At 41.7% G+C, this 288358-nt stretch overlaps 3 protein-coding genes and 1 pseudogene across 3 annotated transcripts; 2 read left to right on the top strand and 2 right to left on the bottom strand.

The window, feature by feature from the left end:
* Nucleotides 1-125: 125 nt before the first annotated feature.
* On the bottom strand, nucleotides 126-1202 carry LOC127198868 (ubiquitin-conjugating enzyme E2 variant 1-like; annotated as a pseudogene).
* A 36797-nt stretch (nucleotides 1203-37999) lies between these two features.
* On the top strand, nucleotides 38000-69269 carry Mysm1 (Myb like, SWIRM and MPN domains 1; the record flags this gene model as incomplete). The annotated part of the gene is made up of 19 exons (XM_051156811.1): nucleotides 38000-38116; nucleotides 39633-39703; nucleotides 41871-41948; nucleotides 42037-42060; nucleotides 43527-43605; nucleotides 46679-46777; nucleotides 49130-49881; nucleotides 53271-53401; nucleotides 54767-54870; nucleotides 56156-56233; nucleotides 57867-57955; nucleotides 61250-61304; nucleotides 61617-61667; nucleotides 62931-63005; nucleotides 63482-63670; nucleotides 64776-64908; nucleotides 67807-67912; nucleotides 68082-68139; nucleotides 69087-69269. Coding segments are annotated over 19 exons (2448 nt in total), but the record flags the coding sequence as incomplete, so codon positions are not given.
* Nucleotides 69270-99768: 30499 nt separating this feature from the next.
* Nucleotides 99769-110478, top strand: Eqtn (equatorin). The gene is made up of 7 exons (XM_051156810.1): nucleotides 99769-99844; nucleotides 100060-100251; nucleotides 101267-101353; nucleotides 103439-103483; nucleotides 104612-104671; nucleotides 108957-109110; nucleotides 110034-110478. The coding sequence occupies exons 1-7, from the start codon at nucleotides 99769-99771 to the stop codon at nucleotides 110476-110478; spliced, it is 1059 nt and encodes a 352-aa protein (XP_051012767.1).
* Nucleotides 110479-158956: 48478 nt separating this feature from the next.
* Tek (TEK receptor tyrosine kinase) lies at nucleotides 158957-283370 on the bottom strand. The gene is made up of 23 exons (XM_051164319.1): nucleotides 282843-283370; nucleotides 235260-235571; nucleotides 224555-224665; nucleotides 224010-224162; nucleotides 211096-211227; nucleotides 210533-210673; nucleotides 205218-205346; nucleotides 202501-202652; nucleotides 191906-192050; nucleotides 191308-191469; nucleotides 189338-189472; nucleotides 184391-184678; nucleotides 179876-180175; nucleotides 177984-178135; nucleotides 176406-176616; nucleotides 174099-174209; nucleotides 170117-170307; nucleotides 169507-169620; nucleotides 166680-166750; nucleotides 165782-165822; nucleotides 164805-164901; nucleotides 159973-160072; nucleotides 158957-159199 (listed from the first exon to the last, which is right to left on the bottom strand). Exons 1-23 carry the CDS (start codon nucleotides 282892-282894, stop codon nucleotides 159125-159127), a joined length of 3375 nt encoding a protein of 1124 aa, XP_051020276.1. The 5' UTR covers nucleotides 282895-283370; the 3' UTR covers nucleotides 158957-159124.
* Between the last annotated feature and the right edge of the window lie 4988 nt (nucleotides 283371-288358).

Here is a 288358-nt window from a genome sequence, read left to right as displayed (position 1 = left end):
CTCAGGGTGAGGTCTGAGCAGAGCTTCCTCTCTAGACCTTTGAGGTCTACAGCTGTATCTAGAACATTCACTACTGTGGAAGATGAAGACTTTGGTGGATGGGGAGGGAGCCAGGACCATGGTGACTAGTCGCTGTAGCACTGTGCTCCTGGTAGCTGTGGCAGCTTCGTGTTCACTTTTGACATTCCTGCAGGATGACTTGGACGCTGCTGTGGGAATTCTGCTGCTTTGCCAGCACTGCCGCGGCTCGTGGCTCCACCATTCCACTTGAACTACTCAGGTTGCTCGTACTGACTTTTGTAACAAATCCTACAGATGGGGGTACTTCTGGGTATTCTGATTTAAGGCTGTATATTTGGTTTTCATAAATGGTTCTTGGGAGGCCCAAATATCATCCCTGTCTATCTTGTAAGTGTTGTGTCTTCCCCGGATTCCTGAGTGTGCAGATGAGAGGGTCTCTGTTTCCTGTGTCTTCTCTTGGGCTCTTTTCTTTCCATTTGTTTATTTTGTCCAACTCCAGTGTTTTAGTTTTTATTATATATCATCTCAAATCGTTATTCCTCTTTGTTTTCTAGTGAGAGGCAGAAGAGGGGGATGGATCTGGGTGAGAGGGGAGGTGGAGAGAAACTGGGAGGAGTGGAGGGAGGAAAAATTGTAATCAGGATATATTATGTGATTAAGAAAATCTATTTTTCAAATAAAGGAAAAAATTACAAAGACAACAATAAAATGTGTAAACAGGCATTTCACGGCTTCTCACATAAAGAAATAACAAATGCTTAAGATGATGGAAATGCTAGTGACCTTGGCTTGATGATTGTGCAATGAACATACGTATTTGAAATATCGCATTGCACCCCATAAATAGGTATGATTATTTACCAGTTAAAAATAAAGCCAAGGTCTCCAGGCATGCAGCTGTGTGCCTGTGGTCCCGGGCACTCAAGAGCCAAGGTCGGAGTACTCCCTGAGCCCAGGCATTTGTAGTCAACCAGCGAAACTTTGTGAAACCTCTCTGAAAGTCAACCACGCAATCAATAAGCAACAATCAAAAGTTCAGAAGAGCTAAGGTACCCCATCCATAGCAATTAGAAACAGAGTGAGAATTTGAACCCAAGTTGGCCTGATGCCAGCACCCATAGTCTTCACTGTACCATAATGATCGCTTCTTTAGTATTGCTTCTAAAACTATCAGGCCCCATTATGCAGCAAGAAGAAAGCATCCTCCCCTACGGTGACAAGGGGAATGCCACTTCAGAAACTTTGTTCCTTTCATGAATGAGGTTTGGATGCACTTCCCCCCTGCTCATTATAAAGATTCACTTGCTACCTAAATAAATAACGAGGTTGTAGCTGTCTGCATTCAGCCATAGGTAGACGCATAATTGTATTTCTTCCATGATGGAAGAACCAGCTGTGACACTAATAAAAATGACTGCTTTTCAATTATTTCAACGAAGTAAATAAACTTCCCTTGTGGTTAACAGAAAATTGGTTTCCTACCGAGTTGACAGATCTGAGGGACCACAGAAGGAGGCTGGAGACACAGGGGAGTGAGAGCCGGGCTGTTCTTTCTCCTCTGTCAATGCTCCCCCCTCTGAGGATGTGGTCTGAAGGTGCTTTGGATATGAAAGATATTTTCAATTCTTTTCAGGAAATTACCAGGTCTGCATCAGCTTTTCTCTGCTCCAGTATTCACCCTTTTGGTGACAATAAAGGAGATTTCATTGTTATCTACAGCAGTCTTTAAGACCACCAGAACTTTTGTGCTGCTTTCCCATTCATTTATTTATTTATCTCACAAATACTTTTAAAGACTTAGTAGTGGTTTTCCTCCCACAAACTAAATACTTACTGTGTGCCAACTGCACTCTAGATTCAAGGCTGGGCTTTGGGAGATAAACTGTTAAAGCATCAGTTCTTGCTTCAAGGTGTGAATAGTTTAATGGGATATAGACACATATATCACACTTTATGGGTCTTTCTATGAGACCCAAGTACTGGTGGGAAAAGTAGTGAGTAGAGTTTTTCAAAATCTTGGTAAATAGGGTAAAACACCTTTTGCCTCCAGCTTTTAGCTAGAGTTATAATCCAAGGCCAGCAAAAGATCATGCAGAACTGAAAGTGATGGCAGCTTTCTAGCACGAACAATGAGAAATGTGATTCTACTCATAGAATCTTAGTGGACATGGGCCCTAATAGGAAGCAGATGATGCGCCTAAGTTGAATAATTCAAAGACTGTTTCTTTACAGAAGTGTGTGTGGTGGGAGGACCACAAGGATGTTGGCGGAAGGGACTCAGCAGGAACCCAGGGATGACAGCATCCAGCCACCTCTAGGTTCAAAAGAATAAGGGTGTGGCTTGGATAAGAGAGCCGCAGTCGGGGAGGAGGCAGCTGTGTGACAGAAGGTTACCCTGGGAGGAGCAGTGACAGGCCACAGCCTGACCAGGGTGATGATACAAGGAACGTGCAAAGGAAGCAATTTGTCTTAGTCAATGTTCCATTGCCGTGAAGAGACACCATGACCACTGCAGCTCCTATAAAAGGAAGCATTTAACTGGGGCTGGCTTACAGTTCAGAGGTTTAGTCCATTGTCATCATGGCGGGAAGCATGGCGGCGTGCAGGCAGACGTGGTGCTGGAGAAGGAGCTGAGAGCTCTACATCCGGATCTGCAGGCAGCAGGCAGAGAGAGAGAGAGAGAGAGAGAGAGAGAGAGAGAGAGAGAGAGAGAGAGAGAGAGAGAGAGAGAGAGAGAGAAGAGAGAGGGGGGCAGGCTTGAATATTTGAAACCTCAAAGTCCACCCCCAGTGACACACTTCCTCCAACAAGGCCACACCTCCTAATCCCAATCAAGTAGCACCACTCCCTAAAGTCCAAGTGTTCAAACCCATGAGCCTTTGGGGACATTCTTATTCCAACTAGCACACAACCACCTTCTCTCGCTTGTCCACAAACATTTTTCTTCCCTTTACTTAGAAGGTGACTTCTGCCCTAAACACAATGGTGAATAGGAGTCTGTTAAGAGATTAAGAGAATAAAAAAACTTCAAGAAGAAAATTAGAGAGAACAAACAAGAGGTGGAGTAAAAACATATCCTAGAAAATTTATAAGCCATGAATAAAGGTTTGAGTATTGTAACCAAGCCCTTGGAGAGGCACCAAATGATTATTTAATGTGTGTGTGTGTGTGCGTGTGTGTGTAGGTATATACATTCATATATATGGGTTCACTCCAGTACATATGTGTGCAGGTCCATGTATATATGTATGTGTAGGCCAAAGGTTGATGCTAGGTGTCTTCCTCTATAGCTCACTGCCTTATTCTTTTATTTAAAAATCACACGTACTTATTTATTTATTTATTTATTTATTTATTTATTTATTCAGTCAGTCAGTCCGTCAGTCAGTCAGTCATGAATACCTTTCCAGAACTGGGATTACAGGTACCCAGTTTGGGGATCTTTTAAATTTAATTTAATTTAATTACTTGTATGGGCATTTTACCTGCATGGATATCTGTTGTACCACATGTGTGTTTGGTGCCTCAGACCAGACCATAAGAAAGCATTCCGTTCCTTGGACCTGGAGTTAGAGATGATTTGAGCCACCACATAGGTGCTGGGAATCAAACCCTGGTCCTCTGGAAGAGCAGCTAGTACTCTTAACTGCTGAACTATCCCTGGTGTCCAGTTTTTAATATGGGGGCTAGGGATTCTAACTCAGGGCTCCCTCATCCCCCAGTGAATGGTTTTCAATCAAGTAAATATATAATTATGTTAATAGAGGATCCTTTTGTCATAAACGATGGACTGCAGGCCAATGAATGTAGAAGAGAAAGACTAAAGCAATAAACAGTGGATAAAAGTGGGAACACGGACCCAGACTACGGTTATGGAGGTGAGTAGAACGAATGGTGTAGGACTGATTGCTCATCAGACGGAAGAGATCTGAGGAAGGGGCAGGGTTCAGGGTGGCCCTTGGGGTTATGATGGGGATAACAGCGCATAGCCCCACTTGCCAGAACTATGACAGAAAAAAATCAGAATCAGGTCAGGGGAGGAGACAAGACAGACAGGGTAGCCTAAGGCACACTTAGCCTAAGCCTTAGGCTCTTTGCTGGAAAAAAAAACCAAATAGAGTCATTTTGATTTGAATCTCAAGTCCAGGAATGGAAGACAGACCTGGGATAAGGTATAGTCATAAGACATAGGAGGACAGTGGTGACATGGCCAGGGTGATTCACTAGAGGAAAAGGGAGGGGTGTGGGGAGGTAAGAGGGAGGGCTTATGCTAGGTGTGACCCTCACGCCTTCTCCCATGAGACAAGAGTTCTTCCTCCATGAGAAATGTGTCAAAGTGCTTTGTAAATAGCAGATACCAACAGATGTTTTCAGATATAGAGAAAAGGTACAAGTGCTAAGAAAGTGGATTCTCTACTAGGCTCAGAATGAACAGCAGCTGCTTCGGGAAGAGTGAACACTACAATGCACTTTCTTACAGATCTGTCTCCTCTGCAGCTACAGACAGGCAGGGGAGAGGAGCAGATCCCACAGCAGAGCATAGCTTACACTCTCCCCAGTTCTCAGCATGGAACAGATATCCACTAAATGTAATAGTGCGGCTCCCCGAGGGGCTTCAAACTCGATATGCAGCCTAGTGCTTCTCTGTAGCTGACGGACACTCTGTGTCCTGTCCGTTGTCACAGGAGAAAGGTGACTAATGTCCTCTCCCCAGTGGAGTAGTGGCTCAAGGGCTGGCGAAGTCCAATCCCTTGGAGACAGTTGAGTAAAAACTGGGCTGCATTGTTGCTCTGTTTTAATTAATTTGAAAACCATCAATACTGTTCAGATGGCAACTGACTCATCAAAAGTGGATGTTTAGAAGTGATAAATGGAAAGTCAGAGGATTTTCTCATTAATTAATTTGGTTATGAAAATAAGCACTGGCCCACATTCCCAGTGAAATAAAAGCAGACCAATAAGTAGCCAAAAGGTTGGGCCTGAGGTGGAATTGCTTAAATTCTACCCTGGACATAGAATCTCACTTTTAGCAGCCATGCAACAATCGACTTTTCCCTAAGACTTCTATGAGTTCATGCACTTTCTTATAAAAAGTTAATGTTAAAAACATTGAGCACATGTATCATATAAAATAAATATGTCATTATAATTATTATTATAATAGATATTAAAGTAGATTTTATGGTTTTCACTATCTATTTTGAGACTATTTTATTAATATTTCATAATGTTGTTTATTCCTTTATTTTTACACCTAATAAATCAGGAATCTTTAGCTGCAAGCAACAGAAATTACAACTGGCTAGAATAGAACAGAATTTTCTGAGGAAACATGGGGAGTTCACAAATTTCAAAGAAAAACAGAAACAAGGCTTAACAAAATGAGAAGCATCGGGCAGGGACTAGAGCGATGGCTCAGTGGTTAACAGTGCTGGCTTCTCTTGCAGAGGACCTGGGTTCTGTCCCTCCCAGCACCCACATGGGACTCACAGTCACTTGTAATTCTAGGTCTAAGCATTCCAATGCTTACAATCAGGCATCAGGCACATACATGGTTCACACACAGATATGCAAGCAAATACTCATACACATAAAATAAAATTATATTAATGGATCTTAAAAAATAAGCACCCTGTGATGCCATGGAACTGTGAGTATACTTCTTCAGGCATCCAGTGGGCAATTATAATTCCTCAGAAGGCACATGACCTTCACAGAAAGATCTGGCCAGTCCAGCACAGAAAGGTCAAGTTTCTGAGCAGGGCACCTTGCCGACTGTCTGTCCAGGATATATTTAAAGGATCTTAGTCATCCACCGAAGCAGATGCTAACCTTAGTCCCAAAAGAAATGTAACGGATGCTAAGCATCATGGACAACAGTTGGCACTATACCAGCACATCTTATTTTTTATAGTGCTGTGACAAAACACTATGACCAAGGAAACTTATAGAAGAAGTATTTAATTGGGTTTATGGTTTAGAGGTTTAGAGTCCATAATGGCAGAATAAAGACATGGCAGCAGGAAAAGCTGAACGCTCACATCGTGATTCCCAAGTAGGAGAGAGGGAGGGAGGGATGGAGTGTGTGTGTGTGTGGGAGAGAGAGAGAGAGAGAGAGAAAGGGAGAGAGAGAGAGAGAGAGAGAGAGAGAAAGGGAGAGAGAGAGAGAAGCTGGGAATGGCATTAATTTATTTAACCCACAAAGCCTGGCCCCAGAAACATGACTCTTTCAACAATCCATGCCTTCTAATCCTTCCCAAACCGTTCCACCAAACATGTAAGCCTATGGAACCATTCTCATTCAAAGAGCCACATTCTACTCCCTATTCCCTATTGGCTCATGTCTACAACATAATGAAGAATGTATTTCGTCCAACTTTGAAAGTCCCCCTAGTCTTTTATGGTCTCAACTCCATTTTCAAGTCCAAAGTCAAAGTCTCTTCTAAGACTCAAGGCAATGTCTTCACTGTGGCCCTCTGAGGAATTATAAAGGAAGTTATGTATTCCCAGCATACATTGATACAGAATGTGTATTGCCACTGTAAAGGGGAGCATGGGGCCATAGTGAGGACCAGAGCTAAATCAAGTCCCCCCAGGGCCAAATTTAAATCCTCTAGCTTCATGTCTGATGGCAGAGGCTCTGCCATTCCAGTTTTGCTGACTGAAACACACTTCTCTTTATTGGGCTGGTACCACTCCCTGTGGGATGCTCCCCTTGGCAAATGGCTCTGGCATGCTCGACATCTTAGGGTCTCCAACACAACCGCGCTTCACTCTCACAGGTTTAGAAGATGGCCTCTCAGGGACTCCACTCAGAGACTTCCCTGCCACATGCCTGATCTCAGGAGCTCTCCTTAATTGTGGAGGGAGGTTCCACAACCTTCTCATCATGTGAACTGTTGTGATTCTGAAGCTGCCACCACATACATCACCTGATGGGGTGAACCCTGGCACTCTAGCATTGTATCTACAGTGGCCCTGAGTTCTACTGGGTTTGTAGAAGCAGAAAATTCCTTAGGTTTTTTCCTTTCCCAAGTTGGACACTTTAATTGGGTCGGATCTTGCCTTAAAGGCACCCCTCTATGTATTCTTTTTTAGATATGGCATTCCTTAATCTTCCTTCTTTGTTTCTTTCTTTGTTTCTTTGTTTCTTTCTTTTTTGTACAAGCCCTGTCTCCAGAATTAAGTTTCCTGGTGCTTTTCTTGGCTTTAAACTTTTCATTTTGAATTTCCTTCCGTCCCACTTGCTCCTTGTCTCTGTGGACCCACATAAGAGAAATTGCAAATGACTACACATCAGAACCAATATTAAGATGCCTCCAAATATCCAACAAAGAACTTTTCAATTTAGCCTGAGGCAAATTCTTAAGGACAGAAAGCAACCACATTCTTTGCCAAAATGCCACAGGAATGGTCTCTATCTCAGTTGTTAATATTGTTTCCCTCAGTAACCTCCACAATCCATGTAGCTCTCAGTATTACTATCTTCCAAGCTCCCAGATGGATGGTCCATTAAGTTCTACTTACAGCAGTCAGATACTTTCCTAGCTCAAAGTTCCAGTCTTGCAAATTCCTCCAAAGAACTACATGGTCAGGCCTGTCTCAGCAATAGGCCACTCCCTGGTACAACTTCTGTCTTCTGTAGACTTTTCTATTGTTATAAGACACCATGACCAAAGTAATTGGGCTTACGGTTTCAGAGAGCCAGAGTCCATGATGGCAGAGCAAAAGCATGGCAACTGGAAGAGCTGAGAGCACACACATCGATTCATAAGGAAGAAGCAGTGATACACCTCTTAACGATCTATACTTCCTAATCATTCCCCAGCAGTTCCACCAACTAGGGACCATGTACTCAAATGTAAGAGCCCGGGAAACCATTCTCATTCAAACCCCACAGGGAGAACAATTTTTATTTACAATTTTCAAAGTATAATTTAGATACAATATCAAGAAATATGTTAAATTAGCCTCTAGTTTTATAGCTGATCTTCTCTGAATAGTGAATGCATGTATTTGGGGAGTCAGGATCATGGTATGACTGGAAACCAGATTTGCTGGAAAACTGAGGTGAGGATGGCTTGGAGGTTAGAAGACTTGGTGAGCTGACTTCCATGGCTGTGTATCCAAAGGGCTTCTGTCCATGCTCAGAAGAAAAGATGTGCTTTATCTCTGGTAATTGTGGTTAAGACCAGTAAGTAGAGGTTCAAGGGAAGCAGATGTCATTTCCAAACAGAGTTTTCTAGAAGTCAGAATTCCTCTACTCTGGAAAGATGCAGAATGCAAGGGAGTGCGGGCCTAGGATGCTATGATGGTGTGAGTGAGAACGGCCCCTGTGGCGTTTGCTGAAAGACTGAATCTAAGGTTAAAATGAAAACAGTCTACGCCCACAGGATGACTGCTTCATAATGCCAGAGCAGCTTCTACTTACATAGCCTAACACACACTCTACTGGGCTTAAGATAAGGACTGGTACATGACAGGGACTCAGTAGATCCTAGTTTCTACCCATCAGCCATGTGACTTTAACCTAAACACACCAGTGAGCCAATGCTCACCTTTTAGTGTTGGCCTCTGTGACACTCTTATTCACAAATGGTTACAGTGGGGTCACAACTATTCTCAGGATCAAATCAAGTTCTCAGGGGTTGTTAGGAACAAAGCATTTTCCTCACAGCCTCTTCTCGCATCTGATTTATCACGTCTTATTTAACAGAGCTGGGCCACAGTCTCATTCCCAATCAATGAGAGAGGAGCAAGCAACGGAATAAAAGAAGGAGAAGAGAGATAACCAATGTTGCACAGGTCAACAGCTGTGTCCCCGAGATCCATATTCTCCTGATAAACCAACCAAGGCTTAGAAGAATGTAATTAATATTCCACAGTCCAAGGGTTGGAGTATTGACATCGTAGGAAAAGTCACTCACCGGTCAGGGAGAGTCAGGGGCCAGCTTAGAGCAGGGAAAGGGCCGAGAACAGTGGCTCTCACCTGGATGGCATCTGAAGTCAGTTGAACAGGGCTGACTGTTCCAACTTCCTAAGGTTCTAGTTTACAAGGACTGGGAAACCCTGAACATCAAGATTTTTAAAAAGTTCTCCAGGATGTTTTAATGCGCCACCAAGATCAGAATCACTGGGTTAGGAAGACAACCGTTGACTCGTGGAGAGTTGATGGTGAAAGCACAGCACTGGCAGGGGAATGGGGAGGAGGGGCCCCACCTCTTCTGTTTCCTCCCAATTAATTGCTACCTTTATTGAGGATGGCCATGTTCCAGTCATGCGACCCAGCACTTGACATCTGGTCAGACTGTTAATGAAGAAATGAATCCCAGATGATGTACTCACAGAACATTATTTTATGTATGCCACCTCTACAAAGTAATCATGCTCCCATTCTATAGATGAGCAAATAAAGACCTTGACGCCGTAATCTTCATGACCTATAGGGCAAAGAAATTAGGAGGCTGAGAAGTCAAACTAGAATTTAGAGAACAGTAGCAATCAAGAATAGGGTCCTGTGGCAGCTTGCTTCTCCCCCTTTTCTCCATCCCCCCCCCTTCCAGGATCCCCAGAGAAACATCACCTTTTCAAAAAAAAAACAAAACAAAACAAAAAAACAAAAAAACCTCATGACCCATGACCACTTTATGGAGAAACAGTGCCCTCTGCTGGAAGAGTGCCACAGAGCAATGCCAAGGTGCTGACATAATTCAACGCTTAGGAAAGGTGACTGTTTTCACTTGAAATAGATTTAATGAAGAATAATAAATAAAACCCAGATGCATATGTACAGATGGTTTGGTGTGTGTTAGAAAAAAAATTAGTCTTTCATGTATCCATTTGGGAGTAATTACTCTTAATCTATAAAAAGAAGTCGAGGATTAGCAAAAGGACAAAAACATTTGTTAGATTGACAGCAATCTGGAATGGGCAGGCATGGAGAGAAAGCTGGGTCTCCCAGCGGTCAGTATTTTAAACAGCAGAGACTTAAGTAACTTCCTTGCTGGTTGTTTCCATTGCATTATTTTGGTAAATCCCCCAAGTAATTCTACAAGGTAAAGACTATTAATTATCTCCATTTGACAAATAAGGAAAGTGAAGCCCAGAGACCCTGAGTGACAAACAGCATCTTTGGCTGTTAAAAACATTTCTGGCTCAGAGTACTGTGTCTTTTTCATAGTGTTGTGTAAGGTCTTCAGTGGCTTGCTCCCATGCACTCCAAGCCCTGGCATTACAGTTCATATGCTTTTTGAACACTAGTGACTTTGACAATGACTATTAAAACATTGAGTTACATCACATCATACATTCTTTTTACTTTTGAGGTCATAAGATAGTTGCAAAAGTTCTCTCTTCCGTCTCCTTCCTTCCTTCCTTCCTTTAAACCCTCCTGTGTACTCCTCTCTACTCTCCTTCAAATTCATGGCCTTTTCTCACTAATTATTATTGCATACACACACACACACACACACACACACACACACACACACGCATATTCATAAACATAACCTGTGCAGTCCATATAATGCTACTTATATGTCTGTTTTCAGGGCTGGTAGTCTGATACAGGAAAGCCAATTGATGGGCTGTTCCCTGAGGAAGACCATCTCTCTCTCTGAAATGGGTAATTTTAAGGGAGATGTGGCTCCCATGAACTGGGTGAGGACCATTGTGTAGATCCCTGAGCTCAGTGTTTGTTTATTTGTTTTGTTGTTTTTTTTCTCAAGACATGATTCCTCTGTGTAGCTTTGGCTATCCTAGACTTGCTTTGTAGACCAGACTGGCATTGAACTCACAGCCATCTACCTGCCTCTGCCTTCTGAGTGCCAGGATTAAAGGTGTGTGCCACCACGCCCGGCAAGCTCAGTGTTTTGGTATGAGCTGTAGGGTAATCAGTGAAAGTTCAGAAACCACATTAGGAAAGAATTATTACTTCAGACCTGGGACTCATGACCAGGAGGGAGAAAACTCAAGAAACATGCGTTCATTCAGTCCTCCCCTCATCTGTTCGTTTTATGTTTACAGTTGTTTACTTGTGTGTGTCCCTGTGTCGTGTGCGGAGGAGACAGTGAAGCAGATATTACATGTGGCCTCATTAAACCCAATGGAGAGGAGGTCAGAGGATAGCAGAAGTGCCTCACAGAGAGGTCACCTTGTTCTGAGAGACTTGTGCAGCAGGACAGAGCTCAGATTGGCTAGAAGGGGTTGGCTGACACGCATGTGGCACTTACTGCTAGGACTATCCACTTTGAGACTGAAAGGGACTGGGAAGTTCTCACGGAGACTGAGGGTGGTGCTGGGTTGTGGTGGGATCTGACCTTCTTTCCACCCTTTGGGCCTGGACAGTGGATGGATCAGCTTGCCCAGAGCTCACTAAGAAGGCCAACAATTAATGCCACCTGTCGTTCTGAAGCGAGGAAGAACAAATTACAGGTGTAGGTCTCTGCTTTCCTGTCTTGGTCCTTTCTTTGTGTCTCAGTGTTACCGTGGTCTTTTCTCTTCTGGTCACACAACAGTCCTATAAACGCTGGTCTCTAACCATAGATTGTAAAGGATTGACATAAAAAGTCTTTGGGACAGGACATGGACTTTTTTTTTTTCTTATCATCTGTGGTGCTAGGGATTGAACCAGGGGCCTCATACATGGTGGGCAAGTGTTATTCCACTGAAATGCATCCCCCTACCCACAGTATTTTTTTGGTCTTTACTTTTAAAATGTTTTGAGATCAAGCCATGTTGTTCAGACTTAATTAAACTCTGTCTGCAAAGCAGACACCTTGAACACACATGAAGCCCCAATAGGCCCTGACCCGCCTGACTCAGATAGTTCAGTTCCACCTGGAACTACAGTTCTGCACTACAAGGCCTTCCTGGGCTTTTCAAAAGTCCAGTCTGAAAGTCTTTCATCTTCGTTGTGGATAACCAACAAGCACAAAATGAGCAACGACACTGAAGGAGGACACCATCCAAAGATTGCTAACACTTTTTCCTACTATTTGGTTCCTCTAATTTAGAGGGTTATTTCTTGCTTAAATACATATGATAATACCAAACAATGCTATTTTGTTTATGTTTATTCAAAAGAAATAGCTAAGTTATAGCAAGATCTTTATTACAGCCATATTGAATCATATGCTCATTATTTTATCACATAATATCATACCGAGTAAATCCGTCATACTTTATCTGTTCTCATATCTTGACCATTTCCAATTTTTTGGTATTATAAACAATGCTCAAATCTAAAATATTCTATGAATATTTCCCGTGTAAACAATTGTTGAGCATAAAAATGTTGGTTGTGGCTTCTAATTCTCTATTTAACCCCTATCCCCAGCACTCACAACATGCCCACTTGATGTTTACTGCAGTTCCAAATGTATCAAATGTATCAAATACCCATCATAAGGTGGTGGAAGATGAAGGACTGGGGCATGGTGATGTCCCACCCTTTGCATCACATTCTGTACACTTGTCATAGAACTGGGGCAAGTGCATATGTTCAGTTAACGGGCAAGAATTCTCTCAGGGAAGAATGAGGCAGCTACCTGACATCAAGTGTTCATTGAGTTTCCGTGCCTGAAGGCACATATTTGGGAGCAAGTTCCTGCTTACTGCCCCCCCCCCCCGCCAGATTTTTGACAGATTCTTAAGCAGGCTGCACCTAAATTAAATCAGTTATGCAGTAGAAATCAGGACAGTGTATCTCTTACAGCAGTTACCTTTACTCAAGAATCTAATTTTATTTGGTGGCATTAGACCATAGTTCAAAAATATTTAGTCTACAAATAAAAGTCTACCAATTCATGAGTTTTAAGAATATTTATAGTATTCTTATAGTTGTTCTATTTTCTTAGTGGAATTGCTAGTATTTCTCTGTGCCTAGTTTACAGGGTCTGCAGGGGAACATATGTGTAGGAAGAAACAGAGCATGCGCAGGGTTCAGCACTGCCTATAGCAAAGGGCATCTAGGAGGGCTCTGGGCACACGTATCATGCTTGTTTTGAAAAGAGATAAAAGAGCATGTGTGGGCTATTTTGTATCTAATAAGTGAGTAAATGATGCCACTGCTGAGTCCAGTCCCTGGACACCAACCCAGGAAGCTGCCCCTCCAGCAGATTCAGATCTGAGCTTCGAATTCCCTATAACCCAGAATCAGTTGCTGGTGAGCAGCGAGGCTCTCTTCCTGCTTTAACAGCCTCATAGGTGATGAAGAGATGATCATTTCCTTTCAGGGTTGTTTTGTTCTCTTTCCAAGACTTCAGAGCAACTGCTGGCTCAATAGGAAGCTCTCTGACGCTGAGTCAATCTTCACTCATCCTGGGAGGTGACTCACACGTTGCTGTGTGGTCCACAAATGGTATGGGGGTGGTACCTCTCCAGAGAGTGCTGATGGCCCCCGAGTGAGTTGTTTGTGATCACAAACTCCTCAGCAGCAGGCAGGAGAACAGATGCTCTAATTAAGTTCTGATATCAGCGTGTCCCATCGGCACTCCTACAGAAGTAGGGGGGCATCTGCAGTCTTTTTGGAAAGATGAACTTGGGTGAGGGAGGGGCGTCACTTCACCAGTTCCTGGACCTTCTTTTACAGTCTGATTAAGAGTAGGAATGAGATGTGAAAGACTTGAAAACTTGTGCTAATCATGTGGTGGTAAAGAGACCAGATGACGGGACATTTTGGAAGCTGTGGGCAGTTTTCAGTGAGGTGATCTCATATGTCCTCAAGTTTTTTTACCTTAATGATATTTTCTGAACCTATTCTTTTTCTGTTGCTTCCAATGCATTGAATACTTAATGAGTATTAATCCTCACCACTTTTACCAGGTTTGACCTGTGAAGATGGACACAGGCCCTGTGATAAAATACCTGCATCTGAATCCAAGCCTTGCTTTTCTCTCAGGAAGCCACAGGCATGCTCTAACACTGAATAATTCAATGGTGCTACTCAAATCGGGGTCTGAAGCCAGAGCTGATCTGTACTTGTCAACACCCCTTTAAGAATTACCTGCAAAAAGAGATGGTGACCTTTTGGGAACTTTCATAACAGCTGCTCTTTGCCAGAACAATTTTATGGTATCTTAGGAAAATATTTTCTTTTAAATACCTTCATCTAGTTTCTGTTTTATGATCATATTTCAGCCTCATTGTGTCACATGATCTTCATTTCACAGTTCTTAAAGGAGGCATAAAATGTTTTATTATTTTTAGAAAGTGGATTATATAGAGTTGAGACACACAAATATACAGTGTTTTGTTCATTTACATCTTTTATTTGTTACTTATTTTTCAGTTCTGAGGACAGGACCGCCGAGCCTTGTGCGGGATCCTAGGCAAGCAAAACTCTACAAAAGACTGAATTCGGCTCTAGGGTTTAGTGGGCGTTCCTCAAGTTCCAGTGAGAACACAGTAGCACAGCTCCTGTGAAATCCCACCCTCCAGCTATGTGGCAGGTGCCTGGTTCTGCTCTGTTCTGCAATGGTGAAAGCTCCTTTGATGAGCTTTTAGCTGAAAGCAGCTTCTCCCATCTAGTGGGTGGCTGTGGGTTGAATGTGAAGCGCCCCCCAGAGTCCTGAGCTGGTAGCACTGTTGGGAAGGATGGTAGGACCTTTGAGAAGTAAAGGTTCTCTGGGGGAAAGGCAGTCACTGTGGACAGCCCTTGAGGGTTTAATAGCATAGCTCTGCTCTCTGTTCACTCTGCATCCTGAGTGTGTATGCAATGTGATCACCAGCCTCTCATTCCTGACATCATGTTTTTCTTGCTTTCGGCTGTGTCCTCTCCACCATCACAGACTGTATCCATGTGGAACTGGAAGCCAAAGTAAGCCCCTTTTCTGTTACGTTGCTTTAGTTCGGGCATGTCATCAAATCAATAAGGACATAGAACATTCCAGGCAACTTGCTAAATACTGGCTCAGAACATGTGTTGGATCATTAAAGCTGTTGAAAAAAATATATTTTCAAAGTTTACTAGTTTATAGGCATTTAAAGATCCTAATTTTATAATAGGGATTAGATGTGTGGTTCACAGAAATTACAGAAGACTTTAGAATCATAAATAAATAGTGTGATTTTTATTGGCTAGCATTTGTCAAGAATTTGGGTGCTCAAGTTCTTTTTTTAAATTTTATTTTATTAATTTATTCATATTACATCTCAATGGTTATCCCCTCCCTTGTATCCTCCCATTCCTCCCTCCCTCCCCTTTTCCCCTTACTCCCCTCCCCTATGACTGTGACTGAGGGGGACTTCCTCCCCCTGTATATGCTCATAGGGTATCAAGTTCTTTACCTAAGATAGGAATACTTCTTCTGAGTCCTTGTGAGAACCATATAATATTAAAAATGTGTGCATAACATCATACTTCAAAAGACTATTAGTTTCTTTTTTCTGATTTTTATATTTCCCTGATGAAACTTCTATAAAGGAAATTTAAAATGTTACTTTTATTTTCCCATCCTCTCATGGAGAGATGGTCGGTTCTCCTCCTTAATTCTAAACTAGATATTTACACCTAGGAAATGCCAATTTTGCCTCTGGTCAAGGGTACAGTCTCAATTCAGATCTGATATTTTCATCTTCTTCTCTTTGGTTCAGTTGTTTCATAGCAAGCCAACTGTTGAGCGCATGGGGTCCCCTAAAACTCTCACATACAGCCGCAGAGTCAGTTATAGGCTCCAACTTTCCTTATGTTCTTGCTTATATGCAGTGCTTGCCTATATTGAAAATATCATGTTTAATTTCCCCAAACAAACACACAAGTCATTCATCTGGTAAGTCTTTATTGGGAGCCCTTTGATAAGCCATGGCTTGTGATAGGTTCCTGACCTATAGCTTATAAATAAAATACGTTTGAGCCTTTCTGCCTTAAGAACCAGAGCAGACAGTGAACAGGCAATTTCCAGAACATTGATGGTTTAATAAATCACTGTGCCGGGATCCAGGAGTTCAGTTGTCCTCACAGTGGTCCTGTGAAAGCAACGATGAAATCCTGTGTTTTGCACTTGGGAAAACTGAGACTTGAGGAGCCCGGTGATTTGTTAATGATCACGCAACTGGAACAAGGCAGAGACAACACAGAAACTTTACCAGTCTGGCTCTCCAACACACTGTCTTTAAGAGCCCAAAGTAATAACTTCTATATGTCTTTTGTCTCTCCCTAAACTTACACCCTCAAAATAGCGTGCCATTACATAACCTTAGCCTCTATTTGGGTATTCATGTTTTGATATTAGTAGGGGAGATAATAAGCTCATTGGGGTGACTCCAAAGTCTAGACTGAGCTGGGAAAGGGAATTCTCATGTTAAAAATATGAATGAATTTGTCGCAGAGGTCAGAACTTATTTCATTCAAGGACCCCCTTCCATCTGTTCCAGTTTCTGCACTCTTTCCATAGCACCTTCCTACTGGCTGAACTGTTAATCACAGAAATCGGAGCTTGCAAGGACTGCAAAGGCTATGGAGTCCCTACTGGCTGACTTCGTGTCAGCTTGACACAAACCAGGGTCATTTGGGAAGAGTGAATTTCAACTGAGAAAATGCCATCATCAGTTTGGCCTGTAGGCAAGCCTGTGGGGACATTTTCTCGGTTCGCTGCAGATGGTGCCACCTCTGGAAACACATTCCCAGGTGGTATGAGGAAGCCAACTCCACAAGCCAGGGAGCAGTGTCCCTGTGAGGCCCCTGCTTCAGTCCCTACCCCCAGGTTCCTGCCTTGAAATCTTGTCTTGGCTTCCCTGAATGGACCAGGACCTTGAATATGTAAATGTTTTCCTCCCTAAGTTGCTTTCGATCATATTCTTTATTACAGCAGTGAAAACAAAGCTAAGATGTAGCCCAAGTCTTCCTGCGATTGTACCTCCCGGAAGCACTCCACAAGCCGAGTTCGTGAATTCTCTTTTAGGGTTGAGCATGCTTGATACACCATGATGCCAGTAAGGCCCAGCTTGGAGCTGGACTGAGAATTACAACGAAATCGTCTGCAGAGAAAAAAATAGAGTGAACCAAATAATGCTGTCTTTTACTATTCCGTCGTGGAAAAAGGATTTTAATGCGCTGCAACAAACTGCCTTCTGACAGAGGCTAGGTGTTTGGCTGTGGTGGGGGAAACGTCTTCAGTGCTCAGCCAGAATCATGTTGCTCCACGCCAGGCTGCTCTAACCATGGGCTTCTTCGTCTGCTCCTGCTCCACGCTTCCAAATCTTGGCAAACACCACCTGCATCCCTCATGGTATTTGAGCCTAAATCTAGGATTTATTCTGTTGTCGCCCTCTTCCCCACCCCCACAGAGCGCCTGCGCGTGCACGCACACACACACACACACATACACACACACCACCACCACCACCACCACCAAACACACAGACACCCTGCACACCGCAAACACTCCACTCCACTAACTGTACAGTATCCACAGATCTTCCAGAAACGCCTTTCCCACTGCTGTCAGGATCCCACTAGAGATTGTAGCTGCTGCTGTACCTGGGCCTTAGCCCACCTCTTGGCTTCCAATCACACCCATCTTCCTTTTCAGCCTTAGTGGCCACCTTTCAATTCCTGCCTGACCTAGAGCTCCCAGCTTTCATCCTGGAGTGATCTCTGTCCTGCCTCACTCCACCACTGAGTTGCACCTGCACTGTCTCTCCCCACCATGTACATTTGTCCAACTGCAAATCTATCTGGAAGGGTCAGCGTTAGCATCTCTTGCCTGGGAGGTGCTTGGTGTCATCCCTATAAATACCAGTTCCCCATGGAAGCTAGGGCTCCTTTGTTCTAGGCAGTAGAAACTCATGGAACTTGACCTTGTAAAATGAATCTTGCCACAAACACAATGGCACCCACACTGCGATAGATCAGAGACAGGTTTGGCCTCATCTCTTCATTTAGTTTTATGTTATTTTGTTGAGTTTGTTTGCTTGTTTTAGTGTTGTTGATGCTGTTTTCTGAGACTGAATTTTACTATGTAGATGAGGCTGACCTTGAGCTTTCAATGTTACTGACTCTGCCTCCCAAGTGATGGAATTAGAAGCCTGTGAAACCACATCTATCTCAATGTTGTGTAGTCAACAAATACTTGGTATCCACTATGAAGCAAACACTATCCTAGCTGCTGGGCAATGTATCAGCGAAGGAAAAGATGAATGTCTTTCTTTCAGGAACTGTCATTCTACCAAGAGGAAACATATGCACGCACAGAATAACAAATACAGGAAACACTTCTACTCTCCATACCTGTGGGCTCTACAGCCAAAAGCCAATCAGCCACAAGTTAATTTTTAAAGAAAAAGGTTGTACGTACACTGAGTAAGTACAGAAGTTTTTTTCCTGAACCCTGTTCCCTAAATAATTCTATATAACAATTATTTATATAGTATGTATACTAAGCATGTGAGTAATTTAGTTATGATTTACTGTGCACAGGAAGGGTGTATGTAGGATCTATGTAAACACTGTATAGTTTGGTGAGGCATTTTAGTAGCCATAGATTTTGGTATCTGAGTGGGGCCCTGGAACCAGTCTCCCCTTGGAAATTAAGGGGTAGATATCTTATAAAATGCATCTGATAGGAATGAGAAATAGAGAAAGAAGAGGCAGACTGAGAATGGGAGGTTGCAGTTTTAAGTAAGGTGGTCACTGAAGACATCCGAGAGAAGGTAACACTTGACTTTAGCTTTGATGAAGGATGTAGCCCAGTAACTGCGTGAGACAGAATCTTTGTGCACAATAATGACCAGAAGAAGGCTCACACGTGAGTGTCTGGCACCCTGAGCAGGGGAGAAGGAAGGTGGGGATCATGGGCAGCACAAAGCCCTTTGGAAAGTTTGAGCAGAGGTGTTAAAACCTCTTATAGTCGTGTAACTTATAGTCTCAGAGAGATTATAATATTTTAAATAGTCATTAATATAAAATAATTAAATATAAAAATAATAAATATAAAGACGTGTTATTAACAAACATTCAAGTAATTAATATTTAAATACAATTTTTATGGTATATTCTATGCATTTGTGTGATATTTAGCACACTAGTTAACATGAACATACACATGAAACTGGCTCTGTAGGGAAACAAAAGGGAGGGAAGAAAAGGGATTACTGGGTACGGAGGAGAAATGTGTTCAAAATACAATCTACATTTGCACAAAAACTCCTAAAAATATGTTTTTTAAAAGCTGTCTTAACTTCTAAGAGTTGCTGTGCATGCTATATTCAGCAAGATATTTCAGAGAGGGTGGGCAGGAATAAAAGGAGGGATCTGGCAAAACTGCTGCACCAGCAACTGTGGTGCACTAACATACATGCATGCAAACCACTCACACGTATAACATACAATAAATATTTAGAAAGGCCAAAGACAGACAACCAACTCCTGAAAAATTGTCTCTGATTTCCAAATGTGCTCGCTCTTTCTTCTCGTGTGTACACATATGGGTCTCACACACAATTACTTAACAATTCAAACATTTTTAAAGTTTCAAAAGAGTGACTTGATCCAGGCCACACACAGTCAAGAAGCCAGGACTTCAGGGTTGACACTTTCCTTGGGATATTACCAAGAGGGAGGAAAGGGTTCAGAAAGACGGAGGAAAGAGTTCTAAAGGGAAGAGAGAGAGAAGAAAAAACAATAGTAACCTGTGGTCCTGCCATTCTTCTAAGATTTTTTTTGTCTTTCCCTCCTTTCTGGGTAAAGAAACATGAGCATACAGATGAGGCATAGAAAATGTAGTGTGGGTCTCAGAGGCTTGAGAGGCCAGAGGGCACCAGGACAGGACTTTGAACTGCTGGCCACTCGATCCCCAGAGTTGATGCAAGTGCCCATCTTACTGGCAGGCTCCTGGCATGAGTACTTCTCTGTCTGGTACTTGCCTGCGTGTACAGATCGTTTAAGAGAAGCAGATCAGCAAAGTATTGCCTGTGTTTGTTGGGAGCAGAAAGGAGTGTGTGCAGTTCTCTCAAATAGTTGTGATTCGGTTTTAAAACTTCCTGCTTGCGTACCTTAAAGAGCGTTACAAAACCCAGTTTGGGGTTTGTGTTTTTTGTTTATTCTCCAGCTTTAGAGACTTTCTTTCCAACTCACTTTGCAGGGAGGATGTGGGCAAAGCCGGGTGAGCTCGGCTATAAAGGGGCCTGCCATGCTCCGAGTCACGGGCGAGCTCTTGGCCTTCAAACCCCTTCATTCTGTCCCATAGCACTTCATCCTCCCAAAAGCCGCCTGACATCCTGGGTGATGCAACTGAGGCCCAGGAAGGACAGAAACACTAGTCCCCTTTGTTTGTGGTTTCAGTTGCCAGCAGTCAACTGAATCTCTGATATACAAAACTCAAAACTAGACAGCCCATAAGTTTTAAGGTGCGTGTGGCTGAGTATGACAGAACCCTCTACCATCTTGTTGCATTCTGCCCCAAATGTGAGTCACCCTGTCATCTAGCAATTCCAGGCTATGTAACTACGTGCCCCTGGACCACTCAGCAACCCAGCATTTCTAGATTGCATATATATATGCTACCTGCCAGGGGTCATCACACATCGACTGGGGTGGTAATCCCAAAGTGCATGCAAATAGAGCAGTCAGGCAGTTCAGATATGTCAGAGAGAAGCCATAAAGAGAAGCTTGCTTGGAAGGAAAAGTGAAACTTTATTTTACACACACACACACACACACACACACACACACACACACACACACTGTAATATTCCATGGTTTTAGAGATCTACTGGGGGGACTTGGAATGTACCCACCTCTACAAAAGGAACCCTATTACACTTCCCAAGACACCCTAACAGTAAATTCAAACGCAGAAACCCACATACTCACTCCCACTCTGCCGCCATTCACGCCAGCAAATAGCACTTTTCCCATACTGAGGATCTGAACGCTAAGGTTTGATCAAGCCAGGAACAGAAAAATCAGGAGAGAAAGTGAAGCTGGATTGGTCGAGTGCTTTATAATCCCTGCTGGCAGGAAACTGAGACAGGGGATTGTGAGTTCAAAGTCTACCCTAGCAACAAAGAAAGACCGCTCTCTGCTCCAGGAAGAAAAAAAATTAAATTCCTGCCGCGGCGAAGTAAGGGTGGGAGCTGTCTATAGCATTCCCTAGGAGGCATTTTGGATGGCTTGGGCCCACCTTCCCAGGGTCCTGGCAGCCTTGGCCCCAGGCCAGTGGGAAGATGAAGAGGCCCAAGGGAGGAGGGAGAACAGGGCGTCTGTTCTGGGCTAATAAGATATAAATACTACACCCCAGGCATCAGAGCCTTCCAAGTCTCTGGCGTCTTTTATGCTGGGTCCAGACTGAGGCTGAAAATTGCAGTGGTCGTAGTATGTTTTCCGGGGCTTAGTGGGATCAGTAAGAAGAATGCTGTGGAAATCTTCCTAATGCAGCTTCTGAGCCGTGGAGCTTAGAAGCCAAAAATCTTATCAAATGTCATCTGGTCTACTTAACAAAGGAAAATCACAAGCTCAAGGTGTCAGTAACCGAGATGGAAACGGGCTTCAATGAGCATGAAATCAAACCAAACAAAGGCGCGGCAAAACGTTTTAAAAGTGCTTTCCCATACAAAAACGGAAACCACGGAGATCTGTGTGAAAGCTTCTTTGAGGCCTAACATTTTCCCCCCCCTTTCAAACCCTTCCAAAGAGCTGGGAAAGTCAGGGGCAGCTAACTTTTTTAAACACAGACTCACAAATAATTAACACAGTACTGTGATTTTAGAAATATTTCTTCCCATTACACTTACCGGAACTGTGGCTTACAGAGAGATCTCTTGTGGTGACTTCTTATAAATGTAATAGAAAACAAGCTCTGACCTGGAGACAAATGCATGAATATACTGCAGAAGACCTTCTGCACGCTAGACTTTCTAGGTGGCCATGATGTGAGGGTTCTGTTGATGCTAAATATTACTGGTGCGTTTCATTACTCTATGAGGGATCCTAGGCTAAACAATGGAGTTTTTCATCCTGTAAAATGTCTTGTGTCTCAGACAGGATAAGGAGCAATGTTAAAACGTATCAGATAAGTGGAGAGTTGTTCAATTCGATTGAACAAATGCTGGAATACCTCTGTCTTAGCTATATTCTATTGCTGTGAAGAGACACCTCACCCAAGGCAACATATGTAGGAAGGCATTTAATTATGGGCTGGCTTGCAGTTTCAGAGGGCTAGTCTATTAGCATCATGGCAGGGAGCATGGTACCACACTGGCAGGCAGGATGCTGGAGAAGTAGCTGAGAACCATACATCCTGATCCTCGAGGGCAGCAGACAGAAAAAGACATGCTGGGCCTCGCATAGGCTTTTGAAACCTCACCCCCACACACATGTTTTCTCCAACGAGGCCACGCCTCCTAATCCTTCTCAAATAGTCCAACAGCTGAGGACTAAGCATCCAAATATAAGAGGCTAAGGGGACTAGTCTCATTCTAGCCACAGCAACATATGACCTGTTTGTGTGCTAAGAAAAATGTACGAAGTGTTAGAAAGAGTCACCGATGCATGAAGTAGATGCCTACCCTCAATAGTCTAAGCAGGTGAGAGAATGAAATTAAAGGCATCAACTTAAGCTATCTTACTTCTCAGATCTCTGAAGTCCCACCCATCTTAGAATTAATAGCGCCAAAATATAGTGGCAGAGCCTATTTTTTTCAGTTTTAGTGGCACATACAATAAGAGTAACTTACTATTGCAACAATTTTATATCTATCTGATGACATACAGTAGTTGAAAATAAGCTGTAACCATGCTAAAACAAATAGGCTTGAAATAGCCCTTTAAACCCAAAAGTACTGCCCAGCCTTCCTTGAATAGTACTTTTGAATTTAAGTCTTAATTGGTAAATAAGATAGTAAGGTAAGGAATGGTTAATAAGGAATTCACATACTTTTTTCTGCTACTTTATGTTTTATTTTAAATAATAGATGCTACTTGCCTCATTTTCTTTACTTTCTTGAGAAATGTTGGGCACAGTGGAGTCAGCGCAAGTTCATTTTACTCGCACAAGGAACGCACATGACGAACAATTGCATTTTCCAAAGTTTTTTTTTTTCTGCCTAAATACTCAATTTTGACCTGCCTACACAACTGAAGTTTCTTGTACTATTCTTGGGCCAACAGATCCTAAAGATGAAAAAGAAACACACAACAAACAAAATCTTAGGTAGTCATCTTCCAATATTCTCAACTCAGTTTACCTGCCAGGTGGTTCTCAATCCAGAAACCCTCTGACAAGCTCTCAGTTTCTCCCACAGGCTCTCGCTGATTCCTGCCAAGCCCTAAACACGTCTTGTACTCCTCACACCTCATTATTGCTCACACTTTGCCCTTTGTCTGGAATGCCCTGTCACTGTCTCCCTCTTAGAAATTCCACGTGCACCATCCAAACCCCAGGTCTAACCATGGTGGTAGCTTGGGCTTCTCCAGCAAAGTAAAGCCAAACAGCACCTGACTGACAGCCATGTATTTAAAAAAAGATCTCAAACACTAGGACGGCAAGCTGAGGAGAACAAAATAGTGGGGAAAGTCAATATTAGTGCAAGTTATTGTATCATTTCCTTCTGGGGGCGCCTGGGGCTTTATCCCCCTGACACCATTTGAGCTTCAGAATGTTTTCATCTTTCTGCCTCTGTCTCCTCACTGGTCGGTGTTAATGTCCTTTCTCTTTCTGACTGCGTATACATTAGAGAAAACCTGATGAAGAAAGTGAGAGATGCTCAGAGTTGTCAGGTTGTACTGGGAGAAAGCTGGTTGCCATGGCAACAGAGTAAAAGGTGGATATGCGATTGAAGGGGAAGAGACAAGAGATTTCCTAAGATGCCCATAGCTAACTTGCCTCAGCGGCCTTTCAGTGGACCATGTACGAGTTTCTGCTTCAGAGCTCCAGTCCTGTTGCCTTGTAATCAGTTGTTTATTGAATATGGACTTAGCAGTGGCGACCAATTCTTACTCATTTTGATGGGTACTGAGCCCAGGACACTCACTGTCGCCAGCATGTAGTCTTAGGCTTGCTCAATGGAGTTAAAATGCACATTTTAAATTACTGGGTCACGCCGCGGAAGGCACTCTATCTTTAGCAGTTGACTGTTCAAAGAGGGTGTCTGATGAAAAGTAAAGCAGGGCGAAGGCCGGGGGTGGAGGGCCAAAACAAAGCTGATGTAGACAAAGATCCACAGGAAAAGGAATTATTTTTAACAATACTGTTGGCTACATATGGTAGGATTCTTTTCCCAAATAAATTTGATAAAAAGAAATATTATGGCAGGCACTCTATCTTAAGAAGTTGATTGACTGTTCAAGGAAGCTTTTTGATAGAAAACAGACAAAAAATAGGGACTGTTGATGTAGACAAAACTGCAATTATAAGGAAAGGGAATTATTTTAACAATACTATCCAGTACATATTGTTGGTTTGATTTTTTTTTTCAAAGAAACTTGACAAAGAAGACATATACATGTAATATTACAGACTTCTCAGTATAAAATCCTCAATAATCAAGAGTGAGTTCATGTAGCTAAAGTCTCCCCATCTCATTAGATCCCCACCATAAACTGATTTATTCAAAATAAAAGCTAGTGTCTGGACACTTGTATCAAGCTCTATGAGCCATGACCTCACTCCCTACCCAGCTTCCCCTCCTGCTGCCATCCCTTCCCTCCTTCCCCCCTATATCCCCCTCAACCCGTGCTCACTTCCACCAGGCCCCCCACCCCTGCTCACTTCCCCCAGCTCTTCCCACCCTTGCTCACTTCCCCCAGCTCCTTCCACCCCTGCTCACATCCCCCAGGCCCTCCCCACCCCCACCCCTGCTCACTTCCCCAAGGCCCTCCCCACCCCCACCCCTGCTCACTTCCCCCAGGCACCTACCAGCTGGAAGCTTTTGCCCTGGCTATCTAGCTACTCCTTCCACCTGGAAGTCAGTGTTCGGCCAGTTAGGACTCTCTAGGACTCTTACTTAGACTCTGTAGTTCTTCATCCCTCTAATCTCCTGAGCTCCTTTTCTTATACCATGTCCTCCCCATAAACGCATGATTAACTTAGTATGGCTATTGTTTATTTCTAGGAAACGAGTTCTACCCACTAGTAGGTGTTGCCTTTCTTAATGACATATCCCGATCACTCTGGATTATGTTTGCTACATATTGGCTGATCAATAATATAGATACAGAACTTAATTGATTATCTGAAGGACTGATATTAATAATGCACTTCATCCTATAGAGAAGGTGGTATGCATCAGTTGCTCAGATCCTGATGGTCACTTACTGATGGCCAGGGACGGAGAATCTAAATATCACATTTATTCTAAAAGAGTTCTCAGGTTTATGGGCACAGATGATCACAAGGTTCAGTGGAAACACTCTGACACAGGCATGCAGTGTACAGGGTTATAAGGCAGGGAGGAAGGGGAGCAACCAAAGGGGTTTTTCATGTAGAAAGGGGGCTTCTCAGACAAAAAGGGGAAGAACACTACGCTAGGATTGGAGCGTATGTAGTCTATCAAATGTGCAAAATAGAAACAGGAGCCAGCACAAGCTCACACTGAGACTAGGAGAGTCCTTAACACAATACAGAATAAGTTCCTTACCTAAACATAGTTGTCTTGATTTTTGTCTCCCTTTATTTTTTATTTTTGTCTTTTATTGAAAATAGATTTGTTTCCTCCTGTGATAAATCCTGATTATGGTTTTCCCTCCCTGTACGCCCCAGCTTCTCCTTGCACACCCCAGCTTCTCCCTGTATGCCCCAGCTTCTCCCTGCCTCCCTTTACATCCGCATCCACCTCCTTTCTGTCTCTCATCAGAAAATAAACAGGCTTCTAATGAATAATAATATGATATGATATAACAAAAATTAACACACTGGAATTGGACAAAACAAAGAGAAGGAAGAGTTCATGAAAAGTAACAAGAAACATAGACCCACTTTTCCACACACTCAGGAATGCCAAAAAAAAAAACCCAAAAAAAAACAAAACAACAACAAAAAAACCCACTGAACTGGAAGCCATAATATATATGCAAAGGACCAGTAAGGTAAAGCAAGAGAAGGATAGACAGATAGATGGATGATAGACAGATAGAAGGATAGATAGATAGATAGATAGATAGATAGATAGATAGATAAAAATGTTTAAAAATAGTAATATAAAATTTTGTTTTCTAAACATGGGAGAGCTATAACATGGCATTATGAGACAAGGAACATCCAAGGATGCTGTGTGGTCTGTTTTCTGTTGTCCATCTACTTCTCGGCATGAGCCTAACCTTAATCAGTTTCCCCAGTGAGATTTCTTGGAGGAAACTGAATTTTCATTTGCAAATGGTTATCAAATGAAAATAGCTCCTAGTTTAAGATATGTGCACTTCTCTTTTCAGCTCTGGAATGCTGTTTTTATTTCCACTGTTTAAAATTCTGACATAATATAAATAATAAAGTCTGTTGTCTGAAGCTGTTGTAAGCACATGCTGGGCGTGCTTGGGGCGCTCCTGGCGTGCAGCCATCACAGTCATCCATTTACAGACTTGATTTTATTTTACAAAACTGAAGGTTTGTATCTACAAAACACCAGAGCCACATTTCTCTTGCCCCCAACCTCTCAAAACTCACAGTCCTACTTTCTTTCTCTAGGAATTTGAGAGCACTAGAAACCCACACAGGTATCACAGTATTGTTCTTTAACTGGCTTATCTCACTTTACGTAATGAACTTATCCCACTTAACATAATGAGATAAGCCAGCTACAAAGTGACAGCCTTGTGAGATTCTTTCCCTTTAACACTGAGCAAAATTCTATTGTATCTGTAGTCTATGTTTTTTTTCTATTTACTTATTTATAGACATTTGGGTTGCTTCTATCTTTTGAATTTTATGAATAATACTGCTATGAAAATTGGTATAAAATACCTGAAATTTCTGCCTTCAAGTTTTTGAATTATATACACTCAGAAATGAAACTGGTGAATATATAGTAATTTTATTTCTAATCTTGGAGGTCAATCATACTGTTTTCCATAATGGTGCCACCATTTCATAGTCACAGCAGCAATGCACAAGTGTTCCAATATCTCCGTGTCCTGTCTAACATCTGTTATTGTCTAATTCTAGTGATCATCCAAATTGATACTCTTCAGTGTCAATTCCCCAGTTTATGTTGTTTATAAATACTTTTTTTGTAGGGGCTGGTGAGATGCCTTAAGTGCGTAAGGATCACTTCCCATCCTGGTAATCCATTGGACTCACATGGTGAAAAGAAAGAACTGACTTTCCCAAGTTGTCCTCTGATGACCACACACAAACAATGCATGTCACACACACACACACACACACACACACACACACACACACACACACACACACACAAATAAATGAAGAAAACCTAATACACTTTTAGATTTAATGTTTAAAAATCCTGGTCTCATTCTTCCCTATTTATTAAGTCAGCAACACTTACTAGCTGCCCACTATATACCAAAAAATGTGCTATATGATGTGGATTCCAAGAAGACAAGATTGCCTCCCAACTTGATGATGCTGAAAATAGTGGGACAGACAGACATGCCAGCCAACCAAACAATGACATCTTACACATAGCATAAGAAAAGATGGGGACTAACAGCTAGTGTGTACAGAAGTGCTTATTCGGCTCAATCGTTTGTAAAATTTTGAACAGGTTTTTACGAATTAATGTTGATCTCTGGTTTCCTTTTAAAGGAAAAATTGAAAACCTAGTAGCAACTCTGAGCCCGAATTTTAGAGTGGCTGCAGCAGTTCAGAGCTGACTCCTAGCTTGCAGCCATTTTAAAGGCAGGCAGGAAGCCCAAACCCCAGAGCCTATGCACAGGCTGGGAATGTGAGATCGGGCATAGAGTCCAGGCAGAAGAACATTCTGGTTGTGCTCCATACATACCTCATTTACAGTTACACACGAGCCTACAGGAATCCCGACACCCCTTGCTGTTTCACTGACAACAATGTTCAGTAAGTGTCTAGGACATGAATGAATTATCAAATACTGTTACCTCTGGGAGGCACTGTCTTTTTTCTTTTTTTAAACATTTAATCATTTTCATTTTAGAAATGAAAAACAGAAGTGTATAAAGGTTGAGTGGCTTTCATAACGTAACACAAACACGAGTCTTTAGTGTTGACAGTGGACCAGAGGAGAGTTAGAGTGCAGAACAGCACAGGGGGCATTTGCTGTTTTGCCTGCCCGCCATCTTTACCCTCTTCTCTAAAACTATAGTGTCATTTTGGCTTGAGAGTCACCATTTCCCTTTATTGCATGAGATCCTAATGGAACTGAATCCTCTTGGTTTCAAGATTGGCATGTGACTCAAGCCTATCTATTCACTTGGAGCTCTTTCTGCCACTGGAGGTTGCTGGGAAGAAAATGCTTAGGTCAGAATGATGGTATTGGTACTCCAGACTCCATGATGCAATAAAAAGATAATTAGCTGCCTTTCTTTGAATAAGTGGCTCGACTGTTGTGAGCCTCAGTTACCACATCTGCAAAGAGAAACAATTCCTACCTCAGAGAACTGTTGTCTGGTTATAAAGAAAAAAAAATGTCCATAAAATGCCTGGCACACAGTAGCCGCTCATTAATGCTGGCTCCCTTTATTCTCTTCCAACTAATGTCAGTGGGTGTATCACTGCTATAATTAAAATGCAAGGACATTGACAAACATTCCTCACAACACATTCTAAACAGCATTTTCAGTAGCTACCTTATGTGATTTCAGGGAACTGGAGAGGGAAAACGCAGCTTCATTTCCTGGCAAACCTCAAGCCATGTCTAGTCCTTGCCAAGTGTAGTCCATAAGTCTGTGTTTGCATTCATCCATCTTGTCACCTCTATATAGATAAATTGAGCTTCCTCTCTGCTCATTAGCTATTGTGTTTTTAAGGTGGGAATTCTTTTAAATCCCTGGCAATCATTTCTACTCATGAGGAACTAATAATATTAGAGCAGTTGTATGGCACTGTCTGCTTTTAAAGCACTTTAGAATCCAAACTAATTAACACAAACATTAACATGTCAGAATTTATAGATTAAAAGTGCAATTATACATTGTTTTTCAAAACAAACATAGTTATTTTTTTTTCATTCCCTACAAGTAGAGAAACAACACATGAATACACTGTCAAGTGGGGTCAAAAGTACTGAAGGTGAAAAATGAGATGGGAACTTTATTGACTAGACACTCCTCTAGCCACATGCAGGAAGGTTTATACGTTGATGTCTCCTCATACTGTTGTTTTCAAGTCAAGAAAGAAAACAGGGCATTGGCGCTTACATTAGAAGATGTGCAAACTCACAACAAGATTCCATTCCTCAAAATATACTCTTGATTCGTTTCTAGATTAAAATACATCAAGCTAGAAAAACAATCCATGTGTTATTTAATTTTAGACCAAATGGTAAAATACCAAATTACATAAACATTGCAAAATAATCTCCTCTTTCCTCTGTAATATGAACATACAACACAGCAAGCAGACTCAGGAAGGCTTGGGCTGGAGTGTCCACTCTAAAACTTGTTAACTATGGAACAATAATTTCCAGGGTCATTGTTTCCTCATCCCAAAATGGAGGCAGGGTAGTAGCCAGGGTTCTCTAGATGAATAGTATTAGTAGCATGAGAGAGACAGAGAGAGAGAGAGAGAGAGAGAGAGAGAGAGAGAGAGAGAGAGAGAGAGACAGAGACAGAGAGAGACAGAGAGAGAGAGACAGAGAGGGAGGTGAGGAGGGAGACCTTCAGTCTGTGGTCTGGTTACCAAGCACGGCTGTCTCCTGATGGAAAGGCCCCACATCTGGCAGTTGCTCAGTGCATTAGACTAGATATCTAAGCAGTCCCAATCTGAGGCTAGAGTCACAGAGGATTCCTAGCGAGCTGGTGATCCTCAGTCTATGCTAGAATCCTGAAGAACTCGTTCTAATACTAGTGAAAGAATGCCTGAGCATCAGGATAGATGAACTTGCCAGTGAGAGCGAGGACAAAAAGCAAAAGCTTTCTTCTTCCATGTCCGTTCATGTAGGCTGTGACCAGAAGGTGAGGCCCAGATTTAGGAGAGACCTTCCTACTTCAGATAATCCAATCAAGAAAATCCCTTGCAGGCATGGCCAACTGCTTAGGTTTTAGTTGACTCCAGATATGGTCAAGCTAATAACTTTCTTTGTAGACTTTATACATTGATATCATATATTTTATGAATCTTCATTAGTTGTCATCATCATTACCATCACCACCATAACAACCACCACCACAACCACCATGACCACCACCACAACAACCATCACCACCACCACCACAACCACCACCACATCACCACCACAACTACCATAACCACCAAAACCACCATCACCACAACCACCATCACCACCCTCGTCACTACTCTATTATTAGCTCAAGGTGGACTTGATACTCTGTGGGAAGCTGAAGCTCCTGGCAACCTGCCAGGCAGGATGACTTGCAATTCTGCTCCTGGCTGGTAAACAAGTCCTTATTTGGGTTGTGGGCCATGCTTTGCTCTAATGTATGCACCCCGCCTTGTCGGGAACCAAGTGGAGCTACTGATTGGGTGAGGCAGAGGATATTAAAGGGGGCGCTGGAGTGTTGGGGATGAAGAAGGAAAAGAAGAAGCTTGCTGAAAAGGTTCCTGAATAAACTGCCTGGAGAAGAACGTTCGGGTCGGGTCCTTATTTTCCGCTGGTCGGAAGGGTCGCGACAATACTCCTGCCTCCGTCTCAGAACACTGATTTGACAGGCATGTACCACACCTTGCCTGACTTAATATTTTAGAGCCAATAATTTTAGATTTAAATACAAAGGAAACATTTTGCATATGGGGATAGAGGGATGACACAGACAGTAAAGTGCCTGATACTCAGTATAAGAACCTGAGTTCAGATCCCCAGCACCCAGGTAAACCATGGAGTTTGGTGGAATGTGCCGAGATAGGAGCATGCTGGCCAGCTAGTACTCCTGAATTGGTGAGCCCCAGGTGCAGTGAGAGACTGATAGAGGAAGACATACAACATTCACTTCCGGCCACCAAAAAGCACACATACATATGCTCACACACACACACACACACACACACACACACACACACACACACATGAGTCTTATAGATGGATCCTATATTCCTCATTGCTTGATATAGTACCTGCTTCATTTTATATAAAGTCCTTCTTGAAGGATGTTGTTTAATGTTTTAAGATCTTTTACAATTTGTATATCTTCCAAAACTTTTTGTTGGGAACAGTGATACCTGCCTGATCCCAGAATTCTGGTGATGGAAGCAAGACAATTGTGAGTCCATGGCAAGCTCTCCCTGTCTCAAAACAAAACAACCTCTTTGGGCTCTTTGTGAAGGAATGCCCTGAGTGGATGCAACAACTGTCAATAAAGCGCTGTTTAGCCAATCAGCTGGGCAGAAGGTCAGGAAGTGGAAGGCGGGGCTTCCTAGAGAGGGGGTGGAGCCAAGAATTGACAGTTGAGAGGGAGGAAAAAAAAGATGGTTGGGCGTTGAGGGGGTAGGGGAAGGAGGAGATGGTGGACAGTTAAGGAGAAAGGAGGAGAGAAGCAGCCCGAGGATCAGTTTGGCAAGTGCTTGGGATATATGTATGTTATGAGGTTTAGAGTAGTTTATGTTAATTTACTAGTAGATTAGAATCAGTTTAGATTGTGCCTACCTGTAGTGCTTGCAGCTTTAAAGTACGTTTCAGTCTCTCTGTGTCACTTGTCAGCTTCCTAGGTTGAATACAATTTAATGTAACAGTTCTTCTTATTTTTGGAAGGATTGTTTACTAGAAATAGGTCTTTGTGTTGACTATTTGTGTTCCTCCTGTACTTTACCCACACTGCTTTACAACCTTCTTGATTCTGTTTTTCTCAACAAGAAATTTGACTGCCAAAGGGAAGCATTTGTCTACTGGCTCTTGAGTTACCCTATTATAGCTGACCTTAGTGCAGTTTCATTTGTTTGCCTGTGGGCTTCCTTGACGCCACTAATTAATAATAATTTCCCTCAAAATAGGATATGCCTTCAGTCATTATTTTCTTAACTGTTTTCCTGACCTGCTTTCCAGAGATTCTAATTACATAAATAGTGGGGTGTTTGAAGTTGTTCATGGAACAGCTCAGTGATTATTGCCCATTATTGTCTATTTATACCACTCTGTGTATTTCATTTTGAATGATTTATTTTGCTATATGATCAGGTTCACTGATTCTTTCTTCAGGAATATCTACTCTTTCACTAGTCTCATCAACTGTGCTCTGCATCTCTGGAAGTGTACTTTACATTTCTAAATGATCAGTGTCATTCTTTTTCTACTTTCCATGTTTCTATTTAACTTCCATGTCTGTACATAGAGTACAATTAGAATGACTGTTTCAATGTTCTGGCATAGGGACTCTCCCACGTCAGTACCAGATGGATAATGTCCTAAGCACAGTCACTCTAACCCTGTGTCAGAACCAGATGGACTTCAGTGGGTCATTATTCCCTTTCTATGGCTCATAGCCTCTTACTTCTCTGACTGTCTAACTATTGGACGGCAGACATTGTAAGTTTACCTTGCTGTAGGCTGAATATCTTCTATCCCTTTATTTCTGCATACTACTTGAAGGTGATAATACAGTTAAGTTACCCGGAAACAGTTCAGTCCTTCTAGGTTTTGTGATTAAGTTTGCTTAATCACAAAGGTGGGCAGTGCCGACCCACCAGCCTATCTACCCACAGCTATTCCCTAGGCTGTATCCTTTATGTTGTCTGCCCAATGAGTGATGAGGAGTTTTAGTCTGTGCTGCTGTCCTGCATGGGTTTGGCATATACACAGAAAAGCTGGGCTGAGCGGGCTGAGCAACCACACTGAGTGCTGGCAGTTTAAGTACTACCAGACAAGCTTTGTCTTTAAGGAAGCCACAGTCCAATAGGGGAGAAGACAGTGTGGCAAGGACTCTAACTACAAGAGAGACAGACTCTAAGGCAGAAATGCATGGAGGCTGTATTTAATTTCTTGGGAAACCATTACGTTCTTTGATCCACAGATTCCCAGCAATGATTTGTATATGGGCAGAGTTTAAAAGGCTTGTCTTCCTAGCTCTAAGCTTGGACAATCACGTCAACATTCTGAGCCTATTTCCTTTTCCGTGACATAAAATTCATGAAACCTGCACTTAGTCTGGGAATTCACTGTGGGGGACGGGTGGGGTTGGGTAGGTGCACGCGAGTGAAACAGAACCATAGTCAATGGCTGCCACATGCACAGTTCACAAAGCAGGGTCTCAAGCCCGAAAGGAGAGATACTCGCTGTGAGTAATCTCACAGGGAGAAGTGAGATTATTACCCATTCTGTCGTATGGACAGAAGCTTTCACAGTAAACTCCCGGAACTCGCAAGCTCGGACCTTTCCCCGGAAGCCCCGCCTTCCAGGCAGCGCGTCACACTACAGGCCCCGCCCCCTGCCCATCTCGCGGGATCTCGCGAGTACGGCCGGGTCAGGTGCAGTCATGGAGGCGGAGGAGGCGGATGTGGATGTGGAAGGAGATGTGGCGGCGGCTGCACAGCCCGGGTGAGGCGCGGAGCGGGGTCCTGCGGGCCGGGCGGTGCTAGGCGAGGGCCTGAGGGTGCAGTCGGCCGAGGGTCCGCGTGGACGGTGTCGGGACCGCAGCGGCTGCTGACCGGAAGTCGGCCGGGTCCGGGGTCCCCGGCTTGGACCGAGTGCCCGGGTTGGGCTGTTTGTCTCCGCTTTCTGGGACACAGCGGACCTGTTCCAATTCGGATTCCTTCCTGCATTCGCTTTATCTCAGGCTCCTCACAGCAACGGGAGCACTGGCGTCTAGTCCACAGGACTTGACTTCATAGACATTGGTCCTAAGCCTGCAACGACCTTGGTCAATTGTTTGATTACTCCATCTCAGGGCAAGTTGTGAAAATGCGCGCGCGAGAAGGCAGCTTAACTTAAGGGGTCCAGATTTTAGAGTTGGACAGTTCAGGTTTTTCCTTCTGTGTCTTCTCTTCCTGTTTACTGTCAGTATGACCGTGGTCAGGGCTTGTGTCGATCTTACTGTTGTGAGCATCGAATGAAATAATCATAAAAGATGGCTTTGGCATATGTAAAGTGCTCAGCAGGTGTTTTTTTGTTTTGTTTTTTACTGTCTTGGGTATAACATAGTGAAGACCCAGTGAGGGGTATGGTTAAATGCCAGTGCCTGCAGGACGGGCAGTGTGGTTTTAAACTGAACCTGCTTTGACACCTTGTCTTAGGAGCAAGAAATATCCCTCTTTTTAAGTAATGGAGCTCGGATTCAGACCTCAGGTAAAAGCCAGAAGACCTGAGTTGTAAATGCAGCCAATTACATTACTTGTAAAATGTCAGCAACTTCGTTAAAACTCGGTTGAACTCTGCAGTTTCTAATACTGGTCCATTTGGGGCCTATATAGTGCAGTCTTATGTAACTCATTTGACAGGAGGACTGCTCGGTTATAGAGTACCAGTCTTCAATGAGGCACCAACATAAGGAGCATTTTAAAAAGTCCAGTGAACTCTTAAGTGTGTTATAAATGTGAAGGGTGGTTAAGTTCATATAATTATTTTCTCTAAAGTTCGTAGGCAGAGAACTTCGAAGGTATGCAGATAGCTTGATATAACCATAACTCTTTACATTTGGGTAATTTTTCAGTCTTGAACAAGGGCTTGTGAGTTTGATTTAGCTTTTGCAAGTCTGCAAGCTAAGTGGATAGGGCAATTTGGAGTTTGTTCGTTTTTTGGTTTTTTTCGAGGCAGGGTTTCTCTGTGTAGCCTTGGCTGTCATAGACTCGCTTTGTAGACCGGGCTGGCCTTGAACTCACAGCAGTCCTGCCTGCCTCTGCCTCCTGAGAGCTGGGATTAGAGGCTGGGATTAAAGGCGTGTGCCACCACGCCCAGCCACAATTCACCTTGAGTTCAGTCAGCATTGCCAGAGGGCATTGGCTATGTGCCTCTTTCATAGGTTTATCTTAACTTTTCTGCTTGTGTTTGGCTTTTATGCTGTACCATTTTCTTGTCATTTGGGTCTACTGGTGACATTTGTAATGTTAACCTCATGCATTAGGCTAACTAAGGTGCCATTAATCAAAGCGGATGCCAGGTTCTCACAGCAGCTTTCAGTTTCTACTTGGTACAGGGTATGGCTGGCATACCTGCCTCCTGCCTGGAGCTTCTCCAGCCAGGTGCCAAAATGAAACACTGCATTTTGGGTTTCCTCCAACTATTTCTTCACATCTTCCTTTTCTGGATACTTTAAACCCCTTTTAATGTTGATGAAGGGTGTTTTGCCATAAGACTTGTGTTCACTGGACAGACTTAGTGATAACTCTAAGCCTGGCATCTCTGGTGACTTAAGTTCTGTTAGGTGGATGCTTTGCTACCCTGCCATACTGATGTATAAAGATACAGTTCCTCAAGTTCAGCCTAAGACTTGTTTTTATTTCCCTAATCTTTGACTGGCCTGGGTCCTATCAGGACTCTAACTGGAATCCACCAGCACGTGTGTGTCTCGCTAGTGCGTCAGCATCACAGTATCAGCTTCTCCTTTAAGACCTGTCTCAGCTGTCCCTAGTTCAGTACAGGACGGCAGCGCCCATCCCGCCTCAAGGCACAGACCTCAACTCTCCCTTTTCCTTCTGCCATCTTTCTCCTCCTCCATCTGATCAGTTAATAATAAGTATTGATAATAAGTATCTCCTCAAACAACACTCTTCTTGCTATACAAGTTCCTGCTATGTTTTGATAGTATTTTTCATAGTTATTACCTTTACTTTGCAATTGATTTTGAGGTAAAATGCTTCTTTTATTAATATTTAATTTTTGGTTGTTTGGTTTGGTTTTTCAAGACAGAGTTTCTCTGTGTAACAAGAGTCCTGCCTGTCCTTGAACTCACCTGTCTTTGTCTTCCAAGTCCTGGGATTAAAGGTGTGGATTACCACACCCGGCTCTATTTTGTTTTGTTTTGAGACAGGGTCTCATATAGAGCTTAGGCTGGCCTGGAAGTTGTTGTGATTGCACTCCTGATCCTCCTGCCTCTACCTCCTAAATTGTGGGATTACAATTAAGTACCACCATACCTGGGTAGTTTTGGGATAAAGTCTTCATTCCTTAACTACTCCAGACCTCTGATCCATTACCCACCTGCCTTGTTTACTCATTCACTCAGCTGTTGGTTACGCTCTGTATGTCATCCCCTGGGTGTACATAGCACTGTGAAAACAAAGTCCCTGCTGCCATAAAACTATTAGTTCTTGTTGGGTGGAGCAGACAGTAAACCTTATGTGTGTCTTTGATAGAGGTAAATAGACAAGGGTAAAGATGATGCCAGCTTTTTCCCCTGCACTGACCCTGCAAAGCTCTGAAGGTGTGAAACTGGGGCAAACTCAGATTTGTGGCTTGGATTACTAGAGAGACTAAGGTTACAGGGGCTAAGAGAGGAAACAGTTGAAGCCTGGCAGGTTTGAGGGGAAAGGTTATTTTAAGTTTAGCCACGTAACTTGTACTTAAGGAAATTCAGGTAGGTGTGAATGTTGCTAATTCTAACTATGGTATACTGCATGAAAATATGTCTGCAGTGAACTGAAAAGGTACGCTCTTGGCAGACCTAGCTGTTTTGTACAAAGGTTCCCTTGTGCTGACACAAGCCTTAGAAGCCTTTATTTAGGCTTTTGAGAATCACAGTCGACAGTGGTTTAAGGCTGATTGGTATCAACAACTGAAGAAATGGCTTTCATTTCATAGAGAGTAAGTTTATCACTAGGTTAGGTCAGGAAAAAGTCAGTAATTTCACTAGGAAACATTATAACTTCAAACATACAAAAGATAAAAATTAAATCTGGTTGGTGTCATAGCTTGAGAGCTCCCAAAAGTCTGACTGTTCAGTCTTCTTGCAAGTGAGACATAGATTGCACTTATTATTTCAATGAAATGACAGAATTAATAGACTTTGATCTCTCATGGACACAGAAGTTCTTGAAATCAAATTACTTTAAAGTTAAACTGTTGCTGAATTCCTTCAGTACTTTTTATTTTAGTTCTTACATCTGGTTCTACTGTTTTCCTCATGTTGAAGGTGGTGGGTTTTTTGGCTTTGAAATTTCTAAAAGATTTAACTGTAGTGTTTGAGTGTGCATGCATGTACTCATTAGCTTTATGTGTACATGCATGTACTCATTAGCTTTATGTGTGCATGCATGTACTCATTAGCTTTATGTGTACATGCATGTACTCATTAGCTTTATGTGTGCATGCATGTACTCATTAGCTTTATGTGCATTCATGTACTCATTAGCTTTATGTGCATGCATGTACTCATTAGCTTTATGTGTATGTATGTTCTCATTAGCTTTATGTGTACATGCATGTACTCATTAGCTTTATGTGTGCATGCATGTACTCATTAGCTTTATGTGCATTCATGTACTCATTAGCTTTATGTGCATGCATGTACTCATTAGCTTTATGTGTATGTATGTTCTCATTAGCTTTATGTGTGCATGCATGTACTCATTAGCTTTATGTGTGCATGCATGTACTCATTAGCTTTATGTGTACATGCATGTACTCATTAGCTTTATGTGTGCATGCATGTACTCATTAGCTTTATGTGTATGTATGTTCTCATTAGCTTTATGTGTGCATGTATGTACTCATTAGCTTTATGTGTGCATGCATGTACTCATTAGCTTTATGTGTACATGCATGTTCTCATTAGCTTTATGTGTGCATGCATGTACTCATTACCTTTATATGTGCATGCATGTGCTCATTAGCAAAACTCAAGTGGTCACTCTTGGTCTCCTCATGCTGTGGCTGTTGTGTTGCATTACAGTTTTCCCCTCACAGACTAGCACAGTGGAGCAGGTGCTGTTGCAGTGTTGGGTTGTTAAGGAGAGGAGGTGCTTAGCACCAGCAGCTGGCCAGCCGTTCCTATCAAATTACAGCCTAAAATGTATGTAATAGCACTTCTATTAATTTTTGTATTTATTACAGAAATGGTGAAAATACATCAGCTTTTCAAGATCACTATCTTGATTCAACGTGGAGAAGAGAGAATGGCTGTCTTGTAAGTATGCTAAGTCACTGACTTTACACTGCTGGTAGTTGCCCACCCAGAGTGCCTCTTTTCCTTTTTTTTTTTTAATTTAAACTGAGGCTTAATTCTCTAAAACCACAGAGGTAGTACATGGAAACACTTCTTTTAAAAATAGAGGACCTTACTTTTTCAACTATGAAAAAAAAAGACCACTTGAGAAATAAATTTAAATTCAGCTTGATTTAGGTACAGGTCTTTAGCACTTCTCACCGTTGTCTGTGAAAGATGGTTTAACCAGAGTTCGCGCCTTCATTCAGCAGTGACTGCATGCTACCCATGCCAGACAGTAGGACAGGTCAAAACGCTGCAAGTGTCATCAAGACAGATGCGTGACTTTGCTCTCATGGATTATAGACAAAAAAGGAGTCAGGTAATAAGTAGGCAGACAAATCATTTGTAAATTGCAAAAGAAATAAGCAACGTTGACTGAGGTTACTATGTTGGTATGCTTGAGGAAAAGTCGATAAATGACACTGAGGAGGTGACACAAATGAGTCACAGAGCTACCAAGCTAGGCAGAAGGGGTAGTGAGCGTGGAAGCATTGGCTTACACTGACAGTTTAATGTTGCAAGTGAACCAAGGCGTCACTGAAAGAGTTCTGTAGCTTTCAGACTAGCAGATTCTATCGTGCAGACTAGTAGGCTCATTTTTGTCAGCTATGCTTTGGGTGCTGTGGTAAAGAAAGGACTGGAGGGAAGCAAGAGTAGAAACAGAGGGACTAGTTAAGAACGGTTTGCAATAATCCAAGCAAGGTTTTTGGTAGTGGCTTGGTCCTTTATGTTCCAGAAGGGCGACTAATTTGAATGGTATTTTGAAGGTAGAGCTGTTAGTGGATTGCATATGGGGATGGACGAGAAAGGAAAGACTCTACGACGATTCCTGGCTGTTTATATGGTAGCTGGTGATTGGCAGTTCTCTTTGCAAAGTTGGAAAGGCAGGTGGGGCCAGGTGATACGGAATTCTGTTTTTCATGTTTTGTTTGAGAAGCCAATTAGATATTCAGAGGGAGAGGTTGTGTGGACAGTGACTGTCATAGAATGGCACTTGAAGAAGAGAGTGGGAAATGTTGTCACTTTGAGAATGGAAATAAATATGATTATTCCATTTGGCTGAAGAAAAACAGAAATGAGTTTTGGAAACAGGTTAATCATTCAGCAAAATGCCTGAAGCCTAGAGTTCTTTTGTGCACCGTGGCCATTGTTACTGCTTACAGGTAAGGGGCATGAGCCTTGGGATCCAACAGACTGTAGTGTGAGGTTTCTTCTCTTCCACTTGGAATGCCACCAGTGCTGCATATGCCGCTGTGAACTATTCATGCCTATCTCTGGGTGGTTGTGAAAATTAAAATGTAGCTCTGTGCTCATCTAGTGAGTTGTAGCTGTCAGTGTTTGTATCATGCATTTCACTCAACAAATCAGGTAGCTTTTAAAGTAATGAAATATAGAGAGAGTTATACATTCTATTCTTTTTGTTTTATTTTTAAAGCCTTGGACTCTGGATAGCACCATCAGTGATGAGAACAGAGCCGTCATTGAGAAAATGCTGTTGGAAGAAGAGTATCCTTCATCAACTATGAGAGGAGTAAAAATTTCAGGGTTAAATGGATCAATGTAGGCATTACAGAAGAGGCCACTGGAATTATTAGATAGTGTTGTTTGGCCATAGATTTTGATTGTATAATTTCATGTTGTGTCTATACAAAAATAGCATGTTTTACTGCAGAGCCTGAGACTGACGCAGTGTATTTTAGTTTTTATTGTCAGCCACGTCAGCATGCAGAGTGTGCATGTTGCATAGAAATGGTAGAATATTTAAGTCAGAACCTTAATTCTAAGCTTCCGTTTTTCAAAACAATGTCAGCTAAAACTCAGAGATATTTATCTGTACAAGGCTCAAGAACATGTGGAAAGTTTCACATGATAGTGTGCAGGCAGACATTGCATGAGGAGTTTTAAATGACAGAACAGACTCATCTCCTCCAGAGGCCGCAGCTCTTTATCTGTGCCTCGGCAATTGACTGTTTATCCTGATTTGTGTCAGTTTTAACTTCTCTGAGACTTGGCCTTTTGTGTCAAACTAGAGGATTAAACAATAATTTCTGATTTTTTTTGGCCTTTAAAGACAACTAATGAATAGTGGCTGGTTTTAACTTTTTCATGTGCATTTTATGAATTTCTGCCATTATTATTGCTGTTATTATTATTAATATGCATAGTTTTGTTTGCATGTATGTCTGAACCTTTTGTGTTCTTGGTGGCTGTGGAGACCATAAAATGTTGTCAGATCTCAGTCAAGAGCTGCCCTGTGGTTTCTGGGATTGAACTCAGGCCTTGTAGAGTAAATGTTAGTGCTCTTAACCACTGAACCGTCTCTCCAGCCCTCTCTTTACTATTTAATCCAACTGCTTCTGTTAATTTGAAAGTGTTTTCTGTGTCTTCAGTTGCCATTCGTTATCTCCTAACTATGGAACTCTCCTCCCATAGGGCAGGTAGCGCTTAGGTTATTCTTTTCAATGAGAGGCACATACAATCTCCAATCTCCTAGTGCCCTCGTTTAAAATAAAATAAGTGAATTTTTATCTTATACTTTTTAACAGTATATCTTATTTTAAATATTAGTTTATATGAAAACATTGTTTCTGTGTGTGTGTGTGTGTGTGTGTGTGTGTACATGTTTGTGCGTGTGTGTGCAGACCCCAGAGGTTGACAAGGTGTGTTTTTATTCATTCTCCACATTACATTTTGAGGTGAGGATTCTTATGAGCATGAAGCTCACTGATCTGGCTCAGCTCGCCAGCTGGCCTAAAGCTGTGAGAACCAGCTGAGTCTGGCCAGTGCTGGGATTGGATGTGCACAGACATCTGCACCTCAATTTTGACACGGATCCTTCGGGTCCAGATGCAGGTTCCCATCACTGAATAGCAAGCACCTCTTGAGCCATCGTCCAGCCCCAAGGGAAAACAGCGTGAGTGTCACTAAGTCTGTAGAGTCCACAGCACATTCCATCTTATTTTAGCACCACATCTCAGTTAATCTAGCTGTGCTCCACACGCTTGACTGTGACTGTGGCCACCAGGTCAAACAGCACAGTTCCAGGTTAGTGATCACAAGTACTCCCTCGTTCCCTTGCCGTGTCAGGTCCTGTCATTAGAGTTGCACATACACATGGAGAGAACAGAGAGGACCGGTTACATGTTCTTCGTCTCTAGAACACCACCTACTGTTTGACATGTAGTTGGTAATTGTTAAATGAAGTATTGCTCAGACTTAGGGAACACTTTTGTAGCAGGCTAATTCCAGCAACCCTGAGGGGAAGTTTCTTGGCAAATTTGATGTTATTTGTATTAGTGTGTAGAAAAATCCTGAATTCTTTTCTGTGACCTTCAAAAATACAGAAACATACTTCCCAAATTACCCTACACAACAAATCCATCTATTTTATTATTCATAAATTATGAAAGAAAAAGATTGAGGCTACTCTTTCTTAGCCACTGTGGCAGGAAAGAGAGGGGAAACCAGCATTGCTGTGGTGCGTACTCTGCAGGCATTTTGTGTGTTGTGGTCATCCCTACAGGCACCATCTAAAGCCTGAGCTCACGGCCCCAGGCAAGCTGTGAGGGGAACGGGTTTTGATTACATTTGAATGTCTTTGACCAGTCTCCTTACTTGATGTCATATAAGAGTCATATGACTTTAGTAGTTTGTTTCCTTAATAATTACACAGGTATTATTTGTCTAATAAATCACTTCCAGGAAAATTCTGGGTTAATCAAAAGGAAGATGATAAAAAATACACAAAAAGGTAAAAATCAATTCATAGTACTATTAAAACTTTTAAATTGCAATTTTAGAAACTTCTTTAAAAGCTTTCTTTTTCCCCTCATATGCAGCCTTCAGAAAACAGCAAAAATCATGTATGTACCTATTTTATATTTTTAAACCTTTTTAATAAGATAAAAATTATCTTTTATCTTACCTGTATGTGTTTAAACTATGTGTGGTCTCTGTCTGTATATGTGCGTGTGAGTGCAAGTGCCCATGGAGAGCAGAGGTGTCAGGCCCATTGGAGCTGGAGTTAGTTACAGGCAGTGGTTGGAGTCTGCTGTGAGTGCTGGCACTAAGTACTGCAACCACAGAGTCCTCTCTCCAGCGCCTTTAAAACTTTTAGATAAATTTAAAATTATAAGAAACTTCTTAAAAATTAGGTATGGTTAGTGGAAACATCTCTTGATTCAGTAGACAGGATACTTGTAAAAGATGGTTTTGGCACAGAAGTTAGAATACATAATATAATGCTACCATTTATTTGCCAGAGTTTCTTAAAATGTCTTTTCTGTTGTCAATTCATCACATCTTAAATAAAGCTGGCATCGTAAAGACTTACGGGGAAATCTTTAGAAGCTGCTGTGTAATGTATAATGAATTGACTTGATTTTTGTTCTGTCTGATAACTTTGTACACTTTTGTTTAGATCTATGGATTTCTAAATATTACCTAGGAAAATGGGGCTGGGTATGCCTCTGATCCCAGTAGTCCAGAAGGCAGATTCAAGATTTTCACAAGTTCAAGGCTACTTGCTCTACATAGTGAATTCCAGGCTAACTTGGGCAACTGTCTTTAAAAAATTCTAGAAAAAATAAAGGCTTTATAAATACCCTTTCTTTGTAATTGGGAAAAATGGCCATTCAGCATTTATAAATACACGCTTGAGCACTGAGCATTCTATGGCTTTTATGCTTTGCTATATAAACAACAGCGTGAAGTTACTGAGAAGATGGTGTGGTGTGGCCTCATGAAATTGGAGAGCTTCCTTAGCATGCTTCTTGTGAGACAGAATCTAAAAGCAGTACATGCGTTGTCATAGTTTTGTGATTAAACTTTTAGGTTTTGAGAGTTTGTTATATCTGTTGTTTGTTTTCAGTTTGTTATCAGACGGATTTCCTTTGATGTCTTTTAGTGTTGTGTTCACTCAGACGCCAGGGTTATATTGTTTGGGCTCTTCTCACACTGGTAGAGATAAGGAACTGGGTGAGCCTTACTGCTGAGGCACCAGCTGCAGCAGCTGCCTCCTTCCTCTCCTCCTCTGTAATCGTCTAGCTTCGGCTGTAGCTCATGACTGGCTGTAACAGCGGTTCTCAACCCCTTTGTAGAGGCAGACAATTGTAAGGCCAGGGTCGCCTAAGACCATCGGGAAAACACAGTATTTACATTATGGCTCATCGCAGTAGTAAAATTAGAGTGTGATGTAGCAATAAAATAATTTTGTGGTTGAGGGTCGCAACATTAGGAAGGTTGAAAACCACTAGTATATAACCTTAAGCTGCATAAATATAGAATGTTCCATTTCATATTTTCTTTTTCAATTTCTCTTTTCCTTCAGGCTACATTCTCCTACAAAACCAGCCAGTTATTCAGTAAAGTGGACGATAAAAGAGAAAGAACTATTTGAACAAGGACTGGTAAATAGAGAAATTTTAAACTTTTGGTAAAATTATTCTAGAAGCAAACAAGAGAAACTTTGTATATTTGCAATAGGAGATCAACTGAATTCATTTTCATTCAACTATTTGGCATTGTACATAGTCCACAATTTTTAGCACATCTTGGAAGACCAGAAACATTTTTTTGCATGACTGTTTACTGAAATCTCTTTAAACATATAGAAGCTATGAAGTATAAAAAGTATATGTGTGGTTCAAATTCTGAAAATACCTCATACATGAAGAAATGTTTAGTAAATTAAATCATTACCCTTTAAACTACCAAAAGTAGATCCTATATTTTGTTTCAGGGTCCATGTAACTCAGTTATACTAAATTGATTTTAAGATTGTATATACATTTTACAGGTAGTTTATAATTTTATGTAAGTTTTTTTTAGAAATAAAATTTATTTATTTTCCTGTGACAGGGTTTCGTAGATCAGACTGGCCTCGGACTCATAGAGATCCGCCTGCCTCTGCCTCCCGAGTGCCAGGATTACAGGTGTGTGTGGCTACACCTGACTAAAATTGAGTTATTAACATAAATACATATAGCGGAATGTTAATTCAGAACATAGCTGTTCTTGCAAGAGATCACATGACCTTTTAGGTCCATGTGATCTGGCTGGCAAGGGATCACACCTGAAGATCTTCTAGGTCTGTGTGGTCCATCTGGAGTACAAACACACCTTTAATCCAGGAGACAGAGACAAACAGATCTCAGTTTGAGGCCAGCTGGTATAGCAAGTGTCCGGTACAGAAAAGCTTAGGTCCAGGTGTGGTGGTACATGCCTTTAATCCCAAATGAAGGTAGAGTTAGTTTGTAGAAGGACACACCCATGTTTGAAAGTGATGTCTGAGTGACAGAAAAGGTGACAAATCAGAGATTTGACAGAATAGGCTATGCCCAACTCTCAAGAGGAGAGGAAAGAGAAGTACTTAAGAGGCAGTTTTACCAAGACAGTAATAGACAGATGGGTTACAGAGAGAAAACTCAGGTGAAGATGGAACAAACCAGAAAATGCGAAGAAGCCAGAGGATTAAAGCAGAGTGCTGAGTTAGATTGAGGCCAGGCAGAGCAATTCCAGGCTGAGATAGAAGCCAGATTAAGTAAGTCAGCTGGGAGAAGAGTTTGAGCCAGAACAGCTGAGTTGAACCAGCCCAGAGCTCAGAAAGAACAAGTAAGGGTGAGCTCATTAAGTAGTACATCTCAGGCTGAACACAGTGTGGGCCTAGGTTAGTTTGTATGGAGGCTAGAAGCTTCCAGGGCCAGGCCTAGGTTAGCAGGAGAAGGTAGTGAGCCTCCCAGACAGCAACTGAGCAAGGAGAATAAAAGTTACTTTTACATATACAAATTATGAGAAGTAAAATGTTTGTATTGTTTTAGTCAGTAGCATGACAGCTATGTATTATGGTGTTTTAATACAAATACATTATCAGGAGGTTTTTACAAAACTTCTGAGATTTTTTTTTTCTATGCTGATGATAGTTAGGTTGGCTTTTCATTGTGCTGTATGACAATATAATTAACAGAATTTATTTAGAATGGATAGCCTTGAGGTTTGCCCCTTCTCAAAGACTAAATATGCATATTTCATGTTTTCAAGTCGTTTGTGAACTTAAGATTTTTTTTTTTTTTTTTTTTTAATTGTTGCCATTTGTGATGGTTTTAGGGACCGTATGTTTAGAACTCACATTTACCTGAAGCTACTGGGGTAATAAGTCTCTCATTTCTGAGGTAATCAGTTATCTCTTCTTTGTATATCCTTCTAGGGATCTTTTGTCCATTTATAAGCACATGAGAATTTATTTATATAGATAAATAAAATTTGTGTGCACTAAGATATTTTAAACAGTATTTTCTTACACAGGAAAGCCCTTTGATTTACCGGGCGATTTATTTGTTGGCTTGCCCACTTTCGCCCATTGATACAGCTTCTTCCCGACAGATGGGATTCTCTCTGGCGTGGCAGGAGCTCACCAGGCAGTGCTGACAGGGAAGGAAGATTTCTTTTCTTCTGTTCCTTTTAGCAGGAGGCTGCATCTTTACTGCAGTCTGAAACTGCTGGATATTTTCTGTGTTTCCCTTGTTAGTGTCAATTTTAATTTTATGTTCAAGCCCCTATTAACTGAAAGGATCTCACTTCATCCAGGTCCCTCCTGTCTCTAAATGTGTTTCATGATAACCAAGGCATTGGCCTTCACTCCAAAGTACAAGAAACCGATTCTCCAGTCAGTTAGTACTAGCTAAGTGTTACTTTTAAATAATTTACAATAATTTTTTCAGAAGTAATTTTGAGTTTTAACAAAGCACTCATCTGAATAACAAATACAGAAATAAGTGCCATTTGGGTCAGATCTTTTAAGATATTTCACTACCACAAGGCATGGCTGCTTGGTCTGTAGATCTGAGTGTAGGGAAATGTTTTCTTTGTTGTATTTAGTTGTTTTGTTTTCTTGATTGTAAGAGTTCTAAAATGGGGAGGTTGTTGCTGTCCACTGTGGGAAATATCTTGTGTTAGTGAAGATTTATATACTCAACAAGGTTTAGAGTTGGTGCCTAAATGTTCATTGTATATCTAAGAGTTGTTTATTTTCGTTTTTGTACTTGAAATCTCCATGGGATCACCCAGGGTGTGTTATAGCCTTTGGTCCCAGAAAAGAGTCATTGGTTGTAAGTCTACTTTATCTGTGGTTGAATTTAAAAACCATTGTACTGTATACCCATTGTAGAGTGCTTGCCATAGGACAGCAATAGTTACTATGGAATATAAACTATGAATTTAAAAGTTACAGTTAGTGCCGAATGTATCCAGTTGATTCTGTAAGAAAAAGTAGACAATGTAACCTAGCCTCCTTTGGTGCTATTGTAAGTCATTCTTAGGTGAAAGAAATGTGTGCTTTGAATTTTAAGAACATAGTTTAGTAGATCAGATTTCATTTTGCGCTTTGGAAAGTAAAGATACATTTTAGTTTTTTTAATGTGACAGCTGCTTGAACTATTACTAAGTAAAGTATGCAAAACAAATTTGTTTCTATTTTGATGACAGGCTAAATTTGGCCGAAGGTGGACCAAAATTGCAACACTAGTTGAAAGTCGCACAGTTTTACAAGTGAAGAGTTATGCCAGACAGTACTTTAAAAATAAGGTAAGCAGAGCACAAATATCCTAAATAATAATAATAATAAAGTTCACGATAAAGTCAGTAAGCACAAATACTCAATGCAGAATAAGTACAGTTTGGATTGTTGTATTTTCTCTGTTGTTGTTGCTGCTGTTGTTGTTGCTGTTGTTGTTGTTATGAAACGGGCTTACTATACAGCCCTGTCTTCCCTGGTGCAACACGACAGTCCTCCTGAGTGCAGAGATGATAGGTATGCACCATCAGCACCAGCTAAGTAGTCTTATACCCATAACATGTAAGTGTTTTGAATCCTTAAAAAATTAATTATGTTTATTTTATGTGTGTATGTGACCATGCATGTGTGCTGTGGCCGGAGTGTAGAGGTCAGACAACAACTGTGGGAGCAGGCTCTCTTCTTCCACTGTGTGGGTGCCAGAGCCCGACCTCCTCGTCAGGCTTGCATTGCCCGCCAAGCCCTCTCTGTCTGGCCCATGGCTTTTGTTTTGTTTTTTAATTTTTAAAAACACTTGGAGCATTCATGCCCAGTCTGCAACCCATAGGTGGCTAAGAATAAAGCTTAGCACACTTGTAGCTGATGGTGCGTGTTGCAGTGCTCTGCCCCCTCTTCATTAGTTGTTCTGAGTGTTGCTGTTAAGTAGATGGAGAGCTTGAATAGGATAATGGTTGTTCATTACAGTCTGTAAAGCACACAGTATTCCTGAGAGGGCATGTTACACAGCTTTAATGTTCCTCTGGAAAATACCTATTCTTTTGCACTATAGAAACTTGTGGAAATTTTAGAGTTTAGGGGATATAAATGCTAACAAACATGGTTATGAAATCTGTTTAAGAACAAAGCATTTTTATTATAAAGAACTGTCTGAAAATTTTAATAACCTTGTTTAGAAAGATCTAGTTATAATCCAGTCAGTTCTTTATCTTTTCAAATATTTTGTTCTGTATTAGCTATGCACTTTTTAGAATTAGGATATTTATTTTTATTTTATGTGTGTGGGTGTTTTGCCTATGTGTCTACCCCAGTGTATGCAGTGCCCCCCAGAGGCCAGAAGAGGGAGGGCATTGGATCCTCTTAATTGGAGTTACAGGTGTCTGTGATTCTCCTTATGGGTTCTGGAAACTGATTCTGTGTCCTCTGGAAAATCAGCCAGTGCTCTTTAATTGCTGAGCCAGCCCTCCAGACCCAGGTGTGTGGTTTTGACCCCTAGAATTTGTAACTGTTCAGGTAAGCTCTAGAAGCATAATTATATGGAAGTGTCTTACGTGAGAGCTTTTTTTCTAATGTAAATGCTATGCTCTACTTGTGCTTTATTCAATATAGCAAAAAAAATTGGGATCAGTGTAGTTGTCTATCACCAGGTGTCTGGATAATGAGGCCTTGGGGAGCCGTGTGTGCGTGTGTGTCTGTGTCTGTATGTGTCTGTGTTTGTAATACAATTCAAACATTTAAAGAAAAATGAAATTACAAAATTCATAAGAAAGTGGTGCCTCATATTTGACCACGACCCCTGGATGAGGAGACCTGGTGGCACTCAGAGGAAGGACAGCAGGCTACTAAGAAGAGACTTGATACCCTATGAGCATATACAGGGGGAGGAAGTCCCCCTCAGGAACAGTCATAGGGGAGGGGAGTAAGGGGAAAATGGGAGGGAGGGAGGAATGGGAGGATACAAGGGAGGGGATAACCATTGAGATGTAATATGATTAAATTAATAAAAAATTTTAAAAAAGAAAGTGGATAGAATATATATATAAATAAAATATTAAGCAAGACCACATTATCTCAGAAAGACAGAAACTGGGTGTTCTCACTCTTATGTGGGATCTAGTCAGTCATGTATATATGTAAACAGATGTATGTATGGGTACAGGGTAACATGAGAAAAGAGCACAAGACAGGCAAAATATTAGGACATGAAGACAAATGATGGATATGGTTGATACATTCAGCATTCCTCCACAAGTATGGAAGAGAATACAAAGCTAATTGCTTTCCTAGTCAAGCAAAATTAAAACACCAAAACTCCGTGAAGGAGTTTTCATTTTGATGTGCATAAAAACACATTCAGTAGTGAAAGTATGAGCTCCAGTGTGAAGCTCCACAGCTTCAGAACGGCTGCTCTAACTGTAGAGATCACTAAGATGTGTACTCTTTAGGTCCGGTTAATTTTGGTGTGTGCTGTTTATTTTACTTGCAAGGTTTTTAAAATCACTTTATAAAATTTTTAAAAAGTAAGTGAAGGTATGATGGCTGTTAACATGTGCTTAGTTTAGAAAAAAATTTGTCTATTTTTTTGTGTAAGGTCATTAAACTTCAAGTCTTAATATTAAGTATATGCTATTTTGATTCTTAATAAGGTAAAGTGGGGTGTGGAGAAAGAAATACCATCACAGAAGAGCAGCAGTGGTCTTCAGGTTAACAAAGGTGAAAGGACGAAGGAGTGGGCAGCATCATGCTTAAGGGGTCGTGCTGATCCTAACTTGAATGCTGTAAAAATTGAAAAATTATCTGATGATGAAGACGTAGACATCACAGACGAACTAGATGAGTTGACTTCTCAAACAGCGCAAAGGACTTGTGGCAGCCTTCTCACTTCAGATGCTCCTAGTAGTAAACTGTGTAGAACCAGCCAAGGAGAGCTCATGTGCCCCGAGGGTTCCGTAGCTAGCCCTGCAGGGGCGTGTCTGCAGGGTGTGAAGCAGACGGAAGCAGAAGCATGTTCAAGCTCAGCAGTTACATCATGGGCTGGAAATCAGAATAATAATGGCAAAAATTCCATCAAATTAACTGAGAAATGCAGTAAACTGGGGGAAGAGTCTGATATGCAAGGAGGAAAAGGAGGACCAGATGAGGCCACGCGCTCACCTTCCCCAGAGTCCTGTGAGAGCCGGAAGGGTGCATGTGGAAATGAAGTGCTGCTGCCTCCTTGCCAGATGGTGGAGGAAAACCACGAGGGAGAAGAGCTTAGGCCACCAGAGCAAGAAGTGGAAATAGATAGAAATGTAATTCAAGAAGAAGAAAAGCAAGCAATTCCTGAGTTTTTTGAGGGGCGTCAAACAAAAACACCAGAACGTTATTTGAAAATTAGAAACTACATTTTGGATCAGTGGTAAGAATCACATTGCACATGTTCTGAAAACTTGATCCTCTGAAGTATATTGATTAGGCTCATGCAGAACTGAGGACTTGCTGGAGGTCCAGAGAGCTTTCACATGAACTCCTTCAGTAGTCAGGGCTTAAGGTTTCTCATAGTGAACCTCTTACAAACTTCGGTAAGCAAGGCCATCCATTGCTATCCTAACATCTGTCTCTGTAGTGTGTGAGCCTGGAAAGAAGGGAGTGACCATTTTGGGGGTGGGGAGCAGTTTCTTGGCGCAATATCGGGAAGCTATAACTATAGAACACTATTGGTTTGGGAAAGAAGAAAATTTCCAGTTTTCACATGTATTTAAGTGTAAATAAGGACAAACTTAGAGACAGGAGTATCATTAAACATGGCTATAATCTTGAAACTGTTCTCTGACATAGCTTTCCAGTGCTTGCAACTCTGAATGTGGAGCGAGCACATTTACTTAAGCCAAAAGACTATTTTATTAGCCTAAAGACACTGAAAGTAACTAGACTTGCTCATGGTAGCTTACTAAGCATCCATAGTTGCTATTAATGTCTTAGAGTTCTTTGGTGGGCATTCTGTCTTGTCTTTTGTTTTCTCTTCTGTCAGCAGTTTGCCTGTCATGTTTCAATGCCTTTCAGCTAGAACCTGGAAATGCTTCTGACGATTAGCGTGTACCTTGTTAAATAACTCTCATTTCACGCAGATAGCATTGACTTATTCCAGGAAAAGAGTGCTTGCTTTTGTTTTGCCTCTTGGTACTCTTTGACTGACTAAAGTGCTAAAGAACCATCTTCTGACTAAGGATATCAGTAGAGTAAGGGATCCCTCAGAGAAACAGCTGACATTACGTAGTGCTTTGTGGCTTGCAGAAAGCTACTTGTATCAGCTCCTTTTAGTCTGCCCAACAGTCCTGTGAAGTGGCAAAGGGGATCTTTGCTGTTTGAAACAGACTAGCACAGTTCTCAGAGGTTAGGGCCACTGACCCATGAAAGGTATTGGCCCAACTCACTCGTTCTGGTACTCCACATTACCTCGTTGACAGTTTTTAAGTGCTAACTAAATTAGATCTCTGTTCATACCTGGGTTTGGTTTTGGAAAAAAAAGGCTGGATAACCAAAATTTAAAGCCTTCAAACAATTTCTACCTCAGAAATGTAACAACTTGTGCATACTTAATGCTATTTTAAACAAATTTTTATTTGTTATGTTGAAATTTGGATTTTAAAATAGAATAAATTATATAGACAGCAAAAATTATATGACAGTAGTTTCTTGAGTCCTTTACTTCAGTACATAAAGCTTATTTGATATTCTGTTTGAATATGAAGATTTAATACAAAAGTGTGAAAGCAAAAGACTTGTTCTTAAAGAGAAAAGTATAAAGTACAGAAGGACACAAGTGACACTTTAAAAAAGGGAAGGCAGTGTTTTAAAAATAAAGTGACTTATCAGAAGAAAGCTTTTCCATGGAGCAGGTACAATTGGTTTTATTTAGAGGTGTGTTTTTATTAAAGTGTTAACCGACTATTATTACCATGTCCTACCACATGCCATGCATTATTTTTAAACTGTCTCCAATTCTCTTGACAGTCTTGACAAATGAAAAATGAGGCTCACAGAGAATGAGGGCCTGGCTACAGGTCGCAGTAGGTGTGGAGGCGCTAGAGTTCTGTGTTGATTCAGTGTTTAAACCGTTGCAACTCCAGCCTTTCCTTCTTTTCCTTCAGAGTGTATGGTGCTGGCTCTTTAACTGCTTAGGTCTGCGCAGGCAGGAAAGGTGAGGTTTGTGGCCGTGCTCCTCCCTGTTCTGGCATCCTGTATTTATTTTTGTCATACAGCTTACTGCCACTGAAAATGCTACAATGTTGTGAATTGTCTACCGTAGTCCCTTAAGAAAGGAGATAACATAAGACAGTTCTGTTTTGTTTATCAAGTGCCAACTGCTTAAAACTGCTTAAAAGGCAGACGGCATTTAAGTTGTTGGAGGAAGAAGATTTGAGTGTCTTTGGAGAACAGAAATGCTTACTACTCCATGAGCAAGACTGTTGAGTTTCTTGCAGAGCCTGTTGATTGGAGAAGACAGGTGCAGACTAAGCCAGTGTTCAGGCTCCTGCCATTTTTTAGTGGCTGTGCTCTTTCCTACGTTCTTGTCGTGTTTGTACAGTTTGCTTTTCTTTGATGAAACACAGAAATCTCAGCTTTTCTGCAGAAGTGACAATAATCTCCTCTATAACAATTATTTTCACCTTCTGTGGACTTCATAGAATTATGGATTTAAGTTTTGTTTTGGGCTGCCTTCCCTAAGCACTCCATCTAAACTGGTCTGTGCCTGTTTGCTGCACTGTGTCCACTTAGGCTTCTTGTTCTTCCTGGAGCTGTCATTGTTAATGTAATATATATTATTCCTTTATGTATTGATCATCTCCGTTCCAATTGAAGGTCTTTGAAAGTACAAGGTTTGCATTGTTCACCTCTCAGACCCTTGTGCCTAGACCAGTGTCTGGGATGCAAATACTCTAGAGTAAAGTGGGAGGGAGTGGCCTCTGGGCTGCCCCTCAGCGCCTGGGCCATGTGTGTGTCTTTAGCTTATCACTCTGAGGAGGTGCTGCCTTCCCAGGTGGGACTGCTCAAACCTTTCTCCTAGATTAGGAAGGCAGATTGTGTGTACCTCACAGTGCAGCATGTGGCAGAATCAGTAACTGGTTTCTCCTTTTGTTCTCTGTTCTGTTAAGTTTTCTATTGGCCTTCTAACATAGTACATTAAAGAAATGTGATTATTGTATGAATCTTTACTTTTGTCGGGAGTTTCTTGATTCCTTTGGAATCCTCTAGAATTCTTGTATCAGTTTTCCTTTGTGAGTAAGTGCTTACAGTTAAAAATGAATATGCAGTATTCCAGTATTTTTTGAGTGAGCTCATAAAGCCTTGGGGCTGAGAGTATAACTCAGGGTTAGAATAGCTGCTGCCTGGCAGCATGAGGACAGTAGGGTGAAAAAAAGGGAAAGTAGGAGAAATGTCTCATTACTTGGTCTTCTGAATCCCCTAAGTGCTCTTTTTATTCACAAACGAAGATGCGAATTTGGTTTTGTACAAAATAGGTGCTAATTTCAAAGTTTGGGGATACCTGAGATCTGTGGGGTTTAGTATTGGGGAAAGAATACTTGTAACACAATCACACTTACAGATACTTGTAAGTCGTTGCATCCTTTAAAGATATTTTACTTGTGAAAAAAAAGGACACTTGGGTATTTGTTCGTTACACGATTAGCCATTATGTGAGGGTAAAAATTTAAGATATTTTATATATTAAAAAGTTTTCCCCAGAAATCCTTTTTAAAATGTCTCTATTCATCCAAAATAATTGTACTTCCGTCTCTTAATTAGGGAAATATGCAAACCGAAATACTTAAATAAGACCTCAGTGCGTCCTGGCTTGAAGAACTGTGGGGATGTTAACTGTATTGGACGGATTCATACCTACCTCGAGCTGATAGGAGCAATCAATTTTGGATGTGGTAAAAATAAAAACCCAACAACATCTTTTACTTGGCATTTTTTAATCTTTATAATACCCATTAATTTTTATGATGGTTCAAATTCAAGTGGATTGATTTAAGTTTATGGAATTAAAAGAGAAAGTGTAACATTTTAAAATAAGTGTATCATTAAGATTTTGATGTTAAACAGTTTTCTGCTAATTAAACTGTCTCCCTTTGAAGACATAATTTTAAAGGAAAGTATTTTATTTATATAATAGAAATAATTTAACAAAATAATTTTTTGTCAAGTAAAAGTAAATAATTTTGTGAGAAATCTAAGACTAACCTATTTACAAATATGTATTGAGACCAGCATGGCTGTTAAAAAAAGTTTAGATGTCGGGAGCTTTTTGGCGGGGGGAGGCAGCACATATTCCAAGACTCAACAAAATCTGAACTTTGAAGTATATCTGTTTTCACACATTTTGAATAAGGGTTGCCTACCCTTTGTTATTATTCCTCCTGGAGATGCTTTCTAGCGATGACTAAATAAAAGAAACAACTTATGAGCCTGTATATGTAGTTATAATAAAAGCACAAAAATATTTCAGTGAGGCTGGTGAGATGACTCAGTGTCATTTGCCCCTAAGCCTGAGGCTTGAGTCTGATAACCGGGATGTACTTGGTAGGAGAGTACCAACTCCCAAAAGTTGTCCTATGACTTTGACATGCACACATCTGCACATGTGTGTGTACACACACACAGACACACACACACAATTTTTTAATTAGTGAAAGTCTTTCACTCTTAATTTTCTTATTCAGAGTTGATGAGTGCATATGTCAGAGTGAGCTGTACCCTGTCATTGGATTCACATCCCAAAGCTCTGAAGCAAGCGGATAGTGATGGGTGCAGGTAGTATTAAGCAACCAGAACCTCACCACCCCTGGTTTTGGAGGTGAGCTAGACAGCTGACCAGAAAGTCTCTGACAAATTATTTCATTTTTGTGTATTGAGAATGTACAGTCTACTCTTCTGTGTAGGTGGCTTTTGTGCCCCAACCTCTGTAGAGACTAGAATTTTAAGAAACTAAGTTATTTTAGCTGCTGCCACAAAGAGATGACATACCGTTTTTTGTATTAAATTACTAAAGTTAGCAAAATGGGCTGAGCCCTCATTTAATCAGAAGTTACACACATTATTTATTTCTTAGATAACTGCTTTTATTGAGCTTCCATTTTAATAACAGCACTATTTATTTGAGACTAAGAGGCATATCAAATGTATGGTGATTGTGAGACAATGATGGGAGATCAGCTGTAGACAGTACGTATAGTATGTCTTCCTTATTAACAGGTCATAGGATAATGGACTATTTTATCTTTCCTGAACTCCAACAGAGCAGGCAGTATATAACAGGCCACAAGCAGCTGATAAAGTACGAGTGAGTGACAGAAAAGACGCAGAAGCGGTGTACCAGCTTGCCCGGCGCCTTCAGTCTGTGGTAAGCAGCTGTTCTGCTGATAAATTGTCGTTGAGTGGAAGAGCATGTTTTCTACCTTAGCCATTCAATTGCATATGAGGCACAAAAACCAAACAACTAGAAAACCCTTCAAGTTCCCAGGCACATCATATAGAAACCTGTTGTACTGAAGTGGTCTTGTACTACTTGGTTTTGATTGATAAAACTAACATGTGGAGCGTTAGAGAGACGACACAGCAGGTAAGAGTACTTGTTGGTCTTGCAGAGGATCCAGGTTCTGTTCTCAGCAACCATATCATGCGGACTACAGACATTTGTAACTCTAGTTCCAGAGAATCTGACACCCTTTTCTGGCTTCCTTGGCATGAGGCATGCATGTAGTGCACAGACGTACATGCAGGCAAAACACCCATAAATGTTAAGAAAACATAAACACAGCAACACACACACCAGCTGGTGGCACGTGCATTTAACTTCAGCATTCAGAAAGTAGAGGCAGGTAGGTTTCTGTGAGTTCAAGGCTAGCCTGGTTTCCACAGCGAGACCCTATCTCAAAAACAAAATAACAGCTATCCAGCAAGTTTCCTATAAGCCAAAGTCACAATAAGATCTGATTAGTTTCATATTAAATTGGTGACAAGTAAAATAAATCTCAGACTATTTTGGCCGTGAACTATTTCTACCGAATATGCTGTCTTAAGAAAGGCTGTGGAAATTGTACAAGTCAGTTACAAGCCTCTCTTTGGCAGCTGGTCCATTTGAAACACCTCAGACACAGTGTTTGCAAAACTACATGAGTACTGGAGTCCACGTACTTTGCGGTTTGTCACTGCTTGATTAACTTGCCACTGGCCTTTCTAAAGCTGGGATAATCCTTTTGTTTCTATTTTCACTATACATTTTGCTATGTGTTCATTTCTACAACAGGTGATTGGAAGCAAATCCATTTTCTTTGTGGTCTTAACAGTACTTTATCCTCGCATGTTAACTACTAATGGCAATGGAAAGTAAAATAAAGAAATCAGGTAAAATGCAGGAAGTCATCAGTGCTGTGTTTTCTAAAGTGGTACATTGATGCCACCACCTGGTCCTACCTTGCCAGTGTCTGCGAGTACCCACGAAAAGTCGATTGAGTGTCTCTAAGCAGGAGACTGACTGTTGTGCATGATCAGTAGGATGCAGTTTATTTAGTGGATGACCAGACACTAAGATGCTTAAGTAGTAGAGTTTTAGATGGTTACTATTTATTTTCGTGTTTTCATGTGTTAATTTTGTTACCTTTTCCTTTATTATTTTCTCAATGTAGCGTACAAGGAGACGTAGGGTCCGAGACCCATGGGGAAACTGGTGTGATGCCAAAGACTTAGAAGGGCAGACATTTGAGGTAATTCTTACCATATTTGTGGCTTATCCATGAAGCCTGGTTTCATTATTTCATTCCTGTATATTACACTGATTTCATTGTTAATGCATGTGTGCACAGTCCCATGTTTACTTCATTTAGTGAAAGGTTATTTACCATTAACCAAACCAGAGGTGTCCGTGGTACAGATAACTAGAAGTCTGACTTGTGCTCAGACTGTTGAGTCTCTATCTCTATCTCTTTGTCTCTAAATCGAGAACAAGTATCAGACTGAGCAGTTGGTATGCTCTATTTATGTCATTAAATGATGTTCTTTTGAATGATGTTTGATAAACCAATTAAAATACTATTATAAACATTAGGCATATTGAATTATAAATACTGAAGTGTTATTTCTACTAATAGAAATTGGGACCCTGAAGAAACATAGGCAACAAATACTGGATGTATATACACACATGCACACATGTGTTCACATACAGAATTTGTTGTAGATAGTGTAGCAGAGTGGAAATACGGTATAAATGTGCATTTATTGGCTTTGGTATCTCAATTAGCTACCTAACTGTACTAAATCTCACATTTTAATTCATGAAGTATGAATGACACCTCTCTGAAAGGATCTCAGAAGAACTGAGGTGAAGTATATTAAGGTCCTAGTATCGGTCATTCAGTAAGCTTCCCTGGGCAAGGCGCTCAGTAAATGCTACCGTCCTCGTGCTCTGCTTCCTGTCCCTAACCTTACACTTCGGACTCTTGTTGACATATTAAGAAGTAATACATGGTTCCTTCTCATAAGGTTGGTCTAAGGATATGAGGTACTCCCAAAAGTGTGATGAGGAAAGAGTTGACAAAAGATGAGATGTTTGAACCAAAGGATCAGGAGAAGAATCCTCTCAGAATGTAGATGGAAGCATTCTAGGCTGAGGGAGTTGCGCAAGCAAAGGTACAGATACAGGAAAATACTAATATTCTGGGAAAGGTGCACAGTGTGTTAACTCGAGTGTAGGGGGTAATAGAAACAACTAGGGTGTATGTATCAATGTGGTGAACTGCACGGGTCACCATGACACTGTTATCTTATTGTTTTATAAAGATGTGGAAACTGAAGAGTGAAAGCTTCAGGTCTTAGTGATGGCCTTTCAGCTGATGATGGAGTAGAGCCGTGCATTTCTACTCCAGAATTTTATGATGTTGAGGACCCCTACTGTCATGGTGCCAGAAGCAAAACCAGGGCCTTATGCATGCTAGGCAAAGCACTACTTTACCACTGAACTGCCCCTCAGCCCTGAGAATCTGCATTCTTAATTATCACACTGTGACATCTGACTTTTGAAAGAAAATTCAGCCACCAGAGCCTGGGAAACTAGAAATAAGAAATGAAAGACTTAGAAGGTTTTTTGTTGTTGTTGTTTGTTTTTTTAAACTCGGTCACTGCTTCATTGATTGGAATGGGCAGTCAGAAGCAACAATTTTTCATTTTCATGGGGCTATACAATTTGACAATTTTAGATGCTACTGCTCAATATTTACTAGTAGCAAGGAAACAATGTACACCAATTTGTCCGGTCCTGTCCTCACGTGTCCTTAAGCTGCATTAGATATTTACTCTGTGGGCAGCTGAGGAACCTTCTGATGGGCTGTATTGTTTTAGCATCTGTCTGGGGAGGAGCTGACAAAAAGAGAAGAGGAGGAAAAGTGCAAACCTACTAAATCTTCAAAACCTTCAAAACTACCAAAAAGGTATGGTGTTATGGTATATAATGTATTTCTTAACTTATCACACATGGTTAGAACGAACATGAAAAAATACCCAGTAGCTGCATTCATTAGGTACTTCATAGAAGATACATCAGGCAAAATAGTTTTTCTTTTTCCCTTGTGTGCACATGACTATGTGTGTCCATGTTCCCATGTGTATATGTGAGCTTGAGGTTCATGTCAAGAACATTCTCTGTCTTTCCCACACCTTATGAGGCATGGTTTCATCAATGCCAGAGCTGCTGATGTGCTTAGTCTTGCTAGTCAGCCTGCTCTGGAGACTGGAGTGACAGCTGAGCTGCCACTAGCACCCAGCATTTCCAAACTCAGGCTCTCGTGCTCACAAGACAAGCACTTAACCACTGAGCCATCTCCTTAGCTCTTTCAACTTTTCAATTGAAAAATTAGTGATTACATTTTGGAATTTTAAAAAAAAAAATATATATATAATTTTTATTTCACTGCTTATCAGTTTGGGAAACTCTGAGCCAGAGTTTCAAAGTTCTGGCTCATTGAGTGTTGGGTATTGCCCTGGAGACCTGTGTATAACAGTGGTCAGTCAGCGCTAGACATAATCAGACAACCTCTTTTTCTGGCTGAATTTTCACAAGTTGTTTTGGAGTTTGTTGCTTTTAATATAATACAATAAATTGAAAATTTTAATTTGTAAAATTGCCTGAGTAAGTTGAATTCCTTGATATTTTCTAGTTGTCTTACTTCCTGCAGATGCCCCATTAAGTGGACTTTGGTTTAGGCCTTTTGCTTTTCAAAGCTAGATAATTGAGAAATGCGGCTGCAGTTTTATTTCCTTGGCAGGGCTTGGGTCTTACAAATTAATTACAGCAACTAACATTGTTTGTTGTGTTTAGCGTACTTTATTTATGTGAACACACGTAACCCTTTGACGGCCTTTGCGTCATGCCCGTTTTACCTGTAAGAAAAAGGAGTGGCAAAGACACATGTAGTGTGTGGTCAAGCCCCTGAGTGTGGGAACCGTGGTTTAACCCAGGCAGAAAGGCCTAGGACCCTTAGGCCTGCTCCTGTAGCTCAGCATGTTCTCTGCTACCTCTCCAATGTGGAAACTTGATCTTACCCTCACCCTGTGGGGGAAATGTGCTAGGTATTAAAAAAGTTACTGGGCCCAGACTCCTTTCAGTATCCAGATATTTAATTTTTTGAATCTGTATGTGAGACTTAGGCTTATTGTGATTTTTAAGTTGTTCTGTCTTGCCAGGAGCCTTTTAAATCCACATATAACTTTTCTTATCTTTGTGCTTTTAGCATTGATTGATTGATTTAACATTTTAGCATTTCAATAAAGTTACTTTTTCTACTATTGATCACTAAATAAAAATGTCTACTGGAGTAAGCCTCAGAAATCATCGTTCAGTCATCTCTTACACTTCAACACAGTTAGCCCATATCCTGTGTCTTATTCACACACAGATCATAGGTATCTTGCTTTAAAACTCAGATTTAAAAATTGCAACAGATTTCCCACCAAAATTGCCTATACACTTTACTTAAGTGGGACACTTATTTTCCACAAACCTGTTAATATTAATCACTTCTTTGTTTTTCTAGAGTTTCACCAGTATTCAATATCTAATAATGCCTCTGTTTCCAAAATCTAGATTTTGTATTTGTTCATTAAGTGTTTCTGTAGCTCTCTGGTCTCCCATCTTCAGCAGCCCTTCAAGAAACATGAGCCTGCTCCTGTCTGTGCAGGTTAAATTCAGAGACATTGTTGACTCTGCTCTCAATTCAGTATTTCCAGTCGGCCTCCTTCTGCATCATTGTTTTTGTTTTTGTCTTATGTGTGTGGCTACTTTACTTCTATGTATGCGCATGCCTGATAGCTTTGGAGGCTAAAAGAGTGTGTCGGATCCCCTGGGACTGGAGTTGCAGATGGTAGTGAGCCACCATTTTGGCACTGGGAATCAAACCTTGCCAGTGTTCTTAACCTTCAAGCCATTTCTCTACCCCCTAAACCTTTAGAGTTGTTTTTCTTTTGAGGAGGGAGTCATTTTGTTTTCCTTGTTTTGATACAGGATTTGAAATGTCCAAAAGTGGCTCCAAATTTGATATGTAGCTGAGGTTGACGTTAAACCACTGATCCTCCTGCTTCTACCCAAGCATGTCCCATCTCACCCTCTTTCCTTTTTATTAAATTAGTTTAAAAATCTTCCTTATTTGGTTTTTAAAATTCCTACATGTTTTGGGCCCTAGGGCTCAAGCCTAATAAAACAAAGTCCCCTCACAGACTCTTTGTCAGATGGAAATTCAACATGCTACTCTTTCCAGGTTGTCATACTAGAAATATTTCTGATTAATTTCTTTCTATTAATGTTGTTCCAGTACCTGAAGGTAGAGCTCAGTGGTTAGGAGCACTTACTGCTCTTGCAAAGGACCTAGGTTAAGCTCCTAGCACCCACATGGAGGCTCACAGCCATCCATAACTCCAGCTACAGGGGAGCTGCCCTCCTCTTTGGACTGTCATGGGCAGCAGGCATAGGCATGGTATGCAGATCTACATTCAGGCAAAACACTAATACAAAAGTAAAATTTTATTTTAAAAAATTAAGAATTGTTGTGTTTTCTCTCTTCAAGCTCGATTTTTAGTGGTCAAGTCGTTCTTAGTTTTCCTTTCTGGTTTGCACAGGCTTTTATATCTCATCTTGCTTAAATTCCCCTCTCCATCTTTTTGCATTTTGAAATAGTATCATAGGGCTTTCTGTTTGCATTACTTTATTTAATAGACTTGCTAAGTAATTCCTTAATAAAAGTGTTTATTGACCTCCTACTGTAATGGGTCTATTAAGATACTGACAAGTGTTGGTGTGCATGTGTATGGATGTGTTGCCTTTCAGACAGAGACTCAGTATGTATCCTTGCTTAGCCTAGAGCTCACTATGATTAAAGGCATACGTCACAACGCACAACCTGACAAGCTTTTATGAGAAATGCCTTACTTGAACTTTCTGTCAGGTCTCATGTTGGGGAAATAGTGGTTTCACTGAACTTTTAGTCTTTCAGCTAAAGAGCTTTGTCTGATCATCCTCCTCCTTCAGTTGCTAAAAGAAAAAATAGCATAGCTATTTTGTCCCATAGTTCCTGCTTTCTGTCAGATCTAAAAGATTCTCTTGGTACAATATTTTTTTATATAGGAAAAAGTTTGGGTTTATATATTGTTGCTAATTTTTCAAATTAGTGGTTAATACTTTTCCCAGGCTCCTTGAGGCTATATAATTAACTTTTTTTTTTTTTCTTTTTCAGCTCACTTGATCCATTCCAGCTGATCCCTTGTAATTTTTTCAGTGAAGAAAAGCAGGTACTTGTAGTCATTGAGCAAGCATAAATAATGCCCTCATCAGACAGGAAGTACTTAGTCTTCATCTGTGCATGTGAGGCCTGTGTGTAAATGACTGGACATGCAGGGCACAGCGAGGATGAGGTGAATGAGTCTGGCAGGAAATGAGAAAAGAGAGAGTAGTTGCTTCCTGTGGGGTTTTGAAGCTAAGTCTGGTCTGCACTGACCTTTGATGAATGTGAGAACTTGGTGGGGTGGGTAAGGACAAAGGATGGATATTCTATGGGGAGAGCAAAAACCTCTCTTTTTAATGCTTCTCACTTTATATTTCAGGAGCCATTTCAGGTGAAGGTAGCGTCAGAAGTACTTTTAATAATGGATTTGGTAAGGATAACCTAATATGCTTGGTTATGATTTCTGTTCTTGGGTTCTAGTTATTCTCTCTCCTTTTTTTTTTTGTTGGTGTGTGTGTGTGTGTGTGTGTGTGTGTGTGTGTGTGTGTAAGCCTAGGAGAAAGTGGAAGATACATATTTCAGTTTTAACTATTCTCTTTACAGGGAATCTCTTTTCTTTTGAGGAAAAGCCAGACAATGGCATGTTTCCATATTTTAGAAAGAAATAAATTTATGTGAATTTTGTAGGTTGTCTACCATCATTAACCTTTTACCAGTTTTCATGTCTGCTGCCTGGTAGATAGATGACTGACACTCCAGTACATCTGAACTGCAGAGGCTCCTTGTTTGTACTTACTACCTACGACACCTAACAGTTGTGTATGTGCCTGCTGGTTTTCTACAGAAGATTCTGGAGTGACTTACTTTGTGTCCCTAGAATGCAACTGGTATCTTCCTTTTTAACAAGCTCCGTCTTCTAGTGTGTGCTTCAAGCTTCCTAGGCAGCAGGAGGGGGACTGAGCCCCGCAGACAGCTGTCCCCGTGCCTATCTATTGAGAGCAGTGCCATTGCTGCAGACAGCTGTCCCCGTGCCTGTCTATTGACAGCAGTGCCATTGCTGCAGACAGCTGTCCCCATGCCTGTCTGTCTATTGACAGCAGTGCCATTGCTGCAGACAGCTGTCCCCATGCCTGTCTGTCTATTGAGAGCAGTGCCATTGCTGCAGACAGCTGTCCCCGAGCCTGTCTATTGAGAGCAGTGCCATTGCTGCAGACAGCTGTCCCCGTGCCTGTCTGTCTATTGAGAGCAGTGCCATTGCTGCAGACAGCTGTCCCCGTGCCTGTCTATTGAGAGCAGTGCCATTGCTGCAGATAGCTGTCCCCATGCCTGTCTATTGACAGCAGTGCCACTGCTGCAGACAGCTGTCCCTGTGCCTGTCTGTCTATTGAGAGCAGTGCCATTGCTGCAGACAGCTGTCCCCGTGCCTGTCTATTGAGAGCAGTGCCATTGCTGCAGACAGCTGTCCCCATGCCTGTCTATTGACAGCAGTGCCATTGCTGCAGACAGCTGTCCCTGTGCCTGTCTGTCTATTGAGAGCAGTGCCATTGCTGCAGACAGCTGTCCCCATGCCTGTCTATTGACAGCAGTGCCATTGCTGCAGACAGCTCTGTTCTGTGCTCACGACGTGAATTGGGACTTTTGGTTGTCAGTGCTTGTGGATTTGGTCTTGAGTCTGTCCTCATGTTTCCTATAGCATGCGCACGTGTCAGTGGCAGAGGTGATTGGGCTGTTAGGAGGAAGATACGCAGAGGCTGATAAGATCCTCGAAGTAAGTGTTTCTAAAACATCTCAGTTACCAAGTCTTGCTACTATAGCAAATATTTGATAGAATTTAGAAAATATAATTACAACCCTGATGTGTGTCTCTGTGTGTGAGAAGGCATCCCACATCCCAAGCGTCAGTTTCCTATCAAGAGGGAGAACATTGTGCTTGCCTTGGCTAGACACTACACTCACCAGGGAGAAGCCGTAACTAAGGAAGGAAATGTACTGTAGTGCTTGTGGCTAAAAAATGCTATACATCGTTCTGCTGAAATTATTTTCATATGTAATAGGAATTGTTGAAAATGCTGTTGAGTAGGCATTGTGGTGCAACCCAGAAAACTAACCATTAGCCTGCCTTTTAGATTAGAAAGGTGCTTGCTAGCTAAGGCCCTAGCCTGTAGTCACACTTTTGGAGTTTAGTGTATCTGGCAAGTAATAGAATTGCTTTCACTGTGATCATGTAAGAACAATCCTTTACAGGTCTATGCAGCAGAACCATGTAACAGTCTCAGTACAGGACTGCAGTGCGAGATGGATCCTGTGTCACAAACACAGGCCTCAGAAACCTTGGCTCTTAGAGGCTACAGTGTTATTGGGTGGTACCATTCTCATCCTGCGTTTGATCCTAACCCATCTTTACGAGATATTGACACGCAAGCCAAATACCAGGTGTGTTTGTAGCATTACATACCTACATTTTGTAAATTATTACACATTTGTAGGAAATAAAAATGTATTATTTTTAGCTTTATGTTTCTAACATTCTTTACATCTGCAGTTTTGAAATAACTTGTTTTTTAATATTAATTTGTTAATTTTTTATTATAATTTATTTATATTACATTTCAATTGTAATCCCCCTGCTCTTATATAACTTGCTTTTTTTACTGATTATATAGTAAGCATTTCGAAGGCCAGTAGTTGAGTATAGATAGGTTTTGTTTTGTTTTGTTTGCTTGTTTATTTTTAGTATAGCCAAGCTTTTAGAGCATTTTACAAACTGACAGGAAGAGGTAGGACAGGACTTGCTACACCTGTAGTAGTTGGAGGCATTGATACATCTCTTAGGAAAGTTTTGTCTTTATTCAATTTTATGTTTAATCTTGTTTTCTACATAAGTAGCTATTTGTAAGTTATTGCCATGTTAATAAGAATTATAGTCATAATTTGGCATTATATTATATAAACACACTTATTCCATTTGTTTGATGAAGACTATCACTCTGTGTGCCCAGGCTGGCCTGGAACTTGTGGTAGTTTTCTGTTCCCTGTCTCAGCCTCTTGAGTACTAAGGCAGACATGTACCAGCACACCGAACTAATACCTATGGGACTTTCTGCTGTGTTTTTGTTTGTATAATCCCGTGTGCTTGCACACGAGCCAGAGAAGAACATTCAGTGTCCTGTCACTTTGTTTTATTCCCTTGAGATGAGCTTTTCACAGAACCTGTAGCTAGGCTGGTACCCAGCAGTGCTTGTCTCCCTAGCACTAAGGCCACACATTACAGATGTATATAGCTGTTTACCCCAGGCTTATTATGTGGTCCTCCTGCTTGCAAAGCAGCTACTGTCACCTACTGAGCCATCCACGAGCCATGCTGCATCTATTTTTAAGGATCATTTCTGGGGAAAAAGTGAACAGTTTGGGCCTGAAATGAATACTTAAGGCATTTCATTCAGTTGCTGCTGTTTGGATAGGCCCATTTTTGTTTTCTCCAATTAGCTATGAACACCATTTATAGTTGAAATTAATTACACTTTTCTTATCATTGCAGAGTTACTTCTCCAGAGGAGGAGCAAAGTTCATTGGAATGATTGTTAGTCCATATAATCGAAGGAATCTTTCACCGTATTCCCAGATAACCTGCTTGGTTATAAGTGAAGAAGTTAGCCCTGATGGTAGCTACCGTACGTTGTCAGCGATAATAAGTTCTTACTATCCCTATGCTCAAATCAAAGAAGGATTTGATGAGAAAGTTTGTGTATCAACCAAGGACTTGATGGATGCCACCTTGTTAAACCAACCTCTTTCCTTTCATTTTAGAGTTACTATGGCCTTATTTAAAAGGATGAGAATGTTAGAGCAGGCACTGGAGACTCTGGGGTGCACAGGCTGCACACGCTAGGCACTAGACATTGACTGCGTGGGCACTGGAGACATTGCAAACACAGTTCGCAGGAAAATATTTTCATAAATACAATCTTGTTTTCTCTGTTGTGGCATGCAAACAAAGAAAAAAACAAAACAAAACCATAACCCCAGCTTTTCATTGCCTCCCTAGGTTAGACTTCCCAGAGGCTGACTGGCTGCGGGTCTCCCGAGTCCCTTGTGTCTCGAGAAAGAGCGAGTTTGACATAGTTGCCCAAGTTGGTTTTCCTGGGATGTGTGTCTCTTGCAGTGGTTCCAGTCAGCTCTGTCTGCATGGGAATTAATACAGCAGAATGAGAAAGGCAGGCAGGGAACTTGGATGGAAAGGAAGTGGGGAAGTGGTTGGAGACTCAGATTTTTCTCTGGGTGTAGTTCTGTCTGAAATGCACTTGTAGGGTTTCCTCCCGTGGAAAGATGACGTCTCTGCCCCTACATACTGTAATGCACTCATTTTTCTGTGCAGCTTCTAGCATGGAGCCTGGCATAAAGTGGATTCTAAACAAATGTTTGCTTAATAATTACTTTTTATTCTTAAACTCCTTTGGTGCTCTGTACTTCATAAAATCTTTTTAGCACTGTTGACCGTTAATGTATCTTTTATATATCTGCAATACTTTTCTGACTTAATGGTCACTTTGTCTCTTAGTGCAGTTTGTTTATTGTTTTTTATTCCTAATGCCGACTAACCAGCACTGAGCTTTTATTGAATGAATATTATCAGTAGTAGTCGAGAATGCCTTACTGAGTGTAGCACACAACACACAAAATTCTTCAAATTGACTATGATGCATAAACGTTAGGAAAGAAAGTGTCCCAATAAACTTACCTTTTCTAAGTCACATCTCAGTCTTCTGGGTTTTGGTCATGAGCTTCTATTCCAATCATTTCCAGTGTAGTAATTGATACTGGGTACGTGTGACTTCACATTTAAATTCATTATTTAAATTTAATAATTTATAATTTATGTAATTCTGGTTCTGGTCAAAATGAATAAGGACTTTTTTTTGAAGCAGCCAAAATAGTAGGCAGACTAAACAAGACAGTAGTATTTTATTTAGGATGTAACTCAGGCTGTGAGGGAAGATAGGTGCTAAATATGGGAAATGAATCACTTAAGCCCAAATTGCCTTACCTTAGTGACCAGGATGAGAGACGGTGATGGAGATGAGGCAGCTATTCCCAGAGAACAGTCTGCTGCATTATTTCACAGTGAATTCCAGAGTCCAGAGAGTTGTAGATGGTACCCCTCATATAGTCAGCGAAGTACAGACAGCTTGTGTTTGTGAAGAAAGCAGCAGAGGCAGGGCACAGCCACTCGCAGCAAAAAGCTCCGGTTAGACAGCGTACAGGGAGTCTCCTGACCCTGCGGATCTGTCGGACAGAGTTGCCTTGGGAATGGCTTGGCTGTTAGTATTAGAACGTGGCCATGTGCTCTGCGAGTCGCTTGCCTTGCAGTTTTTGGAAAGCATCTGGCACAGGGCTGAGGTTTTCTAGAAGCTTTGAGATGACTGTACTTGTCTACTTCTCACCCCAGCTGTCTTTAGAACGATCAGTTAGAAAATAGACTTAGTGATTAGTTGTCTTTTAATATCCTAGTGGATAAGAATATTCTGAATGTAAGGCAATTTTTACTTAGGTGCATTTTTAAAATAGAATATTTAGGTGTCTTTTTTTTTAAATAGAATTTTTCTTAATCATACCAAGTAATTATGTATAGTTTATGCACACATATGTATAGATAGTGTTCTATCAGCTCTATATAAACCTATAGTATTTACTTTATTCCCACTTTTAACTTTAATTAAGAATAGAAATTACTCAACTGTTTTTAGATCCTGGCTCTGACATTCACTGTATATTTTTCCTGGGGCTTACACTCTGACTTGCCTCTGCGGCTTCTGTTATCTTGTTTCCAGAGGTAAGGATTGTCAGCATGCACTGGGCTGTCAGTAGATAGTTACTGTGGCGGGCAGCTGTGCTTGCCAGGTATTGTCTTCATCAACAGACACTTGCTCAGTGGCCCCTGTGGGATGTGTCATTGTCCTTAAGTTGCCAAAGCAGAGAACTAAAAGGTGGGGAGGAGAAGTGAGAAATGAAAGGAGCTCTAGCCATTGTCAGGCTTGGTCCTCTTTCCACCTCAAAGAAAGAAGTGAAACAAGCAGATAAAACCTGCCTCTTTTTAGCAAACTGACGTTAGGGTGACTTCTGTCTCATTGTAAAAGTGCTATTGCCCTAGTCTCATGGCCCGGTAGTTTTCTCAGCTTGAAAATAGGAATGCTGCCCGATGACACAGCATTGTCATAGGCCTGGTGACATGTTCTAAGAAGGTGCTAAGCCTTGGTTGCCAAGAATAGTGCCAGATTGTTACTAACAGTGCAAAGCTCTCTGGGCTTGCATGATAAGTGAGAAGATTACAAGTGTGTGCCTTTCACACAACTTCAGAAAAGGGACACTTTTTACTTTTCTTCATTTTTAGTAACAGCTTAGCATTAACATGCTTGAAGGGGCAAATACAGTGAGACAGTGAGTATTTGATGAGTGCCCAGTGCTTAAAGAGCTGTTCAGTTGGTCTGTCAAGCTGTGGTCAAAAAACTAAAGAGAATTTTAACTGGTTGGAGAAGTAGTTGGTGAAGGTGCGCGTCTCTGTACCTCTGCAGGGTTACCTTACAAGTTTGAAGTGCAACAGATGTCAGAAGAACCTCAGTGGGAGTTAGTGTTTGAAAAGACAAGATGGATCATCGAAAAATACAGGCTTTCTCATAGGTACGTGCTGCGGTTTGTGATATCCCCACATTTGTAGTTTCATTAAATCGAGTCAGAGAAATTAAATCCTAAATTAAATATAGACTCCTGATGCCTGGCGTCAGTGACAGTTCAGTACACAACTGATTCTATATTTGTCCCATCAGTTTCTTTTCCTCTCTTCCTACAGCAGCGTCCCCATGGACAGAATCTTTCGTCGGGATTCTGACCTCACTTGTTTGCAAAAAGTAAGCTGTCTTCGTTTTTAACTGTTTCATTATTCAGATTTCAAAGCTGGTAATCTTGGTGTGTTTTCCATTATTTTTGTGGATACATTTCAATATGTCCTTTCTTGGTTTACTTTGTAAAATTAGTGTGTTTTATTGGATAAGCATGTACATAGAAATAATACTTTTAGAATACATTTGTCAGTGTTGGCATATTTCTTACCAGTTTATTATTGTGTAAATGAAGAACCTTTTATCTTTATTTAAAATTCATAAGTACCATGTTTCTCTTTTAACTGTAGTGGTTGGCCATTTTTTAAGAAATATAATATAAATCTAATTTAAGTTTAAATGGTTATTTTGCTCAAACTTTGTATTTGTAAAAAAGAAGTTTAGATGTTTTATTCCCCACTTCTGGTTAAGATGAATAAACTGTCAACATTTTTGCATTGCTTTAGTCATTTGGGAATATTCCTAAAAGTAAGCATACTACGTTCTTCCTGCTACATTTCCTGTATACTATTGAAAGACCCATGTGTTCACTTCCAGAGCACTGGCCAAGAACTGTGTACTCAGTTCCCTTCTCGTCCCCCTCACAGTCTCTCCTTCTGTTTGTTTGGTTTTGGTGCTGGGGCTCAAATGTGGGATTACATGTGCTCAGCCCGGGCTGTGCTTCATCCCTAGACCCACAATTCTGTGCTCTTGCTTGTTAGCTGTGGACATGGTGTGGCTCTGTGAATGTGGAGGGCCTAACGGGGAAAATCACAGATGTGTCCAAAGTGGAGCCGTCCCATGCGCGCATCCCTGTGTGGTTGTAGGAGCTCATTTACCTCCAGCAGTGACTCACGCTCCAGGCAGAGACTAGGCAGGACAGCGTTCCTCACTCCGGTGTGGAAAAAACCTGAGTAACAGTTACATAAGCCCTCTTAATACTTAAGTCTTTAAATATAAAACTTTTCTTTTACCAGCTTTTGGAGTGTCTAAGGAAAACATTAAGCAAAGTAGCCAATTGCTTCATCGCTGAGGAATTCTTGACTCAAATAGAAAATTTATTCCTTTCCAATTACAAAAGCAAGGAAGAAAATGGCCTGGCTGAAGAGAACAGCACAAAGGACTTGTTCATGTAATTATTTAAAGTACGACATTGTAACCTTGACTACTGTAAACAATAGAGATTTTATAGCAGTGTAACCTAAGTGTGTTTTCCTTTCATCTGTAAGAGTCTAAACTTCTCCCACATAGATAATGTGAAAAGGAAGAGAGTTAGGCTTGTTCTCATAGTGACAATCAAGAGTGCTGAGTCCTGTCTGCTCAGCAGTGCAGTGTCTGCCTTGGTGTGTGCAGCTCGCTGAGTAGAGTAGGTCTAAGCTGTACTTCTCAAGTTGTCTTTAGTTCTCACTTTGGCGTCTTATCTCATTAGACTGACTGACTTTCTTTCTTTCTTCCCCATAGGTTCTAGTGGGGAGGGAGGTGGGGAGGGTGTGATTTGGATGCCACAACCTTGGTGTGGAACGAGCTAATGCGATGGAGAACTTCTGATAATAACTTTAACAACATGCTGTAGAGTGCTGACACAGGCAGAAAGAGAGAGTCCGCTCAGGCAGAACACCAAGAGAAGAGTTGCACTGTGTACCACTGCACTATGTGATTGTCAGACTTCTCACCAATGTAAACATTTTAGATGAATTTCACGAGGGAAATAATTAGCTCCAACTCTGTCTAGTTGCAGTTGTGTGATAAAATGTCACTTAGCAGCATTGGTGATGTAACCCTCTACCTAGCTTTTTCCACTACTGTCAGGAGAAAGAGACAAATGACAATCAAGCTTAAATCAGATGCTCCAAGAAGGGTGAGGGGCCTGAAGCTTATTTGGGCTTTGTGATTGGAAGAAAGAATTTGCTTTCTCTGCCTCATTTGCTTTATGCCCACAGGGTCCCGCTAGCTCTGATTCCTCTGTTGATTTCTTAGGCTGCACCTTTGAACTTCATTTTAAGACTATGCACTTCCCAAATTAATGTGTAGTTGTTAAGGAAAACTAGCAGTTTTTCATTTCCCTGTGTGCATTCCTATGAAGGATGAGGTATGCTTTGTAAAATCCCCTTCAACTCTGGAAGTAGAAGAACTCCAGAGCAAAAAACCAGGGGCCCTGAGCTGTGCCAGCTGTGGTACACGCCCTCGATACAGCCACATTTCTCTGCTCTGCAAGTTCCTGGATTGCAATTCGGAAAGCTACATCGTATCACTTGGAGTCTTTCCAAGCACAGAAGGCTAGGAAAGTCACTAGCAGTTCGTTTCTTTGTGATGTCCTTCCTCCTCACCTGTCTCTTCCTAGGCTGTGGGAACAGACCTAGAAGTGGATGGTGATTAGCTTTCTTGCTGTTTCCCTAGAAGGTAATTTTTCTTATGAAATACTTTTTAAATACAGAGAGTATATACAAAGTACAGATATCTCAAACCTACTATTCAGAAACTATTTCATACAGGAATTAAATTCTTAGCTAGTTTTTAAAAGCATACATTGAGAACATTGAGATTTATCATTTGTCTCCTTTTCTTTCCTATTTGTTCTCCGTGCTGCCCTCTTTTCTCTTGTCCTAGTGTCTGCTTGCTTTGGCAGCTACAGATGGCCTCTCTGCTGGCTTTGCCAACCCTGTCCTCTTGAGAATAGTTAGAACCAAGGCCTTAAAGAAGCACAGATGAGTCTGAAACCGAGGGGCCATGTAACACCGAAGTTCATGAAAGACCTAAAGAAAAGCCCATCCCAACAATGTTTGCAGAAGTGGAGGACTCTGGAGACACCCAAGTCTCTTCTTCCAAAGTTCTGTTTTTATTGGTGCACACAACTGTAAACTAATGAGCTTAAATGTGTTCTTGTTTAATTTTGCTAAGGAAAGTGATAGTACATTTCCTATATTAGACTTAGTGTTCTTTAGAAATAATAGTCAAGAAACAAAATCAGTCAACTAAGACCGTGGCCATCACTTAACTGTGAGCCATTCTTCTCCAGTCCTTTTAAGTGGCCTGGAGCTCCCATTCCTAGAGTTGGTTTGACCAGGCGCTCAAAGCACATGAGGTTTTTAAGCCCTAAGCACTTTTGCCCTCTTAGACTCCTTCCATACAGATTCAAATATACATCTTAACAATATGCACATTTTGGATTAAAATATCCCTTTAATCTAAAATTTCAATAGTTTTTTCTAATAATATTAAACAAAACATTTGTTACATGCCCTTTGAAGTACTGAGAGCCTGAGGCACTGCCTGATGGGTGGTTTGCCTGCCTGTGTTCTGAGAGTGTTGTTGGAAAACTGCAGTCAGTAACTCTCCGTCCCCTTACCACTGCTAAGTTCCTCACTGCCACTCCACCCAGTAGCACTGGCTTTCCCGCTGTCAGCAGGCCTGCACTTCTGGTGTTCTTCCCGGTCCTAACCGGAACTCTGTACTGCTGAGCACCATCCTTCCAAGGACAATGGCTGTGGAGATAGAGGTCAATAGACAGGCATTTTTACTCTGCTTCCTACTTTCACAGCTTGTGCCATAATGCCTCTCATGGTGAGGTGCCTTTCTTCCCCTTTCTCTCAAATCCTTTTACTTGTCTATCCTCACAACTCGTAGGTATAAGATCTTTATATTATTTACTGAGAGTGATTAAACAGACCCGTTCAGATTTCCCTGCATGAAGGAAAGCACCTTCACAGAAGCACAAACAAGAGCACACACATTTTGATGATCATGTCAATATTAACAAATTTAGCAAGGAAATTTGATCTGCATCTTCAGTTTCCATTTGCTAAGAGAGCTCTTACAACATTATATTTCGTAATATACCGAGAAGAACCAGTTAGGAGTGTAGTGTTAATATGCTTAGGTTATTGTTTCCTGACCTTTTCTGACAAGGTTTTATGTGTGCCTCTGTTCCCGGTACTGTTGCTTTCTGATGTCTCTTCTACCCTATTCCTTTATCACCCCCACTAAATCCAGAGAAAATAAATATAGCCAAGAGGAACATACAAGGCTCTAAACGAAACTAAACTTTAGTGCTGAAATCAGTTCTCAGCACCTAGGTGTCTCTGTCACTTACTCGTGTGTATTTCAGGGGAAATGCTTGTTTACTGTCTCTGAGTTTTCCTAGGAGCTTTTCAACAATTTGTTAAATATGTTCTCACAGTTCGTATTCCTGATTCATATCATAAATGATATCGAGACCTGTATGGCAGTCCCAGAACTCAGAAGCAAAGGCAGATGGGTCTCTAGAGTTCAAGGCCAGCCTGATCTACGTAATGAGTTCTAGGAACAGGACTACATAGTAAGACCCTATCTTTAAAATAAAACAAAACAAATTATCTGCTTTAGCATATGAGTTCTAAAATTGTAATTAGACTTTAGCATGATCTGTGTGATGAGTCATTTACATTGCCTTTAAATGTATAGATTGGAATTGTACAGTTATGTTATATATAAGATATGGCATGACAGTTTATGAACTTGCTGCTGTTTTCTTACTGTATTGGTAGTTTTTGTAAAATTTTTTTTACTACTTTGCATTTTGAAGTGTTCTATAACAACATAATGATTTAAAACTATTTTGTACATGTAAATGTTATGCTATGTTTGTTTGTATCTACATTAAAGAATGTTATAAATATCAATATATATCATTGTATCTAATATTTAACTATAAAAGCCTTTCCCCAAAATAAAAATTCATCTTTCCATACTTGTGACATATTAAAAATACCCAATTTTAAGCTTTGTCAGTATCTTACAATGAAAGCTAAGGAGAAACATGCTAAGTTTATGTGAGCAAAAATTTGAAAATAAAACAGGCTTTCTACTTACATTTTCTGCGACTTAAAATCTAGTGGGATGGTTGTATGTTGCTCTCATAAAATTTCTTCAAAATACTAAAAAATTTAAAAGGGATAAACTTGTTACTTAGCAAGCACTAGAAACCTCTTCTGCAAGTACTGATAGGTTAAAAAACACAACAAAACCAACCAACCAACAAAACCCACCTGTAGTGGAAACAGGATAGTCTGATTCTCCACGGTACACTACCAGTCATTGGGACAGACTCGAGCATGGAATGCCATGCTGGTTTTTGATATCTTTAAATTATTAGCAATATAAGTATTGAATTACAAAAAGAGGGCATAGAACACCATGACCAAGGCACATTACAAAAAAGAGCATTTAATCTGGTCTTCACACTTGGGTGTAGAGGGTCCTTGACCCTCAGGTTAGGGACCTGGCCGCTGGCAGTTAGCCATGGCAGTGGAGCAGTGCCTGAGAGCTTGTGGACTTTATCCCCAAGTAGAAGGTGGAGAAGGAGCTAACTGGGAATGGTATGTATGGGCTTTGGAAACTCACAGCTCAGCGCCACCTCTGACAAGGTCATACCCTCTGCTCATTCCCAGGGAGCTCCACCAACGGAGACTGGGTATCCAACTATACCAATGCTTGTGGGGCCACATGAATCTAGCCAGGGTTTGGTGTGCATCTCTTACTGCTCACGGCCAGGGACACAAAGACCAGTAAGTCTTACCTTATTTCTACAAGAACCTGATTAGTGGGAAAAAACAAAACAAGCTGCAGTTGGTTATAAAATGCCTATAGAAAGGTGGCAGGTAGTCAGTGGTGTTGAATTCTCTGGACCTAGAGCTGTGAGATCAGTGCTTTTAGAAGAAATAATCTGATAGGATTTGATTGTGTGGTGTTTAGGGGAAGATGTTGGCAGTGTCAGCGTAACTGGAGGAACAAAGTATTTTGATCAGGGAGTAGGGTCTATGAAGATAGTAATTATGAGAGCAACATACAGCCATCCCACTAAATTTAAGTCGCAGAAAATATAAGTAGAAAAAACAATCTCACCTTAAAAATCAGTGTAAATATCGATTTAACTGATTATGAACTTGCCACTTTTATTCCTAGCATGTAAGAAATTACACATTTTATAGAAAGCAAGATACCTTTAATAATATATCCTCATTAAAAGCATCTGCTTAGGAATGTGGCTCAGTGTAAGCTTGCCAGGTATGTGAGATCTTGTAAGATCTGTCTGTCTTCATGTGTGTGCACAACATTCCATGCTGGAGTCTGTCCTAATGGATTTAGTAGTGTACTGTGGAGAATCCAACTGATCCTGTTTCCACTACAGGTGGGTTTTGTTGGTTGGTTGGTTTTGTTGTTTTTTTTTTAACCTATCAGTACTTGCAGAAGAGGTTTCTAGTGCTTGCTAAGTAACAAGTTTATCCCTTTTAAATTTTTTAGTATCTTGAAGAAATTTTTATTTTTCATAGTAATCTAAATTCAAACACCCAAGTAAAAATAATGATTTATTTACAAGATACAATGAAATCGTGAGAGATTTAATTCTACAAAGCATTTATCTCACTGGAGGCTCATTTCTCCATACAGTTGTTGGAGATTCTTACTAATTAAGCATTTGCTTTAACTTTCTCATTGCAGCCATGGCAATAGAATTGTCTGCCAGTCCTCTTTTGTGCTTGAATGGTTGTCTGCATCACTGAACCTCGTTTCTCGTCTGACAGAATGCTAGTTTAAACACACGCTTACACCGCACACATACACATTCGTTCAGAATCTTGCATTTTCAGGAAGATGTACTAAAATATAGATGCTTGTTTTTGTCTTCCATATTTTTCCTATTATCCTACTAGGCATACTAGGGCATGAAGGATTTAGTGAGTGTGGGGGTAGGGGGTATAGCGAGGGCAGTGCGGCTGGTGGGTTAACCAAAGTTAGGATGTATATTAAAGCCTTGTGGAAACTCACCTGTGAGTAAGCTAATTTCAAAAAAAACACTATTTAAAAAAGGAAGTTCAACAGGATTACCCTGCATGATGACAGTGCCACTCTGAGAAGACATGGGTTATTAAACTAAAGTTGTAGACAAGGCTTGGGATAGCTGCCTATGAGGTAACTGATCAGGGAAGCCCCAGAAGTCTCCAGCACAGGCCATGGCTGCCATGTCTACATGGTAAGACCCTGTTGTTAAATACACGCTTTGCATAGGACTTAGAGAAGCCAGTTAAAATGAGTGGAAAACTTTAACCCTGCTGACTAGATTTCATGGTGCTGGAAGATGCACTGTAGTCCAGTTATTCTCATGCAGAGCTGGACCCTGCATGAATCGGTATTGACTTGTCAGTTGTGTGGTTTGAATGAGAATGGTCCCCATAGGTTTATATATTTGAATACTTGGTCCCAAGTGGGAGCAACTGTAGGAAGTTTGTCCTTGCCTTAGAGGAAGTGTGTCAAAGGTAGATAGGCAGGGAGGTGCTTTAAAGTTTGAAAAGCCTGTGCCATTCCCAGTGAGTTAGCTCTCCCTGTCTCCTGCTTGGGGATCAGAATATAAGCTCTCTGCTACTGCCCCAATGCCGTGCCTACCATCCTGCTGCCATGCTCCCAACTATGATGGTCATGGACTCACCCTCTGAAACGCTAAGCCTCAATAAACTCTTCTTCTGTAAGTTGCCTTGGTGTCTCTTCAAAACAATAGAAGAGTAACTAAGATGCCAGGCAAGATCTGCTCACTTGTGCAGTAGTGGCATGACTTCCGGGGGTAACTAACTGCTTACCAATTGGATATGAGGCCTGCTCCACAGGAAGGAATCTTACGCCTGGTACTATAATCCTGGTACTACAATAGCCCATAGTTGGGAAGGTCGTGGGCCCCAGGGCTAGAACCTGCGCGTGTTATTCCAGAAGTAAAATTTTATAAGGCTCCACTCCTAGGGAAAAAGATTCATGTTCAGATGGTGACCACAGGACACCCGGGGAATATTGACTTTCAGAGTGACCAAATACATAAGCAGTTCCTCTAGGGTGCCCGACATGGAAAGCTGGGGCCACTTGTTACTAGCTCTTCTTCCTATGCTTTTCTAATTCTCAGTTCAGTAGAGAAAGACTGAGACGTGGGACATCTTGAGCTCTGAATGGGTTTAGCATTAGCCAAGCCACAGGTTCCTCTTGAGGATTAATGACCTATAAGCTTCAGGTGGCCTGAGAAACCCAGGCAGGACAGTTGACTCCTAATACCTGTGGCCTGGCAGGATCTGGGAAGCTTCTGACAGGATCACTGTACCAACCTCCACTGGTAGTTAAAACTTTGAGACTACAGGGGACTGACCTGCGGATAGAAACTTCCATCTCCAAAGTGCTCCTTCCCCATGAGACCCCCAAGTCCCCTGCACCACACTTCCCAGTCTCTACTGCCACAAGAAACTGGTGCCCTTTACTCTGATTAAAAGAACTGTCCTACTTCTGGAGAAGCCAATCTTCTCTTATTTGCACATTGCCCCTATCAGTACCAATCTACATCTTCCCCAGTCTCCAACCCCACAGGTGCCTACTTAAACACCCCGTAAAGTATACCTGATGATCTCTGCTCCTGGACCTTCACCAGGGGAGGAAATCCAAGTGACAGCCCAGAACTTTGCTATTGCCGCTTCAAACCTCTCGGATAATATTCATCAGGTGTTTCCACACTGGCCAACCCAGAGCTAGAGTCCTCCTTCAGCCAGGCACACTTACGGTCAACAGGAGGTTACAGAAGCCAAGTTGTCCTTGTCTGAAAATGGGATGATTCACGACTGAGAGAAGGAACACGTTCTACCTGGGACCATTGCTTCAGACCTCTCTGAGCTGCTCAGATTTTGCCTTTCTGGGAGTTTCTTGGAATACTTAAAAGCCAAATGGTAATTTCTTAATGTCATAGACAAATTTCTCCACTGTCCAATTTAAGTGTATTTAGGAAAGACAGTATGTACAGTTAGCTGTCACAGCGTTGTCTGGTGCTTTGTGTTTAATTGTTAGCTGTGGCTCCATGAGGTCTGCTTGCTTTCTTTTGATGTACCCTAAGTATTGTTACGTAGCCTTGCCTTCCTGACTGAGTGAATAAAAGGCCTATACCTGGGCAGGGCAGAAGGAAGGGGCGGAGTGAAAGTTCCAGAGCTTCCGAGACAGGATCCTGGCAAGGACAGGTATCAGAGGAGGAAGGAAGAAGAGCCATCTACACGGGTCAGCATAGACGGAGGAAAGCGACCAAGAATAAGCAAGTATGTGGGATTACGCATGGGAGGTAGCCTTTATAGAAATGATTAAAGCAGATGGCATGGGATAGAGGCTGGGAGACAATGGAAGGTAGCCTAGGAGGTAAAATCTGCCATGTCCTAGGTGAAATCTGTCAGTTGTCTATGTCTTTATTGATTGTGAAAGCAGGTTAGATAATGCCGCCGTAATTATAAGCCTAATAATAAACATTATTTAGGCCATACTTTTAAAATAACAGCCACAATTAGCTGAACCAGCATTGCAGTACAGGTCCCAAGATGACACAGGATGAGTTAGTGATGGACCATAATAGTTTTCTACAAGTAGCTAAAGTATTTTATAATGTTGGAGAGCAAGAGGGCAGGCCTGGCTCTGGTGGGAAAATCAGGAAAGGCCTCCTGACTGAAAGCAATTAACACCCTGCCTAGAATGGAGCAGGCACTCGGGAAGTGTTGCTGAACGTATTATCACTATTCATTATCTTTATTAGTGAGACTGTTAGTATTTCATTCAAGTGTATCAGTAAAGTTTCAGTGTGGTAAGCAAACGCCTGTAGATATTTCATGTAAGAGGTTACATGTCAGATAATTCTTTCTAAGCTTAACTGGCAAAATTAGAACCCTAAAGTCAGGGCCTGCTGGAATTAAAGCTTTACCACTTCTGCAGTGGTCATAGCTCCTGCTGCCTCTGACACCAGGAAGCTGTTGCTGTGACCATTCTCAAGCCAGACAAATGGCTTCCTCGCCTGCAGGCGAATGGACTTGTGAACATGCCAAAGCACAGCATCCTAAGGGAAGCAGGAGGTTGCAGCTCTGCCGTGCAGGTATCCTACAGCAGTGGTTCACACCCTTTGCTTGCAACTGCATTGTGGGGCAAATGGCCTTTTACAGGGGTTGCTGCCTAAGACTATTTGGAGACACAGATATATACAATATGATTCATAACAGTAGCCAATTTAAAGTTAGGAAGCAGCAATGAAATAATTTTATGGTTGGGGTCAACACAACATGAGGAATTGTGTAAAGTGTATTAGCATTAGGAGGCTGAGAACCACTGTCCTAAGAACACAAAGGAGAGTGGAACCTCGTGAGCATGCAGAACTGCTAGTGTGTCTTGCTTAGGGTTTTATTGCTGTGAAGAAACACCATGGACACAGCTTTGTAAAGGAAAGCATTTAATTGGAGGTGGCTTACACTTGAGAGCTTTACTCCGTTATCATGGTGGGAAGCATGGCAGCGTGCAGGCAGACAGGGTGCTGGAGAGGGAGCTGAGAGGTCTATGTCTGCATCTGCAGGCAGCAGCCCCCACCAGGGAGGTTTATCTGCTTCTGGAGGGACCAGAGGATGTCTGCGATGGAGGCCATGGCCTGGTCAAGCCTGTCCTCCAACATTCATTCCAGGGGTCTGGGATATGTACCTCGGGGAGTTTGATTGTTGTTTCATGTATATCAGATCCTGCCATTTTTATTCTGCAATTCCAGTAGCAGCAGCCTCATAGGTGTCAAGGCCCTGGAGACAGGATCTGTTCCTGCTGATGTGGGAATCAGGTGAAGGGGCGATCAACACCAAAAGAGTCTGGATATATTGGGGTTCTCAAGGCTCCTGGCACCCTTATTAATGACAATCCCCTGTTCCTGTAACTTGGTTGTGTCTATAATAGGTTTATGTATCAGAAAAAGTCTCCAGTGGTGGGTATTGGGAGGGTGTGGGAGAGGCTGGGTCGTAACAGAGTTAAAACGGAGACTTATGATGACAGCCATAGAATGGAGGAGAGAGGCCTGTCGGGGTCACGTGGCTTTGGCAGCAGCCACCAGATCACTGAGGTCCTTCCAGGAGATTTTGTTATCCTACTGTGGGTGGCATCTCCTTTGCCTCCTCAGTCCTTGACCCATCAGTGAGAGACAGGCCATCTTGATTGGGGTGGGGTGGGGTGTGATACTGAACATTTCTGGCTGGGACCCAAATAGGCCTTTGTGGGGCTCATGGGCAGTGCCTCCACGAGGCACTGTGCCTCCACTGGATGGAAACAGCACGTTCAAACCCCAGAAATCTCAAATTGGAGATTTAAAATCTGTTCCTGAGAATGTAAGCATCGGATGGATGAGAAAAGGAAATAAAGCTCCCCTTGTTTCTGTACCTGCCTCAGGAGCATGTAGCACAACTTCAAGACTTCAGGTAAGCAAGTAACCTGTCACCTGTTACCTTTCCCCGTATCCGAGCCCCAGCTAATTAAACACGTTCCTCCTCAAAGCCCCTCCCCACTGCTTAAGGGTTATAAGTTCCCTTTCCCATCATCTACTTAGAATGGCTGTTTATTGTGAGCTGGGGGACGAGGGCTTCCTTCTTCCCTAAGAACACATCACTGGGCCCCTGGACTGGAAGGCCAGCCTGGCAGTTTCCGCAGAACCTGCATAAGCAATTCCTAAGGCAACTGTGTCTGTCTGAGGCAGCACACCTGAGCCCCAGGTGCACCCTGCAGACAGAAGCTTCCCAGAATGTCAGGAAGTGACAACCACCACAGCCTGCACTTTTCCCAAGCACTGCTGCCATTCCTGGAAAAACTTCTTAAAGATTTGGGTTTGTGAAGGGTAAAGCTTCCCAGGTGGTCAGGGTTAAGGACAGTGCTAGATAGAAGCTGAGAAGCCTCAAGTGACTGAACAGGTAAAGTATTGAGTTTGAAAAACAATAAAAGAGACAGGAAGCTAGGAATAAAAAAATATTTGGTTTGAAAAAAGGAAATCCTTAGGGAGAGAGTTGGAGATTAAAAAAGAAAAATATTTTATATGTTAAAAATAGTGCGTCTGGATTCTGTATAACTTTGTTTGGCATGTCAGCATGCAATAGTCATTTTTTTTTTCAGTAACAATTATAGTTTTCTATATCCTCTAAGAGAGGTCAGAATAAGGCAAACGTAGAGAAAGAAAAAAACTGAAAAATTAGATGCTTGGTTAGGGGTCAAAGAGCAGAGGTTCAGAGACTCTTTAAATCAAAATAGGGAACTTTCCTAAGGAATCCAATCTGTAGCTTCCTATAACAAAAAACAAACAAACAAACAAACAAAAAGGTGTTTCCAGATGAGAAAAATCCACAAGGGCTTGAGAACTTGGAATGGCAGCCCATAAAGATGCAATATATTAAATTAAGAATCCAGCTTGTAATTCCTGATGTACTGTCATACAACGTACAATAAGCCATGTGTATCATTTTTTAGAGTTTGGAAAATTAAGGTGTGCACACAAGTTGGTGCATCATGCTATTGATGCATGTTCAGAATTCCAGTGGGCTTCTGCCTTAAGTCCTGAAAAGGATGATCCTAAAATTATGCATTTATTGGAGATGGTGAATGTCTTGGGGGTGCTTCAGAATGTAACAGTTTTTTGGACATTATAGCATAAAAATGTTATGATATAATTTACAATCTTACAGGTCAAGTAATTATAGATAAATCTAACAAAAATTTAAAGGAAGTGCTTAAAACAGAAGGAGGATATAACCTCTTCTAAAAATAGATTAAATGGTTTATTGACTTTAATTTTCTTTTAATAAGACAAGTAGCATAGCTACTAAAATACACTGGAATTTAGAAAGGACTGATGAATTAGATCAACATATATATGTGATAAACTCAAAATGGAAAAAAAGAAATATGTTGCACTGGGAAGGAGATTTGGCATTTCTTTCCAAAGGAGAAGAAAAGCTGAATATTCCATCCAAACTGCTGGAAATCAGATTTGACCAAGGGAGACCTCTGAAGGTCTTGGCTACAAGCAACAGAACAAGACAGGTAAAACTTGTATTTGCTGATCCTGCTACATGGGAACAGCTCTGAGACTGGCTGAGACATGAACGTCTTTGCATAGCCAAGAAATCATGCCATGCTATCATGTGGCATAAATAAAAATTGTTAGCACAGTCTGATATACTACCCAGATTTGCATATAAAGGCAGGCAGATGTCTTTCACCTGCTCAAAGAGCAAAGAACCATCTTTAAACAAAGACCTGTGTGCATTGCATGCTCCATACATAAGCAATTACAGAACTGTATATTACTTGTGAGAGTTCATATGTTTACAGAACAAAAGGACCAGAAACCAGTGAAATTGGAGCAGGCATGACAAGATTCGTCCTGGAGGATGCCTCGAGGCTGACATGTTTGTTTCAGCATCCTACTTGATCCAATCACAGACTGCCTCAGTAGCAGTCTTTTCAAAAATCTACACCCAGAACAACCTAAAATGGCTAGCAAAATCATCTAGCATTACAGACTGTGCCTGCCTGGGCTTGGAGACTGGACAACAAATGTTACAGCTAGCCTCTTAAGACTGGACGTTATCCCAGTCTTTCTTGGGCCCCAAAAAGATGCCTTTCCCCACAAAACAACAACAACAACAACAACAAACCAAACAAACAAAACAGTGTCCCATTCTCTAAAGGCAGGATGGGTAAGTTTTTGGTTGTTTGGTGGGTTATGGATATTTGTTGTCATTTAAGGAGGCTGATAACAAATTATTAGCCTGGTCAAAGAGGAAACAAGGTACAGAAGATTAGACTCAAGGATCTCACTTTCCTTACTTTTCTATGTCCTTTCTTGTGTGGTGGAGAGGGGTTGAAAAAAGAGGGGATGAGATAGAGGAATGATATAGAAATAGTAAAGACAAGAAGATGGGTTATTTAATTTACTCTTATACTAGAGAACATTATATAAGCCCAAAATTTGTTTGTTTGTTTTGTTTTTTATTAATTCATTCATATTATATCTCAATAGTTATCCCATCCCTTGTATCCTCCCATTCCTCCCTCCCTCCCAATTTCCTCCACTCCCCTCCCCTATCACTGTGACTGAGGGGGACCTCCTCCCCCTGTATATGCTCATAGGGTATCAAGTCTCTTCTTGGTAACCTGCTATCCTTCCCCTGAGTGCCACCAGGTCTCCCCATCCAGGGGACGTGGTCAAATATGGGGCACCAGAGTTCATGTGAAAGTCAGACCCCACTCTCCACTCAACTGTGGATAATGTCCTGTCCATTGGCTAGATCTGGGTTGCGGTTTGATGTTTACTGCACATATTGTCCTTGGCTGGTGCCATAGTTTGAGCAGGACCCCTGGGCCCAGATCTGCCCTCATAATGTTCTTCTTGTAGGTTTCTAGGACCCTCTGGATCCCTCTATTTCCCCATTCTCCCATGCTTCTCTTGCCTAAAGTCCCTATAGGATGTCCTCCCCTCTGTCCCACTTTCCTGATAAGTGAAAACTTTCGTGGGACATGCCCCTTCGGCTAGTGTCCAGATATCAGTGAGTATATACCATTTGACTCTTTCTGCTTCTGGGTTAACTCACTCATTATGATCATTTATAGTTCAATCTATTTGTCCACAAATTTTGGAAATTCCTTGTTTTTATTAGCTGAGTAGTATCCCATAGTGTATATGTACCACAGTTTCTTTATCCATTCTTCTACTGAGGGACACTTAGGCTGTTTCCATGTTCTGGCTATTATGAATAAGGCTGCTATGAACATGGTTGAGCATATGTCCCTGTTGTGTGGTAGAGCTTCTTCTGGGTATATTCCAAGGAGTAGAATAGCTGGGTCTTGAGGAAGCCCTATTCCCAGTTTTCTGAGATAGTGCCAGATAGATTTCCAAAGTGGTTGTACTAGTTTGCATTCCCACCAACAATGAAGGAGTGTTCCTCTTTCTCCATATCCTCGCTAGCATGTGAAGAATTGAATTTTTTATCTTAGCCATTCTAATGGGTGTAAGATGGAATCTCAGAGTCATTTTGATTTGCATTTTTCTGATGACTAAAGACGTTGAGCATTTCTTTAAGTGTTTCTCAGCCATTCGATATTCCTCGAGAATTCTCTGTTTAGTTCTGAGCTCCATTTCTCAATTGGGTTATTAGGTTTGGTGGTGTTTAATTTCTTGAGTTATTTATATAGTGTGGATATTAGACCTTTGTCAGATGTAGGGTTGGTGAAGATCTTTTCCCAGTCTGTAGGCTGTCACTTTGTTCTGTTGACAGTGTCTCCTGCCTTACAGAAGCTTCACCAACAAGAGTGCTTTACACTAGTGCATCACATACAGAAGGACTATTAGAGAAAAGCACACAAATGGAAGGATACAGCAGAAACTCATGGATGTAGTACATCAAGGCTCATGGGCACACTAGACAGGAGTACACAAGGATATCTTAGTACATCCTTGTACATGACTGTCCTAGTTGAGCACCATACATGGGTCTATGACAAAGGCACGACAGGATGACATCGCTGCAGAATTTCTACGTACACTTACTACTGCAGCATAAAGTGATGTGAACTAACAACAAAGTAATGGATGAACTTGTACAGGGCTGAACATTCATGTGATGCTACAGCAGGGCTCTTACTCCTCTACTTGGGACCCAGATCCTGTGCGCCTACATCCTCTTCTTCACCATCCTCTCAGGATTTTATGTCCTCTCTTCCTTTCTCTCTCATTTGTCTCTATCTCTCTGGTGTCTCTCTCGATTTTCTCCCCTCTCTGCTTCATCTCCCTCCCTATGGTCCCTCATCGCTCATTAGTCTCTCTCTCTCTCTCTCTCTCTCTCTCTCTCTCTCTCTCTCTCTCTCTCTCTCTCTCTCTCTCTCTCTCCCCTTGCTCTCCTGCCTTACACCTTTCTTTCCTCTCCTTACTCATTCTCTTGACTCTTTCTCTTTTTCAGTCCTCTCCTACTCTCTCATCGCTCTTTTGTCTTTTCTTTCCTCTTTCTCTATTCTTCTCTTTTTCTATCTCTTCTTTATAATATTTCTCTTCTCTCCACTTCTTTTTCAGTCCTGTCCCCCATCCTCTCTGGGTCTCTCTGTACTCTCCTTTACCCTCTCCATCCTCTCCTCTTTCTTTTCTCTCTCACTCTCTCTCTCCTCTCTAATTTCTCTCTATTTCCTTCTGTCTTCCCCTCTCCTCCATCTCATCTCTCTCACTCCTCTCTCTCCCCTTCTCATGTCTGTTCCTCACTTCCATCACACCCTCTCCTCTCTGTGTTCTCTCTCTCTCTCTCTCTCTCTCTCTCTCTCTCTCTCCTCTCTCCCCCCTCTCTCATTTTCCTCTCTCTTCTGTGAGCTTCACTTTCATGTCTCTTCATCCTCTCTCTTTATCAGTATTGCTACTGTACCATAACTTCCATTTGCAATATGTACATGTAATATACAATTCCAGTGAACTGCACTATTCCTAAAAAAAAGAAAAAAGAAAAGAAAAAAATGTGACTTGCTGTTCTACTTCAGGTGTGTGCATATCTGTACAAGTACAACTTTCTGCTATGTTGTTGATTCACATTAGAGATGGGGATGAAGATGAAGGAGAGAGAAACAAGAGGGAAGAGACAGTGGTAAGAGGGAGAGATGTAGTGGAGAAAGAGGAATATAGAGAGGAGACAGGAGAGACAGAAGAGAGAAGGGGTAGAAACACTGGTTAGCATTTGAAATGAAAGCCCTGGTTTTAGTGTTATTATATCAGGCAGGGGCTGAGTAGATGGCAGTCCTTTGTTCATCCTTGCTTGATGCTTGGCTTGATGACCAAAGATGTTTTATGCCTAGGACACATAAAAACCAAACCAAATCAAACCAAATCAAATCCAGGCAGCGCATTTCAGTAGGAGGAAGACAGACAAAGACCCATGTTCCACCATGCCACACACTGCAAGTAGGAAATGATGCTTATTAACCTGCCCTCCAACCCACAGTGCTGCAGGCCATAGACACATAGAACCCTGCCCACCACCATGCCACACAGCATAAGAGGAAGACAGACACTGCCTGTAAGTCACCATGCCACCGACAGACCTGCCCTCTGGCTGAGCATGGCCCAGGAAGGCTGTAGACACCTGCTTGTTGCCATGCTGTGAAACGCAGGAGGAGGATGTTACTCAGAGCCCCAACAGCCACATGGCCAGCCTATAGCTGAAGCCACAATAATGTGCTAGTATTTGATGGTCAGGTGGGAGAGAAAGAAGTTGAGCAGCTTGAGCATTATGAAGAGAGATGGGACTGGACACTCAAGGGTGGAGAGGAGTAGCCTGTTGTGAGGACCAGCCCTGCCACCTGGGACCATGATGAATTCCCAGCCTGAACTGCCACGGAGGGTCTGTGGCTACATAGCTGCAGAAGGGGTCAGTAAAACTGTACAGACTTGGTATGCTCTCCCCATCTCTGACATGGAGACTTACATTTATAATAGCTTTAGACTTTATCTTACTGTAGTTCCCAACTAGCTCTTATAACCTATGTTAACCCACTTATATCAATCTATATTTTGCCACATGGTTCTTTACCTCTCCTCAGTTTTGTATGCCCAGCTTCCTCCATGTCTCATAAATGAATCTTTTCACACTCCTTCTTTCTCGGAGTTCTCCTGCTCTTGCTATAGGCCATTCCGCTCTTTATTCAAGCAATCAGAAGGTGATGGAGAACGACAAGTGATGCTTAACAATACCAAAATCCAGTCAGTGCTCTGCTGGTACAGAAATCAGCATTGGAATATAAGAAGACAACCTTTACACAGTGCACAAAGCATCACTCCCAACATCTTCCCATTTTAGTCCAATTAAAGGCTCTTCTTGTCATTATGTAATAACAATTATGAAAACTATCAAGTAAGGATTATAGTCACAATGTCCAGTCCATTTGTATTTGACAACCTTGGAGAAAGTATCCCATTCTTTATCCTATCTTGGTGAGTTTAAAGTTCTGCACCTAAATACTTTTTGCTTGTAACTTGTTTTTATCAAGTTAAGAACATCCTTTTAGACCTTAAAACATCTTAAATTCTAAACAACTTAAGCTTAATTGTGAGACTATACCTCTCTAATCTGCAACCCCATTAGAGACCTGAGTATGAGACATATTGCCTGAGTAAACAGGAAGTGCAGAGCAAGCAGCTTCCAAAACGTATAGAAATGACAGAGGCTGCTGACCACCTGGACAGTCACCACAAGGTTCCTCTATGACACTGGGGAGTCCATCTCTTTGGCCTGCTGGCCCAGAATATCTGACAGACATTCCTTGGAAGTGGGACTTACAAAGGGCTTGATTAACCTGTCCTGGCAAAGTTCCACAGTTGACTTCCTTCATTTTCTGCTTGATTACAGTTTGGACAGCACACTGTCAGCTGTTGAGGCAATGAAAGTTTTCTTTCCCAGTGGCCAGCTTTGCCACCTTTGGTGCAAACTCGACAGAGGTTCTTTGAAGTCCATCCTCTTCTCTGAAGCAGCATAGGGGTGCTGTCAGAAGCAGACATGTTTCATTGTCAAAGGTCTTTTATTAGTAAAACGTCTTTAAATACCATATTCTGTAGATCTCTGAGGTTTCTGAAGACCACCTATATATCTGTAGTATATCTGGACAGGCAAATGTTTTAGCAGAGGAGACTTTCAGGCTATTCCCTGAGATTGAGCTTCCAGCCCATCACTCCACCATCCTGAGGAGGGATGACTGTCCCCAGGGACATCCAGCCTCTGGCTCAGGGATCTTCCCAACCTCCCAAGAAGTCCAGTGGCATCAGAAACAACCAGCCAAACACCAGAGACACCAGATAGCTAAAGGACAGCATAAGAACACAATCAACAAGAGCCAGGGTAATATGGCATCACCATAGCCCAGATAGCATACTACAACAAGCCCTGGATACCCTAACACAGCTGAAAGACAAGAAAATGACCTTAAGTCTAGTCTTATGAAGACAATAGAAGCCTTTAAAAGGAGAACAAATAAATCCCTTAAAGAAATACAGGAAAATAGAATCAAACAGATAGAAGCATTTAAAGAGGAAATGAATAAATCCCTTAAAGAAATGCAGAAAAATTCAATCAAACAGGTGAAGGAAATGAATAAAATTCTCCAAGACCTGAAAATGGAAATAGAAACAATAAAGAAAACACAAACTGAGGGAATCCTGGAGATGGAAAAACATAGAGACGAGAACAGGAACCACAGAGGTAAGCATCACCAACAGAATACAAGAGATGGACGAGAGACTTTCAGGCATAGAAGATACAATTAAAGAAATCAATATATCTGTCAAAAAATGATAATCTAAAAAATTTCTGACAGAAAACATCTAAGAAATCAGTGACTCTATCAAAAGATGAAACCTATGAATAATAAGAATAGAAGAAAGAGAAGGTTTCCAGCTCCAAGGAAAATATTTTCAACAAAATCACAGAAGAGAATTTCTCCAACTTAAAGAAAGATATGTCTATAAACATACAATAGGCTTACAAAACACCAAATAGATTGAAACAGAAAAGAAAATCCTCATACTAAATAATAATCAAAACTAAATGTACAGAACAAAGAAAGAATATTAAAAGCTGCAGAGGAAAACAGAGAAGTAAAATATAAAGGGATACCTATCAGAATTATACCTGACTTCCCATCGGAGGCTCTAAAAGCCAGGAGGACCAGCTCACCAAGCATGAGGAGGAGCTGAAGACAAACCAGGATATCATGAAATTTACAGGCAAATAGATGGAATTGGAAAATACTCTGAGTGAGATAACTCAGACCCAGAAAGACATTCATGCATGTACTCACTTATAAGTAGATATTAGCCATAAAGTACAGGATAACCATTCTATAATCCACAGACCCAAAGAAGCTAAGTAACAACAAGGGCCCAAGCAAAGATGCTTCCCATTCAGAAAGGGAAATAGAACAGATGTCAGAAATTGATGAACAGAGGGAAGAACTGGGTGAAAGAGGATGTGGTGAGGAGATGGAGGGTGGGCATTAGATTTGGGGGCATTAGAGTGGAGGTGGGAAGTGAGATTGTTGGAAGAGAGAAGGGAAGCCAATGGGGAGAGGGCATCTGAGAGACAAGCTGAAGACCTGTGACAGGATAGGCTCCTGGAAGGATGCGGGGGTGACTAGCTGAGACTCCTACCTGCAGGGAACATGGAAACTTAAGTGGCCACCTCCTAGCCAGGTAGGACTTCCAGTGGAGAAAGTGGGACACAAACCTCCACACAACTCAAAATTTACCCTGCCTACAGGATGTACAGGGATAAAAATGGAGCAGAGATTGAGGGAATGGCCAACCAATGACTGATCCAGCCTGAGACCCACTCCATAGGAGAGCGCCAGCCCCTGACACTATTAATGGTATTCTGCTATGTTTTCAGATAGAAACAGCATAACTGTCCTCTGAGAAGATCCATACAGCAACAGATTCAAAACAGATGCTGAGACTCACGGCCAAACATCAGGCACAGCTTATGGAGTCTTGTAGAAGGCTGGGGGAAATGATAGAAGATCCTGGACAGGACAAGAACCCCTCAAGAAGACCAACAGAGTCAACTAACCTTGGACCATAGGGACTCACAGAGACTGAAGCACCAACCACAGAGCATGTGTGGACCATACCTAGGCCCTATGTAACTGATGGACCGTACCTAGGCCCTATGTAACTGATGGACCATACCTAGGCCCTACGTAACTGATGGACCATACCTAGGCCCTACGTAACTGATGGACCATACCTACGCCCTATGTAACTGATGGACCGTACCTAGGCCCTATGTAACTGATGGACCGTACCTAGGCCCTATGTAACTGATGGACCGTACCTAGGCCCTATGTAACTGATGGACCGTACCTAGGCCCTATGTAACTGATGGACCGTACCTAGGCCCTATGTAACTGATGGGCATTTTGGTCTTTATGTGGGTTCCCTAGCAAGTAGAGTGGGGGTTGTTTCTCACATGGACTCTGTGGCCTGCTTTTGGATCACTTTTCCCTAACTGGGATGCCTTGTCTGGCCTCAGTGGAAGAAGATGCACTTAGTTCTGATGTGGCCTGATGTGCTTGGGTTTGTATCGGCAGGGGTGGCAGGGGAGTTGCCTTTTCTGAAGATACAGGGAGGGGGGAAGGAAGAAGAGGGTGGGACTGGAAGGAGAAGAGGAAGGGGACTGCAATCACAAGTGAATAAATACATACAATAAAAATTTTTTAAAAAGAGTTGAAGCATATATACAGCATGTTGTAATAAAATGTAACCTTAGATTTGTATCAATATACAAAAATCTATACCAAGGTAAAATATTTAAGTCTCACTGTTGCTTTCTAGTCTAAAAGTAGATTCAATAATATACTCTTTTATCCTATCACTCTTTTTTAAAAGATTTATTACACACACACACACACACACACACACACACACACACACACACACACACACACATATATAGTGTTCTGCCTGCATGTATATCTTCACACCAGAAGAGGGCACCAGATTTCATTATAGATGGTTGTGAGCCACCATGTGGTTGCTGGGAATTGAACTCAGGACCTTTGGAAGAGCAGACAGTGCTCTTAACCTCTGAGCCATCTCTCCAGCCTCAATCCTATCATTCTTATATGCCTCTTTTTTTTCTTTTCATCCTTTTTACCCCCTTTTCCTCCTAACACTATATAGAAGAGAAAGATAGTGGAAAGAAAAAGAGAGAAATAAATCCTTCAATCTAATCTCTTTATTTTGTTTCCTCCCTGACCAAGACCATTAACAACTTGTGACCAACCCCATGTAAATGACAACAAACATCCATCACCCACTGAACAATCAAAAACTACCCACTCCACCTCTTGGGAATGGGGCACTGTTCCTTTAAACTTGTTTCCTGCTGTCTAGGGGCAATGGCATCTTTTTGGGGGCCCTAAGAAAACTGGGATAATGGTCAAGTCCTGGGAGAGCTAGCTGTGTCATTTGTTGTCCAGTCTCTGTGTGAATGCAAAGTACAGGGCTTAACTGATATCCTGGCTGGAATAGTTTGTGATGCTGGCCAACTCATCTAGCCATTTTGAAGTTGTTATGGATGCAGATTTTATAAGAAACAGCCATTAAGGCAGTCTGTGAGGCTGGATCATCTGGAGTACTTATCTTCTTTGGAGTCTTTGCCTTTTGTTCTATAAACATGTAAACTTTTTAAGATAATATACATTTCTGTGTTAACACATGTATAGAATGTGCACTGTGCATAAATCAGCTAAAGATGGTTCCCTGCTCTTTGAGCAGGTAAAAGGCATCAAATTTTATAAGACAATTTGAACTGTGTAAACAAACTGTAATATAAATCTCCATCCATGCCACATGAAAGGATGGCATATAATAATAAGTCGTGAGGACTCTGTAGCCAACAAGATTTATCAGCTATGCAGAGACATTTATGTCTCAGCCAGTCTCAGAGCTGTTCGCATGTGGAGGCATCAGCATGTATCTTACCTGTGTTGTTGTTCTTGGTCCCTTCCTTCATACCTGTACCAAACATTTTAAGAGGTCTCCCTCCTGGATCAAATCTTATCTTTATTAATTTTGAAGGAATCCTCAGCTTTTCTTTTCCTGTGGAAACAGGAAAAAACCTCTCCCCCAGTGCAATATATTTCTTGCATTACATTGTGAAGTTACGATATCCTTAAAACAATTATGTTAGTTTAATTCACCAGTTTTTTTCACAATTCAGTGTTTCATAGCAACTGTTGTTTTTTGTTAATTAGTGTTAAAAAATTTAAAGTTCACAAATCATTATTTAATCAATCTCTGGGGTTACCCTTTTCTGTTTATTGAGCAGCTCTTTTAAAGTAAACTTAGATTTTTCTATAATTGCTTGTCCTGAAGGACTGTGTGGTATACTTATAATATTCTTTGTGTTGTAATACGCAAAAAGACTGTTCTATTTTACTGAGACATATGTTAGAGCATTTTCAGCTTTAATTTGTATATGTATTTCTCATAATCCCACCTGGGCAGGGAAGAAGAGATAGAGGTGTGGCTAAGAGTCCCAGGCTTAGAGAGAATAATTCAGTGAGGAAGAAGAAGGAGGAGGAGGAGGAGGAGGAAGAGGAGGAGGAGGAGGAGAAGAAGAAGAAGAAAAGAAGAAGAAGAAGAAGAAGAAGAAGAAAGAATGCCATGAGGAAGAAGAGAGAGACTCAAGGAGAAAAACCTGAGAAGACTAACCGCCATGGGTTAGATGGAAGAGAAACACATGGCCACTGTGGATGGAGAATCTGTCCCAGATGAAGAACATTAGCAAGTATTTGGGATTATGGATGGGAGGTAACTTGAGAGAAGTTATTAGAAGCAGATGGCATGAGATTGGGGCAGGTATGTGATACCTGCCCAACTATGGGAAGTAGTTTAGAGGATTAATGTCTGCCCTGTCCTAGGTTAACTAAAGCTATTTTAAAATATAACCAGTGTCAGTGTCTTAATTGATTGCTAGCCAGGCATGCTGTTAATACAGATAATATAAATAATTAAAAACAATAGTTTCCCATTGAGATCTAGAATATGTGTCTATAGTGTGGTGCACATACTTTAATTATCCAAACTATGCAAAATGAAACACATACATTTTCCAAACTTTATTTCTTTGGGCACATTTTGGCCTACTTACTGCAGATAATGAAGTTTGATTATACATAAAATAAGGAGAACATTTCCTTATAATTTCCTTGGCTTGTTGCCAAGTGATAGAAAATCTTCCTTCAAACATTTGCTGCTGACACAGTGTTTCTTATGAAATTCTGAGGCTTCTCACTTGTTCCCCATTAGTAGCTAATCATTCTCACTATTCTCTTGTGCTAGAGGGCCTGGTAGACCCATGTGGGATCTGATATGTGTTACATACAATGGATGGATTCTATTTTTGATTACTTGTTGTAGTTGAATAAGTAGTGAAGTTAATTCTGAATCATGCAGAATAAATTCAGCAGTTTCTCTGTATTAAAAACAACTCTACATATTGATAGTCAAAATATATTAATAGAGTCAGGAAAATATACAAATACCATAAGAATGGCATATATCTCTGGAATTTTGAACTGAATCATAAGAGCTCTGAGCCACTTTACTTCTTTTTTTCTGACTTATAACCTGCTTTTTCTGATGTATTTTCATCAGTATAGAATGTAGAGGCTCAAGAAATTAGTGTCCCTTTTACTGTATGAGAATCCAATTAGCTCCTTTTATAAACTTAAGTCTCTGGCTTTTGACACATTTTTTGTTAATTTCTTCCCCCAAATTACTGCAAGCTCTTTTCCAGTGTTGGTTTCTGCCTATGAGCCAACTTCATCATTAGTAAAAGGTACCACAATTTCTGCTTGATCTATTCCTACTAATTGATAAAGTCTCATCTTTCTTCTCAGAATCAATTCAGAAACTTTCTACAAATTAAATAGGTCTTTAAGTTTTTACTCTGTGTGCAAAAAAATCCATTCTAAGATATTATCTTCTCTATATAAAGATTCATGAGGGAGAATGAGTAGAAGGCAAAATAACTAAAATACAGTCCAGCTTTGGATCCAAAAGGTCTACATGTGCATCTTATGATTTCTTTTGTACCAGAATCAATTCTCTCTAGGCCTTAGATGATATTTTTTTTTCACTCATGAATGTTTTTCTTATTCATTTCTGTAACTCAGGTATTCAGGCAGCTAAAGATTTAGATGATAATTTTCTTGGACTACTTAAGTCATTATCATCTTGTAAGGTTTGAAATAAATTACTTTCCTCTTGAGGAGTCAATCCAATTCCGGGCTTTAACCAATTATTATCTCCCAACAATTTTTGAAAATCTTTAAGAGTTTGTAATTTGTCCCTCCTCATTAGCACTTTCTGTGGATAAATTTTCTGTAGACTTATCTTATATCCTAGATAATTAACAGAATCTCCTTTTTATGTTTTTTTCAAGAGCATTTGTAAACTTAGCAAGGCAAAATTTTCTTTATTTCATCAAAATTTTTTCTAAGTTAACTGTATCTGAATCAGCCAGTAAAATACCATCTATATAATGATAAATTATACATTAAGGAAACTGCTTATAAATTATTTCTAATTGTAATGTAATTGTACAAAATATTGGCACAAAGTAGGACTATTTATCAGTACTTGTGGCAAGACCCTCCAATGATATCTTTTTATTGGATAACTATAATTATAAGTAGTCACAGAGAAATAAAATCTTTCTCTATCATGTTCACACAAAATAATTGTGAAAAAAATCAGTCTTTTAAATCAATGACTATAAAAGGATTCTAGGTTGTAAGGAACCTATAGGCTCAATGACTTTATTGATTGCTCTCATATCTGTTAACATCTTTCCTTTTCCATATTTCTTTTTAATGACAAATACAGGAGAATTGTAAAGGCGGATGCACTCTTTTATATGTTCCTCTAGCTGGTCTTGGATAGCTGTTCAATAGGCCATTGTTCTACCAAATAAGTTTGTCAGTTAAGCACTTTAGTGGTAAGGCAGCTGGTATTCTACCAGCAGTGGAACCCCCAAACAAAATTGAAGAGGCAACCTCTGCTGTGTCCTGTTGATGGACAACCTGGACAGTCTTCAACTGTTCTTAATAACATTTTCCCAACACCTTTATCAGGAGCATCTCCTATTTTATGGCCTGTCCCTGAAATTGAAGGAATGCTAACTGGGACTTCCATCTGTTGCAGTAGATCTCCTCCGCATAAATCTATGGCTATATTAGCCGCATAAAATTTAATTTTCTTATTTGACCTTCTCGCTCTGTCCATCTAAACCATCTTATACTTTGTTTTACCTAGGATAAAGTTCCAACCCCTAGAAATGAAATATTTACTTCTTGAAGACGCCAATCTAGAGGGAAAGATTTTAGTGAAATTATTGTTACATTTGTTCCTATGTCTACAACCCCTTTAATTTCAATATCAATTATAAATATCTTTGATGTTGGCCTCTGATAATTTATAGAAGTTTGACAAAATATTTGTTTTCTGGTCTCTCCTGAGTTTCTGTTTTATCGATTAAAGCTGCTCTGGCTTTGATATCTGAATTATTAATGTCTATATCCAAAGCAGTGCTATTAAATTGCTCTGTGGTTACGTTTCTCCGTTTTTGACCTGAAATAGCCAATTTGGATTTGATATTGGGACCTTCAAGAGACTCTTTGGGTGTTTCTAACAAGAGGTCACCCCATTTGTACCTTGTTGATCTGTACTCATTCATCCAATGCCATCCTTTGACATACCTTCTGCATATTCTAGAAGACTTGGCCATCTTTGTTAATTAGCTTGGCTCTGTCTACAATTCCTTTCAAAATTACTTTGCTTGCCACAGTTAAGACACAAGCCCAACAGGAATGCCTCCTGAAATTCTTCACTTAGGAGATTGAGATAGATACTGGGACTTCCTATTGGGACTCCAGGTGAGAGAGGTAAAGGATAATGAGGAACTAGAAGGATCCAGAGGGTCCTAGAAACCTATAAGAAGACCATAAAGGGGTTCTACACAAACTACTGTACCAACCAAGGACACTGCATGCAATAAACCTAGAACCTCTATTCAGATCTATCCAATGGACAGCACATTCTCTGCAGTTGTGTGGAGATCAGAGACTGACTCTGACATGAACTCTTGTGCCCTCTATTTTAGGGGGTCCTTGGAGGGGAATGTGGGGGCACTGAGAGGAAGAGTAAGGAGGCTACCAGGATGAGATCTGATAGGCTGTGATCATATGATGGGGGAGGAAGTCCCCTTCTGTCACAGACCTAGGGAAGGGGAATAGGGTGAAAGATGGAAAGAGGGAAAAAAGATACAAGTGAGGAGATAACAATTGAGATGTAATCTGAATAAATTACTTAAATAAAAACAAAACCAGAAAGACATTTGATAGTTTGTCTTTTCTCAAAAACCTTTAGAAATCATCTCTCCTATTAAAATTGCATCATGTGAATGAGATCAGATAGCAGGCATATGTCTAATCCATTATTAATCTATGTTTTTACATTCAGAATTAGCATTTTCCAAAGCCAAGGATTCAATTAGTACTTTCCTAGCTTCTGAGTCTGATACTCTTCTACTTACAGATGAAGTCAATCTCTGTGAAAAGCCAGTGAGAGGTTCTTTTGGGCCTGGTGTAATTTGAATAAACAATTCAGACCTTTTTCCCATTTCTTCAACCTTGTCCCAAGCACTTGCTATATGACATAATATTAAGGAAGTATCATCATATTCAATTTGCATTTGTACCTCAGCAAGTCATCTTGGGAAATATTGATAGCTCTAGCCCCATTTCTATGTTCTATATCTTGAGGATAAGCTTCTAATGTTACTTCAATCATATCTTTCCAGTCTTGGGGGATTACTCGATTTTGAAACACTCAAGAATTTAATAACTGCTTCACAAATGATGAATGCATATCATATGAAATTAAAGATTCCTTACATTTTTTTAATCTAGCATTTCTGTGGGATGTCATCCAGATTCTTCATAAGTGTGGGAGCGTCTATCATCTCCTGGTATTTGTCTCGCAGTAACCAGCTATGATAAGGCTGGTTTTCTCACAACTTTTGATGGTTGTTCTTCAGTTTCATTATATAGTGACACAATGCTCTCGTCTTATTTCATCTGTCTCTATCTGATAGGCTTTTTTATTTTTATTTGTAAGTCTCCTAATTTTTATTCTAAGGCTTCTCTCTTATCAGTCCACTATTCATAGTTTTATTTTCCCTGCATCTCTAAAGCCTTTTTGTTTGAAAATTCATAGAAACCCACTATGGCTGTTAAGAATAAAATATAAAATACCCAAATTGCAATAATCATAATCAGTATTGAGCCAATCTAAGTAAAGTCATTTGTCTTTTCATTTTCTGTATCTGTCCTTAACCATCTAATACAGCATTACATAGGGTCCTGTATTATAGAGATGAAGAGGTGGAGACGTGAGCAGGACTGGGGTACCTGATGCGAAATTCACAAAGAATCAGTAAAGAGTTATTTTTAATGTAAAGCAGAAAGAAACATTTGAAAAGGAAACATTTTTAAAGGGTCTCTTGCTGAAATTGTCTTAGAGCCTTAGACCAATGGTTCTCACCCTTCCTAATGCTGTGACCCTTTAATACAGTTCCTCATGTTGTGGTGACCTCCAACAATAACATTATTACATTGCTATTCATAACTGTACTTTTGCTACTGTTGTAAATAGTAAAATGAATATGTGGTATGCACAAAGGGGTTGTGACTCACAGATTTAGAACTGATGCTTCAGACTAATAGTAGCTTTGGTTGTCTTAAGGAAGGCTCTATAGCAAGTGTTTCCCAAAACAATTGATCATGGGAGCTTTTCTATAGGCCATTTCACTATACTGAAGTTTCATGAAACGCAGTTTGGAAATACAGCCGTCATTGGTCAGTAAGGTCACAAATGCTTGTCATACTTCTGAGAGGCCCTTCACAGATTGTGTATGAATGGTGGCCATGCCACTGAGTGTTTCCTCTCATTGTAAGGTGTACACCCTTTAAACTTGTGTCTCTGTTTCCTCATAGATGCTGGTTAAAACCAGTTTCCAACTCACCAGATAATTCATGGATTTGAGTCAGTTTTCTCTCAGTCAGAAGGTCCTCCTGGCCAGGTCTCAGCATATAGTACCATTACACTTACTCTGGATTCCCAGAGTGCATGGTTCAGGGAGTAGCTGGTGTGCTGACTCAGCATGAGAGTGGTAGTACAGAAGCCAGTACTCCTGGAGGCAGGCAAACCTCTATGATCTTGAAGCCAGCCTGGTCTACATAGCAAGTTACAGGCCAGCCATGACTACATTGTGAGGCTCTTTCTAAAAAAAAAGAAACCATTGATAGATAGTAGGTAGATGATTGATAGATAGGTAGATAGAGATAGATGGATAGATAGATAGATGGATGATAGATAGATGGATGATAGATAGATGGATGATAGATAGATGGATGATAGAGCTATATAGACAGATAGTAGGTATACAATGACAGATAAAGATAGGTAAGAGATAGAAAAGACAGATGACAGATAGATACGACAGATAGATGATAGTCTTCCATCATTGCTCCAACTCCCTCCCTTAACCTGTCTTAACCTGTGTCACCGCTGCAACTTTTGTCCCTAAATACTAAAAGGTTGTACTCTGCACTGAAAAGAGAGTGGAGAGATCACCAGACTTCACCAGTATCTCCCAAAGGGACTCTTCACTTTGTTTTTCTCCATTGTAAAATTCTATTTTACTTTGCTATTGAAACTAGAGATTTCCAGTGTCATAACCTCTGTTAGCAGTGATCCAGCCCTGGTTCAGTTCCCATTGATTCTAACAGACCATGGTTCCCCCATGTTTTCTATCTTCCATCTCACAGTAATCTCAGCTTTAATCTTGGACATCTTTTTGAAATGCTCCGAGTTTGGACTTCAACATATAAATTTGAGGCAGATACAACTCAATCTACAGCATCTACCAGCATATTCTAGAAATAGTCTTGATCCTGATACAGAAGAAATTAGGATCCACGTTTAAGAAATCTTAGTTTCATGAAGTCTTATCTCTGTAATCTGCTATATTTGCATTCTATCATCTTAGTTACCCACGGAAAGCCTTTGTCACATCAGAAAATAAAAAGTGCAGCACTCTGGAAGCACACACAGGTGGATCTTTGTGAGCTTGAGACTAACTTGGTCCACATAAGTTTAAAAAAAAACAGCCAAGGCTTTGTAAAAAGACTCTTTCTCAAAGAAAAAAAAATGGTTACCCCAGGAGGACTTAGTGGAGAGAGAAGTGATGAAATAGTAAAAATAAAAAAAACTTTATTTGTGTCTCCAAAGTGCCAAGTTGACTTTTGATAGTTAGGGATTCCTGAACTAAATACAATGCTGCATCAATTCATAGATCACTTGCTGACTGCCAAAATTTATGCAGATTTTGGTAAACATGTTTCTCCAGTTCTGTCTCCTCTGTACTACCAGGTATAACATGATTCTGTTATGTAACATCATAGGTGAGCTACTGAAAGCGTTTCAGCTTTGAAGGAAAAGGCTTCCCCTTACAGAAGATTTACAGCTCTACTCTGGGAGCTATCCTGGCAATCAGGAGCCAATGAACACCACAAAGTCACACTGAACAATAAACCTCACACAAGAGATTTTTGGGAGGAAAATACCCAGGAAGGTGTCTGTCTCTGCTTGGGAGAGAAGCAACAGGAGTCTGAGCAGATGGCAGGGTTTATATGGGGTTTCTTGGAGATGAAACTTTCCATAGTGGATATTTCCAGAGTAAGTATTGGTTGGATTTAAATTCCTGAGTTTGGGTAAGCTCAGGGATTGTTGGGTTTTCATGTTCAAGGCTTGGTGCATTTTTGTGCTCAGGAATTGATGGGATTCCATTTCTTTGTCCAGGTCTTGGGCTTGGGGGTCAAGTAAGTGTCAGGGTTGTTTTTGTTTTTTGTTTGTTTGTTTTATTTTGTTCCTTTTACCCTACAGCTATATTATCCAAAGGTATTTGATGGTTTGCAGCAACATGAGGCATGTGTGTTTCATGATTATCTGATTTCCTGTGTTGAGCCATGGTAGAGGGGCACTAGAGGTCAGGGCTTTAGAGACTTGTCACCTCAGCCTTTTCTACCCTCTGGTTCTTACTTGAAATTAGTGAAAGAGTCTAGAAGAAAAACAATGCCAAATATGGGATCATTTCCTTTTGGTTGACTAAGACTTTGGTCAAGAACCTAGTTTGTTTGTCCATCTTTCCTTGGGACAATCTTTGTTTCCTTTGTCCTCACAAGCAATTAGACTCTGCTGAGTCTGTACTCCACATCACCAGGCTCCATCAGTGAAGAACATCAGGTTGTAGCTCATTTATGACCCTTCCCCTTCACCGAAGACAGACAAAGTCCTGAGACGCTGATACGCTGATACGCTGATACGCTGTTTATTCCTGATGCTTATGTTTTGAGTATGAATATCATCAAATATGGAGGGATTATCATCAGCAATAATTAAAGTTAGCCCACTTCAAACTTCAGTGATCCTGTAATGTACATTAGTTCTCTGTCTTTATTGTTTATTAATTGTTAGTATGTAAGCAATCCATGTACAATACTATCCATACTGGTCCCTTTTCAACTAGCTAAGTATTAGATCATTTTCTCAATTGAAATGTGAAGTAGAAGTTGGTGTTCCATTCAAAAAAAGTATTAAACAAAACAAATATTTTATATCTCATAATGTATATACATGTTAAATTTTTTTAAGTGTTTCTTAAAACTTTTTTAAAAATAGCTACAGTCAAATGGTTTATGAACCAGAACTTGTAGAGCATTTGGATTGAATTTTTAATACTGCTTTCTCTGACTAGATTTTTATTTTGTGTCATTTATTGTGGTTTTTTTTTGTTATTGCTGTTTTGTTTTTAACAGATTGCAGCTATCCAAAACATGTCATTAAAAACAACCCCCCAAATTCCCAGTTTTAATGTCATTATCAACAAGAGCAATTATAATTTGTCAACTAATAACTAACATTATTTCAAGAAAACACATGTATCACCTTTTATAAAATAAAAATTTTAAGTTTCTTTTTGCATACTAAAACTATCATAACACCAAAAATTGAAATGGTTGTGAGATGGAACCACAAAGCTCTGGGCATTTCCCGGGCATTCTGTTTCCCATGACAGTGATGTCATAATGTCCTACTGAGTCTTAAGGCCTGCTGGGCCACAAGAAGGAAACCTTGAAGAGACAGTAGATTGCTGGATAAATCACACCAATTTCCCGATGGATTTTATGTTGTTGATCTTTTTATCTGGGCTTTTCCTTCCAGAAATTAGCAATCTACGGTCTAATGTGGAACGTAAGTAAACATTTAAAATTAGTTTATCAGAAGAATGACACTCAATGACAGAAAGTCAAAATATGGCAGGTCTCTGCATGGATGACTGAAAGTTGGAGATGTAATATAATTTAACTTTTACATCTCAGTCTCTAATTGTGAAAAACTTTCAGTGAGATGAAGCAGTAAGGAAAATTGACATTCTGTCCCATGGTGTGTCATGTTTCTATTTCTAGAGGAGGCTTATATGATGCCTACGGATGAAGAACAGTACTATGCAGATGAGGAAAGCATGGCAAATAATGACCATGGTCATGAAGACGACAAGCACATAGGTAGCAATTCTGTTATGCAAAAATCAGAAGACAGTGAAGACAACTCCCCTGCCAATGAGAAAACTGGCAATTACTATAAAGACATAAAACAATGTAAGTTTTTAAAGTTAATAGCATATGTAAAAAGTTGATGCAAAAATCTGCACTGGTTTGATTTGTCTTAATCCTGCCTTGTAGTCTCCCATCGCTTATTCCCAGATTTGAAGTTCTGTTGTATTTTGTGGACATTTCAGTGGGTAAAATTTAAACCTTATTCCACACAGCTTTTTTCATGAGGCGTTAGGAAATTTAATAAGGCTGTCTTTGCTGCTGCTTCTATCAGCTGTGGTTCATCGTGGCACCGTGATTCTTACTCACTTTTGTGAGAACTGATCTGATTTGAAAGTAAGTTACCCAAAATTTATTCTGAAGGCTGCTAAAACAAAACACCACAAACTAAAAGGATCAAGACAATAGAAACCTATTTTCCTATATTTCTAGAGACTGGGACTCCAAAATCAAAGTAGAACCAATCAAGTGAGGGCTCCACCCAAAGACAGAGGTTAAAACACCCCTTTGCTTCCTTCAGCCTCTGGTGGCCAAGGTGTTGTTTCTGGACTTGTGGCAGCAGCATCTTAGGTTGTGCCCCGTCTCCATGTAACAGTCTCCCTGTTTCTGTATGCAGATTTCCCTCTTATATAAAGACATTAGACAAACCCGATCAATAGCACACCCTACCTCAGTCTGGTTTTATTTTAACCATATTTTCAGTAACCCTATCTCTAATCCTGTCTCATTTTCTGAGGTACTGAGCTTAGGATTTAGTGACATTATTGCCCTTCTAAAAGCTGATTTTGGCATCATATACACATATACACAATTTCCACAATAATTGGTTCTCATGGTTATCTATCATAAGAAAATTAGTTTGACTTTTTTCCTTGTGAATTTTCATCTTACTCCTTGCTCCATTTCCTTTGAAGAAGAAAAATATCTCATGGTTTTTGTTTATAATTATTTTTATTAGTCGGTGGATAGTTTTTAAAGTTAAAAATTACAATGAAGAAAAAATATATCATGGATAAGAAGTGATTTACTGGTTGCTAAAGATTTGTGATTTTGTTTGTAGATGTGTTCACCACACAAAATCCAAATGGCACGGAGTCTGAAATATCTGTGAGTGCCACAACTGACCTGAAATTTGCTCTGAAGAACTGTAAGTTCTGAATGCACCCTCACTGCTGGACATGCAGAGACCTCGGGCGGATTCCAGAACAGTGTGGGGAAATGGGAGAGGCCTGAGTTCTCACCTCTACAGTCCACCTTCTATCTTGTACTTCTGGGAGCCAGCAGAGTTCTGTATTCTTTTTACCCCTATATTTTCTTCCACAACATTCTGTGAAGCCCTATGCCCATTACAGTGACCATTCCAGAAGGCAGGCAAAGCCTCTCATTTCTAAACTTACTGCTTCTCTGCCTGCCTGGAAAGAAATATTAACTAAGTTTAGGATTCCAGGCTACTATTAAAGCCACAGTTGTGTGTGTGTGTGTGTGTGTGTGTGTGTGTGTGTGTGTGTGTGTGTGTGTGTGTGTGGTCCTCTTATGTTTTGAATGATATGAAATAGCAAAAAGTGACTCTGGCCATGGTGATTGCAACACTGGGGCAGACTCGTTGACGCCTAATTATTAATAAAATTACCTGACAGTAATGGGCATTTGAGCAATTCCAAGCCCTGTAGCAGTCACAGTTTTAGGATAAACTTAACTAATCTACCAGGGGCATCTTGCTTGTGTAGAGCAAGCATCTTTAGTTGTATGGGATAAGATAGAGTCAACTGACTCTTAAGCATCCCAGGCACCTCAGAGAACCCTACTACCCAAGGAAGAGACTCCAAATCCCTAGATTTCACCCCCACGACTGGGAGGTTGTCAACAGAAGTTGGAGTGGGACAAAACTTTGCACCTTCTGCATGTAAAGCATTCGAGAAGAGCAAGCCCATCAAAGAAACAGAGAGCTTCAGGACAGATTCATTAATGATAAATCACTTGAGCACAGTCGCTAGCGCTCCACGGACAGTGGGGAAATGGAGGCAAGTGGGGGTCCTTCTCCTCAGCAGGAGTTAGTGGTCGCATCACACCTGTTATTATTCACCCCTTTTGAGTCCTGTCTGAGCCAATATTTTGGAAATCAGTTTCCTTTTCTGCCATTTCTCCTTAGTAGGCTACCTGCGATGGACTGGTAGGCTCTGTGAATTCATTCTTTCCTCCCCTTCACAGAAATTCCCCTATAGTGGGATGGATATTGAACTATTCAGCTAAGTTAACCAGTACAGTCCAAATATTCCCAGTGGTGCAGCTCTACATGGACACGTCATAGGCTGAGGTTTGTAATGAGGGCACAGCCAACAATCTTAGCCAACAGCTCTCCATTACCTCTAAAGGCCTGGGTCCCATGCTTTCCCTCTCTCATGGAGTGCAGACGTATTAATCCTGCTCAGGCATCCTATAATCACAAAGACACTAGTCTCCAATGCTTTTCTTCCTATTCTGTATTTCTGATAAAAGAATCATTCTCTTTCCTTTGTTCTCTCCTTCTTTTGATATTTGATCACTGTTTTAATATGCTGAAAATATTTTATCCTTTTTTTCTAGATAAACTCATCAAAAAAAGTACAACTGAAAAGACTGCCAATGAAGAACTATTTCATGAACTCCCTCGTAAAAATATTCAAAGTATTAACACTACTACACTGTCTTGATATCTGGAGCATATTATTATATAGCTTATGCAATTAGGTTTCACTGCTTTGAGCATGACCTGATGAATAGCATGCCTAAAGAATCCATGCTATTGTCATTTAGAGTCACACTGGAAGGCTTTTAAGTGGCAAATATGTAAGAGTCTATTTTCAGAAGCACCTGCCAAGCCATAGGAACTAAACTTTTTGGAAATTTTCAGTATTTATTAATAGGCATGTAAATTTAGAAAATGCATTTATAAATGTTCAGATTTAGCTAGTGTGAGTATGTGGGGCATATTATAATACTTTAGATGACAATGTAAAATTTTCTACTTGATTAAGGAATAAATCTATCTCTGGTCACAATGATTAATGTTTCCGAGGGTCTTGGGAGTGGGAGGCTACAATAAAATCACCATTTTATTTTCTTGCCAAGATCTTGCTCTGTATAAAGTATTTGTGAAGCCATGTAATCCAGGCTGACTCTTGTAAGGTTTCTGAGTGACTTTGTAATTTCAGGCAGCAGATTCTCACCGTTACCTGTTATCTCTTTTAAACAGCATCAACCCCCAATGTGCCTGCATTTTGGACAATGTTAGTTAAAGGTAAATTCATGCAGTTAGGTAACTGGGGAAATGTTTTGCTTTTCTAATGTTTTATATAATAAAGACAAGACTGGTTTAAATATTTCTGACAATAATCAATAAGCTCGTGTTGTTGTCCCTTGTAATAGCAGATGCAATATTTAGAGAAATGATTAAGTTGCAGTTTCTGATTCTCCTGTGCACAGAAGTACATCCTCCTGCAAATGTCACAGTCTAGCCTGTAACTTAAAGTTAGGGAAGACATTTGCTCGTATAAGTGAGTTGTCTTTCTTGTCACTGTGTCACACAGAAGTACATCCTCCTGCAAATGTTCCAGGCTAGCATGTGTCTTAAAATCAGAGAAGACATTTGCTGGTATAAGGGAGTTGTCTTTCTTGTCACTGTGCTGCAGGTAACTATCATGATCTTCCTGTCTTATAGTTTTGACTTCAGAAACAGATGGGCCAAGATAAAAAATAATTCAACTAAGTGCATGATTCTGCATTTTAAACAAGGTTGTTTTCCACTTTCATTTCTCTATGTTTGGAGTAGCATTTGCATAAACACACAGAGATACACATATAAGTGCAAACTACCAATGTATATTTGTGCATAAAACTAATATGTACAGTATAGGCACACGAGTACACATGCCCAGTGTAATGCACAGATCAATCTATGTTTGCATATACTCTGTCTAGATACAGGAATAAATATTAAAATATGTAATGTATATGTCACATACACATGTGCATCATAAAAATGAAACAGACACCTTCATTATTTGTATTTTTATATTTCCATTCAGCATTACCTATTCACTGAGATCTCTTTGTTATACTAAAATCAATATTTGTAAAATATTAAAGATCATTTGTCAATATTGACACAGCTTCAAATAATTTTAGTTGCCTGACAGGCACAATTAGTCATACCTTGGATTGGCCCCCAAGCATAGTGTTAAATAGTTTGTTAATGTTCCTAAATACTATGATGGACCCAACGGAAAATACACACATTAGATAAGCTCCATTTGAACATGTGTTATAGAGATGTTTACTTTGAAAAACAATACTAAAATAAACAATACTCATGCAAAAATTTCAGTAAGTAAATGCTACTTATGACATCAATGCATTGTTTTAACAGCTATAAATGGAACAACAGTGCACATGGATGATAAAGATCAATTATTTCAAGCAATTCCAGGTAAGAACAAAGTACTTTAATTAACAGATACATAAATTTCACCTTAATTTTAGTGGCTGCATTGTGAAACAAATTCTCACACATGTGTATGTATGTGTAATATACACATATTTTTAGTTGCCTGACATATATGTGTGTGTTCTTTTAAAAATAGGCTTTACTTTAGAGTTTTACATCTAAAGAAAACAATAGCAGAAACTACAGAGTTTCTGTATCCCACCTTCCTTTGATTTCTACTTTTTTTGATGTTGGGGCTTATTGTATGTGTAAGTGTGTGGGTCCCTATGGAGGCCAGAGAAGGGTATCAGATCCCCTGGAAGTGGAATCACAGGTAGGTATGAACCTCCTGATTTGTGTACCAGGAACCAAACTCCTAATTTGAATCGAAAGTTATATTAAAAGGCAATGTTTCAATTTTCTTCAAACCCTCTGTCCTATAAGTAAATATTGAAAAATACACATATTTGGTGGCATATCTGAGACCTGCCTGCTCAGTTCTGTAATGAATTATTTGAAAAATGTAGCCTTTGCCTGGAGCTGTTTGAAGAAAGTGGAGTGAGCCTTTTTCATATGCAGGGATGACAAATGTTAGAAATATGTCATTTCTCTTCTTAGCATTTAAGTGACTGAACGTGGAGTTGACTGGCTTTCTACCATTTTTTGAGGACACCATCTATCATGTATTCTGGTGTGTTAGCAATATTATGTCACTTCTCCCACCAACTCTATGAAGAAATCGAGTCATAAAACAAAAAAGGGTAGCCTAAGTTCTGTAACTCCCAGTGGTTACATAGTCTGAAACCATCTCTGGTTCTGGCCTTGACTTTGGTAATGTCCTGTGAGGAAGAGTCAGGGATTCATGGGAGAAGGAGGCTGTGCAAATTACCCTTCATGTGCACTTCTCAGCAGAGTCCTAGGCAGCAAAGACAAAGTCATGAAGTGAAAGCAAGGAGGAGAGATGGCATCATGGCTCACTAGGCAGCCATGATAGGCCTTGAAAGGACATCAACCCTTCATTCCTGGAATATCAAGAGAGACATAGCATCAAGACCATAGGTAGCTATGAGGAGCTCTACAGAGACAGACCCTTCAGATCTGTCAGCTTCCTTCAGATCAGAGAACAAAGGCAGTTTCTGACCCTTATAGGTTTAGATTGTGGTAGTAGTATTTTATGCTACTAACCTAGTCTGACTTAGCTTATGTGGCCCCTGACATAGAGAAAGGCCTTAGACAAGAGAGTAAAGTTACATACAGTTCAAAGCTGTCTTGAACTTATGTGTTAGGCGGCAGGGCTGGCTTGGGGTGGGGTGGGTGGGAAATTCAGTGAGAGTTACAAGGTCACAGCAGTTCTTTGTAATTCAGTCTCTCTGTCTCTCTGTCTCTCTGTCTCTCTCTCTCTCTCTCTCTCTCTCTCTCTCTCTCTCTCTCTCTCTCTCTCTCTCTCTCTCTCTCTCTCTCTCTCTCTCCCTCGATGTGGCTTGATTTCTGGGAGACAAAACAGCACCTAGAGGAGCTATAAGTTAATTTCATGAGCATACCCATATATAAAGAACTTTCGGAACTGGGTGTTGTGGTACCCTAATCCTAGCACTGGAAAGCAGAGGCAGGCAGATCTCTGAGAGTTAAAAGATAGCAGCCTGTTCGACATCCTACTGAGACTCTAGGTAAGAGAAATATAGGAGTTGGGGGACTAGAAGGACCCAGAGGGTCCTAGAAACCTACAAGAAGAACGTCGTGATGGGTGGATCGGGGCCCAGGGGGTCTGCTCAAACTATTGCAGTAGTGTACGAGTAGTAAACATCGAACCCCTACTCTGCTCTAGTCAATGACAGGACATTCTCCACAGCTATGTGGAGAGCAGGGACTGACTCTGATATGAACTCTGGTCCTCCATAATTGACCACCTCCCCTTGGTGGGGAGGCCTGATGGCACTCAGAGAAAGAATAAGCAGGCTACCAAGATGAGACTTGACAGCCTATGACCATATAGTGGGGGAGGAGGCCCCCCTCAGTCTTAGACTTAGGGGAGGGGAACAGGGTGAAAACGGGATGGAGGGAGGAATGAGAGGATACAAGTGATGGAATAACAATTGAGTTGTAATCTAAATAAATTAATACATTAAAATTAAAAAAGAGAAAATTCCAGGACAATCAGATCCTGTCTCAAAAAAAAAAAAGTCTTTAGTAACTATAGGAGCATTAGTAACTATAGGTGCATTAGTAACTATAGGTCCATTAGTAACTATAGGAGCATTAGTAACTATAGGTGCATTAGTAACTATAGGAGCATTAGTAACTATAGGTCCATTAGTAACTATAGGTCCATTAGTAACTATAGGAGCATTAGTAACTATAGGTGCATTAGTAACTATAGGAGCATTAGTAACTATAGGAGCATTAGTAACTATAGGAGCATTAGTAACTATAGGAGCATTAGTAACTATAGGAGCATTAGTAACTATAGGTGCATTAGTAACTATAGGTCCATTAGTAACTATAGGTGCATTAGTAACTATAGGAGCATTAGTAACTATAGGAGCATTAGTAACTATAGGTCCATTAGTAACTATAGGAGCATTAGTAACTATAGGAGCATTAGTAACTATAGGTCCATTAGTAACTATAGGAGCATTAGTAACTATAGGAGCATTAGTAACTATAGGAGCATTAGTAACTCTAGGAGCATTAGTAACTATAGGTGCATTAGTAACTATAGGAGCATTAGTAACTATAGGAGCATTAGTAACTATAGGAGCATTAGTAACTATAGGAGCATTAGTAACTATAGGAGCATTAGTAACTATAGGAGCATTAGTAACTATAGGAGCATTAGTAACTATAGGAGCATTAGTAACTATAGGTGCATTAGTAACTATAGGAGCATTAGTAACTATAGGAGCATTAGTAACTATAGGAGCATTAGTAACTATAGGTCCATTAGTAACTATAGGAGCATTAGTAACTATAGGAGCATTAGTAACTATAGGAGCATTAGTAACTATAGGAGCATTAGTAACTATAGGAGCATTAGTAACTATAGGAGCATTTAAGGGGGACAGTTTATTTTAATATACTCTTCTTGATCCAGATAGCAGTCATTGACAAGTGTACACATTCCACTTGGACAATATAATTTTGTCTGTTTGTTGGAACTGGTACTGGAGACTGAACTCTGAGGCCTTTGAATATGCTAGCAAGAGGTCTACCACTGGGTTAGATCCCAGGTACAATAATTAAAATGTTCAAAAGTCAGAGAACATTGATATGGGAACCTATATCCATCATTGCTTATCAGCTAAATATGACCTAGAAAGTAGTGAAGACCATTTTGAGTGGGCATGGGAGAACTGTGAGAACATTCAACATGAAATATGTTTTAAGTCAGATGCATTCTCATGAAGGTCCAAAATCTGATAGCAATGAAACGTTTTCATCGCATGTAATTAGATTCATGTTTCTGGAGCCAGACTTGGTTCTGTTATTTAACTCATTTCAGGAATCTAAAAAGTCACTTGCATTTCTTTTGCAGTAATAAGCACACTGAGTTTAATTGTCTTGGTTAACAAAATGGCGAGCTTCTCTCCTAAGCCTCTAAGAGGAAACTGCTAATGCTGCACACTACACACTTCTAGTTCAAAAGACTAACCAGTGTGTACCCAACAGCAGGGCATGCAGCTTTCCTCTAGGAAGGACTAGTGCCTTGTAAATTGGCCTATACTCTTTTCAGAAATGATGTCCTCTACAGGGCCTTTTAGTAAAGCCAAGAAGAAAGGCTTGTCTGCATCAAAGTGTTGTCATGGGTAGCTTGGGCTTTAAACCACATTTTGATTAGTAAAAGCTTTGCAAATGTCTGTGAGTGTATAAAGTGCAGCTAAGCACAACTGTTCCAAGACTGAGAGAACATCATGTATGCGGACAAAGAAGCAGCCTTCTCCTAGTCATTGCCTGGTGGAGAAGAACGAGCTGTGAATACTGCAGACACGTTCTGTGTTCCTTATTCCTCGAGGAAAATATGCACAACGCTCAGTCTTCCACTGTATTTTCTCTCTCTCTTTCTTCCTTCTTTCCTTCCCTCCTTCCTTAAGATTTATTTATTATTTATACAGCATCTGCCTGCACGTGTGCCTGTACTCCAGAAGAGGGCACCAGATTTCATCGTAGATGGTTGTGAGCCACCATGTGGTTGCTGGGAATTGAACTCAGGACCTTTGGAAGAACAGACCGTGCTCTTACCCTCTGAGCCACCTCTGCAGCCCTCCACTGTCTTTTCTTTCTTTCCTCTCAGGCTCTGACCTATACACTGCCAGTGAAGACAAACTGTCAGAGCTAGAGGACCTCAAGCTCAAGTTAATGCTGGGAATCTCGTTGATGACCCTTATTCTACTCCTTCCCCTCTTGATATTTTGTTTTGCCACACTCTACAAACTAAGATGCCAAAGGTAAGCCCACTGGCCTTTGCAGCCCTCAGAGCTAGTCCACGGCTCTGGGCTCCCTCTCTCTGTCTTTAGTGCATCTGTAGGAATATGTGTCCTTCTGGGTAATGTGTAAAATATTATACTCGAATCCACTTGTGCTATGCATTAGGAATATGGGTGCTGTCGCGGGGACTAGGTCACTGTCTTTGTCTCAGTGTTTTACACAGTTGTGTAAACACACTCACAGTTATTAGGGAGGACATAGAGGCTAGACAACGCCTCCACCCTCCATGTCCATGCAAAATAGCCCTGGAACACAAAGACTATTTAATCCCTTCTAATTAACTCATTTGCTTGGGATTTAACATTTGTAATTTTTTGGTAGCCTTGCTTAAGACCTTGAAACAAACTAAAAGAATCTGCCACTTTTATACATTGAGGCCTACAAATTTGTCTTAAATAATCATTAGTCTTTCCTTATAAAAATATTAAATTCCATTTGAACCTGGGGGCGTGGTTGGTCTCTTTACAACTTCTTTTGTACAGTATAATAGATTACTTTAAACAACCTCACAGAATTACTTTTTAATGTTCATAATTACCATTAATTTTACTTTTTTGACTATGGTGTCTTGATGACATATTTCTCTGATCCACTAAACCTGTAAAATTAGATATTTATTCTCCATAATTCAGCTTTGCTTCATGTTTCTTGTTAAGTCTTTACTAATTAAAGTAATTTTTATTATTGGCTTTTGAATTCTAACATTGCATGTTGAGATAGGCTGTATACACTAGGCACTGGTGATTCATTCACACAAGGGATGAGTACAGTGCCACCCTAATGCACTGGGCAGAATTTCCATTTCTATTTTAACTCTTCTGATATAAGTGAAAAGTATATGCAACTAAAGGCACCTGCTGATTGTGTGTTCTCTTCTTTCTAGTGACAAAAGCTATGAAAGCCAATATTCTGTCAACCCGGAGCTCACCACTCTGTCTTACTTCCACCCGTCAGAAGGTCTATCTGATACATCTTTCTCAAAAAGTGCGGAGAGCAGCTCATACTGGGGCACTTCTTCAGAATTGAGACGATCCAGCACAAAAAAGTACAAATCTAAATTTATGGAGGTTTCTGAGCCCTTGGATCAAATAGTCTTACAGGAGGAGCCAATCTTCCTTTCTTCCGAGCAGCCAACCTTCCTCCCGATGGAAGAGGAGTCAACCTTCCTTCCTCCTGAAGAGCTAGACTTCTTCCCTCCTGAAGAGTCAGCCTTCCTGCCTCTTCAGCAGATGGAGGAACAGGACTTCATGGAGGATGTCCCTGTTGAGGAAATGAGTGAGGCACCAATGGTTGTTGAGGAAATCGATCAGGAAATTGTTCAGGAATAAGCAATTGCTGAGTAAATAACTTTAATTCTTTGGATATATACATACATACATATATATATATATGTATATATATATGTAAATCTGTGTGTCTCATATAAATGTCCTAATAGTGAAACTGCAACAGAGACATCTAAGTTTTCTGATGTCCCTAGGACATTTTCAATAAAAATTATTACAGTTATTATTTGTTATAAGAATTATTTGAAAGAAAATGTACAAGGAAACAATGTATGGGAACTCATCAAATAAAGCCAATTCTGGAGACTAGGTTATGAAAGGTATTCATGACTGGAGGTAGCTCAGTGACAGACCACTTGCCTAGCACACCCAAGACCTCCTTGGCGCCATCAATCCACCCTTCTTTTGATCAATAAAAATTCATACTAAGGTGGCTCATCTTTAAAAGAGGGTCTTTACTTGTGCCTGGCTACTGCTATCTACATCAAAGCAAAAAGCATCTGGCTTATGTTTCCTTAGCTAAACAGTGGTACCAACAAGATAAAACTAAATGAGCAGTAGAAAGTGCTAGAGTTCTTGAGCTGTTTTGAAGCATGTGGCTGCTCTCACTGATCAGTAAGAGAAACATTGCCAGCAAGATAGCGCAGCCAGAAAAGTGCTTGCCACACACAAGCCTGGCAACCCGACTCGGATCCCTGAACCCCACAGTGGAAGGAACGAACCTTGACTCAACTCCTGCTTGCCTTCTGACCTCTCCAGACATACTGTACTATGGGTGCATGTGCACGCACAGACACGATGATAATAATTTTTAAAAAAAGTCACTCCCTTCATTTCTAAAGTACTTGGAATCTTTTGAGATAACACGCTGCACCCCAAAAATCACAGAAGAGCTCATTCCTGCAGGGAACTTGCTAGAGAGGGAGTCTTACCTAAGTTGTTTACAACTCTCTTTCCCACCAGTCTCAGGGTCCCACGATCATTGTACTTTAACTGGGGAAAAAAAAATCTCAAAGCCTAACTCAAGTTTAGGAATAACTACAGAGGCTATCTATACCTAAAATATTTCAATTTATCTAAGCAGATGAAACAGAGATACTGTGTCCTCAAGTGGGACGGTCTTGGAGCATGCGTCAGGTCACTTGTTAGGTATGTGGGTGTGGAGAAGACCCAAAGTAGATGATGTCGCCTTCATTGTTACTTCTTGCGCCACCAAGATTCTGTTTACTGGCTGCCAGACACTGTGTGCCACACTGAGTTATACGATGCTATGAAAAGTTCATTTATTTTACAAATCAAGTTAAGGAATCTCCTGGGCTGTGGATGTAGCTTAGTTAGTAGGGTGCTTTTGTACCATGCAGAAGGCGCTGGTTTCCATCACCTGTACCAAACAAATCTTGGCATTGGTGGTACACACCTATAACGCCAACACACTGGGGGAGGCAGAGGCTAGGGGATCAGAAGCTTAAGGTTATATTTAACTATAGAGGGAGGTTGAGTTGAGCCTGTGATACATGAGGCTCTGTTTTAACAAAAATGTAAGACAGATCCGTGCCTGGCCCGAGTTCGTTTGCTTGGGAGTGGTAAAGATAGAATGTGTCTAAACTGAGTTTCTGGCCATGATCCAGAAAAAGCCAAACGGCCTTAAGAACCAGGCAAGTCCAAAGGACATCAGGTTTCTAGGTGCTACGTAAGCTCATGAGAGGTTCTTTTCACTGTCTTTGGCTTGGGAAGATGTTTCTTCTTCCCTGTGGAAAAACAGATAACACTTCCCTAACCTGCCACGTTGAGAGTCCTTCACTCTCTCTTTTCAGACGCCAGCCTGTTTCACTCACCGTTGGCTGAGGGGGCAGTGAAGTTCCCCCTTTGAGTAGCTGCACACTATATAAGCCCTTACCCGTGTGGGAAAACCCATCAGAAGGCAGGCACTCACTTTGTCCTGACCTCAGGTGGCAGACAGTTTCTCAGCCTCTGTGGCTAGCCCTGCGCGTCAGCTCCCAGTTCCTTTTGGACAGCTCTGGGGCTGGATTCAAGCGTCCCTAACTAGCATTTCAGGCACCTGAAGCAGCCGAGGTGGAGGAGGGCTCAGTGAGGTAGACAGCTGTAGGCGCTTGTATGTACCAAGGTACAAAGGAGTCATGCTGAGTCCCTGGGTGTGGGAGGGCTAGTGGGAGGACGTCAGGTGGTGATCTAAGGCTTCTTTCCAATTGTCCTTCATTTTTCTCTCTGCCCTTCCACCCATCCCTTAGAAGTGTGAAGAACAGTCTTGCTTAGAAGCAGGGGCGAAAGCCACTTTCTAATCAAAGTGTTTCTAATTGTGAAGCAAAGCATTATAAAGAACGTTACTGAGTATAGTATTACTCGTACTAGCACGGGCCAAAGCAATATGTCGACTATGCTTTGCAAATCATCTAGCCCAGTTATAGAACCCTGGCCTGGCGTGCTCAAGGCCCTGGGTTCAATCCCCAGCACCACCACAAAAACAAAAGCAATGGTAAAGCAAACACCTGGTTTCCCAGACTCCTGATACAGCTTGTAACTATTTAGAAAGGCCATCCAAGACTGAGAAAGCTGGGTGAAGGTACGTGAGAGATGTTGGGCAGTCTCCCGCCGGGCTGTACTCAAGAAGTGAGGAGATTGTGTTACACACACTGTGTACACTTGTCTACTGCTGATCCTCCACTCCGTCATTGAACCTGTGTTTCCTTAGCAGGTTTCCTAGAAGCCCTGGCTCAAGTTTCTCCATCAGCTGATGGGTATCTCCTCGTTCCAAAGCACCTGGGTCTCCTCGGTGCTTCCTCCTCTGCCATTCCCCCAGCCTTCAAGACGCGCTTTAAATTCTGCCTTGCAATAGCGTGGGTCGCATCCTATCCTGCTCAGTGTTCCCCTTCTCTCGTATTACGGGCCAGTTCTTCCAAACTGGTTGGGGTAGACGAACAAACTTGCCTGAGACCTCGGAGCTAACAGCGAGCACGCCCCCTCGCACTGCCGCCCTCCGGAAGTCAGCCCAGCGTTACCTTAAGAGCCAGCCTTGTTCTCTGTTCTTCCTGCATCGACCTAAGGTATACCTAACAGTGAGGTGCTAGGGACCTTTCAGGGAAGGGGGATTGTTGTGTGCTTTTGGGGTGGCCTCACAGCTCCAGAAGTCCTGGTGTGGAGGTCTTGACCCAGTGATATTTAAGAAGCTGGCTCGTGTGTATGTGATGCTGCCCCGCTGGGCAAGAGAAAGCCCAGCCTCTGCCTTGTGCTTGTTGGGGGTTCCATCAAGATGGGGTGTAGGGGCTGCGGAGAACGGGCGCGGTGGGAACTGGTGAGACCGGAGGAAGGTGCTCTGAAGGCTCTGAGCAGCATGGGCAAGGTGTGAAGGTGATGTCCCTTATCTTCTCACATTTGACGTCATCATCAGGGGTTTTCTGTGCTCTGAGGAAACGTGGGTGGGGAGGCACCCTGTTGACATTTAGACCTGGAAGATGAGACTTGCAAATATTCTGTGGTTCTCCATGGAGTAATTACCGAGCCAAAGTAGCTGTTTCCTAACCAGGAAGAACTAAGGTCGTTAGTTCTGTAGGTGGTAAGAGGAAAGCACCCAAGATGAAAACAGGAGCTAGCCTTCCGTAGATGGTAAGGGGAAAGCACCCATGGTGAAAACTCTTAAATTGCTCACAGGTCACAGCAAGAACATAGGCGAGGGTTAAAAGGAAGATTAAGGGTTAACAAGGGAATATCTGGAACACTGAGGCAGGTGAGTAAGAGGCCAAGATCGATAGTTGAGAAGGCAGAACGGAAGTCTGGGTGGAAAGACAACTACACCCTCCCACCCCCAGACTCCCCAAAGCCTGTGAGCAACATGCACTGGTTCTAGTACCCTTTCCTATCTTCCTGCTTCTAATGCAGCTGATGGCAACATTAACCTGGCAATAAGGAAGCCTTCTAACAAGAGGCTTCTGCCGAGGAGACCATCTCAGACCATCCCACAAAGAGCTAAACCTGCAGCTACATCTCATCTTGTTAGCTGTGAGCAAGCTAACTCTTTCCACAGGAAAGCTACATTCTTAACTTGTAAATGTGGAAACAAAGAGAACTTAGTGTAAGTACCAACACCTGAGACACCAGCAAAGGTCAGAGGGTAATAATGCCAACCAAGTGACCAATAGCTTCAAGCTAAAAAAAAAAAAAAAAAAAAAAAAAACCACCCAGCAAAGATGGAGTCAAAAATGGACAGTGTAGGGACAGGGTCAGCATCCCGTGAACAGGGACCATGGCCGTCTCCTTGGTTACACTAGAAAGGCATGCTCGTTTGGCTCTGGCCCACCAGAGAATTAAACTGGCCTTGAGAATTAAACTAACCTCAGTAGAGCTTACATCACTTGGTCAAATTTTTGTCATGAACCTATAACAACCTATAACACGGGAATTCCATAGCTTCCCTCCCTTTCCTAGGACCCTTCCCTGTCTCTGATATTTCATTTTTTCCTCAATTTCTCACTCTTGTGTGATTCTTCTTAATAAACTTGGCTTCCAATTTACAAATTCCAACACGATCTCGTGTCTTTAACTTTTTTTCAGCAAGAGATGACAAAGTCAGAGCCACCATCTTGGGTTGACTTTTAGTGGCCATTGAGTGTCCAGTACCTTAGAACCTTGAATTAGGCACAACTGGGCTGAAAATAAGAAAGTGCCGTCTTCCTCAAAGTCCTGCCACAGGGTCATAGTTCAAAGCTTTCTATGTACATGCAGCTTCTGGAGAGGTGGTAAGGGCTAAGCTGTGGACCGAGTAGCCTCTTGCTGTTTCTCATGGTGCCGTTTAACAACACTTTCCACAGTATAGCAGCTAAATAAACTCAGCTTCTGCCTACATGCATTTTCGCCTGGATAGCCAACTTATTTAAAGGGAAAGTAAAATCCAGATATTAAGTTCAGATCATGGGATTGGTAGCGTTGTCCTCTCCTCCTCCTTGTTCAATCAGGTACCTTTCCAGTATACAGTTTTGGATTTCAGTAGACTTCTCAGTAGGAAATGGTCAGCAAGTTGACAGCTAATCCAGGGAAATCTTATTGTGCAGAAAAGAATGTGTATTGTGTTACCAAAGCCTAAAGCTTATCTGAAATAGATTAGGAGTTTTAAGAGCATAATTGGACCACATCTCAGATCTGAAATGTGTTTGGGAGAAATGTTAGTTACAGAACGAACAAAGGAAGTTACATAAATAATGAAGGAAAATGGATCTCTGAAAGGGGAGGGAGGAATGGTTTTTCTAGTGAAAAGCACAGGAATTGCAGGCAGGGGGTTGTGGCCCAGAGGTTACTTCAGCCTTTAAGTTGTGTCACTATCCAATTTTTCTCAGAACTGTGGCTCCATATGCTTAGGAATTTTGTTTGCTAATTCTGAGATTTATGTTGTGGGTAGAAATGGCATTCATTCTGTGCATGCAGCTCTGTAAACATGAAACACTTTGGTCAGACTCTCAGGAGAGATGTGCCAAATAAAGGTGAGCCTAATGTTTTAAAAAGTGTTTTGTTTTAGGCACAGGAATTGCCTTGCTTTGTGAGGCTGTGCGCAGTCCCGTGAGTCGGTCATCTATTTGATGTGCCCCAGTTGTTCCTGGTTGGTGATAAACTAAACATCTTATGTCTAAACATGTTATGGTCAACACAATTTAGTAGTTTGTAAATAAGCCCAGCATTTTAACACATACTCACTGTAGTATTAAGGTATGTAGGCTAAAATGGTATAATCCTTATTTTTGCCACTCAGCTCTGGGTTATCAAGATTTTTTTTATATTGCAAAACATTTCTGGACCAAAAAAAGAACTTCACAGAGTTCCAAAACTGACACGTGTCATTTAGTTGCTTAGCTTTGCGTGACCAAAAGATGTTACACACTTCCAGCTTTCACGAGTGCTTAGGACCTTACCATCCACCAGAGGGCAGAAGTGGGAAGTAAATAAATCCATTTCTGCTGTGTCCATTTTCCTCTATCTGCCATTTTCATTAAAAATGTTTTAAATTGACATTGTTGAAGTTTTCATTACAAATTGATAACATCTATCTTCACTACTTGAAGACTCAGAATTTTAAGTTCACCTACCAAATCAAAGTCATTTGTTTCCCCTAAATCAAAAGCTACTGCCCTTTTGTGGTCATTCACAGATATGCAGAAGAGTGGCAAAAATTTTGAATTTTCGAACATTTCCAGATAGGGTTACGTAAGGGGACACAGTTGCCTTTCAGTTGTCATCCTGTGAATGCTATGTCTGTGCCATGTAATTTGTGTTTTTTGTGTTGTTGGTTGCTTCTTTTGGAAATGGCCCTCAGGAATACTGTCTAGTGCCATTGGGAGAAAATACTAGCTAGGTAAGATTTGTTCAGCTGATGGAGAAAAACGCAGGGAATAATCTTGAGTTCATTGGGACAGGAAAGGATTTTTCTAAACAAGACACTGTTAGCATAGGCACTCAGATCAGCAATAAGTGGGATCTCATGAAATTAAAAGGCTTCTGTCATTTGGACAAAGCAGCGGGCTACAGAATGGAAAAACACTTTTACTAATTACACGTTCAATGGAGGGATAATATCAAAAACATGTATCAAACCTAAAAAAAAAAACTTAACATCAAGAAAACAACCTAATTAAGTGATCGAAAGAGAGTTCTCAAAAGAGGAAACTCAAATGGCTGAGAAGCACCAAAAGAAATATTCAACATCTTTAGTCACTAAGGGGAACGCAAATCAAAACTGCTTTGCAATTTCATCTTACACAAGTCAGAATGGCCAGAGTCAATAACATAAGTGACAGCTGCTGAAGATGTGGAGAAAGGGAAAACACGCAGCCATTGTTGGTGGAATACCACTGTGCAACCACTGTGGAAAGTAGTGTAACCGTTCCTCACAAAGCTGAGAATAGATCTACCCCCGAGATCCTGTTATACCACTCATCCACCCATCCATTCATTTAAAATAGATTATTCTCCTGCAATATATCCTAACCACAGTTTTCCCTCCTTTCTCTTCTCCCAGGTCACCCCACCTCCCCACTTCCCCAGATTCCAATTCCCCTCTGTCTCCCTTCAGAAAAAAAGCAGGCCTCCAAGAGACAACAACCACACATGACAAAATATAACACGGCAGGAAAAAAAAAAGCCCTCACACCTGTCTGGACAAGGCAACCCAACAGAAGGAAAAGAGTCCCAAGAGAAGGCAAATGAGTCAAGGACATATTCACTTCCACAAGTGTTCCATAAGACACCAAGCTACCAGCCTTATTCATAATAGCCAGAACATGGAAACAGCCTAAGTGTCCCTCAGTAGAAGAATGGATAAAGAAACTGTGGTACATATACACTATGGAATACTACTCAGCTATTAAAAACAAGGAATTTCCAAAATCTGTGGACAAATGGGTTGAACTAGAAATGATCATAATGAGTGAGTTAACCCAGAAGCAGAAAGACTCAAATGGTATATACTCACTTATAACTGGACACTAGCCCAAGCGGCAGGTCTCATGAAAGTCTTCACTTACCAGGAAAGTGGGAGAGAGGTGAGGACATCCTATTGGGACTCTAGGTGAAAAAAAATATAGGAGATAGGAAAATAGATGGATCCCGATGGTCCTAGAAACCTACAAGAAGAACACTATGATGGGCGGGTCTGAGCCCAGGGGTTCTGCTCGATCTAAGGCACCAACCAAGGACAATACGTGCAGTCATCATCAAACCCCTACCCAGATCTAGCCAAGGGACAGAACATTCTCCACAGTTAAGTGGAGACTTTCACACAAACTCTGGTGCCCCATATTTGGCCATGTCCCCTTGATGGGGAGGCCCGATGGCACTCAGAGGAAGGATAGCAGACTACCAAGAAGAGACTTGATACCCTAGCATCATATTCAGGGGGAGGAGGTCCCCCTCAGTCACAGTCATAGGGAAGGGGAATGGGGTTGAAAGCGGGAGGGAGGGAGGAATGGGAGGATGCGTGGGATGGGATAGCAAATGAGGTAGTATGAATTATTTTATTTTTCAATTAAAAAAAAAGACAAGCTATCAGCCACAGCATAAATGGAGAGGACATGGTGCAGACCCCTGGAGCCCCTGTGCTTGCCACTTCAGTCTCTGTGATCCTATGTGCACCCTGCTTGTCTGACCTGGTGGACCAGGTTCTCCTGGTATCCTCCATCCCTTCTGACTCCCACAATCTTTCAGGCTTCTCTTCGGATATCCGGTTTAACCAGCGCCATTTGTTGAAAATGCTTTCCTTTTTCCATTGTATACTTCTTTATCAACAACTACATGTCCATAGTCTGGCTCTTCAATTTAAGTCCATTGATCAATATGTCCATTTTTATGCCAATATTATGTGTTTTTTTTTTATGACTGTAGCTCTGCAGTACAACTTGAAACCAGAGATGATGATGCCTCCAGCTGTTCCTTTATTGTTCAGGATTATTTTAGCTATCGTGGGCTTTTTATTTTTCCATATGAAATTGAGGAGTGTCCTTTCAAAATCTATCAAGAATTTTGTTGGAATTTTAGTGGGTATTGCATTGAATCTGTAGATTGCTCTTGGTAAGATGACCATTTTTTTTCTTTTTTATTTATTTATTTCTTTATTCTTGTTACATCTCAATGTTTATCCCATCCCTTGTATCCTCCCATTCCTCCCCCCCCCCATTTTCCCATTATTCCCCACCCCTATGACTGTTCCTGAGGGGGATTACCTCCCCCTGTATATTCTTATAAGGTATCAAGTCTCTTCTTGGCAACCTGCTGTCCTTCCTCTGAGTGCCACCAGGTCTCCCACTCCAGGGGACATGGTCAAATGTGAGTCACCAGAGTACGTGAGAAAGTCATATCACACTCTCCACTCAACTGTGGAGAATATTCTGACCATTGGCTAGATCTGGGAAGGGGTTTAAAGTTTACCTCCTGAATTCCTTGTTTTTAACAGCTGAGTAACAGCTGAGTAGCAGCTATTAAAAATAAGGAATTCCCGAAATTTGTGGACAAAATGGGTTGAACTAGAAATGATCATAATGAGTGAGCTAACCCAGAAGCAGAAAGACTCAAATGGTATATACTCACTTATAACTGGACACTAGCCCAAGGGGCAGGTCCCATGAAAATCTGCACCTACCAGGAAAGTGGGATACAGGTGAGAACATCCTATTGAGACTCTAGGTGAGAAAAATATAGGGGATAGGGAAGTAGGTGGATCCAGAGGGTCCTAGAAACCTACAAGAGGAACATTATGATGGGTGGATCTGAGCCCAGGGGTTCTGCTTGATCAAAGGCACCAACCAAGGACAAAACGTGCAACCATCATCAAACCCCTACCCAGATCTAACCAAGGGACAGAACATTCTCCACAGTTAAGTGGAGACTGGGGACTGACTGTCACAGGATCTCTGGTGCCCCATATTTGGCCATGTCCCTTTGGTGGGGAGGCCAATGGCACTCGGAGGAAGGATAGAGGACTACCAAGAAGAGACTTGATACCCTAGCACCATATTCAGGGGGAGGAGGTCACCCTCGGTCACAGTCATAGGGAAGGGGGATTGGGGTGAAAGTGGGAGGGAGGGAAGAATGGGAGGATGTATGGAATGGGATAGAAAATGAGATGTAATATGAATTATTTTATCTTTCAATAAAAATGTGTTAAAAAAAATAGCTGAGTAGTATTCCATAGTGTATATGTACCACAGTTTCTTTATCCACTCTTCTACTGAGGGACACTTAGGCTGTTTCCATGTTCTGGCTATTATGAATAAGGCTGCTATGAACATGGTTGAGCAAATTTTCTTGTGTGCTAGAGCATCTTCTGGGTATATTTCAAGGAGTGGAATAGCTGGGTCTTGAGGAAGCCCTATTCCCAGTTTTCTGAGATAGCACCAGATAGCTTTCCAAAGTGGCTATACTAGTTTGCATTCCCACCACAATGAAGGAGTGTTCCTCTCTCCCCACATCCTCACCAGCATGTGGTGTCACTTGAATTTTTGATCTTAGCCATTCTGATGGGTGTAAGATGGAATCTCAGAGTTGTTTTGATTTGCATTTCCCTGATGACTAAGGAGGTTGAGCATTTCTTTAAGTGTTTCTCAGCCATTTGATATTCCTCTGTTGAGAATTCTCTGTTTAGTTCCAAGCCCCATTTCTCAATTGGGTTATTTGGTTTGGTGGTGTTTAATTTCTTGAGTTCTTTATATATTTTGGATATTAGACCTTTCTCAGATGTAGGGTTGGTGAAGTTTTTTCCCAGTCTGTAGGCTGTCGCTTTGTTCTCTTGACAGTGTCTCCTGCCTTACAGAAGCTTCTCAGCCTCATGAGGTCCCATTTATTAATGGTTGACATTAAGGCCTGGGCCGTTAGTGTTCTGTTCAGGAAGTTGTCTCCTGTGCAATACGTTCCATCCAGGCTCTTCCCCACTTTTTCCTCTAATGACTTAGTGTCTCTGGTTTATGTTGAGGTCTTTAATCCACTTGGATTTGAGTTTTGTGCAAGGTGACAAATATGGGTCCAGTTGCATTTTTTTACACATAGACCTCCAGTTAGACCAGCACCATTTGTTGAAATCTATCCTTTTTCCATTGAATGGATTTAGCTTCTTTGTCAAAAAATCAAGTGACCATATGTGTGTGGATTCATATCTGGTCTTCAATTCCAGTTCCACTGATCAAACCAGCCTGTTGCTGTGCCAGTACCACGCTGTTTTAAGTACTATTGTTTTATAGTAGAGTTTTGAAGATCAGGCATGGAGATTCTCTGGAGCACCTTTTATTGTACAAGATGTTTAGCTATTCTGGGTTTTTTGTTTTCCATATGAAGGTTTCAGAATTGAACTTTCAATGTCTTCAAAAAATTGTGTAGGTATTTTGATAGGGATTGCATTGAATCTGTAGATTGCTTTTGGTAGGATGGCCATTTTTACTATGTTAATTCTCCCGATCCATGAGCAAGGAAGATCATGCCATCTTCTCAGGTCATCTTCAATATCTTTCTTCAGAGTTTTGAAATTTTTTTCCAACAAGTCCTTCACTTGCTTAGTTAGGGTAACTCCTAGATATTTTATATTGCTTGTGGCTAATGTGAAGGGTGGTGGTTTCCTAATTTCTTCCTCTGCAAGCTTGTCATTTGTGTATAGGAAAGCTACAGACTTTTTTGAGTTAATTTTGTATCCAGCTAATTTGCTGAGGTGTTTATCAGCTTTAGGAGTTCTCTGGTGGAATTTTGAGGGTCACTTATGTTACACTAATCATATCATCTGCAAATAGGGATAATTTGACTTCTCCTTTCCCTTTGGATAACCCTTGATTTCCTTTGTTGTCTTAGTGCTCTGGCTAGAACTTCGAGTACTATATTGAAGAGATATGGAAGAGAGTGGGCAGCCTTGCCTTGTTCCCGATTTTAGAGGAATTTCCTTGAGTATCTCACCATTTACTTTGATTTTGGCTATTGGCTTGCTGTATATAGCCTTTATTGTGTTGAGGAAAGTGCCTTGTATCACCGATCTCTCTAAATCTTTAAACATGAATGGGTGTTGGATTTTATCAAATGCTTTCTCTGCATCCAAGGAGATGATCATGTGGTTTTTTATTCTCAGTTTGTTTATATGTGGATTACATTGATGGATTTTCCGTATATTAAACCATCCCTGCATGCCTGGAATGAAGCCTACTTGGTCATGATGAATGATATCTTTGATGTGTTCCTGTATTCGTTTTGCAAGTATTTTTATTTAGTATTTTTGCATCTATGTTCAATAAGAGAAAACTTGTCTGAAATTCTCTTTGTTGAGTCTTTGTGAGGTTTAGGTATCAATGAGACTATGGCCTCATAGAATGAATTTGGTAATTTTCCATCCATTTCTATCTTTTGGAGTAGCTTGAAGAGTATCGGTATTAGCACGCCCTTGAAGGTCTGGTAGAATTCTGCACTGAAACCATCTGGCCCTGGGCTTTTTTTGGTTGGGAGACCATCGATGATTGCTTCTATTTCTGTAGGGGAAATGGGACTATTTAGCTTGTTTATCTGTTCTTCATTTAACTTTGGCAAGTGAAATTGATCAAGAAAATTGTCCATTTCCCTTAGATTTTCAAATTTTGTGGTGTATATGCCTTCAAAGTAGGATCTTATGATTCTTTGAATTTCTTCAGTGTCTGTTGTTATGTCTCCCTTTTCATTTCTGATTTTGTTGATTTCAATACTGTCTCTCTGCCTTTTAGTTAATTTGGCTAACAGTCTGTCTATCTTGTTGATTTTCTCAAAGAACCAGCTTTTGGTTTTGTTGATTCTTTGGACTGTTTTCTTAGTTTCTAATTTGTTAATTTCAGCCCTGAGTTTGATTATTTCCAGGCGTCTACTCCTCTTGGGTGTTTCTGCTTCTTTTTTTTCTAGGGCTTCCAGGTGTGTTGTTAAGATGCTTATGTGCGATGTTTCCAATTCTTTTTAAAGGCACTTAGTGCTATGAATTTTCCTCTTAGCACTGCTTTCAATGTATCCCACAAATTTGGGTATGTTGTTTCTTCATTTCATTGAATTTCAGAAACTCCTTGATTTCTCTCTTTATGTCTTCCCTGACCCCAGGTGTCATTTAGCAGAGAGTTGTTTAGTTTCCACAACGTGTAGGCTTTTTGTTATTTCTGTTGTTGGTGAATGCAGCCTAAGAGCATGGTGATCTGCTAGGATACAAGGTATATTTCAATCCTCTTGTATCTGTTGAGGCTTGCTTTGTGACCTACGATGTGATCAATTTTGGAGAAGGTTCCATGGGGTGCAGAGAAGAAGGTGTATTCTTTCTTGTTTGGGTGAAAGGTTCTATAGATATCTGTTAGATCCATTTGACCCATGGCATTGGTTAATGATGTTATTTCTCGGCTTAGTTTCTGTTTCAATGAGTTATCCTTCAGTGAGAGTGGGGTGTTGAAGTCTCCCACTATTATTGTGTGGGGATCGATGTGTGGTTTAAGCTTTTTTAGGAGATCTTTTACAAATGTGGGTGCCCTTGTATTGGGAGCATAGATGTTCAGAATTGTGATGTCATCTTGGTTGACTTTACCTTTGATGAGTATGAAGTGTCCTTCCTCATCCCTTTTGATTAATTTTGGTTGAAAGGCTATTTTGTTTGATACTAAAATGGCTACGCCTGCTTGCTTCTTGTGACCATTTGCTTGGAATATTTTTTTCCAACCTTTTCCCTGAGGTAATGCCTTTCATTATGGGTGAGATGTGTTTCTTGAATGCAGAAGAATGTTGGATCTTGTTTATGCACCCATTCAGTTAGTCTGTGTCTTTTTATTGGAGAATTGAGACCATTGATGTTGAGAGATATTAGTGACCAGTGACTGTTAAGAGTCTTAATTTTGATGTTGTTTCCAGTCGAGCGTTTGTGTAGTTGTGTTTTTGCCATGGGATAGTTATCTATTTCCTGGGTAGTTTTGGTTGTAGCTTGACCCTTTGGGATGGAGTTTTCCTTCTAGTACCTTCTGTAAAGCTGGATTTGTGGATAGGTACTGTTTGAATTTGTTTTTGTCATGGAATATTTTGTTTTCTCCATCAATGGTTATTGATAATTTTGCTGGGTAAAGTAGTCTGGCCTGGCATCTGTGGTCTCTTAGGGTTTGCAGGATCTCCGTCCAGGCCCTTCTGGCTGTTACGGTCTCTGCTGAGAAGTTGGGTGTAATTCTGATAGGTTTACCATTAAATGTTATTTGGCCCTTTTCCCTTGCAGCTTTTAATATTTTTTCTTTGTTCTGCATGTTTTGTGTTTTGATTATTATGTGACAGGCAGTTTTTCTTTTCTGATCAATTCTATTTGGTGTTCTGTAGGCCTCTTGTATGTTTATAGGCATCTCTTTCTTTAGATTGGGGAAATTTTCTTCTATGATTTTGTTGAGAATAGTTTCTGGGCCTTGGAGTCTGATATCTTCTCTTTCTTCAATGCCTATGATCCTCAAATTTCTTCTTTTCATGGTGTCCTTAATCTCTTGGATGTTTTGTGTCAGGAGTTTTCCAGATTTGGCATTTTCTTTAATGGTTGCTTCAAGATCTGTGATTGTACCTTCTAGACCTGAGATTCGTTCTTCCATCTCTTGGATTGTCTTAGAAAAGCTCACCACTGTGTGCTCGCCTTCTTCTCTGAGGTCTCATGTTCTCGTTTTTCTTCTGTCTGTGTGTTTATCATTGAATCCATTTTCATTTTCAGATCGTGAACTGATTATTTTATTTCTTTCATCTGATTGTTTGTATATTCCTGAGTTTCTTCCATTTCCTCTTTATAGGTCTTCAGAGTTTGAACCGTTTTATTTATTTCTTTCATCTGGTTGTTTGCATTTTCCTGAAATTTTTACAGCTCCAGTCTATGTACTTCTTTTATGTCTCTCACCTGTTTGTCTGCGTCTTCCTGCATTTGATTACGAATTTTATTTGTTTCCTCCATTATCATCCTCATTACTAAGGATTTGAGGTAATTTTCTTGTATTTCTGTTGTATTTGAGTTCTCTGGGTTTTTTTCTTTGGGATAGCTGGAAACTGAAGACGCTATGTTGTTTTGGGGTTTTTCCCGTATGCTTTTTCGCTGTCCTTTAGACATCTTGCCGTCTTTGTTTTTGTTGCGTAGCTTCCAGAGTTGGATGGAGGGAGTCTGATGATAGATTCACTTGTTTCCCTAGGCTGGGAGATCAAAGCTTCACTGGTGTGGATGTTAGGAGGTTAGCCCTGTTGTTCTGGTCTCTCACGGCCAGTGATCTTCAGCCCCCCTGTCCTGTGGGTCCTGCAATAGTTCTGAGTCTCTGAATGAGCGTTGGGTCAGGCCAAGGTATCCACAGCCTTCTGTGTTCCATGCCAAGTCCAGCCAGGAACACTGGGCCCGAACAACGGGCTGAACTCAGCTAGATTCTCAGAGCCTGAACTGTCTGCCGAGCTCAGCTAGGGATTCTGGGCCCAAAATGCACACAGGGTCCAGCCAGAATTTTTGGGCTAGGACTGCGCACCAAGCTCAGGTAGGGCCTTTTGGCCCAAAGTGCGTGCTGTGGTCAGTTATTGACTCAGGGCCTGAACTGTCCACCAATCTCAGCCAGGAATTCTGGATTCAAACTGCACACTGTCCAACCAGAGTCTTAGAGCTGGTGGAACCGATCGCTCTGTCCAGCCTGCGTCACAGCAAGAGAACTGCGGCTCTGCTGAGTTAGCACCAGTGGTGGAACCAAGTGCTCTGCCCAGACTGTGTCACCGCAGGGGAGGTGCCGCTGAGCTGAGCTGGTGCCTAGGGTGGAACTGAGCATTCCACTAAGCCTGCGCCACAGCAGGGGAGCTGTGGCCGAAGCTGAGTTAGTGCCTCAGCCAGAATTGCTTGCTGGGCTGGGCCAGTACCCGGGACTCTGGGGCCGAACTGTCTGCCGAGTCCAGTCTGGGTCCGAAGGCTCCACATGACCCAAATTCTGCCCTGAGTCCCCTTTCCCGCAGCAACTCCCACCAGCCACCACACCAATTGCCTCCACCGGAAGGCTATGAGCTGCAAACCTCAGCCACCGTGGCTGGTGCCGCTGGTGCTGCTGCCTCTGCCGCTGCCACGCTCCTCCCGTGTGCAGGGGCACGCAGGTCCTCCGCACCCTGGTCCCTCCGAACCGTGGAGCACTCCCGCTGCTGTGATGTTCGGACCTCCGTGTTCCTGGCTCAGGGGTTAATCTTATATCCAGCCACTTTGCTGAAAGTGTTTATCAGGTGTAGGAATTTTTAGGGTCACTTATGAATACTATCTTATCATCTGTAAATAATGATTGTTTGACTTCTTTCCCAATTTGTATCCCCTTGATCTCCTTCAATTCCTTATTCTTTTAGCTAAAACTTCAAATACTATATTGAATAGATGTGGAAAAAGTGGACAGTTTTATCTTATTGTTGATTTTAGTGGAATTGTCTTGTTTTCTCTCCACTTAATTTGATGTTTGGCTATAGACTTGCTGTAAATTGTCTTTATTATGTTTAAGATGGGTCTCTTGCATCCTAATCTCTCCAGGACTTTTATCATGAAATGGTGTTGGATTTTGTCAAAGGCCTTTTCTGCATCTAGTGAGATGATCAGATAGATTTTTTTGGGTTTATTTATATGGTGGATTACATTTACTGTTTTTCAGATATTGAACCATCTCTGCATCTCTGGGTTGAAGCCTACTTAACCATGGTGGATGATATCTTTGATGTGCTTTTGGAATCAGTTTTCAAGTATTTTTACATCTATGTTCATAGGGGAAATTGGTCTGTAATTCTCTTTATTTGTTGATTCTTTGTATGGTTTTAGTATTAGGGTAACAGTGCTATTATCTTTCCTCTTAGTACTGCTTTCATTGTGTCTCATATAGTTTGGTTATTCTGTATTTTGATTTCATTGAATCTTAAAAAGTCTTTAATTTGTTCTTTTTTTCTGTCTTGACCCATTTTCCATTCAGTAGAGAAGTGTTTCGTTCCATGAGTTTGTAAGCTTTCTGTTGTTTCTGTTGTTGATATCCAGCTATAATACATGGTGGCCTGACAGGATACAGGGAGTTATTTCAATTTTCTTGTGTGTGTTGAAATTTGCTTTGTGTCCAAGTATGTGGTCAATTTTAAAGAGCGTTCCATAAGGTACTGAGAAGAAGGAATATTATTTTGTGTTTGGGTAAAATGTTCTGCAAATATTTGTTGGTCCATTTGGTTTATAATGCTTGTTGGCTCTATTATTTCTCTGTTTAGTTTTTGTCTGGATGACTGTCCATTGGTGAGAGTAGGTATTTAAGTCTCCACTCTCAGTGTGTGAGGTCAATATGTGATTTCTGCTGTAGAAGTGTTCATTTTACAAAAGTGCATGTCCTTGTGTTTGGGGCATAGATGTTAAGAATTGAAATGTCATGTTGGTGAAATTTTGCTTTGATGAGTATGAATTGTCCTTCCTCATCTCTTTTGATTAGTTTTGTTTTGAAGTCTATTTTTGGCAGATACTGAAATGGCTACACCCACTTGCTTCTTAGGTCCATTTGCTTGGGATATCTTTTTTCAACCTTTTTTCCCTGAGGTAATGTCTATTATTAATATTGAGATGTGCTTTTTGGATGCAGCAGAAGGATGGAGCCTATTTTCTCATCTAGTCTGTTAGTCTGTGTCTTCTTACTGGGAAATTGAAATCATTGATATTGAAAGATACCAGTGACCAGTGATTGTTGACTCCTTTCATTTTGGTGGTGGTGGTAGTGGCAGTTGTGTTGGTGTGTGTGTGTGTGTGTGTGTGCATGTGTGTGTGTGTCTGTGTTTGCACATGTCACAGACACGAGGACAAGTCACAGAGGCTTTGCTTGACAAAGTTCCAAAGACCTCTGACTGCCCAGCATGATCTTAGACATCCAGAACAGCTGTGGAGGCTTTGCTTGACATAGTTTCAAAGATCTTTGGCTTGATCCCCGCTGCCCTTAAGTATTATGGTAGGGTCCAGGTGTAATTTTGCTAAAAACTACTTTTAAATCTGATTTTTCTCCTGAAACTGTCTTTCCTCTCTATTTCTCATTTTAACTATGAGCCTTACTGAAATTTACACTGGAAAACTTTTTTTCCCCAGAGAGAATGTTGAAAGAGGGCATCTGGCCAAAGGCTTCAGACAATGAGAGAGATTTGACTCCAACTGTTGTAGGCAGCCAGGCAGAAACTGCTTGAAAAGAAAGTTAATACTTTGGCAAAACAGTACCTGGTTAGATATTGTTAGCTGTAGAAAGTAAAACTTGTTTCTTTAGAATCCAATTTGAAAGTAATAGAAGGTGGGCTTGGAACATCATGCTTAACAGATATTTTATAGTAGAGGACCCCTTCCACTTAGCCTAGGATTTGATAAAGATAAGTAATAGCACACCTCTTGGTTTGGGACTGGAAGTAAGTCAAGTTTTTTTGTGTGTGTTAAGGACATTTAGTTTCAAGCTATGTTGCTATGGCAATCATGTAAACACAATAGCTTTAGCCCCAGGGAAATTTCTGATTAAACTTTTCTGAATATTGTTTGAAAAATAATAATCAGGTCATATCTACCATTGCTTGGATGTTGGTTTATTTTTGCTATATGCTTCATTGTAGGTTATACAGAACTGCTCATATTCCTTTGTTAGATTATTTTCTTGTTCTGCTGATTTTTAAATGCTCTATTGATTGTAAAAGATGAGGAAATTATGATGTAATCTGTAATGAAAAACTGTACTTCACTTTAAGTTAAGTACTGGGTTGGTCCAAAAGAGACAGCAGAAGAAAAATAAAGTTCCCCTGGGCTAGAAAAAACTTTCTGTTTGTACTGCAATTTATGCCTGGTCCTCAATATTTCATTTCCTCCATTCCTCAATCATTCCTTAACAATTAGTTCTCTATGACTAATTGTTCACCACAGTTGGTTTCCCTTATCCAACATATTCTTTAGGGTTCAATTTCTAGATAGATATTGTTTAAATTTGAGCTTATCATGGAATATTAGATTTTCTCACCTATGACGATTGAAATTTTTGCTTGATATAATAGTCTGGGATGGTATCAGTGATCTTTTAGACCTGCCCAGGCCCTTCTGCCTTGTAGAGTCTCCATGTAAAAGTCAGGTGTCATTTTAATAGGCCTTATATGTTACTTGATCTTTCCCCTTGCAGCTTTAGTATTCTTTCTTTGGTTTGTATGTTTAATGTGATGATTATGTGGTGAGAGGACTACAATCTACTTGTTGTTCTGTAAGCTTCTTGCACTTTATAGGTAGCTCCTTCTTTATGCTAGGAAAATTTTCTATGATTTTGTTGAAAACCTTTTCTGGGACTTTGAGCTGAGATTCTCCTCCTCCTATTCATAGTCCTCTTAGGGTTTTGCTTTGTTTTGTTTCATTTACATAGTGTCCCAGAGATCATGGATGTTTTAGGTCAGGAAATTATTTTAGATTTAACATTTTCTCTGACCATGTATCCATTTTTCCTAATGTATCTTAAATGCCTAAGAGTCCCTCTTTCACCACTTGTACTCTGTTGCTGAAACATGCCTCTGTGGTTCCTGTTTGAATTTCTAAATTTTTAATACCCAGAATTTTGTCAGCTTGTGCTTTCTTTATTGCTTATATTTTCATTATCATATCTTGAGAGGTTGTATTTGGTTCCTTCAACTGTTTGTTTTTTCTTGGCTTTCTTTAAGAGATTTATCCATTTCCTCCATCATTTGTTTGTTAAGTCTTGGATTTCTTTAAGGGATTTGTTCATTTCTTCTTTTAGAACCTGTACCATGTTCATATAGTTGGTTTAAATGTCTTTTTCTTAAGCATCAGCTATGCTGGAATATTCAGAGCCTGCATGGTAGGATATCTGGGTTCTAGTGGAGACATACTGCCCTGGCTGTTATTGTGTTCTTATGCTGGCATCTAGGCATCTGGATTGGGGGTGATTATAGATATAGGTGCTGATTTCTAAGAGTTGAGGAGCGGGGATGGTCTGTGAGATCCAGAGGAGGCATGGCACAGTGGGGTGGGGGTGGCAGCAGCTGGGGCCAACGCAAGGAATTAGACCTGCTGGGTAACAGAGAGAGTAGAGAAAGTCTTGAAGGCAGCCTACATAGTCTTCTGGCATGCATTGCCTGTGGTTGACTAGGGATTGTCCATCTGACCTCAGGAGGGACACAAGGAGGAGTTGGGGGGAGGGAGGCAGTGAAGGAGTGGTCTGTGGGATCCACAGAAAGCACATGGGGAGGCGGAAAGGAAGGCTAGAGTTGGTGTTCAATTGCAGACTGAGAGGTTTGGTTTGCTGGAGGAATAGATAGATAGATAGATAGATAGATAGATAGATAGATAGATAGGACTGACTATCTGGTCTTCTGGTGGATTGGCCTGTCTAGCTATACCACTCTTGGGAATTTACACAAAAGGTGTAATTACAGAAAATTACAGAAAATATAATACGTATCAGACTTAGGCGTATTCCTGGACTCTTAAAAGCATCAATTTCCTTGGTTACGGAACAGGACAATAAAAATTCTTACCTCAATAAGATGTACTCTCCTCTGACCCACTTTCTTGGTAAGTAAAGATTTTCATGGTACGTATCCCTTGGACTAGTGTTTTGATATAAGTGAGTATATACAGTTTGTCTCTTTTTGCTTCTGGGTGAACTCACTCATTATGATAATTTCTAGATCAATCCATTTGTCCACAAATTTCAGGAATTCCTCGTTTTTAATAGCTCAGTAGTATTCCATAGTGTAAATGTACCACAGTTTCTTAGTCCATTCTTCTACTGAGTGACACTTAGGCTGTTTCCATGTTCTGGCTATTATGTATAAAGCAGCTATGAACATGGTTGAGCATATGTCCCTGTTGTGTGGTAGGGCATTTTCTGGGTATATTCCAAGGAGTGGGATGGCTGGGTCTTGAGGAAGCCCTATTCCCATTTTTCTGAGAAAGCGCCAGATAGATTTCCAAAGTGGTTGTACTAGTTTGCATTCCCACCAGCAATGAAGGAGTGTTCCTCTCTCTCCATGTCCTCGCCAACATGTGGTGTCATTTGAGTTTTTGATCTTAGCCATTCTGATGGGTGTAAGATGGAATCTCAGTGTCATTTTGATTTGCATTTCTCTGATGACTAACGAGGATGAGCATTTCTTTTCTTTTCTTTTTTTTATTAATTTATTCTTGTTACATCTCAATGTTTATCCCATCCCTTGTATCCTCCCATTCCCCCCCCCCCATTTTCCCATTATTCCCCTCCCCTATGACTGTTCCTGAGGGGGATTACGTCCCCCTATATATTCTCATAGGGTATCAAGTCTCTTCTTGGCTACTTGCTGTCCTTCCTCTGAGTGCTACCAGGTCTCCCCCTCCAGGGGACATGGTCAAATGTGAGGCACCAGAACACGTGAGAAAGTCGTATCACACTCTCCACTCAACTGTGGAGAATATTCTGACCATTGGCTAGTCTGGGAAGGGGTTTAAAGTTTACCTCCTGTATTGTCCTTGGCTGGTGCCTTAGTTTGAGCGGGACCCCTGGGCCCAAATCTGCCTATCATATTGTTCTACTTGTAGGTTTCTAGGACCCTCTGGATCCTTTTATTTTGCTATTCTCCCATGCGTCTCTCATCTAGAGTCCCAATAGGATGCCTTCCTCTCTGTCCCAGTTTCCTGGTAAGTGAAGGCTTTTGTGGGACATGCCCCTTGGGCTAGTATGCAGATATAAGTGAGTATATACCATTTGATTCTTTCTGCTTCTGGGTTAACACACTCATTATGATCATTTCTAGCTCAATCCATTTATCCACAAACTTAGGGAATTCCTTGTTTTTAATAGCTGAGTAGTATTCCATAGTGTATATGTACCACAGTTTCTTTATCCACTCTTCTACTGAGGGACACTTAGGCTGTTTCCATGTTCTGGCTATTATGAATAAGGCTGCTATGAACATGGTTGAGCAAATTTTCTTGTTGTGTGCTAGAGCATCTTCTGGGCATATTCCAAGGAGTGGAATAGCTGGGTCTTGAGGAAGCCCTATTCCCATTTTTCTGAGATAGCACCAGATAGATTTCCAAAGTGGCTGTACTAGTTTGCATTCCCACCAGCAATGAAGGAGTGTTCCTCTCTCCCCACATCCTCGCCAGCATGTGGTGTCGCTTGAATTTTTGATCTTAGCCATTCTGATGGGTGTAAGATGAAATCTCAGAGTTGTTTTGATTTGCATTTCCCTGATGACTAAGGAGGTTGAGCATTTCTTTAAGTGTTTCTCAGCCATTTGATACTCCTCTGTTGAGAATTCTCTGTTTAGTTCCAAGCCCCATTTCTCAATTGGGTTATTTGGTTTGGTGGTGTTTAATTTCTTGAGTTCTTTATATATTTTGGATATTAGACCTTTGTCAGATGTAGGGTTGGTGAAGATTTTTTCCCAGTCTGTAGGCTGTCGCTTTGTTCTCTTGACAGTGTCTCCTGCCTTACAGAAGCTTCTCAGCCTCATGAGGTCCCATTTATTAATGGTTGACATTAAGGCCTGGGCCGTTGGTGTTCTGTTCAGGAAGTTGTCTCCTGTGCCAATATGTTCCAGGCTCTTTCCCACTTTTTCTTCTAAGTGGCTTAGTGTCTCTGGTTTTATGTTGAGGTCTTTAATCCACTTGGATTTGAGTTTTGTGCAAGGTGACAAATAAGGGTCCAGTTGCATTTTTTTACACATAGACCTCCAGTTAGACCAGCACCATTTGTTGAAGATGCTATCCTTTTTCCATTGAATGGATTTGGCTTCTTTGTCAAAAATCAAGTGACCATATGTGTGTGGATTCATATCTGGGTCTTCGATTCGATTCCACTGATCAACCAGCCTGTTGCTGTGCCAGTACCATGCTGTTTTAAGTGCTATTGCTTTATAGTACAGTTTGAGATCAGGTATGGAGATTCCTCCGGAGCACCTTTTATTGTACAAGATTGTTTTAGCTATTCTGGGTTTTTTGTTTTTCCATATGAAGTTCAGAATTGAACTTTCAATGTCTTTAAAAAATTGTGTAGTTATTTTAATAGGGATTGCATTGAATCTGTAGATTGCTTTTGGTAGGATGGCCATTTTTACTATGTTAATTCTCCCGATCCATGAGCAAGGAAGATCACGCCATCTTCTCAGGTCATCTTCAATCTCTTTCTTCAGAGTTTTGAAATTTTTTTCATACAAGTCCTTCACTTGCTTAGTTAGGGTAACTCCTAGATATTTTATATTGCTTGTGGCTAATGTGAAGGGTGTGGTTTTCCTAATTTCTTCCTCTGCAAGCTTGTCATTTGTGTATAGGAAGGCTACAGACTTTTTTGAGTTAATTTTGTATCCAGCCAATTTGCTGAAGGTGTTTATCAGCTTTAGGAGTTCTCTGGTGGAGTTTTGAGGGTCACTTATGTACACTATCATATCATCTGCAAAGAGGGATAATTTGACTTCCTCCTTTCCCATTTGGATACCCTTGATCTCCTTTTGTTGTCTTATTGCTCTGGCTAGCACTTCGAGTACTATATTGAAGAGATATGGAGAGAGTGGGCAGCCTTGCCTTGTTCCCGATTTTAGAGGAATTTCCTTGAGTATCTCACCATTTACTTTGATTTTGGCTATTGGCTTGCTGTATATAGCCTTTATTATGTTGAGGAAAGTGCCTTGTATCCCCGATCTCTCTAAAACTTTAAACATGAATGGGTGGTGAATTTTATCAAATGCTTTCTCTGCATCCAAGGAGATGATCATGTGGTTTTTTACTTTCAGTTTGTTTATATGGTGGATTACATTGATGGATTTCCGTATATTAAACCATCCCTGCATGCCTGGAATGAAGCCATCTTGGTCATGATGAATGATATCTTTGATGTGCTCCTGTATTCGTTTTGCAAGTATTTTACTTAGTATTTTTGCATCTATGTTCATAAGAGAAATTGGTCTGAAATTCTCTTTCTTTGTTGAGTCTTTGTGAGGTTTAGGTATCAATGAGACTATGGCCTCATAGAATGAATTTGGTAATTTTCCATCCATTTCTATCTTTTGGAGTAGCTTGAAGAGTATCGGTATTAGCTCGCCCTTAAAGGTCTGGTAGAATTCTGCACTGAAACCATCTGGCCCTGGGCTTTTTTTTGGTTGGGAGACCATCGATGATTGCTTCTATTTCTGTAGGGGAAATGGGACTATTTAGCTTGTTTATCTGTTCTTCATTCAACTTTGGCAAGTGAAATTGTTCAAGAAAATCGTCCATTTCCCTTAGATTTTCAAATTTTGTGGCATATATGCCTTCAAAGTAGGATCTTATGATTCTTTGAATTTCTTCAGTGTCTGTTGTTATGTCTCCCTTTTCATTTCTGATTTTGTTGATTTCAATACTGTCTCTCTGCCTTTTAGTTAGTTTGGCTAACGGTCTGTCTATCTTGTTGATTTTCTCAAAGAACCAGCTTTTGGTTTTGTTGATTCTTTGGACTGTTTTCTTAGTTTCTAATTTGTTAATTTCAGCCCTGAGTTTGATTATTTCCAGGCGTCTACTCCTCTTGGGTGTTTCTGCTTCTTTTTTTTCTAGGGCTTCCAGTTGTGTTGTTAAGATGCTTATGTGCGATGTTTCCAATTTCTTTTTAAAGGCACTTAGTGCTATGAATTTTCCTCTTAGCACTGCTTTCAATGTATCCCACAAATTTGGGTATGTTGTTTCTTCATTTTCATTGAATTTCAGAAACTCCTTGATTTCTTTCTTTATTTCTTCCCTGACCCAGGTGTCATTTAGCAGAGAGTTGTTTAGTTTCCACAAACGTGTAGGCTTTTTGTTATTTCTGTTGTTGTTGAATTGCAGCCTAAGAGCATGGTGATCTGATAGGATACAAGGTATTATTTCAATCCTCTTGTATCTGTTGAGGCTTGCTTTGTGACCTACGATGTGATCAATTTTGGAGAAGGTTCCATGGGGTGCAGAGAAGAAGGTGTATTCTTTCTTGTTTGGGTGAAAGGTTCTATAGATATCTGTTAGATCCATTTGACCCATGGCATTGGTTAATGATGTTATTTCTCGGCTTAGTTTCTGTTTCAATGAGTTATCCTTCAGTGAGAGTGGGGTGTTGAAGTCTCCCACTATTATTGTGTGGGGATCGATGTGTGGTTTAAGCTTTTTTAGGAGATCTTTTACAAATGTGGGTGCCCTTGTATTGGGAGCATAGATGTTCAGAATTGTGATGTCATCTTGGTTGACTTTACCTTTGATGAGTATGAAGTGTCCTTCCTCATCCCTTTTGATTAATTTTGGTTGAAAGTCTATTTTGTTCGATACTAAAATGGCTACGCCTGCTTGCTTCTTGTGACCATTTGCTTGGAATATTTTTTTCCAACCTTTTCCCTGAGGTAATGCCTTTCATTATGGGTGAGATGTGTTTCTTGAATGCAGAAGAATGTTGGATCTTGTTTATGCACCCATTCAGTTAGTCTGTGTCTTTTTATTGGAGAATTGAGACCATTGATGTTGAGAGATATTAGTGACCAGTGACTGTTAAGAGTCTTAATTTTGATGTTGTTTCCAGTCGAGCGTTTGTGTAGTTGTGTTTTTGCCATGGGATAGTTATCTATTTCCTGGGTAGTTTTGGTTGTAGCTTGACCCTTTGGGATGGAGTTTTCCTTCTAGTACCTTCTGTAAAGCTGGATTTGTGGATAGGTACTGTTTGAATTTGTTTTTGTCATGGAATATTTTGTTTTCTCCATCAATGGTTATTGATAATTTTGCTGGGTAAAGTAGTCTGGCCTGGCATCTGTGGTCTCTTAGGGTTTGCAGGATCTCCGTCCAGGCCCTTCTGGCTGTTACGGTCTCTGCTGAGAAGTTGGGTGTAATTCTGATAGGTTTACCATTAAATGTTATTTGGCCCTTTTCCCTTGCAGCTTTTAATATTTTTTCTTTGTCCTGCATGTTTTATGTTTTGATTATTATGTGACAGGCAGTTTTTCTTTTCTGGTCAATTCTATTTGGTGTTCTGTAGGCCTCTTGTATGTTTATAGGCATCTTTTTCTTTAGATTGGGGAAATTTTCTTCTATGATTTTGTTGAGAATAGTTTCTGGGCCTTGGAGTCTGATATCTTCTCTTTCTTCAATGCCTATTATCCGCAAATTTCTTCTTTTCATGGTGTCCTTAATCTCTTGGATGTTTTGTGTCAGGAGTTTTCCAGATTTGGCATTTTCTTTAATGGTTGCTTCAAGATCTGTGATTGTACCTTCTAGACCTGAGATTCGTTCTTCCATCTCTTGGATTGTCTTAGAAAAGCTCACCACTGTGTTGCTCGCCTTCTTCTCTGAGGTCTCATGTTCTCGTTTTTCTTCTGTCTGTGTGTTTATCATTGAATCCATTTTCATTTTCAGATCTTGAACTGATTTTTTTATTTCTTTCATCTGATTTTTTGTATATTCCTGAGTTTCTTCCATTTCCTCTTTATAGGTCTTCAGAGTTTGAACCGTTTTATTTATTTCTTTCATCTGGTTGTTTGCATTTTCCTGAAATTTTTACAGCTCCAGTCTATGTACTTCTTTTATGTCTCTCACCTGTTTGTCTGCGTCTTCCTGCATTTGATTACGAATTTTATTTGTTTCCTCCATTATCATCCTCATTACTAAGGATTTGAGGTAATTTTCTTGTATTTCTGTTGTATTTGAGTTCTCTGGGTTGTTTTCTTTGGGATAGCTGGAAACTGGAGACGCTATGTTGTTTTGGGTTTTTTTCCGTATGCTTTTTCGCTGTCCTTTAGACATCTTGCCGTCTTTGTTTTTGTTGCGTAGCTTCCAGAGTTGGATGGAGGGAGTCTGATGATAGATTCACTTGTTTCCCTAGGCTGGGAGATCAAAGCTTCACTGGTGTGGATGTTAGGAGGTTAGCCCTGTTGTTCTGGTCTCTCACAGCCAGTGATCTTCAGCCCCCCTGTCCTGTGGGTCCTGCAATAGTTCTGAGTCTCTGAATGAGTGTTGGGTCAGGCCAAGGTATCCACAGCCTTCTGTGTTCCATGCCAAGTCCAGCCAGGAACACTGGGCCCGAACAACGGGCTGAACTCAGCTAGATTCTCAGAGCCTGAACTGTCTGCCGAGCTCAGCTAGGGATTCTGGGCCCAAAATGCACACAGGGTCCAGCCAGAATTTTTGGGCTAGGACTGCGCACCAAGCTCAGGTAGGGCCTTTTGGCCCAAAGTGCGTGCTGTGGTCAGTTATTGACTCAGGGCCTGAACTGTCCACCAATCTCAGCCAGGAATTCTGGATTCAAACTGCACACTGTCCAACCAGAGTCTTAGAGCTGGTGGAACCGATCGCTCTGTCCAGCCTGCGTCACAGCAAGAGAACTGCGGCTCTGCTGAGTTAGCACCAGTGGTGGAACCAAGTGCTCTGCCCAGACTGTGTCACCGCAGGGGAGGTGCCGCTGAGCTGAGCTGGTGCCTAGGGTGGAACTGAGCATTCCACTAAGCCTGCGCCACAGCAGGGGAGCTGTGGCCGAAGCTGAGTTAGTGCCTCAGCCAGAATTGCTTGCTGGGCTGGGCCAGTACCCGGGACTCTGGGGCCGAACTGTCTGCCGAGTCCAGTCTGGGTCCGAAGGCTCCACATGACCCAAATTCTGCCCTGAGTCCCCTTTCCCGCAGCAACTCCCACCAGCCACCACACCAATTGCCTCCACCGGAAGGCTATGAGCTGCAAACCTCAGCCACCGTGGCTGGTGCCGCTGGTGCTGCTGCCTCTGCCGCTGCCACGCTCCTCCCGTGTGCAGGGGCACGCAGGTCCTCCGCACCCTGGTCCCTCCGAACCGTGGAGCACTCCCGCTGCTGTGATGTTCGGACCTCCGTGTTCCTGGCTCAGGGGTTAATCTTATATCCAGCCACTTTGCTGAAAGTGTTTATCAGGTGTAGGAATTTTTAGGGTCACTTATGAATACTATCTTATCATCTGTAAATAATGATTGTTTGACTTCTTTCCCAATTTGTATCCCCTTGATCTCCTTCAATTCCTTATTCTTTTAGCTAAAACTTCAAATACTATATTGAATAGATGTGGAAAAAGTGGACAGGTTTATCTTATTGTTGATTTTAGTGGAATTGTCTTGTTTTCTCTCCACTTAATTTGATGTTTGGCTATAGACTTGCTGTAAATTGTCTTTATTATGTTTAAGAATGGGTCTCTTGCATCCCTAATCTCTCCAGGACTTTTATCATGAAATGGTGTTGGATTTTGTCAAAGGCCTTTTCTGCATCTAGTGAGATGATCAGATAGGTTTTTTTTGGGTTTATTTATATGGTGGATTACATTTACTGTTTTTCAGATATTGAACCATCTCTGCATCTCTGGGTTGAAGCCTACTTAACCATGGTGGATGATATCTTTGATGTGCTCTTGGAATCAGTTTTCAAGTATTTTTACATCTATGTTCATAGGGGAAATTGGTCTGTAATTCTCTTTATTTGTTGATTCTTTGTATGGTTTTAGTATCAGGGTAATAGTGCTATTATCTTTCCTCTTAGTACTGCTTTCATTGTGTCTCATATAAGTTTGGTTATTCTGTATTTTGATTTTCATTGAATCTTAAAAAGTCTTTTATTTTGTTCTTTTTTTCTGTCTTGACCCATTTTCCATTCAGTAGAGAAGTGTTTCGTTTCCATGAGTTTGTAAGCTTTCTGTTGTTTCTGTTGTTGATATCCAGCTATAATACATGGTGGCCTGACAGGATACAGGGAGTTATTTCAATTTTCTTGTGTGTGTTGAAATTTGCTTTGTGTCCAAGTATGTGGTCAATTTTAAAGAGAGTTCCATAAGGTAGTGAGAAGAAGGAATATTATTTTGTGTTTGGGTAAAATGTTCTGCAAATATTTGTTGGTCCATTTGGTTTATAATGCTTGTTGGCTCTATTATTTCTCTGTTAGTTTTTGTCTGGATGACTGTCCATTGATGAGAGTAGGTATTTAAGTCTCCCACTCTCAGTGTGTGAGGTCAATATGTGATTTCTGCTGTAGAAGTGTTCATTTTACAAAAGTGCATGTCCTTGTGTTTGGGGCATAGATGTTAAGAATTGAAATGTCATGTTGGTGGAATTTTGCTTTGATGAGTATGAATTGTCCTTCCTCATCTCTTTTGATTAGTTTTGTTTTGAAGTCTATTTTTGGCAGATACTGAAATGGCTACACCCACTTGCTTCTTAGGTCCATTTGCTTGGGATATCTTTTTTCAACCTTTTTTCCCTGAGGTAATGTCTATTATTAATATTGAGATGTGCTTTTTGGATGCAGCAGAAGGATGGAGCCTATTTTCTCATCTAGTCTGTTAGTCTGTGTCTTCTTACTGGGAAATTGAAATCATTGATATTGAAAGATACCAGTGACCAGTGATTGTTGACTCCTTTCATTTTGGTGGTGGTGGTAGTGGCAGTTGTGTTGGGGTGTGTGTGTGTGTGTGTGTGTGTGTGTGTGTGTGTGTGTGCATGTGTGTGTGTGTGTCTGTGTTTGCACATGTCACAGACACGAGGACAAGTCACAGAGGCTTTGCTTGACAAAGTTCCAAAGACCTCTGACTGCCCAGCATGATCTTTAGACATCCAGAACAGCTGTGGAGGCTTTGCTTGACATAGTTTCAAAGATCTTTGGCTGATCCCCGCTGCCCTTAAGTATTATGTATGGTCCAGGTGTAATTTTGCCTAAAAACTACTTTTAAATCTGATTTTTCTCCTGAAACTGTCTTTCCTCTCTATTTCTCATTTTAACTATGAGCCTTACTGAAATTTACACTGGAAAACTTTTTTTCCCCAGAGAGAATGTTGAAAGAGGGCATCTGGCCAAAGGCTTCAGACAATGAGAGAGATTTGACTCCAACTGTTGTAGGCAGCCAGGCAGAAACTGCTTGAAAAGAAAGTTAATACTTTGGCAAAACAGTACCTGGTTAGATATTGTTAGCTGTAGAAAAGTAAAACTTGTTTCTTTAGAATCCAATTTGAAAGTAATAGAAGGTGGGCTTGGAACATCATGCTTAACAGATATTTTATAGTAGAGGACCCCTTCCACTTAGCCTAGGATTTGATAAAGATAAATAATAGCACACCTCTTGGTTTGGGACTGGAAGTAAGTCAAGTTTTTTTGTGTGTGTTAAGGACATTTAGTTTCAAGCTATGTTGATATGGCAATCATGTAAACACAATAGCTTTAGCCCCAGGGAAATTTCTGATTAAACTTTTCTGAATATTGTTTGAAAAATAATAATCAGGTCATATCTACCATTGCTTGGATGTTGGTTTATTTTTGCTATATGCTTCATTGTAGGTTATACAGAACTGCTCATATTCCTTTGTTAGATTATTTTCTTGTTCTGCTGATTTTTAAATGCTCTATTGATTGTAAAAGATGAGGAAATTATTATGTAATCTGTAATGAAAAACTGTACTTCACTTTAAGTTAAGTACTGGGTTGGTCCAAAAGAGACAGCAGAAGAAAAATAAAGTTCCCCTGGGCTAGAAAAAACTTTCTGTTTGTACTGCAATTTATGCCTGGTCCTCAATATTTCATTTCCTCCATTCCTCAATCATTCCTTAACAATTAGTTCTCTATGACTAATTGTTCACCAACAGTTGGTTTCCCTTATCCAACCATATTCTTTAGGGTTCAATTTCTAGATAGATATTGTTTAAATTTGAGCTTATCATGGAATATTATATTTTCTCCACCTATGATGATTGAAATTTTTGCTTGATATAATAGTCTGGGATGGTATCAGTGATCTTTTAGACCTGCCCAGGCCCTTCTGCCTTGTAGAGTCTCCATGTAAAAGTCAGGTGTCATTTTAATAGGCCTTATATGTTACTTGATCTTTCCCCTTGCAGCTTTAGTATTCTTTCTTTGGTTTGTATGTTTAATGTGATGATTATGTGGTGAGAGGACTACCAATCTACTTGTTGTTCTGTAAGCTTCTTGCACCTTTATAGGTAGCTCCTTCTTTATGCTAGGAAAATTTTCTATGATTTTGTTGAAAACCTTTTCTGGGACTTTGAGCTGAGATTCTCCTCCTCCTATTCATAGTCCTCTTAGGGTTTTGCTTTGTTTTGTTTCATTTACATAGTGTCCCAGAGATCATGGATGTTTTAGGTCAGGAAATTATTTTAGATTTAACATTTTCTCTGACCATGTATCCATTTTTCCTAATGTATCTTAAATGCCTAAGAGTCCCTCTTTCACCACTTGTACTCTGTTGCTGAAACATGCCTCTGTGGTTCCTGTTTGAATTTCTAAATTTTTAATACCCAGAATTTTGTCAGCTTGTGCTTTCTTTATTGCTTATATTTTCATTATCATATCTTGAGAGGTTGTATTTGGTTCCTTCAACTGTTTGTTTTTTCTTGGCTTTCTTTAAGAGATTTATCCATTTCCTCCATCATTTGTTTGTTAAGTCTTGGATTTCTTTAAGGGATTTGTTCATTTCTTCTTTTAGAACCTGTACCATGTTCATATAGTTGGTTTAAATGTCTTTTTCTTAAGCATCAGCTATGCTGGAATATTCAGAGCCTGCATGGTAGGATATCTGGGTTCTAGTGGAGACATACTGCCCTGGCTGTTATTGTGTTCTTATGCTGGCATCTAGGTATCTGAATTGGGGGTGATTATAGATCTAGGTGCTGATTTCTAAGAGTTGAGGAGCGGGGATGGTCTGTGAGATCCAGAGGAGGCATGGCACAGTGGGGTGGGGGTGGCAGCAGCTGGGGCCAGCGCAAGGAATTAGACCTGCTGGGTAACAGAGAGAGTAGAGAAAGTCTTCAAGGCAGCCTACATAGTCTTCTGGCATGCATTGCCTGTGGTTGACTAGGAATTGTCCATCTGACCTCAGGAGGGACACAAGGAGGAGTTGGGGGGAGGGAGGCAGTGAAGGAGTGGTCTGTGGGATCCACAGAAAGCACATGGGGAGGTGGAAAGGAAGGCTAGAGTTGGTGTTCAATTGCAGACTGAGAGGTTTGGTTTGCTGGAGGAACAGATAGATAGATAGATAGATAGATAGATAGATAGATAGATAGATAGATAGATAGGACTGACTATCTGGTCTTCTGGTGGATTGGCCTGTCTAGCTATACCACTCTTGGGAATTTACACAAAAGGTGTAATTACAGAAAATTACAGAAAATATAATACGTATCAGACTTAGGCGTATTCCTGGACTCTTAAAAGCATCAATTTCCTTGGTTACGGAACAGGACAATAAAAATTCCTACCTCAATAAGATGTCCTCTCCTCTGACCCACTTTCTTGGTAAGTAAAGATTTTCATGGTACGTATCCCTTGGACTAGTGTTTTGATATAAGTGAGTATATACAGTTTGTCTCTTTTTGCTTCTGGGTGAACTCACTCATTATGATAATTTCTAGATCAATCCATTTGTCCACAAATTTCGGGAATTCCTCGTTTTTAATAGCTCAGTAGTATTCCATAGTGTAAATGTACCACAGTTTCTTAGTCCATTCTTCTACTGAGGGACACTTAGGCTGTTTCCATGTTCTGGCTATTATGTATAAAGCAGCTATGAACATGGTTGAGCATATGTCCCTGTTGTGTGGTAGGGCATTTTCTGGGTATATTCCAAGGAGTGGGATGGCTGGGTCTTGAGGAAGCCCTATTCCCATTTTTCTGAGAAAGCGCCAGATAGATTTCCAAAGTGGTTGTACTAGTTTGCATTCCACCAGCAATGAAGGAGTGTTCCTCTCTCTCCATGTCCTCGCCAACATGTGGTGTCATTTGAGTTTTGATCTTAGCCATTCTGATGGGTGTAAGATGGAATCTCAGTGTCATTTTGATTTGCATTTCTCTGATGACTAACGAGGATGAGCATTTCTTTTCTTTTCTTTTTTTTATTAATTTATTCTTGTTACATCTCAATGTTTATCCCATCCCTTGTATCCTCCCATTCCCCCCCCCCCATTTTCCCATTATTCCCCTCCCCTATGACTGTTCCTGAGGGGGATTACGTCCCCCTATATATTCTCATAGGGTATCAAGTCTCTTCTTGGCTACTTGCTGTCCTTCCTCTGAGTGCTACCAGGTCTCCCCCTCCAGGGGACATGGTCAAATGTGAGGCACCAGAACACGTGAGAAAGTCGTATCACACTCTCCACTCAACTGTGGAGAATATTCTGACCATTGGCTAGTCTGGGAAGGGGTTTAAAGTTTACCTCCTGTATTGTCCTTGGCTGGTGCCTTAGTTTGAGCGGGACCCCTGGGCCCAAATCTGCCTATCATATTGTTCTACTTGTAGGTTTCTAGGACCCATCTGGATCCTTTTATTTTGCTATTCTCCCATGCGTCTCTCATCTAGAGTCCCAATAGGATGCCTTCCTCTCTGTCCCAGTTTCCTGGTAAGTGAAGGCTTTTGTGGGACATGCCCCTTGGGCTAGTATGCAGATATAAGTGAGTATATACCATTTGATTCTTTCTGCTTCTGGGTTAACACACTCATTATGATCATTTCTAGCTCAATCCATTTATCCACAAACTTAGGGAATTCCTTGTTTTTAATAGCTGAGTAGTATTCCATAGTGTATATGTACCACAGTTTCTTTATCACTCTTCTACTGAGGGACACTTAGGCTGTTTCCATGTTCTGGCTATTATGAATAAGGCTGCTATGAACATGGTTGAGCAAATTTTCTTGTTGTGTGCTAGAGCATCTTCTGGGCATATTCCAAGGAGTGGAATAGCTGGGTCTTGAGGAAGCCCTATTCCCATTTTTCTGAGATAGCCACCAGATAGATTTTCCAAAGTGGCTGTACTAGTTTGCATTCCCACCAGCAATGAAGGAGTGTTCCTCTCTCCCCACATCCTCGCCAGCATGTGTGTCGCTGAATTTTTGATCTTAGCCATTCTGATGGGTTGTAAGATGAAATCTCAGAGTTGTTTGATTTGCATTTCCCTGATGACTAAGGAGGTTGAGCATTTCTTTAAGTGTTTCTCAGCCATTTGATACTCCTCTGTTGAGATTCTCTGTTTAGTTCCAAGCCCCATTTCTCAATTGGGTTATTTGGTTTGGTGGTGTTTAATTTCTTGAGTTCTTTATATATTTTGGATATTAGACCTTTGTCAGATGTAGGGTTGGTGAAGATTTTTTCCCAGTCTGTAGGCTGTCGCTTTGTTCTCTTGACAGTGTCTCCTGCCTTACAGAAGCTTCTCAGCCTCATGAGGTCCCATTTATTAATGGTTGACATTAAGGCCTGGGCCGTTGGTGTTCTGTTCAGGAAGTTGTCTCCTGTGCCAATATGTTCCAGGCTCTTTCCCACTTTTCTTCTAAGTGGCTTAGTGTCTCTGGTTTTATGTTGAGGTCTTTAATCCACTTGGATTTGAGTTTGTGCAAGGTGACAAATAAGGGTCCAGTTGCATTTTTTTACACATAGACCTCCAGTTAGACCAGCACCATTTGTTGAAGATGCTATCCTTTTTCCATTGAATGGATTTGGCTTCTTTGTCAAAAATCAAGTGACCATATGTGTGTGGATTCATATCTGGGTCTTCGATTCGATTCCACTGATCAACCAGCCTGTGCTGTGCCAGTACCATGCTGTTTTAAGTGCTATTGCTTTATAGTACAGTTTGAGATCAGGTATGGAGATTCCTCCGGAGCACCTTTTATTGTACAAGATTGTTTTAGCTATTCTGGGTTTTTTGTTTTTCCATATGAAGTTCAGAATTGAACTTTCAATGTCTTTAAAAAATTGTGTAGTTATTTTAATAGGGATTGCATTGAATCTGTAGATTGCTTTTGGTAGGATGGCCATTTTACTATGTTAATTCTCCCGATCCATGAGCAAGGAAGATCACGCCATCTTCTCAGGTCATCTTCAATCTCTTTCTTCAGAGTTTTGAAATTTTTTCATACAAGTCCTTCACTTGCTTAGTTAGGGTAACTCCTAGATATTTTATATTGCTTGTGGCTAATGTGAAGGGTGTGGTTTTCCTAATTTCTTCCTCTGCAAGCTTGTCATTTGTGTATAGGAAGGCTACAGACTTTTTGAGTTAATTTTGTATCCAGCCAATTTGTGAAGGTGTTTATCAGCTTTAGGAGTTCTTCTGGTGGAGTTTTGAGGGTCACTTATGTACACTATCATATCATCTGCAAAGAGGATAATTTGACTTCCTCCTTTCCCATTTGGATACCCTTGATCTCCTTTTGTTGTCTTATTGCTCTGGCTAGCACTTCGAGTACTATATTGAAGAGATATGGAGAGAGTGGGCAGCCTTGCCTTGTTCCCGATTTTTAGAGGAATTCCTGAGTATCTCACCATTTACTTGATTGGCTATTGGCTTGCTGTATATAGCTTTATATGTTGAGGAAAGTGCCTTGTATCCCCGATCTCTCTAAAACTTTTAACATGAATGGGTGGATGAATTTTATCAAATGCTTTCTCTGCATCCAAGGAGATGATCATGTGGTTTTTTTACTTTCAGTTTGTTTATATGTGGATTACATTGATGGATTTCCGTATATTAAACCATCCCTGCATGCCTGGAATGAAAGCCATCTTGGTCATGATGAATGATATCTTTGATGTGCTCCGTATTCGTTTTTGCAAGTATTTTACTTAGTATTTTTGCATCTATGTTCATAAGAGAAATTGGTCGAAATTCTCTTTCTTTGTTGAGTCTTTTGTGAGGTTAGGGATCAATGAGACTATGGCCTCATAGAATGAATTTGGTAATTTTCCATCCATTTCTATCTTTTGGAGTAGCTTGAAGAGTATCGGTATTAGCTCGCCCTTAAGGTCTGGTATAGAATTCTGCAATGAAACCATCTGGCCCTGGGATTTTTTTTGGTTGGAGACCATCGATGATTGCTTCTATTTCTGTAGGGGAAATGGGACTATTTAGCTTGTTATCTGTCTTCATTCAAACTTTGGCAAGTGAAATTGTTCAAGAAAATCGTCCATTTCCCTTAGATTTTCAAATTTTGTGGCATATATGCCTTCAAAGTAGGATCTTATGATTCTTTGAATTTCTTCAGTGTCTGTTGTTATGTCTCCCTTTTCATTTTGATTTTGTTGATTTCAATACTGTTCTCTCTGCCCTTTTAGTTTAGTTTGGCTAACGGTCTGTCTATCTTGTTGATTTCTCAAAGAACCAGCTTTTTGGTTTGTTGATTCTTTGGACTGTTTTCTTAGTTTCTAATTTGTTAATTTCAGCCCTGAGTTTGATTATTTCCAGGCGTCTACTCCTCTTGGGTGTTTCTGCTTCTTTTTTTTCTAGGGCTTCCAGTTGTGTTGTTAAGATGCTTATGTGTGATGTTCCAATTCTTTTTTAAGGCACTTAGTGATATGAATTTTCCTCTTAGCACTGCTTTCAATGTATCCACAAATTTGGGTATGTTGTTTCTTCATTTTCATTGAATTTCAGAAAAACTCCTTGATTTCTTCTCTTATTTCTTCCCTGACCCAGGTTGTCATTTAGCAGAGAGTGTTTAGTTTCCACAAACGTGTAGGCTTTTTGTTATTTCTGTCTGTTGTTGAACTTGCAGCCTAAGAGCATGGTGATCTGATAGGATACAAGGTATTATTCAATCCTCTTGTATCTGTTGAGGCTTGCTTGTGACCTTACGATGTGATCAATTTTGGAGAAGGTTCCATGGGGTGCAGCGAAAGAAGGTGTATTCTTTCTTGTTGGGTGAAAGGTTCTATAGATATCTGTTAGATCCATTTGACCCATTGCATTGGTTAATGCATGTTATTCTCGGCTTAGTTTCTGTTTCAATGAGTTATCCTTCAGTGAGAGTGGGGTGTTGAAGTCTCCCACTATTATTGTGGGGATCGATGTGTGGTTTAAGCTTTTTTAGGAGCTCTTTTACATACTGTGGGTGCCCTTGTATTGGGAGCATAGATGTTCAGAATTGTGATGTCCATCTTGGTTGACTTTACCTTTGATGAGTATGGAAGTGTCCTTCCTCATCCCTTTTGATTAATTTTGGTTGAAAGTCTATTTTGTTCGATTACTAAAATGGCTACGCCTGCTTGCTTCTTGTGACCATTTGCTTGGAATATTTTTTTCCAACCTTTACCCTGAGGTAATGCTTTAATTATGGGTGAGATGTGTTTCTTGAATGCAGAAGAATGTTGGATCTTGTTTATGTACCCATTCAGTTAGTCTGTGTCTTTTTATGGGAGAATTGAGGCCATTGATGTTGAGAGATATTAATGACCAGTGACTGTTACGAGTCTTAATTTGATGTTGTTTCCAGTCGAGTGTTTGTGTAGTTGTGTTTTGCCATGGGATAGTTATCTATTTCCTGGGTAGTTTTGGTTGTAGCTTGACCCTTGGGATGGCGTTTTGCCTTTGATTACTCTCTGATAAAGATGGAGGAGCATTTCTTTATTGAGACTTTAGGTGAGAGTAGCATGGAAGAATGGGGAAATAGTAGGACCCACAGGGTCCTGAAAACCTACAAGAAGAACTTTATGACAGGCAGATCTGGATCCTGGGGTCCTCCTCAAACTAAGGCACCAGCTAAGGAGAATATAGGCAGTAAGCTTTGAACCCCTACCAAGACCTAGCCGACGAACAGGATATTCTCCACCGTTGAGTGGAGAGTGAGATCTGACTCTCACACGAACTCTGGTGCCCCCTTTCTGACCACGTCCCCCGGATGGGGAGACCTGGTGGCACTCAGAGGAAGGATAGCAAGTTACCAAGAAGAGACTTGATATTCTAAGAGCATATATAGGGGGAGGAGGTCTCCCTCAATCACAGACATAGGGGAGGGGAGAAGGGGAGAAGTGAGAGGGAGGGAAGAATGGGAGGAAACAGGGAAAGGGCTAACAATCGAGATGTAATATGAATAAATTAATAAAATTAATTTAAATAAATAAATAAATTTTACAAAACAAAAAAAAAATAAATACAAAAAAATTGTTTTTCTTAATGACTTCTCTATTAGTATTTACAGGGAATAATAAAGTAATGTGAGACTGACCCAAGAATGATAATTAGAGAAAAGCTACAGGGTTAATTAGTACAAAATTTAAGAAGCACAAAAATAATATTAGTTGGAAGTTTAATTTTTTTAATAAGCCTCATGTAATTTATTCTTCATATACTGTTTGGAAAATACATTTTGTAAAATATTTTTTCTTCTATCCAATAAACTAATACAGCAATGAAAAAAAATTTCTACCTCCTTAGACTTCTGTGCGAAGGATATTGAGATGATTAGTCTGGTAGCTTTTCTTGTAACTACTCATGTCACCTGCCACTGTGGCAGTTGTTGCTGCTGCTAGTGTCCTTGGGCTTCATGAAGGCCTTCTGACGGGTTTCCCCCCTTTTATTTGGCAATTTATATCTCAGTTGAAGACATACACATTATATTTCCTTACTGTTTAGTCTTGCCTGACAAAACATCTCCTAGGAGTCTAGTGTGACTAACTATGGAAGATACCAGATGCTGGAAGGAGCCCATTCATTCATGGCTCATGTTGGAATCACTGGTCTGACTGACTGAGCAGAGTGTGTGGCCTGCAGTGAAGGTATTTGCAATTCTGGGTGGGGGACAGCAGGCGCTGATGTGTAGACTCCCTCCTGTAACGGGTGGTCCTGCAGCACCTCCTGGTGTTTCTCTTGGAAGAATAGCACGAGGGGCTGAAGAAGGGCCACGTTGACTAGAGGTCCTGCCTGGCATGCTGCATAACAACGTGCCACAAATGAAACAAACAAACAAACAAACAAACAAAGAAGCATTTTATGGTGCCCACTACATCATGCTACCTTATGTAATCTTGAATGTTCCCCAACAGTCACAAAACCGATCACACTGAGAAGAAAGAGGAGGTTTTTTTTCAAGGTGGCTTTGTATTTTGTTAGTGTGGACACTTAATCCATTCCAAATTTCCTTCCATATCTTTTTGCATTAAACCAAATGACTAATATTGATTATGTCTGGGTTATCTCACCCCCAGGGTGTGTGTGTGTGTGTGTGTGTGTGTGTGTGTGTGTGTGTGTGTGTGTGTGTGTGTGTATGTGCGCATGCATGTATGCATGCCCAAATAGAAATACAGCTCAAATTTGTTGTGTGGTAGGAATATGGCTCAAATGAAAAGTGAGAAGTGGAAATGTGTTTAAGGTATTAGATCCATGGAAAGCATTTATAAAGCAGCCAATGCAGTAAACGTTGAGAGTTTATTATGTCCTAGCAGGCAGGTAGTGTCAAGTCTGTTTTAGAGACTGAAGGCTTCATTTTAAGGACAGATGGTCATGTCAAGTGGTCACCTTACGCTTGACAATTGTTTAAATATTCTGTATTATTTGAAGGTCATGATTCTAGTGAAAATGCTAAGGCTTGCTTGGAACTGGTCCTTTGAAAAGAGAAAGGCCACATGAAAGGGGGAAGGCAGTCAAGCTGCCCAAGCACATCCTCAATCTGTGGGCTGCTGTGGAGTTTTTTGTGATGGTGTGTGGCTTCCCCAAACTCCCCCAGAACAGAGGAGGAGGAGTTATAACGTGAAGTTTTATGCAATGCGTTTCCAAGGCTCCATGCCACAGTGAGTCCTAGAGATGTGTGAGAGCCGAAAGAGAAGATGGTTGGGAGTTCGGACCCACCTTCCTTTGTGCTGAGCTTCATTTTGTGGATGAGCAGAGGTGAAGCCATGAGGCCCTGGCATCACAGGGCCATTTCCCATGTCTGCATTTCTTTTTTTTCTCTCTCTCTCTACATACTTGACATCACCATTTTCTTGATGTTTAAAGCTTTACCAGCCAGATTTAGTGGTGTATTCTTGTTAATCCAGCACCCCGAAGTTGATTCAAGAGGTTCACTACAAAATTAATTTCAGCCTAGGCTACAAAGTACATCCCAGACCAGCCATGTTTGCACAGTGAGATTGAATAAACAGAATCACAAATTATTTCTTTAACAAATTATCCCCTAACATGTCATATATATTCTTTAGCTCTCCTTTAAGCAGAGGGTTTTTTTTTTCCGCATAAATGCATGGAAGTAAGTACAAGCTTTCTACCACATGCTGTTGGCCTGTGTCTGGTGATTGGACTATTGAGCAATGTGTTTCCATGTAACAGTGTGCCATCACCTGACTTTCATTGCTGTCAGCAGAGATTTGCTTGTTTGAGAGTATCACACAGACCACAGAACACACTCAGGTCTGGTCTACATTCCTTATACCAGAACTGTCTTAATCTCTTTCAGGCATGAGGTGTTGTTTTTTTGTTTTGTTTTGTTTTCTTATTTAGACTTGTATGTAATTTGAAAACAGGCTGTCTTCATTAGGGTTTCTATTGCTGTGAAAAGACACTATGACCATGACAACTCTTATAAAGGCTCACAGTTCAGAGGTTTAGTCCACTGTCCTCATGGTGGGACATGGTTACACAGGGTGCTGGAGAGGAGCTAAGAGACTCCAGACTTGCAAACAGCAGGTAAACAGGGTAAGCCACCAGAGCTTCCCTGAGCTTCTGAAACCTCCAAGCCTGGCCCAGTGACACACTTCTTCCAATGAGGCTGCACCTACTCCAACAAGGCCACGCCTCCAGTAATGCCTCTCCTTTTGAGCCCATGGGGCCTTTTCTATTCAAACTACCACACAGGCCTATGAAAAATAGCTGTATTTCCTTTAACCGCAGCTCTAAGTAAAAAGCCATGGACTCTTCACTATGAAAGCTGCAGACAGGCTATGAAACTGACAGGGCTTCCTCATCAGTGGTAGAGCTGAGTCACAGGTGACCAATAGCAAGGTCACTGTGGTGCAAGTCAAAGACTTTGCTCCTGATGGTTGCCTGTGATGGTGTGCACCCAGTGTTGTACCTAGCATGCGCTGCTATGGGATTATAAAGGATGGATTCATTCTCGCCATTGAGTACCTTTTATTTTTTAAATTTAATTATATATATATTTACATTCTATCTACTCCCAATCTCTTGTAACTCTTCTCATGCCACCCCAATCTCTCTCAAATTTATGATCTCTTCTTTAATTATGTTGCACACACACACACACACACACACACACACACACACACACACACACACACACGCCCCTTACTGAGTCTATTTGCTGTTGCTCATATGTGGGTTTGTTTAGGGGTGACCGCTCGATATTGGAGAACCTATCAGGGATCTTGTCCCAAGGGAAGAATGATTCTTTCTCTCTTGGGTATTTTTAAAGCTGTTTTTATTTCTTATTTTGAAATGCTCTGTTCAGATCTCTGACCCATAATTTTAACTAGGTTGTTGGGTTTTTGGTTGTTGTTGGTGGTGGGTTTTTTGTTGTTGTTGTTGTTTTTGTGTTTTTTGTTTTTTTTTTTTTTTTAGTTCTCATGTATACTCTGGATATTAATCCCCTGTCATTTATAGCTGGCAAAGATTCTCTCATGCTGAGAGCTTCTTTATTTGTTTCCTTTACTGCACAGAAGCTCTGTAATTTTATGAGTTTCCATTTGTCAGTTGTGAGTGAGCAGAGTCCTATTCAGAAAGACCCTTCCTCAACCTATATCTTATAGGGTACTACCTATGTTTTCTTCTGGCTGTTTCCATGTTTGGGATTTCACATTAAGGTCTTTAATGTACTTGGAGTTGATTTTTGTGTAGGGTGATATATGTCTAACTTCATACTTCTATATGTGGACACCAGGTTTTCCCAGCATCACTTGTTGAAGATACTGTTTTTTTTTTTTCTCCAGCTTTGTCAAACAGCTGAGTGCCTTTTAAAGACCACTGCAGAACTTCTTTCCCACCCTCTCATCATTTCCTTGTTGGGAAAGGTCATAAGAGGATACATTTGTGTTATTTTAAATAATACATAATCGGCAAGGTCCAACTGTATAGGACAGAACAAAAGCCTATAATTTGTAATCCAGAGGCATACACAAAGTTTGAAGGCCATATGTGCAGATTTCAGGTCACTGTTCTTGTTCAATAGACCAGGAACCAGGAGTCAGCAAGACTGTCTCCACAGCACTTAGGTCAAAAGCAAGAGGAACCACATAGATTTAGGCCCACTTAAAATGTTAAACTGAGAAGTGTAAGTTGTATTTAAGTATATATCATGAGGTTTCGATTCATATATACATTGTGGGATGGTCAGGCAAAGATTATTTACCATTTAAGTTACTTTTCACATTTATCATTTTTATTGTAATAACACTTAAATATACTGCCTTAGTAAGTATGTTATGTTTTTCTCTGTAATCATAATGGTGTCAAGGAGACTCCCTGCAAGAGATTCTCCTGCCTACCTGAAATTTTGTAGTTCTGTTTTCACAGTCTACCCAGCCTCCCTCATCCTTCAGTATCTCCGTGTTTTTGAGTTTGACTTTTAATGTTTCACACATAAATTAGACCATGTGATTGTATGTGTGTATCTGTTGTATTTATCATAGTCTTTGTTTCCCAAATTTATTCGTGTTGTCACAAGTGAGAGAACTTCCTTATAGAAATCTGAATAATATCTCAATATACACATATATCAGATATTCCTTTTTCTTTTATTTCTTCTATTTTTATTATAATTTATTCAGAATACATCCCGAATGCTATCCCCTAACTTGTATCTTCCCATTCCCACCTCTCTCCCTCTTCTGCCTTCCTCCCCTACCCTAGGCCTCTGACAGGAGGGGATCTCCTCCTCCCCCATATGGCCACAGCCTATCCAGTCTCATCTGGATACCACATATTCTTTATCCATTGATTGGCACTTATGTTTGTTCCATATCACGGCCATTGTGAACAATGTTGCAGTGGACATGGGACTGCAGTTGTCTCTTCAGTATGCTAACTTCCTTTCCTCAGAATACTATACCAATTCATAAGTCTGCTTAAATTGCTTATCTGGTTTTAATTTAACTTTGGCAGGTGGTATATATTAAGAAAATCTTTCATTTATTTTAGGTATTATATTTGGTAGAGTACAAATTTTTAAAGATGTTCTTACAATTCTCCAGATTCCCCCTGTGTCTATTACAATGCCCCCCTTTTCTTCTCTAGTTTTGATAATTTGGATCTTCTCTCTACTTTTAGTGTATTTAGCTAAGGGTTTGTCAATTTTATTGATTTTTGTCAAAGAGCCAACTCTTTGTTCACTGTTCTTTATATTGCTTTATTGTTGCTGTCTCTGTTTTATTGATTCAAACCCTTAGTTTGATGTCTCTTGTTTTTGCTTTGGGATATTATTTCTTCTTGTTCTAGAGTTTTCAGGTGTGTTGTTATGTTACTAATATGAACTCTCTTGAATTTTTTTAAAAGTAGGGACTTGGTGCTATGACACAGTGTCACTGAGTATGTTGTACTGTTTTTTCTTTTGATTCAACAAATATTTTATTTCTTAATTTCTATTTTGACCTGTTTTTTATTCAATAGTGAGCTGTTCAGTTTTCATGAGTTTGTAAACTTCCTATTGTTGTTGATACCCAACTTTAATCTGTGGTGGTCAGATAGGGTGCATGGTGTTATTTCAATTTTCTTCTACCTGTTGAGACTTGCTGTATGCACCAAATTGTGAAGCATGTTCTACAAGCTGCTGAGAAGAAGGTATTTTCTTTTGTGTTTGGATGAAATGTTCTATAAATATTTGCTAGGTCCATTTGGTTTATTATATCTTTTATCTCTAGCATTTCTCTGTTTAGTTTTGTCTAGATACCCTATATGTTGGCAAGAGTGGGGTATTGACGTCACTCATGATCATTATGAGAGGGTCAATATGTTATTTCAACTGTGATAGTGTTTCTTATATGAATTTGCGTACCCTTGTGTTTGGTTCACAAATGTTTAGGCTGCAGAGGGCTCTTGTAGATTTTTCCTATGAGTTTGCAGTATCCTCTCCTATTTCTTTTGATTAGTATTGGTTTGAAGTCTTTTTTTTTCCCAGATATTAAAATGGCTTCAGTGGTATGCTTCCTTAGTCCATTTGCTTGGAATCTTTTTTCCCCTCTTTTTACCCTAAGATGATGTCTATCCCTGATGTTAAGGTTTGTTTCTTAGATGCAATAGAAGCAGGAATAGTGTTTTTAAACCGAATCTGTTAGTCTACCTTATTTTGAAATTAAAACCTTTGGTGCTGTGACTTATCAATGAGCCATGTTTGTTGATTCCTGTTGCTTTGTTATGGTGTGGTTGCTTCTTCATCCTCTCTTAATGTGTTGGTCTGGCATCATTCACACCTTGTCTTTTCCTGGGTGTGGTTAACCTGTTCAGGTTGAATTTTCCTTCTAGTGCCTTCTGTAGAGTTGGACTGTTAGATAGACACTGCTTAAATTTTTTCATTGTGAAATGTTTTTTCTTTCTCAGTCTCCTTTGATTAAAACCGTTGCTGCTATAGTAGGCTGGACTGGTATCTGTGCTCTTTAAAGTTTCTACAACACATGTCTAGTCCCTTTAGGCTTTTAGTCTCCATTGAAAAGTCAGGTGTCATCCTACGTCGACCTTTAACTGTTACTTGGTCTTCTTTCCTTGAAGATTTTTAATATTCTTTCTTTGTTCTGTACATTCAATGTTTTGATTAGTCTATGTCATGGGATATTTCTTTTCTGGTCAAGTCTATTTGGGGTCCTGCATGCTTCTTGTGCCTTGATAGGCACTTCTTTCTTTAACTTAGAAAAATTTTATTCTGTGATGTTGTTGAAAATACTTTCTGGGCCTTTGACCTGGGTTTCTTGTATTTCCTGTATTACTATTATTTGTAGATTTGGTCTTTTCCTAATGACCCAGATTTCTTGGATGCTTGGACCCTGGGTTTTTTAGATGTAACATTTCCTTTGATGAAGATGTCCACTCCTCCTATCTTGTCTTCATTGCCTGAGATCCTTTTCATCTCTTGTGTTGGTAAGGCTTTCCTCTGAGGTCTTTGTTGACTTCCTAAAATTTTCTCTTCCAGTTTTACCACAGTTTAGATTTTCTTTAGTGATTTTTATTTCTACTTCGACGTATTGAACTGTTTTCCTCGCTTCATCCCACTGTGTGCGCATTCACAGCCTTCATATAGAGCTTCACTCCTAGAGCTTCACTCGTTCCTCCTTAAGATCCTTGAGCACATCCCCATTCGCTCTTCTGCAGTCCGTGTCTTGTGCTTCCGCTCGGCTGCATGTCTCGGAGCCTGCTAGACTGTAGTAGGGCTGCTGTGCTCTGGTGCAGACATATTGTCCTGGTTGTTTTTAAGTTGGTGTCCAGGCATCTGGGTTTGAAATTATTTTAATTCTAAGTGTTGATATCTCTTGCCTTTGTTGGGTGGGTGCTCCATTCCTTGTTTTATGTTTCCATCTCTTGATCTTAGAAATGTTTGGTGATACTTTGAAAATCAATCTGAAGGCTTCTCAGAAAATTGAGAACAGCTCTACCTCAAGACCCAGTTATACCATTCCAGGGCATATACCCAAAAGATGCTCTACCATACAGCAAGGACATTTGCTCAGTTATGTTCATAGCACCTTTCTTTGTAATAGCCAGAAACTGAAAACAACCCATATATCTCTCAACTGAAGAATGGATTTTTAAAAACTGTGATATATTTACACAATGGGATAGTACCAGAGGAATGGTAGGCAGCCTACCAGGATGAGACCTGATAGGTTGTGATCGTACAGTGGGGGAGGAGGTCCTCCTCTGTCACAGACTTAGGGGAGGAGAATAGGATGAAAGAGGTAGGAGGGGAGATGGGACAATACAAGTGAGATGTAATCTGAATAAATTACTTAAATTTAAAAAAACAACAAGGAAATCATGAAATTTGCAAGCAAATGGGTAGCATTAGAAAAGATCACCCTGAGTGAGGTAACCCAGACCCAGAAAAACAAGTATGTTATATAGTCCCTTATAAACAGATATTATCCATATATTACAGGATAACCATATTATAATTCACAGACCCAACGAAGCTAAGTAACAAGGAGGATGCAAGGGAAGATGCTTGAGTCTCACTGAGAAAGGGAAGTAGAATCAATAGCAGAACTGATTGATAAGATGAGCAGTATAGGAGAGGGAGTAGTTGAGGGAAATGGAGATCTGATGTGGGGAGAGTGGGGGCTGGTGGACAGAGGGCTTGCAGAAAGAAGAGTGACTGTGGGTGGGGGCATCTCTGAGACAAGCTGGAGACCTATGACAGGGTAGGCTCCAGGAGGATATGGGTGTGACTCTAGCTGAGACCCCTACTAGCAGAGTGTTGAAGTTATTTTTGTAAAACAGTGTTTGTTGAAGCAGCTTATTAAGCAGTAAGTCTCAGAGGCTGAAAACAGTCAAGGCCTAGGATAGATAGTATGGAGGCTAGAAGCTTCCAGGACTAGGCAGGTTTAGGAGAAGGAAGCAGTAAGCCTCCCAGACAGCAGCTGAGCCAGGAGAATAAAGTTACTTTTACAGTTTTTAATTAGTGTGCTGAAGCTACTGTGCTTGATACCCTCTCAGATTCCCAGTTCATTCACTGTACATTTCAGTATCTGAGTCATACGCTTACATGTATGTATTTGTGTCCTAGATTTCTGTTTCCCAGTTCCATTGTGTCACTTTCCCATGTTTTCTTGTACTATAAAGACATTCCTTTAAAAATGTCATTTTTAATCCTTTGCTAGGAAGCACATATGTGTCTTTGGAATCAACTACAAGAAAATTGGGTTACTTTGTTAATGTTTGGCCTCTTTGGTTTTTCATGTTTCTTTTCTGTTTATGACACCAGCACTTAGGGGAAGCTCTCTTCCTCTGCAGGTTTTATGTACCTGCTTTGCTGTGGAAAGGCAGTCCCTGCAGGAAGTTACAGGGGAACTTGGTGGACGGGGCACAGAATCCCTAGCATCAGTAACTGCACCGCTATGGCCTGTTGTCATTGTTTTGTTAGTGGCACTTGCTTGGTGCTGAGGAAAATCAGGAGGCTTTTCAACAGCTGACATGATTCTTCCACAATGCTGGATGGAGGTGTTCCCGGCATCTTCGGTGGTAATGCCTGCTACTGTTTGACATCCTTCTCTCCTGTGGGTGAAACTGTAGCTGAGTGGTTGCCATTGGGCAGCAAGTGTGCTTGGTGTGTCATTTTGTAGTTGCATTTGTATGTGATGAGTGGTGCCTATGAGACATATGTAATAGGCCCAAACCTCAGGCATATTTGCATGGACCACCCATCACTCTGGCGCTGGAGGGAGCAGCTGTACTGGTGCCTTGGCCACAGGCACTCACGGTGCCACATTATGAATTTGAATAATGAGGGCTCGGGCTGTGGCCAGGGAACAAGAATGGGACACAGGGACACGTGCTAACGGCAGCTCTGGGGTCTAGATGGAGCTGAATGCTGCACAGTGGCTGAGCTGTGTGAGCGGAGGCAAGCTTGAGGGCTTAGGTTCAGTGCCTGGAGCCTGAACTCCCTTGCTGTGGTGATGGAGATTTTTATAGCTACGGAGTCCAGGATGGAGAACAACTGTGGGTCAAGGGCTGAGTGAGTTTGGAGTAACTTTTTCTACAGTGCTAAAAAGTCAGTTACTTCTTGGCATGAAAGAAAATCAACCTCTCACCCTCTCTCCTCCTCTTTCTTCCTTCTTGGTGGCAAGACTTGTCCATATTTTCTGCAGAGCTGGCTGCTGGGGGTCCCAAGGGTCCCTGTCACATGGCTGCTATGAATAGTATCTTCTGTCCCCACCTGTCATCTGAAATGGTCATGTGGATACTCTGGCTTTTCTCCACTACGCTGTTGCAGATCCTTTAATGTGCCCTGGGTTCTTCTCCGGCCTCCTCCTGGCTCATCAACAGCTCTCTGGATTAGTGTTTATCTGGAGGGATGAAGGCTGAGTGCTCGCCTACTTTGTTTTGTTTTTCAAGACAGGGTTTCTCTTGTAGTCCTGGCGTTCCTGAACTTGCTTTGTAGACCAAGCTGGCCTCAAACTTATAGTGATGCACCCACCTCTGCCTCCCAAGTGCTGGGATTAAAGGCATGAGCCGCCATGCCCAGGTTGATCTCACATTTTTTAAATTCAAGTTTCCATTTAGTTAAGTAAACTATATGCTGGTGACAGTACTGTTCCTGTGGTGTGTTGTCTTAAATATGCTGTTGTGAAAACCGACATATCTGGGGTACAGTGAGTTACCTGTCCATTTCTAAATATATATAACAGTGAAAACAATTGCAAGAGATTCTAATTCTAGTTCCTAGTATTTGAGCCACACTAGGCTGCAGCTGGGAGTCTACTTCCCCAAGACAAGACAATGAATTAGGAGGTAGTGATGAGGAGCCTTGTGTGCTTTGCATCCCTGTCCTGGGTAATATACTCAAACTCCATGCATCTTAAGACATCTTCCTAAAATATTTATTTCCAAAAAATATATTTTTGAGATACACTCCTGGACAGAATATGGGTAGACAAGATGTTTATTCACCTATATGAGGAACCAGCGCAGCCGGTGACCATTGCTTCAATAGTAAATTCACAAATTATTCAAACTACAAACTTCTACAGTGTGCGATACACGTGGGAACAGTAACTTCATGTCACAAGTGTCACACATCACTCCTAAATTCCTAGTTTTACTTCTTAAAATATACAACAGACTACTAGAGAAACTAAATATAAGTCCCGCCAATTTGTTTTTTGACCTTACTTATATCTCTCTAGAGGTTCTTTTCTCCTAAGAAAGTTTTTAGATGTTAACATTTTGGAATGATTTGCATGCTGTAAAATCCACCGGACAAACTGTCGCATGAGCAATGAACTGGCTTCTGTAGGTGAGGGCAGAACCGAGAGCTCCTCTTTTCTGCTACTTGGATCGTTCATGTTCAGCCTCTTGAGTAGTAACCTACATCTAAAATAATTCGTACATTTGCGTCACTTTTCTTTCTGTGCTGTCAAGGGAATTGTTAAGCTAATTAACAGTATTTTATGTGTGCACAGCAAAACACTTTTATAGCATTCAGTTATAAGAGGTAAATATCAAAAAGTATCTAGGACAATAACAAATTATGCATTACAGTATTTGTACTCACTCTCTCCTGTGCAACCCATGTTTTTAGAAAAATATATTATATGAAACCACGAACAGGCATTCCGATCTCAGCACATTCTTATTCCAAGCAGTATATACAGTCATATGAGAGTCAGAATGCACTACAGATCCACACAAGCTTTATGTTGAGGGTCCCAAACACATAGCACAATATATACACTTTCATATCGTGTCTCTTGGCCGAGGGTTGCTTGCTTAGTGCATGCATGAAGCCGCTCTCCTGCCATTGACGGGGAAGATGCCAACTGAGGAGGAAGGTTCCACTTTAGGCTGCTTCTTCGGCAGAGCAGTCAATTCCCGCATAGGTAAACTTCTCATAAAGTGTGGTGTTTACGTATGTCTGAAAGAACGAGAAAGGATCAGAGTACACTGCACTGCTTCTGCCTCAGCGGCAGCACTTAGATCAGTGCCCTGGCTTTGTTTTATCTTTCATAGCTAGGGAGACACTTTCTGCTCTCACTCCTGTGTATTTGGTGGTTTTTTTCTGTTTTGTTTTTCTGAATTTCATCTCTTGGCTTCTAAATAAAAATCCCCTCCTCTTCCTAGCCTTAGTTTCTGAGAACCTTTGGTATCTCTTAGGCCTCTCCTATGATGTCAACTAGTCTAGGCTTCCTTCCCCTGACAACACTTAATCTTCGTCTCTCCCTACATGAATCATCTGTTTCACTAACCTAGATTTACTTGTCTGTTGACCCCTAAATTAATACAGGCAACTACTTTTAAAATGTTTCAATAGACTTGCTTACCCTCCAAACAGTGAACTGTAAGTCAGACTTTGTTGTCTGTGCATTCTTGGCCAAGTCACTTAACATCTTTGTTTCTTCATCTATAAAATTAAAGGGCCAGGCTACATGAATAAGATTTCTTCCAGCTCTAATAGACAATTTGTAGGTTGTATTTTATTGTATGTATGAGTGACTATATCTTACATAGAAATCTTGTTTTCCCCTAACTTCTAACTCCTCAAAGATGGAACACCTTTCTGTTATGTTCCTGTAATGCCTAAGGCTATCCTTAGAATAGCTTGTTGAATTGTATCAGTGGCTTTTTAGAGATCACCTTGGGCACATCACAAGTTCTAGGGAAATGGTACCTGCATCAAACTGTGCTCACCTTTCGTTCTTCTAGCATCCTGTTTAAGGACACCAATATCTGGGCAAATGACGGTCTCTCATAAGGCTTCTCCCTCCAGCATTGTCTCATTAGATCATACCTTTGAACATAAAGAGTGACAGGATTAACTCTGAGCTTCAGGCCTGAGGAAGCCTTAGCATGGGGAGTAGAAAAAAGAAAATTAGTCACTGAGGGATGTAAGGTCATGGTGTTGTCAGGCATAAAAGACATGCACTCTACCTAGGAAATTTTTAGTGCCTTCCTCTCCTCCTCCAAACCCACACCACCTTTCTGCATTGTCGATGTACTGCAGACTAGCCACCATTCCTTTAGGACCTTGATCTTGGATATTGTAGCCATGCGAAATGAACTGACGTATCTGTGTGTAGCAGCATTTCTTTTGGAATATCACCTTTCTAAAGCATTAGTTCCCCTGATGAAATGCCAGGAAAACTCTCACAGACACCAGACAACTCTGCTGGCACTGTGATCAGAACAGTGAGAAATATATACATCCATAGATAATTCAATATATAATTCAATATGCATACAATTAGTATGTTATATAATCATTTGTACTGGAATTTTGATGGATATTTCATTGTGTCTGTAGATTGCTTTTGAAATAGGTATCTTGATAATATTAAATCTACCAATCTTCCCATTGTCTGGTGTCTTTCTTCAATTTCTATCTTCAGTATCTTAAAGTACTCATTGTACTGTCTTTCATTTTCTTGGATAGATTTTTCTCTAAAATATTTTTGAGGCTATTATGAATTGTGTTGCTTCCCTTATTTATTTCTCAGTATATTTGTCCTTGTATATTGGATGGTTACTGATTTTTGTAGGCTGATTTGGTATTCTGCTACTTTTTAAAATGTCTTTTTCCATTGTAGCTTTTTGGTGGCCTTTTTAGTGTCTTTTATGTATTGTCTTATTTATGGTTAATATTGATGTAGTGAATCACCATAACAAAAAGCACCTTGGGAAGGAAAGGGTTTATTTCCCCCACAGTTATAAATAACAGTACATCACCAAAAGTAGTGAGGGCAGGAGGCTGGAGGCAGGAGCTGATGCAGAGGCCATGGAGGGTGCTGCTTCCTTACAGAACTTAAGTCTATCAGTCTAGGAATGACACCACTCACAATAACTAACAAGAACATTCCCTAGAAGCTTGTGTACAGCTCAGTCTTATAGAGACATTTTCTTAATTTAGGTTCTCTCCTCTCAGATGACTTTTATGTCAACTCGACACAAGCTAAACTATCAACACAAGTATAAAAGCACACCATGTGCAACTAAGGACACTTTGGTTTCTTCTTTTTCTACCCATATCTCCTTTATTTATTTCAGTTGTCCAATTGCTCTAGCTAAGGCCTGAAACACTGAGAACCACCATCCCTTTCTTGCTCTATCATCTATCTTGTTCCACCTTCTGTCTCATTGGATGTTATAGGTTTCTTGAAATTATTTACTTCATCTTGGTTTAACTTTGGTAGGTCTGTGTGTGTCTAGAAATTCACCTGTTTCTTTTCAATTGCACAGTTTGATGTAAAACTGTAAACTTTGAACTATGTCCTTATAATTCTCTGAAATTTCCTCGGTGTCTGTTGCAATGTCTCCCTTTCAATCTCTAATTTATTAGTTTAGATTCTTACCCTACCTCTCTTGACTAATTTGGCTAAAGGTTTGTCCATCTTGATAATCTTTTCAAAGAATCACCTCTTTATTGCGTTGATTCTTTGTGGATTTTTTAAATTTATATTTCATTAATTTCAGCCCAGATTTTTATTAGCTCTTTCCAGATGTTGTTTGTTCTTATTTTTACAAGGTTCAGTTACATTGTTAAGTTATTGAGTTGACTTCTCTAAAACTCTTTTGATGTTGGCACTTAAACCTTCTTCTTTTGATTTTCCTCATTGTTTCCAGTAGATTTTGATATGTTATGTTTTCATTTTTTGGTACAGTGCTAGATTTTTTTTAACTTCCTTCTTGACCCAATTACCATTGAGAATAGTGGGGGGTTGTTTGTTTTGCTTTGTTTTTTGCACTCTCTGTTGTTTCAATTGCAGATCCAACTTTAGTCCATTGTGGCCAGAAGGAATGCAAGATGTGATTTCAGTTTTACTGTATTTGGTAAGACTTGCTATGTGTCCTAGAAAGTTCCATGGGCTGCTGAGAAGAATGTATATTCTTTAATGTTTGAGTGGAATGTTCTGTAGGTATCTTCTAGGTCCATTTGACTTATGATGTCTTATCTTCAGAATTCCTGACTGATCTGCCTATTGATGGCAGAGGGGTATCAAAATCACCCACTGTCACTGTGCTGTGGTTAATTAGTGTCCTAAGAGCCGATAGAATTTCTTTTATGAGATCAGGTGCTTCTGTGTTTGACATGTATATGTTTAGGACTATAACATCCTTTTGGTAGTTTTTTCTTTATTGCAGTAGTTCTGAACCAGTGGGTCATATGAGCCTTTTGGGGGTTGAATGACCCTTTCACAGGTGTCAACTAAGATCATCAGAAAACACAGATATTTACATTAGGATTCAGAAAAGTAGTAAAATTACAGTTATGAAGTAGAAATTAAATTAATTTTATGGTTGGGGTCACCACAACATGAGGCACTTTATTAAAGCGCCACAGCATTAGAAAGGCTGAGAAACATTGATTTAGTAAGTATGAAGTGTCCCTCTTAGAACAATTTCGGTTTGAAGAATATGTCGTCAGATTAGAGTAAGGACTGTTTCTTAGTTACATTTTCTTGAAATGCTTTTTTCATCATTTTACCCGTGGTAGTATTTATTGTTGATGGTGAGATTTGTTTCCTAAATATAGCAAAACGATGAATTCTGGTTTCTTGTCTTTTTGGTTTAAAGTCTTTTTCTTTAACATCTGAGCTAGCACGCTAGCCCTGGATCCTGTTTTTAAACATAGTCTGTTAGTTTGTGTGTTTTTTTTTTTAATTGGGGGAGTTGATACTGACAATATTAATCATTGTTGTTAAACAGTGTTTATTAGTTCCTGTTATTTTGTTGTTTTTTGTGGGGTTTAGTATGTGTCTTTTGATTTAACATTCTGACATTTTTTAAATTCCCTGTGCCCTCGTGGGTGTGTTTAAGCTTCTCTTCAGACCTACATATTCATTTTAATATCCTCTGTACAGATGGATCAGTCATGTATTCTTTAAATATCTTTATCATGTGATGTTTTCCTTTATTCTTCAATTTTGACTGAAAGTTTTGCCTGCTATAGAACTCTTTGCTGGAGCTACTTCTTATAACGTGTAGAACATCCATCCAGGTCCCTCTGGCTTCTTAGTATCCATGGGAACATTGGCTATTGTTCTGATGAGCCCTTCTGTATGTATGGATTGATCTTTCATTCTTGTAGCTTTCAGTGTCCTTTGTTTCTGTGCATTTAATGTGTTGACTGTTGTATGATGTGGGGTGTGTCCTTTCTAGTCCTGTCTGCTTCGTGTTCAATGTGACTTTGGTACCTAGATAGGCACCTCTTTCTTAGATTTGGGGAATTTTTTTATTTGATTATGTTAAAAACATTTTCTAGGCTAGGCAGTGGTGGCACATGCCTTTAATCCTAGCACTTGCGGGGTAGAGACAAGCAGATCTCTGTGAGTTTGAGACTAGTCTGGTCTACAGAGTGCATTCCAGGACAACCAGGGGTTGTACCAAAAAACCGACAAAAACAAAGAAACAAAAAATTTTGTACCTTCAACTCGGGTCTCTTCTCCTTTTTATTCCAATGATTTAGTAGGTTTGATCCTTTGTTTTTTTTTTTTTTTTGTTCTCTTCCTTGGTCGTTGTTTTTGATTGATTGTTTTAAGGCGTACCACATTTTTAAATTGAGTGATTCAATTCTTCTACGTCTTCAAGACTAATGATCTGTCTTCCACTTGATGCAATCTATTGGCAAGACTTTCCTCCAAGCTTTCAGTTGAATTCCTGATATTTTCATTTCAGGATTTATCTCATTTTCACTTTTCCTCATTTCATTTTGGCCTTTCTTCAAAGTATCTTGTTTTACAAAATTCCACTTTCATAGTCTCAATTCTTTTCTTTCATTCACCTATGTTTTTACAGCTTCATTCCAGAATGTATTCATATTTTCTTGAAGGCTCTTGATCATACATTTCTGCCCAGGGTAACGTACATTCATGCCTCTTGTACCAGGAGAAAATTAGTATCTCCTTCTCCCTTAGAAGTATTAAAAATGACTTGTTTGTTTAACCTTACTCCTTGCACTCTTTTTTTTCCCCCTGAGACAGAGTTTCTTTATGTAGCAGCCTTGGCTGTCCTGGGCTCACTTTGTAGACAAGGCTGGCCTCGAACTTACAGAGATCTGCCTGCCTCTGCCTCCCAGAGTGCTGGGATTAAAAGTGTGCGCCACCATGCCTGGATACTCCCAGCACTCTTGAGGCGCCACTAACATTGTTCTTTCTTGTGAAAAATAATCTCAAAAGAAGCAACACTGTGAACAAGTCGCTGCTTAGTGAAGTGACTCTGAAATCGCTACCGCAACCTGAATGAAAAGTCTGCGCGCACCTGTTCATGAACAATTTTGTGTATTTCACACTCTTCCTTCTGTCCTTGTCCTTCCTCGTGTCACCCGTCTCCAGAGCTGTACCTTAACAGCCCTCCTAGATGTGAGTCGCAAGGAAAGCGGCTGCTCCCTGCCCATCACACAGTGGTCCCACTAGCAGAACTCTCCTTTTTCTAGAGATCTCAATATGGATGTGCTACCGTAGCTAATGGCGGCTCCATTAGAGTCACATGGAAGAAGGGGAAGAAAGCCTCAGCAAGGCCCGACTTACACCTCATCGTCACAGTTCAGGGGCTTTTCCAGCCTGTAGCCCTGGGGCAGCTTCTCATAGAGCTCTGCGCACGTCATGCCGCAGTAGGGGGTGCCTCCTGGAACACAGGAAGTAGGGCCCGTGAGTCCCACTGGCACAGAAGGCCGTGTTTCCTGCCCCAGCGCTAAGCAGTGAGGAGGCAGAGGATAAAGAAAGGGCAGTCCCACTAAGTGCCTCTCTCTGCAACCTCACTGTGCACCAGGCTGGACTTACGGCATTGACCACAATGCTACCACTCCTTCAGTGGGGACCCCCACCAAGGCGTCTCCCCTCACACTACCACTCCATTCCTCCCCCCCGAGTCAGCTGTGCTGAGCTCATCTCATGTACCAATGACATTTCATTTTTCCATACTAAAAGCCCATGTGCAATTCCTAGTTTTCAGCAACAGTTACGATACAGCTTAGATTAGAAAAGCTATCTACTTATTGTAGAAAGACTTGGAATATAAAACCAAAGGAAGGAAAATCCTATAATAACTTTCATTATTTTTCAATATCGCTCTTTACAATTTAAAAATATGAATTTATAAGACCAGTGTCATGTTATACATGAAATGTTGAGTTTGGGGCGTGTGCTTTTGCCCATGATGCTAAATGACGTTTAGAACGGGGCTGTTACTGCTGCATCACATCTACCTAGAGTCTCATGGGTCACTTGTTATAGCTCGTTGACATCTATGCAGAGGCAGGAAGAATTTACAGCGAGGCTCACAGCCATAAGGCCGTTAGTATTGAGTATGATGTCAATGTATTGCCTTAGGGAGAGAGGCGTGGACGATCATACTCATCTGCCAGAAACGCTCTTATTTTCAGGCCCCACCTGCTGGCATTAGCAGAATCGAATAATGCCCTGTGGAAAATTAGGTTCCGAGGAAGCTCTAGAGGGTCCATGCCCTTTGCACAGTGTTTGACCTGATGGGTAAATTAAATACTTACCTAAGCTAACAATCTCCCAGAGCAGTACACCATAGGACCATCTGCAGAAGGAGCAGCATAAAACAAGTGGTCAGATAATAGGGTAACCACTCAAGTTTCTGCCCACCCCCAGCCCCCTGCCCCAAACCCTGATGAGAATCCTTTTATTAAAGGAGGAAATGCTTTCCAGGGTGAGGCCTGACACACAACAGGTTAGTAAAGGGTCACAGCAGGAAAAGCGGCTCATTTCTCCAAACCTCTTAACCCAGTAAGCAGAGAACACAAGTGCTACTGTAGAAAATCATAAATTCCATACCAGGCAGCTAGGAGTTGGTCCCTTCTCTGCCATCTAACCCCTGAATGGTCAGTATTAACTATTCAAGATGTGGGACCCCTAAGGATATTCTTCCAGAGGTGGGAGCACCCTGGTGATGCACCTGGCCGCAGGGAGGACATAGTCAGTGCAGTCTTCTCCTCCCCCAGACCTAAGTAAGGCCTCTGGGACAAGCATTCCCACATCCTGGCCTCACCTTCTCCTTCCTGCCAAGAGTGGACAAGGCAAGATGACTTGTCATAGCAGGCTGCAGGAAGACATCCCCATCACTAGTCTAGGCTGCTTCCTCTATGCTAGGTCCAGGAAATGGAATCATGGGGAGGTCCCTATGCCCTTTCTCTCTGTAGAGGACATGAGTTCATCACCTGATGTCTGCATGTGATGGGTGAAGCCACCCTCAAACCTGAGACTTGTGATTTTACACTGGAAACTTCTGCACTATGGCTTCATTTCCTTTGAGTTTATGCCCCCCTCCCTCCCCTCCCCTGCCTTAGAGGTACAGGGTGTTCCTGCTTCCCTTTAGAATTGATGCCAAGTATATACATTTTTAGGAAAAAAATCTTTAGCAGTAAGATGCTTACTTACACGTCACTGTTGGTTGTGTAGACACTATAGTTGAGTGACTCAATTGCCATCCAGCGCACCGGGAGCCTTCCCTGGAGAGAACAGAGTGAGACGTCACTTAGAAAAGACTTTGTGTTTAGACACAGGCACAGATAGGTGTGGTGGCGCAGATCCCTGTGAGTTTGAGGCCAGCCTGGTTTACAAAGCGAGTCTAGGATGGCCAAGGCCACACAGAGAAACCCTGTCTTGAAAAATAAAACAACAAAAAGAAACATAAAAGAAATAGACATAAGTACAACATACTTAGGGAGCCTCAGTTTTATGATTTTCCAACGACAGACATGTTTTGTAATTCAAAGACATGCAACTAGTGTAAGCTTTGCCCTAGGGTATCTGAGTCTATGTGAATGTGAATATTTGAGAGTCATTCAGCTGTAGCTTCTCAGGGCGCTCACAGGCACAGAAACTGAGAGTGCAGCTGTCATGTGAGGGGCAGATAGTGTGCATGGGGGCCGAGGTGGAGAAACCATCTTATTAAAGCAATGAGTGATTTCCAGATGTGGGCTTGTCTGGGTTCCCTTAAGCATCAGATGGGCCAGGAAAGAAAATATTTTAGGCTACAAGTAAATAGTTCATTTAGTGTCTTACTGGATTCAGGCTGGGTAAAATGAGATGTAGCTTGGATTTTGTGAAACTTTGTCCCTACTTCCCTCAAATTCTATATCATTTGGGGGATTCCTAGGCAACCCTGAAATTATATGGCTCACTGTTAAAGAGATCTATTTCTCCTTTCTTCCCTCTTCCAGAGATATGCCCAAACTTTCCACAGTACCATGTCAGCCTAGAAGGGCTTTGGGGATCTTCCTCAGCCTGCCTCTGCGGGCATTTCCCGGAGCTGCCCTTCCTGGGACTGCCCTCCAGTCTTAGGGGTGATTCTGAGTGTGAGGTCCTCTTCCAGTCCTTTGTAGAATGGCTCTAAGTCCCAAATGGGGATTTTGTAGTTTGTACTCAAAAGGGTCCTCTCCTCTATCAGCTCATCCCATGTTCTCCCTCACACTCACATCTTCCTTCTTTCCATGTCAATTTGGCCAAAAATCTCCCACCTGCTGTTCTGGCTCACGCTTGCATACGCTTGCATCGCAGCCATGGGATGGAAATTACGTGCACATGTAGCTGCTCTCTCTCCTCCCAACCCCACAGGCCTTGGCCTCCATACTGCCAAAGGTCCCATGTGTGCTTTCAGGTTTTCTGTATTTGGCTTCTTTGGACTCTGCCCACTCTTGCTGTCCCTGTCACCTTGACTGAGCCCCTGCCCAGCAATAGCATCCTTTTTCCGCGAGCTCCCTGCGCAATAGGCCTCAGCCTTTAACAGCCTGTTCTCTACACAGGATGACTGCTTTAAAGGACTCATTTGCATACGTGGATCGTTCCCTTCAAATACATTCTTTAGTATCTGCACCCCAAGATCACACATCCTTAGCTGAGTTTTAAAGCCCTTGACTGGAATTCAAGGAGCCTCCAGACCCTGCCGCCTCCTCCAACCTTGAACTTGAATCTTCTTCTTTACTGTACTTTATAATTTCCCCTCAAGACTCAGTGCTCTCTTTGGTTCCAGACTTCTGTAACAGCCCTGCCTGTCTTCCGGCTCACGTGCTTCATCTTTGTATCCAATATCAACTCAATATTCACTGTTACTCGGGGCTGATCTCCTCCAGGAAACCCTCCAGGACTGGCCTCAGGGTTGGCTCAGGGAGTTTCTTTGTGCTCCCACACATATGTGTTCCTGTACGTTGGGTGTTGGACTGTTGTAATTGCTAATTCTATGTTTATCTGTTATTATTTTTAAAAACAATCCACTGAGTCCAACTAGTGCCGCATTTTTAAAAATGGAGAGGCAGATACCAAGCACTAAACTGGGAAATCTCTAATATCCTTGTAACTTATTTTTCCACACTGGCCCTTCGGTGTGTAATGAAGACCCATTCACTGCCTGCAGCAAATTGCCAGATAAAGGTGAACCAATGTCAGGGCTTCTCAGAGGCTGCAAAGCTTAAGGTAAGTGAGTGCAGCCAGCTGTTACTCCCCTGCTGAGCTACATTCTTAGCTCCAGCCCACCCAGAGCCACTGTGAGCTGACTACAAGGCTTAGCCAAATAAATAATATGGTCATATATTTCCTGAGAGATAGGTGTATTACTTGCATTCCCAAGGGCCACACCACCTTAGAGGAGGGCAATTTCTTGTCCTGTTCAATAAAAGTTACAGGAAACAAAGCTCTGGGTGCCTGACCTTGATCTCTAAAGGTGTTTCTTTTACTTGTACTCAATTAAGATGTAGCATTTTCTCTCCTTCTCTTCCACTTCTTCCTCCAACACATTCACCCTACCATGCAGGGCACTGCCGATCTTTTATTATTTTTTTTTTTTTAATATTTATTTAATGTATATCAGTGTTTTATCTGCATGTACACCTGAATGCCATAAGAGGGCGCCAGATCACATTAAAGATGGTTGTGAGCCACCATGTGGTTGCTGGTTGCTGGGAATTGAACTTAGGACCTCTGGAAGATCAGGTGGTGCTCTTAACCACTGAGCCATCTCTCCAGCCCACCACCCATCTTTTTAATTTAACAAGTTGTCCTTTTGTTCCCTTCTGGGTCTACTTTAAAATTCTTCCATCCACAAGACCAAGAGACTGCTAAGGGGACTGACTATCATGATAGAAACTCAAATGTGAAAGAATGTGGACTAGGCTGCACAATATCCTTGGGGACACTGCCAGACACTTCAGTCGCCCAGAGCAATGACAGGGAGAGGGAGAGAGCGAGGGCCTCTGTGTTCAGAACTTACCATTGTCTTTTTCACGTACACTTCTTGACCTCGTGACAATCCAAAATCCGCTATTTTGGCTATATAGTTTTCGCCAACTAAAATGTTTCTGGCAGCCAGGTCCCTGTGGATAAACTAAAAATTTAAAGAATCATGTATCTTCAGCATAATGCTTGGTAGAGAATACACAGGAAACGACACCGTGAAAAGGGTTATACAAGGTCTGTGGAATCCAGGTCCCTTAAAGCGCCTCTCCACAACTCTCAGATGGCAGGTTCTGTCAAGTGACTCCCCACACCTTGTAAGGATCATTTTATGGGTAGGAGGAAGTACAGGACTTTCCACAGCGATGTGGAGCCTCTGTTGTTGCTGTTATTTAGGGGCAAAACTCAGTATGATAAGATCAGTGCACCTCATTAACACATGTTTTTAAATCCCCTAGGGAAATAATACTGTCCGTACTGGGAACTGAGTTATTTTTACATGGATGGAATAGTATCAATTTTTTAGATTCAGAGAGACTGAGAAGGGACCAGAGAAGAAAGGGTGATGGGAAACTATCCAAACACATTAGAGCCCTTCAGGGGGATCTGCATGGAAAGGTGTCCACGGCAAGGTTCTTGGAACAAACCTGCTTTTGGCTCAAGTAGTCCATCCCCCGGGCCACATCCGCAGCAAAGTGAAGAAGCTGCTGGGAGGACAGTGTGGAAGCTGTGCTGTTAGCAATGGCAAAGGCAGGGTCTGTCTCTAGCACTCGGCTCTTACGCAGGAAATCCAGGAGGTTTCCATGTGGGGCATACTCAATGGCTAGGTACAAATAGCCTGCAGGGAAGGAACAAGAGAGAGACAGACATCTTAGCCTGGCTTGACATCTGTGGAATCTTCAAGGTGTGCTGTGGTATAGAGGGTTGGCTTACAACCCCATTCTGATCAAAAGAGACACATCTAGTAATGATGCTAGGACAGGAGGGAGGTGAGGGATACTGACCCACAGATGTTTAGGGAACCAGCCCTGAACTCTCTTTCTTTTCCACTCCTTCTTCTACCCCATTCCTTCCTGCAATGCTTCCATCAACTTCATAACCCTATGGCAAGAAACTCAAGGCATTCTCCTCCCCAGGACCATCCACAGAGGTCTTTTACTTCATTCAAGCAGCTATACAGGCCAGGAACGTCACCCCGGTCTGTATCTCCAGCAACAGTGCACCAGTGGCTAAACACAATGTGCCGGAATAATGGTGGCACAAAACTTGTAGGAGTGGCCTACCAAGGACTGGTCCAACTGGAGTGGCCTACCAAGGACTGGTCCAACTCAAAGCCCATGCCACAAGAGGGAGCCCATGCCTGACACTACCCGGATGGCCAGGAACAAGAGGCTAGACCGCCCAGAGACCCAAGATATATACAAAGACTACTGAAAAAAAAATCGATGAAATGATTCCTAATAATACTTTACCACACTCATAGATCAGTGCCTAGCCCAATGTCATCAGAGAGGCATTGTCCAGCAACTGATGGGAGCAGATTGCAGACACCCACAGCCAAACACTAGGCAGAGCCAGGGAACCCCACAGAAGAGGAGAAGGATAAACTATAGGAGACAGCAGGGTAGAGGACACCACTAGAACACAGCACACAAAATCAGCTGACCTGGGATCATAGGCGCTCACAGAAACTTATATGACATCACAGACTCCGTATAGGTCTGAACTCTGAGATCCCATCTTATACCTGCCAGAATGGCTAAGATCAAAACCTCAAGTGAAAGCACATACTGTTGAGGATGTGGAGAAAGGGGAACACTCCTCCACTGCTGGTGGGAGTGCAAATTTGTACAACTACTATGGAAATTAATTTGGTGCTTTCTTAGAAAATTAAGAATAACTCTACCTCAAGACCCATCCATACCACTCCTGGGCATACACCCAAAAGATGCTCCACCATACAACAAGGACATTTGCTCAACTATGTTTGTAGCAGCTTTATTTGTAATAGCCAGAATCTGGAAACAACCTAGATGTCCCTCAGCCAAAGAATGTATAAAGAAACTCTGGTACATTTACACAATGGAATACTACTCAGATATCAAAAACAAGGAAATCTTGAACTTTGCAGGCAAATGGATGGAACTAGAGACAATCCTCCTGAGTGAGGTAACCCAGACCCGGAAAGACATGCATGCTATACACTCACTTATAAGGGGATATTAGCCACATAATGCAGGGTAACCACACTACAATACACAGACATAAAGAAGCTAAAGAAGAAGGGCAAACAGAGTAGACACCAGAAGCAGCTGAAGAGAAGGAACAGGAAGGGAGCCTACCATAGAGGCCCCCGGAAAGACTCCACCCAGCGAGTCGAAGCAGACGCTGAGACTCACAGGCAAACTTTGAGTAGAGTGCAGGGAGTCTTATAGGTCCTCTGCATATACACTTTGGTTGTGTAGCTTGGTGTCCTTGTGGGACTCCTAACAGTGGAAGCAGGTGTATCTCTGACTCTTTGGCCTGCACTTAGGACCCTTATCCTCCTATGGGGTTGCCTTGTCCATCCTTGATATGAGGGTTTGTCCTTGTCCCACTGTAATTTGCTACACCATGTTCAGCTGATAACCCTGGGAGGCCTGCTCTTTTTTTTTTTTTTTTTTTTTTTTAAGGAAAATGAAGGTGTGGATGATCTGGGGCAGAGGGAAGGTGGGAGGGGCAGGGGAAGGGAAGGGAGAGGAAACTGCCGTAGAGAAGTAATGTATAAAAGAAGAATAAAAATGAAAAAGAAACCTCCCCTTGAAAGTATTTTTTAAAAGTGATTTTCTTGTGTATGTGTTTCTACACATGCAAGTGTGTGTGTATACATGTGTCCAAATCATCATTTAAAAATGTCTAATAGATTGGAACTTAAAGAAATTAAAATTTTTACTCTCCCTCGCGTGGCAAAAGAATGAAAGAAAGAAAAATATTCCCACACTGAGCCCCATTACGTCATAAGAAAAACAGCTCTAAGTCCTGGCATGAGCATGCCTTCTTGCTTTCTCAAGAAACAAACAATTATATGATAACGTGATTTTTAAAAAATTAAGACATAGCCAGGTGTGGCGGTGCACAACCTGTAATCCCAGAACTCAGGGAGGCAGAGGCAGGTGGATCTCTGAGTACGAAGCCAGCCTGGTCTACAAAGTGAGTCTAGGACAGCCAAGGCTACACAGAGAAACCCTGTCTTGAGGGAAAAAAATTAAGGCACATTTTCAGTTTTTAAAAGTCTGAATTTAAAAAAATCTTCTGTGCTTATGTGTATCGTGAATGCTTAAGTGAACGTATGTACACCACATATGTGTAGGTATCCATGAAGATCAGCAGAAGGTGCCAGAATCCTTGTGGAACTGGAGTCATACGCCGCCAGCTGTGGGTGTGAACTGGAGGTGGCTGTGAGCTGCCGTGTGGATGTGGGAGGGGTCTTCTGCGAGAGCGGCCAGGGCTCTTAACCATTGCGCCATTACTCCAGCTCTGAGCCTTCTGCACAATGCACTGCTACCCCACTACAGTTATTATTTCCAGGAAATAACTCAAAGGCAAATGTCATTACTTCATTATTTAATCTAAGGGACATGATCTAGCTTTGGAAATTGCACCCTTATTGGATCATAGGATGATATATTGCTTTAAACACCCATATTTTTAGCTTAATAAATCAAGGAAATACAAGTCATCTCTTTCCTATTGTTGATGTTTTTTGCTGAGAAAGTCAACAAAAGGATGCCAAGTTTATAAATAAACACAGACTGGAGCTTCTCTGTTTTATGGAAGCAAACTTTTCCATGAGGAATTTTGTTGAGACACAGACTAAGAACTATAAATCCATGAAGCAGTAATGCAGAGGTAAACTCATAAAATACTTTTTTCCTTGTGACCTCCTTCACAGATCATTATGCACATAACAGTAGCAAGCATTTGAATCAAATTTGAATTCCTAGGTTTAAAAATATGGGAACCCAGAACAGTTGTAGGGCTATAATACAACTGAAATGAAAATGCTTTGGCTAAAACTAGAACTGTCCTTGATGAACTAATGTCGTTATTTAAACTAAGCACTGTCAGTGTTTTCAAATCACAGTGCCTTCCTGGTATTCATGCCTTCAAAATGTAGAGTACCAATTCCTCAGTGTAGGGAGAGTACTTTGTGTTTTAAGTTAGCCTGGGCTATAGAGTGAGTTCCATGGCAACCTGGCCTGTGGTGAGACCTTGACTCAAAGCAAAAAATTCAACTCAGAGGAGCCAATACAGTCTGCTTGTTCTAGTGGCAAAGGCTTCCTACACATCTATGGTAACAGTATGAGGTTTTTAAAAAATCCCTTGGTTAGTAAGGATAAGGGTGAGAAGAAGCCATTAGCATTTAAACCAACTCAGATACCCAATTTAGTCTGAGCACCCTCCCTCCACTAAGATGATAAACTCAGACCAGCCAGTCAATGGGACTAGACAGATACTTAGACTGAAACTGTAGCTTTAAAGTAAGCAATGTTTTTTGAGATTGTTATCTTTCCTCCTTTTGTTATGGAATGTTCCTGTTTTATCTTTTAAAATCTGCCAGGGCGTGGTGTGTGTGTGTGTGTGTCTTACCTCGGTGTTCACATGCTCCCAAGAGATTGATGATGTTTGGATGGTGTCCAAGTTTACAGAGCACCTCCAGTTCTCCGGCAAAGTCCCGGTGATCGTCTTTGGAGGCATATTCTGAAAAGAAAGCCAAGGGTTGTAATGTTTGCTTCATTAACACCTTCCCAAAGGGAACTGTCCTGTCTTCACCCCCAGGACTGACTGCCGGTGCATTTAGTCACCATCAGCTTGAGAAAGCTCTACCCCCAAAGAGCAGAGTTTCTCAGCTTCACCACTGATAGCTGGCCTGATAAATGTTACTGGGAGTGGCTTTGAGCAGTGGATGATGTTCCAGGATACCCCTGACTTTCATTTGCCCTCTACCAGCAATCCACAACCCAACACATGCCCCCTTCTAAGCAAAATCATGCCTGCATGGAGACTACTGCTCTCCCATGGCCAGTTCCTAGGAGTTGTCGCATATTCAGGAAACTGCAGTTTTCCTGTCTTGCTGCCCTATCCCTTTGGTGGCACTTTGACAAAAAGAATGCCAGGTTTGGGCTGGAGAGAAGACCATTGCTTGATGTTAGTTGGCCAGCTTTGAGTGAAACGCAGGGTGCAGTTGTTGTTTTGTGAAAAGAAGCCTGGTCAGGGGAGGGGTGCTGGTGGCTCTGTGTGTTGTAAGACAGGCCCAGAGAGTGTGCCAATGCTCTGGTGGGTCGTGGGCATTGGTCACATGGACAGATTGGAAATAGGCCCTGTGCCCTGTTCCCACCACAGGACCTTCACTGGAGCTTTGGTCCTGATAGTCAATGCCTTGGGGAAAAAAGTTTTAATTAGTGGATCCTTCAGTGGATTGGCCTAGAAGTTATGACTTCACCTGTGTAATTTTTTTCTGTTGTGGCACACAGTTAAGCTGCTTCACTCTTTCATAAGACATAAAATGAAAATCCAGGTTCAGACAAGATTGCCATAAAAGCCAATTTCACGAGTCCATGCTCCAACCACTGCAACCTCCCCATGCTATTTCAGTGTCCCCTAAACATCTAGCAGAGTAGAAAGGACTTCTAGTTATTAAGCAGGTTTTTGTTTGTGTTTATTTTTAAAAAATATCACTGCTGATGCCTATAGCCCCGATATAGGAGGACTGCCCTGAGTTTTAGGTTAGTTACAAAGTGAGTTCTAGCCCAGTCTCGGATACACAGTGAGAGTTTATCTCAAAGCAAAATCAAAGGAAAAGAATTAAAAAAGACAAATGAACAAAACGAAACTATCTCTAAGCTTAGATAATATTTTGACTTAGTTCCTGGTGTTATAATTGTAGTATGGCATGGGATAGATTTAAAGTCAGTTCTCACTGCGGTTTAGTACACTGCAGTCATAAATCATAAAAACCTACAAAATCAGCCTCTCATGGAAACGTAGATGCAAATTTCCTGAGCTTGACCAGACTTACTAAATCAGAAGCTGGGGAGACACAGGCATGGTGAGAGGTGTGTGTATGGGTGTGGGGGACACACAGGCACGGTGGGAGGTGTGTGTATGGGTGTGGGGGACACACAGGCACGGTGGGAGGTGTGTATGGGTGTGGGGGACACACAGGCACGGTGGGAGGTGTGTGTATGGGTGTGGGGGACACACAGGCACGGTGAGAGGTGTGTATGGGTGTGGGGGACACACAGGCACAGTGAGAGGTGTGTGTATGGGTGTGGGGGACACACAGGCACGGTGGGAGGTGTGTATGGGTGTGGGGGACACACAGGCACGGTGGGAGGTGTGTGTATGGGTGTGGGGGACACACAGGCACGGTGGGAGGTGTGTATGGGTGTGGGGGACACACAGGCACGGTGGGAGGTGTGTGTATGGGTGTGGGGGACACACAGGCACGGTGAAAGGTGTATGGGTGTGGAGGATACATAGGCATGGTGAGAGGTGTGTGTAAGGAGGGGGGAGGGTAAGGAGTGGTATCAGTCTGCTTTTGAGAAAGTCTTCTAGGTAACTCTGATGCACACTCAGTTTCAAGAATGGGCCTGATGAGAATCAGTGACGCTTCCCCAAATGAGCCATAAATGTCAGAACACCAACGTTCCCAAGTCCCCAGGACGCAGCACGCTGGTGTCTGGGTGGCTCCTGCCTCTGTCCTCAGCATGCACATCCCTGGTGCAATCTACCACAGCTTCATCTTAAAGGAAACAACCCCATCATCTGCAATAGCCGCCACATGGGATACCAGGGCAACTCCTGGTGTGGAGAATGTATGGCCACAACAGGACAGTTTCAGCAGGAAGTGGATGTCTCCCCGCCCCAGCGAAAGGCTGTCTTCCAGCCACTGACCCTTCATCCTCTTAATGGCAGCATCCATCCGTAACCCATCCTTCTTGATGCGCGCTTTCAGAACCTGGCCAAAGTTGCCCTCTCCAATTACATCTTGAAACTTGATGTCATTCCAGTCAAGCACAGGATAAATGGCAGGATCGGGATTGTTTTTGGCCTTCCTGTTTAGGGCCAGAGTTCCTGAGTTGAACTGCACAGCTGGTTCTTCTCTCTGGAAAAAGACAAAAAAAAAATATCATTTTTGTGTCAGGGCATTTGTCATGCTAAGGTGAATACTATCTTCTGCTTTGTATCTACACGGGTGGAAAATAAATCACATGGCTAATTCTAGTGTGGGAGTACAAATAGGTCTCCTCCTACAACCCCACGCCATGAGGCTGCTGCCCGTGGCGCTGCACAGACAGAGGTGCGTCCATTAGCAAAGCTGGCAAAGCTGAGCGAAGAGGGATGCTGCAGAGCTCGCTTTGTAGTTCTGGTTGAGGCAGCTCGCGGCAGTCGCAGGGTGTGCCTCAGGGAAGCCTTTCCTAACAACATTGCCGGCCTCGTCTGTCCTTGCTTCCCGTGCTCTCTCATCCTAAAGTTGAATTCTCTCATGTCTGCAGTGGCCCAGAATAACTGGTGCTTACAGCAATACCCAGGGATCAGCCTCTTGACAGATCACTGATACCATGATGAGCTTCAAAGCCCCAGTTCCCCTACCGATCTGTTGTTTCCAGTACCAGCCAGGTTTGACCGGCTCTGGCATTGAGTCAGACTATGAACCTCCTTTGTCTGCCATGGAATTGAACCTTGGAGGCTCAGACGCATGAGTTAGACTTCACCATAAACCTGGCATTGTGCCCACTGTTTCATATACAAAATCAACAGCAATGAGCACAAATTCATTCTACGTAGCTTGAAGCTATATGCGTCAGAAATGCCTGGGTTTTTGTATTCCGAAAGGAACTGCTGGTCAAGTTCAATCTGGTAGATCTGGCTACTGGTCAACTTAGATCAAAGAATGAGACATGACATGTGCTACAAATCCCGAGCACAGATTGTTCATAGGAAAAGAAGTGCATACATACATACTCTTACACATAGGAGGGGTGCCAGGATTGAGGGAAATATGAGAAATAGCAAGTAAGAACCAAGAATGGGAAAATGTGTGGGCACTCATTTAATGACACACATAATCAGGAAATGAACTATCATGTTGAGGTCTGGCTATCCTCATGTCCTTCTTTATGCAAAAAAAAAAAAAAAAAAAAAAAAAAAGAATAAAAAAAATAAAAACGTCCAATTCATTCTCCTGAAATATTGTCAGGCAACTGACTTATCACATTTTTTTGGAGAAATCCCGTTTTAGATGTATCGTTCTGCATGCTTACTAAAAGTATCCTTTCCACTTGCACAGCTCACCTGGCTTGGACAAGAACTTTCATAGTCATGCTATTTGCTTCTGGTTGTGTGATGGAAGCCAAAGAAGAAAATGAAACTTGTTTATGGGATTATTTGCTGCTCCACACCCTAGAATTAAAATATCTCCCTATGTGTTGGCCTGTGGCCATTCGCTAGTAAAAGATCAGATACTACCACGTTCTGGAAGGCCTGAGCCATTCTCCTTTGGACATTTGCTCTCTTCAGCTGCAGCATAATCAGAAACACCAACAGCACTGTGAGGCAGGTCATCCCAGCTGACCCGAGGATGGCTATTAGCAGCATCTTCCCGCCTCCAAAGTCTGCAGAGGCTGTGCAGGGAAACAGAGGTGAAGCAATGGAGTTAGTTCAGGTGGACGCTGGGCCAAGACCATCTGTTGGGAAAGACATGGTGTAAAGGGAACATGGCTGCCAGCTTCCATGGCTGTGGACCACTCAGTTATTTCTAAACTCAGTGGAATTGGGTTTAACTCAAGGGGTTGCTATGGGATCTCTAGGACTTATAAATGTACTATCTGAATGCCTATTAGTGGATATCATATGCTCAGCTTTGCTTCTACATAGTGGCCCATGACGATGAACATTATCTAGTAATAAAATAACTAGTTGTTTAACTTTTAGCAATTAGTAGCTCAGTTTCTCTAGAAGCGCTTTGATGTTCTGACGCCAACAGCGCAGAGCTCATAAGAGATGTCATCCTGTTCTGTATTTTCCTTCATTTTAAAAAGCATGCAGGAAAATCCTGGTGATTGCTGATGGCAAAAGTTGGGAGAGAGCAAGAAAGAAAAAATAAAGCATTACATTTAGGGCTTATGTCAAAATAATCCACTTAAGACTGTTTTAAACCCTTCTCCATCTTTCCTTTAAACTCCAATGAGATTAAACTCAGTGCGTTTTAATTTATCACCACACAGATTACAATCCCACTTCCTAAAAGTGCTCTATACATGTCTATGTACTGATCATAGAACATGGAGAGTGGCGAAGGGTTTGTTCTGTTGTGTCTTGATTTTAAATCCTCACATTGCATTTTTACATATAGTTTGCATATAGAACCTATGTGTATTTTTACCAAACTACAATACCTATGAAGACAAAGCACTGATAAAGCGTGGTCTAAGAACTACAGTTTCGATCTATAATGTGGCAGGTATTTCATTCCTTGAATATTTCAGAAACATCCCAGAACTATTAGTAAATACGCAGCTTCTTTTGTTATATTTTAAAACCACATATGACCCTAATCACAGGACCAAGAACTGTAATATTGTCTGTAAAAGTAAACCCTAGCACAAATTTAAAATCTGCACAATTGCCTGTCCCTCTGACACCTCTGACTTCATTCCTTTGCACGTATAGGTTACCGAACAGCTCCAGATGGCACCGTTTGTGCAGGAGCTAAGTCTATCCTCATGTTGTAGCTGTGCTGATGCTGGGCCCCAGAGCACGCAATTGGAAGCAGTGAGCATAGTGCACTTGGCACTGTGGGAGGATCTCAAGCCATCTCAGAAAGCTGCAGCCCAAGTAGTTAGGTTTAGTTAGCTTGCATGTAGCACTGGCAGCATTTTAGATTTAGATTAGACAAGCAAGATAAAAGAAAACTCACAATAATATTGTCATTAAAATCAAAGAAGGATTTATCTCAAGAAAAAATAAAATGCAGTTCTGTGACACACACACACACACACACACACACACACACAGAGAGAGAGAGAGAGAGAGAGAGAGAGAGAGAGAGAGAGAGAGAGAGATCCACACAGTCTGCTTATCACAACAGGTCACACATACTTCTTTCTTCACAGAATTGAAATTCATACTTTTCACATTTTCTTAGACTGTTGGATGAACTGTGCTTTGAGGTTAATTAATTCTAAGGTTCAATGACAAAAATGAATGAGAAGAGATCCTTCTCAAGACTTTTTTTTTATTTTAAAGATTTATATAGGGATGATAAAGCATATTATGCTTGGTAAACATATGGAACAAACATCTCAAGACAGTGAGGCTTCACTGATGCTGTCCAAAAAGCACTTTATGGAAATATTACCAACCTCGGGATTGCGCAAGTGTTGTCAGCTCATGAGAAAAGGCTGGGTTGCTTGATCCTATGTTGTTCTCGGCAAAAATATCCAGCTGATATGTTGTCTCTGGCTCTAGGCCCTTGAGCTGGTGCTGAGTGATGGTGGTGTTCTTGATCTTCACGTCAATGTGCTGGTCTTCATGTTTGCCCTGAACCTTATACCGGATGATAATGGAAGAGATGGAATAGCCATCCACTATTGTCCAAGAAACCATAGCCGTGGAGTCGGTGATGTTGGAGATCTTGATGTTTTCTGGTTGCGGGGGAAGAACTAGAAATTTAAAAAAAGAATGCACTTCAGACCATGACTGTGGTTCTGAGAGAGGCTCCCAGACTCATTCACCACCATTCACGGCCATGAGGAGAAACAGTTCTCCCTCACGCGCTGAGCCCAGTCCACTGGCAGTGGTAATGTGACTCTTGGAGATGCGAGAGACTGGCGCAGAGGGGAGAATACAAAACATGTGTCATGTGTTTGTCTCTTTATGGTGAATGAAAGCTTGGGGAATTCTGCTGCTTCACAGACCTATTTACAATGTTCTTGATGTTGGATGGAATGAAAAGACCAGGAGAGCTAACAGTATATGGTCCTTAAGTGTGCCATGTATTATTTCATGTTCCAATTCATTCCCTCCTCCTTACTGTAAGTAGTGAGACACAGAGATTTGGGTTTCAGTCGAGGTCACACCACTGTGAGAAAGAAGAAGCAGGATTCAATCCCAGTAGTCTGTCTCCAGAGCCCATTGTCTTAGCTGTGGTGCCATATGACTATCTTTACCACAAATACGCTTACAAATAGCAGACACACTAGTGTATATGTAAGAAAATGTGTTGAGCCCTTAAAGACAAAACTCCAGAGATTTGAGGAAAGTGATACCATATTCAATGCAGGGACACAGGCGGGGTGGCAAAGACTTGTTCTGAGGTTCCCAGGACAGAAGCATTCTTGCAGTCTACCTGAGACTCTCTGTGTAACTATCGTAGTGGGATTTTTAAATCAGTAAAACTGTAAGTGGCTGACAACTGAGGTGATGACAGCGGGGGGCAGTATATGGAGCCGGACAGAGGGCATGCTCTCCTGGGCACAGTGCACACACCCTAACTATGGAGATGGACAGAAGGCATGCTCTCTTGGGCATAGTGCACACTCTCTAGCTATGGAGACGGACAGAGGGCATGCTCTCCTGAGTACAGTGCACACACACTAGCTGTGGAGATAGACAGAGGGCATGCTCTCCTGGGTACAGTGCACATGCCCTAGCTGTGGAGACGGACAGAGGGCATGCTGTCCTGGGTACAGTGCACACACTCCAGCTGTGGAGATGGACAGAGGGCATGCTCTCCTGGGTACAGTGCACACGCCCTAGCTATGGAGATGGACAGAGGGCATGCTCTCCTGGGCACAGTGCACATGCCCTAGCTGTGGAGATGGACAGAGGGCATGCTCTCCTGGGTACAGTGCACACGCCCTAGCTATGGAGATGGACAGAGGGCATGCTCTCCTGGGCACAATGCACACACTCCAGCTTCTTTCAGAGACACTCCGCATGTGGGATTCCCTTCTGGAATGTTCCCTGGACATGAAGTGAAACTGTCTCAAAACAACAACAAACTCAACATCTCCCATATTCCCATAGTGAATTCACCAAGGGAGAAAAAAATCCCCCTCACAGTAGCTTCAAATAAATAACGTAGGAATAAACCAAAAGGTGAAATAGCTCTATAGTGAAAGCTTTAAACCCAAGGAAAAGGCATTGGAGACACTACAAAACCAAAAGACCTCTCATGCTTATAGATCAGTGGTAAGAAAATAGCTCCATTACCCGAAAACAGTCTACAGACATAACACAATCCTTATCTTTTTTTTAAAAAAAGAAGTCTAATAACATTGATCATAGAACTAGGGGGAAATCTTTAAGTTTATGTGGAAACACAAAAGACCTCAAATAGCCACAGAGCCATAGTGACAGAAAAAATAGCATGGTACCAGCAATAAAAACAGACATGTGGATAAACCAACTGAACTAAAACAGATAACCCAGAAACAAACCCACATAACTGCAGCCACATAATTTCAGCACAGTTATAAGCACACAGTGGAGGACAGACAGCCTCTTCAGCAAATGACGCTGAGGAAACGAGATTTCCAGATACAGAATTATGAAGCTAAATCCCTACATCTCACCCTTTGCCAAAATCAATTCAAAACGAGTTAAGGGCCATGTGAAGCCTGAAATTTTCAAACTTCTAAAAACAGAAAAACTTCAAGGTATAGACACAGGCAAGGGCTTTCTTTAAAGGACCCGAACAGCAGAGAAAAACCAGCCTAAAAGCTGACAAAAAGGATTGCGTGAAACTTAAAAGCACAGTGAAAGAAATAATCAGTGGGATTAAAACACAGTTTAGGAAATGGGTGGAAAAAAATCTTTGCTAATTACACATCTGACAGTTGATCAATGTCCACATCTGTAAAGAATTAAAAACATTAAACATTTTAAAACCTCAAATACCTACTCAGGAGGTAAGCTAATGAAATGAGCAGAAAACCTCAAACACCCAACCAGTAAGGAGGTTAATGAAATGAACAGGCACTTCTCAAATTCAAATGGTCTATGAATATTTGAATACATGTTCATCATCCTTAGCCATCAGGGAAATATGGAGATCGTAGCTCACCCCAGTTAGCAGAATGGCTGCCATCAAGAAAACAAATGACAAGCTCTGCTAACAAACGTCAAGAGCAAACATGACAAAGTATAGTAATGTAGTTCAAGGGTAACTCTTATCCCAAACCTGTGCAGCTACTGCTGAAATCAGGATGGTGGCTGCAAAACAGCATCTCAATTAGAACTGTTACCTATGTTGCTATGGTGACTCACTCATAACTCCAGCACTCAGAAGGCTGGGACAGGAGGATCACCATTGGTTTTAGGAAAAACAGGGCTAACTAGTGGTTCTGAGAAAGTCTGAAGAAGAAAAAAAAAAAAAAGAAGAAGAAAGGAAAAATAACTACATCCATCAGCAGATGAATGGTTAAAGAAAATATAGTAGTCAGCTATAAAGAAGAAAGAAATTATGACACTTTTCAAAAAAGTGGATGATTCAATACAATCAGACAAATATGTCCTGTTTTCTTTCATATATAGTATCTATATTTAAATATGAATATATGTATGCATAAGAGAAGGGGACAACATGGGAAGGAAGGTAGCATATATATGCAATATGAATGATCTAGTTTTGTTTTGTTTTATTCTGGTTTTTGTCTTGTTTTGTTGTTGCTATTGCTGTTGTTTTGTCAACTTGACACAAACTAGATTTATCTGAGAAGAGGGAACCACAGTTGAGGAAATGCTTCCATAAGATTGGCCAATAGACAAGCCTGCGGAGCATGTTTTAAATTGCTGTTGACTTAGGAAGGTCCGGCCCCTTAAGCAAGCGAGGTGTGTAGGAAGGAAGGCTGCAAGGCTGGTCTTCCATGGCCTCTGCTTCAGTTCCCACCTTGGCTTCCTTCAGTAGACTGCAACATGGGGTATATCAGCCAAATAAACCCTGTACTCCCAGGCTGCTTTTGGTCATGTGTTTTAGCACTACAATAGAAACTCTGTGTCAATGATGAATAATCCCTAAACACTGGCGAAACAGTCCAGATTTCCATGAGCTGCTGGTATCAAAAAGCATTACTGGGGGATGTGGAGCTGTTCCTCCTATGTGTTACTGAGCAAGACAACTAGCTGCAGCAGACAGCCTTGGCTTTGGGTTGGTGAGGACCATGTGGCAGGTGGTATGTCCAAAAGGTATCTCTAGCTCATCACTCCATGGCTTAGACTACAAGGGCATCACCCTCACTCTGTGAAGTGAGTTGGACTCGCTGCCCAAAGACAGAGACGTTTCAATCTTACAAAGAACCCTGGAGCTTCAAATGACCAACCTAAATACAGAAAAGCTTGGACTACAGAGCTACTTTAAAGAAAAGAGGTTCTCACTGCTCTCATAAATATAAACTCTGAAAAGAATATGTTATGAAGAGTTTCCAAAGTAGGTTGTTTTGTTTATGAGATTGGAGTAGACCCCCTCCATTATTAATCAGTATCCATTGTATATGTAGATATGTAATAATAATAATAATGATAATAATAATGATGATAATAATAATAATAATAATAATAATAAAATAATAATCCTTAAAAGCTGTCATATAGCTGTTTAAGCCCTAATAGATTTTATTATTACTACTGATATTCTTGTTACTAGTAAACAAGCCTATAGCAAGGATGGACAAACTGTAGCATGCTCTTGTCCAAATGCCAGTGGGCCCTTCCAGTATAATACTGTAGGACACAAAGATGATCACGTGGACAGTAATTGGCCTCCATTCACATACTGAACTTCCCTTGTGACCTCTACGGGCTTGTGCTAGAAGTTAAGTCCAAATGGCAGGGGACAGATGCTGCTGGGTGAGGCAGGGGCAGCACCAGGTACTTACTGTCACTAAGAGTCCAAGCGATGAGGTCTTCACTCCACTCTCCCTGGGACTTGGTGTTGACTCGTGCTCGGACACTGTACCGCTCTCTGGGAAGCAGGTTGTTCAGCAGCACCGAGGTCAGGTTTCCGGGGACTTTGATGTTCTGCTGGTCGCCTTTCGCTTGCATGGACCTCCTCTCAACTTCCACGTAAAACTCATCTTCCGAGCTTGTAAATATTGGCTGCCAGGTCAAATTGAGAGCTGTCTGACTTTTCGCAAGGAGAGTGAGGCCCCGTGGAGGAGGGAGTCCTAAGAGTCAGAAGAGGATCATTTTCCTGTTGGCAGGAGGAACGGCAGCCCCAGGGGGCAGCTGCACAGAACAGTCTTGACTTTTAGAATAACACAAAACACCCACAAGCTACCAAAAGACATAAGCAAGCAGCCATGATACTTCCCCTCCTAACAGAACAGTAAATCTTTGAAGTAATTTTTACATATACCTTGGGGAGTTTTAATATAGGAATACAACCTCCTTGAAAAGAACTTGCAATATGAATAACTTTTTCAGGAGCCTTAAAATTGCCTATATTATTTGACCTTAACACCTGACTGCCAGGAATTTATCCTGAGAAAAGAAATATTTAAAGGAAGATGAAAATCTTTGTGCATGGAAATACTCATTGCAACATCACTTACAATAGTAACTTACTGGAGGAAAGCAAGTCTTAAAAACTCTTTAATAAAATTATATAGCCATCCCAAGGTTACTATAAATAAGAAGAACAGGGACTCAGTAAAAATACTTATAGTAGCCCAGTGTGGTGGCACACGCCTTTAATCCCAGCACTTGGGAGGCAGAGGCAGGTGGATCACTGTGAGTTCGAGGCCAGCCTGGTCTACAAAGCAAATCCAGGACAGCCAAGGCTACACAGAGAGACCCTGTCTTGAAAAACCAAAAACACCAAAACAAAACAAAAAACAAACAAACAAACAAACAACAAAAACAAAGCAAAACCAAACAAAACAAAAACTTTTGCATTATGGGTAAAAACTCTAATGGAAACTTCCTAAAAGTTAAGTCTACAGCTGGAAAAGGAAAGCAGAGAGACTGGTAGAAATGAACACAGTGGGCCCTGTTTCATTATGACTTTGAGAAAGACATTTTTCAGCTTTGAATGTCAGCAATTCAGCTATTGCAGCTGCTATGGTGAAGGGCCAGCCTTAGCTCCAGTCCAGTCACGTTACAGTGTCAGATACAAACACCTGTTGCCTGGCCGCAGGTACCCAGGAACCTGGGGTGCCAGAAAAGTTACCAAAACAAGTAATATGAGGTGTTTTTTTTTTTTTTAGAGAGACAGGAGCGGCACACCTCCACTGGGTAACCTGGGCTATTCCGCGGCCTGAGTTCTCTAGACTCATCTTCCAGAGGCTGAGGAAAGGAAGGAATAATGGGTCTGAGGGGCTTGGGAAGCCTTAGGACCTCTGCCAGTATCTGTTCCCCCCCTCCCTCCCTTCCTGCCTCATGTCAACGAACAAAGAAAGAATGTGTCTATTTTATTAATTACAGTTAATAACAGTAATTGAGTTATAAGTCCCGGATAGAAAGTCCCTTCAAAGCATGGGAAGCAGCCTTCCTTCCTGATCTTACGGTGGTGGCATCATCACCACTAAGGGGGAGACTGTGAGAACATTTCAGTCCGTGACAATACTTTACAAGCAGTGGTCGTAGTTCACAAGTAGACAAACAAAGCACCTATAGTATTAAAATCTTACATGGAATATAGTGTAATAGGACTCATATTTAAAGGGGAAAAATACCTCCAACACTTTAGAGTATGGGTTTTTTAAATAAGGAATTTGAAAGCACTTCCAACTCTTAGCTGAAGAAGGACGCCTCCGCACCTCTAGTTGTTTGTACACTACAGAGGACAAGCGATTGGATAACATTTCCTTGGCATTATGCTAAAGGTCTTAGTGGCTCTATTGCTACCATCCAAGAAAATGAAGAGAGGTGATGTCTGCTGCCTCTACAATCCCAGCATAAGCCGCCCACAGTGGAAACGTGGCCAGCTTATAGTGAGAACACAGGCGAGTGTTGGAAATCACCTGTAAAATTCCTGAGCCTTTGGGTGCTGGGAGGGAACTTCAGATGCATTCATCCCTACTTAACTTCCCTTTCGGGACATCGTTACCCTTCACCCAGCTTTGGCTGTTCGTTTTTTCCTGCAACGAGGTCAGAACATGTTCTCTTCCCTCCTCTCCTGGCCTCCCTGACCTCCCCCACCTCAATTAAAACATAAACAGTGCCAGATGAGTTAAAAAGCAAGCGTCAGCAAAATTCAATTGGTGGGAAAGGGGGACTTGAAGCATTCCCTTTCCACCACCCCCCCCACCCAGGAGTACTTTGAAATATTCCGAGAGGCCTCTAAATGCATCCTGGCTGGGATGTAGTCTAAGGACTGAAGGCAGTGCTGCGGGTCTGCGGAGCGTTTCATGTTCTGTCCCACGAATACTTTCCATGTGAGTCAGACTGTGGCCTTCCTCTTTGCTCCAATACTGACCTAAGGGAGAAGTAACTGCCACTTGCCTCTTAGTGTAATGAACCAGCAGGGCCCCCGTACTCACAAATCATAGAGACACCTTTAGTCTCTCTTTGGAGTTTATGCTTTTATTATTATTATTATTGTGATGATGATGGTGATGAGGATGAGGATGAGGATGATGATGATGGGTTGCTGTTTCTGACTGTCACCCTAGAAGTGACTAGAGAGTTCACAGAGAAATGGAGGTCAGACTGCAAGAAGTGTAAAAGGACAGTGAAAGTATTAAGAAAGTAAGAGATGGCACGGATCCTGGGACTGCTAAAAAGAACAAAAAAACAAAAAAAGGCGGGGGGGGAGTGAGAAGCTGTGCTTGCAAGGACCACAAGTCCCAGTCATCAGAAAGCCCCAAGATCCATTAAGATAAAGCTCTAGGAACCAAACAGCCAAAGCTCAAGATCTGTAACTCAGTTGTTAGGCGTCGGTCCTCTAAGCCCTGAGCAAAGAGCCTAGAGCAGTAAGAGCTTTGGGATTCAGAGCTAAAGGCAGCTGTGTTCGGATGCTATTATGGTTTGGATATAAATTGTCCCCTGGAAAGCTCCTGTACCCGAGACTTGGCTCTCAGAGGGCAGTGCTACTCTTAGCCATTCTAGAATACTGAGGAAGTAAACTCTAGGTAGGTGATTAACGTATTGAATGTGGGTACTTAGTGGTTTTCTGGCGCCCTTTCTTCTCCCCTGCTCTTCGCATCTGCCACACGGGGAAGAAGATCCTTTTGCTGCAGGCTCTCTCCACCTGTATATTCTGCCCACACAGACAGAACTGAGAAACCATGGACCGAACCCTCTGGAACCGTGAACCAAAACACACCTTTCCTCCCCAAGTTGTTGTCTTGGGAAATTAGGCTGAGAGACAAGGACGTTATCACAGAGCTGAATAGTTGTGGCCTGGTATATAATACAGGGCACGGTAAAGTAAACACCCACAGCTTGCAAGTACGAAACGCTCATCAGGAGACAATAACAGGATGATTATGTAAAGGTCATTCTACTGTTTCAGAGGAGGCCACTGAGTGGCAGAGAGCTGGAGCCCAGGTTAACACAGAGGAGTCTGCCCAGCCTGAGAGTCCCTCCATTCACACAATGCAAGGCCAGTAGACACTGAATACCACTCAGACAGTGGGATATTTTCTATGAGGCCTCACACCTGTCCTCAGCACTGCAGAGGCAGAAGCATAAGAATTATTACAGTTAGAGGGCAGTGTGGGCAATACTGGGGATCCCAGGGCAGCCTGGGCTATAAACAATAAAACAAAACAACAATGACCACAAAACAAGAGGGGGGAGAGAACAGGGGGGGGAGGGGGAGGGAGGAAGAGATATGCTTTTATACATAGTCTCTAGACCATGTGGACCAGGTCCAGCAGCATCAACCATCACTGCGGAACTTATTAGAACCCCTAATTGTTGAGCCATAGCCTTACTTCAAACCTATTGGACCAAAAATTCAGGGTGGATGGGTGCTGGAGAGATGGCTCCTAGGGGAGCCAGGCCTGGTCACCAGGCCCTCCATGATGGGTGACAGCTGGCTTCAATTCCAGGCCCAGAATATCTGGCACTCCGTCTGGCCTCCATGGACACTGCGTGAGTGTCTTTCACAGACACCCATGCAGGCAAAACACCCATACACGCAAAATAATAAAATATAATCTTAAAAACAATCTAGGAGGTCCAACAGTTTGTTTTAATAAACTCTTCTGATGGTTCTGACGGATGCTAACTCAGCACCATGAAGATGAACACTATAAGAAATAGGTTTACATGGAAACAGTGGCTGGTAGGAAGCAGACAGGGAGTGGGGCTGGGGTGGGGGATGGGGTGGGGGGAGGGGTGGGGAGGGGGGCACGGAGCCGAGGGCTGTTCTTCAGACAAAAGCCTTCCTCCTATTTGATGTCCGAATTATAGGCACAGATTACTTTGAAAAACAGAAATTATTTTTTACAAAGAATAAATAAACTTGAATTTCTGAGGAGCGTTTGTGGCAGGAGCCTGGAGTGGCCCCGTGGGATGGCGACAGGAAGCTGGGGTGATATACAGAAGTCAAGGCTCAACACTGTGGCTGCTAAGTAAACCTCAAGCCCTCAGGGATGTCCTCGCCTTCCTGGAGGCTCATCTGCTTCCTCCCCTGTCCCTGTGGATGGCCAAAGGCCCCCTCCCCCAAGGAGACAGACCAGCAGACTAGCCCAAATAAAGGGTCTGTTTGGCCTGAAGTGGCGGGGCTTCCTGTCACTTTCCACCCACTCCACAGCGAACTCCTTCCACCTCCGTCCCCACCCACCCACTCACCCAGCACCACCCTTCCTGGTCTTCCTTCCTCTTTTCCCCGTCCCACCCAGCTCAGGAATAAATGTCCGTTGGCTCCGACTGACCGATAGATGCTGTTGTGAACCTTCTCACAGGCCCGGGGTTCCCTTCTCCGCCCTCCCCAGGACGGGCCAGCTGCACACACAGCTCGTAGTCAGTCCGAGGCTCCAGGTAGTTGAGTGTGACGACCTCATTCATCACTGGGAAGAGAGAAAGTCCAGAAAGCTTCAGTTTGCTGTGTCCCTTAAACCAGAGTGGCTGTTTTGCAGTGAGAACTAAATTAGCCTTTTTAAAAGGTAGTGTCTCAGTGAAATTTTTAAAAAGTAATTCCGTCTTCAAGGATGTACAGTTTCCAGAAGAGAAACTAGGCTTTGGAATGGGTATTTCCAGGTTTCTGTATACACACACACACACACACACACACACACACACACACACACACACACACATGTACATATATATTAGCACATATGTACACTTCTGCTCTAGTATACATTTCTATACATTTCATTTGCAAAACTAAACCTCACAGATCTATCACATAGGATGTCAGACTTGGGGGTGGAGGCTCAATTAACATAATATAAAATAATGTTATTTTCACTGTTTTCAGAGACATACACCGATTGCAATCAAGCTGTCAGGAGAAAAAAAGACCCAGAAAGGTTTTGTTTAATGTCACTGGACAGTGGGTCTCCAGTCGTCATATCCTCACAATGAGGGGTTCTAGAATCCCTTAAAAAGTTTCCACAAGTAACTGGCACGTGCTTCTTTCTCTCTTAGCTGTTTGTTTCGTCAGTCTCTATTGCTGTCTTTGCATCTACGGCTCTTGCAACGTTCAGCTTCTGACCTACCTTATAATAAACAGCTAATTGGTAAGAAATAAGTGAACTATGTTTAAAAGTTCTTTAAAGATTATTTTGTTATTAGTAAAGATTTGTGTCTTTATTTTGTGTGGTGGTGGTAGGTGCTTTGCCTGCATGTGTAAGTGTACCATGTGGGTGCCTGGTACCCATGGGAGTCAGAAGAGTATGTCAGATCCCCTGGGACTGGAGTTGCATACAGATGTGCACCACCATGTGCATGCTGGATACTGACCCCAGGGCCTCTGCATAAGTGAAAGGGCTCTACACTACTAAGCCAACTATCTCTCCCCGCTTTCTTCTTCTTATTTTTTTAATAACATCCTCAAGTGTCTAAATACAGTAGAACAAAAGAAGTTTAGAGGGAAACTTAGGCATAATTTGGTGAAATTAGGAATGGCAAGATCCATGTTGCCCACAAGCAGAGCAACAGTCGGTCTGTCTGTCTGCAAGGTGGCCCAGTTAAAACAGCATGAGCAATGGACTGTGCTTTGTTTTCAACTTGCTTTTTAAAATGATGGTTTCACATTATTACACAGAAAATAAAACTAATATATGTTTTAGGATATTTGACCTTTTTCATGACATTCATAATGCTTTGTCTCGGTTTGATGCATTTTTTTTTCCTAGAAGCAGGGAGGGCGCAGACAGCCCTGTTTGCCACACCTCGTCTTTTCCAAGTACAGTCCTGCCTGCCACAGACTAAATTTTTCCAGGTTCAAATTGTTATAAAACCCACTGTGTTAAGAGTCTTCAGGATGAGACAAGGTAAGAAACGGGAAATCCAACACAGCAGAAGTAATTGCTCTCAAGATTCAGGTAAATCAACTGGCTCTGCCTTTCCATCATGGCCCTGGCCCTTCCTGTTCCTATGGTGGAAACATACCTTCCACCATGGCTAGGTATGGTAGCATTCTCAAGTTGTGAGTGGAGGCTCAGAGGCCTAGAAAGAAATGTTGAAACAGCTAGCAGCCCAAGCTATGGCTACGTGTGTGTCCCAGAGCGCCAGGCGGCATTCAGAACATCACTCCTAGAATTTTCACGGCCCCCTCATGTGCCAGTACATTCTTAAGTGCAGTGGGAGTTGACGCAGGTAAGAGATTTCGATATGTAAAGGAAATTATTTTTCAGTACTAGGCCTCCAGCTGGGGCCTTTTGCATCCGAGCCTTACCTTGAATATGTCTCCAGGCGTCATAATGCTTGACAGCCTTGTAGAGAAGCTTCTTGGATTTGATTGGTCCATCCCCAAAGTAAGGCTCAGAGCTGATGTTGATGATGGCAAAGTTGTGCCCAGTGTCCATCACATTGGGGGCATTCAGCGGCTTTGGGAGAACTGAATAAAACCTTAGCAGTCAGATTAATTCTTAAGCATTAGGGGTTTGCTATTATTTAATCTCATTGCTAAGTCTCCAAGAGCTCTGACAGGATCCTGTATCCCAACCGCTACCCACCCTCAAAAGTGATTTCTTAAAAGACGCATGGTGGCACAAGCCTTTAATCCCAGCACTCGGGAGGCAGAGGCAGATGGACCTCTGTTAGTTCAAGGCCAGCCTGGTCTACAAAGTGAATCCAGGACAGCCAAGGCTACACAGAAAAACCCTGTCTCAAAAAACAAAAAAAAAGCAAAACAAACAAACAAAATAGAGCCCACTTCCACAGTCCTTTGTGGATTCTGGTTACATGAAAGCTTAAAATCTAAGATTCGTGCCATGACCCACCAGGCCTCACTGCTTCAAGAAAATGCCCTTGCCACAGTGCATGAAACCTACCTTTGACAGAAATGTTGAAAGGCTTTTCCACCATCCCAGCCACTGTGTTCACACTGCAGACCCAAACTCCTGAATCAGAAGGGAAGATTTGGTGGATGGTGAAGATGGCCGCTGAGCAGCGATCTGTGTGGTTGAAGTCATTTGGCTAGAATAGTCAGTCAAACACATACACACACACACACAAAACAAACATATTAAAACTTCTTGGGATACTTAAACATAGAGGTCCATAACATACCCTAGCTCATTGTTTAGTAGAAAGTTTTCTAGGAGAAACTGGGGAGGTAAGTACAAGGCTAATATAATTACTGGCTTATTTCCAAAGCTATTGTAGCAACCCTGAAAGTTTATGCTGGACTGGTGCCCTCGCAGATCCTGCGGTTGTATTTGTGTTTGGAAGTGTGGAATAAACACTTAAAAGCAAGGAGTTTGATGCTTTTAAATCTCTGGGTAGCATTTTTTTTCCTTTTCTGGTATGATACAGAGGTGGCAGCATGGAAGGATAAAGCATCTTCCTACATGTTTGAAGGGCAGTTGGGAATGGTGTACTGCACTGGGAAATGACATGTGGCTCTCAAGACATGGATCTCTATTCCTTTCGTCCACTTCCTCAGTCACTTAACCTCACCCATTTAGTTCCCTTTGTGTAAACATGAGACAGGCAATGCTAAAAAGTTATAGATAGAAGACCAAGAAGACAACCGAATCAGCTACTCCAGCAAAATGCCTTCACAAGAGCTGAGGGAATCAGGTGAGAGAACACAGTGTGTACGTTTAACATCAAAATAAAGAAAAGGTAAACCGCAGAGGAGAGAAAGTAAACTTACATGGAGTCCCCCTATCTCTATGCAGTATGAGGTGGAAAGAGAAGCCTCCCTTTTGTTGGGAGCAGGGCGGAGATGTTATCTAGTACCAGGCATGTCAGAATAAAACCAAGTTCAGGCAGAGCCTCATGGCATCATGCCCCTAGACAAGGATGTACTCTGTAAGATAAAATGTTTGACAGCCGTTGGCCAAAAACTGCCTCCATCACTTAGGGCCACAGCAGGGAGCAAGGAAGGGGACTGAGCACAGCACCTTGCCTTGGAACTCAGTGCCAACCAGTGAGACCAAGCGCTAGGTGGATCCCAAATACCCAAATCCTGAGACCAGTGCTCAAGAACAGAGCCTCCAGACTTGGCACCAAGCAGGAGTGTATATCCCCTGATGTGACAGACTTGGGTTTACAGCCAGAGTATGAGTCACGAACAAATCCACAAGACTGCACAGACCCTTGAAGTTGTACCAATGAGATGATGATGGTCCAGCTGAGCATCTTCCTGAGTGGCCAAGGGAATCCCTCCACCATCCCTTCCTCCCTCAAGCTTGGCGAGCACATCATATAATAAGAGTCCTGCCACTGGAGGCAGAGTAGGAAAGTGAGTGCAAAACTGTGGCATGGAAGCCAAACATGGGGAAGATCTTGACGGTCCCTGTTCCTGTCCTCAGGCTGCTGACCTTCAGACAGAGCTTCTGGGCTTACACCGGTTACCAAGTGGGGGTCCACGGCTCCAGTCATGTGGAGTTCACTTTAGAGCAGTATCAACTCTGGCTGCTGGCAGTGGTCTATGAATGCACCTCAGCAGCAGGTAACAATAGCAACGTGTGCCTCTGTCCCACCCCTGATACACTGATCTTAGATGGCTGTGGGCTCCAAGAGTGACCCAGCATTGCAGTATTGGTGGCTATAAAATGTGTACCCTACATCTTTCAGCCAGGGAATCACAACATAGACTATATTCTCAGAAGGGAAAAGGAGAGGTATATGTCAAGTCATTGTACAAAGGCATGCACCAGTTCTTCCACAGTGAGTCCCAGAACCATGGAGAATCCTTCAGTACCTGAACACCAGGAAGAAACTATGATTGAGACATCTGGGCATTTCTTAATCCACTTGTAGGCTTTTGGGTTCAGAGTACACTTTGTAAGCACCCCTCTAATTTATTCTGAATAATACTCTAACTGCATATTTATGGGAAGCCTGACTTTAGATCTCCCTTACTGTTAAAATAGTGACAACACACTAACAGACTAGGAGAAGACCAGAGTATGGGGTATCGTTTAGTGATGAAATAACACACCTCTCCATAGACCCAGAGCAAACACATTGCTAAAAGTATCAGAAAAGACAAACACAAAGCCAGATTCCAAGCATAAATTTGTATATATGATTTGTCACCATGCACAAAACTCAAGTCCAAGTGGATTAAGGACCTCAACATAAAACCAGAGACATTAAATCGGTTAGAGGAAAAAGTGAGGAAGAGCCTGGAACACACTGGCACAGGAGACAACTTCCTGAACAGAACATCAACAGCCTAGGCCTTAAGGTCAACAATTAATAAATGGGACCTCATGAGGCTGGGAAGCTTCTGTAAGACAGGAGACACTGTCAACAGAACAAAGCAACAGCCTACAGACTGGGAAAAGATCTTCACCAACCCTTCATCTGACAAAGGTCTAATATCCAAAATATATAGAGGACTCAAGAAATTAAACACCACCAAACCAAATAACCCAATTGAGAAATGGGGCTCAGAACTAAACAGACAATTCTCAACAGAGGAATATCAAATGGCTGAGAAACACTTAAAGAAATGCTCATCCTCATTAGTCATCAGAGAAATGCAAATCAAAACGACACTGAGATTCCATCTTACACCCATCAGAATGGCTAAGATCAAAAACTCAAGTGACACCACATGTTGGCGAGGATGTGGAAAGAGAGGAACACTCCTTCATTGGTGGTGGGAATGCAAACTAGTATAGCCACTTTGGAAATCTATCTGGCGCTTTCTCAGAAAAATGGGAATAAGGCTTCCTCAAGACCCAGCTATTCTACTCCTTGGAATATACCCAGAAAATGCCCTACCACACAACAGGGACATATGTTCAACCATGTTCATAGCAGCCTTATTCATAATAGCCAGAACATGGAAACAGCCTAAGTGTCCCTCAGTAGAAGAATGGATAAAGAAACTGTGAAACATTTACACTATAGAATACTATTCAGCTATTAACAACAAGGAATTCCCGAAATTTGTGGACAAATGGATTGAACTAGAAATGATCATAATGAGTGAGTTCACCCAGAAGCAAAAAGAGACAAATGGTATATAGTCACTTATATCGAGAGACTAGCCCAAGGGGTATGTCCCATGAAAGACTTTACTTACTAGGAAAGTGGGTCAGAGGGGAGGACATCCTATTGGGACTTTAGGTGAGAGAAGCATGGGAGAATGGGGAAATAGAAGGATCCAGAGGGTCCTGGAAACCTACAAGAAGAACATGATGACAGGCAGATCTGGGTCCTGGGGTCCTGCTTAAACTATGGCACCAGCCAAGGAAAATATAGGCAATAAACTTCGAACGCCTACCTAGACCTAGCCGATGGACAGGACATTCTCCACTGTTGAGTGGAGAGTGAGGTCTGACTTTCATACAAACTCTGGTGCCCCATTTCTGACCATGTCCCTTTAATGGGGAGGCCTGGTGGCACTCAGAGGAAGGATAAGAGGTCACCAAGGAGAGACTCTATGAGTATATACAGGGGAGGAGGTCCCCCTCGGTCACAGTCATAGGGCAGGGGAGTAGATGGGAAGCGAGAGGGAGGGAGGGAGGAATGGAATGATACAAGGGATGGACTAACAACTGAGATGTAATGTGAATAAATTAATTTAAAAATTTTATATATGTGTGTGTATATATATATATGTATATATATATGTATATACACACACACAGACATACATACACACAATGTGTGGAAGATATAACATGCCAATGTGCATAAAGAACATTCAGGGACTTATGGTCTTACTTTGTAAATAAACTAAGCTTAAAACCCGGTCATGCAAGCAACTGGTATTTGTGACCCTCAGGACTAGAGGACCCAGAGGACTAGATGCCCTACTGCGGGGATACCTGCACACCCATGTTCACTGCTACCCATTTCCAATAGCTGGCTAAGAAATGGAAGTATCCCAGATGCACATCTACTGATTAATAGATAGAATGAAATGGACTTATTCACTATAAAATATTACTCAGCTATAGAGAAAGCAGAAATTATGGAGTCTGCAAGGAAACAGATGGAACGGGGAAAGATTATGCTGAGCAAGATAACACATGTCCAGAAGGACACGGTCCACATATTATCTGTCATATGTGAGTCTTAGCTTCAACTCTTCAGTCTTGTTTGTTTACCATGAAGAACTTATGGAAGCCGGGGGAATAAAATATCAAATGGCAAAACGTATGCAGGAAGGGAGGTGGGGGGATAGAAAAAAAGAGGCTTCAGGGAGAGAGAAGGTTAACTGGGAATAAAGGGAATATTATATATATATATATATATATATATAGGATATAGCTTTATTGTAACACACACATACACACACACACATACACACACACACACACATACACACACACACACACACACACACACACACACACAAATACAAAACATGATTGAAGGAAGCTGCCCTGCATGACTGGACACTGCTGCCCCTGGGGAGAGTGGAGTATTAACTTAGATCCCCATCCTGAATATGAGGGACCTGCACAGGAGTAGGAAGCACCAGAAACTCCCAAACGGTGCAAGCTCTTGTCAATCTTTTTGGCTGCCATCAAAACTGTAGGAATCAGATCATACGACAGAAGATACCACACACCTTGGTTATAAGACAGAGTAAACAGGCTGACACTGAGCTGAAAAGTTCCTCTGTGCTGGCTAGCATGCAAACCGCTGGGAGGGGTGTGTGTGTGTGTGTGTAGAGCGGGCTGCTGTGGGGGGGGGGGGGGGAACAGGCATCATTGGCCTTGCCCAGATGTGAGCCCCATGAAACAAATTCAAGCTACCAGCCAGACACGCACATTTGCACAAAGGTGGCTTCTTCTCTGTGTTGGCATTTTTTCTCCCCCTACTTTTTTCTTCTAGTTATAAACAATGTTAAATTGATATAATTTGAAAACAGATGCTTATACATGCACAAAGTAAAATTCTATTATAGACAAGCAAAAACAACACAACAACAAAGGAACCATAACATGTCAGTAAAGAAAACTAGCTAGCTACCAGAAAACAAACAGAAATCAGCAAGAAGGGAGAAAGAAGATCTATAACGAATCTGGAAAACAAAACAAGTAACAATTAAACAAAGAAAACGGTGTCAAGAGTAAACGGTAAGCCCTCGGCCTGAGGTTTGCTGATGAGCTTCCTAAATCTAGGGGACATCCTGGCAGGAAAGCAAATAAGAAAGCTAAGTGTCGGAGTCCAGCTCGAAGCCCTCCTCAGGGGTCAGCAAAGTCACCCGCCCAGGAGAGAGCTCTGGACTGCTGAGAGAACTGGCAGGAAGAGGCTCTAACTTCCTACCCACTGCCACCTGCTCCTCTCACTTGCAATACCCCCTGAACCATGCAAGAGCCAGAGGAGTCTGAGAACTTTATCCTTCAACTCAGGCTAGCTAAGCCAAAAATTCATTCTATAAGTGTTCTCTTTTATTTCCTGTTTTCCGTTATTTAACCTTCACTCTTGTCTATATGCCACGTAATGCTGTGCTTCTGCTGTGACTTGCTCGCTTAGGTTCAGGACCTTTGGTTCCACTCTGTTCTTCATATTCCCTCCAGCGGCATCTCGGGTGTCACCCTCTTCTCCTCCCACGATTCTGCCTCTTTTCCTCACCCTTACCCTCTCCTTACTGCCTAGTAACAGCCTTCCATCGCTTCAGCAATTTCTAACCTCTATAGGCCCTGACAGCGTCTTTCCCCTCCTAGCTGCCTCATCAACCTGATGTTTTTCAAAGTTGATATAGTTAAGTTCTCCTTATCTTCACCCACCGTCCCAATCCTAGTGTTATTAGCTAAAATTCAAATATAGTCATGTTTTCCTTGGTTATTTTCCCTCCAGCAGTTATTGTGGCTAGTACAACATTTGTATAGTGGAAATATTCAGGAGCTGTGGCTGTTCTCACAGTTAATAACCTACTTAGCAGTAGTCTAGACTTTAAGCCAGATACTGCAAAGAGCTATTTCCGACACCCCAGTTCTATGATATTCAAGTTTCACTTGAGCATTGCAAATATGTAAACTGAAAAAAAAATACAGATAATCAGCTTAAATATAAGCCAAGCAACAAAATAAGACTGATGTGTGAACCGTAACATAGCAGCATAAGAAACATGAAAACTAAGACAATATAACTTCTCCAAAAGATAACAACATCACCAACCCTCCAATAAGGGCATCTAATGAGAGTGACCTCTGAAATCCAAGACAGAGAACTCAAAATAACGATTATAAGTATGTTCAAAGACAAAAGTAATAGTTGAAAAAAAGGAAAGTGATAACATGATATGAAAGAAGAATTCAAACAAAGAGATTTTGGAAAAAAAAAACAATCTGATATGCTGGAAAAAACAACAACAAAATAGTCTAATAATAAAGTCTGTGAAAAGTCTCAGACTGGAACAAGAAATGTACCAAATATCTAAAACTGAAGATAAGGTAGAAGAACCGGAATACTCAAACAAGGACAAAGGCAAATTAGTAAGAAGGTAAAACTGGGAATGTCCGGTACATGTGACACTCTGAAAAGGCCAAATCTGTGGGCATAGAACAAGAATATCATTCTAAAGGCATAGAAAACATGTTCAAAGAATTATAAGAGATAAAATTTCCAGAGCTAGAAAAAGATATGCCAATCCATATACTGGAGTCATTTAGATGCCACACTGCCAGACCATAAAAAAAAGATCTCCTTTTCTTGTTATAACTAAGAACAATAAATACACAGGACAAAGAAAGACTACTGAAAGCAAGAGAGAAATCTCATGTCTCAGATAAAAACAGACCTATTAGAATAATAGCATACATTCAACTGAAACTTTACTTTATGTATGTATGTATGTATGTATATATGTATGTATGTATTTTATTTTCTGAGACTAGGTTTCTGAGACTAGGTGTAAATGGGCTGGACTCACTTTGAAGACCAGGCTGGCCTCGAACTCACAAAGATCTTCCTGCCTCTGCCTCTGCCTCTGCCTCTGCCTCTGCCTCTGCCTCTGCCTCTGCCTCTGCCTCTGCCAGGACTGAAGGAATGCACCACCACATCCAACTTCAACTGAAACTTTGAAAGCCCAGACGACTTTATGTATTTCAAGTCCTGGAAGATGACAACAACAACCACCAACCCAGAAAACTATACTCAGAAAACCTCTCTGTCCTCAAGAAAATTTAAATTTTCCACAGTGAGAAATAGACCAGCTCACTGATGGCAGAATGGCCCTTCTTCTCACAGCCACCTTTGCAGAGCCATTCTGCTGGGCCCAGGTTGGAAAGCTGGAGACAAAACAATGGTGTTGCATTATTTCCCTTCTCATACAATATAGAACTAGAAGTCAGCAAGGGGTGGAAAACTGTCATAATGAAAATAGGAAAATATTGGTAAAAGCTGTGGAAAGACGCCTTGTGTTATGATTAGGAAGAACAAACACCATTAAAATGGTCCATGCTACCAAACACAGCAACGAAACTCTATGAAAATACCAGTGACGCTCTTAACTAAGTACACAACAAACAAACAAACAAACAAAACAACCCAAATTTTGATTTGAAAAACCCACAAAATAACAACAAGACCTCAAAGAGGCTGTAGAGATGGCTCAGAGGTTAAGAACATTTATTGCTCTTTCAAATGATGTGGGTTCACTACCCAGCAATTGCATTGCAGCTCAGAACCAGTTATAACTCCAGTCTCAGGGCATCTGGTGTCCTCCTTGGACTCCATGGCTCCTGTACCTATGTAGTGCACATATACCCATATACATACACAGGCCCACACATATATTTATTAATTAATTGAAAACAAAGAAGAACTAAACAAAAGCAAAATGCAAGAGTCCTTAGAATTTCCATCTACACTGTGGAACTGTAATTATTAAAAGAGCCTGGCGTTGACATGAACTAAGCAGCACAGCGTAGTGGAACAGAACAGAGAGCTGAGAAGCAGACCCCATGTCTGTAGCAAACGAATCCACAGCCAAGTGCTGAGAACACACAAGGGAACAAGGCCTGCTTTTTCAGTAAGTGACACTGGGAAAACTGCATGTTCACAGTCTGCAGGGCTAGACTGCAATGTCACCACACCCCAGATGGAAACCTATGGGAAAGCGCTCGGGACACTGGCATGGAAAATAAAGTTCTAGATAAGCACCATCCTCCGTTAAGGCATGTCTTCTCACATCAAACCAATGACAGCTCACGATACTGAAGATGTGGAGCCAAGGGAACACTCAACCACTGCTCGTGGGAGTGCAAACTAGTACAGGCACTGTGAAAATCAGTGTGGAGATTCCTCAGCTAGCTGGGGGTAGATCTGCCTCAAGATCCAGTTATACCACTCTTGGGCATATACTCAAAGGACGCTTCACCCTGCTACAGAGACACGTGCTCAACCATGGTCATGGCTGCTCTATTTACAATAGCCAGAAAGCAGCCTATGTGCATCTCAACAGAAGAACATATAAAGAAAGCATGTGCCATTTACACGATGAATAGTACTTGGCTGTTAAAGAAAATGGAATTCTCAGGAAAATGAATGGAACTAGGGAAAAAATCGTCCTGAATAAGATGACCAAGACCCAAAAAGGCAAAAGTGGAATGTATTTTCTTATATGTGGATGTTAGCTATTAAAGAAGGCTGTAATACAGATAAGCACAGATGTTGCATACAGGGGACTAGAGGGGAGAGGAGGAACTCCTAATGTAGGGGAAACAGCGCAGATAATTATGGAGAGATGGGGGATTGCAATAGAATGATTTAATGAGACGGGGAGCAGCGGAGTAGAGGAGGGGCAGAGGAATGGTTAGAACTAAGGACCACTTCAGGGATCATATAGAAGCCTGCTCCAGTAGAAGCTTCTTAAAATATATGCATATGTGGAAAGTATTTGAGTGGAATCACCAAACAGCAAGGGAGACAATGACCCAACCAAACATCCCTTGTTATCAAGTGAAACCTCCAGTGCCTGGACTAAGTAACATCTGATCAGGTTGTTGGTTTAAAGGGCCTCATGGGAACCCTCAAACACCCCAGGCTATCGCCACAGCTATTTGCTGGTCTCCACAGAATGAGAGTAACCAATCACTATCTGATTAGAGCTAAGTCCCACTCTATGAGATGAAACCAATGCCTAACATTCCTCAGATGGCCAAGAGCCTAAGAGTAGCTAGGCCATGGGCCAAGGGGAAAACCAAACACTGTGTTCTGCTAAAGGAATATGATAATAAAATGACTCCTGACACATTCTGCTGTACACAGAAACCAGTGTCTCGCTCAGCCAGCATCAGCATCAGCATCATCAGCATCAGCATCAGCATCAGCACCAGCAGCAGATGGGAACAAACAGAGAGATGCACAACAGGACACTGTGCAGAGAGCGAGGCACCTGGGAACACTCGGATGGTGTCCCAGTGCTGAGAGGCAAGTGAACGCAATATCCCTTCCCTAAGCCTAGACGCCCTCTCTAGTGAACAAACTGCTTTCAAAGGAAACATTAGTTTTTTTTTTTTTTTTTCTAATGGAGTCTCACTGGGTACACAAACCGCCATTAAGGGAGGCCCATGCCCAGCAGTGGATGGCCAAAACAAAACGAACCTCAGTGGTAGTTTTTGGATAAGTTTTGTTTATAATGCTTTGTTGTTGTTGTTGTTGTTGTTGTTGTTTTAACCTTACTTATCTTTTGCTTGTCTATTGTGGTTTCCGGTTGTATGTTTTTGTGGGTTTTGTATGTGTGTTTCTCTGGGTCTATATGTAGTTTTCCCATTTTTTTGTTTTGGTTTTGTTGTTGTTTTTGCTTCCCCTGTTTGATTTGTTTTGTTCTGGTTTGCTTGTTTGATGGCCTGATTGTTTTCTAAAGAGAAAGAAAGAAAAAAGGCATGGAGTTGAGTGAATGAGTGGGGAGGTGGCGAGGGTCCAGGAGGAGACAAGAGAGGGAAAACCAGGATCACAATATACTGTATGAAAAATTATTTTCAATTAAAGAAAACCTGATGTCTGGGATGGGTATAAAGCAATAGTAGAGACCGTCCCTGGGCTCAGCTCTTAATACTATTACAAAATCCGTGCATTGGTAGCACAGTTATGTTACTGATCCACAGGTTTCAATATCCCTGTGTGGCCTCTAGGCCACCTTGCTCTTCTGAATATAGGATTTAGAAACACTGAAGTAATGTGAGGGCTTTACATGGTCCTGCCTGTACACAGTTCACTGCATACAGTTAGTCAGTTTTGTAGGATGTAGGGTGTCCTTGACTCTCAGATCTGACAACCCCACTGTGACGGCAACTTCCTAACTCCTCTGCCCATACAGAGGAAGTTAGTTAGACTAAAGTGAGTCAGTTCTGCATCCCCAGGAACATGCACTTTATCAAAGATGACAACACACCAGCCAGGAAGAGGTTAAGCCCTGGAGTAAACCCTAGCTTCAGAGATAGATTCCTACAGTGAAAGCATCTTATAGTCCTAAGCAGGCATACTGAGGAATGGTTCTTACTTGGAGCACTGTCCCATCCGGCTTCACCAGGGTCATTTCTTCACAAGTAGGTAGTGGCCTGCCAGAGGCTTTGCAGATGGGGTTAAATTTTCCACTGTTTACTTCTATGTGATCTGGCAAATCTTCTATCTGTGGAGTCATCATTGGACTGCCTGAGTTTAAAAAAAAAAAAATTAGAAGCATGCAGTCTAATCTCCAACATAACAGTTATAGCTAGTCTAGTAATCACTCACTGTGGCTAATTTAATCTTTAACTTGACAAAATGTACAATAAAGCAGAAGATGGGTCTATGAGCATGTCTGTAAGAGACTGTCACACTGTAAACTTGGGTGGTATGTTCCCTGTTAGGGATCCTGAACTGGAGAAGAAAGACAACAAGCTGAACAGTAACGTTCATCGTTCTCTGTGTCTTGACTCTGAGCGGAATCCAACCATCTTTTTCTGCTCCTGATGCCTTGATTACCCTACCAGTGATGGGGAGGTACCTTGGACTTTCCACCAAAACAAACCTTTCTCTCTTAAGTCGCTTCTGTCATGCTATTTTATCACAGCAACAGGAAAAGAAACTAAGACCTACCCTGTGCAAGAGCTTTGCAGCTATAGTGATTTGTCATGGCATAACAAACCTGGGGTTACTATTGCCACCACTTTACAGAATAAGGGACTGAGCCTCGAAACCTAAACTCAAGTTCAGGTATTCCTGAATTCAAAGGGCACATTCTTCATCTATGTTTCTGGGCTTCCTTGGTGGGCTTGAAAAGAAAGGAGGAGTCTCAATATTAAAACGATCATAGCTGCACACTACCCCAGACCTAGTTTTCAGTGCCCGTCTTGCCTTTTAAAGTGTACTACTACAAAACAAGCAGGCAAACAAACAAATGAACAAGTCTCTCAACTCAGGAAACAGCCACATAGTGTTGCTAGCCAACAAAACGACCCTCAGCGTGGAAGTTTGAGAGGTCTTTCATTGGATGGAAATCCTGTAAGTGATGTGAAAATAATGAGAAAGGCACAATTTAAATTATACACAATTATGTCACAGAAGTGACATGAGTTAAACTCCCCCAAAGCAATCTTTAGCCAACAGTCAAATAAAAAATGCTGCCATATTGAATGAAGAAAATTTTCACTGATAGTAACAAAAACAATGGATGGTATCAGGGCCCCATGTGCCGAGTACCTGCATCATAGAAAGTTAATTAACTTTTAATTAAAGTACAGGGTCTTTGACAAAAAAAAATCTGATTATCTTAATTAAATAAAGAGAAGGTTAGTATCATTAGATTTTGGTTTAAGTGTGTCCCCAAAAGGTCTATGTCCTGGTAATCTGCCCCACAGTGTGGCTGTGGAGTGGTGAAAGCTTGCAGGCAATCAGGTCACTGGGGCTGTGCTCTCAGACAAGAGTAATGTAGTCCTTCCAGGAGCACAGTTAGTTCACTCAAAAGCAGATTAGCATACAAAGACTAAGTCTGGCCCCTGAGTCCCTCTGGTTTCCTGTTACACTGTGTGATCTCTCTGGGGTGGCATTTTTGCTGACCTTCTCAGGTATTTGGCCACAAAGACAGAAAGCCAAGCCAGCAGCCTTGTTTAGAGCAAAAATTAAAGTGAAAATGCATTTCTTTCTAAATCACGTTTACACTAGTAAAATGTATTACACATTTTTCATTTCTAGTGTTTATGTGTGTATGGGTGTTTCGCCTGTGCATATGTCTATGGCAATCTCAGAAAGCATCTGGTTTATTCAGACTAGAGAGAAATGAAGGTAGGACAGGAGCCTGCAGTGGTGTGAGTGAGAATGACTCTCGTAGGCTCAGATCCTTAAATATTGAGTCGCCAGTTGGTGGAACTGTTTGAGAAGGATTGGGAGTGTCAGGGTCAGAAGTTAGTGCTCTAGCTCTCATTTCCTAGGAAGCCTCTTAAACATTTCAGGTTAAAAAGAGAGGAACAACTCAGACAGGAGGAAGGCTTCTCAACCAGGGAGGTCTGCTCTCTGAGAGGGGTGTCCTCTGTGGTCGGGTGATTAGACCTTGTTGGAGGTGCATCGCTGGGGATTGTGTTGGGCTTTTAAAGCCTCTGGGCCCCCTTCAGTGTGTTCTTGTTTTCCTGCTCCCCCTTCCCTGCTTCCTGCGTGTGGATCAAGATGTGAGCGCTCAACTGCTATTCCAACTATATAAAGTCTCTACTTTGCCATCAGCGACCTAGTGTTCTGGAATCATAAGCTAAATTAAACTCCTCCTTTATAAGTTGTCTTTGTCATGATGTCTTACCACAGCAACAGAAAAGAAACTAATACAAAGCCTTATGGAGAATTACGATGGTTATTGTTGTCGTTTTATTTGGGATGTGCACGTGCATGTGAGAGCACACATCTGTCTATCTGTGTGGTGTGTGTGTGTGTGTGTGTGTGAGTATGTGTGTTTGTGGTGTGTGTGTGAGTGAGTGTGTGTGTTTGTGGTGTGTGTGTGTGAGTGAGTGTGTGTGGTGTGTGAGTGAGTGAGTATGTGTGTTTGTGGTGTGTGTGTGAGTGAGTGTGTGTGTTTGTGGTGTGTGTGTGTGACTGAGTGTGTGTGGTGTGTGTACATGTGTGTGAGTGTAGGGGGTGTGGATGTGTAAGAAGTAGCTGCAGGATGTAAGAATGCCAAGGCAAGAATTACACCAGCAGGGCTCTCCTCAGACATGCTGACACGACCCTGACCACAGTGTTACCTTGCTTTACCTTCTTTCTCACACTGCAGCCCTTGCCATCCTTGAGAGCAGAGGCATCCTTGAAACCGATCACATATCTCTGCATTGGTACAATGGCATCTGAGTTTACAGTCTGGTCCATAGTAACCAGCTGGGCACGCTGGGAACAAAGATCATAAACAGGTGTTAACGTAGAGGAAGGGAGAGCACTAAGGCTCACTCCCAGGAGCCTTCCACACCATCAGCTTTGCTGGTTCACTACAGTAGTGCACCACTTGTGAGATTTAATGAGACTCAAAGGCCAAGCAACTTAGTTTTCAAAGAGCTCAGTAACTTCCTACCAGGACATACTTCTAAATACAATATTCAGAAAACAGTTACTTGAAATCACAGGAGGAGGAATGTGGGTCAGGGACACCAGGGAGCTTCCAAAGGGGAAGACAAATGTGGCAAATAGGCATGGCAGGCTTCTCGCCATTTCAGTTTTCTCCTTACATATTGGATATGACTGACACCATGTGAGAGAGTAAAACTCAGAAGGAACTGTGTTGTCTCGTTGCCCTGACAAACCAGTGGGAGAGTGACTGGAGAGAGGGGAAGACAGAACTAGTGAGCTGGAAGGAAAACTTGGATCGCTTGCTGGCACATGCTCAGCATACTCAGGGAAGCCCAAAGATGGAAGAGCTGAACAGAGTTTGGCCTGATGACTAAGAGTCACATCCTGTAGCTTGAGTCCCACCAGGTTATCTGCCTACTAAAGTAAGGCAAAACAAAGTGAGCACTTCCCCTAAGGGGCATATTCGCCTCCAGGGACCCCACAGTGTAATAGTAGGTGTTCACAGTCACATTTCAAGTTACTAAACATAAGGAGTGATAGATAAATGTGTTCGGTGTAAAAAAAGAAAAAAAACTCAACAGCAACTAAGTGCAAGGACCTAATCTTAGGAGGAGAAGACAAGATTTTTAAATCAAGGATAAATTATTATCAGTGAGGTCAAAAAAAGTACATTCACAACAACAAGAAATTTCAGACATGCTCCCCAACCCTCAAGAAACCATCTACAATGGGAAAACTACAGTGGTTTTTTTATCTCAATTGTCAACCTGGGAAATGAGCCCCTGGGCATGCCAGTGAGGGATGGAGACAGGTCGATAGAAGGAGGAACACCTGCTAATTGTGGGTCAGGAGGGATCCTGAGCTACATAAAAAGGAGGACGAGAACGCGATCTGAGGAAGAGCATCACTATCTTCTGCCTTTCCACTGTGGACCCCATGTGGCCTTCTGCCTCAAGTTCCTGCCACCTTGATGTCCCCCCAGATAGACTGTGTTATGGGCCAAAATAAACCCTTTCCTTCTTAAGTTTCTTTTCTTAAGGTATTTTTTAAAAATATATTTTATTAATTTATTCATATTACATCTCAATTGTTATCCCATCCCTTGTATCCTCCCATTCCTCCCTCCCTCCCATTTTCCCTTTACTCCCCTCCTCTATGACTGTGACTGAGGGGGACCTCCTCCCCCTGTATGTGCTCATAGGGTTATCAAGTCACTTCTTGGTATTTTAAATAGCAATAGAAAAGCAACTAAGACAATGTACCATATCTAACCTATGAGAATTGCTGTGAGAACTCGGGAGCATAGTGGAGAGGACAAAAGAAAACATTGGGCAGTGGTATTGTAAACCATTAATCCCAGCAGTCATGAGGCAGAGGCAGGAGGATGTCTGTGAGTGCAAGGCCAGCCTGGTCTAAAGAGCCAGTTCCAAGACAGCCAGGGCTACACACAGAGAAACTCTGTCTCAGAAAAAAAAAAAAAAAAAAAGAAAGAAAGAAAGAAAGAAAAAAAGAAAGAAAGGAAGGAAGGAAGGAAGGAAGGAAGGAAGGAAGCATCACACTTGAAGCTAGACCCACAGACATCTACCATGAAGATGAAAAGGGTGGACACAATGATTAGAGGCTGTGGAACAGTATCTTAAGGTGAAGCGCCTTAGTGTAGAACAAACACTGTAGAAAAAAAGAAACTGTGTAAGACTGGTTTTAGTGGTCCTCAACCTTCCTGGTGTTGCAGCCCTCATGTTGTGATGACCCTTGACCATAAAATTATTTTGTTGCTACTTCATAACTATACTTTTGTTTCTGTTATGAGTCTTAATGTAAATATCTGATATGCAAATTATCTGCTATGTGAGCCCTGTGGGTTTTCGACACACAGATTAAGACCCATTGAGTTAGATGTCTCAGGGGTAAAGTTGCTTGCTGCTAAGACTGACAAACTGAGTTCAACCCCTGGGGCCCTCGTGGTGAAGAGAGAAGTGACTCCTGGAAGTTGTCTTCTGATGTGCAAACATGCCCACAGTCACACACACACACACACACACACACACACACACACACACACACGCATGCACACGTATGCACACACACGCACATGTATGCACACACGCACACATGCACACACGTGCACACACACAGAATAAATAATTTTTTAAAAGAAGGAAATAGTGTTTTAGATTTTTCCATTCTGCTGCTAACCTGCACTTCCTGTAAACTCAGGTAATTAATTTTTATTCTTTCTCAAGTCTCTGATGGAGTTGAAGACCAAACAGTTTAGTTCTACAATTAAGCTTAGTTGTTTAGAGGTTAAGATATTTTTAGGTCTAGATAGATGTTTTAAGTTGATAGAGATAACATATGATAGATATTGATTTACATTCAGAATTTTAGCCTCACCGGGATAGGAAAGATGTTTTCTTCAAGGCTGACAAATACAAATAGCCAAAACACTATGAACGTAACGTTAATATAATTCCTGATTGTTTCATGGTTCTTCATGCTGTATTTGGTTTATTTTTATATGTGTGTAGTAATATAAATGCATATATAAAAAAAGAGAAAAAAGGTTTTTCCATTCTATTGACATTTACACATCTAATATTCTATAAACACCAAGCAGGGCAAATATAAAGAAAAATATCTATCAAACTACTAAAAACTACAAGTAAGAGAATGTAGGCTGCTAGTAGTGTTCTTTCCTTTCTCCTTACAGCAGAGTGTTTTTGCCATTCAATGTCCTTCTCAACTCCGAGAGCTCCTTTAAGGACAGCAGGAACTGCTATGTTCCCGGAAGGAACACTGAACTCCCTAAGACAACACTCTAACAATCCGTTAGATGAGGAATGGATTCTGTAGATGACCTGTTCTTATTTTGGTCAACTATAGAATTACTTTTACTTAAAACTGATTTAAAACAATATTATTAAGCCAGGTGCAGTGGTGCATACCGGTAATCCCAACATTCAGAGAGGCAGAGGCAGGCAGATCTCAATGAGCTCAAGGCCAGCCTGGTCTACAAAGTGAGTCCAGGACAGCCAAGTCTACACAGAGAAACCCTGTCTCAAGAAACCAAACCAAACCAAAATATCAACAACAAAACAAGACTATTCCTTGGGTTTCTGGTGAGTCCTCAACTTGACAATGTATTTGATAAGACAAGAAACAGCTTGCGTTTCCAGCATCAATCAGTGTGATCTCTATTAAAGCTCGAGTGAACAAAGGAAGCAAATGTTACATTCATATAAAAAAATTAGAATAACCAAAGACACCGAGCAAGAAACAACAATACCAGAGGTAACATACTACTATTTAATTTCAAAATATACAATAAAGCTATAGTATTTAAATAGTATATCAACATATAAAACAGTCACATAGACCAATGGGCAGAAAACCCAGAGGCAGGTCTATATATTTATTTTCAATTGATTCAATAAAAATACCAAAATACACAGTGGGGAAAAAAGATAGTCATATAAATAAATAATGTGGGGGGAGGGGAATAGGCAGCTACAGGAAGAATAAAATGTGTTTGTGATCCCACTTCCCATACAAAAGTCAACTGAAAATAGTTTAATGACTTAAACCCAAGACCTGACATCGTAAAGTCTATTGGGAGAAAAGAGAAAAGAGCATCTTCTTTGAGATCAGTTTAGGCTAACGATTTGGGTATTACCCTAAAAACACAGGAAACAAAAACCAAGGAGACAAATAACTTTGCATGGAATTGAAAGGCTTCAGGAAGTCAGAGTGGAGGACAATCCAGTGGCTGAGGAAATGGCTGCAGGTCATATATCCTGCAAGGGTTTCTACCTAGTACACAGGAGAAGCTCATGTAACTCAAGAGTGAGAGAGCCTGTGTTTTAAAAATGGTCAAGGAACCTGGGATGATACTTCCTAGAAGATATATAAATGGCCAGTATGGGCACAAAAAGGTGTTTGTTGACACAGCTCATCAAGGAAGGATGAGGGAGGGATGCAGGCCAACATGCACTTGGCCCTGGGTGTGGTCACAGTAGCCCACAGTCAGACAAGTTCAAGGGCACACAAATTAAAAACTTAATGAGACATCACTTTGCATCTGTCAAAATGCATTTCTCAATGTGACAAAAGATAGCAAATGTGGGTGAGTGTAATGAAAAGAAGATTCACACACTGTTTATGGGCGTATAACTATCCAAAGCAGTGTGGACGTTCTCTAAAAGCAGAAGCAAATCACCACACAATTACCATATGATGCAGAAATTCTACACCTGGATATAAAACAATTTCTCTCTCTCTCTCTCTCTCTCTCTCTCTCTCTCTCTCTCTCTCTCTCTCTCTCTCTCTCTCTCTCTCTCTCTCTCTCTCTTTCTCAAACAGAAGCATGAGACAGTGGTTTCCAGGGATTTGTGGGGGAGTGTGTTAATCAGGGGTACAAAGTTCTTAGAGGTGTACTGTGGTAAGTACAGGCAGGTATACAGTATTGTGTATGTCAAATCAGCAAGCATAGATCTCAAGTGTTCTCAACAAAAGCACAAAGAAAAGTCCGAAATCACGGATTTCTTAGCGGATTTAGCGGTAGCAATTGCTAGTTTTTGAGTAAAGTCCCTGAGTAACAGGGACTAACTTCACTTTTGAACCTTACATTTTATCTGGATCTATCCTAAAGCCTGATTTTTTATGGCACAAGTAAAAAAAATATATAAAATAAAATATTCCTTAAGTTTTCTGTTCAAATCATTGTCTAAAACCCAACAGCAACATAGTTGCCTAGGGATGCCAAACCCCCAGTCCAGAACCATTGCAAGTTAGAATCTGTGTTTTAATAAGCTCCCTAGGTGACATGCCTGAGAAACATCTATTCCCAGGACCAGACCCTCACTGTCCAATATAATGCCTTTTTCATGGAAATATCTATTATTTAAATCCCCGTATATAGCAACAGGTAAGTGACCAAGTAATATGATGCATCATTGTCATGACATCGGCTAACTTGCATGTCCTCCGGCCCTGGCGTAGCTGGTGCTTACCTTCATTGCACTGCAGCCCCCTCCAGCCTGTGGCACAGGAACACCCATAGGGGTCTGGGAGACAGAACACATAGGACTTGCATCCCTCTGGTTCACCGCAGGTTTCTTTACAAGTCCTGCCAAATGTGTGCGGCTTACAAGCTGTGAGAGGAAAAGGCACAAAGGCTGGTTCAGAATCAAGTCGTAACCCTTGAGCTGCTGGGCTCTGCTCTTACACACTTTCTCCCTGACAGGGAAATGCTAATCTGCATGGTGACAGAGTCAGGGAAAAGCCTACCTCATGATCCGCTTTACAGAAAATGAAACTGCCTCACACAGTGGGGCTTGGGGCCACCACTCACTTTCATGGGCTATGAACCTTCACTTTGATTGTAGCACCATAAATTGGTGTTTTTATTGAAACTTTGCAGCAGTCTGCAATAAATAACCTTTGGAAGTGGTGTCTAAGCCACACAAAAATGACACTATAGAAACCATTTAGCTCCTTCCCATCCACATCCAGACTTAAAACCCTGCCATGGCTCTTTCAAGCTATAGTGTGGTCACCGAGTATATCCACTTACCTTTTTCACATGTCCTCCCCATAAACCCCGGAGGGCAAATGCATTCCCCGGAGTCTTCATGGCAGACGCCATTGTTCTTGCAAGTTGTACAAGGACGGCTGCAGTCGGGCCCCCACTTCTGAGCTTCACATCCTTTTGTTAAGAAAAACATGAGAAGTAAAGCATGTTCACTCAAGGAGCGGCTGTTGAACAGCTAAAATATGGCAGCCATCTCAGTGGGCAATGGGGGACGAAGGTAAGCTATGGTCTTCTCCTCTACAAGCTAACGGTGCAGGGAAAGAAAATTAAACAGAAAATAACAGTAGAAGCAGAGACAAGGAGCCCCAATTCCTGACTAGCCAATGGAAAACGACCCAAAGGAAGGCTTTCTGTGAGAGCGGGATGTGAACTGGGTGTGCAGGACTATGTAAGCAACAAGGAAGACAAGGCTAGAGAACTTTTGTGTTCTTGACTGAGGCACCATGAGGGAAGAGACTTTGGCATGTTCGTGGTATGGTGGGGCAGGAGGTCTCCCTCGGTCATAGACCTAGGGGAGGGGAATAGGGTGAAAGCGGGAGGGAGGGAGGAACGGGAGGATACAAGTGATGGGATAACAATTCTGTTGTAATCTGAATAAATTAATTTTTAAAAGAAGACTGAAGCATTTTTAAAACAGGAGCCCCTGATCATTGGCATCTCCATCACCAAAGAACCCAACAGAAATACAACCTTCAGACCCACAACCTTGGAATAAAAAACTCTTGTGGCCAGAAGTTCCAACCAACAAGCCTGCACAGTAACTCGGCATGGAGGACGTGGAAAGAGGGCCAGAGAGAAGGAAGAGCAGTTGGATGCACTATTTCAGCTGGAAAGTACATAAGAAAGAAGGGAGGCAAAGTAGCAAGATACAAAAACAGTCCAAGGCAGTGAGATGCTTCTCAGATGCATCCTTGCCACCTGGTGATTTTAGACTGTTAATTAGTCTCAAGAATAATTCCAAATGTACAGAAAACTCGGGAGTGTTAGTATGGCCCTTTGTGGTTGAAATTTTAGTTTCATTTTTTTTATCTGTAGGGAACTAGTATCATTGTCCCCAAACACTGGTCCCACAGTGCTTGGATCCATGCCTGCCACTGACGTAACCTCAAACTCTTGTTGGCAACAACTACTGTCTATCAATATTTTCTCCAAGATAATCTGGAAGACTATCAACACATACCATTTCTTACACCTTCCACTTAATAGATAAAGTTACCAAATATCTGAAAGCTAATAGCTGTGTTCCTTGTCTATAACAGGAGAAAGGCTGCACAACTAGTGAGCGCCAGGCTACTAGGCACTTACAGATGATAAACAGAAAGTGAGATAAGTTTAGTGACGCAGGCTCCTCTTACATGAGACTGTGTTTTCCAGCCTAGAGTCTGTCTGTAGATATAGCCCAGCCTCATCTTCAATTCTAGGAAGAATAAAGCTCTTGAGGATAGCAGGGGTGATCTCTCAGGATGGAGGGTTAGAGTTGTTGGTAATTAAATAATATTCACTTAAGAGACTTAAGCTTTGCAATTCTGTGTTTTAAGAAGCCATATATTCATAGCACACAAAAGAAAAAATATGTTTTAAGAAATCTTCTGTCATGAACAAAATTTATACTGAAAGGAAATCTATAAATATCACCAGTAGGATTTCTTTCTTTCTTTTTTTCCAAGTGAAGTTGTATTTATTTTTCTCTCTAGGGGCAGGCAGAGGCCCAGGTGAGTGTTTGGTTTAGCTACATGAGTGGAACCAGGGACCATTTCCATGCACTCATCGTCCCAATTGAATGGAAGTTATACTCTTTTTTTATTAATTAATTTATTCAGATTACAACTCAGTTGTTCTCCCATCACTTGTATCCTCCCATTCCTCTGTCCCTCCCACCCCTACCGTATTCTCCTCCCCTAGGTCCATGATCAAGGGGGACCTCCTCCCCTACTTTATGGTCACAAGCTATCAAGTCTCATCTTGGTAGCCTGCCTATTCTTTCTTCGAGTGCCACCAGGCCTCCCGACTAAGGGGAGGTCATCAAATATGGTGCACCAGAGTTCATGTCATAGTTAGTCCCTGCTCTCCACATAACTGTGGAGAATGTCCTGTCCATTGGCTAGATCAGAGTAGGGGTTCAGTGTTTACTACTTGTATTGTCCTTGGTTAGTGCACCAGTAGGATTTCTAAGACAAAGTGTTAAAGCACCAATCGTTGCTATGCCTGAGTTCATGCAGAAGAGATGCCTGTGGCTGTGCCAATCATTGCTATGCCTTAGGTCTTACAGAAGAGATGCCTGTGGCTGTGGGAAAAGAAGAATGCCTCTGGTTTCCTTCCCTCAACACCAAGGAAATCATGTTAGGAAGCTATTGCTAAATAGGTTATTATAGCCCCTCTCCATCTTCCTTAGAATGACTTTAGACACTAGTGTACTTCTTAACTAGCTCCATTAATAACACAGCTGCAACTTCATATACTCTAACCAGAAAACAGTATGAAGATTAAAATGAAATCATTTGTTTACAAGAAAAGGCCAGATGAGCTCCAAATTCTAATCTCTATTCATGTTTTGACATTTACAAAAAGCTATAACTGGACATGGTGGCTCAGGTAAGCCTGGCACTTGGGGTCTGAACTTGGAGATTCTCAGGAGACTGTGTTTCACCAGAAGAAAAATAAAAAAAGATTTTAAACATGTTTCAGATGACAATGTGATATATTAAGAAATAAAAATTCGGTTCTTGCACTTGGCTTCCAGCACACTGTTTCTAAAACACTCAAAATGAGGAGCACCTTTGCTATGCAAATGAGATGACTTTTGTTTGCTAATTATGGTGGTGAAGGTTCCCTTTAAGTGACTTTATGATAAGGTCATCAGAAATGCCAAGGAGCCACTGCTGTGTGGGGATATTAGTCAACCTCCAAGCTCTAGTGGGGGCTCAGGGCTAAAGGTTTGCTACTGATTTGAACAACACTGAGAGAGCTTCTGGATTAGAAGTTTCCTGAAGAGTTCATGTAGGTACAACCTACCCCACCTGTGCACCTTGCCCTGTGTGCCTCTGCCGTGTGGCTGTTAATTTGTATCCTTTTTAGTATTCTCTATAATGCCCTGAATTACTCCCCTGAGTTCTGAGAAATGACCTAACAATTCACCAGAAGAAAGAAGAGACACCCAAGTAACCTGGACTTACAGCTCTTCAGTCAGAAGCACGGGGCACGACCTGCACCTCTCAACTTGCAATCATAACAAGGGCAATCATACCTAACTGAGCCCTTACCCATGGAACCTGACACTGTCCCAGGTGGACACTTGGAGTTAAACTGTAAGGGTCCCAGGAGGTGTCTTCTGGACACTTGCTTGGTATTAGGGGGAATCCACCCACTAATGTCAGAAATCGTGTGTTCAAGTTTGGGTTAAGAATAGGAAAGCCTCTTTCTACATGTAGACATCCATTTCTGACCATGTCCCCTGGATGGGGAGGCCTGGTGGCACTCAGAGGAAGGATAGCAAGTTATCAAGAAGAGATTCGATACTCTAAGAGCATATATAGGGGGAGTAGGTCCCCCTCAGTCACAGTCATAGGGGAGGGAAGTAAGGGGAAAATGGGAGGGAGGGAAGAATGAGAGGATACAAGGGATGGGATAACAATTGAGATGTAATATGAATAAATTAATAAAAAATAGCAAACAAAACAAACAAACAAAAAGAATAGGAAAGCCCTTCTCATCTTCCCAGTCTCAAACAGACTAATGACAACCTAGACCATTGATCCCAGATCCTGAATCCTTGAATATATAAGCATTAAAACAGCAAGAACTGTCTAAGAAATGAATGCAAGTTGCTCCTGTACCATCTGGCCTGATCTGTGTAGTGGTGTAAAGGCAGAATTGGAGGAGAATTCAAGAAAAAGTAACTGAAAAGCCGGACATCAAAAGCTGAATGCTACAGACTTACTAACATCCTTTAAAGATTGGTTTTTACATGATGTCGTGGATTCCAAGATGGCGCCGACCAATAAGCCATGTATCTGATCTACTCCGTGGAGACCAGAGACATAAGAGGAGCAACAGATTGCTGGGCTTTGAGAACTGTAGGTGAGTGGGGCCCCAAAGGCCGCAGACCAAACAGGGGGCCTACCCTCCTGGGACAAGCAACATGCCAGAGGTACTAAACGCACTCCACAAACTCTGGAACGGAATCCACATGCAAACTGCAACCTGTATATAAAGCACAGTCTCGCTGTTTGGGGAGGGGATTTTCCGGAGTCCCCAGCCAGAGGAGTCTCAGTGAAGAGGGTGAATCTGCCCTAGGTCCTCCTTCCACACCACCCCAAACTGTGGAGGATACCCGCCTAGGCGGAGTGGAAACACAGGCGACGGGACCCAACAGAGACAGCTAAAGCGGGACTGCAGCTCGCTGGCCTTCCGGGGCCCAACCTAACACCAATCACAGTGGACTGAGCCTGCAAACAGAGGCAGTGAGAAACCAGCTTGGACTGCTTCCACAAACCTGTCAGGAGACGTGGGTCTTGCCTAGAGTGATAGCTGAACATCTTAGCCCTGTGGGAAGACAGGGTACCGCTGGCTTCCGCCAGAGCTCCGCAACCCTATTGTTCCTACCCAGCAGCAAGGCACTGACCCTGCACTCCCCCAAACAAAGTAGCCTAGCCAGGGCTCCTGGCCCTGAGCAAGGCAGGCACTCCCACATTATAGGGAGATGGGACGTGGGTGGGTCGTGTTTGCAGTGTCTAATTGCTGACCTAGAGCATTAGAGGAGTGCCATAGCCTGGCGGGAAGATCTGGTTCCGTGGGCGACCGCCAGAGCTCTGCAACCCTAGGCTCCCTAACCTCCCAGCTACAAGGCTCTCGCCCTGCACTCCCCAAAGGAGAGAGCCTAGCTGAGGCTCCTGGCCCCAACAAGGCAGGTACTCTCACATTATCGGGAGATGAACCGTGGGTCTTGCTCGCAGTGTCTAATTGCTGACCAAGAGTGACCTTGGTCCCTCCAGGCATATAGTTCTGGGAGAGGTTGGACACCGCTACAGGGTATAGAGACAGAGCTAAAAGACAGCTACACCCCCAGATGATCTGAACTACCTGGGGTGTGGACTACAAAGCCACAGGAAGGACAGGCAGCTGGGATCAACTTACACAACCAGAACGTTTGTGTGTGGGCCTTATTCTAGGTCCCAAAACTGCTGTTCTGAATTACAGCAGTAAAATCCAAACAGATATCTACTCTGGCTGACTCAGCCGGGAGCCAAAGGTGCAGAGGAAAATCACCAGGAGTGAAACCGGATCACCTACCTGTTCCATGGAAATACTCCCTGATCCCCACAGGCAAGAGCACCTGATCTATAATCAGTCATCAATTAACTACTCTCAACCAGCGAAGGTCACTACAAAATACCTTCCAACATCAGAGCCATCAACATGACTAGAGGACAACAAAAGAATACTAACAAAAACCAAAACAATTTGGCATCTCCGGATCCCAACAATCCCAATGAAAACAACCTAGAGAAACTAACAGCAATGGATAGGCAAGAAAATGACCTCAAGTCCTTAGTAAAGAAGATGATAATGGAAGAAACAAATAAAATCTGTAAACAAATGCAGGGGAGGCAAACAAGAGGGCTGAAGCGTTAAAAGAGTCATATAAAGAGGCACTTGAAGAATTTCAGAAAAATATAAATAACCAGATGATGGAAATCATTAAAACAGTCCAAGACATGAAGATAAAAATGGAAGCTATGATGCAGGAACACACAGAAGAAAAACGTGATCAAGAGGCTTCAAAGAAGAAAGCAAGCATCTCAGAGGTGGCCTTATCTAACAGATTGCAAGAAATGGAAGAACGAATATCGGGACTTGAAGATACAATCACAGAACTGGAAACGACCATTCAGGGAAATGCTAAATCTGAAAAGTTCCTAACACAGAGCATTCAAGAACTAAAAGATAACATAAAAAGACGAAACTTGAGAATAATAGGGATAGAGGAAAGAGCAGATAGCTGACTCCAAAGCCCAGAACACATCTTTAATCAAATAATGGAGGAAAATTTTCCAATTTGAAGAAAGAGATGCATACGAGCATACAAGAGGCCTACAGAACACCAAATAGAATAGACCTGAAAAGAAAATCTTCCCGCCACATAATAATAACAACACAAAATATACAGAACAAGGAAAAAATATTGAAAGTGGCAAGAGAAAAAGGCCGAGTAACATATGAAGGCAAACCTATCAGAATTACTCCTGACTTCTCAGCAGAGACCATGAAAGCCAGAAGGGCCTGGACAGAGGTTCTGCAAACCCTAAGAGAACACAGATACCAGGCAAGACCACTATATCCAGCAAAATTATCAATAACCATTGACAGAGAAGACAAGTTATTTCATGACAAAAACAAATTCAAACAGTACCTAGCCACAAATCCGGCTTTACATAAGCTATTAAAAGGAAAACTCCACCCCAACTGGTCAAACTACCACCAAAACTACATAGAAAATAGGTAAATATATCATTGCAAAATCACAACCTCACAAAATCTCGACTGTTACAAATACCAAAAATGAAGGGACTTACCAATCACTGGTCATTAATATCTCTCAACGTCAATGGTCTCAATTCTCCAATAAAAAGACACAGACTAACGGAGTAGATGCATAAACATGACCCAACATTCTTCTGCATTCAAGAAACACACCTCAACCACAAGGACAGACATTGCCTCAGAGTAAAAGGTTGGGGAAAAATATTCCAAGCAAATGGTCACAAGAAGCAAGCTGGGGTAGCCATTCTAATATCTAATAAAATAGACTTTCAACCAAAATTAATCAAATCAGATGAGGATGGACACTTCGTACTCGTCAAAGGTAAAGTCAACCAAGAAGACATCACAATTTTGAACATCTATGCTCCGAATACAAGGGCTCTCACATTTGTAACAGAATTATTAACAAAGCTTGTCCCACTCATCGGTACCCACACATTAATAGTGGGAGACTTCAACTCCCCTCTTTCACTCAAGGATAGGTCTTTGATTCAAAAACTAAGCTGGGAAATAACCTCATTAACCAATGTCATGAATCAAATGGATCTAACCGATATCTACAGAACTTTCCACCCAAATGCAAAGGATTATACCTTTTTCTCAGCACCCCGTGGAACGTTCTCTAAAATTGATCACATAGTTGGTCATGAAGCAAACCTCAATAGATACAAGAAGATTGAAATAATATCTTGTATCTTATCAGATCACCATGGTCTAAGGCTGGACTTCAACAACAACAGAAATAACAAAAAGCATACTAACACGTGGAAACTAAACAACTTTCTACTTAATGACACATGGGTCATGGAAGAAATAAGGGAAGAAATAAAAGACTTCCTGAAATTCAATGAAAATGATGGAACAACATACCCAAATTTGTGGGACACATTGAAAGCAGTGCTAGGAGGAAAATTCATAGCACTAAGCGCCTTCTAAAAGAAAAAGGAATCATCCCACATAAACAACCTAACAACACATCTGGAAGCTCTAGAAAAAAAAAGAAGCAGAAACACCCAAGAAGAGTAGACGCCTAGAAATAATCAAACTCAGGGCTGAAATCAATAAATTAGAAATAAAGAGAACAATCCAAAGAATCAACAAAACAAGAGCTGGTTCTTTGAGAAAATTAACAAGATAGACAAACCGTTAGCCAATCTAACTAAAAGACAGAGAAACACTATCCAAATTAACAAAATCAGAAATGAAAAGGGAGACAGAACAACAGACACTGAAGAAATACAAAGAATCGTAAGAACCTACTTTAAAGACATTTATGCCACAAAATTCGAAAATTTAAGGGAAATGGACAAATTTCTCGACCGATTCCATTTGCCAAAATTGAACCAAGACCAGATAACCAAATTAAGTAGCCCTATTTTGCCTACAGAAATAGAAGCAACCATTGATAGTCTCCCAACCAAAAAAACGCCTATGGCCAGATGGTTTCAGCGCTGAATTCTACCAGTCCTTCAAAGAGGAGCTAATACCGATACTATTCAAGCTATTCCGAAAGATAGAAATGGACGGAATACTACCAAATTCCTTCTATGAGGCCACAGTCACTTTGATACCTAAACCTCACAAAGACCCAACAAAAAAAGAGAATTTCAGACCAATTTCTCTTATGAACATTGATGCAAAAATACTCAACAAAATACTCGCAAAGCGAATACAGCAGCATATCAAAGACATCATTCACCATGACCAGGTAGGATTCATTCCAGGCATGCAGGGATAGTTTAACATATGGAAATCCATCAATGTAATCCATCATATAAACAAACTGAAAGAGAAAAACCACATGATCATCTCTTTAGATGCAGAAAAAGCATTTGACAAAATCCAACACCCATTTATGTTTAAAGTTCTGGAGAGTTCGGGAATACAAGGCACTTATCTAAACATAATAAAGACTATATACAGCAAACCAACAGCCAACATTAAATTAAATGGAGAGATACTCAAGGAAATCCTTTTTAAATCGGGGACCAGACAAGGTTGCCCTCTGTCCCCATATGTCTTCAATATACTTCTTGAAGTTCTAGCCAGAGCAATAAGGCACCAAAAGGAGATCAAGGGGATCCAAACGAGAAAGGAAGAAGTCAAATTATCCCTATTTGCAGATGATATGATAGTGTATATAAGTGACCCGCAAAATTCCACCAGAGAACTCCTACAGCTGATAAACACCTTCAGCAAATTGGCAGGATACAAAATAAACTCAAAAAAGTCAGTAGCTTTCCTGTATACAAATGACAAACAGGCAGAGGAAGAAATTAGAAAAACTACTCCCTTCACAATAGCCACAAACAATATAAAATATCTAGGAGTAACTCTAACCAAGCAAGTGAAGGACTTATTCGAAAAAACTTCAAACCTCGGAAGAAAGAGATTGAAGAAAACATCAGAAGATGGAGGGATTTACCTTGTTCGTGGATTGGGAGAAACAACATAGTAAAAATGGCCATCTTACCAAAAGCAATTTACAGATTCAACGCAATCCCTATCAAAATACCTACAAAATACTTTGAAGATATTGAAAGATCAATTCTCAAATTCATATGGAGAAATAAAAAACCCAAAATAGCAAAAACAATCCTATACAATAAAAGATCCTCCAGAGAAATCTCCATACCTGATCTCAAGCTGTACTACAGAGCAACAGTAATAAAAACAGCATGGTACTGGCAAAGCAATAGGCCAGTGGATCAATGGAATCGAATCGAAGACCCAGAGATGAATCCACACACTTTTGCTCACTTGATTTTTGACAAAGAAGCCAAATCTATTCAATGGAAAAAGGATAGCATCTTCAACAAATGGTGCTGGTCTAACTGGATGTCTACATGTAGAAAAATGCAATTAGGCCCTTATTTGTCACCATGCACAAAACTCAAGTCCAAGTGGATTAAAGACCTCAGCTTAAAACCAGACACATTAATTCAGTTAGAGGAAAAAGTGGGGAAGAGCCTGGGATACATAGGCACAGGAAACAACTTCCTGAACAGTACACCAACAGCCCAGGCCTTAATGTCAACAATTAATAAATGGGACCTCATGAGGCTGAGAAGCTTCTGTAAGGCAGGAGACACTGTCAAGAGAACTAAGCGACAGCCTACAGAATGGGAAAAGATCTTCACCAACCCTTCATCTGACAAAGGTTTAATATCCAAAATATATAAAGAACTCAAAAAATTAAACACCACAAAACCAAACAACCCATTTGCGAAATGGGGCTTGGAACTTAACAGAGAATTCTCAACAGAGGAATATCAAATGGCCGAGAAACACTTAAAGAAATGTTTGCCCTCATTAGTCATCAGAGAAATGCAAATCAAAATGACACTGAGATTCCATCTTACACCCATCAGAATGGTTAAGATCAGAAACTCAAATGACACCACATGTTGGCGAGGATGTGGAGAGAGAGGAACACTCCTTCATTGCTGGTGGGAATGCAAACTAGTACAACCACTTTGGAAAGCTATCTGGCGCTTTCTCAGAAAAATGGGAATAGGGCTTCCTCAAGACCCAGCTATCCCACTCCTTGGAATATACCCAGAAAATACCCTATCACACAACAGGGACATATGCTCAACCATGTTCATAGCTGCTTTATACATAATAGCCAGAACATGGAAACAGCCTAAGTGTCCCTCAGTAGAAGAATGGACTAAGAAACTGTGGTACATTTACACGATGGAATACTACTGAGCTATTAAAAACGAGGAATTCCCGAAATTTGTGGACAAATGGATTGATCTAGAAATTATTATAATGAGTGAGTTCACCCAGAAGCAAAAAGAGACAAATGGTATATACTCACTTATACCAAAACACTAGTCCAAGGGATACGTACCATGAAAAACTTTACTTACTAAGAAAGTGGGTCAGATGAGAGGACATCCTATTGAGACTTTAGGCGAGAGTAACATGGAAGAATAAGGAAATAGTAGGACCCACAGAGTCCTGGAAACCTACAAGAAGAACTTTATGACAGGCAGATCTGGGTCCTGGGGTCCTCCTCAAACTAAGGCACCAGCCAAGGAGAATATAGGCATTAAACTTCGAACCCCTACCAAGACCTAGGCGACGATCATGATATTCTCCACTGTTGAGTGGAAAGTGAGATCTGACTCTCACATGAACTCTGGTGCCCCTTTTCGGACCATGTCCCCTGGATGGGGAGGCCTGGTGGCACTCAGAGGAAGGATAGCAAGATACTAAGTAGAGACTCGATATTCTAAGAGCATATATAGGGGGAGGAGGTCTCCCTCAATCACAGAAATACGGGAGGGGAGAAGGGGGGAAGTGGGAGGGAGGGAAGAATGGGAGGAAACAGGGGAAGGGCTAACAATCGAGATGTAATATGAATAAAATAATAAAATGAAAAAAAAAAAGATTGGTTTTTACATGAGCCGGACACAAGAAAGCCAGTTTTGGGAACAGGGGCAGATTTCTCTTACCTGAAGTTCAAATAATCCTGCCTATAAAGTGCCTTACTTTGCTTATCTCTTGAGGCCTCTTGGCATGGGGAATAAACTAGGTGAACCACACTTTTCATACTTCTACCCTTATGTTCTAATGCTGACTTATCTAATTACATACATACTTCCTCTGACTGAGAATTAACTGAGGGATATGAGTTTATTGTGCTAAACTCTGTCTTTAACACCAACACAGTGCTTTTAAATACAGTCATTAATATACTTTATTGAGTGAATAAGTAAACATAATATAAAGCAAAATAAATTATCTTCATGAATTAGAGAGATTCATCATCAGAGGAGTGACAGAGACTTAGGCCCAAAGGCCAGAGGGATTAAAAGCACAAATCACTTGACTCAGCTGAGGGAAACTCAAGACAAGTCTCTTGCTTTCTATAAATCAATTTCTCCATAAAAAAAATTACTGGTTCTCTGGAAACAATCTAAATGTCCCTCAGTCAAAGAATGGATAAAGAAACTGTGGTACATTTACACTATAGAATACTATTCAGCTATTAAAAAACAAGGAAATCCTGAAATTTGCAGGCAAATGGATGGAACTAGAAACAATCATACTGAATGAGTTAACCCAGACCCAGAAAGACCCACATGGTATATATTCGCTTATAATTGGACACTAACCAAAAAGGGGTGTCTTCACTTACCGGGAGATCGGTATGGATGCAGGGACTTCCTACTGGGACTCTAGGTAAGGGAAATATGGGAGAATGGGGAAATAGAAGGATCCAGAGGGCCCTAAATACCCACAAGAAGACCATCATGATGGGCAGATCAGGACCCAGGGGTTCTGCTCAACCTATTGCACCAACCAAGGACAATACATGTAGCAAACATTGAACCCCTACTCAGATCTAACCAAGGGACAGAACATTCTCCACAGTTGAGTGGAGAGTGGAGACTGACTCTGACATGAACTCTGGTGCCCTCTATTTGACTACTTCCCCTTGCTGGGGAGGCCTGGTGGCACTCAGAGAAAAGATAAGCAGGCTACAAAGATGAGACTTGATAGGCTGTGACCATATAGTGGGAGAGGAGGTCCCCTTCTGTCACAGACCTAGGGGAGGGGATAGGGTGAAAGAGGAAGGGAGGGAGGAACGGGAGGAGACAAGTGAGGGGATAACAATTGAGATGTAATCTGAATATATTAATAAAAAATAAGTAAACTGCTCAACAACAGCAAAAAATTACTGCTTCTGGCTCCTTCTACCTTGATGATTATTTTATAGTGGAGAGGGAAAGTTTTGCTGCCTCTAACTCTTGCAGCTTTCAAATATAAAACTAAAGATCACATTAGAGAGTTAAATGATCTAGAACTCATGGGACTTGAAGGAAAAAACCATTTACCTAGTGGCCCAGATGACCCAGCTCATCTCCCTGTGATCCTCACATCCTGGTGCTCACAGAGACCATCCTTCTCAGTTCAGCTCCCATTCCCAATGGGGATGGATCTGCAGAACAGCTATGCCTTCTGTTTTCCATCTCTACTTTTGCCTATGGCTTCCTGGCTTAGACTGGTAGACATCTATCTACCCGTGTTAGGTCAAGCTAACTCTTTCTACTGGGAATATAAGACATAGAGGTAAACCACTGTGGGTCTTAGCTGTGAGGACAGCCACGGACTCGAGGAAAAGCTTAGCCCAGCCCCCCTACTTTCGAACACTACATCTCCCCTAGAACATATCTTTTCGGCATCTTGCTTATCAACCTGTCCGTCAAATTCCCAAGAGTCCTTTGTATCCTGTCTCCTTATTGTCCCATTTCACTTAGGTAGCACTGCTGTTTTTTCCTAACTTGCAAAAAGTCCTAACAACTACATCAGTACACAACAGTGGCCTCTCAGTCACTTACTCCGGACGATGAGCCTGGTGAAGGCCGAGGTGAACAGGTTTCCTCCTATGTACCTGGCTGAGTACACGCCAGCATCCTGGGGCTGAGCACGAGGCAGGTGCACTTCTAAAATATCAGGTACTTCATGCCGAGGCACTGAATGAATGAAGGAACCTGGAAAGGGAGGGGCGTGGAGGAAGACAGTTTGTGCTCACATTTGTGCTTATAACCAGATAACCTCACAGACAGACAGCTCGCATCTTACCCGGCTGGGTTTGAGACTCCACTTACTATGTCACAGTAAGCTTTCATTGAATGTACCCGCACCTTATATGTGCAGGCATATATGTGCATGGGGTTTTTTTTTTTTATCCCTACCTCAATTTGCTCAATTAAATAACCAAAGACCTCGTGTAAGAGGGCTTCTGTTACACAGAGAATTTGAAAGCTTATGTCACAGCAGCTTTTTAGACAACTACCCTTGCAATTGCAATATGGCAATATCTAATGTGCTGGCCCTTGTCTGGTGTCTCACACGACGGTGAAGGAAGATGAAACAGACTCACCATTTTTATAAATCACGGCATCTTCTTCTTTAATTAATACCTTTTTGAAAGATATGTTCACATTATCTCCCTTGTCCACAGTCATAGTTAAAGTAGCAGGTAGAAAGGAAGCTTTTAAAAGAGAAAGACAATAAATTAATTAATTAGTTAATTAATTTGCACATTTTCCTCTGGAGCAAATAAACACCGAAAGTCCAGAAAATGAGACCCAGCACCTGCCAAGCATCACCTGGCTTTCCTGATGTGAAGAACAAGAGTGTGTAATAGACTACCTGGCACTTTAAAGAATCTAATGAAAGGAATGGCTATTTCCTTTATAAACTACAAATATGTACACACAATGTATGTATGATAATCTTTATGCAAATGACTAGGGAAGTGGGCACTTCATGATGCTTGACATCTGCTATCACACTATATCCTAATATTAATTATAAATTAAATTAACTATGAATCTGCTACCCTTCCCCAATCCCTACCATGTTTACTCAAAGTGCAAAAGGATTCTACTGGAATATGAGTTTCCTCAATATAGAAAAGACAGTAGCATTTCCCTACTCACTTTTCTTTTGGTCTTTTTATGTAGTGGTGTTTGATGCTTTTAAAAAAGTGCACTCCACACAAGGAGGAATGAATATAGTACTGCGCTTGTTAATGATACAATGACTGAAATATTACAGAGGAAAGACAAGGATGGATGCCAATGTCTTACCCTGTGCCCTTTAATTAACATGTATAAGCTGACTCAGTTGTGGAACTGGGCAACAGTGAGGGGGAAACAGGGGGGATTCTGTATTTGGCTTACAGTGTCATCAGTGACTGCAAACTCTACCTCATTGCCAAGCTTGGAAAACAGCATTGCCTCAGCTGCTTGGTTTACTGAAGAAGATATGTGAATGAAAGTGACTAACGTTCTTCCAGAAGCAATATTTGTTTAATGTACACCATAATCTGCAAGAATGGCATTCCATGTGATAAGTGGGGAATTATCTTTAGGTAGTATTAAATCAACGTTAAAAATAGAAGGATTAACACTAAGAAGAGATAAGTAACACATACAACCTTCCTAGAGGACAAGAGACAATGGAAGTCAACAGATAACTAAAAGGAGCATGAGTGAGGACAAAGAAAATCATGGCACAAAAAAAAAAAAAATACAGAAAAGTGACAGAAGACATACCAAATATATGTAAAAAGATAGGGAATTTCAGAAGTAGTTAACATACACAGACAGACATATAGGCAGACAGATAGATATAGCCTATATAGACATAATTTCTTAAACTATACATGAAACAAAATGGACATACCTTGGGAATGAAGCAATAGAAAACTAAACTGTAATATGGCAAGTCTAACACTTAACATAATAGATATTGTCATATTGCAATTTAGTTTTCTATTTCTAACTAAAAGAAACTAACTTTGCAATACTTACGCTGGAAAATATTTTTAATGCCAAAAATGTTTAGGATCAAAATAGTATTTATGTGGTGAGACAGCCATCTATTAAAAGCTTATTAGAAGATCTCATTCATGTGGCTTGTTTGTGCACCTACCATCAGTCCTTCAAAACACATGAAACAAAGCACTAGTAGTAAAACTGACAAGTCTCCAAGCAGAGTGGCAACTTTCTGAAACCAACAGATCGAACAGACCAGAAAAAAAAAAATAGAGGTGGCCTGAATAGTACCATGAAAGGTCTTCAGAAACTCATGAAACTAATCCCCAATTACCAAAATGCCACAAAGCACACCTACATTAATAAGAGACTTTTCCGATCAGAAAGCACCTAAATCAGAAATCAATAGCAGACTATCCTGCATGTGATGGCAAAATTGCACAGTTCCTACAGAGTTTTGCTCCAGGACCAAGTCTTGAAATCAGAAAGGCTCCACTAAGAACCATGCAATGAATCTGCTGCTCAGTGTCTTCTTATTTTACCTGTGTCTTTGGATGGGGACTGACTCGAGAGATCCCATTAAGTGCTCTGTGTACCTCTAGCTTAGAAAGCTACCTTGTGAAAGCAGGAGATGCACCTAAACTACCCTGAAAAGGCTTTGGTGGTCTTCTTTGGGGGGGGCCTTTGTGTTGTGACTGCTAACTGAAGAAAAGTTTTTTTGCTAGGTCTCCCCTGGATGGTCAGGAAAGTGAATGCCTTTGATGCACTTGATGCTTCGGGCAAACACAGAGGGGGCGAGGTACAGAGCAAGATGCCGAGAAGGCTGTATGAGCCTGGAAACAGATGGCCTTGAGCATAAATCCGCCCTCCGACACTCTCCAAGCAATTTCACCACCGCAAATTTCAGCTTTCTCATCTACAATTTGGAAATAAAGCCCACCGTGAAGGCTGTTAGGAACATGGAGCACTGGAAGTTCAGCCTCAAGGCGCTCACGGTGTCCTTGCCAAGTATCAACGAATGACATCCCTGCTGCGATTAATCTATAACATGGGTGTGAGTAGCAGGAACTAAAATGGATCGGCGTGCAGAGAAGGCAGGCAGGGACAGGTAATATAGGCAGAGGGGAGGCTTTGGGGGTGCCCCCTCTCATGTTAACAATTTGGTCACCCTAACACACAAAGTTCTTCCTGACTGCGAGAGGCTTCTGTGAGAACTTTTCTGGTCATTTCATCTTTGTGACTTTTTCTGCCCGTTTGTTTACGTTTTTTCCCCTTTGTGTGGAGATTGTTTAGTTGAGCGTGGGACTTCTCGCTGGGCATTGTATTTGGAGAGGAACTCAGATTCCTCCGTAGGCTCAACTCCAATGTAGCTTCCCTCCCTCCCCGCCAAGGCTGTGGCTCTTTATTATTTCAGACTTGGTCTCTTAGCTCCCTGTTTTCTTAGGGGCACCTTCACACCAAAGGTCTGAGGCTGTCTGCCTGCATGGATATCTCTAAACTTTTTGCCGAGTACTAGCAAAGAAGTTAAGATGCTTGAGTTCAGCCTTCCTATGCTCTGGGAGCTTGTTATAAACTCCGTGTGCATTTAACACACCACGTGACTTGCCTTGACCCACAACAATAAGAACCATTTAATAGTGCTGTGGACCAAACACTGATCTAAGGACATTACAAGAATTTATTTTTCATAATCTCTCTATGATGTAAGCACTGTCATCATCCCCATTTTACAAACGAGAAAGCTGAGGGACAGAAAGTAACCTGGCTCAAGATCACACGGCAATCCCAGGAGATCCAGTTTAGGGTGTTTTGTTTTATTGCCTGTCTTTTCTAATTAGAGAGCTCAGGTGGTTTGACTAGGCATGGCCCCCCGTAGAATGTTTGAATGTTAGGCTCACAGGGAAGGGCACTATTAGGAGACGTGGCCTCGCTGGAGAAAGTGTGTCACTGTGGGGACAGGCTTTGAAGTCTCGAGCTCACATGAGTTTCCTTCTATTGCCATTGAATCAAGACGTAGAACTCTCAGCTCCTTCTCCAGCACCATGTCTGTCTGCATGCTGCCATGTTTCCCGCCATAATGATAATGGACGAAACTGGTGAACTGTAAGCCAGCCTCAGTTATAAGAGTTGCTGTGGTTATGGTGTCTCTTCACAGCAATAAAACCCTAACTAAGACAGGAGCCCATGGCATACATATTAGTGTTCACAAGACCTGTGAGGCCAACTACTACATTTTATAAATGAGATTGCAAAGCCCTATACTGGAAGATATGCATGCATAAGGTCATCACTTGGATGGGAAAACTAAAAACACACTTCTTTGTTCAGTTAGGGGCAGGAGATAAAAGCAAATGAGAGCAGAAGTTGTAAGCAAAGGTGTTTGCTTCTGCTGGATGAAAAGAACTGAGTTCTCTTTGGTGTGTCTGGGTTGTTAATGTTAGTATGACACAGACTCAGGGCCACATTCATCTGCCTCAGCTTGCTGCTCACTAGTCTTCATCCCTACTCTTGTCTAAGACATAGACTTTACCCCTTCCTTCTCTTAACCCCATTCCTATATGCCTCCCCTGCTCCTAACCATCCATCACTCTGCATGTAGGTGTATAAGGGGCCTTACATCCCTAGAATCCAGGTTAGTTGACCTCATCGTGCCTCTCCGAATGCCCTGCCCTTTCCTTGCCATAGCCTTGCTCACAGTTTATGTCCCATGCTGCTCTGCTGAGGCTCCAGGAAGGTGTGACACTCACTAGCTAGTGAAGGCACCCGAGGACAAGAATGATGAGCTCTCTGTACTGATGGGGTCTTAGTAGCCTTCACTTTTAAAAGTTACCAGAAAAAAAAATGTCTTCTGGAAATAGTCGCCAATATATGACATACTCAAAAATAATTATAGGAAAAAAATGACTATGGGCTGAGGCTGGGGCTCCCTCAGGAGAGGGCTTGCCTAGCATGCACAAAGCTCCCAGCACTGCATAAGCCAGGCATGGTAGTGCACTCTTGCAATCACAATACTTAGGAAATTAAGCAAAAGTTCAAAGGTCATTCTTAGATACATACTAACATTGGGACAGCCTGGATTACAGGAGACCCTGTCTCAAAAAGAAGAATGAATTTGGTGCACTTGATTTCAACTTTTTTCCTGTCTTTAAAAAAAAAATACTCTTAATGTGCTCATGTTATTTAGGTACAGATGGCTCCTCTCTATCAACTTTATAATCATGACAAAGTGGTTTGAGGTTCTATTGTAAAGTTGGTTCTCAAAATGAAACTAGAAAAAGAAAACCATTGATTTCTTCTGATTCATTCTGAAACAGATCTTTAGATATAAAACTGTTACAAACTTTATCTGTCACTCATTACCCTGAAGTGAAATCTCCACTGATGTGTGAGCAGACTGCTGTTGATGATTTCGGATGATGAATCCATTGATTAAAACAAAACAAAGCAGCTGGAATGTTGGGGCATGCGGGCCAATTTAGGTTGGGACTGGTACAGCCCAAATGGATTTTTCACATCCTACTCAGTTGTATGAGTAATTGGCAAGGGGGCTATATTGCTGCTTGTCTTTATCATGCTATGCTCCTGGACAGGCTTGCGAGTCTCCATGATGGGATGTGTGTGTGCACAGGTGCATGTGTGTGCCCTGGTATGTATGCAGACGTGTAGGCTAGTGTGGACATCAGAAGATGACGTGTAGGCTAGTGTGGACATCAGAAGATGACGTGTAGGCTAGTGTGGACATCAGAAGATGACGTGTAGGCTAGTGTGGACATCAGAAGATGACGTGTAGGCTAGTGTGGACATCAGAAGATGACGTGTAGGCTAGTGTGGACATCAGAAGATGACGTGTAGGCTAGTGTGGACATCAGAAGATGACGTGTAGGCTAGTGAGTGTGGACATCAGAAGATGATGTGTAGGCTAGTGTGGACATCAGAAGATGACGTGTAGGCTAGTGTGGACATCAGAAGATGACGTGTAGGCTAGTGTGGACATCAGAAGATGATGTGTAGGCTAGTGTGGATGTCATAAGCCAACTTCTGGAACTGTTCCATCTGCTCCTTGGATTGAGCTATGGTCCCTCAATCACCTGGAGCTTAAGCATTAAGCAAGGCTGGTTCCTACTGGCTCTGTCTCCCCAAATCTGGGATTGCAGGTGTGTACTTTTTTTTTTTTTTGCAAGAATTCTGGGATAGAACTGATGCTCTTGTAGTCGCAGGCAAGCACTTTGCTGATTGAGTCATCACCCTATCCCTCCCAAGATGTCTGTGGAGCTAATAGTCGCTGTGGCATAAAGATTTCGTTTTGAAAGTCTTTCTGATACCACACTCCATATCACTTTCTCTATAACATAGCACCCCCAAATGACCAACAGAAAATGCCGACCCGCTCACTAATCTAACACGTTCTCATTGTCCAAACACAGGCAAAAATGTGTCACCTTTTTCCTGCCTATTTTGTATGTGCCTCCACTATTAGTACACGCCCTAAAATCCTCAGTGGGAAAACTAACCCAGCTAGATCTGGGTGTGGTGTTTCTTGCTCCTGATCTTGGCACTTGCGGGGGTGGCTGAAGCAGGAAGGTTGCCCAGAGAGTGTAGCCAGCCGGGACTACACAGCAAGGCACCATCTCAAAACAAACGAAACACCAAAAGAAGAAGGAAACCCCCTAAATTACTATACTCTGCTGCACTGTAATACAGATAGAACCTTTACGTCAGACATAAAGGCTTTATGTACCTCGTTTGACTTTCAAAAGCACCAGAGAAAAGTGTTTATCATCTTTAATTTTCAGATAAGGAATATCTATGATTTCAGTTAAGTAACTTGTCCCGAGCCAGCGCTCCAGGCTCAGGCCACCCGGCTGTCTTCCACCCCCCCTTCTCCACTCTCTGCTCTGGTTCCTGTTGCAGCTTTAAGTGGAGAGCTTATGCTTTTACAACTAGTGCTCAGAACTGAAAAAAGAACCTGTTATCATTGAGATTGCTATACGAAAGTCTATGTGAAGGTCATGGACACAGTTTCTGAACTAGGGATCACGAAGTCCCATTTCTACTGTTTATGAGCACCTTATTTTGAATTCTGTTATTTTATCCAGGTGTCTGAGGACACAGCTGTGTGCTCCTCTGATCACACTTCATATATACATAGAAACATAGAGGCATACATACATAGATACAGACAGATGGCAGATAGGCACATATATACATACATAATCTTACTTAAAGTTTAACATCACTGTGTTGGTGTTCTTATACCCATTTCACAGGTAGTGACAAATGAGACCAACAGAAGTCAACTTACTTATTTCAAGATGTAGAGCTGGTAAATAGTAGAGAAAGAATTCAAATTTGGGTGGTATGAAGCATAAAAGCCACCCCATCTTACTGTCGTGCTCCATGCAAACCTGCCTTGCCTATTTAACTGAACTCTTCATTTACCTCTGTGAGCCAGGCTCGTGGTCTGGCAGGCTCATGGGTGACAGATAGTTTTTAACTTCCAACACCCTGTTCGATAGGCTCTGCATACTGCCATTTCTGTTTCATCAAGTGCGACTCAAGACAGCCCCAAGAGGGACTGTTGACACTTCACACTCTAAGCGAATGGGGCACAAATCTCAGATATCATCTTTAGGAATGTGGAAACTCAGCAAAATGACAAATGCTTTACACAAATCAAACCAAATGACATGTGAAAAATAACAGAGCTGCCCATCAGCCATGATAGCTTTGGCACGCCTCATATCCCTTTGTTCAACCTCTGTTCCCTCTGTGGAGCGCTGCATTCCTGGGAATGTCTGCCCCGTACCTTTCCCACTTGCCCCAATGTCACTTAAGGGTGAAAAGTATAGTTTTGCTTTAAAAAGTCCTTTGTTTGTGAGGAACAGAGATTTTATCACTTTTGACCTTAAATTGAGCTTGCTGCCTCCAAATGTTTTTCTTACTGCACTTACCAAACTCAAAGAAATGCTTTCAGGTGGATGTCAGAGAGAGGCTGCTCCTAAGCCCTCACTACTCGAGTCTGTGGTAGTGTAGGCACTGATCTCTGGGCCCTTTGGTACAAGCACAGAATCTCGTGGGGCTTGCTCAGCAAACTTCTAAACCAAAGTCTCCATCTTAAAAGAGACGCAAGTGACTTTAAACACCTTTAAGGATCTAACAAGCCCTACAGGAGCCAGAGAGGAGGCTCTGCATGGAAAGGTGCTCGCTGCCATGTCTGCCCATGAGTTGTGTCCCTGTGAAGATCAAATGTAGAGAGAGAACACCAACTTTACAAAGCTGTCCTCTGACCTCTGCACCTGTGCTGTAGCCACACGTGCACACATGCGCGCACACACACAAATAAAAAATTAGTCAAAACTAAAAGAAAATTTGTAATAATTAAACAAATAAATGCCCTGAAGGTTCTTACATGAAAATATGCAGAGGTGGTCAACTTATCCACATCAGCTTTATCATTTAAAATTAAATCCCTGAGAAGTACAGAGATGTGGATCAGTGGTTAAGAGCACTTGTTCAAGCAGAGGCCTGGGTTCAGTGCCCTGCACCTATGTGGTGGCTCACAACAGCCTGTAACTCTACTCCCTGGTAAGTCAATACCTTCTTCTGGCTTCTGCAGGTAGCATGGCACACAGGCATGCATGTAAGCAAAACACCCATGTACATAAAAATAAAATAGAATAAAACTTTTAAAAGAAAAAGAAATTAAGCCTTGGAAAGTCCTCACAATACTGTTATTTCATGAAGTGGCAACTCTTGAGCCTGTGACCAGGCAGCAGAAACTTTAACAACATGTCTTTATCTGAGGTGCCATCCATTTGAAACAGGTGGCCGAGGGGAGAGGGGCCACAACACTTCCTTGAGATCAAGGTGAGGTCATGAAATCTGTGCCTTCCTCACAGGAGACAGCGTCAAATTCATCAGACATCCATCTGCCTGCCTGTCCATGTCCAGAAGCCTCAGACCCATCGCTGGATAGCCTTAGCACGCCCTCTACTCCAAATGTCCAGAAGCCTCAGACCCATCGCTGGATAGCCTTAGCACACCATCTACTCCAAATGCCACCACACTGAGACTTCAACTGTGGAAGAATGGTTCCATCCATCATACACACCCCATGGAGCAAAGTACAGGGGTGCATATACATACATATATGTGTGTGTGGGGGGGGGGAGAGAGAGAGAGTGTGCATATACATACATATATATGTGTGTGTGTGTGTGTGTGTGTGTGTGGGAGAGAGAGAGAGAGAGAGTGTGCATATACATACATATATATGTGTGTGTGTGTGTGTGTGTGTGTGTGTGTGTGTGTGTGTGTGTGTGTGTGTGGGGGGGAGAGAGAGAGAGAGTGTATATACATACATATATATGTATGTGTGTGTGTGTGTGTGTGTGTGTGTGTGTGTGGGGAGAGAGAGAGAGAGAGAGAGAGAGTGTGTATATACATACATATATATGTATGTGTATATGTGTGTGTGTGTGTGTGTGGGGAGAGAGAGAGAGAGAGAGAGAGAGAGAGAGAGAGAGAGAGAGAGGGCTCTCAAAATTTTCCTTCAGCATTCTAATATATTTTCTGAATAGAGCCTGGGTACTCAGCCACTAAAAGCGTGGCCTCCTTCCCGGAACGGCAGCTTACAACGAGGGCCACATTCCCCGTTCTCTAAGCGATGCTCGTTGCCATGTAAGATTGCAGTGCCCCTTGCTCAGATTCCTGGGGCAATAAAAATGAGGCATGAGTAACAGCATGCAGGTCCCAGTCTAGAGTCCAAGAAGTCTCAAGTTTGCATCTGTTCTCTTCCTCCTCTTTCACCTCCATAAGAACATACCTAGGTTGGCCCGCTACAGACAACAGACACACTGAACCAGCCAACTTCCTCCAGCCAAGGTCAGTCCAACAAAGCCAGAGCCAGCCAACTCTGTGTAGTTTTTTTTAAATAATACTTTTTTATAAGATTTATTTATTATGCATACAGTGTTCTGCTTCCATGTGTGCCTGCATGGCAGAAAAGGGCACCAGATCTCATTATAGATGGTTGTGAACCACCATGTGGTTTCTGGGAATTGAACTTAGGATCTTTGAAAGAGCAGCCAGTGCTCTCAACCCCTGAGCCATCTCTCCAGGGCCCCCACTATGTAGTTTTTAAGCCCAGTTTTTCAAGCTTTAAATGTTTTTAGCTGTGTGCCTTCTTGTGGTTATATTACATAATATTTTGTTCAAACATTTAACTAAATAAAATATTAATTAATAACGATTATACAATCATGTTGTTTATTAATTATATTACATTAAATATAAATTATATCTAATAAAAATAATAATTAAAATAAAAACATCATTGATATAAGAAAGCAATTTAGTTGAGTTACAGATAGATATTTTACATTAAATTTGTCTATTTTTAATTAACTTATTAATTTTTAAGGTTTTTTTTCTTAGATTTTTTTTTAATAAGTATAAGTACTTTGTCTGCATGTATGTCTATGTGTCTGGTGCCTGGTGCCTTCAGAGGTCATAAAAGCACATTGAACCACTTGAAAATAGAGTTATGATTGGTTGTGAGCCATTATGCATGTGGGTGTTAAGACCTGAACCTAGGTCCTCTGAGAGAGCAACAAGTGCTCTTAACCACCGAGCTATCGCTCTAGCCATGAGGCTTATTTTGAACATGTGTGTGTGAATGAGGATATGTGCACATGTGTGCAGGTGTCCTCAAGGCCAGAAGACGTCGGACATTCTGCAGCTGGAGTTCCGGGCACAGTGAGCCTCCTGATGTGGGTCCTGGCAACCACACTTGGCTCTTCTATCAGAAAAGCCAGCGCTCTGGACTGCTGAGCCATCTCTCCAGCCATGTTTCTGAAAGCTTTTTTAGACCATACTTTTTAAAATATCAACTGCTTTTAGGAACATGTATAAACAGGCCAAACAAAATATCAAATAAAGTATATGAGCAATGCCAAAATAGGCAATAATTTTGGCAGAGATTGTTTTCATATTATATACATGCAACATAATTATATGTTCATAACATGATGAGACAATGGGAATGTTCAACATATTTCACACTATGAACTAGAAATGACATATAGGAAGGGTTTGGCCTGGCTGGTCCCAGTGTACGGTGGGGTTAGGCTGGGCTGTATCTTTCATCTCTAATGTTCTTAGTAGCAGAGAGAAGCAATGCTGAGGAGGACTGTCTTCAGTTTCTATACTCGGACAGCTCGTGCAACCTCGAAGACAGCAGAAGCTGGGCTGTGTGTGTGCCCTAGGGAATCCAACCCGCCCATCACTCAGAGGCATGCTTACCTTGTTGGCGCATCTTCATGGTTCGTATCCTTATTGCCTGTCCTCGAACTCGACCTTCACAGAAATAAGCACCGTTAATCTTGCTGGCCTTGTCTCTCTTCCAGACAACTTTTTTTGCCCATTCTCTGGTCGCATCTTGAGTAACTTCCAGTGGGTCTTGGTGCTGGTTCATTAAGGCTTCAAAGTCTCTTCCTATGGTGATGGGCTCATGAGGGTGCCATCCAGAGGCAATGCAGGTGAGGGATGTTTCAGCATCAGACACAAGAGGTAGGGAATTGATCAAGATCAGGTCCATGGCTCCTTCTACTATTCCTAAAAAGAGAGGACATGATGCGTAGTGACAGCCATGAGCAAAGCTCCACAGGCCAGGCTCCTATTGCTGAAAGCCTCATTTAAAAACAGTCAGATGAGCAGTCATTTGGAAATGTTCTGAGCATGTGCCTATATTCCACTGGACACAATCAAAACTCTTTACCAAGTGGTCAAGTCCCGTCATCTGCAAGGCCTTATTATCTCTGCTTTACTACTGCATGCCCTACCTGCAATAGACTTGGACTGTTATCCCTCCTCCCGAAAACAATGTGTGTGTGTGTGTGTGCGTGTGTGTGTGTGTGTGTGTGTGTGTGTCTGTGTGTGTGTGTGTCTGTGTGTGTGTGTGTCTGTGTGTGTGTGTGTCTGTGTGTGTGTGTGTGTGTGTGTGTGTGTGTGTGTGTGTGTGTGTACAAACATATATGTATGTATACACTCATACATCTCCCTATTATATTTCTTGAAACACAGTTGCTTGAGGCATTCATTAAATGTTTGCTCAACTGAGATATTAATGAAAGTAGTATAATATTAATAATTATTGTTATTAGTTTTTAATTAATAAACTGATGCTATCATACTGCTCACTAAGTGCACTAAAAGTGTATATCAGCTATATGCAGTCATGCCACCTTTACAGACCTTCATTTTCCAGATATTGTACAGTTCCCTGTGTCAATTATTCACTAAAGAAATCTCAGAGGGGGCATCAAAGTATGTCAATGTCACAACAAGACATGGAAAAAGGCTTCTCTCCCTGTGTCTTCAATCTGTGTGTAACTTGTGGTCTATCGCGTGCCCATGTTACCTGTCTGATGTCTGGTCTGTGTCTGTCCATGCTGCCTGTCTATGTTACATTTTGCAACAAAGAGCTCTGTTTAGTGTTTACTCAACAGCACAGAAAACATGAAATGGGGAGGGAATTCAAGGCACTTTTCAACAGAAATTTTAAACGGAGTTTTACAAGATGAGAAACGACTCTGCTAACTAATTAGTACCCATGATAGCATGAAAACCACACACACGTCATCAACCTATAGCTACATGGTGCTTCCAGCTGGTGTAGGATACTGGTTATTTATGGCTATCTTCAACCTGGTGGCTTCTTTCAGCAAACAATTACCACAACATACACATGTACGTGGATTATTCAGGATCAGGGCATGGGAGGGCACATAGTTTAAGATTAAACTGTGCATTAGCTAGGCCATAAAAGCAGACTGCATGGGAAATCCAAGACAGAGTAAGATTCAGTTACATTGTTTTCTTAAATGCAGGTTAAACAGGTTAGAAGGCAGTGTACACAGTAGGACAACAGATTAAATACATAGTCTTAAATGATCTCAAGATATATTATGGGGGGATTCCAAGATGGCGCCGACCATTAAGCCACGTATCTGATCTACTCCGTGGAGACCAGAGACATAAGAGGAGCAACAGATTGCTGGACTTTGAGAACTGTAGGTGAATGGGGCCCCAAAGGCTGCAGACCAAACAGGGGGCCTACCCCCCTGGGTCAAGCAACATCCCGGAGGTGCTAAACACACTCCCCAAACTCTGAGACAGAATCCACATGCAAACTGCAGCCTGTATATAAAGCACAGACTCGCTGTTTGGGGTTTTTCCAGAGTCCCCAGCCACAGGAATCTCAGCAAAGAGGGTGAATCTGCCCTAGGATTCCTCCTTCCACACCACCCCAAACGGCAGAGGTCACCCGCCTAGGCCGACGAAAACACAGGCGGCGGGACCCAACAGAGACAGTTATAGTGGGACTACAGCTCGCTGGCTATCCGGGGCCAAACTTAACACCAATCACAGCAGACTGAGCCTGCAAACAGCGGCAGTGAGAAATCAGCTTGAACTGCTTCCACAGACCCATCGGGAGACGTGGGTCTTGCCTAGAGCTATAGCTGAACTTATTAGCCCTGCGGGAAGACCTGGGTCCGTGGGTTTCCACCAGAGCTCTGCAACTCTTTTGTCCCTACCCAGCCGCAAGGCACTGGTCCTATGCTCCGTTCTCCACTCCCCGAACGAGAGAGCCCAGCTGGAGATCCTGGCCCGAGCAAGGCAGGCACTCTCACATTATCGGGAGATGAGACATGGATGGGTCGTGTTTGCAGTGTCTAATTGCTGACCCAGAGTGTGAGGGGTCCCACATACCCCGGCAGAAAGATTTGGGTCCGCGAGCGGCCGCCAGAGCTCTGCAGAGCCAGTCTTACTAACCACCCCAGCCACAAGGCCCTGGCCCTGCGCTCCCTGCTCCCCGAATGAGAGAGACCAGCTGAGCTGGCCCTGTGCTCCCTGCTTCCCAACGAGTGAGCCCAGCGGGAGATCCTGGCCTGAGCAAGGCAGGCAATCTCACATTATCAGGAGATGAGACGTGGATGGGTCGTGTTTGCAGTGTCTAATTGCTGACCCAGAGTGTGAGAGGACCCACATACCCCGGCCGAAAGATTTGGGTCCGCGAGCGGCCGACAGAGCTCTGCAGAGCCAGTCTTACTAACTGCCCAGCCACAAGGCCCTGGCACAGCGCTCCCTGCTCCCTGAATGACAGTGTCCAGTGGAGATCCTGGCCCGAGCAAGGCAGGCACTCTCACTTTATTGGGAGATGAAAAGAGGGTCTTGCTTGCAGTGCCTAATTGCTGACCAAGAGCGACCTTGGTCCCTCCAGGCATATAGTACTGGGAGAGGTTGGGCACTGCTACAGGGTATAGAGGCAGAGCTAAAAGACAGCTACACCCCCAGATGATCTGATCTACCTGGGGTCTTGACTACAAATCCACAGGAAGGACAGGCAGCTGGGATCAACCTACTCAGCCAGAACGTGTGTGTGTGGACCTTATTCTAGGTCCCAAGACTGCTGATCTGAATTACAGCAGTAAAGTCCAAACAGATATCTACTTTGGCTGGCTCAGCCTGGAGCCCAGGGGGCAGACGAAAATCACCAGGAGTGAAACCGGATCACCTACCTGTTCCACGGAAATACTCCCTGATCCCCACAGGCAAGAGCACCTGAACTATAATCAGTCATCAATTAACCACTCTCAACCAGCGAAGGTCACTACAAAATACCTTCCAACACCAGAGCCATCAAAATGACAAGAGGACAGCGTAAGAATCCTATCAAAAACCAAAACAGTTTGGCATCTCTGGATTCCAACATTCCCAATGAAAATAACGTAGAGAAACTAACAGCAATGGATAGGCAAGAAAATGACCTCAAGTCCTTAGTAAAGAAGATGATAATGGAAGAAACAAATAAAATCTGTAAACAAATGCAGGAGGAGGCAAACAAGAGGGCTGAAGAGTTAAAAGAGTCATATAAAGAGGCACTTGAAGAATTTCAGAAAAATATAAATAACCAGATGATGGAAATCATTAAAACAGTACAAGACATGAGGATAAAAATGGAAGCTATGATGCAGGAACACACAGAAGAAAAACGTGATCAAGAGGCTTCAAAGAAGAAAGCAAGCATCTCAGAGGTGGCCTTATCTAACAGATTGCAAGAAATGGAAGAACGAATATCGGGACTTGAAGATACAATCACAGAACTGGAAACGACCATTCAGGGAAATGCTAAATCTGAAAAGTTCCTAACACAGAGCATTCAAGAACTAAAAGACAACATGAAAAGACGAAACTTGAGAATAATAGGGATAGAGGAAAGAGCAGATAGCTGACTCCAAAGCCCAGAACACATCTTTAATCAAATAATGGAGGAAAATTTTCCAATTTGAAGAAAGAGATGCATACGAGCATACAAGAGGCCTACAGAACACCAAATAGAATAGACCTGAAAAGAAAATCTTCCTGCCACATAATAATAACAACACAAAATATACAGAACAAGGAAAAATATTGAAAGTGGCAAGAGAAAAAGGCCGAGTAACATATGAAGGCAAACCTATCAGAATTACTCCTGACTTCTCAGCAGAGACCATGAAAGCCAGACAGAGGTTCTGCAAACCCTAAGAGAACACATACCAGGCAAGACTACTATATCCAGCAAAATTATCAATAACCATTGATGGAGAAGACAAGTTATTTCATGACAAAAACAAATTCAAACAGTACCTAGCCACAAATCCGGCTTTACATAAGCTATTAAAAGGAAAACTCCACCCCAACTGGTCAAACTACAACCAAAACTACATAGGAAATAGGTAAATATACCATTGCAAAATCACAACCTCACAAAATCTCAACTGTTACAAATACCAAAAATGAAGGGACTTACCAATCACTGGTCATTAATATCTCTCAACGTCAATGGTCTCAATTCTCCAATAAAGAGACACAGACTAACGGAGTGGATGCATAAACATGACCCAACATTCTTCTGCATTCAAGAAACACACCTCAACCACAAGGACAGACATTGCCTCAGAGTAAAAGGTTGGGGGAAAATATTCCAAGCACATGGTCACAAGAAGCAAGCTGGGGTAGCCATTCTAATATCTAATAAGATAGACTTTCAACCAAAATTAATCAAAAGAGATGAGGATGGACACTTTGTGCTTATCAAAGGTAAAGTCAACCAAGAAGACATCACGATTTTGAACATCTATGCTCCGAATACAAGGGCTCTCACATTTGTAACAGAATTATTAACAAAGTTTGTCCCACTCATCGATACCCACACATTAATAGTGGGAGACTTCAACTCCCCTCTTTCACTCAAGGATAGGTCTTTGATTCAAAAACTAAGCTGGGAAATAACCTCATTAACCAATGTCATGAATCAAATGGATCTAACAGATATCTACAGAACTTTCCACCCAAATGCAAAGGATTATACCTTTTCTCAGCACCCCGTGGAACGTTCTCTAAAATTGATCACATAGTTGGTCATGAAGCAAACCTCAATAGATACAAGAAGATTGAAATAAAACCTTGTATATTATCAGATCACCATGGTCTAAGGCTGGACTTCAACAACAACAGAAATAACAAAAAGCATACTAACACGTGGAAACTAAACAACTTTCTACTTAATGACTCATGGGTCACAGAAGAAATAAGGGAAGAAATAAAAGACTTCCTGAAAATCAATGAAAATGATGGAACAACATACCCAAATTTGTGGGACACATTGAAAGCAGTGCTAAGAGGAAAATTCATAGCACTAAGTGCCTTCAAAAAGAAAAAGGAATCATCCCACATAAACAACCTAACAACACATCTGGAAGATCTAGAAAAAAAAGAAGCAGAAACACCCAAGAGGAGTAGATGCCTAGAAATAATCAAACTCAGGGCTGAAATCAATAAATTAGAAACAAAGAGAACAATCCAAAGAATCAACAAAACCAAGAGCTGGTTCTTTGAGAAAATTAACAAGATAGACAAACCGTTAGCCAATCTAACTAAAAGACAGAGAAACACTATCCAAATTAACAAAATCAGAAATGAAAAGGAAGACATAACAACAGACACCGAAGAAATACAAAGAATCGTAAGAACCTACTTTAAAGGCATTTATGCCACAAAATTTGAAAATGTAAGGGAAATGGACAAATTTCTCGACCGATTCCATTTGGCGAAATTGAACCAAGTCCAGATAAACAAATTAAATAGCCCTATTTCACCTATAGAAATAGAAGCAACCATTGATAGTCTCCCAACCAAAAAAAAAGCCCAGGGCTAGATGGTTTCAGTGCAGAATTCTACCAGACCTTCAATAGGAGCTAATACTGATACTATTCAAGCTATTCCAAAAGATAGAAATGGACGGAATATTACCAAATTCCTTCTATAAGGCCACAGTCACATTGATACCTAAACCTCACAAAGACCCAACAAAAAAAGAGAATTTCAGACCAATTTCTCTTATGAACATTGATGCAAAAATATTCAACAAAATTCTCGCAAAGCGAATACAACAGCATATCAAAGACATCATTCACCATGACCAGGTAGGCTTCATTCCAGGCATGCAGGGAAGGTTTAACATACGGAAATCTATCAATGTAATTCACCATATAAACAAACTGAAGGAGAAAAACCACATGATCATCTCTTTAGATTCAGAAAAAGCATTTGACAAAATCCAACACCCATTTATTTTCAAAGTCCTGGAGAGATCGGGAATACAAGGCACTTATCTAAACATAATAAAGGCCATATACAGCAAACCAACAGCCAACTTTAAATTAAATGGAGAGATACTCAAGGAAATTCCTCTAAAATTGGGAACCAGACAAGGCTGCCCCCTGTCCCCTTATCTCTTCAGTATAGTTCTTGAAGTTGTAGCCAGAGCAATAAGACAGCAAAAGGAGATCAAGGGGATCCAAATGGGAAAGGAAGAAGTCAAATTATCCTTATTTGCAGATGATATGATAGTGTATATAAGTGACCTGCAAAATTCCACCAGAGAACTCCTACAGCTGATAAACACATTCAGCAAATTGGCAGGATACAAAATAAACTCAAAAAAGTCAGTAGCTTTCCTGTATAAAAATGACAAACAGGCAGAGGAAGAAATTAGGAAAACTACTTCCTTCACAATAGCCACAAACAATATAAAATATCTAGGAGTAACTCTAACCAAGCAAGTGAAGGACTTATTTGAAAAAAACTTCAAACCTCTGAAGAAAGAGATTGAAGATGACATGAGAAGATGGAGGGATTTTCCTTGTTCGTGGATCGGGAGAATCAACATAGTAAAAATGGCCATCTTACCAAAAGCAATTTACAGATTCAACGCAATCCCTATCAAAATACCTACAAAATACTGTGAAGATATTGAAAGATCAATTCTCAAATTTATATGGAGAAATAAAAAACCCAGAATAGCAAAAACAATCCTATACATCAAAAGATCCTCTGGAGGAATCTCCATACCTGATCTCAAGCTGTACTACAGAGCAACAGTAATTAAAACAGCATGGTACTGGCAAAGCAATAGGCCAGTGGATCGATGGAATCGAATCGAAGACCCAGGGATAAATCCACACACATTTGCCTACTTGATTTTTGACAAAGAAGCCAAATCTATTCAATGGAAAAAGGATAGCATCTTCAACAAATGGTGCTGGTCTAACTGGATGTCTACATGTAGAAAAATGCAATTAGACCCTTATTTGTCACCATGCACAAAACTCAAGTCCAAGTGGATTAAAGACCTCAACTTAAAACCAGAGACATTAATTCAGTTAGAAGAAAAAGTGGGGAAGAGCCTGGGATACATAGGCACAGGAAACAACTTCCTGAACAGTACACCAACAGCCCAGGCCTTAATGTCAACAATTAATAAATGGGACCTTATGAGGCTGAGAAGCTTCTTTAAGGCAGGAGACACTGTCAAGAGAACAAAGCGACAGCCTACAGAATGGGAAAAGATCTTCACCAACCCTTCATCTGACAAAGGTTTAATATCCAAATTATATAAAGAACTCAAGAAATTAAACACCACAAAACCAAACAACCCAATTGTGAAATGGGGCTTGGAACTTAACAGAGAATTCTCAACAGAGGAATATCAAATGGCTGAGAAACACTTAAAGAAATGCTCGTCCTCGTTAGTCATCAGAGAAATGCAAATCAAAACGACACTGAGATTCCATCTTACACCCATCAGAATGGCTAAGATCAAAAACTCAAATGACACCACATGTTGGTGAGGATGTGGAGAGAGAGGAACACTCCTTCATTGCTGGTGGGAATGCAAACTAGTACAACCACTTTGGAAAGCTATCTGGCGCTTTCTCAGAAAAATGGGAATAGGGCTTCCTCAAGACCCAGCTATCCCACTCCTTGGAATATACCCAGAAAATGCCCTACCACATAGCAGGGACATATGCTCAACCATGTTCATAGCTTCTTTATACATAATAGCCAGAACATGGAAACAGCCTAAGTGTCCCTCAGTAGAAGAATAGACTAAGAAACTGTGGTATATTTACACGATGGAATAAAACTCAGCTATTAAAAACGAGGAATTCCCGAAATTTGTGGACAAATGGATTGATCTAGAAATTATCATAATGAGTGAGTTCACCCAGAAGCAAAAAGAGACAAACGGTATATACTCACTTATATCAAAACACTAGTCCAAGGGATACGTACCATGAAAATCCTTACTTACCAAGAAAGTGGGTCAGAGGAGAGGACATCCGATTGAGACTTTAGGCAAGAGTAGCATAGAAGAAAGAGGAAATAGTAGGACCCACAGGGTCCTGGAAACTACAAGAAGAACTTTATGACAGGCAGATCTGGATCCTGCGGTCCTCCTCAAACTAAGGCACCAGCCAAGGAGAAAAAGGCAGTAAGTTTCGAACCCCTACCAAGACCTCGCCGACGAACATGATACTCTCCACCGTTGAGTGGAGAGTGAGATCTGACTCTCACACGAACTCTGGTGCGCCTTTTCTGACCACATCCCCCAGATGGGGAGACCTGGTGGCACTCAGAGGAAGGATAGCTAGTTACCAAGAAGAGACTTGATATTCTGAGAGCATATATAGGGGGAGGAGGTCTCCCTCAGTCACAGACATAGGGGAGGGGAGAAGGGGAGAAATGGGAGGGAGGGAAAAATGGAAGGAAACAGGGGAAGGGCTAACAATCGAGATGTAATATGAATAAATTAATAAAAAAAAAAGAATAGAAGTAGCCCATAACTATAATAGCTGCACAATGGTCCATAAAACAGTGTGAAGTTTACAGGAGCTTTAAAAAGTTTTTGACAACTTTTAAACTAAAATTATAATAAAAAAAATTACTCTAACATAGCATATTATAACATGTTTTTAAAGAAAATGATGCTAAATTTAAAAAACATTTCCTTTCATTATCAAAATTTTGACAAATTGTTGTGTTATGCTGATAATGTCTTTAAATTCAACTGCTACAATTTAAAAAGTTACACAAATAAAAGTGAAATTCATTCTAAAAAAAATAAAGATATATTATGGACTTGTTTACAAGGTCTGGTAAAAGTTCAGCCTCTTCAAATGCAGAAGGTATCTTCAGAAAAAGATAATAATATGGTTCCACATTAAATTCCTAAAGAAAATAGAGAGGCAATGAATAGGTGAAATCTGTTAGAATTCTGCTTCGGCCTGCCTACCTATTATGTCATTGCCTACCTGCCATGGGCATGTGGCCCTGCCCAGTATATAAAAGGAGAGACCTACCTCAACCCTCTCTCTCTCTCTGAGGTACCCTTCCCCCTTTCCTTCTCTCCCCATGCTCATTTAATAAACCTCATATACTCTAATACCTGGCATCTGTTATCTTATTATCTTATCTTAATCATAAAAAAGTCTTCATTTCCTTCAGGGCCCCATTGCCTCACCTTTACCATGGTGCTCATAAGACTCATGCCTCATAAAGACTAAGTACATAAAGCCCTTACAAGCATTGTCAGTCATAGATGCAGCACCTGATGACCATGATCCATCCCCCTTCACTCTGCTTCCTGAATACCTAACACCAAACCCAGCCCTACTGCCTGACCTTTAACATTTAGTCCAGAAACAAGAAAACTACATTCATTTTAAAAAATGAAAACTTGTGCTGGGGCAGTGACTCAGTAGTAGAGTGCTCATCTGGCATACCTGAGGCCCTGGGTTCAATCCCAAGCGTGGGATGAGGGCAGATGGCTAGCTAGATAGGCTGCTTTGCCTACCTCTATAGGCTCTAGCCTACCCATCCACGTGCCCCTCCATCTCCTGGCCCCTCGTCCAGTTTCCCTCTTCTTTTAATGCTTAGATTATAAGGGAACAAATGTCATCATTTTTTGCAGAATGTCACAGGAAGGTGGCCAAGAATCTGAGGCTGAGTGGCGTTTATTTACCAGATCCTGCTGGAGCACTTAGCAATGTGTCGCTCATTCAGTTTGTTTCCCGAGTCAGTTGCCAGTGTCTGCTGTGTGCAGTGGTGCTTTGAGGATGTTCTTACTAGGAGTTACTGTGTTAGCTGATTAGGAAGACGAATTTCAAGGTCAAGTCGATGTACGTTGGATTTACAGTTAGTTCCGTTTCCTACATGAGAATGAGACGAGTGCACACAGCATAGTTTCCCAAGCTTGGCCTTGAAGCACCCCTCTTAATTCTAATCTCTTGAAAAGGGGAAGATGGGAATATGCCTTAGCTTCATCCTGTTGCTCTGCTAAAACACTCTGACCAAAAGTAACTTAGGAGGAAGAGAGTTTACACTCCAAGGTCAAGGTTAAGCATTAAGGGAAATCAAAGAAGAAACTTAAGCAAGGACTCTAGGCAGATCCTGTGGAAGAATGCTGCTAGCTAGCTTGCTCCTTGGCTCACCCTCTGCTCCTGTTTAACTGGATTTCTTTCTTTCCTTTTCTTTTCTTTTTTTTTACTTTTTTTTAAATTGAAAAATAAACTAATTCATATTACATCTCATTTGCTATCCCATGCATCCTCCCATTCCTCCCTCCCTCCCCCTTTCACCCCATTCCCCTTCCCTATGACTATGACTGATGGGGACCTCCTCCCCCCGATAATGATGCTAGGGTATCAAGTCTCTTCTTGGTAGTCTGCTATTCTTCCTCCGAGTGCCATCGGGCCTTCCTATCAAGGGGACGTGGCCAAATATGGGGCACCAGAGTTTAACTGGCTTTCTTATGTTGTCAGGACCACCTGCCTCAGGAGTGGCACTTCCATAAATTAAGAAGTAAAACAACTCTCCACAGACATGGCCACAAGTCAGACTGATCCAGGTGACTCCTCAGTTAAAACTTCTCAGACACCTCTAGGCTGTATTAAGTGGACAATCAACATCAACCCAGACAGATCATAAAATGGTTGCAGATAGGATGAGCTAGAAAAATCTCAATGTGAAATTCCAGCCTCCAAAAATAACTCAGGCTCACACTTCCCCCTCCACACACAAAGCCAGCCAAGCCCCTGACTGACCACAGCTCACCTCCTCCTGTCCTCACCCTAGGCATGCCCTACAGAAGGTTTTCCTCAGGAAGGAAATAGTCATACCTCCAACTAGCGGCCCCATCCAGCCCCATTTCTAGGCCCAGTCACTGCCTTGCCAAAACCATGACATCTGCTGTCAGCTTAGCCTTGGCACTGGGCATGGATCATTTTACAACTTTAGGAAATAAGAGTTAGAAACAACCAACTAGGTATGAGTCGGGTTTCATCATGATCTTGTCCCCCTCAGCTCCTTTTTACGTTCAATGCTGAAAAATAAAGTTGTATCCTTGAGAGTCTGAACTTGGTCATGTTTTGTCACCTTTTTTCAATATATCAATGATATCAGCCCTTCTCCATCAGTGAGGTCTGCTGCCATTGCCAACAGGAACCACTTACAACAGACAGACCACTAATGATAGAAATGGGATTGCACACATGAGCGCTAGGTAACAAAATACCTACTACATTCCTAGAATATATATATTTAAAACCGTCTCTTTAGTTTTCTTAAAATAGAATCTATGTTTGTATGTGTCTAAATAACTTTTAGGAGATGGTACATAAAACCAAGTGTAGGGGGTGACCTAGCAGGGGAGTAGTGGGTGGTCAGAGGGAAATGCTGGCCGGAAATCTTTCACCATCTACTTAGATGTGCAAAATTACCTAGGAGGGGGCAGGATATGTCATTGCCCTTTAAAAAGAGGGTCAAGAGCCACAGTCAGCTCTTTTGCAGGACGCCCACACTACTGCTGCTGCCACCATGTCTATAATAATCCTTGACAAGGTGCAGCAGATTTTGTTGGTACCTAACATCCCCATTGGCCAGTGGAAAGAATACAGCCTTTGTTTTCACTCCCATTACAAGGATAGAGAATGAGCGCATTCCCAGGAGGTGCTGAAGAAAGCAGGCGCCGATCTCACTGAGAAGACCAGAGAACTCACAGAGCACACAGTGAAATGTATGAATGCATTCACCTCAGCATCAGAGCCCAGAGGCTAGAAAGGATGGAAAACGCAGCCCGCTTCTGGCCAGTGGTCTGGAAATGAGCTCTGTGAAGATCCGGAGCAACTGAAGAGGGTGGCAGCCGACGGAGCAAGGCACCACTACAGGCTCTTCACACACCCACAGCCAGCATGGAGAGGCCACTGCCTGCACAAGCCATGGGTGGGTCCAAGAAGAAACGAATCCATAATGCCTTTTTTGTTAGTAGTTTATATACCAATGGGGGGAGGGGAGCTATAGAAATATGTGTCTCTTGTCATTTTATCCCTATACCCACTCCACACAGCATTGACTTGCATCCTTTCTTTTTCAGTTTGTGGATGATTATATAGAATGTGATAGCATGCAGCAATGCTGGGGCATGGAAGTCTTACAATAAAGTAAGGAGAAAGAGGAAGGTTGTTGGACTTTTAGAGTATAGAACAGAGGCCCCTTGCACATGGCTTCTTTAAAAAGGTCTTCTTGAAAAAAAAAAGGTCTTTTTGTTACATTTTGAGAGAGAGAGAGAGAGGAGAGAGGAGAGAGGAGAGAGGAGAGAGAGAGAGAGAGAGAGAGAGAATGTGTATGCGTGCGTGTGTATGTGTGTGTGTGCATGCGTATGTTTTCATGTGTGCATGTGAATGTCTGTGTGCGTGTGTGGTGTGTCTGTGTGTGTCTGTGTATGTGTGTCTGCATGTGTGTCTGTCTGTGTGCGTGTGCATGTGCTGGCATATATGTCATTTTGCATGTGTGGAGTTGTTTTTCTCCTTCCATGTGGGCCCCAGGATCACAGTCAGGCCATCAGGCATGGCAGCAACAGTCTTCACTCACAGACACATCTTGCAGGCCCTTTAAAGAGGCCTCCTGCCCACACTATTGAAGACGTGGTGGCAACAGCACAGCTGATACACACAGAACTTGCTGCTGAGGATATTTTCCTGAGACTAGCTGTTGAAAGACATATCCATCAGGGTGAGGAGATGGCACAGCGGGGAAGAGTATGTGCTCCCCAAGCGTGAGGGCCTGAGGACTGGAGGGAGGATCCCCAACACCTGTGTAAAGAGCCAGCCATGACTGTGTGTGCCAAGAATTCGGTCATTGGGGGTAGAGATCCGTGGGGACAGGTACGTGTGCATGTAAACGCACATGGATGTGAGGAATAGAGGTGCTGTTCCTCAGGAGCCCCCCCCCCTTGTTGCTTGAAACAGTCTCTCACTGGTACCTGGGTTATTGATGGGGTTAGGTTCACTGGCCGCAAGGCCTGGGGTTCTGCCTGTCTCCACCTCTCCAGCTCTGCTGATTTCTAGGCTGTAGCAGCACACCTGCCTTTTACGCATTCCAGGAGTTGAACTCAGGTCTCCACGCTTACGCGGCAAGCACTTTACCCACTGAACTATCAGTGGCCTCAGTGCCTCCTTTTGCTTTCGGTTGTGCAGGGGTTGAACTCAGGGTCATGTGAGGGCTAGGCCACCACTCCGCTGAGCAAATCCCCAGCCCTTAACATGTTTTCCCTCTTAGATTGCCTTCCATTTGATATTGCTTTGGATAGGAATCTATTAATAACAGTATGAAAATGAAAATATTTCTTTTAGAAGTAGTCGCAGGATGGCCTTGGCCCTGAATCAATACCTTGTATAATCAAATTAAATTGAATTCAAAATTAGAAAAAGAATTATGATTTTAAACTTGAGTTCAAGGAATCATTATTTTTCATTTTCTTGAAAGGTATTCTTGAAGTTTCTAAGAATAAAAGGTGTAAGATCAACAGAATGAATGCAACATCTGCCTCCACACACGCGCGTGCACACACACACACACACACACTTACACACATCTGCCTCCCGCCTCCACATGTGCGCGCGTGCACACACACACACACACACACACACTCACACACATTCACAGTCTTTATGAGTTGCTCATGTTTGGGCTGTGTTTTTACGTTTAGAATTTACATTTGATTTTATTTGACAAGAAAAATAATTTTGATTTGTTAATCATATTCAACTCATTTTCAATTTTAACTCATTTTCAAACAGATGAATGAAAGTCTCTGTCATGAATGTCAATGAGAATTTGTTACGCTGTAGCCCAGTAATAGCATATTCCAGACTCAGATGGCACACAGCTCCAATAATCAGCTTCTGAGTAACCTGGGTCCCACTGTCAATCAACCTCAGAGGAAAGCCAGGTAAAGTTATCTCCTCACTTCCATAACAGAAAAGGATATCTCAAAGGCATGTGCATTTGAAATGACTATTCGTTCTTTCTTGGCCCAAAATGCTTCAAAAACCAGGTGAAGGGCAAGGAACCCAAAAGGCCTTAGTCAAGAGCTGGGCATGGTGGCGCACGCCTTTAATCCCAGCACTCAGGAGGCAGAGGCAGGCGGATCTCTCTGCGTTCCAGGCCAGCCTGGTCTACAAAGAGAGTCCAGGACAGCTAGGGCTGCACCGAGAAACCCTGTCTCAAAAAACAAAACAAAACAAAACAGGGACGGGGGGCGGGGGGCAGCGGTGGACTTAGCCAGAAGCAGTCCTGGCATTTAGACCCTGGTTATGAGACAAGGAAGCAAAGATAATGCAAAAGCTATGTAGAATAGTTGGGCAATTGTTTGAATTCTAGTCTAATTATAAGAGGAAACTTATCCTTTAAATAAACTGCATTTCAATGTCCATTAACTAAACTATTAAATGGTAGGCCCTAGAGGCCTCAGCCTTACAAGCAAAGATGGAAAATTAATCACACTGATGAACATACCATTAGTACCATGACAGGGAATTGCCTAACTCTGTGGGGTTGTTTAACAGAGAACTTAATAAGACTTGGCTGGCATGGGAAGGGAAAGTCGGGAGACAGTTAGCATAAAATAGCTGTGAGGACAGTGAGGCAGCTTGGAGGAGAAAAGCAATTCCCTTGCAGAGCCAGTGACCTGTGTTTGACTCCTGGGTTTCATATAAAGTGGAGACAACCAGCTCCATAAACTTGTCCTCAGATGTCCATCCACACGCTATGGTATATGCACGCATATGCACACAAACTAACAATGTAAATACATTTCTAAAATAAAAGAAAAGAGGATTGGGTTACTGAGGCTATTCAAGACATGAAAAGACGGAAGAACTGTTGGTCAGGATTTTTTCTTAATTAAATACTTAGTGGGACTACCTTCTTAAATCTTAAATTTGTCCTAAAACTGGCATTGGATTCTACTTGTTGCATCCTAAACCTATGATAAGCTACTTTTGGGATGTTTCTGCCTTGCAGTCTCCACGGAAGGAATCCAGTCGCCCAGCCCTGTGTCCCACAATGCCGCCCCTTTCCTCTTTGTTCTCCGTGATCCTGTTATGTACACGGCAAGTGTCTGAGCGATGGCTTCATCCTCAAAGCTCCTCCTAAGATGTTAGACATCCGACAAGATGATCCCAAAATGCACAAGACTGGAAATAGCAAAGGAAGCTATTAGTGTTTTACTGTATCACGAGGAGCTGAGAAGTGGGCATCCTGGAAGTGACCGTGCTAAATCCCTCTCACACACTACTTTCACGCACGTGCAAAGGCAGTTTCTCCCAGTGGCATTCCCACTTCTCATGCCTGCTTCCGAGGCAAATGAGACCCTTGTCTGTCTCATGGGGGTGGGGAGACATTTTTCCCCATCATCAAATTCCAGAAATTTCCATAGAGAATAAATAATACTAGTTATTTATACTTAGGACAGTTAGTTATACTTAGGATCAGTCCACTGGTGGCAATTTTTTTAATTTCCAAAGATGAAGCTGAGCAACTGTACACTTTGATTTTGTTAGAAATTTGGCACATGTGCACACTGACTTGCAAACTCTACCCCAAGAGGTGCTGGAGATGGGAGGAGTGTGCTGTTATCATGCAGAGGAAACTTGGAATCGTCTGATAGAAGCTGCACATTTTACAACCAAAAAGAAAATGCTGAAGCTAGCCCTCAAGTTCTCACTTTTTGCTGGTTCCCTTTCTTCCCCTCTGGGGTAATAACATAAGTGACCAAATTTATATTGGAGGTGAGGGAATTTAGAATGTTTACAAACCTGCCAGGGTAGCACTGAGAGGAACTGGAACAATGGAGAAAAGGCATAAAGAGAGGCCATCAAAAAGTCACAAAAGACATAAGACAAAGGGAACAGGGATACCCAGGGATGCCATGCCCAAGTCTGACAGAAATGAGCTCCCCTACCCAACTTTACACAAAGAGCCTTTTCTGCTTTGAGGATGCGCTGCCCTTGCCATAGCCTCTTGTGTTGAGTGGTTGGACCTCTGTGCGCCATGCTGTTTTTGGAGGTGAAGGAAGGCTGTCCCTGGAGCATGCCTCCGGCTCCCCCCTCTGCTGCCTGCGCTTAGAGTGAGTGGCCTCTGCCACCAGCTCCCACCACTCCATGTGCAACTGCACCACCAGCCCAGAACCAACAAAGATATGGGTTGAAAGAACTTCAGCGGCCATGCAAGGTAGTTGACCTTAAACCCAGGGAACTGTCTTTGTGAGTTGCCCTATTTGCCTCACACAAGCAAAAAATACTCATGCGACAGTGAAGATCAATCGCAGGGTTTTGTCACGTCATCCTTATTTGTAAGATGGGAAAATAGCTTCTAAATCATTAAAGCTTATACTAAGGGGCATTTTTATTAGCATGGCAAAAAGTTATATGTAACAGTCTCTGTTGCCTGTCCCCACCTCAAGTAAAGATGATTGTTTTCCTCAGAGGTCTTAGAGCTAAGGTACCTCAGAAAAGAGAGCTCACAGTGCTTGATGTCCTACTGTGTCTGCGCTCCCCTACACCTCAAACACTCATGGATAGGAAGCGGTCAGGTTGATGGAGGGAGGACCGTGTGTTTCTTTGGTGCTTGCCCTCTTGTAGGGTTGACTTGAGTAGGAAGCTGGTTCTCTGCACACCAAAACTAGCCTGACAGACACACATCTTGACAGGACAGGATAAGAGGTGACTAATGGATGCACATGAGCAGTTTGCAATAGATAGTTGCGCTGAACTGACCCAAAGCCCAGTATGTCCCACTGGGCCTGAGAGCTCTCCTTGACATTTCTCTTTTAGTTTAAAAAAAAAAAGGTAAATGTCTTTATGGTGTGTGTGTGTGTGTGTGTGTGTGTGTGTGTGTGTGTGTGGGTGTGTGTGTACGTACCCACGTGTATGCACACACATGCATGCCCTGGCGTATGAACTTTCTGGAGTTGGTTCTCTCCTTCCACATGTGTATATCCTAGTGACCAAACTCCGATGATCACACTTGATGGCAAATGCCCTTACCCGCTGAATCACTGGAGCAAGAATGACAGATTCTGGACCAGGCATAGCAGCACACGTCTTTAATCCCGGCACTGGTGAGGTCGTTGGATCTCTGTGAGTTCAAGGCCAGCCTGGTCTACAAAAGCAAGTATAAGACAGCCAAGGCTACACAGAGAAACCCTGTCTTGAAAAAACAAAAAAGGAGGGGGGGGGAGAATTACAGATTCTGTTGTTTCAAAAGTCCAGGAACAAAAGTATTTAGTGTTTCCATAAGAAAAATTTATATGCTCCAAGCACTGGGTCCTCACAGTATTCTCATCACAAAGACATGCTTGGCTAGCATTTTAATGCTAATGCAAGGGAGTGGAGGAACAATGTCAGTTTGATTTTTACAGTCAGAGAATATTCCACAAAACTGCTGGCAGGCATCCCTTATTAACTATTCATAGGCTTTTTAGCACAGAAAGAACAATGGGCTGGCAAGTCTTTGGAGGGAGCTGATTCCATTTTGTATTCCAATCAGACACTCTAGTGTGTATCCACTATTTCCACTTTTAAGACAGATTATAGTATACCGGTTTAGTCACTATCTCTGTGTGAGACAGGCTCTCACCATGCTGCCTGGGCTGGCCCTGGACTCCTGTGCCTAACCAGTTCCTCCTACCTCAGTGTCCCAGATGCCTGGGACTTCAGCCATGTACAACCACACCAGCCAGTGTGCCACACACTCGCCCTTCTCTGGCTACTTTCCCCCTTTGCTACCCAGCTCTAGATCCATGCAGGCTATTTGGGTCTTTCCAGGTCTTGGCTACCGCATAGCACCAGCAAGAGAGAAGGATGGAAAAAGAATTTTTGCCAGGACAGTTGTTCTCCCAACTCCTCTCTCCCTGAGACTTCTCCAGCGCACAAGCCTCTCTGGCCACTGGTCTCTTGAGCTTCAGTAACTATTCCCTTGGGCCTGTGGATATATCCTGATCATAAGCAATAACTATGAACAAATAAAACCATATTTGTAACTCAGCAGGAACCATAGTGGAAGCCTGGGGGAGGATGCTTCCTGCCTAACCCTCTCTGCTCAGACTGTTTCTTATACAACTCAGGACTATTGGACCAGGGTGGTTCCACCTATGGTGCGCTGGGCTCTCCTACATCAATTAACAAACAAGAAAGTGCTGCACAGTCATGCCATAGGGAGCAATTCCGCTTCCCTGGTGACTCACATTTGTGTCAGCTGACAATAAAATCTAACCAGCATAACTATCATAACTGAAAGCCCAAACTCCCCACACCACTTTTTTTTTTACAACTATAGAAAATATAAAGCACTTTAAAGCACACCAAATGTTAGGAGGTTATCTTTCCGTAACAAACACTATGTGATGAAACTATAACTAGTTAACAGTGAAGCCTGAATCTCAGGCTTAAAAGAATCATCGACTAGTATCCTATAGCACCTTCCAGCTTACTAAAGACAGGGGAACATGGAAGCTGCACACGGTGGGGCTAACTGAAACACCAATCTACCAGTCATTATATTTAGAACCACACAGACCAGCAGAGTTATTGTTAAAATGTGTTTTCATCATTAAACTTCTTAAATTTGGGTCTCATTAAAGCCGGGTGTGGTAGCACACGCCTTTAATCCCAGCTCTTGGGAGTCAGAGGCAGGCGGATCGTTGTGAGTTCGAGGCTAGCCTGGTCTACAAAGCAAGTCCAGGATAGCCAATGCTACACAGAGAGACCCTGTTTCAAAAAACAAAAACAAAAACAAAAAAAAACAAAAAAAATTGAGTCTCATTATGCAGCTCTGGCTAGATTGTAATTTTCCAGATAGAGCAGGCTAGCCTAGAATGCACTGAGACTCATAGGCCTCTGCCTCCTGAGGACTGAGATTAAATGTGGTTTGCTCAATGAGTCAGGCAGCCTAGTTCACTTATTTCTAATATTTAAAAAAATCCCCTTAAATTAACAATCTTTATTGTAGAAGATTACATTGAACCTCAAATTTCAAAGTAAGTTAGCAAACCGCTTGGAAGGGAGAGGAAGATGAGAAGTTGGTTCGCAAGGGCTGTATTTTCACAAGGACTCAAAATTTGCCTCCACTATTATTAGACATCATGAGCATTGAGTAATGCGTGCTTCTCAAAAACATATATGCAGACAACAATAATATTTAAAGTCAGAATGTGTATACCTCAAGTGACTAGGGAGCAGACCATTACACTGTCTCAGCCAAAGAACCAAAAGGGAAGAAAGGAGGGGCCAAAAGAGAGGATTGAGCAAGTGCAAAGACAATCAAACCATAAGGCAAAGAGTGTTGGAAGGCAAAATTGAGAATTCATTATGATTTAAAGATCAATGCTGAAGCTGACATATAAGAAGGCAAATATTCAAAACTATAGAAAAACAAATCTTCCATAAAACTCATAAAATCTAGAAAGCAAGTGGATGGGCAACGTGTTCAAACAAGCGTATACACAGACTGAAGGTGTGCAGTTGAGTTTTCCTGACTCGGATACATTTGTATGGCTCAAAGACAATATTCAAAATAATTAACAATGTGGACTAGTCAAAATAGACTCCTTATCAGGAAGGGGATCCGAGACCCCCACGGGCCAGACATTAACCTTTGTTGCTGTGTGACAGGAGGCATAGGCAGCTAAGATGGCCCAGCAGACCTGCCTCCAGTTCGTGAGTGAGTGACACAGGGTTATGTCACTCATGGGCAACTCAACTCGTGCAAGAACTAGGGTGCAACAGTGCAACACGAGCCTCGTTCTTCTCTTCACTCCACCTTCCTCCTTGATGACACCCAACAAAAAACAACTTCGGAGCCCATGCTCCCACATCATCACAAAACCCTACAGCACACTACAACAAATCAACTTAAACAACATATTTTGTTGGAGGAGAAAAGCAAATCAATCTCTCTCTCTCTCTCTCTCTCTTTTTTTTTTTTTTTTTTTTTTTTGATTACAAAGCTATCTTATAAGGAATTATTAAAATATATTTTAAAGTAAAAGAATCTCTAGAAAATAAAAAAGAACTATAATAATCTACAATATTCTATAACAAGCTCACTGCTTCCAGAAGCAAAGTTGTCATAGTTTTGAATATTTTGTATTTTTTATTATTATAATTTACTCACATTGCATCCCAATTATAATCCCCTCCCTCTTACTTTCCTGTTCCCACCCTCCCTCCCCTAGACCTCTGTCAGGTGGGGTCCTCCTCCCCCACCATCTGACCAAGGCCTACCAGCTTCACCTGGATAGCCTGCATCCCCTTCCTCTGTGATCCCACAGGGCCTCTCAAGCCAAGGGGCAGCGATCAAATCACAGGCACCAGAGTTCATGTCAGAGGCATGCCCACTCTTTCCCCTGCCCCCCACGTGGAGAATGAGAAGTCTATTGGCTAGATCTGAGCAGGGGGTCTAGGTTCTCTGCTTGCAATGTCTTTGGTTGGTGCATCAGTTTGTGCAGGCCTATAAATAAATCAAGCAGTCTTCTCAGGAGATAAAATGTAAAGAAGGAAGAGACTAAAAATAAAGAAAAAATTATAATTATGAGAATTCAATAACTGGAAAAAGCTCTCATTATAAAAATTCCAATTAGAAGCAAATAAGTCCAGCCATTCTTTAAATGACTTGTCATCTATAGGTAATATGACTTTATCCTCGGAAGCCAAATATGCTTAAAATATCATATTACAAAAATACATGACTGAATAACTAAACATAAAACCCATAGGGTCTACAACTGCAAAGTTTTGCCATGTATTTTTTAAGTTCAAAGACGTGGAACGGTATTATGCGGTTTTTAACAAGGTGAAATGGGGCTGTAGAGGTGGCTCAGCAGCTAAAAGCACTAACTGCTCCTCCAGAGCACCCACGTGGTGGCTCACTGCCACCTATAACTTCAAAATCAAACAAGAACAAAAATCAGTGATTGTTTGCAAAAATATGTAAGAAACAAAAACAAAAATAAAAAAATAAAGACATGGAAAGATGTGTGATTTTCCCTAGGTGGAAAGGGGAGGGTAGTGGGATGGTTCAATGACACAGGTTCGAGTCCCAGCACACACCCATGTAGTGACTCACACCATCCATAACTCCAGTTCAAGGGGATACAATACCCTCTTTCACTTCCACAGGGGCCGAGCATGCAAGAGGTGCACAGACACATGCAGACAAAATACTCACACATAAAAGAAAATGAATAAATAAATCTAATTTTTAAAAGACAGACTGTCGTTAAGATGGGAAGCGTCCACTAAGTCAGTGCATAAATTTGACAATCCTCCTAATCAACATCCCAACGGACAGCACAGAAAGGAAGAAAGAGAGACGCACAAACACAAAGGTGATGCTTAGTGTGAACTTGTCTGCGTTAGCCCAGGAGAAACGGCATTTTGCCTCCATTCATTAGGTCAGCAGGCCATGATCACAAATGCTGTGCCTATCCCTCTGTACCTATGTGTGCCTATGGCTGTACAAATCTTGCTGTTCTTACGTCTAGCTGAGGGTAAAGCTGAGCTGCACTGTCTGAGTAGATGGCATGCAATCCATTGAGGAGGCCCAGGCAGGGGTGCATACAGGGATGTTCAAATTAAATTAGACCAGACCAGACCCCAAGATCGGTGTCAGGGAAAACAACAAGCACGCCAGGACCTCACAAAGGAGTGCCTGCAGAGGGCAATGGGCTTCTGAAGAGAGGGCTTTCCATTCAGCTCTATGTAGTAGCTGTCTCTGCATGGCAGCATTGCACGCAAAGAACGAAAAGGTAACCGTCTTATGTATTGACTCCCTGGGATGAGAGGAAGGGCGCCACCCGAAGGCACGCCTGAGCAATCCTCGCTGCCTCCAGACACTCCCAAAGACATGCCTGAGCAGTCCTGGCTGCCTCCAGACACTCCAGTAGAGTTGTGTAACTCAAAGCAAGTCATGGAAACTCAGCACTGTGAAGCAACAGGTGGTAGAGGTCAGGGAACTGGGGAACTCTGATTCAGTTCTGACTGTCAGGTATTACTTAAGTAATTCTGAACCGTAAAAGTTATTTAGCCTTTACTCCTCAGACTGCTCATCTGTAAGTGGGCGTCAAGGTACTTATCTCTATGCATTTCCTTGCAGATAGATAAATGAATGCATTCCTAGGGAAAACATCTTTTGTAGATTTTATAGATGTAATAGTGACTGTGTAGAATAACAGAAGCATGAAGGGATGGGAGATGTGAGTGAGCAGGCATGAAGTTAGGAGACAGAGGTCGGATATTCTACTGTACAGCTGGGTGACTGTGTGAAGTGATCATGCTTTGCGTACATTTACAATCTAGACAAAGGAATTCTGAAAGTTGAACATAGCCTGCCATGCTAGCACATGCCTGCAACCCCAGCACTCAAGAAGTAGAAGCAAGGAGAACTAATTCGAGGTTATCCTCTGCTATACAGGAAGTTGGATGCCAGCCCGAGAGCCTGTCAAGAAAGAAAGGAATAAGGGAAGGAAAGATGGAAGGGAGTACAAGGAAAGGAAGTCATAAGAAATTCTTTATCACAAAATGATAAATGTTTAAGAAATGCATTTTCACTGGATTAAATAGTATACAATGAATTCATGAGTTAAAATATCACATGGTACCCCATAAGTGTGTACAATATGTATGTGTCAATTAAAAACAGAATGTACAACAGGCACAGTAACATACACCAGCATCCAAGAGGCTGAGGCAAGTACAGAGTTAACCTGTGTTACAAAGAATACTACAAGACCCCCCTCTCCAAAATAACAAGAAAATATGAGATGTGTAGATGACGATACAGTGATTATAATAATGAGCCTTGTGATAGAAGTGATGATGATTTATTACTCTGGGCATATTGATTTATGATCCCCTCCAGTTGGAAAGCCAATGCCAAGAAGGTGGGTTACGTCACAGCCAGACCTTCCTAAGTGACATTGTGCCTGTGGAGCCATCACAAGAAAAAGCAAATGTTTGTACACAGGATGTTTTGTCATCTTATATCCAGAGAAAAGAGTTGTAGCAAATGAGCTAGTAAATACTTTCCAGCTCAATAACAGTACACTAAAACTAGGAGCTTTTTTTTTTTTTTTACTTTCTATCCATTTCATCCCTTGTTTTATGTAGTAACACTTAGGAAGCACCATCAACCTGGATAAGAAATGAGACACAGTTTGCATGTTCTCCTGAAAACCCAGGAACGGTCCCAAGTCCCAACATATAGAGCTGTGTCACAAAATCTTGTACCTCCTTTATTTAAAAGCATCTTCCTTGAGGCAGCAGATCTTGAAAATGAGAATCACTCTGTAGACTTACTGTTTGAGTCTAACTGTACTCTAAAGATGACGCATAGTTATAAGATCAGGTTACAACCCCTGTACTCTAGGAACTGAAATCTAGACTCTGAATTCAGAATAGTAGCATGGCCCACTACCCAGAGCCCTGGAGAGTAAAATTAGGTTAAATAGATTGTGGTGCCTAAGTTGTGTAATGTTGTATGTATTCAAAGGAAGCCAATTTTTGGAGGGTCTATTGGTTGGTTGGTTGGGTTTTGTTTTTCGAGACAAGGTTTCTCTGTGTAGTTTTGACTGTCCTAGACTCGCTTTGTAGACCAGGCTGGTGTCAAACTCACAGAGATCCATCTGCCTCTGCCTCCCAATTAAAGGCATGCATCACCACACCTGGCTGGAAAGCCAATTTTTTGCTTCGTTTTATATGATTGAAATTCAAACTTGGTTTCTAAAGTGACCAATTTCAAAAGTGTAACACTTGAGAATGAGCAACACTACCATACATCCATCACAGTCCTTAGGCTCACAATGAACTTCAGTTTGTGGGCAGTAAGTCTCAGAGCAAACCAGGGATCTTTCTACCCCAAGTTTAAAGCAAGTTACTTATCAATACAGCGACAGCACTAGGAGTAACCGCACCTCAGCACACCACTGTCAAAAGTCAATGTCATAATGTGCAGAGAGTGAGCGACTTTGGAGCACTAAATGCGCTGTCTTCGTCAAACCCTCTCCTCAAGGCTCAGGGGTCTGTCCGCAAGAGGAGGCAGAAGACAAAGCAACAGCCTACAGACTGGGAAAAGATCTTCACCAACCCTACATCTGACAGAGGTCTAATATCCACACTATATAAATAACTCAAGAAATTAACCACCACCAAACCAAATAACCCAATTGAGAAATGGGGCTCAGAACTAAACAGAAATTTCTCAACAGAGGAATATTGAATGCCTGAGAAACACTTAAGGAAATGCTCAACATCCTTGGTCATCAGGGAAATGCAAATCAAAGCAACTCTGAGATTCCATCTTACACCCATCGGAATGGCTAAGATCAAAAATTCACATGCTGGTGAAGATGTGGGGAGAGAGGAATACTCCTTCATTGCTGGTGGGAATGCAAACTAGTACAGCCACTTTGGAAATCTATCTGGTGCTATCTCAGAAACCTGGGAATAGGGCTTCCTCAAGACCCAGCTATTCCACTCCTTGGAATATACCCAGAAGATGCTCCAGCACACAACAAGAAAATTTGCTCAACCATGTTCATAGCAGCCTTATTCATAATAGCCAGAACATGGAAACAGCCTAAGTGTCCCTCATTAGAAGAATGGATAAAGAAACTGTGGTACATTTACACTATGGAATATTACTCAGCTATTAAAAACAAGGAATTCCTGAAATTTGTGGACAAATGGATTGAACTAGAAATGATCATAATGAGTGGGTTAACCCAGAAGCAGAAAGAATCAAATGGTATATACTCACTTATATCTGGCCACTAGCCGAAGGGGCATGTCCCATGAAAGTCTTCACTTACCAGGAAAGTGGGACAGAGGGGAAGACTTCCTATTGGGACTCTAGGTGAGAGAAGCAAGGGAGAATGGGGAAATAGAAGGTTCCATAGGGTCCTAGAAACCTACAAGAAGAACATTATGATGGGCGGATCTGGGCCCAGGGGTCCTGCTCAAACTATGGCACCAGCCAAGGACAATACATGCAATAAACTTCAAACCCCTACTCAGATCTAGCCAATGGACAGGACATTCTCCATAGTTGAGTGGAGAGTGGGAACTGACTTTTACACGAACTCTGGTGCCCCATATTTGACCACATCCCCTGGATGGGGAGGCCTGGTGGCACTCAGAGGAAGGATAGCAGGCTACCAAGAAGAGACTTGATACCCTATGAGCATATACAGGGGGAGGAGGTCCTCCTCAGTCACAGTCATAGGGGAGGGGTGTAGGGGGAAAGTGAGAGGGAGGGAGGAGTGGGAGGATACAAGGGACAAGGGGTGGGATAACAAGTAAGATGTAATATGAATAAATTAATAAAATTTAAAATATAAATAAAATATTAAAGAAACACAAGTGTTACTTTAATCTTTCTCTGCCATATTTGTTGCAAGCATTTTTTCCGATTTTGTTCTTTGTCTCTAAACTTTGCTTATTTTTTAATTAGTATTTATATGACTGGGTAAACTGACTTATTTTTAATGTACATGATATCTCCCCTGCCAGGAAAAATTTTTCTTTTTTGTGATTTTTCTCCAATTGTTAAGCTTAAAAGATCTTGCTCCATATGAAAACTCAATTATATGTTTACTTCCACTTCTTGTGAGTGCTTGGTTTATTGCTGTTGTTTTGTGGGAGGATTTTATCGTTGTTCGGTTTGGTTTTGGTTTTTGGGCTAGGATTTTATTCTGTAGCTTTGGCTGTCTTGAAACTCACTATGTAACCCAGTCTTGAACTTGTGGCAATCCCTCTGCCTCAGCCTGTAGAATTTTGATTACAGGTACATGCCACTATGCTCTGCTTCAGAAGAGACACCCTTATTAAATAACTTTTTCCAAACAAAACATCAGTTCTCTGGAACTACCATTTGCTTTCTTCATGATTTTGTATCCTTTATATTATATTAAACTTTCATAGAAATTCAGATCTGCTTTGCTCTTTCTGGTGATCTATGTATCTGAACTTTTGATACTGTCCCTCCATGATTCTAAGGCTACTACAGAGACCAAGGAGAGAGCTCAGCTGAAAACGCGTTAGCTGTTTTTTCCAGAGGACCCAGGTTCCATTTACAGCACCAACATGTCAGCTCACAAGCATCTGTTATTCCAGTACGAGGGAATCTGAACTCTTCTGGCCTCTAAGGGCCATGTACGTGGTGCACAGACACACATGCAGGCAAAGCATCCGTACACATAAAAACAATAATAATTTTAGGGTATAAAGGGTATTACAGCCCACACTAAGACCTAACAGACCTATTCCCAAATGCTAATTCTTTTCAGAACTCTCTCAATTACTTATTCTGCTAACGACAGTAACTTTATTGTTTAATTAAAAAATTCATAATTATTTTTTATTCAGTTTCAAAACTAATATCTTCGGGAGTTTTGATGAGTATTATTAGGAAGTAATTTTTAGAACACACAGGAAAAAGATTATAAAACGTTGTTGTATCATATATAAAAAACAGTGATTAAAATTACATTAAAATGTATATGGAAACATTACAAAGACATCTCTTTGCCCAAGGTCATCAGTTTAGTGGGAACTTAATCACTTTTGCGTATGTCATGTGGGTCACGACTGGATAGGCAGCTTAAAGCCTGCAGAAATTTGGAACCGTGGTTTCCAAGATGAGAGAAGATGCCGTGAACAGCATCAGGCTGAGGGAGTGAGCACTCAGCCTGGGGCCTTGTACTTCTTTTGCACTAATGCCAAAATGTGGAGAAAATGCTTCACTAAATGGGTACTTGGATAAGCCACTCGGAGCAGAGACCAGAGGACAGAATGACAACAGAAAGTCATGCTCCTGCAGAAATGCAGAATCATGATGGGGGTTTACTTGGCTTGTTTTGCAGAGTGGTATGTGCAAGGGAGGTATTGGAGGAAGGTACAACTGTGATCACAAATGCTGACTTCAGTTCCTTGGAATCTGGTTACCTCCCTGCCATGGGCATCGCTATGAATGCTGAACTATCTCTTGTAACCACGTGATGATAAGGAATGTTCCCCATAAAGATGCTGAAGCCTGTGACTGGGCAGAAGAGAGGGAGGCAGAGTTTTAGGAGCCAGGCTTGGATTCGAGGAGGAGAAGATAGAGGAGACAGATGAGGTACCAGGAAGACAGAAAGCCGGAGAGAGAGGAGTTGCCATAGGGCAAGAAGGCAGTGAGCATGTGGCTATAAGGACAGACTGATGGAGCAGACGCTGCCCAGGAGTCATCAGATTGGTTAGTGATTGGCTTTTACATAGGATTGGAATAGCTCAGAATCTGTCCAGCATAGTGCTTATGGCTTAAAAATAAATTATAGTCTCTCTCTGTGTCAGTCATTGGGGAACTAGCTGTTGTAATAATTTATTGTATCAATATAGAAAGAATAATTATTCATACCCAGGGAGGGGCCCTCAATACTTATAGATGCTATCTCTATGAATATGCCTGCTACCTAAGTTTGACTTGTGTCCTCAAAACCCAGGCTGCATTATTCCCCAGGCATTTGAACACACATGGAGTCCACGTCCAGCTTGGAGGAGCAGACATCCTTCTGCTCAGCTCTCACACTATGAACTGCCTGCTTTTAATTTATTTAGGGACACTTTTTCTTGCATTTTTGTGCTTTTTGTTTGTGATTTTACCTCTTGAAAGTGTCTCTAAGCACAGCGCTCCAGCACTATCTAGCTTCCTAAGCTCAAGAAGGTAGTAATGCGTTAGATGAGTTTCTGCAGCATAAAAAAAAAAAATGACTTGCTCTGAACAGGTGGAGTTATGTATTGATCTCCTGATGTAATCAGAGGCTTACAGAAGGCTGGTCCAGTGCCCAGGGCTTACAGAACAGAGCTACCACAAGCCACCTACTAAATGTCTAGCTACAGATCACACTGCAAGAGCAATCTTCTCTGCAGCAAACTGTGTTTTATTCATGATTATATCCTCAAAGAATCTGACCCATATGGTGGATGGAAGGGGATGTCCTATAACCTAACACATGCTAATAAATAAACAAACGTCGGTCTTAGGGAAAAAATAGTTCTTGGTGAGGCCAAGAAATCTGGGGGCACTGCTTGACAAAGTTCCAGTGCCTGACAACTAAGCACCTCTGCCATACACCCTGAGGGCACTGCTTGACAAAGTTCCAGAGCCCCAACAACCAGGTGTCCTTAAGGCCTGCTTGACAAAGTTCCAGTGCCTAGATGCCTCGGATTGATCCTGACTACAGTGGTTCCTGTTAGAGACTTCTCACCAAAGGCTAGAATTGAACATTAGTAAAAGCTGATACTAATAAAAACTAATAAAGTCATTGATGATTCCCCAGGGAAATACAGCTATGCAGAAAATTGACACATTCATAAAACTTATTCAGATTTATTGGCAAATTAATATATGAGTTCAAATTCATTACTAAACTATTAAGCAACTCTGGTAAATGATTTAGAGGATTTCAGAAGAATTAATAAAGGAGAAATTTTAGGGGAACTTTGAAGGCTGACAACCTATAATTAAAATCGTTAGGTCTTCATGCTCAGCTTTGGAAACAAGGAACTAGTTTAGAAAGAAAAGAGATCTTGACCATGCCATTATCAACAGACCTTGGTGCCTATCTAGAAGCAAAAGAAAACAGTTTTAAAATCCTAAGTTTCCTTCACAGGATTATAATAAAGATAGAAATTGCATTGAAGTAAAAGTTTAAGATGAGGTTAAAGAAACACATTGGAAACAGTCTTAAACTTCTAATAGTTTTCTATTCTTTACAAAACCACAGTAAAGATAGAAATTGTGTTGATATAGACGTTCAAGACAGAGTCACAGAGACAGCCATGTTGTCACAGTGAACTGCCTTCCCTTCTGAGTAAACTTGACAGGCCAGAACGTTCCTGATGTTCTGGAAAGACAAAGGGACCTGCTGCTTTTAAGTAAAAACAAAAAGGGGGGCCACACAATATTTTTAAAAGACAGCTAAAATAAGGAAAAGAAATGATTAATTAAGGGTCAGGAAGACAAGTTTAGGCTACCAGGTGGAGGGATGATCTTTGATCTATTAATCATATGCCAACTCAAAACAAATAGAGTTGTTCTGCTTAATACCTTTTGTAGCCGCAAGGCTTTACAATATCAATCATAAGGAAGAAAGTGTTTAGATTTTATCCTAAAAGTTAATTTTTACTTCTCAAGAAATTTGCTATTTGCTTACTTTGTTTTCTTTGTTCCTATATACTTATATAACCAAAAAGATTTCAAGCTGTGTAATCAATGATTAAAGTTGTTAAGGAAATGATTTTGTGTATTAATAAAGCTTACAAGAGACACAAGTTGTCAGAGTAGGTAAAGCCATCAAGGCTTCCTCTCTGTCCTGTCTCTCATCAAAAGAATTGAATGGTGTCCCGCGTCTGATTCTTCCTTCCCTCATCACTCTTACATACACCCTTCTTCAGGGCCCGACCCTCATCTGGAGCTGGACTCCAGCAACTGGCGCCTGAGAACAGGGGCCTGGAGATAGGGTAAGTTTCCCCCCTGGCTGTTTTGATGTAAGACAACCCTCACTAGGGTGCTGCAGACCCCCTGGTATAAGATAAGGCTGGGTAAGAGTGAGAAGTTGAGAAAAGTAAAACTGGGACAAACCAATTCTTCTGAGAGACATATGTACATAGACATTCTTAGAAATTCCCTTAAGAAGAAAGGCATTAAGATCCAGGAAAGTAGTTTGGTAGAATTTTTACAATTTGTACAGAAAACTAGCCCTTGGTTTCCAGAGCATGGAACTTTATATTTAGAAGTCTGGAAAAAAGTTGGAAAAGATTTAAGATGTTGGTATAGTAAGAATGTCCCTGAAGATGTGCCTATTCAGGCTTTCTCTTTATGGGGACTTGTTAAGCATACTCCAACTGCAGAGGATTTCCCTGATGGCATTACCTGACCCCCCAATGTTTCACCGTCTGACTTGGGATTTTGCTCCAGTTAAAGTTACAACTGGTGCTGTAGCTCTTTTGGGAGGAGAGAGTAATGCATATTTATTACATTGAGAGAATGATAATATTACATTTGAAGGTGTTTCTGATTCATTGCCTATTTGTTTTTATACTGATCCTGCTTCCCCAGTCATGGGTTGCTTTTTACTTGCTCAACATACTTTGATTGCTGACTCTCCAGGAGAAGTAAGCATAACTAGTCGTGGGACTATAAATGTTAGAAACTTTTGGGCTCTAAATGAGAGACGCATGGGAGAACAGCAAAATAAAAGGATCCAGAGGGTCCTAGAAATCTACAAGTAGAACAATATGATAGGCAGATTTGGGCCCAGGGGTCCCGCTCAAACTAAGGCACCAGCCAAGGACAATACAGGAGGTAAACTTTAAACCCCTTCCCAGATCTAGTCAATGGTCAGAATATTCTCCACAGTTGAGTGGAGAGTGGGATATGACTTTCTCACGTACTATGGTGCCTCACATTTGACCATGTCCCCTGGAGGGGGAGACCTGGTGGCACTCAGAGGAAGGACAGCAAGTAGCCAAGAAGAGACTTGATACCCTATGAGAATATATAGGGGGACGTAATCCCCCTCAGGAACAGTCATAGGGGAGGGGAATAATGGGAAAATGGCGGGGGGAGGAATGGGAGGATACAAGGGATGGGATAAACATTGAGATGTAACAAGAATAAATTAATAAAAAAAAAAAATAAAAATAAAAAAAAGAATAAATTAATAAAAAAAAAGAAAGAAAGAAAAAAAAAAAAAGAAACTTTTGGGCTTTGCAGATTATGCTCCCTGCTCTTAATGATGGTAAATATGAGAGTACAACTTTGCCTTTGCCTTCTAAACTTTTTGCTTGCCCTAATTCTTTGGATATAAGTGACTCCTGGAATCATATTTCCCCTGAAAATAATTTTCCTAAATGGTTTTCTTGTGGTTTTACAAATACTTCTGTATATTATCATCCTTTTAATACATCTTTTACCATCACTGATTGGTCAGTTAATAGCCCCAATTTTGATTATAAAAAGTGTTTTGAGGCCCAGTACATGAAATATTCTTATAATCCCGATGTTCTATTCCCTGAAAAGTTTAGTGCCTGGTATACTCCTGGCTGGCCCACTCCAGTTTTTCTCCCTACCTCAACTCCTAAATGTTCTTTACCTATGGTGGGGCAGACCATGTTACCAGCAGACATCTGAAATCTCACGATGTACCAAATTCAGTGCATACCATTTTTCCTAAACATGCACACACTCATTTCACGCCTTTATGAACTAAGCACTTGTCACATAACATTTGTCATGTGACATACAGCCGTAGAGTTGTTAGCATGACCTCTCTCTCTCTCTCTCTCTCTCTTTTTTTTTTTTTTTTTTTTTTTTTTTTTTTTTTTGGCAATTCCACAAATTCTCACTATAAATCTTGGCAGCCTCAGAATATATATATTTCTTCTTTCCCTAATACAAGGTAGCATCTTACACTTTTGCCTGTGATTTCTCTTTAACACTTCTACCTTGCCACCATTCCTACTTAGCACTTTCAGTCATTATTTTAAAATACTGGTTGTTTCGATACGAGTGCTGTGATACCACAGAGGTATCCAAGATTGTGACCCATGTGTAGACAGCACATAGTGTATGCATCATGGATCCACCGGAAAGGGCTCTTTGTGAGGTGGAGCAGCTGAACAGGAGGTTTTGAGTCACAATGTTGAGCAACTGAAAGCTTGCAGTTATCTCTGAAGTTTCCTGAACAATATTTTTGGCCAGAAGTTAACAGATAACAAAACTACAGATAAAGGGAAGAGTCCTGTATACAGATTCTTAAAGACGGGGGCTCTGAGGGAAAATTTAGCCTCATTGTACAGAGAGATAGGAAATGGTGACAGCTAAAAGTGTCAGATATGTGTGATTCATGTGCATTTGGCTTGGCACTAGCCAGCTCTATATCACAACTTGTTAGGGCGGGTAACATCATTATCTCTATGCCATAAAAGGTGATGGGATTTGTCCACAACCGCCTGAATAGGACAGGTGAGTAGAGCTCTGGCCCAGATTCCTTTGCCCAGAGTTTCTGTGTTCTTAATCACCTCCCCTAAGGTGGAAAAGTGGGCTGAGTGAGGGGGTTATAAGCTCTTCAATTTTGTCAGAATTTGATCTGTAGGAGATTTGGGGCACGCCTAATAGAGGCTAGCCCAAGTCACTGGCTCTCCCCAGAGAAAGCCATCCCTGGGAAAACAGTGATACAGTCAGCGGGGATCTTTCCCTGGCTGGCAACAGCACTGCCTTTTGTTGGTTCCACAAGCAGCTGGGAGGATTCACATATTACTCATGTTGGAATTAGAGTCACTCGCTGGTCAGGCCAGTCAGATTACTAAGGCCTCTGGCCGCCGCAGAGCTTCTGCAGCTGGCGTTTGTTTCTGGCTCCAGTTCCACACTCCTTGGCAGGTGTTCTGCGTTCACCGCAGGGCTGCCAGCAGGACAGAGATGTAGAGAGGATGGAGGGGTGGGGAACCAGGCAGGTCAGAGCAAGCCCAAGCTGGGGGTCGGGGTTTGAGTCTGTAGCTCTGAGCTACTTCTAAGACCGAGAGAGTGAAATTATAAATTGTCTGAGGGCTCTTTAGAAGGCTTCTCCTTGGGCTGCTTCGGCTGCTGGCTTTTTACCCTTTGGGGCTGAAATCCTGCCAGCAGGCAAAGTCAAACCCTTCCACACCACTCTGCGCATGCAGTCATGTGAGGTGGGTAAAATCGGTGACAATACTAACATCTCCTTAATGTCTAACAGCTCCTATGCGGTGTCTGTTAGAATTAGCTCGCGCATTCTTCCCCCGAAGAGTCCCATAAGAGATGTACGCTTCACAGATGAAGTTTCTTGTACTCAGAGCTATCAGCAGGTACAGCAGGTTGAATTTTTGGCCTCAACTCTTCAACCCTCTTTACATCCCCGAACCCCTTTTAGCCTCTCCAGGGCCTAGTATATTTCCTAGTCCTTGAGTTTAGGCTTGGCGTATAAATTAGGAGTGGCAGCGCTACTATCCTAAACCGAGTTCTTAAAGGTGATCTCGCTCATTTATCTGCTTCCACTTACCCCTCCTCGGTTTCGACCGCCATCAGGAAGACACATTTCCAGCATAACGTACTGGCTTGGGGAGGAGAGGGTGTGAGCTGATCCATGCAAACAACCCACACTCCACACTGGCAACGAAAACCAGAGCTGCCCAGCCGCTGCCGCTTGAAGCAGAGCCACCCCGGCGTAAAAGCGCAGGCAAGCCGAACCACGAGTGGGTAGCCGATCCTAGATTGGTCTAGCCTCTTATGCAGGATGACTGACCAACCCAAGTGTTAAGCAGGGCAGCAAATTCACGCCAGACGACTGCACAGGATTTGCTTTACGCGCTCATATACTTTGCGTCCCCACGCTCTCAAAAGAAGACACATTGGCTCTCAAGAGCTGAATCTAGCACAAAGCTGAGCTCTCTGCGCCTCCCTGTAGACATCTCTCAAATGAGCAGGCTAAATTGAAACAGCATTTCTTAAGATGTAGGACATCAACCCCACCTGAACCTCATTTTAAAAAGATTCTCCAGGCGCAGCCGCACACACCTTCCGTCTCAGTTACTCGGCAGGCTTAGGCAATAGAATAGCTTGAGCTCAGAAGTTTGGGCCTAAGATGAACACTTTGGGAGTCCCTGTCTCTTTCTCTCTCTCTTCCTCCCTCCCTCCCTCACTTTTTCTCCCCCTTGTGTATTTCTATCTCTCCCTCTCTTGAAAAGGTAGTAACTAACAACAGCAACAGCAAAAATTGTTCAAGGATTCCGTGATTTTCAGCAGTTAACAGTTGCCCGAGGGAAGGGTGCACAAGGCCCTACCTCCCCTGAAGAACAGGGAAAGTTAGTGGCCGCTGGGGAGGGAAAGACATCTCCTTTAATCATGTAGCTGCTGGTAAATTGCCTGTACTCCTGTGAATAGACCCTCACCCGAGATCTGGTTAGCAAGCTAATTAAACTCATAGGGTCACAACCCCCTGCCAAAGTACGTGAAGGAAGGAGGGCTAATTGCAAAAAGGATCACTGGGTGCGGGTGTGGAGGCCGGAGGCAAGGAAATAATGAGTGAACAGGAACAGCATATAATACTTACATGAAAATACCAATCTGATGGTTGTACTAGATGACAGAGAATCACCCTCCCCACCCCAGCCAAAGGCCACGCAACCCTATTATGAGGCATTCAGAAACCTACAATAATTTCTTGTTTCAGAGGAAGTGGACGACAGCATCTGGTATGTGGCAGCCCGTCCCCACCTCCTTCAGCCACCTGTGCAGCTGCGCATCATCCTGAGTCAACGCTGGTAAAGAGAAGGACCAGGATCCTTTTCCCTATCAGCCCCCCTTCTAATCTAGCTCACAGAAAAGCACATGGGATCAGGGAGCTGCCAGGCAGGAGACATCTCTCAAAAAGCAATCTACACTTACGTGATCTATCTCCTTAGTTCTCAACCCAAGCCCTACCTCATTGCCAAAATCATCAGCACCCAATAGCCAAATTCTGCAGGTCCTCTCCCCCCTCTGCCAATGCTCCCACCATTTTTCATTTAAAAAACAGAAACAAAACAAACAAAAAAAATCCCTCCTCCCTCCTGGGCTCATCCTCTCTGGGGGGAACCTGCATTTCCATCCACATCACCCCATGATATCCTCCTTCTTCCTTCATGTCCTTTGTTTGGCAGGGGGTGTGACCCTAGAGTTCAGTTAGATTCCTCACTCCTATTTACAGGAGCATGAACATCTCACCCACCGGGAGCTCCCTGGATAGAGGAGGTGTCGCTCCCTCCCCCAGGGGTTCCTAGGCATGACATTTTTTTTTCCGTTCTAGATTGAGATACCTCAATCCCTCTCATGGCCTCACACTACATCCTAAAGAGCCCCAATATAAGTATTTCCATGCCATCCAATCTCAAGCCAAATTACCTGCCTCTCAACCTATTTTCCTGGCTTTAGTCTAACACTTTCTTCATTGCACTGACAGTAAAGTCACACTGAGGAACTGACGGTGTGTTTCTTAAACACTTTATCCTCCATTTTTAATGCTTGTCTCTTCATTTACAATATCTCCCTCCACTCTTTCCATGATTCTTGCTAATTCTAAATTCTATATACACACCTTATTCTATTAGCTCTGTTTTTAAATTAATTTAGTTTTCCTAGCCTCATGCTGCAAAATATGCATAGAAGTTCCTGATTGGTACAACATATTCCAATGCTCATACTCACCTATAAATAGATGTTGACACTCTAATTAAAACATTCTTTTAAGCACATCACAAACTCAACTTTAACGTAAACCATTGTACTATATAAAACGTTCACAGATTGCCACAAGAGGACCAGAAGAGTCAACTAACATAGGCCAGTGGTGGCTTGGGGAGATGGAAGCACCAACCGAAGAGCATGTGTGGAGTGCACCTGGGCCCCCTACACATGTGCAGCCAATGGGCAGCTTAATCTTCCTGTGGGTCCCCTAGGGAGTCGAGCAGCTGTGTCTAGGACATGGACTCTGTTGCCTGCTTCTTATCATGCCCCACTAATGGGGCTGCCTGGCCTGGCCTGGCCTCAGTGAGGAGGAAGGGCTCAATCCCAATGAGACTTGGTGTGCTGGGGTGGGTTGGGGGCTCTCCTTTCTGGGGAGAAGAGGGAGATTGGAGGGAGAGGAGGGGATGGGAGAGCATCAGAATCTAAAATGCATATATAAATTTTAAGAAATTCAGAGAAGCAAAGGCTCAGAGTATTTAAATACAAAGCAGACCTGCATACCCATATAACTCAATTATAATACAAGGTTCACTTCCAACGCTTTGAGTGTGCTGTAGCAAGCTGTTTAGGGAAAATAAGCTATACAAATTAAATGGTTAGTAGATTAAATCATGGTCGTGTCAGTTGCTAGTCTTCTTCTATCACAAGAATATGCATCTTAGGTGCAGCAGATAAATATGACTCTATAAAAAGATAAGGTCTTCAAAAACCCCAGAGACATGCAGAATATGGCATTTTAAAATGCTTTTATTACTTTAAACATTCATTGACAATGAGACAAGTTAACTCTTGGCAACACCCAGTCTACATCAAAGAGGATGATGAGCATCAAGGAACCTCCTTATGGAGATGGCTCCAAATGTGGCAAACAAGCCACTGGGCAAAAGGTCCTCATTTCTACCATGGACAGAATTCTGCCTTTTAAAAAAAAGGGCAAGTTTGGATGCAGGCAGAATCGATGGCCAAACTTTGCCAAGATAGGGTAAGCAAGTCCTCAATAGTTCCTGCCTCACAAATTTGTCTGTCAGATATATTGGGACAGAAGACCGAAGAAGATGCTCCAATGTTATAGAGAGTTTTGGGTGACTGCTCAGGTAGGAAACTGTCTCTGCCATCTTTTCATTTGGAATGCTACTAACCTGCACTCCTGGCATACTCAGGTAATGAAGTTTATTCCTTCTCAAATCTCTGTGGGAGTTGAAGACCAGGTAGCTTAGTCTTACAATGAAGCTTAATTGTTTAAGAGTTAAGATGTTTTTAGGTCTAGATAGGTGTTCTAAATTGATAATGGCAATATGTGATGGAGATTGATTTACATTCAGAAATTTAGATGCACCAAGATAGGAAAGATGTTCTCTTCAAGGCTGCCAAATACAAATAGCCAAAACACTAAGAATGTAACATTTATATAATTCCTGATTGTGTCACGGTTCTTCTTGCTATAGGTAATCTATTGTATATATGTGTAATAATATAAAATGTATATGTAAAAAATAAAATAAAATAAAGAAAAAAATAAAAACAGACTATTATGCAGACTATGTATGACCTGACACATGCAACGCAGTGAGACAGTTTACTATGTGCAATAGAACATAGTTGTCAAAAAAAAACCACAACAAAATAAAAACAAAACAACAACAACGAAAGCAGACCTGCTTATTAAGGATGGCTCTGCCAGTACTCATGCGATATGTGTGACTAGCACTAAGAACATTTAGACAGCAAATAAAGCTCATAGTTAAATAGGCAAAATTAAGTAAATAAAATAAAAATTAATGCTAAGTACAATAGCAGAGGCAAGCATCCTGTATCTGAAACCTCTTGGGTACTAACTGAAAGGTTCCCCTGCCACTGGTGACCTCTGAACTTTGAGGAGGTTCAGTCAGAAAACAGTTCATCCAGAGCCCATACCCATTGTTTCCACTGCCTCACCCTCTAGATTCTTTCTACAAAACTCTTAAAGACGGGTGGAGGAAGGCCATGATGGACCAATGCCCCTCTTTTGCAATTCCCCGGTGAGCCATAGTGAGTGCCGTTCCTTGTGGCTCCTCAGACAGTTGAGGGCACCAGGCTTGTATGACTGGCCTGACCATACACTCCTGTACAGTTCTGCCCCTCTAGTCTTCACTCTCAGATCATAGGATTTATGCTGTGTGGTTGCCTTTGCCTTAGGGCCCCCCCTTTTTTTGCCTCAGTCTTAGGCAAGCCCCTATCTTATGCAGGAAATCAGGACTACCACACATTTTAGGAATAACAGATGACCTCAACCCCTATTTATGGGTATGTCTGACAGGTGAAGACATTATTCCAAACAGAGGAAGGGTGTGTGTGTGTGTTCTATTTTTTAATTAATTTAATTTTCCTAGCCAGATAGATAGATCTTAGTCATGTTTCTTCTGCTGTGATAAATACCATGACCAAAACAACTTGAGGAGGAAAGAGTTAATATCAGCTTATGGTTACAGTCCAGTTGGGGCAGGAACTCAAAGCAGAAACTCAAGCAGAGGCCATGGAGAAATTCTGCCTGTGTCTTGCTCAGCCTGTTTTCTTATAGCACCCACTTCCCCAGGGACTGGGCCACCCACAGTGGGCTGGACCCTTCCCACATCAAATCCTTAAATCAGGAAAATGTCCCACAGACTTGTCTCTAGGCCAATTGGATGCAAGCATTTCCCCCACGGAGGTTCTTCTACCCAGAGAGTTTTAGTCTGTGTCAAGCTGACAAAGAACTAACCAACAAAATGCGAATGCACAGGAGCTTGGAGGTAAATGTTTAGAAACGGAAAGGAAGCCAGCACAGCATGACCAGAGCACAGCCATGACATGAGGGGGGCTGAGAGTCACAACAGGCTAATGCAGAGAGCAAAGACTGGCATCAGGAATGTTCCAAACTCAACCAGCCACAACCACCTCCTCCCTCCTTGATGCTGAAGCAGGAGGATGACAAGATGAACCCTAGTAGAGTAGTAAGTGTTTTCAGATGCAGGACGTGGAGCCACAAGGAACAGAGACTGAGAAAGGAGGGAGTTAGGAGAGAGTGGTGGGGTGTGAGCAGGGCTGGTGTAACACACAAGCACTGAGCATGTGGCATTGTGAGGAAATAACAAGATTAATCACAAATGAAGCAGACTCAGAGTGTAGAGCTCAGTGGTTACGTGCTGGGCCTGCATACATAAGGTACCAGGTTCAAACCCCCACAAGCAGAAAAAGGAATAAAAAAGTGTGGCAGCTCCACTTGATTCCAACAGTTGTCAACTAGATAGTAACGGGCTAGGGATAAGTGGGACAAGCAGGGTATTTACAACTGACAAGTCATCCCAGAGTCTCTGCTAAGTCGAGACCCAGAGGCCAGAAGAAGCTGGAACCTGTCTGGGGGAAGTACAGGGCTCCATCTTGCTGTCTGTGTGAGTCACAAGCAAGGAATCCCCCGCCACCTGACAATCCAGATTTTTAGCAGAAGCCCAAGAACCCAGAGCTTCAATGCCTTCTCTCCTTTTTCCTTATACATGGATGGGCTTAAGGCAGTCAAAGAAGCCAGAGTCCGTCCACAACATCTGTAAACAGATTAGCTCAGGAATGGCAGCCTGCACTGAACAGACCAGCAAGGCGCAGCATAAGAGGTCCAGCTTTGTACAGAAAACACTTAAGAAGGTACCGTTATTTGAATGCGTATCACATGTGGTGCTGAAACGAGCACAGCTAATCAGTTTCCCCTTAAAAACTCTTCCGCCAAACCACAGGAAGGAGCACTGTAAGCCTTGCTTTCTGGTGTTTAGCCCAAGATGACCGAGTCAGAAAGCAGCCTAGAGGCATGTTTTAAAGACTTTGCTTGACCCTTGTTTTCCACCGTTTCCATGGACGAGTGTGGTCATTCAGAACGCCCAGAAGACAGGAACCAGGTCAAAGCAGACCAAACAATAATGAGACCCACATACATACAAGGTAGAGGGATGGTCTCTGGCCCTAGAGCACTGGGCCCAGACACTAACAACACCTGTGCTCACCATGGTTCTGTTCCTAAACACCAGCTTCCCTAAGTGGCCAGGGACTCTAGCCTTGGTGGAGAAAGAAAATGAACCTCTTACGTTAAAAGCCCTCATAGAGTCCCAGGGGGATTCTAAATTCCTGATGGATTTTTGCATCCTCCTATGAGCCGACTACTGTCCTTCAATGGAAAGGACATTCTGTGTCCAGTAACTGACAGTCCCATCAGAGTCACAGGGTGAAGAGATGACATCTTTTAAATGTAGATATGTTAGCAAGCTCTGAATATTTGATTCCTGCCACATATTTTACCTTTGAGCAAGTAATTAACCCTGTGAGCCTTGTTTACCTCTGTACTTTAAAAAAAAATGAGTACCAATACCTACTAGACACTTGGCACATGTGTATTCAATCTTTGTTATTGCTGCTACAATTATTGTTTTATTTTGGTCAGGTCATTTTGTTGTTGTCCTCTGCGTTGGGTTGTTTTTGATACAGGGATCTGAATTTAAAGCCCATCCCAGATTCCCAGATGTCTAAAGCACTCCTGTCCCTAGGGTGGAGTCCCCGTTGGCTCTGCAGCCAGACGCCTTGTACAAGCCAGGCTTGTGTGCCAAGGTTACGCTGGTTCACCATCTGACGGCCACAGAGCTGTGCGTAGCTCCTGGGCCCCAGCAAAGTCAATACTACCTTCCTGACTCCGCCTATTGTATCTAGAGGAAAGTGGCTGCTTATTGTCTTCCAGAGCTCCCTCAGGAAGCATGATATCACCCTCTAACAAAAGCGGGAAAGCTGACAGATCTGCTGAGATGGGTGTGACCACACACACACACACACACACACACACACACACACACACACACACACACCCTGGTCTAGCTCTGAACAAGAGGCTGTGGCAAGCAGGGAGCAAACGGCAACCACCCACAGCATCCCTCAGCCTTGCCGACTCCTGTCATTGACCCATAAATGTCTCCATCTCTGTCACTTCTACACCATGGCAGTCATGTGCCACAGTATCAACAGATGTGCCTAAGAGTAAAGCCTCTGGCTGTTACACAGACCCTGGTCTTCACTCCTTCCACAGCTTTGAGGAAGGAAGACACTCAGACTCCTGAAGAGACATGGCAGGCAGCGAGGTGCTTACTCACAAGCCAGATGACCTGAGTTCAATCCCTGAGATCCACATTGAGGAAGGACAGTACCAAACTCTGACCTCCGTATGTGCTACACACACACACACACACACACACACACACACATACACACACACACACACACACGTAACTAAAATTTTATATATACCTATGTCTTGGATGTAGGTATAGAGGAAAGCTATCATGGCTCCATCTTTTAAAAAAAAATCACTCTATGTTTGTGATGTGAGCTAAGGAAGAGCCTGGTCAGACTGGTGGGAATTGGGTTATCAGCTTAAAATTCCAGAAATAAGGGAGGCAACTTTAGATGTTGCCTTTCCTGGAGGCTGGGAGTGAGGCCAGCTGATCTGCTGGCCCCTTCCCAGATCTAGTTTGGCCAGCGCAGCTGCCTGACTCTCTGTAATGTAGCCCATCTGTAGGCTAATGCTACAGGCCTGGAGGCTGTCACCCTGGTGCCTGCGTCTCACAGACCTCCCACTTAAAACTCTTCTTGTGGCTAGCAACACCAACAGTCTTAAAAAAAATCTCAGGAAAGAAAGCTGATTGGTTCTGCAGTTTCCACCATCGCCCAAGTCCTCATAAAACTCTTGGCTAACCAGATTTCCGTGTCAGTCCTTCGCCTAATTCCCTTGTTTTGAGTTCCAGATCTTAAAAGCCAGATTTTGCTCAGCATCTCCCTGTAAATGCAATCTCAGCATCAATATGTACAAAACCATCATTTTTTTTTTTTCTGTTCTCACTCTTCTACCAGTTCCTTCTGCCATGCTTCCCAGCATGCTGAATGGTGCCACCTCCGTGCAAACCAGAGTACTGCTCCCTTCTCTTGTATGCAGCAATTCACTAACTGGCATTTTCTCCCCCCAAGCCTGTTTCAAAGGTACTGTTCACCCCTGCAGCCTCCTTGCCAACAAGGTTGAGAAGGCAAATTGGACCCAAGCCTACGGTCCCCGCCACTTTAATCCATCATCCACTCTGATATTACAATGACTTTTCTAGAGCTTAAATCAGAGGTGCCATAATAATAGGACTGACACCCCGCTAAATTTCAATATATCGAACAAAAGCACTAGCTATTTAAAATGGTCTCCAAGGCCCTTCCTAGTCCGACCTCAACCTTACTTTCATACATTCCGACTCTACTCCACTTCCTGCAGCTTGACCTACAGTTTATACTCTCAACCCTCCTCTGGGTTGCTTCCTTTAATGGGAAGTCATTGCTTTTCTTTTCATTTTTCTTCTCAGTTTTAAAATATTGTAGGCCAGACATAGTAGATCGTGTCTGAAATCTCTGCACCTTGGAGGCAGAGACAGGAGAATCTCAAGTTCGCAACTAGCCTGGCTACACAGAGTTGCAAACCAACCCAAGCTTTTCAATGAGATCCTGTCTCAAAAACAAAAACAAAAACAAAAACATTGGCTCTGCATAACTCATAAATATTTTTGGAAATATTTGTGACTGTTTAGGAGTTCTTAAAAAGAAAAATTCAACCTGCAGATTTCCCAGTGTCATTTTTTGGGAGGGGGGGTTGGTTTTTCAAGACAGGGTCTCTCTGTGTAGCCTTGGCTGCCCTGGACTTGCTTTGTAGACCAGGCTGGCCTCAAACTCACAGCGATCCGTCTGCCTCTGCTTCCTGAGTGCTGGGATTAAAGGTGTGTGCCAAGCAGTCAGTGACATCATTATAGTGTTTAGACTTTTAATTAAATGCTTACTGTACTTTTTATTCTAATTTTAATATTTTATAGTGCTGAAGACCAACCCCAGGCCTGTGTAAACTCTGAGCATGTGCCCTGCTACTGAGCTACATGCCCAGCTTTTGTTTTCTGAAACAGGGTCTTACTGTGTAGCTCAGGCTAGACTTAAATGCTTTACACAATCCAGCCTGGTTTTGAACTCCTAACCCTCCTGCCTCCCACCTCCTAAATGCTGACACTAAAGGTGTATGCCTCCGCATGCTGCTAAATATTTATATTTAAGAGTTGTGTATTTAGCTCAATAATAGAGTGTTTGCTAAACAGCAACAAGACCTGGAATTTGATCCCCAGCAAATCAAAAACCAAAGAGAAATATTTCTATAGAACTTAGTTACTGTGATCCCGTTTTGTATCATTGGATCTAATGACTATTTCTGCCACTCTTCTAAATGCTTTTATTTTCTATAAATTACAATTATATCATGTGTATCACAAAATCTGACAATTCCTCACCTTTTTCCCCCTAAAACATGAGCTTTGTAGGGTAAAGAGGGAGAGTGGGCTGTCCTTGTTTATATTTAATTTCTAGTACTGTACATGACCCAAAGTACATCTCCATAAGTCACCAATGATTGGAACCAAAGACATACAAAAAAGAATACCAACAGGCATGCAAAAAATCATTAAATGTCTACTGAGTAAAACATCTGTGTATGTTATAGGAAGTACTCAATAATTATGAAATACCTAATACTAAGTATAAATCTAGCTAACATCCTTTTGAGTTTATTCCTTATTTTTGATGCCCAAAGAAATTTTCTTTTTATTTAAAAGTTTACCTTTTAAGATAATAGTGACTATTATTTTCACTGTATAATAATTAACCTACTATAAATATTACTTCAATGTGACTTCAACCTTGTCTACAACATTTTTTTCTGGTCTACTGTAGAGTACAAACTGCTCCTTACAACAACTGCTTAACTTTATTCAGTCAATAAAAATCACTAAAAGTCAAAAGCATGCACTGATAAGAATAGAAAATGAGTATCATCAGTTGTAAAAGATTTTTAACAGCTAGTTGAGTTCAATCTACTTGCCCCAAACTCAAAGACACAACGATAGTCTGAGGAGGAAGACCGTGAGGAGGAATAGCTGGCTTGTGGAGGACTGCACTCTCTTCAGGGCAGTGCTTGTAAGAATGCTGTTTCCATAAGGCTGGAGAGATGGTGCAGCAGTTAAGGGCACTGGCTTCCATTCCTAAGGACCCAGGTTAGAGTCCCAGCACCTACATAGCAGCTTACAACTGTCTGTAGCTCCATAAGTCCAGGAGATCCAATGGTCTCTTCTAATCTCCAGTGGCTCCGATCACACACATAGTACACACATAATGCAGCCAACACACCCCAACATTTAAATATTTTTTTAAAATTTTAAATTGCTGTTCCCAAATGGGTAAGATTCCATGGCCAAGGGCCAAGACAAAAGGGTGTGGAGATTTTGAAGGTGGTCTTGACATGTACCCTAAGTGGAGATGAACAGGTGAAACCTTGGGTGGCTCAGCGATGTTGAGGCATTGTGGGAAAAGACTGTAAGGGCTGAGAGCTCTACCTGGGTGCACAGCGATGCTGGTAGCAGACTTTGCTAATTATATTGGCTTCACCGAGGGAGTTTTTGCTGACTAACACTTGGCACGCAGCATCATATTTGATCCTTACAGCAACCCCGAGAGGCGAATAGTCTCATCCAAACAGATGAGTGATTAATGTGCTATGATTATCCACTTTGAGCTTTGATGTTGTAAACTCAACTTTGTGATTCCTCACCCATGTTTTAAACTGTTGCATCTTGCATGCTACTGTGTTGTTAAGTTTCTCTAGGTCTGTGATATTTAATGGGTACACTGTAAGCAGCATATTGCAGATATAATTTCTCATTTGCACCTAATTTATGCATCTATTTCATGCCAGCAGAGCTCCTATTAATTTCATGTGTTATCAAAACCTACTTATTATTCACAAGCATTTGAAACTAACCACTTCTCTCCTACAATGAACATTCATATTCTATTTTTAACGCAAAAAACAAACTTGACATTTAACTATTTTTGAAATGATATCTTTTGCTTTGGGCCCAGCCTTCTCGATTAAAGAAATTTCTTGAATCCCAATTCTGTGTGCTAACTAGAAAAGCTCCTAATGGGAATCAGAGGTGACACAATCACAAATGTGTTTCAAAGGGTGGAACTGCAAGTAACAAATTGATATCTTCATCAGAATTTCAGAGCCATCCTAGCTTAAAGCCCCTAGAAAGTGCTTTTCCCCTGTAGGTGGCAACCCCTTTGAGGGTCACATACCAGATATTTATATTACAAGTCATAACACTAGCAAAATTATAGTTATGAAGTAGCAATGAAAATAATTTTATGATTGGGGTCACCACAACATGAAGAACTGTACTAAAGGGTCACAGCATTAGGAAGGTTGAGACCCACCGCTCTGGGGGCCATGGCATGGTCTTTCGAGATGGGCAAGTCCTTCCATCCTGGAGAGATGTCTTAGAACAATTAGACTCTTCCTGGAAGAGCAGGGCTGAGAGGGAAGTGCAAGCAACAGCAACGGCTGGCAAGGAGAGCCTCTGAAAAAAGCCAGGTCTTCCCTTGGAAAACAATTCCAAGAGGTGTCCTGATCCCAGTCCCAAGAAGAAGGCTCCACCTGGGATCACTTTCCTGGCCAAACTATTGCATTTCCTCTGCTACCCCAGACAACGTCTCTGCTATCTCTGAATCCAGTTGTTTAAAATGTCACACAAGACAGGAAAGACAGCTGAAGATGTGTGACCTAAAGACTTCCCGTCCGTGTAAATCACATAGGACATCCAGGTTGAAACAGAAAAGGCGATTTTTTTTAAAGTGTATATAATTCCTTAGAGCATGAAACCAGGTTCAGGGCACATAGGCAACTAAGGAGTAGGTAATATTACTAAGTTATGTGAGAACTTGCTTGCAAGCTGAATTCAGCAGTCATTCTTAAATAGGAGCATGCACCAGAGTCTTGAGTTGCCATGGAAGCCAGAATCCTCTTCCAGCTTATGCGCTAGCAGGCTGCTTTGCCAGCCACAGCAACCTTTATTCGGGTAAACAAAAAATCTTTATTTTTTTAATTATGTTTTTTCAACAAAAAAAAAAAGGGAATATGAGTCGCCCAAGCAGGCTGTAGGTAGAAACATTTGTAAACCCTCCACCCCTTGTCATATTAACGACCTCTACAGCAGAGTCCGGCTTGAAGAACAAACTCCTAGGGCCGTTGCTGTGGTCACCAAGCCTCAAGCATCCATGGTCATGAAGGCTTAGACCCAGAATGAAAGTTAGGAATCAATACAGACTTTCTGCAAAAACAAAGTTTTCTGTGTCCTACTTTCTAACAAGAACGTGACCTACCCCTTCTTGTCACCTTTCTCCAGAAACCAGTTTCAAGTAGCAATGAGACAACTATTTTGGCCACAGAGCTTCTTGTTTGATTTCTATGACAACTTTTCAAAACTTTTATGTCAAAATGCCATAACAAAGTCAGTTAAGGAGAAATAGTAAGTTAAAAGAGCTCTGTGTGTAAGCGCGCGCATGCATGTATGTGTGTAAGAACATATATTATTTTATTTAACTTAAAACTACATCAGAGCAAAAGCAGACATCTGGGCTTTGTATTATTATAAGCTCTAGTGTAAAATGAGTCCTAGATCTACGTCACTCATAAATGTGACACTTGGAAAACAAGACAAAAATGGGAAACGAAAGTACGTAATAATGAAGAAATCAACATATTTATAGATTAATATAAATAATAATTCAGATACTCTTTCCTTACAGCAATTATGTTACTCTTAAAATATTATTATTAAACTTCTCATTCATTGGTTGTTGAAATCAAATTGAAGAGGTGTATGACAAATTGTACACAATTATGTTACTTTGCTGGGTTAGTTTTTTTTAATATTTAACAAAATATTTAAATATGTAGATAAATATAACAGTAACATTACAAATATTTGTATTTGTATTCAATTCTATCAGCATGTATAGTCTCACCATTGTTTGGTAAAATTTCCCAGTGTCAATTCTATTTTCATTATAATAACTAGAATATTTTCAAACTAATAGAGGGAAACCTGTGGCAATGATAATGCATCTCTGATTCGCAGTTTGGGTCCTGATGTTTTGCATCTGTGGGGTTAGCTAAAAGGTACCCCACTGCGCAGAGTCTGTGATACACACACAAAATCCAAGCTCACTCTGGCCTGGCGGGCTTTTCTACGGGGGCCACTACAGGATTTCTTAAAATCCTGAAACCAGTGACCTTGGTAACTGACTAGGTTTTAGTTAGTTTGGTTGGGCTAGTCTTTTTGACTTATTCTATACAGAACATTAAAAAACAAAACAAAACAAAACAAAACAAAACAAAAAAAACCCTAAAGTCAATGGCATAGCCCTAATTATTCTAACCCCTACCTTAAAGACAACAAAGCTCAGAATTGACAACTGGGATTAAAAAGGATGGAGATATGAAATCTTTACAGAAAAGTGGTCTTGTGTTTACTTAACAATAACGATCGGTACGCTGATAGGCAAGAACCGCTTCCACAAAACAAACAAAAAAATCATTGAAGACTTTCTCTGAAGTAACTACAACCCAATTTTGTTGCTATTGATAAGGAAACCAGAATCAGAGGCAGCTTCCCTTCAAGTAAGGCGGCATACTCCGTCCTGAGAGAGGCCACAGCAACCCAGGAGGCAGCATCCACAAGAGATAGCTAGAAAACCCAGCTCCTGCCACGGGCAATCTCTTTCCACCTTTACATGGGTAAACTGGAGAGTCACAGAAAAGCAGTGTCTGGATCACTCAATCAAATGTTTGGTGAGAGAGAAAGCCGAGCAGTCACTATTTTTAAAACATGACATAAATACATATATAAACGTTAAGACAAAACTTACCAGAAAGAAGCAAGCTGGCTCCACAGAGAACTAAGCCGGCTAAAGAGTCCATACTTGCCCAGATCTCCCCATCCAGCGTCCACAGATGGGCATGAGGTCCTAAGGAGCTTTTCAAAAACCCACAACTTTGCGACTTCCCACTCGCATGCTTACACGCTCTTGTTTACAAGTTGGAGGCAAGAAGGAACAGCACAGAGGCAGGCGGTAACAGTCTCATTTCTGTCTGAGCACAGGGAGTTTTAAGTTCCTTTTTCCTGTTTCCTTTGTAGATTAGGATGGGAAAGGCTGTATCTTAAAGGCACTCGGTGTCTGCAGGGCTGGGGGCAGTGCGAGCCCTGTCCATCTTGCCCTTCATCCCAGCACTTATCTCCTGCTCCTGCCTTGACTGGATTGTGGGGCAGAGGGATCTTTGTTACAAGTAAGGTCCTGGTCAGCATTTTCAGGAACAATAGGGGTATCCTCTCATAGGCCAGGAATTGAATAACAAGCCCTCCACCTATGCATGGTATGCAATGAGGACCAGCCCTCCGCAGACTAGGCAGTTCTCTGGGGGTGCATTTGGGATCCCTGACAGAAGGGGCTTTGGGGCGTGGGGCGCAGCATTTGCTCTTGGGTTTGAGTTTTAGCTCACGGGGTTTGAATTGGGCAAAGAAGTTTCCTGTGATGAGAAATCATAACCTGGAAGCCAATCAATTTGAGTGAGCGTGGCTGAGGTCAGCTCGCAGCGTAGCCACGAGAGACCAGATTCCATAACCATTAGCCTATTTTTCTTACACCCAGACGGCCTGTTTGTTGGCCCTGAGCCCAAATATGCACACGCCACTGGCTTCTGCTTTAATTTATATTAGCATTTCATCTGAGTGTGATCTAATTTGTTGGAGAACTTGGCAAGGAAGGTTTTGGTAATATGGATAATTTCATAGCTATTGGCAAACAGTTTATCAGAAGCAAATTATATACAAAAAATGGGGCAAACCTGGAACTCACTCTATAGCCCAAACTAGCCTTGAACTCATGACAAAGCTTCTTCCTCGGCTTCACGGGTGTTGAGGTTACAATCATAAATCCCACTACTGGATTGTTCCAGAATTTTTTTTTTTATTTGGAATTTCTTTATGTAAGGAAACATCAGAAGTAAATGTATTTTTAAGTGAATCTCCATGAGTTGGGTACGGTAGTATATACCTATTATCCCACTCTCCAGAAAGCTGAGGTAAGATAAGCATTGCCTGGGCCAGCTGTTCCAGAATTTTTAAATAATCAGGCAAGAGAGATGGCTCAGCAGATAAAATGAAGCCTGAGTTTAATAATAATAATAAAAAGCCCCTGTGATGGAAAGACAGACACCTGAAAATCTGTACCACACATGTGACCTCAATGCACACACACATTAAAAAATATATGTAAACTACAAAAGCCTAAATCATCTCTATAAAAACCAAACAAAGGTGATTATGTCTATTGGAGCAGAGTCTATGAGTCGAAAGGAAAAGAACCACTAGAGAAATAAATTCGCCTGCAAGCTCAGGCCCCTGAAACCTACGCTGGTGGTTATGGGTCCTCAGTGTGAATTCTTCCTGTACGATGCAACACTTGACTTTGCAAGGAGAAAGGATTGGCCCACCCTTTCCCACAAGCCACAGGAAGAAACACAGTGCTGCTGGTCTTGATGACGTCTGCCCTGCCCCCAGTTTTATCACTTCAAGGGTGAACTTCAGTGCCCATAATGCTTCCAGTCTGAGTAAGTAGTAGCTAGCTCAGCTCTGTCGTCAGGCCCACCTGAGGACCAGCCCTGACTCAGCCATAACAGTTCAGGAGAAGTTACTGAGAACAAGTCATGCTTCCAGTGTGAGGGACAGATAGCCCTGTTCAGTCCTTGGGCACATCTGAGGGCAGACAGTCAGTGGCTCAGACGTAAGACAATGGCTGCTAGCATCAGCTCCAGCAACTTTTAAACGGCAACAATGTCTCCTTCACGGGTTTTGTTTTGGTATGTTTAAGACAGTGTTTCATTCTGCAGCCCCCACTGACCTGCAACTTAGATGTTACGTGGCTAGCCTACAACCACCCACTTTCCTGCCTTGGTTTCCCAGAAACTGAGGCTAGGCCTGCACACTGTCACACCTGACTCCATGGGTATTTTAAGAAGATTAAGCCTTTGTGAAGACAGTGGTGGTGAAAACGAACGACACCGGCACTTTGGAAATGGATCTGGAGGTCAAGTTCATCTTTGACAACATAGTGACTTCATCCTACACTACATGAGGCCCTGTCTCACAAGTCTAAATAATCGTATTAATATGTAAAACTATATGGCCACATGGCCTCTTGATTTCCATTAGGTCTTAGTATATTTCTTTTCATCTTTCCAATCTGTTCAGACTCTTTGGGTTCTAATCCCAGATCTGTTGCCATCATTTCTGAGGCATTCTGTTTCTTCAATTATAAAGACTTTTTAAAAATTTTCTTATCTGGATCCATCATCTCATGAGTATAAAATTATTAAATAAATGGCCCCACTTCTGGCACCCCCAGGCTGATCTCCCAGATTCTGTCATCCGTGTCATTCTGACTTTAACGCTGGTATCTCAATGAAAGCCTATGGTCTGGGTTTTCTGTTTAGCTGTTTGATTTGAGGTGGAACTGGGTCAAGGGTGAAGCCGAGTCTCTCGCAACCTGAGCTGGGACTTGTGTCAATCCCCCTGCCTCAGTGTCCCAAGGGCTGGTGTCATAGGCACAAGTTTCCATACCTGGATAATGTGCTCTGATGAAGAGCTCGGAAGCTGAGGCATTGTCAAATCCAGTGGCCTCAAGCCACATAACAAGGCAGATATGGAAGACACTGTGCCTAGCATCTTGATTTTCTTAGATATATATTGAGATCTATAGTTGGATCTAAATTGAGACAATTTCCAAGCACCTACCTTCTTAGACACAAGCTTAGATCACTGCAGAAGTCTCCATTGTTCACAGCCTGCCCTGGGAGCTATTTTATTTTATTTATTTATTATTATTTTTTTATTTATTTTTGGTTAATTTTTTTTGTTTGAGGAAAGGTCTTTTTTATGCAGGCTAATCTGGCCTGGGATTCATGAGCCTTCTGCCTCAGCGTAAGTGATGACATTATGGCTATGTTCCACCATATCTAGTCCTGTTGACTTTCCCTTGGGTTGCAAGTCCAACCTTGCTGCATTTACTGAGGTGGCTTCCTTTGTTACTCTGAAAAGCAGCTCAGTTTCCTTGATCTGCTATCTAGTAAGATGTACTGTTATCCCCCAACAGCAATCAAACTCTTTCCTTCTCCATTTCTCAGGAAGATTGGCTCCACCTCAGCCTTCCCTCGGCAGTCCAAGTAAGACGCTGAAGTGTACTTCTCCATTATCCGGGAGAAGGATGTGGCTTATTTTCATCTTCCAGACACTATAATAATAATCCCATTTGTTTCTTTCCATTATCATCCAGAATGGTGGCTCAGTTTCCTAAGGGTTCCTGGGTTTCCTGTTTGCAGCTGATCAGAAGCCTGTGCAAACTTCTGTAGGAAATCAGTCTTTAGGCTGTGCTATAGCTTATAGGTATAAAATGAAGTTGATCTTGGGCAGAAATTCCAAGATTCTTTTCTTGGGTTATTTGCTCCTTGGATCTCAGAATATAGAGAACCAATCAAAGACCAGTGATTCTTCCCAATGCACTCTGGGGCCAATAAATCTGGATATCCTCTGGACAATAAGTTGGAAAGTTTGAAATGGGTTGGCTAGCTAGGATTGTGAATAAGAGAGAGGCCACTTCCACTTCTGGACAAGCTGTTTCCCAACACACAATGTAGGGTGCTTGGTCATGCTCAGAAACCTTCTTTAGAAAGCTGGGTGTGGTCATCGCTAGTTGCATCTGCTTTCTTTGAAGAGCTTTGTCGAGGACATGGGAGTCAGCTGTACCCTCCTCACTCAGCTGCTGCATCCACTGGAAAGGTTGAGATGGTGTCCTCACCTTGCCAATCACCTTCTAGCACTCAGCCTCAAAAAGGTCTTTGAAGATCATTCAATGTACCTCAGGCCTTCCTCCTAGTTTTCTCTGTTTTCTTCATGCTTTTATGTCAGTAATCATGCTTTTAGACCTGTGTGTGTGTGTGTGTGTGTGTGTGTGTGTGTGTGTGTGTGTGTGTCTTTCTCTGTCCCCTAACTGTCTTCATCCTCCATGACACTGGGATCACATATAACGCCTTTGCCACTAAATTTCTAACACTCAGCACAGTGCAGGGCACATTGTGGGTCTGTGGTAATTTAGGTTTCATTATGGCATTTTCAAACATAATTAGTTTTTGTTAATTCTCCTTCTCCCCAAGACCTTTTTCCTATTCCCATGACCCCACCTTCTATCCCCCTTAATAGTGTCTTATATGAATACTTGGTGAGCTAATAAAATTAAGGCACTACCATTGTTGTTCTTATGCTCACGTCAAGAAAAGGGCTTTGAAGTCTGGCTAAGCCAGGTTTTATTTGTCATGTCTGTAATATCCTCCCTGGTGATGCGGAAGGTTGAATTCAGGTCTCTAAACTTCAGACTCCATATCTTTGAAATGGGAAGAAATAATAATTTTTGTTAAATACATGTTGAATAAAAGTACTTTATGGCTTCCTGCTCTACTCACAACCACCACAACCATCACCTGATTCTTTTATGATATTTACCAAGCAAAAAAAAAATGTGCTCCAAAATTTACATTCTAGGAACATTGTTGATATTAATCAAACCAGGAAACAGTATGAGTAGCAGACTGTATACTTATCCTCATGCAGGGCGTTATGCCCGAAAGTTAGGCGGGGCCGATGGGCAGGGAGTGGGGAAGGTATTAGGGTATTTTGTTTATAGAAAGAACTGGTGAGAACAGAGTGAAGAGTTTATACATTCACATGTATGATGCTGTTAATTTAGAAATATGGCCTAACAAATATTTATTATTAGGCTAGTTATTTTACAGGAGGTATTTTCTAACCCACTATCAATAAATAAAAATACAGACCCCTGTTACATTTTAAAATACAACAGGTTCACCTGGGGCAGTGAAAATGTTAATCTCCTAAACTACCTCCCATATCTCTCTGCCCCAATCCTATGCCATATGCTTCTAATAATTTCTATAGAGCTACCTCCGATTCATAATCCCAAATACTAATGTTTGTCATCTGGGCCACAGCCTCCATCCACACCTGCCATGTGCTTCTCCTCCACCTAACCCATGGTGGCCTCCTTCCTTCTCCTCTTCCTCTCCTCCTAAGATCCTTGTTCAGTCTCTGACTGCTTCCTTTCCCAAGATCCTCTCTGTCCCAAAAGCCTGGGAACCTTAGCTACGCCTATCCCATTTTCCCTGCCGGGGCATGTTGGCTTTTTAATTGGTTAAACAGGAATAAGATTTAGGTAAAGTTACAAACACTTTGGGGTACATGAGTGTGCTCACTTGGGTAGCAATCAGACCAACCCCCAACACATGTACATAACTAACATACCAAGACCTTAAAGTG

The sequence above is a fragment of the Acomys russatus genome, chromosome 2 (genome assembly GCF_903995435.1).
Source record: "Acomys russatus chromosome 2, mAcoRus1.1, whole genome shotgun sequence".
Classification (NCBI taxonomy): Eukaryota; Metazoa; Chordata; class Mammalia; order Rodentia; family Muridae; genus Acomys; species Acomys russatus.
The sequence above is the reverse complement of the archived record's forward strand: the minus strand, read 5'-3'. Positions and strand labels throughout refer to the sequence as shown.

Coding starts and splice junctions, on each gene's coding strand:
- Eqtn (XM_051156810.1), top strand. CDS start 99,769: ATGGATTTTATGTTGTTGATCTTTTTATCTGGGCTTTTCCTTCCAGAA. Junction 99,845..100,059: donor TCTACGGTCTAATGTGGAAC/GTAAGTAAACAT, acceptor TTCTATTTCTAG/AGGAGGCTTATATGATGCCT. Junction 109,111..110,033: donor TACAAACTAAGATGCCAAAG/GTAAGCCCACTG, acceptor TCTTCTTTCTAG/TGACAAAAGCTATGAAAGCC.
- Tek (XM_051164319.1), bottom strand. CDS start 282,894: ATGGACTCTTTAGCCGGCTTAGTTCTCTGTGGAGCCAGCTTGCTTCTT. Junction 224,163..224,554: donor TGCCGTGATTTATAAAAATG/GTGAGTCTGTTT, acceptor CTCCCTTTCCAG/GTTCCTTCATTCATTCAGTG. Junction 176,617..177,983: donor TGGCTCAGGCCTTCCAGAAC/GTGGTAGTATCT, acceptor GTCTTTTTCCAG/AGAGAAGAACCAGCTGTGCA.